This window comes from Megalobrama amblycephala, linkage group LG20, assembly GCF_018812025.1.
Source record: "Megalobrama amblycephala isolate DHTTF-2021 linkage group LG20, ASM1881202v1, whole genome shotgun sequence".
NCBI classification, from domain to species: Eukaryota; Metazoa; Chordata; class Actinopteri; order Cypriniformes; family Xenocyprididae; genus Megalobrama; species Megalobrama amblycephala.
The window spans coordinates 24,624,933-24,899,089 of NC_063063.1; the positions used below are offsets into that span (position 1 = coordinate 24,624,933).

The 274,157-nt window shown below is 36.3% G+C and overlaps 10 protein-coding genes and 1 long non-coding RNA gene across 27 annotated transcripts in view; 1 reads left to right on the top strand and 10 right to left on the bottom strand.

Moving 5' to 3' along the window:
• aatkb (apoptosis-associated tyrosine kinase b) overlaps positions 1 to 56,115 on the bottom strand; it is a 62,266-nt gene extending 6,151 nt beyond the window's left edge. The window contains exons 1-11 of one of the 7 annotated variants that reach the window (XM_048170385.1): positions 55,449 to 56,115; positions 24,208 to 24,341; positions 14,565 to 14,706; positions 5,317 to 5,396; positions 4,444 to 4,562; positions 3,798 to 3,885; positions 2,806 to 2,939; positions 2,056 to 2,140; positions 1,771 to 1,892; positions 1,212 to 1,361; positions 1 to 913 (exon numbers count right to left, since the gene is read on the bottom strand). The exon at positions 1 to 913 is cut by the window's left edge and continues 2,565 nt beyond it. In XM_048170385.1, the coding sequence (XP_048026342.1) occupies positions 1 to 913; positions 1,212 to 1,361; positions 1,771 to 1,892; positions 2,056 to 2,140; positions 2,806 to 2,939; positions 3,798 to 3,885; positions 4,444 to 4,562; positions 5,317 to 5,396; positions 14,565 to 14,706; positions 24,208 to 24,341; positions 55,449 to 55,530 (2,049 nt within the window). In that variant the 5' untranslated portion in view covers positions 55,531 to 56,115. The other 6 variants (XM_048170386.1, XM_048170391.1, XM_048170389.1 and 3 more) reach the window with 6 other exon arrangements.
• Positions 56,116 to 84,147: 28,032 nt separating this feature from the next.
• Positions 84,148 to 101,743, bottom strand: st6galnac (ST6 (alpha-N-acetyl-neuraminyl-2,3-beta-galactosyl-1,3)-N-acetylgalactosaminide alpha-2,6-sialyltransferase). Of its 2 annotated transcripts, XM_048170440.1 has the most exons (10): positions 101,386 to 101,736; positions 99,747 to 100,118; positions 95,254 to 95,515; positions 93,611 to 93,776; positions 92,674 to 92,848; positions 90,058 to 90,196; positions 89,383 to 89,486; positions 89,114 to 89,197; positions 88,682 to 88,781; positions 84,148 to 85,385 (listed from the first exon to the last, which is right to left on the bottom strand). In XM_048170440.1, exons 2-10 carry the CDS (start codon positions 99,896 to 99,898, stop codon positions 85,215 to 85,217), a joined length of 1,353 nt encoding a protein of 450 aa, XP_048026397.1. In that variant the 5' UTR covers positions 99,899 to 100,118; positions 101,386 to 101,736; the 3' UTR covers positions 84,148 to 85,214. The 2 variants fall into 2 exon arrangements, with proteins under 2 accessions (XP_048026397.1, XP_048026398.1); XM_048170441.1 differs by lacking the exon at positions 89,114 to 89,197 and having other exon boundaries at positions 101,386 to 101,743.
• Positions 101,744 to 106,829: 5,086 nt separating this feature from the next.
• Positions 106,830 to 135,161, bottom strand: cep131 (centrosomal protein 131). 2 transcript variants are annotated; one of them, XM_048170399.1, is made up of 27 exons: positions 135,004 to 135,161; positions 134,039 to 134,233; positions 133,586 to 133,680; positions 130,561 to 130,672; positions 130,277 to 130,404; positions 129,963 to 130,067; positions 129,641 to 129,817; positions 128,223 to 128,337; positions 127,415 to 127,531; positions 127,173 to 127,326; positions 126,939 to 127,036; positions 126,671 to 126,850; positions 126,187 to 126,378; positions 125,181 to 125,318; positions 124,902 to 125,027; positions 124,319 to 124,435; positions 123,885 to 123,914; positions 120,906 to 121,008; positions 118,753 to 118,954; positions 116,815 to 116,922; positions 115,817 to 115,934; positions 111,619 to 111,693; positions 110,130 to 110,272; positions 108,831 to 109,008; positions 107,762 to 107,958; positions 107,569 to 107,629; positions 106,830 to 107,460 (listed from the first exon to the last, which is right to left on the bottom strand). In XM_048170399.1, exons 2-27 carry the CDS (start codon positions 134,225 to 134,227, stop codon positions 107,389 to 107,391), a joined length of 3,330 nt encoding a protein of 1,109 aa, XP_048026356.1. In that variant the 5' UTR covers positions 134,228 to 134,233; positions 135,004 to 135,161; the 3' UTR covers positions 106,830 to 107,388. The 2 variants fall into 2 exon arrangements, with proteins under 2 accessions (XP_048026356.1, XP_048026357.1); XM_048170400.1 differs by lacking the exon at positions 123,885 to 123,914.
• Positions 135,162 to 135,416: 255 nt separating this feature from the next.
• On the bottom strand, positions 135,417 to 173,409 carry rnf213b (ring finger protein 213b). Its single transcript, XM_048170384.1, has 63 exons — positions 173,198 to 173,409; positions 171,663 to 172,402; positions 171,390 to 171,545; positions 171,057 to 171,223; positions 170,695 to 170,969; positions 170,351 to 170,595; positions 169,918 to 170,121; positions 169,599 to 169,818; positions 169,445 to 169,500; positions 169,178 to 169,337; positions 168,962 to 169,105; positions 168,705 to 168,803; positions 168,499 to 168,627; positions 168,157 to 168,316; positions 167,119 to 167,286; positions 166,569 to 166,718; positions 165,410 to 166,026; positions 165,156 to 165,318; positions 164,848 to 165,065; positions 163,942 to 164,085; positions 163,639 to 163,791; positions 162,282 to 163,461; positions 161,949 to 162,133; positions 161,652 to 161,801; positions 157,657 to 161,529; positions 157,437 to 157,573; positions 157,234 to 157,332; positions 156,937 to 157,070; positions 156,738 to 156,854; positions 156,284 to 156,333; positions 156,022 to 156,178; positions 155,779 to 155,914; positions 155,383 to 155,571; positions 155,144 to 155,277; positions 154,827 to 155,002; positions 154,505 to 154,708; positions 154,071 to 154,258; positions 153,792 to 153,912; positions 153,463 to 153,563; positions 152,198 to 152,380; positions 151,973 to 152,118; positions 151,596 to 151,695; positions 150,378 to 150,489; positions 149,853 to 150,051; positions 149,555 to 149,745; positions 149,306 to 149,428; positions 148,551 to 148,661; positions 148,127 to 148,369; positions 147,951 to 148,032; positions 147,813 to 147,847; positions 147,428 to 147,676; positions 146,656 to 146,821; positions 144,441 to 144,526; positions 144,049 to 144,285; positions 143,822 to 143,954; positions 143,632 to 143,715; positions 143,064 to 143,244; positions 142,424 to 142,625; positions 142,241 to 142,318; positions 141,825 to 142,022; positions 141,615 to 141,704; positions 137,642 to 137,817; positions 135,417 to 136,287 (listed from the first exon to the last, which is right to left on the bottom strand). Exons 2-63 carry the CDS (start codon positions 172,373 to 172,375, stop codon positions 136,152 to 136,154), a joined length of 15,213 nt encoding a protein of 5,070 aa, XP_048026341.1. The 5' UTR covers positions 172,376 to 172,402; positions 173,198 to 173,409; the 3' UTR covers positions 135,417 to 136,151.
• Positions 173,410 to 174,079: 670 nt separating this feature from the next.
• On the bottom strand, positions 174,080 to 182,065 carry dnai2a (dynein, axonemal, intermediate chain 2a). Of its 4 annotated transcripts, none has more exons than XM_048170439.1 (14): positions 181,868 to 182,065; positions 181,467 to 181,615; positions 181,223 to 181,326; positions 180,708 to 180,878; positions 180,049 to 180,158; positions 179,728 to 179,867; positions 179,473 to 179,586; positions 179,168 to 179,307; positions 178,903 to 179,025; positions 178,602 to 178,822; positions 176,995 to 177,130; positions 176,752 to 176,898; positions 175,672 to 175,869; positions 174,080 to 174,213 (listed from the first exon to the last, which is right to left on the bottom strand). In XM_048170439.1, the coding sequence occupies exons 3-13, from the start codon at positions 181,316 to 181,318 to the stop codon at positions 175,687 to 175,689; spliced, it is 1,581 nt and encodes a 526-aa protein (XP_048026396.1). In that variant the 5' UTR covers positions 181,319 to 181,326; positions 181,467 to 181,615; positions 181,868 to 182,065; the 3' UTR covers positions 174,080 to 174,213; positions 175,672 to 175,686. The 4 variants fall into 4 exon arrangements, with proteins under 4 accessions (XP_048026396.1, XP_048026395.1, XP_048026394.1 ...); XM_048170438.1 differs by having other exon boundaries at positions 181,475 to 181,632; XM_048170437.1 differs by having other exon boundaries at positions 181,467 to 181,632.
• Positions 182,066 to 185,066: 3,001 nt separating this feature from the next.
• nploc4 (NPL4 homolog, ubiquitin recognition factor) lies at positions 185,067 to 204,373 on the bottom strand. Its single transcript, XM_048170426.1, has 17 exons — positions 204,202 to 204,373; positions 203,011 to 203,091; positions 197,709 to 197,818; positions 197,370 to 197,597; positions 197,104 to 197,152; positions 195,320 to 195,414; positions 195,112 to 195,235; positions 194,711 to 194,890; positions 193,972 to 194,058; positions 192,598 to 192,669; positions 192,386 to 192,512; positions 191,944 to 192,104; positions 188,481 to 188,552; positions 188,048 to 188,140; positions 187,716 to 187,835; positions 187,320 to 187,422; positions 185,067 to 187,176 (listed from the first exon to the last, which is right to left on the bottom strand). The coding sequence occupies exons 1-17, from the start codon at positions 204,214 to 204,216 to the stop codon at positions 187,019 to 187,021; spliced, it is 1,875 nt and encodes a 624-aa protein (XP_048026383.1). The 5' UTR covers positions 204,217 to 204,373; the 3' UTR covers positions 185,067 to 187,018.
• A 768-nt stretch (positions 204,374 to 205,141) lies between these two features.
• On the bottom strand, positions 205,142 to 212,913 carry pde6gb (phosphodiesterase 6G, cGMP-specific, rod, gamma, paralog b). Its single transcript, XM_048170453.1, has 5 exons — positions 212,771 to 212,913; positions 208,827 to 209,016; positions 207,248 to 207,448; positions 206,997 to 207,037; positions 205,142 to 206,752 (listed from the first exon to the last, which is right to left on the bottom strand). Exons 3-5 carry the CDS (start codon positions 207,391 to 207,393, stop codon positions 206,676 to 206,678), a joined length of 264 nt encoding a protein of 87 aa, XP_048026410.1. The 5' UTR covers positions 207,394 to 207,448; positions 208,827 to 209,016; positions 212,771 to 212,913; the 3' UTR covers positions 205,142 to 206,675.
• A 2,194-nt stretch (positions 212,914 to 215,107) lies between these two features.
• Positions 215,108 to 218,934, bottom strand: oxld1 (oxidoreductase-like domain containing 1). Its single transcript, XM_048170451.1, has 2 exons — positions 218,730 to 218,934; positions 215,108 to 216,529 (listed from the first exon to the last, which is right to left on the bottom strand). Exons 1-2 carry the CDS (start codon positions 218,763 to 218,765, stop codon positions 216,161 to 216,163), a joined length of 405 nt encoding a protein of 134 aa, XP_048026408.1. The 5' UTR covers positions 218,766 to 218,934; the 3' UTR covers positions 215,108 to 216,160.
• A 12,958-nt stretch (positions 218,935 to 231,892) lies between these two features.
• On the bottom strand, positions 231,893 to 246,451 carry gprc5c (G protein-coupled receptor, class C, group 5, member C). Of its 4 annotated transcripts, none has more exons than XM_048170443.1 (6): positions 246,197 to 246,446; positions 246,008 to 246,074; positions 241,352 to 242,423; positions 235,515 to 235,615; positions 235,200 to 235,322; positions 231,893 to 232,521 (listed from the first exon to the last, which is right to left on the bottom strand). In XM_048170443.1, exons 3-6 carry the CDS (start codon positions 242,409 to 242,411, stop codon positions 232,495 to 232,497), a joined length of 1,311 nt encoding a protein of 436 aa, XP_048026400.1. In that variant the 5' UTR covers positions 242,412 to 242,423; positions 246,008 to 246,074; positions 246,197 to 246,446; the 3' UTR covers positions 231,893 to 232,494. The 4 variants fall into 4 exon arrangements, with proteins under 4 accessions (XP_048026400.1, XP_048026401.1, XP_048026399.1 ...); XM_048170444.1 differs by adding an exon at positions 234,579 to 234,622 and having other exon boundaries at positions 246,008 to 246,446; XM_048170442.1 differs by having other exon boundaries at positions 246,008 to 246,443.
• LOC125255318 lies at positions 246,298 to 249,788 on the top strand. 3 transcript variants are annotated; one of them, XR_007181878.1, is made up of 3 exons: positions 246,298 to 246,435; positions 248,339 to 248,476; positions 248,570 to 248,822. It is a non-coding gene; the product is annotated as an uncharacterized LOC125255318 (long non-coding RNA). The 3 variants fall into 3 exon arrangements; XR_007181879.1 differs by lacking the exon at positions 246,298 to 246,435 and adding an exon at positions 249,209 to 249,788 and having other exon boundaries at positions 247,996 to 248,476; positions 248,570 to 249,104; XR_007181880.1 differs by lacking the exon at positions 246,298 to 246,435 and adding an exon at positions 249,025 to 249,788 and having other exon boundaries at positions 247,996 to 248,476.
• A 2,452-nt stretch (positions 249,789 to 252,240) lies between these two features.
• Positions 252,241 to 270,777, bottom strand: gpr142 (G protein-coupled receptor 142). The gene is made up of 4 exons (XM_048170448.1): positions 270,710 to 270,777; positions 261,551 to 261,727; positions 257,152 to 257,299; positions 252,241 to 253,894 (listed from the first exon to the last, which is right to left on the bottom strand). Exons 3-4 carry the CDS (start codon positions 257,282 to 257,284, stop codon positions 252,942 to 252,944), a joined length of 1,086 nt encoding a protein of 361 aa, XP_048026405.1. The 5' UTR covers positions 257,285 to 257,299; positions 261,551 to 261,727; positions 270,710 to 270,777; the 3' UTR covers positions 252,241 to 252,941.
• Positions 270,778 to 274,157: the final 3,380 nt, after the last annotated feature.

Sequence of the window (274,157 nt, forward strand, 5' to 3'; positions counted from 1 at the left end):
CTCCATGACCTTAGGAGGTGATGGTTCATAGTAGTAACCTCCATCCCTGTCTTTGTATGAGACATAGTGACCAGACTCCCATGCCCTAAGGGGGCTACCATGTCCCAAAAGAGGCTCCATAGTTAGAGACATTGAAGGACTGGTATCAGAATCATAGGCACTGCTTTTATGGACATCTGCTGACCAGTAAATGTCTGGTTTAACTTCAGGGGGACAGTTCATACACTCCCTAGAGTCTCCACTACCTGTTAGAAAGCTTCCATTGCTCCCCCCGAACTCTGGGCTGTAAGCACACATGGTGAAGTTCATATCAATATTGCTTTGTATTGGCTCCTCGATGCGGATATAGTACTCATTACTCACTGATGGACTATGAGCACTCAGGACTGGTACCACAGCAGGGGTATGTAGTTGTTTGGGCTCATAATATGAAGGAGAAACCCCTAGGGCGAGTCCTTCAACAGCACAGCCCCCCACTATTCCGCCTGGAGGGTAGTAGACCTCCTGACAGTGGGGATTGCTTTGACCCAAAGTGCCTGTTGTGGATGAGGAATGGTAGTGCTGTTCAGCCTGTGCTTGCTCCCACTTGTACTCAAAGTTGAGGCCATGGCTTGTTTCAGTAACTGTTAAGATGTCATCTCCAGATTCTGAATGGTAGCTGTCTCCAGTGGGGAACTGCTCCAGTAGGGGGAATGAGGAAGTTGTGGATGAGAGGGGCATGTTGATTGCAAGTGCACCAGCTCCATGGAGGTTAGCATGGCTTGTGTTTGGTCTCATGGAGTTCCAGCGTCTCTCGAAGTCTTCCTCTGCCTCACTGGCTCCTTTGGCACAAAGATAACTAAGCAGCAGATGAACTTCTTCTGCATTGGGCCTCTGGTCAGGCTGAAGCCAACAGAACTGCATTACTTCATACCTGGTGAAACAGAAACACAAACACTTTTAGGGCAAACACTTCTAAAAATACACAGTAAAAATGACTTCTTAATGAACTTCTAGGTCTTTTCATCTATTTTTAAAAGTAAAAATAAACCTAAAAAAGATGCATTTAAAAAAATGACAAAATGCATTTTTAATAGTTTTAAGAGCAAGGACTCCAAAAGAAAGGGTGAAAATTTAAAGGCTCTAGTGAAGTGAAAATTCAGGGCTCTAACTCTAGGTAATGGTTAATGAAATGAGTAAGACGAGCAACATAAAGTTTATTAGTCACCCACCAGCGATCAGCAAGAGGGTACTTAAGAAGTGGCTTGGGCAGCTTCAATTGTTGGTCCTTCACAGCATAGCTGAGAACCTGTCGGTCTGAATAATGGCGGTATGGCTGATTCCCCAATTCAAACAGCTCCCAGATGGTTACGCCAAGAGACCTATTTACAGAGAGAAAGTAAAACGTATTCTGGTAACTAATAGCAATTAATTGAAATGAAAATTACCCCAAGATTTACTCATCCTCAAGCCATTCTAAGTGTATATGACTTTCTTCTTTCTGATCAACAATCTGAGTTATGTTAATAAATATCCTGACGCATTCAGGCTTTATAATGGCAGTGAATGGCAGTAAAATATAAAGCCAGGATGCATCAGGATATTTATTAATATAAATCCGATTGTGTTCATCAGAAAGACAAAAGTCATATACACCTAGGATGGCTTGAGGATGAGTAAATCTTGGGGTAATTTTCATTTTAAAGTGAAAGAGGTTGTGCGTTCTTTATAAACAGCCTAATTGCAAAACACAGGCCTAAATTTGTTGTAGCCTTGTGTAAAGGTACTGACCAGATGTTGCTTTCCTTGGTTTGGTCGACCACCAGCAAGTTACCATGAACCTCATCCACCAGTTCAGGGGCAATCCAGCGTAAAGGAATCCAGGTCTGGTCTGATGTCACAAAGTAGTCATCCTGGGAATGAACAGATATGAAGAGTGAAAAAGCAAAAAACTAACTTTGAAAAGTAAATGAATGTAATCTAAAACTCATGTTTATGAGTTTATAGATATTATAGATTTATATTATGTTTAAAAAACTGTATAGATTAAAAAATTATAGATTTATGTGTACATACCTTGTACTTGTTGTGCGATAGTCCATAGTCTCCAATCTTGACATTTACGTCTGATGTTAGCAGGCAATTTCTTAAAGCCAGATCACTGCAGAAAATCAGAGCAACATAAATAAATAAACACATGGTGAGCACCTTCTGAAAATAGAACATGGCCTAAATGTTTTCATACTGATTGCCTTGAGAAGGCAATTTTTAAAGGCACTATACAAAATAAATTTATTATTATTATTATTATTATAGCTAGCTCAAAGATAACTGGATGTTATTTACACAATTGGAATCATGCATAAAATTAACAGTACAGTTACAAAGTATGACAGATGCAGTGCTAGAAATAGCCATCGTTTTACTTGCATTGTGATGTTACTTTCCAAAAATAACTCTCTTGTCTTCAGGAATCTGTTCAAAGCATCCTGGCAAGGAAATGCTGAAGCTGCTTGAAGATGTGTGGTGACCCCCGGCAACAAAATCACTGATGCTGGAGTGGAGTAAAAACACTCAGGCAGCATCAGGAGATTGTTGCAGGGAGAAACCATGAAACAGGAAGCAGGGAAAACAGATATTCACACTCATTAGCTTCATACTCCTAATTCTAAATCTGATCACAGTTTCCAAATAGTCTATTTGAGAATGATAATGAACATATGATGATAACTATTATACTTCCTAAAATTAAAGGATTCAAAGGTTCTCTTTGCACATTAAAATAGAATTTCGTACATTAAAGTATATATGAAAGCACAGGCTGACCTATGGGTGAAGTTGTTTTTGTGAAGGTGAAGCAGGCCTGAAGTGATCTCGCACGCCATTCTCTGAAGCAGTAAGGGGTCAGGGGTCATGGAATCTGCTGCCCGGCAGCTGCGCAGGTAACCTTTAACATCACCCTGTCATCATGGGAAACATAAAACAAATGCTAAAATACAAAGGTAAGGCTTAAAAACAAATCAGTATGCATAATCTTCAAAAGAGTGTGCTGTCAGCTTGATTTGCCTCAGCTATCCACTGGGGGGCGTTATATAACAAGACATTACAGGCAGCAACATTTGATGTTGTTGCTAAGGGTTGATCTGTTTTTAAATAAAATGATGTAGCACATGTGACCTAGGTAGGCAATGGTAGTTTGCTTAATGGCCCAATTCTATAAAGACTCTATGATATTCTGGTCTCTAGATATGGTCTATAGGTATTTTTTCCACCTGTTTTATCATCCACCAGGCATAAATCATTTGGTTACTTACAGTGTTACTTTTAAAAGTAATGCATTACAATATTGAGTTACACCCTAAAAAGTAACTAATTCTGTTACTTAGTTACTTTTTATGGAAAGTAATGTGTTGCATTTCTTTTTCTTTTTTGGGCTGGGCTTGCTTGTTTGTTTGTTTTTTTTAAAAAACAAAAGTTTAATTTTTGGCAAATGTAAAGGCCCTTTCACAACAAAAGTGAAATGAATAAGCTTCAGGCTGAAGGAAATGCAAAGCCAGTCAATAAATGGGGAAACACAGTAATTTTCGTTACTTCTTTGAAAAAGTAACTTAGATATTTTGTTGTAAATTTAAAAGTAATGCATTACATTACTAGTTACTTGAAAAATGTAATCTGATTATGTAACTCACATTACTTGTAAAATACACTTATTCCCCTCAAATATGCATGCAAGCCAAAATATAACACTTAAGGTCAGAGGTTTTAGAGAAGAAAAACAGAAAAAGGACAAAATAAAATAAAAACGATATTAGACTAACCAGTGGGCAGAACTCCATGACCACTAAGTAGGGTGTGACCTCTGTGCACTGAGCGAGGCATTGCACTAGAGCTGGATGCTGGAGAGACCTGCAGAAAAAGGTTTTTTTCATCACTATAATACACTACAGTCATTCTCCACATTGATTTTAAAGAGATATGAAATTCTGTCATAATTAACTCACCTTCATGTTGTTCCAAACCTGTATTACTTTTGTAGAACCCAAAAGAATAATTTTGAAAAGTTTGTTTGCTCTGTTTTTTTCTCTCCATACAGTGAAAGTCAGTGGGGTCAATGCTGTTTTGAAACCCCTTGACTTTGATTTTATGGGACAACCCTCTTCAAAATATCTTACTTTGTGTTCAGAAGAACAATACAGGTTTTAAACAGCATGAAGGTAAGTAAATGATGACAGAATATTTCATTTTGAGTGAACCATTTAATGTCCTAAATTTTGTTCATTACAAATGACTCATTTTAGCAGACATTTTACCCAAAGCAACTTACAGTATATTTTTATAAGGACAGTCACCCAGGAAGAATTTGAACCTATAACTTGTAATCAATTAACAAACCTCATTATTAATTCTTGCAAAAGAGATTAAATAAAATATATAAGTGAAATGTACAAAGTATGATTTGCTTACCGGTATGGCCGAGCCTCTTCCAGGAAATGCATCTGGTCCTGCACACTGGCACTGGCCTTCAGTTCCTTCACCACCGCCTGGGTACTGCTGAGACCAGAGTGAACCTCCCCCAACAATACCTGCGAACGACACCCCACAGACACACATATACACAAACACACAAGGGAAAGACAACAGAAACACACATACAGGTATGAACAGAGGGGAAATGGACAACACACACAATTATGGACAGGGTGACACAGATAAACACAAAAAGATGTGCACAAGAAGGAAATGGGCACACAGGAAGGAAGGAAGGAAGGAAGGAAATTGAAGACAGATATTCCAAACGCAAACAAACGCAAAAAGATTTAAATCAAGTCCAGGAATCATGCGAAAAGTTGCTCAAAAGGAAATGCAGAAAGACGAAACAACACAAAACCAGATGAGACATCGGTAAACATGCAGCCACAGAGACACAGACATACAGATGGACATACCCATTCAATGGAAAGTTGGGGTAGTGTGTGTGTATGTTTATGTATGTGTGTTACAAAAAGACAAAGAAGTAGAGAGAAAGAGAAAAGAATGAGAATGAAAGAGGCACAATAATTCCTATAAAATATTAAAGTGCTTCTGTAATTCACTGCTACACAGAAATTCTCGCAGGGAACAGTCAAGACACAAGTCCTACATCAAAGCTTGAGTATTACTGTGACACTGCAAAGGTAAGGCAGCATAAAAGATATTTTTACATCCTTGGGACTAAATTGCAGAGCTAAACCGAGCTAAACCTTTGATCCGTAGCAGTACACGCGCTTAGGGCGTCCATGTCTGCGAGGTGCACATTCAGAACAAATATACAATGAACAAAAGACCAACTAGACTTACCTTGCCAAACCAGCCATGTCCAATCTCTTTTATGTAAAGCAAACTGTGGCGGCCAAGATCTGTGGATCTCAGGAGCTGGACTGAAGGATGATTATCAGACAGAGACAGAACAAGATATTAATTGGCAAATGGAACAGAGGCATTTAAAAACCAATGAATTCTAGAAAGGTATATGATTTAAAAAAAGAAAAATGACATAACACGAATAAGAAATACTTCTATAGTGCAGACGATCAGATGTTCTTGCTTCTATTCTATTGCTGGAGAAGATGATCATCAGGATGATCATATGTTGACAATATAATTTGAAATGAAAAAATGTATTAAATTAGAGAAAAGCAGAACAGCAGCGTTTCTCTCAAACTTTTGGACCCCTATTGCATCTAATACATATCAGATCCATTGCGTTGTCAAATTAGCAAATGTATAAAAACAAAACTGATAAAGAAAATACAAAAAAAACCCAACTAAATAAAATACAAACAAAAAACTTAATATGAATAATGATGAGAAATTAGCAATAAACAGTATTTCAACTGTTCCAACATAACACACCCTTATTGCACAAATAAGTGCATTAAGTGAAGTCTCATCAAGATTTTCCACCAGCAAAAAAAAAATCATCCTCCAAATATCCTCTCCAAATGGCAGTGAGCAATCTTCTGAACAAGAGTGAGGTTAAACGGCACAAAATCAAATTCTAGAGTCTGTCTGAAGAGTTGAAAATCTCGCTGTGATCTATCAAACTGCTTGAAAGCCATTTTTTTCTGAAATGCAGAAGGCAGAGAAGGCAGGGAATGGATGAAGACTGCTGCAGTAGGGATAGATTTGACCAGTGATTTTCTGTAGCATTCAACCTCCCATCTGACAGATCCTTGCATATCTCTATCATCTCAAAAAGCTATAACAATCCCTTTCTCTCTTTCTCTCATCTCATCGTGCCCACAAACAGACAGTTTATTGTAAGGGTGCATGACATACTGTCTCACTCCCTGTCCTCTTTTTATGCAGCAGCCATATTTTACGCCCATGTGGTGTTGTAGAGGCTGTTCATTCAGCCTGCCCCCTCTCTGAGAGCCCTCGCTGGGGAGAATTGGGCTCTTTGTCATGCCGGCGGTGCTGCTCGGTACCACTGAGAGGATGGAAACACTAACACTATTATTCCTGAGGTTTCTAGTCTAAGCGAGAATGTGAAAATGGCCGGTAAACAAATCAGAATGTTTTGATGTGGGTGCGGGATACGAAATATTATATTACAATGGGATTGTACAAACAGCCATACAGCATATATGAAAATACTTAAGATATAGTTACAAATTGCATGGATTGCAATTAAGTGAAATTCATTTATAAATCAAATCAATGTGTATATCCATCATTAGCAGCATAAAGCCAAACCGAAAGAACACTTTTTGATATTATACAAGTGTTGTTACTTGTTAAGTGAAACTGAAAACAATCACAATAATTTTTGGTCATTGAAATACAGCTGAAATAAAATACATATGTGGCCCTGGACCACAAAACCAGCCGTAAGTCGCACGGGTATATTTATAGCAATAGCCAACAATACATTGTATGGGTCAAAATTATTGATTTTTCTTTTATGCCAAAAATCATTAGGATATTAAGTAAAGATCATGTTCCATGAAGATATTTTGTAAATTTCCTAATGGAAATATATCAAAAATGTATTTTTGTGAGTGGATATGCATTGCTAAGAATTTTAAAGGCGATTTTCTCAATATTTCGATTTTTTTGCACCCTCAGATTCCAGATTTTCAAATAGTTATATCTCGGCCAAATATTGTCCTATCCAAACAATACATCAATGGAAAGCTTATTTATTCAACTTTCAGATGATGTATAAATCTCAATTTCAAAAAATTGACCCTTATGACTTTTGTGGTTTTGTGGTCCAGGGTCACATACAGTACATTAGATTAAAAACTTAATCTTTAAAAAATTAAATGAAAATTAGAAATGATGCCTAGGCAATTAACTGCAATAAATAAGTTTACTTTAAAATTACTAAAACTGAAATAAAAATAAATTAAAGCTATAGAACTAATATTTTTAAACTGATGTGCAAATGACTAAAATTAAACTAAAATTCAAAATATGAAAATGAAAGCTAATTCAAAATATGAACACATACTATAATAGTATTCAAATAGTGCTAAAATGTATTTTTGTTTGAGCTTTAAGCTGTATTTTGGAACATAGAACTATTGCAATTCTTCGTCTCTGAACGTTACTAGGTGACAGGTTACCCCGCTAGAAATTTTACATTCCCAGAACATTCTCAGAATGTCCCCACTGTGTTAAGGATGTTGTCTAGTAACGTTCCCAGTACATTTAGAGACAGTCACGATGTGGAGTTCTTTTAAGGTTTGGGGAAGGTTATTTGGTGGACCTTCAGGGAACATTCAGGACATTCTGGGAATGTTTAGGGGACTATTTCTATAGGACGTTCTGTTAACTTCCCAAATGTCCTCTTTGTAACGTTCTTGCGTGACCATAAAATAAACAAAATAGAACATCCCCCTAAACTCATATCGAGAACGTTATTAAATGACCAATAGAGGACCGTGTGGGAATGTTCAGTTAATGTCCCAAATGTCCTCTTTGTAACATTCTTATGTGACTATAAAATTACCAAAATGGCACGTCCCTCTAAAGTCATATAAGGAACCTTGAACTGCAGAACTTTCACTACCAAAAGAGGACGTTTTAGAAACGTCTTGAATGTTCCGTAAAGGTTCAGAATTTCCATCACTTTTAGAGAACTTTTAGGCAAAGTTGCAAGAGAAATGATCAGATGAAATCCTGATCAGCTGGATTTGGTTATTTAGTGATGATGATTAAATCAACATGGAGTGTCCTGATTCACTGATTCTCTCCAGAGACTAAATTCTGAGTGTATTAACTGTTTAATTAATGGTTAGTTTTTCTTTTTTTGAGTTTTTTTTTTTTTTAATTCATTAGACTGACAGAGTTTTGAGCAGTGTCTTTTAGACTCAAACAGACATCATGAATCAGCGTATGAACCTCAACAATGGTGACAATAAATTAAAATCTTTTAGTAGCTTGTTTTGTGTGCTCAGAACTGATCTGTTTATCTGAAAATGTTGTCACAATTGTCGAGGTTTATACGCAGAATCTTGATGTCTGTGTGTCCACATGATCATGTCTGAATAATTTCTACACGATTATGAAAACTTTCAAATGATCAAAGCAGGACATTTTATGCGTTAGCATAGGACTACAACATCCAGATATAAGTGAATAATATGATGAAGCAACAATGAGCAACCAAATCCATTCAATAAGATCTTTTTTTATTCTCAGAATTTTTTTTGGTAACAAATGTGCTTTAAAAACACACTGTGACAATAATTGGAGAAATATTAAAGTCAAAACATCAAGGGTTAGGAGCCCAACTAAAGCAAGCGCTTACCTCAGTAACGGTGACATTTATAAATTTTGATAAAACATCAACACCTCATTAAGAAGCTTTGAATGAAAGAAATAAAGGGTGGTTTGCAATAAGTGAACATGCTGAGATCAAGAGAGATCTGTTAGTGTTTAATGTTCTGTTTCTGTTATCTGAGTTTTGTGAGGTTACCATTGTGCTGGAGAGTAGATCCTGTGCTTCAATCAGTGATGATCCAGAAACACTGATGTAATACTGCACATTGCTTTATTTAAAGGCAGTAACTGTGTAGTTGCTGATGCAGTGATACAGCAGTACATTAGCTTGTGTGTGCACTGTTGTCAGCTAATGATTTACTGCAAAAGATTTGTGTTTTAAAGAAAAGGTTTCATAATAATAATCCAGGAAATATCTGTAAAGAGCTTTTTTCTGTAAGACATTAAAGAAAAAAAGGTTTAGCTCTAATTTTCAATTCAATTTTTGACAAAGGCAGCAGGGACATTCTGAGAACATTTCAAAATAAAATATGGTTCCCTAAACGTTCAGAGAACGTCCTGAAAGTTTTGTGAAGGTCCGCCAAATAACGTCCCCCAAAAGAACTCCACATCGTGACTGTCTGCGAACGCACTAGGAATGTTACTAGACAATGTCCTTAACACCAGTGGGGACGTTCTGGGAACGTAAAATTTCTAGCGGGTCCAAACTGAATAACAATTTCAAGATGATAATACATCTTCAAGTCTCTACTTGCCAGCTACAATGATACAAAACACAGCTGGGTTTTTCAGCAGGTTAGTGTTAAGCTGTGTCCGAAATCACTCACTTGTTGACACATTCACTAATCAAAATATAGTGCAAGGCAGTTAAGTCCACTCTTTGGGGAAGAATGTGGATGCTGCTATATTCTGCTATACGCAGAAACAGCTTTGCCACATGTAGCTACTGTTATCTATGTAACTTACTTGTAAAACTCAAGTTCAAACTCTCCCGCTTCCACTCTCTCTCGCACTCTCTCTCTTTAAGCTCGCGTTTTTCAAAAGAAATTGCTACATTTAAAATGCATCAATACATTTATTTAAAAACAATCTATACATTTATTTAAAATGCATCGATACATTTATTAAGAAAAACAATCTACATTTACTCAAAAAGAATCGCTACATTTTGGAAAAGAATCACTAAATTTTTGAAAAGAATTGTTACATTTTCAAAAAGAATCACTACATTTTTCGAAAAGAATCGCTACATCTTGGAAAATAGTGCTTCAGCAAGTGTACATCCTATTTGCATTGTGTGTATAAAGGAGTGAACAAATGTAGGGATTGAAGTGGCTGACAACCAATATAGTGCACTATATAGGAGATAGGGAGTGGTTTTGGACACAGCTTTATACCCTTATGAAAATTAACCATGGTTTTACTACAAAAAACATGATGGTAACCACAAATTAACCATGGTTTTGCGACACTAACCAGAGTTTAACCACAGTATTTGTAGTAAAACTGTGGTTATACAAATCAAAAACCACTACATTTACTACACTTTTACTATAATAAAACCATGATTCATTTTTGTAAGAGTAGTTTAGTCAAAAGGCCAAATACAAACAAAACAGAGCTGAACAGAAAAACACTGAAGTCTGCCAAAAGTATGACAACAAGGTGTCAACAAAAATCACATCACGTATCAGGATTTGCTGGATGTGTGTTTGAATACATGAATGACTTGATTTGGCTTGCTCATTACCACAGTGTTGGTCAGTGACAGTGACACGCTGGCCAGATGGCTGCTGGGAATGCAATCGTTAGGAAAATAATGATGAGAAATCATTCCACTCTATCCAAATAGTATTATCATACATTATCAAACACGGTGAAATGTGTTTACTGCTGCTGCGCACGTCATGCTTTATTTGTCCCTCTAGTCTATTTTTCCCAGCAATGCAAATTAGTATGAATAATATTTGTGTGATGTAGTTTAATAAAGTGAGTGTGATAAAGAGGGTGTGTGCGCATGTTATATATGAAATGATGTGGTTTTTAAAGCATTCGCTAGCTCAGAGGTAGATGTGTGTGTGTGTGTGTGTGTTAGGGTGTGTTTATGAGCACAGCTGTGTTGGGGTGGATACTGCACACCAGAGTGCAATACATGATCCCTTTGGCTGAAACCTCTCAAATCAGATGATAAACACTACAATTAGCTTCTTCATTTGTCTAACTGACTTCCCATGAGAAGAAAGACACGTCTGGATACAGACAGATGCTATCTGTGTCACAGTGACTGAGACCTGCACTTCCTGGCAGGAGGTTTGTATATCTTACCTCAACCTCATCCTTAAGAAGTGACATCATCCCAGCCACGCCTGAAACCAGGCCGTTTATGACATTTTTACAGATGGGCCCTGTAGACTATACCATAAAGGAAACCTTAGTGGGATTTTTACTTTGATGAATTAGCATTTTATCTGTCAGGTGGCAAAATACTGCATCTATTATTCACTTATCGCATAAATGAAATGGCACATCGGAGGGTTCTGTAAGAGTTCTGTGAGCTAGATCTGGATAACCACAACCTCTTAACCTCTGACCTTCGCTAATCGCACCACATTAGCTGTTAGCATCACAGTCAGACTATAATAAATTGAGTTGTTGTTATGGGAAAGAGGGATAGAGAGAGGGATTGGAATGTACACATCGTCTCTCAGATTCCTCAGATTCCAGGGCACATTTATGTAGGCTGGCTGAGGCGGCATTATGCAACAGGCAGATGTTTGTGCTGGTCAAGACTGAATAAGAGAGAGAAGGCCGAAAAACAAAGACAAAAATAAAAATGCTGGAGTGAAGAATTGTTTGGATGTTAAAACAATTTGCTAGAGGGGTCAGAAAAATAAACTTAATTAACAAAATGTTCTATGTAAACAAGTCTTAATCTTTAAGGATGTTTTTAGTGAAAAAAAGACAAAATGTAGATTAATACTGAGAATCTGAACCAGTGAAGTGCACAAACTCTGCAAATTGTGACTCCAGTCTGTCTCTCTTCAATGTATTTGGCTCCCGCCAGCCTTGTGGTCTAAGGAGCAATCCATAGATTACAGTTCAGAGAGACAGAGAAAAGAAAGAAGGCCATATGAGAACAAAGCAAACCAAAATTATTCTTCTTGGTTCAGAGTTGTGCACTATTTGGATTGAAAATGCCTTTAAAATTCCAATTCAGTGTCTAAATTTTAACTGAATTTGAATTGAGGTGGAAAACGGGATGCAATTGCAATTTAAATTTTAAAGGGATAGTTCACCCAAAAATGAAAATTTAATGTTTATCTGCTTACCCCCCAGCGCATCCAAGATGTAGGTGACTTTTTTTCTTCAGTAGAACACAAATGATGATTTTTAACTCCAACCGTTGCCGTCTGTCAGTCAAATAATGGGAGTGAATGGGAACTTGGATCAATAAGAGTCGAAAAACCTTGCATAGACAAATCCAAATTAAACCCTGCGGCTTGTGACGACACACTGATGTCCTAAGACACGAAACGATCGGTTTGTGCGAGAAACCGAACAGTATTTATATCATTTTTTACCTCTAAAACACCAGCATATCCAACAGCGTTCAGCACTCGCTTAGTGAGGTCTGATCGCGCTCTGACAGCGGCAGTGATGTCTCGCGCGTATACCTCAATGAGTGCTAGACATCACTTCCGCTGTCAGAGCGCGATCAGACCTCACTAAGTGAGTGCTGAACGCAGTTGGATATGGTGGTGTTTTAGAGGTAAAAAATGATATAAATACTGTTCGGTTTCTCGCACAAACCGATCGTTCCGTGTCTTAGGACATCAGTGTGTCGTCACGAGCCGCAGGGTTTAATTTGGATTTGTCTATGTACGTTTTTTCAACTTTTATTGTTCGAGTTCCCATTCACTCCCATTATTTGACAGACAGACGGCAACGGTTGGAGTTAAAAACCATCATTTGTGTTCTACTGAAGAAACAAAGTCACCTACATCTTGGATGCACTGAGGGTAAGCAGATAAACATCAAATTTTCATTTTTGGGTGAACTATATCCCTTTAATGTAAGAAAGTCAAATTAAAATGAATTGAAAGATTCAAGATTCATATTACTGTAATTTTCAAATAGAAAAGCAAGTTTAAAAAGCCAAAGACAGACAGACACACTAAAGACCAGCCCAGGAATAAACTACATTTTAAAATATTTATGTGTTATGTGTTATTGTAATAATATTACAGGTTTTACTGTATTTTTGTATATTCAAATACATGCAGCCTTGGTGAACATCTTTCAAAGTGAGATTTCTTTCAAAAAGATTAAAAAATATTACTAATGCCGAACATTTGAACAGTGCTGTAGATATGTTTGAAATGTCACCTACACTCTTAAAAATAAGGGGTTTCAAAGGTTAAGGGTTTTCGCAGCAATTCCATTGTCAACACCATTGCTGAGTAATTTTTTCTTTAAAACTGCAGTGATCAAAAACACGGTTTGAAATTGCTGGTGTTTCTTACATCACAAATGATCTTGTAACCAATTACGTCAACGTGCCAGCGGGATTTAGCATATCATTAACTATGACCGCTCTGAAGCAGGGAAGTCTCAAGAGAAGCCAGATTATCCAGGTATATTTTTCTGTTGATATGACAAATCGGGTAGACTTAGCAATACAGTATATCGGGTCTATGATGTGTATTACGATGTTATGATGAACTGCCTTTTACCACTGATGTTCTGAGTTGTTCAAAGCGTTTCTAAGGATACTGATTTTTAGAAGGCAGCTGTCTGACTCTGAGATGGTGAAGGGGAACATGGTTTGTGTGACATTAGAAATTATCAGCTGTTTGATAACGTAGTCAAGCAAAAGGCTAATCATATTAATAACCGTTATGTGTCCGACATTGTAAAAAGCGGTACCATTGTGAAGTGTTACCTCAGTAAGTTGACCGAGCTTGTGCGAGTGAGTGGAGGCGGGGCTAATTAGCATATTCATAGATCCGCGTATACTTAATGAAGCAAGGGTGTATAGTTACATTCAAGTTATTTTAAGGCATGAAGAATTTGTTTTCACAATAAAAACATTTTGGTGGTTCTTTTTGGTGATCAAAGCTGAGTTTTACGGGATACAATTATTGACTACAGGGGGACTTTAAAAAAAACATTTTTTCTTAGTTTGAAGAACATTTTTAAAAACCTAAAGAACCTTTTTCCAATATAAAGAATCTTTTGTGCATTTGAAAGGTTCCGTTGATGTCAAAGTTTCTTCATGGAATCATAAAGTGAACAGAAATTTGTGTTTAGTTTGTATATTTTATCATACTTATTAAACTAACTTAAACTGGAAAAATTCCTCATCGCGTCATTCCCATTCAAATTCCAATTCAGCTTCCTGTAGGGTGTGGACAATTTAATTCAAATTCACACTCATGCATTTTAACCGTGGCCATCAGCATGGAACAGCTGGCCTTGCTTCTGAAGGTCCAGAGCAAGGGAGGGTTGTGGGACAGTGTCCATCCCAGAAGGGAAGAGAGGAGGCAGCAACAGGGCGTTGGTTTCTTCTGGATTTTACACTGGAGAACTTGTGGGTTGGAAGTGAATCCAAACACATTAACAATGTCCTTGGGAACAAAAAAACTCAGTCCAGAGAATGCGAAACCCGTTTGGGAGTTGCATAAGCGGGGTCAGAGCGGATTCAGGACTGGGAGGCAATCCTCAACAAGCCCAATCAGCTTCTTAAGTGCTATCACATCTGGTCCTGCTCATATAGAAATCTTCTTTTTAATAATCACAGTGTGACAACGACCCACCTGATCGGCCAGGTTGCTTGGCGACGGGCAGCGAGACCTCGGTGAGAGGCAGGATGTAGACGTCGGGACCGGTGTGAGATGCAGGCGATGCCGGCGTGGACATGTCCGCTGGGTATTCTTCTCCCTCTGCATTCTCAAACTCCTATGGTAGCAATGAAAAACACAAAGGTCAAAGGTTAAGGTAGCACTCGACCTGAGTGGGTGAATGTAATAAAGAAATGTCCAGGTTATTCTTCACCTCAAAGTCAAAAAGACAAAAATAGTAAATTATATTTTGCATAAAGAAAATTTAGAGCCATTGAGATTTTTGCAGTATTTTCATGATAATTAAGAACATTTTCCCTCCAAAATGAGTTAAAAAAAATGTTTTCTTCCTCATGTTTTGTTTTTAGAAGCGATCCCAATAGTCAAATTATGTTGCTCGGCTCAATTACAGCTTTGTGGGAAGGATTCAAGGACCCTTTGTTTGTGTTTATGTGTGTGTGTGGTCCTGATAAACCCTACGTTACGGGGACAAAATGTCCCCACAAAGATGGCAATATCTGAAATCCTTGTCCTTGTGGGGACATTTTTTGGTCCCAATGAGGAAAACAGCAAATAAATCATTCTAAATTATGTTTTTTGAAAATGTAAGAGCAGAACATTTTCTGTGATGGGTATGTTTAGGGGAAGGAGATAGAATATACAGTTTGCATAGTATAAAAATCATTATGTCTATGGAATGTCCCCATAAAACCTAAATGTGTGTGTGTGTGTGTGTGTTTTGAGACTTGATGTACAAGAATAAACAAGCAGAAAGATCTTTTGAGAAGAAACATCCGTGGCTACTTTAATTGAGGAGCGTTTAACCTGATTATTTTAATTAAATTAATAGAAAAAGAGCATTTAACGCTTACTGGAATAAATGACAATTTATTAAACAGTCCATTAAAGAGCATGTCACCATAATCAGATCAAATAATGAGCCATCAGTTTAATCAGAAGAGCTTCAAACTTCTCTGCTGTGTTCCAATGTGTTTTTCATCTCTTTATGGATGTGGTGAAACTACAAAGAGAGATGAGACAGTGCTAAGAAAAGACAAGAAAAGACTTGGCAGGATCTGGAAATCGGAAATGCTCCTCCAGATGCAAGGACATTTTCTGTGAACGCAAGTACAGAGATACGGGTTCGAAGAAATGGAAAACTGTGACCTAGAGGGGTCACACACACTCAAAAGCACAAGCTAACAGACATATACACACAAACATTCAAGTTCCCCAAGGGGCCCCATCGTCCACATCTTCACACGCCCCACACAGCTGCCATATGACCTGGCTCCTGATCTGCCCAGCACATGGCAGTGCTACTGAACACTGTCTTGATACAGACAACGCTGGGATTCCCAATAGGGCACGCTGCAATTCTAACTAAAGGCCTTCAATAATTTGTCGCCTGAAACCACATTGCTAAGCTCAAGTCACAGGATAAACATTCCTGCCAGCTGAATCGCACTGCATTTTTTTATCACATCAGGCTAATAATCAGAAACATCTGATTTAAGCAAGTACATTTCCATTTCAAGAATACCTAATAATGTATTTACTACTTAGTAGGGGTGTAACGATACTCATGTCACGATTTGATAGGCATCACGATACTGAACTCATGTTGAAACACCGATTTATTTTAGATGAATATGTTTGCACTCTGTCACTGACTAGACATATGTAGGCCACTTTTTACTGGTAACAAGACATTTGGCATTATCAAGACCCACATTGCATTATTATACATAATATTCAACATTATATACAGTAGTTTAATGTAGTTCTGACACTAAAACTCTGTAAACTTGAATTTTTCATTTTCATTTTGGGTGAACTATACACAACACATATTGTCAGTGTCACTATCCACGATACGATATTGTTGGATTTTTGTATTGCGATATATTGTGACATGATATACCCTGCAATTGTACTTTAGGTCCAACTAAAGATATACTTAAGTATATATGATTGTGCTAAATTTTTCAGCCAAAACATCCATCCAAAAACAATGCATTCGGCAATCATCTTTGACTAAATATTTTTTTGGAAACGGCTTATAAACATCTCAGTAAAAACATGCAAAAAAAAAAAAAAAAAAAAATCTGGAGAACAATTAAGAAATTCAAGATTCAAGATTCTTTTAACTAGATATACCACTTTAAGAGAAAACCAGCATTTGTGTAATTGGGCTTCTGATTCAAAGCCAATGTGGCAATTTCTCCATGTGACAACTAGCCCCGGTCTGCACAACATATTGCATTCTATGTGCTCCAACATTAGTGAGCAATGCATGATTCCTATATAAAACATTTTCACCCTAGTGAAAAATAAATATACTAAAATGTATTTGAAATACACTTATTTTATCTTAAGTATACTACAAATACATTTACATATTTATGTACTTCATATAAATACCCTGCAATTGTACTTTAGGTCCAACTAAAGATTTACTTAAGTATATATGATTGTGCTAAAGTGGAATTATTGCACTTTAGGTACACTTTAAATATCTTGCATTTAACAACTGATTTTATACAATGATCATACTATCCTTACTAATAGTGATATTAAAACACATTTTAGGCTTAATGTGAAGAAATGTGCATTGTGCAATAAAGAAATACTCCAAATAAAGTTGAATTATAATATTTATATATCAGTAAGTCTCAATCGATATGCCAGTAATGGATTTGTTTTTTCAGTAGGGCAGATCACTCATCCGTATCTACTATTTAAAATAAGGTAAGCTGCACTTTTAATTATATAATTAAACAACAATGTTAAATGTAAATATATTGTAGCACACACACAACTATTGTAATCAAAACAACTTTCGGAAGAAAGTGCTATTCTGTAAGTGCATCGATTTCCCATCTTACCTGCCCTTAATGCACGTGCTACATCTAACCGGTTGTGCTGAATCTTTAACTCTTCGCTTCGACCCCGTGAACCTGCACCGCTGGGCTCTTCACGGAGCACCTGTGAGGTGTCCACATGACCCCAGACGGATCCCTCACTGGACAGAACATTAGGAACCAGCCCATGCTGCTGCGCAACCGAAGAGTCCAGGTCTCGAGAATACATCATGATAACTCTCCAGAAAACATATAAATAAAAGGCAAATAGATCCTCCACTTGAGAGAGAGAGAGAATGCAGGGAGGGGCAGTTCCTGTGTTCTTCCCCTGAGTGTGGATGACCAGAGATTAATAATAGTGGAGACGCTTCCACAAAAATGTGAGGCTGAAAAAAAAAAAAAAAATCTAACAGGGAAAGGCTTTCACATTCTGTGCTTATGACATCACTCTTTTTTCTTCATCCTTCCTTCCTCGCGCTCATTCTTTCTCACATGTGCATGACAGGCCCTTGCTCCAGCCATCGGCGCAATGAGCATGCTCACATGAATGCCTGCATTCATGGACAAACACATATTCAAAACATGTTCTATATGCATGTGCATCCATTTGCAAAGGTTAGATTTTGCATTTTTGCCTACTGTTTTACCAAACCATCTTTTTGATCAGAGTACATTACTGTTCAAAAGTTTGTGCACAGTATTTTTTATTTTTTTTGAATACTTATATATGACAAGGACATATTAAATTGATCAAAATTGACAGTTAAGACATTTATAATGATACAAAAGATTTGTATTTGAAATAAAAGCTGTTCTTTTGACGTAAAAAAATGCTGGACAAAAAATATCGCAGTATCAAATATTAAGCAGCACAACTGCAACATTGATAATCAGAAATGTTTCTTTAGCACCAAGTCAGCATATTAGAATGATTTCTGAATGATCATGTGACACTAAAGACTGGAGTAATGATGCTGAAAATTCAGCTTTGCCATCACAGGAATTAATTACATTTTAACCCCTTAACTGTCAACACCCTTTCTGAGCAGAGACATGAAAATGCATAATCCAAACCTAAAAGGTTGTAATTCAAGAATGTTTTGGAATATAGACATATGGTCTCTCAGCAGATTACTCTTTAAAGCCAGGGACACACCTAACGATTAGCTGAAACATTCTAAGACTGAACTGAACACACATACCGATTGTTTCCTTCGTCTGGAGCCGATTTTTTTACTCACACATGGAATTTGAACACCGACTGTAATCGCAGACTGAACGCAACTGGCTCTGACTGGACGCGTTTGAGTGCGATCAGTCATAAGTATCAATTTACATTCATAATCGGCCTTACAATCGTTAAGTGTGCGCGGCTTAAGTGAAAGCACTTAAAAAAATAAAAGAATGAAAAAGTTATGGAAGTTTATATTTACTGTAAATCAAATGTACTGTACTAAACATTTTATATAAAATATGTATTTTATCAAATATTTTTTACTCAAAGCCATATTTCTAAACAAGTTGTGTTCCAAATTTGAAGTTGATATCACAAAAATTGAAGTTCACATGAGATTTTGTTTAGGTGCTGTACCAAAAAAAATCCACCAGGTGTCATCCACATTCCATTGAATTTTTTTTTTTTGATGCACTCACCTGTAACAAATTTTTACATTTCTTTCCAAATATCACTTCTATCACAAAACAATCACCAGATATGGAACCTTGAGACTCAGACCTTTCCAACAATATGTGTTTTGTCAAGATTAGAAAAAGTTTTAAATATAAAGTAGTTAAAATAAAATTTGTAATATGAAACCTGACACTGCCCACCAGGGGAGGATCCCGCTAAAAGAATTTAGAGTACTGTTTCTATGGTAATTCAGAGTCCAAATTCAAAACGGTTTTCACAGGATGAATTTTGAGTTCATAAGCTTTTGAATGATACCTAATTTATGATGATTACTAAATATTGTGATATGAAAAAAAAAATGCACTAAATAAAAAATGCCAAGCCTCCCGCTAACAGAACGGCAACAGTTAAGGAGTTTAAAGGTCCCGTTCTTCGTGATCCCATGTTTCAAACTTTAGTTAGTGTGTAATGTTGTTGTTAGAGTATAAATAAAATCTGTAAAATTTTAAAGCTCAAAGTTCAATGCCAAGCGAGATATTTTATTTAACAGAAGTCGCCTACATCGAACGGCCAGTTTGGACTACATCCCTCTACTTCCTTCTTTAATGACGTCACTAAAACAGTTTTTTGACTAACCTCCGCCCACAGGAATACACAAGAGTTGCGTTTGTAGAGTGTGTTTGTCGCCATGTCGTCGAAACGCTGTTATTTTCATCCCGCAGTCCAATCACCGGGTCTGATTCCGGCTCAAATTGATAGGGTAAAATGAAAGACATGTTTACAATAACACTGAGCGCGTGCATCTCCACGTTATGGTAAGAGGCGTGACCTTTGCGGGCAAGGAGCGCTAAGCTGCTTTGTGCTTTTTTTACACGTGAAACATGAACACATGTTATATTGCACACTATAAACACAATCAAAGCTTCAAAAAAACCACGAAAAACGGGACCTTTAAATACATTAAAATATATAAAAGAAAACAGTTTTATATATATATATATATATATATATATATATATATATATATGTCAAACGATTAATCGCGATTAATCACATACAAAATAAAAGTTTGAGTTTTCCTAATATATGTGTGAGTACTGTATGTAATTATTATGTATATATAAATACAAACACATTCATATATATAACTGAGAAATATTTACAAGAATATGTATTTATTTATATTTTTATATAATGTATATTATATATAAATAAAAATATTTTGTACATAAATAACATATTTCTCTTAAATATATACATTAATTTGTGTGTATTTATATATACATAATAATTACACATATTAGGCAAACTCAAACTTTTATTTTGTATGCGATTAATCGTTTGACAGCCCTAATGTATATACAGTACAGTCCAAAAGTTTGGAACCACTAAGATTTGTAATGTTTTTAAAAGAAGTTTCGTCTACTCACCAAGGCTACATTTATTTAATTAAAAATACAGTAAAAAACAGTAATATTGTGAAATATTATTACAATTTAAAATAACTGTGTACTATTTAAATATATTTGACAAAGTAATTTATTCCTGTGATGCAAAGCTGAATTTTCAGCATCGTTACTCCAGTCTTCAGTGTCACATGATCCTTCAGAAATCATTCTAATATGCTGATTTGCTGCTCAAGAAACATTTATGATTATTTTCAATGTTGAAAACAGTTGTGTACTTTTTTTTCAGGATTCCTTGATGAATAGAAAGTTCAAAAGAACAGCATTTATCTGAAATACAAAGCTTCTGTAGCATTATACACTACCGTTCAAAAGTTTGGGGTCAGTAAGAATTTTTATTTTTATTTTTTTGAAAAGAAATTAAAGAAATGAATACTTTTATTCAGCAAGGATGCATTAAATCAAATTCCTATTCATCAAATAATCCTGAAAAAAAATATTGTACACAAATATTTTGTACAATTGTACACATTAAATGTTTCTTGAGCAGCAGATCAGCATATTAGAATGATTTCTGAAGGATCATGTGACACTGAAGACTGGAGTAATGATGCTGAAAATTCAGCTTTGCCATCACAGGAATAAATTACTTTGTGAAATATATTCAAATAGAAAACAGTTATTTTTAATTGTAATAATATTTCACAATATTACTGTTTTTTACTGTATTTTTAATTAAATAAATGTAGCCTTGGTGAGCAGACGAAACTTCTTTTAAAAACATTAAAAATCTTAGTGGTTCCAAACTTTTGGACTGTACTGTATATATGTTTTACTGTTTCAAAAACGTTTCAAAAATCTTACTGACCCTAAACTTTTGAACAGTACCTTGGAATAGAATAGACTGCATAAAACTTAAGTAAAGATTGACATCAATGAACAGAGATAACCACACTGAATCTGCACTTACATCAATAAAGGTGTGATTATCATTCATAAAATTAATTTTTAAGCATCTAATTTTGCAGTACCTGATAAAGTTACTAGACAACAAATGAGTAACTTGAGTAACATTAATGACCCTGCATATAAAGGACCCAACATATTAGCATAAAAACACACTTGCACTTTATGTAAGCTCTGTATTACAGTCTCATCTCAACCTAACCAGCACATTTTTTTTTTGCAGCGCTCACATATTGTGTAAGCGTGCGTGTGAAGCCTCGAGAATGCTAAAGGGGAATGAATCAATTACCTTCAGGCCTGTCAGACTTCCAACTTGTGTAGAAGAATGAAAGGGTATAAAGTAGAGACAGGAATTGTGTTAGCTAATAGACAGACAGAGAGAGAAGGAAGAGTGCGTTTTCAGCAGCTGTTTAAGCGCTGATCTGTAGCTCCACTGAGGGATTGTAATTACAAATATTTGGCCTTTACTGGAGACCATGTGCTTAGAAGCATGAAAGAGTTATCCTCTTCTCTCTCACATACTTACACGAGTCTCATTTCTCCTGTGCCTTGACCCACTTTAAAGTTGCTGCTGAAAAATGCACAGTGCGCGCCGAGATCTATGGCCATATGCCGTTTGAAGGCCTCCGCTGCTCACTACAAAAACACGTCTACAGGGAAGTGATTGTGTCCCTGCGCTCTCTCTCGGCCTCTCTTCCTTTAACCTTATGAGACAGGACTAAGTGGTTTGCTCTGAAGAAATTGCTTTTCTCCGAAACTCTTGGACTTGTAACTTCAAAAGGGCAAGAGGACATGCATTGTGCTACTTGCTGATCAAAGCATTCCTACAGATCTGAAACAGGCTCAAAAAGTGATTCATGAATGATGCTTTTGACAATTTCATTCATAACTGCAGGATGGCAACAGGCCAAGAAACTGCAATAGAGAGAGATGTTTTTGTGTTAATTCATTGCTGAAAAGACTGGAAAGTTTGATTAAAATCTCCCCGAGCCAGAAACCTTTCAATGACCGTGATTAAATCTGAATAGATGTGGCATTTATATCAGCGTTTTAACACTTGATTGTGATTGGTCAGTCATGGAATTCTACAATGAATTTTTTGTATGGCTAAATGATATAACGGATTCCTACGTAGCTAGTTTCATGGCTCACATTTCACTCCATGCTCTCTTTCTCCTCGTATAATAATTTCAAATCAAATTAATATTTCATGCTCATTTATTTACTTATTTGGTAAGTATAATAAATCTTTGCCTACAGGTCATGCACCACATTATTAATGCATATTATAGTATACATATTCATAGACAGTGGCATAAGAAAATCAGGGCATTTACTGTACAATATAGGATATTGTTGTTATATCATTGTTAGTGCACTGCAGAAAATCCTGAATATTGTTTGTTTTCCAGGAAAAATATTTAAAAATCTTTAAAACAAGATAAATTTAGCTGAGAAACAAAGCTACTTTTTATTAGAATGCATCTATCTTTTTCTACATTTTTACTAAACAATAAACATGAATAAATCTAGCTTGAAAAATATAAGATTTTTTTATTATTTTAATTATTTGTAATATATATATATATATATATATATACAGTCCAGTCCAAAAGTTTGGAACCACTAAGATTTTTAATGTTTTTAAAAGAAGTTTCGTCTGCTCACCAAGGCTACATTTATTTAATTAAAAATACAGTAAAAAACAGTAATATTGTGAAATATTATTACAATTTAAAATAACTGTGTACTATTTAAATATATTTGACAAAGTAATTTATTCCTGTGATGCAAAGCTGAATTTTCAGCATCGTTACTCCAGTCTTCAGTGTCACATGATCCTTCAGAAATCTTTCTAATATGCTGATTTGCTGCTCAAGAAACATTTATGATTATTTTCAATGTTGAAAACAGTTGTGTACTTTTTTTTTTTCAGGATTCCTTGATGAATAGAAAGTTCAAAAGAACAGCATTTATCTGAAATACAAAGCTTCTGTAGCATTATACACTACCATTCAAAAGTTTGGGGTCAGTAAGAATTTTTATTTTTATTTTTTTGAAAAGAAATTAAAGAAATGAATACTTTTATTCAGCAAGGATGCATTAAATCAATCAAAAGTGGCAGTAAAGACATTTATAATGTTACAAAAGATTAGATTTCAGATAAACACTGTTCTTTTGAACTTTCTATTCATCAAATAATCCTGAAAAAAAATATTGTACACAAATATTTTGTACAATTGTGACTGGAGACTGGAGTAATGATGCTGAAAATTCAGCTTTGCCATCACAGGAATAAATTACTTTGTGAAATATATTCAAATAGAAAACAGTTATTTTAAATTGTAATAATATTTCACAATATTACTGTTTTTTTACTGTATTTTTAATTAAATAAATGTAGCCTTGGTGAGCAGACAAAACTTATTTTAAAAACATTAAAAATCTTAGTGGTTCCAAACTTTTGGACTGTACTGTATATATATATATATATATATATATATATATATATATTTTTTTTTTTTTTTTTTTTTTTTTTTTTGCCAGGAAATCAAGAGAAAGATATGGTAGAGATTTGCATTGTGTGCTTTTTTCATTGGCCTGAGACTAACACAGTTTATTTTATTATGAATATTCTGATTGGGACTGACATTTACTGAGTCAGCTTACTTCAAAGATTGGGCCCTGTAAATCATGTTGGAATGTAAGAGCCAATGTTTTTAAAAAGAGATTGAAATGAAAGAGGGTCTCACCTTAAAGCCAATGTCACCTCGTTTACAGCAAAGACAAGCCAGCATGAGGAAGATGAAGGTAAAGAGTCCAGAGAAAGACACAGCCACCACAGCCAGAGAGGACGACCAGGACAGCTCACTCAGAGGAGCGCCATCTGCAGGACAGATACAACATTAGACAAACTAACTAACTGCTAATATCACAATACAGGATGAGGGAGCTTGGGTACAAGGTTTTTTTGTTTTGTTTTGTTTTGTTTTAATGACCGATGCAACAACATAATGCAAAATGGTTATTGACAATAGGAAGTGATTTTTCAACATCAAGAAATTTATATAATGCTATAAGTTTGTGTTTTTTACTGATAGTTATTTTTAGAATTGTCCTGGACTTCCTGGCTTATTGTATGTCCCAAGTCAAATTCAGTAGGTGCACCCAAAAGAAAATGAAGAAAGTCATAAACACCTAGGATGGGTGTATATGACTGCATGATGGAATTGAGACAAATTGATCATTATTCTTTAACATAAAACCAGGTCAATATTAAGCCTAATGTGCGTCTTTTTCTATTTGGATTTTATATGAATTAACTGCAAAGACATCATTTGCATGGATCGTGTGCTGTCGTCTTTAACTGATGACATGAAACGGTCCTGTGTTGTGCACCCATATGACATATGACCTTGGCGAGGGAAACTTTTGGCCTCACAAACTGAATTTCATTTATCATTGAGTTTCTTCTGATTTCAGTGCATTCAGAATAAGCAAAACAGGCAGGTAACAAATGAAAATGCTGTAGCCAAAAGAAACAATAGGGCTGAATGAAGGCAACGTAACATTCTGCTGTTTTCCCTCACTTTTTAAACTGTCTGATCTAATATTGTGATATGCAGGCCAGGGGCGCATATATTATTAAAGAAGTGCTAGAGCATAAAGTAATAAAGAGCATAATTAATTAATAATTAATACGCGGAATATGTAATCAAATTCTTCATCTAGGACAACAAAATAACTACATCAAGACAGATTGTTATTGTCAATGATGCCGCATTTGCAGGCTTTATTTATTTATTAGACTTTCAAGGTCTCATTTTCACTCAAAATTCAGCTTCAGTAGTTGCCGTGGAAACTGGAATGGATAGGATGAGTGTAAAATCTGCAGTTGGCTTCAAAAACGCTCAGTTTTTCAACACATTACCTCTATCTTTCTATCTATCTAAAGAAATGGATAATGGATTTGTGTGAGTGTGTTTGTACTTGACATTCCATAAGCAATATGTTGTGAGGTCTCATGAAATGCATTCATCTATATTTCATTCCCTCTGGTGCTGGGAGGTTTTTCTGGGTGCTGAACCGCTCACTGCAGCTGCATTACAATCAGACGTAAATCATTAAGTTCAAACCAGCAGAGAGACACCAGAAATACAGCTAAACCACTACTATAGAGATCCTGCACTAATGAATAGCGGTTGGGTTACATCTTTTGTGCTTGGTAAAGCAGGTAATTAAGAATGAATTTAAGAGCGATCTAGTCTCATTCTGAGCATAAGCATATGTGGATATTTTGAAGGACGATTCACAGTGCTCAGTATGAATGCTGAAATTAGTATTCATGAATTAAATCACATGCAGTGATGAAACACAGAGGGGAAGTGACAAAGACCCTTTCAAGCACCCTTCATTAGAAAAGGTTGTTTGGAAGAAAAACTATAGTGACTCTGCTGTTCCAGGGTGAGGGATAAAATTACACACACCCATTTAGTGAAAATGTCAAATAGTAAGAACCACTTTGAATGTCAGGTTTTTGACATGTTTCATTATATCTGTGAGGATGTTTTAAAAAAGTATTGTCAAACTTATACATACAACCATATACTCTTCACTGCGAGATCAATGCTATTGAGTCATGAAGACATTGAGAGGGCCCGAGAGCCCTCCACTCTTAATGAGAACAGATATTACTAACCGAAGGCCTCACATACACTTCAAAACTGAAATAAGACTTTAGAACCCCACACATTATGACGTAGTCTGGGTAAACCCAGCCTGATCTGCCGGCGATTTGATTTCGCTCGGCAACTCGTGCATTCATTTCTGCTGCGCTGTTACACTTTTGCGGGAACCAATCACAGAGTCGCCTTTTAAAATCTCGACGATGCTGAATGACTTCTTTAGTTAGCAAACAAATACCGATCACTTTCATGTTTTTTTGTACAACCTGCAAAAATCGATCGATGCCATTGCTGCTTCTGCATACCGCGGATCAATGCTACAAACCAATACAAACTTACCCTGCATCTCAATCAGCTCCCTAGTTCCCTAGGCTGGAATCAGTATATCATGAAAGTGAATGTGGCTGATTCCCTGATCAGTGCCCTGACTACTGAACTAGGGAGCTGATTGAGACACACGGTAAACCTGCCTGGAGTTTTCGCATCGCTCTGCAAAGTACGTCACCCGGGTCGTTGATCTGATTGGTTGAAGGACTATCCAATTGCGTGACCAATGCTCGTTGATCACGCCTCTTGTGCAGTAGGAAATACATAGCAAACTCCCCAGACCAATGTTCAATTTTAAATTGAGCTTGGTCTGGTGATAGTCAGACTAATTATGACGTGCATTTTATTATCTGATCCCTCAATTAATTTGTACTTCTTTGCATAAACTATTAGAGTTGCAGCAACAATACAGTAACAGAAGGTTAAAATTTACATTACTGACTTTGAGCAACAGTTTTAGGCCACTAATTCATTCAGTTTTATTCAGCAAGGATGTATTAAACTGATCAAAAGTGACAATAAAGATACTGTTTCAAAAATTTTTGATTTCATATATAAAAAAAGCCATATTCATCAAAAAATCCTGAAAACAATACATAACGGTTTCCACAAAAACATTAAGCAGCACAGCAGTTTTCAACAGTGATAATAATAAGAAATGTTTCTTGAGCAGCCAATCAGCATATTAGAATGATTTCTGAAGGATCATGTGACACTGAAGACTGGAGTAATGATGCTGAAAATCTAGCTTTGCCGTCACATGATTACATTACATTTTAAAATATATTAAAATAGAAAACTGTTATTTTAAATTGTAATAATATTTCACAATTGTACTGTATTTTTGATCAAATAAATGCGGCCTTGGTGAGCATAAGAGACTTAATGCATGTGTGAACTTTCAGAGGAAGTGACTTTATTTTCATGTAAAAATCATTTTGGTTAAATGTAATAACAAAAACAGCCAGAGTTGGCTATTAATAGCATTAATTGCAGATTGCTGAATCTGATGCCACTTGTTTTGATGTTTTCATAATGATGCAAATGTGATCCAAGTGTCTAAATTCTTTTTGGGGCAGTTGTAAACAGGGGATAGCAAAGTGCTATCTAAAAGTACTACTAAATAAAAAATGACTGGTTACATAATTAAGTGCATAAACCAGTCATGTGCAGAACACAGTGTACACTGACTAATGTGACAAAACACAATTTAAGATACCAAATGAGTGTCAAAAGTTGCAACACAACCTTATATTTGTGAAGCAAAAAGCATAAATAACTAATGATGTTTAAATTTAGAACTACAGACAATGATCTAGTAGATCTGGTTTATGTGCTAATAGTCAAGAATCTAAAGACCTATACTGTACAGTTATTACAATCAGCTAATGATTCTGCCTCTCTCTGAGACTGATCAACGATTAGATGTGTGAACTAGGTGCTTGTCTGTCACTATTCGTTCTCAGAATTCAGCATTCACATTAACATAGTCACATTAGTCATGTAACACAAGCTATTTCTGATATGACCATCTTCATCTTAACACATTCTCTGAAACACACTGTCTGGATCCTGTGAGCTCAAATTCCAGACCGTCTTTTTAAAGTGTGACTGCCAGTGACTCATTCTAGTCTCATCGAGCCATTACAAGGCTTTCAGATTCAGGTGCTCTCAAATTTTGTTGTCTTTGAGGTATGATTTGGCCCAATCAAACTCTCAATTTGCAATCAAACTCTAGTCTAAAATGTTTGCTGGAACTAACAGTAAATAATTTCCATCTTAAAAGTGTTTTATAGCTCACAATGAACCCCTGAGAGAACAAGAATCTAAACAAAACATCTAAATGAGCAGCAATCATCAGATTGAAGCACCTTGGAGCCTATATTTTTAAGATAATAAGCTTGAAAGCAGAAAATAAACAGAAAGCTATTAGTGCTTATAAGACAGAGACAATGCACCATAAATTTTACAATTGACAGTTGAGCCAAGGACCACAAATACAACCATTTTCATGCCAAATTTGACATGCCTGCTTGAACTCAAACTTTAAATATATATAGTTTTATGAAAACTGAGTAGTTGTTTTATTCTCTATTTTAATAATTAGTGACCTAATTAGGATATTCCATAAAAGAATAATTAGGAACTCCATGAAATCTTTTTCTGCTGGTTTCTTTGAAATAAAAAACCTAGTTTACAAAGGTAAATTTAACAAATAATAAAATGTTCTAAAATAACGATTTGACTGACACCAATTGATTTATTTATTTTTTTTAAAGGAAATTAATACTTGTATTCAGCAATAACAAATTAACCCTTAAATGCATACCTCGGGTCTTTAGTGACCCGGGGCCTCATTTACTACCCTCCTCCTCATTCATTTTTTTAAAGTTAGACTTAAACCTTCTTGGTATTCTTCAATCGATTCATTATAAAGAATATAACATGAAAAAAAATCATGAAATTATAAAAGAATGCCTATTTTTGAATTCATTTTTTTGTAAAAATTGTATAGGGTCGCTAACGACCCGTGTGTATCAGTGTACGTATATTTTTTCTGCACAACAATAATTGAATCTTAGATGACGGAATAAGGGCAATTCACCTTTATTCCACAAGGTGGCAATGTCTGAAACACAATGCTGAAGTGACGACTCTTTCAGACAGAAAATGAAATAATAAGTAACATGAAATGGCTCAGTGATTTACTGCAGAGCAAGTACTAAACACAATCAAATATGACTGTAACTGTCACTGGATGGATCTGGTGAAGCTGTTAGCGATCGAAATATTGATTTTGAAGATATTGAAAATTATATAGTTCTGAGAATATGTTTGAGATCGCGAATAGGCTCATATTTGCGACCTCAAACATAAAACTAGACCATTATTTGCTGAATTTACTGGGAAATGAGCTCTGACGAGGACAGTGATGATGACATAAAACATCTGCTCAAACTGAACCCTTTCAAGCTCCAAAAGGTAACAAACTATGATTTATTTTATTCTTCTGTAATTGCTACTCTAATATCAGAGGAGTTTTATATTATCGTGACAGGTAGAGATCATTCCGTGTTAGATATAGATCCGGGTCGATAAAGACCCGAATATGTAAGAATGATTGGCGAAACAGTCATGCATTTAAGGGTTAAATTGATTGATGACAGTGCATTCATAATATAACAAATAATTATTTGTTTCCAATAAATGATTTTCTTTTGAAATTTCTATTCATCAAAGACAAAAATATCATAGTTTTCACAAAGAAAATATTAAGCAGCTGTTATCAACAATAAGAAATGTTTCTTGAGTAGCAAATCAGCATATTAGAATGATTTCTGAAGGATCATGTGACACTAAAGACTGGAGTAAGCGTCACATGATTACATTACATTTTAAAATATATTCAAATAGAAAACTGTTATTTTAAATTGTAATGATATTTCACAATTGTACTGTATTTTTGATCAAATAAATGCAGCCTTGATGAGCAAAAGAGACTTAATACATGTGTAAACTTGCATAGGAAATGACTTTATATTTCATGTAGAAATCATCAGAGTTGGCTATTAATAGCATAAATTGCAGATTGCTAAATCTGATGCCACTTGTTTTGATGTTTTCATAATGAGTGTTACAAAAAAATAAAAAAATAAGAAGTTCTGACTGCTGTTTGCTCTTTCCTCTCTCTCTCCTCCGGAGGAGCTCAGGGGTTGGTACCCATTTTCAGTCAGCACAGCTAGAGAGCAGGAGTAGCTCTAATGACTAAATGATGAAAGATGGGTGGGGGTGAACCACAGCAGAGCACAGCCATGAGAGATGGAGGAAAAGTGTACCCTGTTGCCGGTGGGAAGCCTGACAAAAGAGCCCAAGCAGAACCTTTAATTTACAGCAGTGAAAAACAACAGCATTCAAGCAGATCCATTAACATAAACTAAGCCCAAACTGTTAACCAATCATAAGGCTGGATTTCGTTTCCATGGAGATGATTGACAGGCGATTTAAATGGAACAGTCTGGTGCTTAGAGGTCATGCACTTTCACTTATGACTAAAATGCCAGAACAGCATTAATGGGCCTCTAGTCACACACACACACACATTTTTCTCTAAGTGACAGGTCTGTTTGCCAAAATCAGACAGCGTGAACTGACATATACCAAAGCACTTTTCTACATTCGCATTTCAAATTCAATCCCAACCGATGTATGCTCAACAACAGCTAGAGAATACCCATAATGCACCGTGAGAGTCACACACCGAATGAATTCCTGCTTCTTGCCAGAAGATGGCGCCCACATCTGAATCATCCATACATCAATTTTCCAAACCGCTGGTCCAATGTGGCTACAGTGTAATATCATACAATTGATTATTAAATTGTTTAATTAAGGTTTGTACATAGTTTCCATGACAAAGTTAAATATTTTTATCTTATACTGGAGCACAAACAATGCAAAAGGTGCAACCCTTCCGACACACTCAGTGTCGAATTCACTCAATCATTTTCATTCATTCCCTCAAGTGATCTGTATGAGTAGATTAATGTAGGAAATAGAGAATAAGGGTATAGGGGGTGATTTTGAACACAGCCCAGGACCAGGACTGGGAAGGGAACCCCTGAGCTACAGGAAACAATTCAATGCTACCGCAGAAACAATAGTGCGATAGAAAATGCTGCAAAGACAGTACATCAGCTTAAACATTGTGCTGAGAGAACTCTCTAGATGACACATACTGATCCTTACACTGCTACTCAGGTAGTTTTAATGTGCTGGCATTACTTACATCCCTCACTCGACTATCTCCAACAGCTTTGGACAGTCAGCACGAAAGCAGACAAAAAGCGAGAGATGAAAGACTACAAATGAGGGATAGTAGAGGCTGAATGCCAAACATGCTCAGAGAAAAGAGAGAGAGACAGTCTGTTCAAATATGATCGGGCGATTAATCTAATAAGCTGAAGCCTAATATTGATGAAGAGACAGAATGTAAGAACAGAAGGCGAATGGATGGACGGGTGGAGGGGTGGAGAGGTGGAGCTGGACCACGGCCCATGACAGACAAACTGGAAATGGACATAGACATAATGCACATATGGCCAAAGAGCTGCTCACTCTGTCAGACTGACCCCAAATACAGCCTGAGTGCATGAGAAACACAGCACCCTGGAGACATCAGCACATCAGAGCAAACAAACCGGCTCCATACGGGACAAGATTCAGCTTCAAATGTGTCCTGAATCGGCGGCCATCTTTGTGAACACCCCCAAGCAGATCCTTTGCAGAGGTTTTGCCACTTACGTTTCAATTCAGCATTAAATCACCAATAATATTAGACAAAAATGTTATCATAAAGTTTGCCTCTTTATCTCAGATCAGTAGTGTTGTTATTGTTTACTAATACTACTATTAAAAATGTTTTCGTTCATTGAAATAAAGCTGAAATTAAAGAAAATATAATTATTCGGTGTGTCTATTTACACCAGGGCTCATCAGCTGGCGGCCTGCGGGCCAAATCTGGCCAACCAATCATCTTCATCCGGCCCGTGGCACCTCAATCTCCCTCCTCCTCTTTTCATGGCGGTGCGGCTAAATTTGGTTAGATACGTGGCCGCAGTGGCGTCTGCAGCTGTACGGCTATATACGCACTGTTCGTACCATGCACGCTCCTCCGACTGACCTGAGAAAAGTTTCCGTGCGAATATTTGGATTCGTTCGAACCGCTCTGTCACTGAATCATCTGAAGTTGTTTCTCAGTCAGTAACAACAAATACATAACAAATAGTGCTGTTTTCAGGTGTTTCACTAGTTTATTTTGAACTACGCTGCACGGCCCAGTGGATAACGGAACGAAAGCGTAAAGGAGCTGCGTTATTTCCGGTCCTGGATACCATTATTAAACAGCGTTGCAACATCTAGTGAGAAGCATTTCAATTCGACACACACCACTCAGTTACAAACTACAAATCACTCGATGATTAAACAGCCTCAACATTCCCAACAAGACTCATGAGGAAAACAGGAGAAACATGCCATGAGTGAAGATAGAAGACTTTTAAATACCGAAATCACCACCCTTACAAACATTTACCATGAATGAACTGTAGTAAATTACCATGGTTTATGGAAATGTGGAATATTTATATTGAAAACTGTTATAGCCATTTATATTGCAATATATTTATTAGGTGAGTAGGGAAATATATATTTCATGTCTTTGTCAAGGTGTAGTTTTTACCTGTGTTTAGGTGTTTTTTATAGGCCTATATAACATATCATAATATAATATCATTTGACAGTGGTAGTGAGTAGCCATTTTACCTGTGGTCCCACTGAAGTCTCACTGTGAGAATATGTTCATTTAAACCTAATAGTTAATAAAATAATATTTACCAATAAGTTTTTATTTATATATAGCTGTTGATTTTTCTGTCAGATGCATTTTAAATGAAGCACCTGAGAAAAATGGGAAGGATTTGCATGCAGGTATGATGCTAATTCTATTCATCAGGATCAGTGTCCATATGTTTTATTAACAGTTCATGTTAGTATTGTGTATTTACCATGGTAACTGTATTTTCCATAACCTTAACCCAAAATACCACTTTATTTTCACTTTATGTAGTTTTGTATATTTTTGATGACTGTGGTGGCTCATACCAACTTATTAACTTTATTGTATTTACAAAAAACTAGTTTGGGGCTGCTATTTAAAGGTGCCCTAGAATTAAAAATTGAATTTATCTTGGCATAGTTAAATAACATGAGTTCAGTACATGGAAATGACATACAGCGAGTCTCAAACACTGTTGTGTCCTCCTTCTTATATAAATCCTCTGAAGAACAGGCGAATCTCAACATAACACCGACGGTTACGTAACAGTCGGGGTGAACGCCCCCAATATTTGCATATGCCAGCCCATGATCAAGGCATTAGACAGGGCAGTATTAACGTCTGGAGCTGCACAGCTGAATCATCAGACTAGGTAAGCAAGCTAGGACAACAGCGAAAAATGGCAGATGGAGCAATAATAACTGACATGATCCATGATATCATGATATTTTTAGTGATATTTGTAAATTGTCTTTCTAAATGTTTCGTTAGCATGTTGCTAATGTACTGTTAAATGTGGTTAAATTTACCATCGTTTCTTACTGTATTCACGGAGACAAGACTGTCATTATTTTCATTTTTTAAACACTTGCAGTCTGTATAATTCATAAACACAACTTCATTCTTTATAAATCTCTCCAACAGTGTGTAATGTTAGCTTTAGGCACGGAGCACTATCAAACTCATTCAGAATCAAATGTAAACATCCAAATAAATACTATACTTATGCGATTAGACATGCTGCATGACGAACACTTTGTAAAGAACAATTTTGAGGGTTATATTAGCTGTGTGAACTTTGTTTATGCTGTTTAAGGCAAGCGCGAGCTCCGTGGGCGGGGAGCGTGAGCATTTAAAGGGGCCGCAGACTAAATCGGCTCATATTTAATGATGGGTATTTTGAGCTGAAACTTCACAGACACATTCAGGGGACACCTTAGACTTAAGGCATCTTTACACAGCCGATTTATGGCTGTTCTGAAGCGGGTCTGTACCTGCTCAGAATTCAGTGTAAAGACGCAATGCCGTGTTAAAGAAGACCTAAAATACGCTGGGTCTGACCCACCTCAGCCCCTAGTATCAAAGGCGAGTCTGATACTGTTCTGGTTCAGTGTAAATGAACACGAAATATAGCCGCTCTAAACTACGTCATTGTCATGACAACCAAAGCATTCCAGTCAGCTCAGGCGGCGCGAGATTCAAGAAGCAGGAGACGAAACATATAACTTAGGGCAAATAATAAAAATAATGTCTTCCAACAAGGGGCATTGAAGTAAAAGAGTCCTGTACTCACATCGTGAAGCAAAACCACCAAAATAACAGCAGAGAATCGTCGTGGGTCATCAATTGGCTTTCGCCGTTTGTAATCTTCCCATGAAGAGACTGTCAGATCAACGCGCTGCTACATTTTTCTCAGATAAGGTAAATGCTTAACACAATCGGCGTCACTGTGATTGTGTACAAATGGTTATATTGTGTTCCAAAAATCATCTCCTTGAAGACGATATTTCATCCACACACGACGGTCTATCTGGTGATCTGCTGCTGCCTGATACGCGCAAATGCTAGCATCATTTGTTGTTTCTGTCTCTTTGAAAAAAAAAATTAAAATCCTGTTGTGAACTACCCGGTGTAATAATGTATAATTTTTTGTTGCATCGTTCAATTTTTATTATGACAAACATCAAAGCGTGAGATATAGCACGCAGTTTACTACTTTAAATTTTCGTATTTTTTTTATTTCGAGTTATATTTCATTGTTTATTATTTAATTATTTTTAAATTAATTTTGTTAAAACTGTTAGTTTTGCAATACTTATGTTCAAAGCATTGTTTCCCGCGATTTTAATTCCTGTGTAAATGCATTTATGCCGCTTCAGAGGAGCATTAAACAGTCTGTGTAAATAGACATTTTTGTGAATTTATGCCGCTTCAGAGTTGGTTTCTGTGCCGCTTTTTCTGTGTAAAGATGCCTTTATATTACATTTTTTAAAAAGACGTTCTATGGCACCTTTAATAGTCATATCTTACTGTTTATTCATCAGTACTAGTGATAATCTTACAAATTCCTAAAAATTCTCAAAAAATTGGGAAAATGTGGGTCCCATGTCTAAACCAGTTGAAAACCACTGTTTTATGATACTCAATCATTGTTTTCTATCAGGTCCAATTAAACTTTCTTTATGGAAGTCTCTGATTGGTGCTTTATTTCAAATGCTAAAGATTTTTCAGGCCCAGTGAGGGTTGCTACTTACTGATTGTTTTGAGCATTACAGTAATAACATGCTGTCACAATATCTTGTCTCCATGGCGACTCTCAAAAACAGTCTCTGTCTCTGATCACCAAAAGCACTAATTATTTACTCCTCTCAAATGCGCTCACAGGAAGTAAATAAAAAACATGCACACACACACACACACCGTTGTGATGGAGGAGCTAGACAGTCCTTACATATATTTACAGAAATTAAACTTTAAAACTGAGAGGGTGCCATGTTATGACAGGTTCAGACTACACTATATCATATAGTTATATCATTATAAATGTTGAAAACAGTTGTGCTGCTTAATATTTTGTGGAAACCATGATACTTTTTGATGATACGCTGGTTTTAACTCTGTGCAGACATGCAAGCAAAGACAACATCTTCAGTTTTCAATTTCATCTTTAACAACTAAGTTTAAAATTTTAATGAGGGAATTATTCAAGTATCTGTTATTGAGAAGCTGCATGCATCTATTATTGCACACACACTTAAGTATGTCCGTTAGCATCTGTGTAACTGCAGTGAAGTCTGTGCCCCATGGTGCCCCTGTCTTCATTAAAGCTTGAAGTTCGTGGAGCCATACTGGGCTCACAAACGTAGAGATTATAACTCCCAATGAAATACGCCACCTTCAATGGAAATTGAAAGTGTAGTAATTGAAAGTTCTTAAAATCCATTGCTTCACCACACTTTTTACACCTGCATGCTTCTCAAACAGCTCTAGGATCTTTTACCTTTAAGTCCATTAAAATATGCAAAAGTTTTTTTTAAATCTACATCTAACTTACAGCCATACCGGTGCTTGAGTTTGCTTTCATTTCAACACAGAAATCTGCCATTCTGAAACTGAATAGCTGAGGATAAATTATGCTATGTAATGGGTAACATTTGTTTTCTAGCTTTATAATTATCAGAGAGTATCAGAGAGTATCAGATACAAATAAAATGGATTGTGTGTGGGGGGGGGGGGGACCCGAATGTTCATTTATGATTAAGAAAATAACAGCAAAAAGCATTTGCAAGTCCAAGTCATTTATCCTACTTTGTAGAAACTCTGACCCAAATACTCATGGCCTTCTTTTTGTACAGTCACCACTAGTTAGTGTGACACATTTTACAGCAGGAAAACAGATTGGCTTACTTCAGCACTGCTGTGCAGGAAGGCCGGATACGCAGCAGATATGTGTGTGGTGTATTTATCAGAAACACATTTGGGGTTTACTGGTAGCTTGTGTTATGCTAAATCAACAACTCAATGACCCGCAAGTCCTTCCCATTCCCTTGATCCTTTTACACCTACTTTAAAATACAGTTCATTTGTTTTAGTAGTTGGCACTTTGCCATCTGCATGATAGAAAGAAGGATAGAGAGAAAATCTATCAAGTTTTTCCCACTGTGCCCTTTGAGCTGAATCTCATTTTCTTAACTTTCTCATTAAGACTTGAGACTCCTCCACGCCTAATGTTTACTTTTTGTAGGCCTCATTTAAAGTATGTGTTCTTTCAAAAGCTACGGCATATCCTGAATTTACCTAGATCCAAGAAGCTCTTGATTAAGGCTCAGCAAAGCAAACTAATATTAAAGATTTGAATAATGGAATGGTTTATATGGATCAAAGACCCATGATTCTCCCGCAATCCAGATTTTTCTCTTCAAATAGGACTAGCGATATAATCCCTGAGCAAACAAGGAAACATTGGCAAGGCAAAGAAAATCCTTATGTAGTATATATCTATGATATATGATTCATGGACATGTCTGACCTATTAAATGCTGTTCATTTAGTTGGAACACTTTGGTTTTTCGCTGAAACCAACAGAACCATGCCAAGAATAACTGAACAAAAAACAGTTTATGTCAATCTGCAAGTGATAAGTATGCATTATTTTACAGAAATATATTTAGAAAACAAAGCAGTTACTTATAGTTAATTTCACGGACACTAAATGCCTCAAACTTTGATGCCACTACCTGGCAAACTTTAGCTAATCATGTGATTTGTTGTTCTTCAAAGTTGCTCGTTGCATAAACCTTGTTTCTAGGCGGAATTCTGCACCCAGACTCCCAGAAGTTGCTCAGCCAATCAGATTGCAATTGTCATTTTCTGCTAGTTCTGCCAGTTTTGAATGTAATTTGCATCAGACTGTCAGTGAATGGACTGTGGGCGGTCGTGGGTGTTCCGTCTGAGGCTGAAGCCTCCTACTTCAAACATTTTGACCAGCATTAGCATTTTACATTAGAGTTTTTAGAACTCTCTTTCATCTCAAAATGTATCTTTTAGGTTCAGAATACTGAGATACAGGGTACAAAGATGAAAAAGATGACTTTGACTTCCTGTTCAGTCATAGCACAGGAATGTGTACCCATGAAAACGCACACACATGAATACTGCTTTTCCTATCTGTGCACAGTAAGAAGCCTGTCTAATCAATAAACCCCCCTTAAGTCAGCGGGTCTACATGATGCTTGTGACAGGAATAGCATCTTTGTGCGTTCTCTAAGCTTTCCTGCGGCGAGGACACATCGTACGGCTACTAAAAGAGTCAGTGATGGATAGAGAAATGTAAAATCAATAGATAAACCCAACATATGGATCAATCACCATGCTCTGTCTTTCCCTCCTCCGGTCACTTTATGGCTCTGTTCCAAAATCTAGTGACTGTCTTGTTGTTTTACTGTCTTCAAATGCATCTATGTGGTATGAGAGAATTTCAACTGAAATGAGTGGCTGTTTTTTAACATTCTACTATAGGCAGCAACAACATTAAACATAAAAGCACACAGGAAACTCAACTTACAATTCATTTCAACATTTAAAGCATTTTGCTAATTACATGATACTCTAAAATAGCATCAAAAATAGCATATATTGGGTAAAATAATTGAATTTTAATTGGATTTTTAAAAAAATTATATTTTTTAATTTTACTATTTTTGATTTAATCATATAGAATTACAGTAAATTCAATTCAATTCAAAAGTAAAGAAATTAATACTTTCATTCAGCAAGGATGCATTAAATTGATCAAAAATATATGTATTTTTGATCAATGGACTCGACAAAGGTGGACTTAACTACAGCCCTAATATATATATAAAAATAAAATATTGGCACCCTTAGTAAATATGAGCAAAGGCGGCTGTGAAAATAAATCTGCATTGTTTATCTTTTTGATCTTTCATTCAAAAAATTCACAAAATTCTAACCTTTCATTAAAGAAAAACAATTGAAAATGGGTGGAAAAGCTCATTATGAAATAAATTTTTCTCTAGTTCATGTTGGCCACAATTATTGGCACCCAATTATTGCAATGTCCTTTTCCCAAGATAACAGCTCTGAGTCTTCTTCTATAATGCCTGATGAGTTTGGAGAACACCTGACAAGAGATCAGAGACCATTCCTCCATACAGAATCTCTCCAGATCCTTCAGATTCCAGCTCCATGTTGGTGCTTCTTCTCTTCAGTTCACTCCACTCATTTTCTTTAGGTTTCAGGTCAGGGAACTGGGATGGCCATGGCAGAAGCTTCATTTCGTGCTCAGTGACACATTTTTGTGTTGGTTTTGATGTTTGTTTTGGATCATTGTCCTGATGGACAATCCAACCACTGCCCATTATTGGATTTCTAGCAGAAGTGGTCAGGTTTTGATTTTTTATCTGTTAGTATTTGATAGAATCCATGATGCCATGTATCTGAACAAGATGTCCAGGACCTCCAGCAGAAAAATAGGCCCACAACATTAAAGATCCAGCAGTATATTTAACCGTGGGCATGGGGTACTTTTTATCCATGTGTGCACCAAACCCATCTGGTGGGTTTGCTGCCAAAAAGCTCTTTTTTTAGTTTCATCTTACCACAGAAGCCGGTCCCATTTGAAGTTCAGGCCAGTCGTGTCTGACAACTGAATATGCTGGAGATTGTTTTTGGATGAGCAATGAAGGATTTTTCTTGAAACCCCCCCTGAACAACTTGTGGGGATGTAGGTGCTGTTTGGTCATTTTTTTAGGCTTTCTGAGACTCAAGACTCAACTAATTTCTGCAATTCTCCAGCTGTGATCCTTGAAGAGTCTTTGGGCACTCAAACTTTCCTCCTCACCGCGCATTAGGACGATTTAGACACACGTCATTTACAAAAAGATTTCTATTTCAAATAAATGCTGTTTTTTTTCTTTTACTTTCTATTTATTAAAGAATCCTGGAGAAATATGTATTATGGTTTCCACAAAAATATAAGCAGCACAACCATTTTCAACATCAATAATAATAACAAATGTTTCTTGAGCAGCAAATCAGCATATTAGAATGATTTCTGAAGGATCATGTGACACTTAACACTGGAGTAATAATGCTGAAAATTCAGGAATAAATTACATTTTAAATTATTAATAGAAATCAGTTCTTTTAAATTTTAAATTTATTTAACATCATTACTGTTTTTAATGTATTTTACAGTAAATACAGCCTTGGTGAGCATAAGAGACTTTTTTCAACAACAAACAAACAAAAAATATTTTTCTTAAAATATCTTACTCTAGTTCAACATGTCACAGTGCAGGACATGGTAACTACCCATTCATATTTATAATAAACATTGCTCTCGCTGTGTCTCTTGGATAGATTTTTTTCACTAAGCTTGCTGGAGTGCTTAATGGAATTGCCTTCTTTGTGAAGGACACACGCAATACTGCCTCAGAATTTGTCCAAAAGGTATCTTGTAAAGAATAAAAATAGTGCCTAACTTCTGGAACAGCCCTTGTCAGTCAGGAGTCAGGAGGTACTTAAAATGCTGCATATAAGCAGCTCACCAGAGCCTGATTTTCATCTCTCATCCATCAACCTTGCTGTCATTCAGCATTGACACTCTCTCCCTCTGATCTTCTCTGTCTATGTAGTGGGAACCAGCTGCTGGGCCCTTGGGAATCTAAATGCCTTATTCTTGGTCTGATCCTGCTAGACACCCACCACATCATCTCCTCTCAGAGACGCAGATCTCTGCATGGTTACGTGCCACTCAAGTTACGTAACTTGCACTAAAAACAAACGTTGCTAGGCCTCTTTTTGATGTCTTTCCACGCACTCCTATCTGGTTTAGGTCAGGATGCTCATATCTAGAGAGGATACTTAAACTCTGAGTACAAGAACATGACATTAAATTTTAAACGCACACATGAGTGAAGTAGGAGATAATGGCGCTGTATAACACGCTTCCCGAGAGCTGCTGCAGCATCAGGCAGCTTGATAAAAGAATGATGAAGAAATAAAAAACAGATAATATAAAATGAGGACAAAGAGTATCTGAGATAGACTCTGTGTTAGAGTTTAATTGTATCTTTTCCTTTTTTCCTTATGATTTCTTCATATTAGGAGCTGGAATATATGCAGATGTACTATCTCAGCCTCAAGACATTTCTCTTATTCAAATATTTGTATTATAAACACAGGCTAAGAGTTATTTGTGTCTGACTTAAAGTTAGTTAGATTTTTAATAAACTGCAATGCATCCATATCTCTTGGAAATTAAGCACATACATTTCTGTCATGACAACGCTCGAAGTGTTTAGTATAGTAATGGATATGATAACGTTAATATGTTTGGTCTTAGATCTGCTGCAGAGCAAGTCAAGTCAAGTCACCTTCATTTATATAGCGTTTAATACAATACAGATTGTTTCAAAGCAGGAAACAGGAAAATGGTCAATTTTAGCTGTTGTTCAGCTGAAGTCAGTTTAGTGTGGATTCAGTTCTGTTGTAATGATCATCGATTATTAAATTAGTTCATTTAATCTATAAGCAGTTCTGCAGAAAACAGTGGTGTCATCGTCCAGCTCTGTTCAGCAAGTACTGGATTTGCTACTGGCAACATGCACAGACACGCTGCTGTGAGCAAGTAAGATATGCTGCTGCTGTACAATATAGCATATATGAATTACCTGTAGCAGATCTATACAGGTGGAGCTGGGGAAGGGGGAGGGTTTCTGAAAGCACATTGAGCAGCGAGCTCAATGGCTACTGATACAGCAGGAACCAATCAGCTGTGCCCTATAGATAATGACTATGACGAGATGACACCAATGTCATTAAATGATAACTGTGACAATATCAAAATGCAATATCTTTAACGAAAAAGGACGAGACTGAAATGTGGTTAAAAAATTAAAACTTGACCAAAATCAACCTCTTTGTTTTTGTTGAAAAAAAGGAGGAGACAAAACATTACAGAACGTTTTTCATGCTTATGGTTGCCAGATTTCAAGAATTTAAATCCCCCAATCAGAGCCCTTCTGTTAAAAGAACGTTTTCAACCCATGCTCACGCGCTCTCTCTATACTGCGGAAAAAGTGTGGATGATCTGAAAACACAGACAAACAAGTAAGCTGGAGTTCAGTGATCTCTATTTGAGATTTTCTGCTTAAATGAAAGTGTCATTCAGTCAGTCTGTCTTCTGTCATGAGCCGCAGGCACTGTTTGCTGTGACTAATATGTAGAAATAAGAGTGCAAACTTGATTCAAATTTCAAGCTTTGAATTGGTCTAAAGCAGGGTGTCCAATCCTGCTGGTGGAGGGCCACTGTCTTGCATAGTTTAGCTCCAACCCCAATTAAACTGAACCAGCTAAACAAAATCTTACTAGGCAAACTTCCAGGCAGGTGACCTGAGGCAAGTTGGAGCTAAACTCTGCAGGACAGCGGCCCTCCAGGACAGAGTTTGGAAAATCCTGGTCTAAAGAGAGAAAAATTCTGACTATTTTTGTCTAAAGACTACATATAAAATAGCTACCAAACTTAAAGGTGCCCTAGATTATGTTTTTAAAAGATGTAATATAAGTCTAAGGTGTCCCCTGAATGTGTCTGTGAAGTTTCAGATCAAAATACCCCATAGATTTTTTTTTATTAATTTTTTTAACTGCCTATTTTGGGGCATCATTATAAACGCGCCGATTTTATGCTGCGGCCCCTTTAAATCCCGTGGTCCACACCCACAGAGCTCGCGCTTGCCTTGAACAGTGCATAAACAAAGTTTACACAGCTAATATAACCCTCAGAATGGATCTTTACAAAGTGTTCGTCATGCATGCGGCATGCATGCGTCGGATTATGTGAGTATTGTATACTGTTATATTGTTTACTTCTGATTTTGAATGAGTTTGATAGTGCTCCGTGGCTAACGGCTAATGCTACTCTGTTGGAGAGATTTATAAAGAATGGAGTTGTGTTTATGCATTATACAGACTGCAAGTGTTTAAAAGTGAAAATAGCGACAGCTCTCTTGTCTCCGTGAATACAGTAATAACCGATGGTAACTTTAACCACATTTAACAGTACATTAGCAACATGCTAACGAAACATTTAGAAAGACAGTTTACAAATATCACTAAAAATAACATGTTATCATGGATCATGTCAGTTATTATTACTCCATCTGCCATTTTTCACTATTGTTCTTGCTTGCTTACCTATTCTGATGATTTGGTTGTGCACATCCAGAAGTTAATACTGGCTGCCCTTGTCTAATGCCTTTTATAATGTTGGAAATGTGGGCTGGCATATGCAAATATTGGGGGCGTACACCCCGACTGTTACGTAACAGTCGGTGTTATGTTGAGATTCGCCTGTTCTTCGGAGGTCTTTTAAACAAATGAGATTTATATAAAAAGGAGGAAACAATGGAGTTTGAGACTCACTGTATGTCATTTCCATGTACTGAACTCTTGTTATTTAACAATGCCAAGATAAATTCAATTTTTCATTCGAGGGCACCTTTAATTGTTCACAGTAAAACAAGAACCATACACACATTTTAGCGCAGATTGTTTTTTATTTCTATACAATGAGCTGAACAACAAATTTGCAAAAGGTTGTAGAAAGTGTCGTTTATCTTTTCAAATGCAAAGAGGTTTTACATTGTAGTCTGAAAGCAATAGCAGCAAAAATGGTCAGGAAAAAGGTGAATGAATAAATGTTAATCTTGGTGAAAAATAGTCTTAAACATAAATAATGTTTTTGGTTCAAGAAACCTTGGCTAAGATTCTAAGTTGACAGTTACCAAGGAGTTAACAATACTAGTTACCAACACACTAATCAGCAGTATAAGTATCCCAAATGATAATATTAGAATTCTGACTACAGCATGGAAGGTTTTTGTGCAACCTGGTGGAGGATAACAATGTAATTCAAGCAAAATGAAAAATGTTGCTTCCCCTCTGAATAATAGATTTACAAGCCCTGAATTCAGGCAGTGCCTCTAATTCCTTTAAAGCCTGAATTGGTCTTCCTGCTGTTGCCGTGGTTATAGATGGCCACAGTGTGATTACACACTGAGAACCGAAAGCTTAAGTGTGCTCAGACTGTGCCATGGATGCTGAAGAGGGGTTGCCATGGAGACAGGGAGGCTACATATGTTTCATTAATTTCAATGCATATCACATGATGTGGGCTTTGAAGGTCAGGGCTCAATTAGCCATAAATAGCAGGTTCAGTTCTAGCAACAGTGAAACAGATCTAGAATCGTCCAGCCTGGGTGATTGGACCGGCAGCTTTACGTAACCATTCCTTCAATTCACCAGAACATGTGCTACACGTGTGACAGCAAACAGTGCAGTCTAAATCTGAGACCACCAGTAAAATGGTTTCTATTTTTAAAGTGCCCTATTATGCTATAGTAATATAGCTGTTTGTGAATGCAAAAGATTTGCAAGGTTACAAAGGTCAAAGTCCTTGACTAATGGAGTTATTGCATCCCAAAAGAAAGATTTGATTCTGAACTGCCTAAAACCTTTGTAACAAATTTGCATAATGCTCACCTGGTCTTCATGGTCTTCTTTTTCCCTCAAACACTATAATTGTAGAGGAAGCCTGGAAGTGTTTGGTTTGTGTAGTGGAAATGTGCGGCAAAAGCAAATCCACTTTGCATGCACTTCTAAAGGTTGAGGACTTGCACTCGAATTGATATGGTAAAACTGATGCCATCATTACTGTTCTTATCACTGTGTATCAAGTGCTAAGGAAGCCTCCGGAGCTGAAATTCAGATAGTAGATCAATCACAACAGATTGGGCCATTTGACCAATCAGAGCAGAGAAGGCTCTCAGAAAGGAGGATCCTTGATTGAGTTGTGAGAAAAGAAGAGATGCAGCAATGTATAATATCAGAAAAATAAAGTGTTTTTTGACTTTGGATCCATGTGAACCTATTGTAGGAGATCCCCAAAACTAAATTATGAACCTTTAAAATAGCATAAGAGGGGGACTTTAATACAAAATGTTTACTTACAAATTATATTATTAGCATAACAATAAAAGTTTAATTGGATAATTGAAATTATTATCATAATCTCTTAATTTGTGTATATGCACACATTTGTGGTATAATCCTAACACAATTATTCAAATTATTCCAAGTATATAGAATTCTATATTGACCATTTTTTTCAATTTACCCTCCCTTATGCTCTCTCTTTGACTATTTTTGTACATATAGTAAGTCTAAACAATCTGTTTATTTTTTTATTTCTGTACTTTGGGTTCTGTTACTAGAAAAAATTTGTTTGCTGAAAGGATTTTTGCCTGCAGGGTAGTCTAACGCATATCTGTGGGTCTTTATGTGAAGTGATGGGCTGAATATTTTATAAAAGAATATTTGAATCATCAGGAAAAACTGGAGAGATGAAGGAATCTCATGATTGCCATGTACATTCTTCAGTCTCTCTCATGCACAGATACACAAACCATACTCTTATCTTTAAAGAGACTATATATCTCATGCAGACAGATTTTTGACTAAAAATGCGCATTAGAAAAGATGCTGCCATTTGCAGTGGGTTTATCTGATGTAGATTATACTGACTTCAGGGAAGAAATAACATGCGACAAGTGTAAAAAAATATTGTTACCAGCACCAACATCCTCATTTGACCTTCTCATAAGCTAGAAATCATAAACAACAACCCTTAATTGCCCAGGGCGACAGAAGTGACAGAGGTGACAGAGGTGATTCAGCATCTGGTGAATAAATGCTCCAGGCTAAGCCAATCAGAGTTTGATTAATGAGACCGAAATTATGGGATGGTGTGACATCTGTGTCACAAGTTGCTATGGTAATAGAGAAAAGAGCATCTGCTGTGTAAACTAACCAGCAACGCTTCGGTCTTACACTTCATCATCACACAAATGCTGTGAGACAGAGAAATACTAACGGACACTTACATGTGTTTTCATTACAAATACACTCACACGCATTAATCGCATGCAGCAAATTAATTCTGGGTCTTTCTCAGCATTCTACCAAACTACACCTCTCTGACAAGCTTTCATAATCTTAGAAATCACTAGTAGTATTACGCTGCCTGCCATGATGTAAAATGGCAGTTAGCAGGCACTTAGGCATTAGTTATGTTTGATAAATTGTAATATAAAATTACCAAGCAGAAAAAGTAAGTGCTGTGTTCACACAGGTTTGGTTCCATTAAAATGATCTCTGGTGCTCTGTTAGAGTGGTTCATTTGAATAAGTGTATTGAACCAAAAACAGGACGTGATGTCACAAGATGTAACCCTAACAAGGACATGGTTTTTCTCTTCATAAAGGATATGTTGCTTATTACAGTTTGGTACAGGCATCAGAAGAACTGCCATCTCCCTGCAGCAGATCTACATTTGTGTGCAACAGAGGATTTTCTGGTGCTTTTTTGATTCCTTTACACATTTTATAAGCTCTTCATGAGTTTAAACAAATCCAACATATGTATGCACGCACAACGAGTGCATTTAGCCCAGTACACAGCATTGTTTTGGATTTTAGGTAAGTTCTGTTGAAAAACATACACTCAAAAAAATGATTTGTTGATGCTGTTCACTTTATTTAAACAACTTATTTTGATTCAACACCATTGTATTAGGTTTCTGGTTCAAATTTAATTGCTTCATGTTAAACTGACTTAAAACGATTACTTGTTGACTTAACTTACTGTTTTCATATTAAAATAACATGTTTCAATCAAGTAAACTCAACCAGGACTCAATCAAACAGGACTTTCACTTCCCATCATGCTTTGCAAAGGGGCTGATCTGGGAGAGTAAATGTTGAAATAAAGTGTTATTTTAAGCAGTTTTTAGCAACATGAGAAAATGGAGGGACTTTTTAATGTTTACTTTCTATTATGTTGGTATTTAAAAGTTTCTGTTATGTTAATAGTTTACCACTGTGGTGAAGTGTAGAACATGTGCTTGGGTTATCTAACAATTATCTAACAATAACTAAAGTTGTTTAATAATAAAAACAACTATATTGGGCATGCCGTAGATGGAATAAACCCATCTTCTGGCTAACACTTAACAATAAGAGTCTTTACAGAGTAAAGATTTTTTAAAAGCTGTGAAAATTGTTCTTGAATACATCCACTAAATAAACTAATCCATTAAACTGGGTTACTTTTTTAAATTTCTGTTTGATATTCATTTTAGGATAATTAAACTTAATGGTTTTGGACAAAATTAAGAATGTTAACCTGATTCAACTAAATGGCATTGAGTTAACCTTATGTAATAAATTTAAGTTAACTGAAATAAATAATGTTAATTAAATTCAACATAACCAAATTATGTGGAACCTGTTGACATAAAAAAATTGTTGAAGTAAATCCAACGTATCATTTTTTTGAGTGTACATCACAAAAGTTGTTTTTTTTTTTTTTTGTATCTTTAGGTTGAGTCTTAAAAGTGACAGTGTGAATGCTAAATGAACCAGGAATAAATGTATACTTTTATTTTTTGGTCTGGATCTAAAGAACCAAGAGAACCAAATTACAAGTGTGAACACACCCTTAAACACATCAAATGTCTGTACACTGTCTGTTTCTAACAAATAAAATCACAACATAATTTGATATAATCTGTTGAAAAGACATTTATAGTAAAACTATTTGAATAAACTATTCCACCCTCTTAACAATAATAATAATAATTATTATTATTATCATTATTAATACTATTAGATAAATTAAGCTTAAAGGGTTAGTTCACCCAAAAATGAAAATAATGTCATTTATTATTCACCCTCATGCCATTCCACACCCGTAAGACGTGTCGAATCATGATTCGAATTGTGTGTCAAACCACCAAACTGCTGAAATCACGTGACTTTGGTACTCCGAACCGCTGATTCGACACGCTGATTCATAACGCTCCGAAGCTTCATGAAGCAGTGTTTTGAAATCGGCCATCACTATATAAGTCGTTATTTCGTTTTTTTATGGTGCACCAAAAATATTCTCGTCGCTTTATAATATTATTGAACCACTGTACTCACATGAACTGATTTAAATATGTTTTTAATACCTTTATTGATCTTGAGAGAGGAAATGTCATTGCTGGCTATGCAGGCCTCACTGAGCCATCAGACTTCAACAAAAATATCTTAATTTGTGTTCCGAAGATTAACGAAGGACTTACAGGTGTGGAACGACATGAGGGTAAGTAATTAATGACATTATTTTCATTTTTGGGTGAACTAACCCTTTAATTCTGGAAAATAGAAAAATTGGGATTTTAAACTGCATTTAGGCATGTCCAAAATTGTGATATCAGAGTTGCAAAAAATATTAATAAAAAAGCTCATATAATATTTAGTGACCTCCTGAAGTTGATGATCAAAATAATTTCATTACGCAGTTATTGTTAAAAAAAAAGACTTTTGCCTCAATAAACTCTTAATTTATTTGTATTATTAATATTTGGTAAGGTAGTCGTTGAAGCGTTTAAGTTTAGGTATAGGGTAGGATTTAGGGATGTAGATATGGCCATGCAGAATAAGGCATTAATATGTGATTTATAAGTACTAATAAACAGATAATATGCAAGGTAATAAGCAAAAGTGAGAATTGTTCCCCATAAAGTGTTACCAAAAAACAACACTTCATTTTTTAACCCTATTTGTGGAAAAAGCCAGTAGCAGGAAATCAACATCAATCCAAAGTAGAAAGCCATCACCTCTGGTGAATGCTATTTCTCAAAACCGATTGTTCTTCAGATTCATGACTTTCAAGAAAACTTTTATGCCATCAGGGTTTTCCTGTATTTTATTCAATATCTGCCTGTTTTCTACAATATGCTTTGAGAATGCTAGCAGGAGAGAGAGAGAGAGAGCGAACGATCATAATGGATTCTATATTGAGCTTGCATCTTAGCCTTGATGTCCTTCAACATGAGATGGGAGCAACGTAATGGCCTCTCCAGAGCTCTCCATGGTGCTGACACAGAAGTAAAAGTGCATTAAAAATCTGATACATATAGTTCAATACACAAGATACACAGTGCACCTCGGTACTATCTCGAACCAAGATTTAAAACAAGCCCATTCTAACCTTTGGGTACAAACTCCAATTTGTCATTTTTTACTTGTATACTCCTGCAGTCAAACGTCTTTTCTCAACAGTATGCCCTTTCAGCATTTTGTTCCACCTTGTGTGAGTGATTTTGCTGTGCAATCCATCTGTATTTTCTGGGTCACTGCAGCCTGCAGTGAGTGTGACGGCGAGCAAATTCTCTCAACCAGACTCTAAGGGCCATCAGCCCCTTTACTGCTGTGATGCCCTATAGACCTAGAGAGGGAGAAACTGAGTAACAGGAGGTGGTTACAGGGGTTCATGACCCATCTAGAGGGATTCGTTTAATATGTTTACAAAACTGCTGCCAGTTTCATCACTGAAGTTGGAGCAACATCTGCCTTAATCATAGATAACTGAAATAATCCCACAAATACATAAGGGATTTTCAAAGCCCTCTTAATGTTCTGTGCATAAAATGGCATTCAAAATTGTTTAGTGGGATGCCGCCTGCACATATGTATCTATTTATATTATTTTTGTTTAATAATTATAATTGTTTTTTCCCCTGCTACAATTATACTGCATCTCATCAAGGGGGAAAAAAATCTTGGGAACTTGTTCTAGGTCACCATCCTCCTTTTCTCTTAGACTGAATAGCTCCACTCAGGGCATTATTGCAGGTCCCTGAAATAGTCTTGCTGTCTTGCACTTGGCCTTGTTTTCTCAAAGATTTGATAATATAGTTTGATAGTGCAGGAAAAGCATTCAAATTTACTGGCAACACACACACACATACACACACACACACACACACACACACACACACACACACACACACACACACAACAAACAGATTAGAAAATTCTCCCTAGAGTCTGAATATGCACACTTTAGTTGTTTTTCAATGAATTACCCCGAGTCAAAGCAAACATATACCTCTTATTTTTAATTACCATTTAAAATACACTGTTGCACTGCACTGGCATAGACTGTCAACTGTTTTTAAAAGCCAAGATTGGGTGCAATCATACCCATTGTGATGATTCTTAATCAATACAAAAAGCAAGAAAATACTATCATGCAGACTCCATCATGCAGAGTGGCATCTATTAATGGATGCCATTTTTTTCTGCTCTACTCTCCTGCTTTCAATCAGGATCGATTATCTACTTCCACCATCTTCTGCACTCCTACATACTCCTATTTCCTCACTCCAAAAACACACGCATTCACATGCCCAAAGTAGTTCTGCAGCAATGGCACAGGCCATTAGAAACAATCATGGGAGCTTGTTTGTAACTGAACCTGAAGGAACAAATGACTGAGCTTGGAGCCAAAGAGTAGGTGTGGAGAGCTTTGCTTAGAATAGAACTGAAGAGAGGAAATGAAAAGTGAAAGCTTGGTAAAGCATGTGGACACCCCCTTATAACTAGCAGTTTTAGCTTTTTTTCAACAGCATGGTACATAAAATCAAGCAATCAGCCATGCAATATCCTTAGACCAACATTTTGAAAAAAATTAGGTGTACAGATTGTGCTCCAGCAACACAACACACTTCTGCACAAAGCACAGACCTGAATCCTTAACACCTGAGGGAAATTTGCTCAATTTTATTCAGCAAGACTGCATTAAATTGATTCTAAATTGACTTTTAATAAACACTGTTCTTTTGAACTTTCTATTCAAAGAGCCTGGAAAAAAATATAACAGTGTCCACAAAAATAGTAAGCAGCACAACTGTTTTCAACAATGATAATAATAAAAAATGTTTCTTGAGCAGCAAATCAGCATATCAGAATGATTTCTGAAGGATCATGTGACACTGAAGACTGGAGTAATCATGCTGAAAATTCAGCTTTACCATCACAGGAATCAAATATATTAAATAAGACAAATTTTGTATTTATTTGACAATATTACACTTTTTACTGTATTCTTGACATATAAAAAACATAAAAAATCTTACCAACCGCAAACTTTTATACATTCTGTACCAAATATTTCAGTCAACCTGAAATAAATCAAAACTGCATATAAACCAAAGCGCCACGCACCACAAACTGACCTATCCCAGCTTGTTTACATTATACCCGATGCCATTTCACCATCACTTGAGCATCCTGTAACAGCTACGTCTTTCATAAACACGAGTGAGCACAAATAAGCTTCTTTTCTCAATCTCAAACACACTCTAAACATTCTTTCAGATGGTTTGAGGAATTTGACGACGTATACACAAAATCTCATTATGGTCAATGTCATATTTCTTTTTCTCCACTAGCATATCTCAATTTGCCTATAATCTGCTATAATCCACTGCAACGTTTTCTTACCGATCCTTCTGTCTCTGGTCAGATCTTGTGTGCGGAATTCACAGGCAGGGAATGAACAGCAAATGGTCTTTCAGGAAGAGCCCAGTGCTACAGGACAGTCTGATTGTCTGGCGGTCAGGAAACTTGAGCTCTGGAGGCTGGCATGGGATGGCCGCCAATACCACCAGCAATTACCCAACAAACACTGCTTCCAGAAAGGTGATGTCATCATTACAATAGCCAAGCCACGCCATTGTTCCAATTTTTATATTACTGAGAAGTCGCAGTAAATCTCAACATACCCTCAGTCTATCTAGAGCCATGTTGTTTTGTTTTTTAAATCATGATAGCATTTTTAACAGCCACTAATTTTAGAATCCATTAAGAAGATCCAGCTGTAATGATGCTCGGTGCTGCATCACCATGATTCATGGTCAAAACTGTTGACTTAGTCATTGTGAGTCATTCACCTTCTAGTAAAACACAAACAAAAAGGCAATTAAAATGCAAATGCGAGGGGAAAAAGAAGATGGATCTTCCCAGATGACTTAAATTTTAGACTGCAATGTGACAGCATATGCATTTTTAACCCTCTGGTGTTATATGTTTTGTTTTTTTGTTTTTGTTTTTTAGAATATTTTACTTTATTGGAATGGTACGAAACTTGGTAAAGCTTTTGGCACTTGCTAACACACAAAAAAAAATCATGGACATGATTAGAAAAGGTTAAATGGTCCTGGAAAAAATAGTTACCCTTGTGCTGTTCACGAATGGGAAGCGAATTTCATCTAGTGGAAACGTTTGGTACTGCGCCCAAACAAAATATCAAATTCAAATTTGGAACACAGATTTATTTATTTATTTATTTATTTAGATTTATTTTCTCACAGTTTTAGAGTAAAATATATATTTCATATAAAAAAAAAAAAAAAAAGATTATTTTTATGCATTTTTCATAATAATAAACTTAAACTTCTATAACTTTTTTTAGTTTCACTTTTTTTTTTCACTTCAGCAATAATCTGCCAAGGGTCTTATTTAATAAGAGACCAAATTTCTGTCTGTGTTCCAAAGAACTAAACTTAAACAAAAAACATTATCAAACTCAAATATAGTACATTCATTTCATTGAAATAATAATACATTTAAAAAAACATTTGACGGCCATGCATACAAGCAGCACCAGAGGGTTAACACAAAAAAGCATTACATTTATTGGAAAGACAGACAGTCTACAAGTATGTCGCACAGATTCAATGAAAGAATACGAATGAATCAATTTGAATCAGACTTCAGTGCCCAGGTCTAAAACAAGCCCAGCAGGACTGTAAGAGCAGATTTTGTTTCCTTTATCTCTCTCTAATCATTCCCAGCCTCTCCAGGATGAGTCCTACTTTCATTCATCACTTTGACAGATAGAGCTTGTTCCCCTCTTCATCACCGCTGACGGACATAATTAAATTCGAAGTGGAAGAGGTCTGCGACTCCAAATTGAAAATGTAAAATTGTAAAACATGGAAATTCCAATTTCCAAGTTAATATGGAGACTTTGAAAAATACTTGAAATAGGCTTTGTTATAGTTAAGAATAGCATATCTCATAAAAGGTAATAATAAAAATGCAGAGAAATGGAATCACTGCTTAGATTCCTTAATTCAGGTCTGCAGAGTGCAGACCCTCTTGGTAACCATAGGAACCATGTGAGGAGGCAACAAACACACAGCTGAGTCCTAATATAGAAGGAAGGGAATACCATTCACCATTGGCAACAACCCACATGATGGCTCATTTTCACACAGGGAGGCTTTAAAGAGATAGTTCACCCAAAATTTGCATCATTTCCTTTACCTCATGTTGTTCCCAACCCCTATGCTGTTGTTTTTTAATCCAGTGGAACGCAAAGGTATAGCTTTGTGTGGAGAACAAATATGGTGCCTTTAGATGTGTCAGGTTGGACGTCAATGCCATCAAATGTCTCGGGACAGAACAATGTTGATGTCCAACCTTATCCCATGCTTCTACAGACAGCAATTGATTTGACAGCAAATGGAGGGCAAGATTTTCAGAAAAAAAAAAAAAAAGATTTTAGGTTTGTTCTTTACAAAACTATTGAATGGTTTCAGGAGACTTGGATTATAGTGCACTATTTCTATGATGCTTTTTTGTCCTTTCTAGAGCCTGACAGACTTTGAATTGTTGTTTCATGGACAACATCTTTTTCTGAAAATTCTTCATAAATAAATAAAATAAATACAGTTTTGGAACAACATCAGTGTTTGTAGTAGAGCTTCAATGAGTGCCAGTGGAGATTTTATTTAGAAATTATTATTATTATTATGTATTTTATTTCATTTTTATTTAAAAAAAAAAAAAAAAAAAAAAAAAAACTAAACTAAACAGTGTGAATACAAGTAATGTGTATAACTGTTAAAGTGGGATCATTTGGCATTTATCATCATCTGTACTTTATATTTTTCTATTACAATCAAGTAATAACTTAATCTTAACATTTTTAAAACACACCCTAAATTAGGGGTTCCCAATTCCAGTTCTCACGCCTCCCCGCTCTACACATTTTGTATGTCTCTCTTATCTGGCATGCTCAGTTGAGGGGTGGGTTCCATTCAACCGTATGTGTGCTACGAAGTGGACTTAAAAGGGTATTTCACCATCTGAAGGGAGATTCCAATCCGAAACATGTGTTTGTATGCGGCTCTTCCTGGGTATTCCAAATCAAAGTCAAATATCATGATTACGGGTTAAATAAGATAAAAAGACATGTTACGTTTATTATGTAATGTTTATTTTCAAATTACGTTTATTTTCATATTAAACATCACAACATACATTTATCATTCAGTTTAGGGCTTTTGAATTAGACAGGTTAGATTAAGTGAAATTTATAATTAATTGCTATTTAAATGGATGTATACACATGTATATTAAATGAAAGTATGATATTTATTTTATATTTATGTACAGAAGTAGTTATATTATTGCATCAAACCATAAACTCCTCTAATATATGCGAGTTTCGTGTTTGACATTGCAGGATGTTGCGAATAAAGGCAATTTGTCAAATGAAGTGAACTTCAACTGATATCCCGTGCTAAGGGAGTAGGGAGCAGTGAACACTTTGTAGGGACCCTGTCAATCGGGACGTACCCGAGTTCATGGCGCTCTCTTCTGATGAGCTGATGATCCGAATCAGGCGTGTTTGATAAGAGAGACATACAAACCGTGCAGAGTGGAAATTAGGAACCCCTGCCCTAAATAAATGTCATGAACAATTTCAGACCATTTTTTCCTTTTTGCAGCTATTTGACATGGCTTTACCCAAGGGCTCTCTCATCTGATGCAACCAAAGTGTGTAAATAACAGAATTTGGGTGAATTATAATTCTCGGAGTGTTTGGCATGGTAACGGATATGACAATGTTGATATGTTTGGTCTTGCTGGAATAGATCTGCTACGCTGCTGCTGTTATTGCTGCTGCAGAGCAAGTACAGGATTTGCTACTGCCAATACATACAACACGCTGCTGTGAGCAAATAAAACATGCTGCTGCTGTACAAAATAGCATTAATAACCTGTAGCAGATCTATACAGGTGGAGCTGGGGAAGGGGGAGGGTTTCTGAAAGCGTGCTGCAACTGCTACAGAAAATGCTGACCAGTATTTTAAGGTTAAGTAGCGAGCTCATTGGCTACTGATACAGCAGGAACCAATCAGCTGTGCCCTAGAGAATGATGTGATCGCTAGCTGTGCCATCTAGAGTTTCATGACCGAACTTTGTAAATGCCTCAGAAATCAGCAAAACATGATACATAACCATATGCATATGTGGAAGATGCTTTATGCACTTATTTAATTGTTTTTAAGTGTAATTTTAAAAACGATTCTATATCTGTCTAAAACAACAAGTTAAATCCATTAATTGACCTTGTCATGACACAAAGGCTGTATTCTTCCTCATTAGCAGTCATTATATTCTTAATTAACTCCTTACACACACACACACACACACACACACACACACACACACACACACACTCCCTTGAGGTTGATAGTGTCCTGCTTGTCCAATCAGAATTGGCTACCTGTGCATCAATCTCCCAGTCTTACACCTCCACCTCTCACCTCTGGCATGTGAATCAGTGGACGTGTGGAGAGGCAAATTGAGTCATTTTGTTTGCCTTCACCTATATGGCTTATGCTCTGAAATAAGAATACAATCTGATATCGATGATTAAAAAAGAATAAAACGATCAAATTACGAGTTTTCCGTGTACAGCTGCAACGAACATTCATTCAAAACGCTTCTTTTAGAAGATCTCATTCTAGCAGCCCTTCAGATGCTGCTGAGACGAGCATTTTGCGCATCTCCACAGAAACTGGTTTTACTGAATGCAATATGATACTACGTGCATAAATAATACAAAATATAGATACATTCATATATAAAAAGCCTACCTGAGTCAAAATGAGAGCTCAGCGCAAAACTAGGGTTGAAAAACGACGCAGACATGACCAGCAGTGTAACAGTGCCTGACATGCTGAAGATAACGTGAAGTCCAGCAACGATGTCTCTGATGTTAAAACAAAGAGTTTATTTTCTGTTCAAACGTGTCATTCCCTCGCTCCTCCATGTTATAGAGCTGGAATAGGGGAATAGTCGGACAAATCCACTGGTTATGCAGTCCATTATGGATGTGTCTCACCGCAAGCCATTTGAATCTTCTCTGGTCATTCTCGAAGAGAGGGTCTCTGCGGTTGGTTCTTCTGCTTCTCTGCACCAAACGACGCGCGCGCGCGCCCTACGGAGCATACCTTTATGTGTTGGACTGAAGAAGAAAAACCGAGACAAATTCTGTCTTTCGTTTCCTTGGAATGGTCTAAGCCCAATGGAAACTGTCTGTTAATAAGCCTGACGGGAGCTGTTCAGTGCTGAACGACACAGCGCCATCTTGCTCATCGCGATTCTACCACAGAATCTCAGGCTGACTGATTCTGCTGGAATCCGCGGAGGGGAGGAGATTGCGCCACAAGCGCAGCTGAGACTGACGCTAATATTTAACGTATACACGATAAAAAGTAATTGACAAGAGACGAAATTATTCTTTTCTTTGGTGCATTGCAATTCTCGGAACTGTATTATGGTTCACAACTTTTGAGTACTGGGGAAACAGCTGGATTCGTGCATAATTGCTTATTATAAAACGGACTTTGAGCTCTGATTGGATGAACTACGTTTGAAGATGACGTACAACAACCAATAAAAGCAGATCGTTACTTTAATTGAACTCTGTAACTATTATGCTATTTTTTATGTTGACAAGTAAACGCAAACTGTAGTAAGTTAAATAATAAACAATAACTTGAGAGAAGAATTGCTTATTCTGATTAGCCTACTAGCTATTGAATATTTGTGATTTTCTCTAGTAGGCCTACTGTAGCATTTTTGGGCAGCTCATCATTCAAAACGACTACTTAAGTGAACTATAGGTTACTAAGATTTTGATTTTGTTAAACTATTTCCAAAACTTAAACCAATACCATATAAAATGAAAACAATAAATTTTGCGATTTTCACGGTTTTAAAAAATAATATTGATTGGGTTGTGGGGGAACAAAAGATGAAACTAATAATGGGGAACACTGATCTACACAGAAAAAGATATCTGTTCAAATCAGCATATTAAAATTATTTCTATGGAAGCTTGTTCCGCCATTAGGCCTAATAAAATAATAAATAAATAAAGGTAATTGCAATTTTTTTTTTCTCGCAATTGCGAGTTTACATCTTACAATTGACTTTATTTCTCAGAATTGCAAGATTTAAACTCGCAGTTGCGAGTTATAAAGTCAGAATTGCGAGATATAAAGTCATAATTCTGACTTTTTTCTCTCGCAATTGCGAGTTTTTATCATGCAATTCTGACTTTATATCTCACAATTCTGTTTTTCTCAGAATTGCGAGAAACTGACAATTGCAAGTTATAATGTCAGAATTGCATGATAAGTCAGAACTGTGAGATATAAACTTGCAATTCCTACTTTTTTTTCTCAGAATTGTGTTTATATCACCCAATTCTGACTTTATAACTCACAATTCTGAGTTTATATCTCGCAATTGTGAGGAAAAAAGTTAGAATTGTGAGATAAAAGGTCGCTATTACCTTTTTTTTATTTTTTATTTCATGGCGGAAATAGATTTCTGATGGAACATGTGGCACTGAAAATTTGCCATGACAGGAATAATATGACATTTGAACATATATTAAAATAGAAAACATATATATATATCACAATACTGTATCTTTGCAGGCAGGTTTCTTCAAGCATCTTAGAGACACGGCCACAGTTCTCCTGGATTTAGTTTGTCCCAGTTAGTTTCATCTGTTTCTTCATGTAATCACAGACGGATTCGATGATGGTGAGCTCTGATCTCCATGTGGAGCACCGGCTGTTGTCAGACTCCTTGTGTATTCAAAAATCTCACTGGATTATTACAATTAATGGCAAAATGAATGTTTGGAAATGTGAACGGATATTTCCTATTGACACACTACAGCAAAAGATATAAATAACTGGCTTAAAACCTTTTTTTTGGGGGGGGGGGGGGAATACTGACGTGCCTAAGACTTTTGCACAGTACTATATATATACATGCACTGTATATAAGAATAGAAAAATAGGTTTTACAAATGCACCCACAATATGGATCTATGACAGAACAAAGACAGGATCTTACACTAAATATAGCGCAAGATAAAAGATATTTTCTCATCAAAGTCAGTATACTTGAGCAGTCCAGCAGGATTTGCCTTCAAAGAGCATGTCCTGTTCCCAAATCTGAAGACTAACACATCTGCCCTTACACTGTGTTTCTTTGTCCTAACAGGAAGCTGGTTCAGAGGCTCGAGTCATAATGTCAAGCATTCTGTTTGTCTGAGAAAACATGTCACTCTGTCAGGGTTGCCGTGGAAACACTGTGGCTAGTGAGCGTGTTCATATAGTGCTGATATGAATGTTAAAAGCACCTTTCTTTTTTTCTCGCTTTCACTTTTCTGCTGAATTCTGCTTCTGTTCACATGCCAGCAGGTGTAAAACAGAAAATCTTATATTTATTGGTTGGTTTTTGTTTTTATTTAACAGAACTGATCCCAAACTTTTGAACAGTAGTGCATACATTGGAATAATGAAAAGGTCAAAAGGTTTTAAGATAATGAAACTGATAAAGTGGTTATGTACAAATGCATAGTACATGCATTTAGTAGTTATCTAAATAATCATTCTGGCTAAGAGTGCATTGGGTCTAAACACAACCTCTTAAAGGGTGCTCAGACAGGAGACATACCTCTAAAATTAGATTAGTTACTGGCTAGACACATTGAGTAAGATATTAAGAGTGTATAAGTGGGAGAGACTGGGACTGAAGGCAAGAGAAAGGGTGAGTGGAGTTCATCCATAACAGATTTGTCAGGTATAAAACGTACTATGCACTGTATAAAATTATTCTGATTTTAACGGTAAAACACTAAAAATGGTACACTGTAAAAAAAATCCCAGTAAAATTTACGGTAAAAAACCAGCAGCTGTGGTTGCGAGAACTTTACCGTAAAAAATACAGTAGCAACGTAAAAAAAAATCTGTTAAATTTACGGTAAAATAATGTATTTCATTAACTGATATAATGTTAATTTACCAACCTAATGAAGTACTAATATCTGTTTTGTACCTGTATAATACACTGACAGTCACCAAACCCAGTGGTGATAAGAGTCACATGATGAATCAAAGTTCATCACAAGCAGCTTTTCCACAAGCTGAGGACAATAATAATATATAGAAGGTGCACACAGTGTCATTCACACACACACTAAACACCATCATGGTAACATGCATGAAATTTTAAAAATGCGATAAACATTAATTACACAACATTAGATGTAACATAAAACCCTAATGTACATAACTGATTAGAAAAAAATGAGAAAAACTAAGAAGAAACAGAGTTATTTCAACGAAAATATATCAAATGTGAAGTGTCACGCAGGGAATTGTGGGAATGTCAATTTACGGTTTTTCACTGTAAATTTTACAATGAATTGTTATTTTTCACTTCCAAAAACTGTGAATTTAACGGTATTTTACCGTAAAATTACATTAAATGTACCGTTAGATCTATTACAGTTATTCACCGTATATAGTAAGGAAACTTTCTGTAAACCAATTGACAGTTTTTCACCGCAGCATATTTACAGTCTTTTACTGTTAAAATCACAGTCATTTTTTACAGTGTACAGTGAAAAACAGTTCATTGGTTTACAGAAAGTTATACTATATACGGTGAATAACTGTAATAGATATAACCATACATTTAATGTAATTTTACAGTAAAATACCATTAAATTCACAGTTTTTGGAAGTGAAAAATAACGTCATTGTATAATTTACAGTGAAAAACCATAAATTGACATTCCCACAATACACATTTGATGTATTTTTGTTGAAATAACTCTGTTTCTTAGTTTTTCCTAATCAGTTATGTATATTAGGGTTTTATACATGTAATGTTGTTAAATTAATGTTTATTGCATTTTTAAAATTTCATTTGTGTTACCATGATGGTGTTTAGTGTTTGTGTGAATGACACTGTGTGCACCTTCTATACATTAGTATTGTCCTTCTCAGCTTTTGGAAAAGCAGCTTGTGATGAACTTTGATTCATCATGTGACTCTCATAACCACTGTGTTTGGTGGTTGTCAGAAAAGGTTTGGTAAATTAACATTATATCAGTTAACGAAATAGTTTTTTTTGCTGTAAATTTAAATTAAATCTGTAAAACCTAAAATATTGCTATAATTTTTTTCGGTAAATTTCTGGCAACCACAGCTGCTGTTTTTTTTACCGTTAATAGAACAGAATGTTTTTTTACAGTGTGTAAAATAAACAGTTATGAACCATAATTATTACAGACCTTTAAATTATACGGTTTTGAACTGTAAAACAGACAGTAAACTAAGTGCTGTCCCATAAAACCTAAAATGTTGCTTCCATATTTTTTATGGTAAAGTTCTGGCAACCACAGCTGCCGTTTTTTCCCCGTAAATTTTACGGGGATTTTTTTTTTCACTGTAAAGCATTAGACTACATTGAATGATGAACATTTTAGCTCTACACTGTAAAAAAAAAAACCAAAGTTGCGAAAACTTAAAAGTTTAAGGCAACAAACTTCAGCAGATTTTTGAGTTTTCTCAACTTGTATTCAGTTTATATAACAAAAAGTTGAGAAAACTCAAAAATCTCCTAAAAAAACAAGTGGAGAAAACTCAAAAATCTGCTGAAGTTTGTTGCCTTAAACTTTTAGGTTTTCGCAACTTTTGATTTTTTACAGTGTACTTACTATGGAAGCTTGTTTCCACCACTAAATAAAAATTTTTAAAAAGATAATTGCAACATTTTATCTCATAATTCTGACTTTTTTCCCCACAATTGCAAGTTTACAACTCACAATTCTGACTTCTTTTCTCAGAATTGCAAGATTTAACTTGCAGTTGCGAGTTATGTCAGAACTGTGAAATAAAAACTCAAAATTGTGAGAAATAAAGTCAGAATTGCGAGTTATAAACTCACAATTGCGGGATATAAACTCGCAATTGCTAGAAATAAACAAATATAAACTCGCAATTCTGGTTTTCTGACTTTTTCTCCCAATTGCGACTTTATATCTCACAATTCTGACTTTGTAACTCGCAATTGTGAGTTTATATCACGCAATTCTGAGAAAAAAGTCAACTGTGACATGTAAACTCTCAATTGCGAGAAAAAAAAGTCAGAATTGTGAGATAAAAAGTTGCAATTACCTTTTTTATTTTTTATTCAGTGGCGGAAACAAGCTTCAATAACTTACAGTAAACGACCCCCAGTTCAGAATTACATGTAAATAATGCCGAACATGGGAAATAGAATAGATGTTTCTTAATTGATCTGAGAGCCCAGCATGGTCTTAAATATCCAGAGTAGACTAAACAGCCTCAACCAACAACAAATGCCCTCAGAAGTTAAGCCTCCACCAGGGAGCCATAATCCCAGAATAACGTTAATATGAAATAATTAGACTTGAGCTCAAATAATTAGACACAATATTACCCTTCTCTGAACCGTCCACACAAACGGAAGGGCTCGACCTTAACACAAAGCTTAACATATGACTTTCATTAACACAACAGTCAAATACATTTGCACACACTAACACCAACTTGAGCTTATAGAGTCCTTCACTAACATTAGCAAAATAAGCTGTGGAAACAAATGTCTTTACTGTCTACCATCTTGGTGTTTTATTTAATACTATGGTACTTTGATATAGCATGCTGTATGATATCAGGGTATTTAAAGATGTACCATCAAATAATCATGTCCAAAAAGCATGACACTGCCATGGTTCACACCTAGGAAAACAAACCCCTTTTGCTATTTTAGGAAGTATAAAAGTAGTGGCTTTAGAATACGAACTACATAACACATCCTTAAATATATTTGTCCTATTGTTATTTCTGACTTTTAATGCATTTTAAATATTGCTGTCTGGTTGAAAGAGCTGGGAGAATTAGGAAGAAAGCATTTGTGATTAGGTTAAAATTTGGTAAATTTGGATAAGGGGACAAACCATGGGTAAATTTGAGCTGTGGTGCATGGTTAAGATATCACTGGATTACAGTCAGGACACTTTCCAAAGGGGAAAATTTCCAAAGGGGAAATTTGAACTGCATTGCATAGATAAGATATCTCCGGAAGGGGGATTAGGGCTGTGTGACGCAGTTTGAGGTGTCTTGGCAAAAGGGGAGATTGAAACTTTGTTTATCAGTTTGAAGTGCCTTAACAGGTAGCGGTCCTGTCGTGTGAGGAAGATCCATTTAGATCTGCTCTGATGGATAGATCCGTTTAGATCCACTCTGACGGACAATAACAACAACAACAACAAAAACTCCCTGAGACTCCATCCATCCAAATAGCAAAATTCTCTGTTTTTACTGTTATTTCTATTCCTTATGTTCTATTTTTATTCTTCTTCTTTATGTAAAGCACTTTGAATTACCATTGTGTATGAAATGTGCTATACAAATAAAATTGCCTCAGCCATACAGTACAACAAAATGACTGCACACAATTATAAAGATTCATAATCCAAAACAGATTTACTTATATTTTGGTGCTGTTATTACTGTAGAAGCAGGCATGAAAGGGAAGGATTGATTTGCCTTGATTACAGCTAAGAGTGCAACTTAAGAAGTTACACTGACTGCTGGTAATAACTGACTCTCACAAACATCTGTCCATTATGTGTGACTAGTGCATTATCTGACATTTGAAAGGAAAGAGGGATAAGAATTGGTACTTTCAAAATTGCAACAGCGCATGCAATAATTTCTATACAGAAGCCAAGGTGTGGTGATATTTTCTATGAAAAGTGCTCTCAATAGGTGTATTTGAAGGCATTTGAAATTCTGTACTGCTGGAGTACTGCAGATATAAATAATGAGTTGCTCATGAGGTTTGAAAGCATCTCTGAGAATCTCTGGTGTGCGCAAGACCATCTGAGCAAATCCGAGTTTGATCTGTGAGCTTCAGCAGATTAGAGCTTCATCCCTCTTGGAGAACATCAGCAGGAGGACAATCATTATATGCACTTCAATGAACACACACATGCAATCCTTTTTTACAGAGGACCTATTATGCTTTTTTACATTTTCAACTTTCTTTAGTGTGTAATGTTGCTGTTTGAGCATGAAAAATGTCTGCAAAGTTACAAAGCACAACATCCACTCCAAAGGGAGTCATTATATCAGTAGCACTGTTTCTGAACTCCCTGAAAAGCCTCAATTTTAGTCTTTTCTGGGAACGTACACATCACAATATTCCTCATTTAAATAATTCCCACCCAAGGCATATATGCACAAAAAAGGTTGAGTTGGTTGAGTTGCCTTAGTATTGTGTTGAAACCTGTGGTTATGGTAAGGGCTTTGACATTTCCTAAACATGTTCAAAGTGGTTGACCAATCACAACATACTGGTCCAGCCGACCAATCAGCATACTGGGATTTTCAGAAGGACACTGTAAATTCAAACTAGTATTCATTACTATAAAAACACTAGTATGTTAACTTTATTTTAACCAAAATGTTGACTTTACTACACATTTTTAATTGTTGCTGAAATATTAGAACAGATAGTTCCCATAACTAACGTAATTTGAGTAAAATTACAAAAAATGTTCAAGACATGCTGTTACACATGCATACTGGACGACAATTCCCCCTCCCCCCACACAGCGCAGAAGCACATGACCGAGGATTCAACGTTATATTTGCAGAGTGGATCTACTTCGGTAAAATCAAGGTAAAAGCTATTCTTGCTGTCTATTATTGGCTTGTTTACTCAGAAAATCCAAGTTAAGATTAATTGATTGATTTTGTCAAGCAAAAAAAAACGCTAAAGTCATCTGTAATTTCTAATTGACAATAAAAAGTAGGGGGTTTTTTTTACTTACCATTATGGTGATTCATGTTCCCTTTAGTTGCACTTGGAACTCTATTTATGTTTTTGTAATTCTCTTCATTTTAGTGCAGCTGGGCATAAAAAAAAAAAAAAAAAAAAAAAAAAAATCACAGTTTGTGGTTTTAAAAGAAGAGAAATCTGATTTCCGACTGAATGTTGTTTAGTTTGATGTTTAATTTTCATATTCAATAATGATATTTTAAAGTTTTTGTGCAAATTCTGATGTTATGAACATCTTGTGAAACTTTTAATTGGGTATTTGTAACAATATCTTGCAGCTGACAGCATTTGAGTCACACACAGATTTCAACATTCAGCATGAAAACCACAACAATGGTAACAATTACATTTTATTTAAAGTAAATTAAGTACTCTCTACAATTCTTTTTTAGTTACTAAAACTCTTGTGTAATTGAACTATATTAACAAAGCTTTTGTCAGTACAACATACTATTCCTCTTTCACTTTACTTTAAAATATAGAAACTGATTGCACAAGTCTCCATAGCTTAAAATGGCAGATTAAATCCATGTTGAGAATAATAGTATTTAAGAACACAATATAGCCCTGTTAGTTAAAGGTGCCCTAGAACCAGTTTTAACAAGATGTAATATAAGTCTAAGGTGTCCCCTGAATGTGTCTGTGAAGTTTCAGCTCAAAATAACCCATACATTTTTTTTAGTAATTTTTTTAACTGTTTATTTTGAGCCATAATTATATGTGACCCGCTCTGGCAAAATGAGTCGGAAGTCGCAACATTCTATTTTAAGATATGGGCCGATAATGTGGAAAAACAATGAAAAAATCATTTTTTTTGTTTTTTTTTAAAGCTAATTTCAAAGAACAGACTTTCAAAAATAATCTCCCAAAGTTTCGTAGTCCAGATAATTGAGTAAAGGTATTTAAATGGCTATTAAATTTGACATGAAACTCCTCTCGTCACTTATGAGCATTTCCCGGTGTCCCTTGAAACGTCTCTGCTCTCCAAATATGGTGTTACACGTTGTATAGAACCAATCAAAAAGCTTAGAAATGTAAACACACTGACATAAATGCTGATTTTTAACAATGGGAAGCCCCGTTTCGACTGACATGCACGCGATTGGTCCAGCCATCCTCCTGTCAGACTAGCGCTTCAGACAGTGCTTCAGACTGAAGTTTTCGTGAGGATTTATAGTTTATGGACTGTTTTGATTTCGGTAATTACATCTAGAAAGGTAAAAGCATTGATGGCATCTATAAAAGAGATATATGAAAGCGAAACGAAAGTCCAGTGAGGAGAACGCACGAGAGGAGACCTGCGCGTTTAATTGGTATGTGTATACTGTAATACTGCATTTACAATGCTTATCAGTGGCATGCACTTTGATCGTGAAAGTGAAAGTGCCCTTTGCGGTCGCATCGCGGTGCCCCCATGTTCCCATTTCTCATGATGTGAGCTCCAGTCCATTACAATTTAGAGCGGTTAAGGCCCGGGTATACTTCATTTCCCGCGAGCCTTTTAAAGAAACTTGACTAGGATATCATTTTAAAGCTTATTGTCTCATCTTTCCATTGATAGCAAAATCACAATTTTGAAATTTGGGTCACTGTGACTCATTTTGCTGGATCAGGTCACATATATGCACCAATTCAGTGTGCGGCCCCTTTAAATCTCGCGCTCCCCCGCCCCCGAGCTCTCGACTGCCTTAACCAGCATAAACAAAGTTCACACAGCTAATATAACCCTCAAAATGGATCTTTACAAAGTGTTCGTCATTCATGCTGCATGCATGCATCGATTCCTGTGAGTATAGTATTTATTTGGATGTTTACATTTGATTCTGAAGGAGTTTGAGGCTATGCTCCGTGGCTAATGGGCTAAAGCTAACATTACACACTGTTGGAGAGATTTATAAAGAATGAAGTTGTGTTTATGAATTATACAGTCTGCAAGTAATAAAAATAGCGACGACTCTCTCGTCTCTGTGAATACAGTAAGAAACGATGGTAACTTTAACCACATTTAACAGTACATTAGCAACATGCTAACGAAACATTTAGAAAGACAATTTACAAATATCACTAAAAATATCATGTTATGGATCATATCAGTTATTATTGCTCCATCTGCCATTTTTCGCTATTGTCCTTGCTGGCTTACCTAGTCTGATGATTCAGCTGTGCACAGATCCAGACGTTAATACTGGCTGCCCTTATGTAATGCCTTGAACATGAGCTGGCATATGCAAATATTGGGGTCAGTACATATTAATGATCCCGACTGTTACGTAACAGTCGGTGTTATGTTGAGATTCGCCTGTTTTTCGGAGGTCTTTTAAACAAATGAGATTTACATACACTCAAAAAAATGATTCTAGCTGCTTGTTCAGTTTATTTAAATAAAATAAGCTGAACCAACACAAATCTTTAGTTTTTACTTAATTGGCATTTGCACTCAATTGTATTATGTTAAATGAAATTAAATTTGCAAAATGTTAGGTCAACCTAAACCATTTGTGTTGGGACGACATGAATCATTTATGTTGCATTGATTGAACCTGGGCAGTGGATTTCTAGGTCCCAGCATGCTTTGCGTAGGGAAAGATTGGGACAGTAAATGTTGAACTTAAGTGCTGTTTAATGTGTTTTTTAGTAAAGGGAAATACCTTTTAAAGTTTGATGTTCAGTTATATTTGACATTTAAAAGAGTTTATGTTATTTTTGAGGTTACCATTATGCTGAAGTGTAGACCTTGTGGTTAGGCTCTAGGTGGCTACGTAAAATAAATTTATATTGTTCTCAACGAGCATTAACTGTGCTCAAGCCAGTGATGAGAAGTTTTTTATCTGATCATTACTTGCATGCTATAAATGTTACTTAGCATATGAAAAAGTGTTATTTTAGTTTAGTTTTTATAGAAATATAAATAAATTAGTTTGAGGGCTAGCACATAATTTACACAGTCTACATATGGTCATTAGCTTTTCCCCTCTCAATGGTCATGAAACATGTATGTCTGTGTACAACAGCTACTCAAAACCTAAGCACAAGCGCACATCTTCACCATGATGGTAACAAAAAAAAAAAAAAAAAAAGCACTGGTTGGATCCACAAGAATGAATTATGTTCAGGAAACATACACAGAATACGTCAAATGAAACTGGTGTGATCTCATTCAATTAGGATGAATTTCACTCATCAGTACAATTAACCTAGCTTAAGTTCAAATAAATCAGTTCAACTGTGTGGAAATAGGTGTCATAATTGAATTAAGTTAGACCAACAAGTTATTTTTTTGAGTGTAAGAAGGAGGAAACAATGGTGTTTGAGACTCACTGTATGTCATTTCCATGTACTGAACTCTTGTTATTTAACTATGCCGAGGTAAATTAAATTTTTCATTCGATGGCACCTTTAAATGGAATTCCTCCAGTAATCTTACTATTAAATCTTAAGTAAGATTAGTAAATATTCTGGAGTATTTTAACTAGAACTGACATTAAACTAACTTGATTTTTATTTATTTACTTGGGAAAAGTTTGCTTTCTTTACTTTTAGCAGATTATTAATTTAAGTTTTGCCTTTAGGTTTGCTTTGCAAAAATAAGGCAATCGGTTTCCAAACTTTTTTTAAGTAAACTGAACTTGTTAGAATTCACAGTGTAGTGTGCAACAGTTGGGTTCCGGACTTAAAAACTCCATTCATTTTCTCCATAGGGAAATTGGCTTATAACAATAACTTACTCTATGACATTGCTATTTGTTGCTGTTGAAGCCGTCAGCTCACATTATTTTCAACTTCTTTTTAAAAATGATTGTTTAACAGTGGACATTGTGGTTAAAAACTACATTACCCATGATGCTGTACAGAAAATTCGACCAGTCAGAGAGTCGAAACCAGTAAAAGCGCCAAACAAGCTCCGCCCACTCCCATGAAGCAACATGAATGTATATATATATATCATATATATCAGTTTTTATGGTACCATATGACATGTTATTAAATTGAACATTATGACAGCTGTGATAAATGCTGTGTTTTTTTCCATTATGAGACATAAATAATACATTTCTAAAAGGAGAAATTTTATTTCTTTCAGAATACATCATTGTGTTGTGAGTCATAACAGCTTACATAATGAATTGCTGTGTCTTAGGATGCTTAATTTAAACCAGAAAGCCCCCCGAGTCTTCTTTAGCCTTTTCCCCCATTTGTCATCTTCCCTCTTCTGCTCTGATCCACTTGGCTGTGTGGCAAACAGCCATCTAACTCAATTACATGCTTCTTCCTTAACCGACTGCAACAGCCAACCAAAAGCTGGACACACAGTAAAGCGATTATACACAGGAGCACAACCTAACACACATCACAGTGAAAGTGTGTGAACAGCTATCAGAGTCGTCATTTCTGAAGTGTAGAGCCGGAGGCGAACGGTGAGAGAGCAAAACACATCCACAAAATCAACTCGACTTGAGTTTGTGCAGCAAAATCTTGTGCTCTGCCATGTCAATACTACTAAGAGACTGAGAGAATTCAACTTCTGAATGTGAGGGGAAAACCAAGAGAAGATAAAGAAAGTGTACAAGAGACAATATGAATCATCTGAAGGCTAATATATGCATGTTACAGCTTATGGCTCTATTATGTAATTCACATTGCATAACACCACGAATATGACAAAGAAAAAGATTCTTTATTCTTCATAACTGACTATAAATAGCAGGTGAAATAATTTACTGCTTATTTTAGGCCTATTTCCAATACAAATAACAGCTGCCATCATATTTAATCTCAGGCCAAAAATAGAGAAGTGCTGGTGACGTACAAGTAAGATACAGAAAGGACATTAAGGATGGCAGATCATCAAAGTACAGTCTGTAATTGCAGAAATTCACAGGTTATTGGTGGTAAAACAGGAACAATAATGCTGTTTCTTTCTATCATGCTTCCAACCAGGTTTTTAAGGTCACATTTTTGCTTCATTCGCACAAGTTACATTGTTCATGGCTTTAGGGAAGTAAGATGGTGCCTCTCTGAAGGGCCATAGACACAAGCTTTCATTCCCTTAATCAGTCAAATGGTGAGAGTTAACGGTCATTACAAGTATTAAAATCTCCTGCGCCGGTCCTGCCAACACTCATTTATACATTATAACATCTCCACCTCAGTCATTATTACTGAGGCGTTTATGCTTACACAAGCATGTAGAGAGGGTTACTGGAGCTAAAATGCTGTTCTAATTTCATACCAACCTACAGAATACTACAGCAGATGACTTTAGATTGCAGATGAAGTTGCTCAGGGTGTAATGGTGAATCTGAGTGAAAAAAACATTGATCAAATTCCCATGAGATGAATCAATACAGACAATGACTTGAATACACTTCCAACTTCTGAGTTAAAATTCAATTTATTTTGGACTCAATAGTCTTGTGGGCAGCTTCTGTGCTGCATAGTTGCCTGTATAAATAAACTTGAAAACCATTAAAAATAAATCTTAGTTCAGATATCAAAGTGTAAAGATTTTTAGAAGCAGTGAATGTTCAGGCAGCATCACATTTAAAAGTAACAGTCTAAAAAAAATCTTGAAAATTCTGTTCACAGGCATAAAGATCAGATTTTTTTAAAAGATGAAGACTTTTCTTCTTTCACCAGGAAATTACAGTGGGGTTCTGCGGCCTCATTTATTAAATGTTGTGCAGAAACCATCCAAAATTTGATCTTACGATCATTTCACATGTGTATATGTGTGATTCATATGAACATACACACAGAAAATGAGTGTACGCAGAGGCAGATATGAAATCTTTAAATCGCAAATGATCTTGAACTTGCGCGCAGCTGAATGGTTTCAGTTCTCCACCACATGACACCTAATTAATGTCATGTACATATAAAAGATCACCAGTCATCGTCCAAATCCTTTACTTTAGAATGGCGAGCTGCAAGAATAGCTTAGATTTCCAAAAACCTGCAGTAATCTGACAGGAAAAGTGTGTACGTCTGCTCAGACCCTGACGTGGCGCTAAGCACTTTTCCACGTCAAAGACTGTTTTATAAATATGAGCGTCGTTGGCTTGGATTTAAAGGTGCTACAGAGGATCTTTTCAACGACTGAGAAACCAAAGACTGTTAGTGAGTTTTTGAAATGAGCGCATGCGTAAGAACAACCCCCCTCCTTCACAGCTCATTTCGAGGGAACGCCTCCCAAAACTCGTGCATGAGTATTGAAACACGAGTGTTTACCACCGGCATTCGCTGTGTCGTGTTAGTGGATTCATTATGTCGGACTCACCGCATGTAACTCATAATCTGCAGTTGTTACTCCTGTCTCCTGACAAAAACATTGCATGCGGCGCCTGTGGAGTGTGGAAAGTTACTGGAGCGCGCAGCCGCGCACGTCTTTCACAAGGATCGTAATGGCAGTGAGTGACAAGCCAGAGGGCCAATCGTTTACATGATGATCGCGTAAACGATTGGCTGATGTTTTTAAGGCCCTACCTCGTGCACAGATGATGTATATTAATATTATTCCTTTCAGTGCACCTAATAAATAGTCTTTTATCAGTTAGTAAAGACAGTTTCAAGTAATATTGCAAAAATGTATAAAACAAAACATCCTCTGTAGCACCTTTAAGCGTACACACACTCTAAGATCAAGTCTGTGCGTATGCACACTTTATAAATGAGGCCCCTGGAGTTCATGACAGAGTTTAAAGTCTGCATTAATCAAAATCGTTTTTGTTTTTATGGAATATTGCAGTATTTATCCTCAGTACACATCATTCTTATTTTTATTTTTTTTTAAATCATGTGCCCTCATATTAAAATAGCTTACCCTCCCTCTCTCTGATGACGTGTTTACTGGCACGAGGGCGGGAAAACCACCGCAGTCAATTCCCGACAGACAAAATGAAGTCCTGCCCTACATTTTTTCTTCTTCGAGAAGCAGGTTCACTCGGATATATTACCCCGCTAGAAATTTTACATTCCCAGAACGTTCCCACTGGTGTTAAGGACGTTGCCTCGTAACGTTCCCAGAACGTTCAGAGACGGACACGACGTGAAGTTCTTTTAAGGGTTGGGGGGACATTATTTTGGTGGACCTTCAGGGAACATTCAGGATGTTCTCTGAACGTTTAGGAAACCATAATTTATTTGGAAATGTTCCCAGAACATCCCTGCTGCCTTTGTCAAAAAATTGAATTGAAAAATAGAGTTAAACTGATTAACAAAAACTAATTTTTCTTTAATATTTTACAAAAAATGCACTCTACATGTATTTCTTGGATTATTATGAAAGCTTTTCTGTAAAATATAAACCTCTTGCACTAAGTCACTAGCTGACAAGAGCACATGCATGAGCTAATGTACTGCTGTATCACTGCATCAGCAACTACACAGTTACTACAGCCTTTAAATAAAACAACACACAGCAGAACATCAGTGTTTCTGGATCATCACTGACTGAAGCACAGGATCTACTCTCCAGCACAATGGTAACCTCACAAAACTCAGATAACAGAAACAGAACATTAAACACTAACAGATCTCTCTAGATCTCAGCATCTTCACTTATTACAAACCACTCTGACTTTATTTCTTTCATTCAAATCTTCTTAATGAGGTGTTTTATTAAAAATGATAAAGTTTGAAGTCACCATTTCAGTTTTTCTCAGATCATTGTAACTATGTGTTTCTAAAACACATTTATTGTAAAAAAAAATGTTAGAAAAGAAATCTGATCAGATTATTTTGGTTGCTTATTGATGATGATCATCAAATAGAGATCTTATTCAATAAACTCTGAATCTTGGTTTTCTTTTGTATATTGTAGTCTTATAAAACTGCACAAAATCCTGTTTTGCTTTGATATTTTGAAAGTTTAGTCATTATGCAGAAATTATTCAGACAGGATCAGGTAGACTATAGTGATGTGTCGTTCTTGAACGATTCGTTCATTTTGAACAAATCTTTAATGTGACTCGGGAAGAACGAGTCGTCTCGGGGGATGATTCGTTCAGTCGCGCATGTGCAATATTCTACAGGTTCTGTACTGCTAGAAGTAGTTCACCTGATGATTCAATTGATTAGTTCATTTCATGAGTCTTTCGGGTTTTGAGTCGTTCCTTAATCACGTGACAGACCCATACGCTACCAATGCATTCGGAGCCGGAAAGAGAATTGATTAGTTCTTTTTATGAGTCTTTCGGGTTTTTGAGTCGTTCCTTAATCACATGACATACCCATACACTATGCTGTGTGACCCAAGCACATTATATTTATTAGTAAATAACGTTAACTCTCCAGTTTTGTTTGAGTTTGTGTTACAACTGTTAAAGCTGAAGTTATCATAACCTTGATGTTTTAAACTAACATTAATAATTCAAATTCAAAATGTTATTTGCTTTTAATTTATGTCATTATGTCCTTTTTGAGCAATCTTCTTATACATATATTAGACCAATATGTCAAGTCTGCCTAGGAAAAGCAATTATTATAACAGCAAACTCAAAATTGGAGTAAAAATGAACAAACTAGGCTATAAATACTTTGTATTGTAGGCTTGGATTATTATATTATTATATAGCCTAGTGTTTATTTACAGATAGACAGTCAAAAAGATAAATTAATCAATATTTTATTTATAACAGGGCTTTATTTATTTATAATAACACACAGATCCTCAAGAAACAGTAACAAAAACAGTGACAGAAATGTCAGAAATAGCGTATGGGTCTGTTACATGATTAAGGAACGACTCAAAACCCGAAAGACTCATGAAGAGAACTAATCAATTCTCTTTCCGGCTCAGAATGCATTGGCTTAGTGTATGGGTATGTCACGTGATTAAGGAACGACTCAAAAACCCGAAAGACTCATAAAAAGAACTAATCAATTCTCTTTCCGGCTCAGAATGCATTGGTTTAGCGTATGGGTCTGTCACGTGATTAAGGAACGACTCAAAACCCGAAAGACTCATGAAATGAACTAATCAATTGAATCATCAGGTGAACTACTTCTAGCAGTACAGAACCTCTAGAATATTGCATAAGTAATAAGTAACACATAACATTTTAATTACATTTTGCTAAAATGAACGAAATGAACGAAATTACTCGAAAAAAAATTCGTTCATTTTGTTGAACGAGACTCAAAAGTCAGAGTCAGTAAAATGATCCGAACTTCCCATCACTAGTAGACTAACACAGACATCATGAATCAGCGTATGAACCTCAACAATGGTAACAAAATTTTCAGATAAATACATTAACTCTGAGTATCACAAAACAAACTACTGAAGTCACAAAAAAGATTTTTGTTTATTGTCACCATTGTTGAGGATCATACGCTGATTCATGATTTTTACAAGACACTGCTCAAAACTCTCTGTATAACGAAATTAAAAAAAGATAAAACTAATAGTTATTACACACTCATCTGATCAGAATTTTCTTACAAATTTTGCTGTAACAAGCATGCAATTAAAGAAAATGCAACCAAAGAAAGAACTAATACTAAACTATCAAAAATCAAGAGCCCATCTAAAGCAAATGCTCATCTCCATAACGGTGACTTTATTAACTATTTTCTATAAAACATCAACATCTAACCTGTCACCGGTAACATTGAGACGGTCAGGATGTGGAGTTCTTTTAAGGTTTGGGGGACGTTATTTGGTGGATCTTCAGGGAACATTCAGGACGTTCAGGGAATGTGTAGGGGACTATTACTATTGGACGTTTTGTTAACTTCCAAAATGTCCTCTTTGTAACATTCTTGCGCGACCATAAAATAACCAAAATAGAACGTCCCCCTAAACTCATATCTGGAACATTATTAAATGACCATCAGAGGACTGCGTGGGAACATTCAGTTAATGTCCCAAATGTCCTCTTTGTAACATTCTTATGTGACCATAGAATAACCAAAATGGAACGTCCCCCTAAAGTCATATAAGGAACCTTGAACTGCAGCACTTTCATTACCAAAAGAGGACGTTTTAAGCCTCGTTTAGGAACGTCCCGAATGTTCTGTAAAGGTTCTGAATTTTCGTCACCTTTAGAGAACTTTTAGGGAACGTTGCGCAAGGGCACGAGAACGTCACCTTCTACGTGGGTTAAAAGTTTCACTTGGATATAGGCTACGTCACAATAGTAAAGGAAAGACTATAGCAATTTTCGTTTCAGCTGACTTTAAAACCTCAGAGGCGCAGAGGAATCAGTGAACAGTGATATAAACAAAGCAGAGAAACACTTCACCCACACTCTGTCATTTAATAGTGTGAAATTCATCACATAACTCATTTCATAAGCATTCACATCCCACCTTTACATCGTCAGTCTATTTGTAGCACTGTAGCATCCAGTCCTCTCTGTCTGAACAACAACTTTCTCGGTTAGAGTTCAATTTGAGGGGATGCGGGGGATGGCATGCCCCTTGTTGAAAAAAAATGACAAAAAGCATCCCCCCTTACCATTCCTGTTAGATTAACAGTGTTGTATATTATGTAAATCTTATTGTGCCAACAAAATTTTAAAATTCTCTGTATGATAATTAACAAACTATATAACAGCAATTGACCAATCAGCAGTCACAAAGCTCTGATTCAAGCAAGCTTTCGTCATTTTTCACGCACATCTTTTGACGTTGTTTAAAAAGTGCATTGATTGATGATAGAAAAAAAACTATGAGCAGAACACAGCAGGCTACAATGACAAACACAGATATGAGCAATCAGCATATGAATCTCAACAATGGTGACAAAAAATATTCAGACAATCAGATCAATTCTGGACATAAAAAACTACTAAAAGACAGAACAAAAAACACAACAAAAAATAAAAGCAAATAGTTAGAATTAAAGAAAATGCATGCTGGGAGTTTTTTACTATTGTTCCCAGCATGCATTGCGGCATGACACTTTACCTTGATTCTTGATGTCTTTGCATGCCAGCTTAGGACTTTTTTTTGTTGTTGTTTGTTTTTGGATTGGTTTTGTTTCATTTTAATATCAGTTTCATTTTGCTATGAGATTTAAATCACTTTGTTCCTTTAGGGGTCCTCAAATCCGGACCACATTCCACATTCCTGCAGAGTTTAGCTCCAACCCTGACAGTTAATGATGTAATTAAGTGATTAATTAAGGGATGATTAAGCTTTAATGATGAACACATGCTGTTAACAAGCAGAATCGCCGAAGAAAAGAGAAACACAAGAACTACAACTGACTTCAGCCACAGCCTTAGATGAAATCAACTGAAGTTAAATGAAGACATTAAATCTCTGAAGATCTGATTAAGCAACTCCACAAACAGCATTACCAGCTTCACATATTACTAACCAGACTGACTTTATTTCTGTCACACATCTACTTAGTGAAAATTAACAGAGGTTTAGATGTTGATGTCTTGCTGAAAATGTTTGGTTTGAGGTCACCATCGTGGAGATTAGTGTTTGCTTTAGTTGAGCTCTTGACTTTTGTTAAGTTGCTTCATTTTGAGCAATTGTAGGTGTTTTCACAAAACATGTCTGCATTGATAAAACAGATCAGCGTGTTTGTTTTAATAACAGACAAACAACTTTTTCTGTAACTGAACTACAAAAAAAAACAGCTTTTTTGTTTATTATTAAAACAGACAGGCTGATTTGGTTTATCAACGCAGAAAGGTTTTCTGAAAACACCTGCAAATGCTGATAAAGAAACAACTCAACAAAAGCAAACACTGGACTCCATGATGGTAACCTCAAACTAAACATTTTCAATAAGACATCAACATCTAAACCTCTGTTAATTCTCAGTAAGAACTGCTGTTGACGTGTGACAGAAATAAAGTCAGTCTGGTTAGTAATATGTGAGCTGGTAATGCTGTTTGTGGAGTTGCTTAATCAGATATTTTATTTGGTTATGAGATCTCAACGATAGTCGGTTTTGTTCCTTAGCAAGATTTCAACGATGGTCTGTTTTGTTCTATTATGAGATTTAAATGACGGTTGGTTTTCATTGTCAGTCAGTCACAATTTCATTTGTTCAGTTATTATGAGATGGGTTTTTTTTTTTTTTACGAGATTTCAATGCTTGTCGGTTTTGTTCCATTATGAGATTTCAGTGGTGTCTGTTTTATTCAATTATGAGATTTCAGTGATGGCCGGTTTTGTTCTTTTACGGGATTTCAATGACAGTTGGTTTCCGTTATCAGTCAGTTTTGTTCAGTTACGAGATCTCAATACGGTGTTTTGTTCTTTTACAAGATTTTAATGACAGTTGGTTTTATTCCATTATGAGTCGGTTTTGCTGGGTTATGAGATTTCAATAATGGCCGTTTTTTTCTGTTTTATTATTGTTATCTGTTATTATTATTCTGTTTTATATTACTGTTTTTCTGTATTTTTGATCACATAAATGCAGGCTTGAAAAGCATATGAGACTTTTTTTCAAAAACATTAAAAACAGTAATGAAAAAAAAAATAGAGTGCTTCCATGTAAGTTGTAAGAACTAAAATTACTATATAATTTTTGATGTGAAACTAACTGTCAGATTTCAATCACTTTGTTCCTTTAGGGGTCCTCAAATCCGGACCACATTCCACATTCCTGCAGAGTTTAACTCCAACCCTGACAGTTAATGATGTAATTAAGTGATTAATTAAGGGATGATTAAGCTTTAATGATGAACACATGCTGTTAACAAGCAGAATCACTGAAGAAAAGAGAAACACAAGAACTACAACTGACTTCAGCCACAGCCTTAGATGAAATCAACTGAAGTTAAATGAAGACATTAAATCTCTGAAGATCTGATTAAGCAACTCCACAAACAGCATTACCAGTGAAACTAACTGTAATGTAGAGATTATTTTTGCCCCAGGGTTACACTCCTTATTTTCTAGGGTTTATTTTTACCCTTTATTCAGTACAGCTTATTGTGACTGTACTGGGGTGTTAGGACTCACTCAGGCCACAGGTTGTTCAGATCTGTTGGTCTCTCTAATACCTCTTCTCACAGCTACTCAGTCTTCCAAAAGGTCTCTGATCCAGATATAGACCAGACTCAATCCTGCTTAGCTTCAGTGGGTGTGCAGGTAAAAGCTTCAGATTGACCACTGCTGGGCTTTTCAAACATCTTTACAACCATAGACCCTCTTACTTAGAAATAGAAATCTCAACAATGGTGACATGCTTCATGCCGCAATGCATTCTATAACAGATTATTATTAAGTTGAAATCAACTGCATCACATCTACATGATCAAAATTTGTTAATTTTCTGTGTAAAATAAACTAGATGTCGATAACCTCTTTATCATCAAGTTGTCAACTTCACCTGACCACATTTTCCCTTGCTATTTTTGCCACAGCTAACACATTTTCAGCAGCAAGAGAAAAAGTAACACTAAAGGTGTTTACACGACAACAATGTAAAAACGGAAAAGTTTTTTCTTTGTACAGATGACAACATTATCAAAAATCCCCATTCACATGGCTTGTCGAACCGACCAGATTCGAGGCTTGTTGATTTTTTGTCCCCCCAAAAAAAGAGACAGACTCTGAGACAGAGAGTCCCCAATCTCAAAACTCTTGATCGGCTGCCTTTGATGTGATAATAGCCAATGAGAGTGAGCAAGCATCACCTACGGGATGTTGCATGCCTCTTTAGCTGAAACTTGGCAGCCACAAACATGCCATGAAACATGCATGAAAAATAATCTTGTTTCTGTTCGGGACAGAAGCAAGATTATTTTCTTACCCTATTGACAGATAACTTTGCTTGTTTTAAGCAAAAACTCACTTCATTTTGATTTTTTTCCCCAGAAAACAAGACAAAATATCTTATGTCACTTTACTTATTTAATAAAAGCATCCAGATTTAAGATTTTTTAGTTATTTAGACTGAAAACAAAAAAAAAACACTAAACAAGATAAGCATTTTTTGACAGTGTAATACATTACAAACCCTGTTACAACAAAATGAGATCATATTGCAGAAATCAGAAGATTAAAAACCAAGAAAGACATCAAGAATCAGCACATGAATCTCAACAATGGTGACAATCAAAAGTGTCATACTGCAATGCATGCTGGGAGCAATAGTACAAAACGCCTATGAAAAAACTATGCAGCTGAATTGTCCTATTATTCTTTAATTCTTTAACTATTCTAACTATTTGCTTTTATTTTTGCTGTGGTTTCTGTTCTGTCTTTTGTTCTGTCTGATGTCCAGAGTTGATGTATTTTCTGAATATTTTGTTGTCACCATTTTGAGATTCATATGCTGATTGCTCATATCTGTGTTTGTAGCTTATTATTTTCTGTTTGTAGTTTTTGTCTTCAATCTCTTAACTGATTTATGAAATACAATGTGGACTCATGTTGCAGTAGAACAGGGATTGTAATTTAAAGCATTGATGGCAAAACAAAATTATTATATTTGAATGACATTAGTGATTCAGGCAATTTCATGATGATTGATGATGAAAACCATCAATAGCTAAAAATCATCATCTGATCTCATTACAGCTTTTTTTGCTACTGTAAACTTGTTGTATAACACATGTTCAATATGGAGTACCACATGGCTCAGTACTAGGACCGTTGCTGTTCACTCTGTACATGCTACCCTTGGGAGATATCATTAGGAAGCATGGCGTTAGTTAGTACTCACCTCTATATTTATTTGCGCCCTGACAAAACGTACCAATTCACAAAATTAACAGAATGCATAACTGACATAAAAAACTGGATGACCAGTAATTTCTTACTACTAAATTCAGAAAAAACTGAGATTCTAATTTTTGGACCAAAAACTTCTTCACATTATAACCTAGAATACTGTCAACACTTGATGGCTGCTCTGTTAAGGTTTTGTCATCAGTTAGGAACCCCTGTGTGCTCTTTGATACCAATCTTTCATTTGAAATCCATGTTTCTACCATCTGTAAAACCGCATTCTTCCATCTTAAAAACATATCTAAACTACGACATATGCTCTCAATGACAAATGCGGAACAGTTAGTTCATGCATTCATGACCTCAAGACTAGATTACTGTAACGCTCTACTGGGTGGTTGTTCTGCTCGCCTAATAAACAAACTACAGCTGGTCCAAAACGCAGCAGCTAGAGTTCTTACTAGAACCAGGAAGTATGACCATATTAGCCAGGTTCTGTCAACACTGTATTGGCTCTCTATTAAACATCATATAGATTTTAAAATCTTGCTACTTACTTACAAATCCTTAAACGATTTAGCTCCCCAGTTCCTGAGCGAGCTCTTAATGCATTATAGTCCTTCACGTCTATTGCGATCTCAGAATTCTGGACAGTTGATAATACCTAGAATATCAAAATCAACTGCAGGCGGCAGATCCATTTCCTATTTAGCACCTAAACTTTGGAACAGTCTTCTTATCACTGTTTGGGAAGCAGACACACTCTGTTTAAATCTTGCATACACATAACACATTATCTACTTCTATAATTCAAATCATGTAAATTCTTAGGCTGCATAGATTAGGTCAGCCGGAACCGGGAACACTTCTTATAACACCTGATGTACTCGCTACATCATAAGAAGAATGGCGTCTACTCTTATCAGTCTCTCTCTGTTTATCCCAAGGTTTGCCGCAGCCTGCCAGATCCAGGCCGTATCCAGATGAGATGATGGACCTGCATCTAGACATGATGATAACGCAGTCCTGACGTTTCAGCTAAACGAAGGCCTCCTTCCCTTTCCTTTCCCTATGTATAGATAAAACGTTATCAAAATTATTCCAGTTCGCATAGATCCGCGGACACAACTAATTTTTCTGTATTATGCAGACCAGACAAGTAATTTGGCAATATCACTTTTTTAAAAAGACCAAGCTTCTGCACACATACACACTCAAACACGCAAACCTATAGACTAAACATGTAAATGAACGGCAAGAATGCATTAAAGGTATTCGGTTTTCAGTAGCAAAGGTGTCATTTAAGCAGTGGAAGTGATTCAATCAAAAACCAGCTTTAGCTCGATAATATTTTTTATATTAATATTAAAGCTGCTGTCCGCGATTTTTGGCCCTCTAGCGGTTAATAAACAGAACTGCACGCGTCTTGCGGAGGAACATTCTAGCCGGAGCTACTTTTCTCCGTGTATGTCTATGGCGAGTCACGCAGTTACTGTGATACTCTGTGGCGAGTCCTACCAGTCCGGTCTGAAATAGTCCGAATACAAACACTTATTATAAGTGTACCATAATGATTCAGGATAAGACAAAAACACGGTTTGGAAAATGGATTCATGTTGTATATTCTCATTATATAATTTTTGTAAATCTTTAACACAAAAAAGTTGCGGACTAATATTTTTTTTATTGATAATATTCTTTTTTAAAACAATCTCTGTCAATTCATTTTCCTATTGTCACAGTGAAGCTGCTTTGAAACAATATGTATTGTGAAATGTGCTATATAAATGAAGATGACTTGACTTGATTAAACACTTCAGTTTGTGTGTGTGAGATAATTTAATGAATAATGCCTATTTTACTACTCCTTAAACCAATAAATAAAAACGTTTAAGGCACAGTAGCCCCCCCTCCTTGCCAATGACCACACCATCCCCCATGAATTTCTTTTTACAATTCGACCTCATTATTTCTCATCCATGCTCTCAGCCGCAGGCATGTCTGTCAGGTGAAGACACAGGCCGTTTTGGAGTCAGCAGACAGTAGATAGAGTTTGACGTCTGAGGTAAACAAACCACATTCTGTGCCTCTGTGTTCAAGTCTTAATGCTTAAATCCATAATTACACAGACAGCACACTAAACTGAGGTTTGAAGTTTGAACACATTATTCATGTAACGAATATTGCTGCAACCGAAAACATTAAACACTAGATGGCAGAAGAGTGTAGGATCTGCAAATGCACAAATTGCAACTTTTATGAGCAAAACTTGCAATAGACTTTATTATAAGATTTGTTCATCGTTAAAATTATTTCTCTTTTATTGGTATCAAAAGCACACGAATTATCAGTTCTTGAACAGCTTCTGTTTCTAGTTATTTTCTCTCAAATTATGTTTTTACCCCCTTGTCTATGTCTATCACTCAGTATGGATCAACAACATAAGATAGCCTACAAAAACAAGGCGTATTGCCGCCATTATATTTGAATTTACTTTGGATTACTTGGTTACATCCTTGATTATAAATACTGACAAATCTAGTGATCAAATTGAATTAATTGAGAATATAGAATGGTTTGTTTAAACATCATTTACTGTCACCATCACACATAACATGCAGGAGTCATTTTGTTTTTTCTAGAATTGCTAGTTACTTATAGGACCGAAAACACTTTACAATATGGTCCCATTAGTTAAAATTAGTATACATTAACTAACATTAACTATGAGCAATACATTAGTTACAGTATTTATTTTTCATTAGTTAACAAAAATACAACTTTATTGTTAGTTCATGTTAGCTCAGGTCCATTACAATAATTACAGTTACAACTATTTATTTTAATAATGTATTAGTATTATTAACATTAACTTAGAATAATAAATGTTTCAGAAGTATTTTTCATTGTTAGTTCATGTTAACTAATGTAGTAAACTAATGTTGACAAATGAAACATTGTAAAGTGTTACCATAGGACCTATATAAAATAAAATAAATATTATATATATAGAGAGAGAGAGAGAGAGTCATGGACAAAATTGTTGGCACCCTTGATAAATATGATCAAAGATGACTCTAAAAATAAATCTGCATTGTTTACCCTTTTGATCTTTAATTCATAAAATAAGCAAAAATCTAACCTTTCATTGAAGGAAAAGAATTGAACGTGGGGGGAAAATAACATTATGAAATAAATGTCTTTCTCCAAAACACGTTGGACACAATTATTGGCACCCCTGGAATTTTTTATGAGTAAAATATCTCTGAAGTATATTTCCATTCATATTTACATTTTTTTTTAGCACACCAGGGTGATCATGAACATGAAATTGTCCAGCCATGACTTCCTGTTCCACAGGAGTATAAATATGAGGAAACACAAAGGCCAAATTCCCTTTAATCATTCATCACAATGAGAAAAAACAAAGAATATAGTTCTGATGTGCAGCAAAAGATCGTTGAGCTTCACAAAATAGAAAGTGGCTGTAAGAAAATAGCTAAAGCATTGAAAATCCCCATTTCCACCATCAGGGCAATAATTTAGAAGTTCCAATCAACTAAAGATGTTACGAATCTGCCTGGAAGAGGACGTGTGTCTAAATCGTCCTAATGTGAAGTGAGGAGGAAAGTTTGAGTGGCCAAAGACTCTCCAAGGATCACAGCTGGAGAATCGCAGAGATTAGTTGAGCCTTGACTCTCAGAAAGCCTTAAAAAAAAAAATGATCAAAAGCACCTTCATCCCCACAAGTTGTTTGGGAGGGTTTCAAGAAAAATCCTCTGCTCTCATCCAGAAACAATCTCCAGCATATTCAGTTGTCAGTCAAGACTGGAACTTCAAACAGGACCGGCTTCTGTTATCAGATAAAACTAAAAAAAGAGCTTTTTGGCAGCAAACCACCAGATGGGTTTGGTGCACACATGGATAAAAAGTACCCCATGCCCACATTTAAATATACTGCTGGATCTTTAATGTTGTGGGCCTATTTTTGTGCTGGAAGTCCTGGACATCTTGTTCAGATACATGGCATCATGGATTCTATCAAATACCAACAGATAAAAAATCAAAACCTGACTGCTCCTGCTAGAAATCTTATAATGGGCTGTGGTTGGATCATCCATCAGGACAATGATCCAAAACAAACATCAAAACCAGCACAAAAATGTGTCACTGAGCACAAAATGAAGATTCTGCCATGGCCATCCCAGTCCCTGACCTGAATCCTAAAGAAAATGAGTGGAGTGAACTGAAGAGAAGAAGCACCAACATTGAGCTGGAATCTGAAGGATCTGGAGAGATTCTGCATGAAGGAATGGTCTCTGATCTCTTGTCAGGTGTTTTTCAAACTCATCAGGCATTATAGAAGAAGACTCAGAGCTGTTATCTTGGGAAAAGGAGGTTGCAAAAAGAATTAAATAAAAGGGTGCCAATAATTGTGGCCAACATGATTTGGAGAAAAACATTTATTTCATAATGTTATTTTATGAATTAAAGATCAAAAGGATAAACAATGCAGATTTATTTTTTACAGTCATCTATGATCATATTTATCAAGGGTGCCAACAATTTTGTCCATGACTATATAAAACATCACACAAATTATAAAGAAATTGCTCTCTCTCTCTCTCTCATATTTTATATATATATATATATATATATATATATATATATATATATATATATATATATATATATCATTCTCATATGCTTGTAAAATAAGGTGTTAAATGAGAAAAGCATCAAATACATTACAAAAAGTAGTTTTAAAAATAAATACTTTATTTGATTCAATATAGAATTTATTACAGATCAACTTTTAGGCTACAACAGCCATGATTTTTTTTTTTTTTTTTTTTTGAAGCTGCATCTGAATTGGTATTTAGATATATTTAGACACCAAAACAGTTTGGTTACCAACATTCTTCAAAATATTTATGTTCCACAAAAGAAAGAAAGTCATACAGGTACAGCAAACGATCCCCAAAATATGAAATTAATTTTATTGAAATTATACTCTAAATAAGAAATTAAATCTGCCAGTAGGTGGCAGTAAATGTCTAAATGATGTCATTGAGACATTCAGTTGATTGTGTAAACAGCTGATTCTTTCAGGAATTAAAGGATTAGTCCATTTTCAAATAAAATTTTCCTGATAATTTACTCACCCCCATGTCAACCAAGATGTTCATGTCTTTCTTTCTTCAGTCAAAAAGAAATTAAGGTTTTTTTTGATGAAAACATTCCAGGATTATTCTCCTTATAATGGACTTCAATGGCCTCCAAACAGTTGAAGGTCAAAAGTACAGTTTCAGTGCAGCTTCAAAGGGCTTTAAACGATACCAGACGAGGAATAAGGGTGAAACGATCGGCCATTTTCTGAAAAAAATACAACTGTATATGCTTTATATAAACAGATGATCGCCTTGCACATGCTTCCGCTTTCCGTATTCTTCAAAAAGCTTACGCTGAATGTCCTACGCCTTAATCTACTTTCGGAAAAAAACGAAACTGGTGCCGCGTTCGTTCCATAAGTTGACAGCTCTAACACACACTTCATTTTAAGTTATTACAATAACTTAAAATAATAATCCATTCATTCTGTCAGGATTTAATATTAGTGTTTCATTAAGTATGTGTGTTTCTGTTTTCCTAAAATATAAAGTATTAATTTATGGTATTGACTGATGACAGGTGATTTAGGGTTATGTCCTCAAACACTTTGTGATCAAAGCAAATATTCTTAAAGGAAAAGCAAATATAAATAACGCCCATTAACTGGAAGTAAAAACTGTAAAACTGGTGCAAATATTTAGCTCCAATAAGGAAATTTACTTTGTCAGCTCACCCCTTAGGTACATAGATACTGAAATAAAATGAAGATGATGAAAAGTAAAACAATATCCCAATGCATATCCCAATGCACTGTGAACAAAATGGAGGCATATTTAAAACCAACAATACCATTTTAAAAGATTTATTCTCAGCTTTAAAAAAAAAAAAATACACCCTGTTATAAGATCAGCTTTCCAATTTCTATTAATTAGTGCCGGTTTCCAAAAAAAAGTGTATAAAAGTTTTTTCCCCAAAAAAAAGTTTCCAAAAAAAAAGTTCCAAAGTTTTTTCCAAAGAAAAAGTGTATAAAAGTTTTATAAAAGTGAAGTGATTTTTGAACTCTAAACAGGAGTGTGGTGAATCTCTAAACCAGTTCATTTGACCAGAATGAACATAACAGTTAAATTATTTGGTAATAAAAATGATTAAATACATTCAAATAACATCAGATAACATCAAGTGACCAAACACCTTAACGGGATAGATAAAATAAATCAAAAGAAATTCACATTTTGATTCAACAGCTTGTGAAGTGAAGTCAACATAAGATATTGCACTTTAAAACTTCCAAGTAAAGTTAAGTTATAAACTTAATAGCAAAAAATTCCCCTTAAAAATAGAAAAGCCTTCTGGATTTACACATGATGCAACATGGCAACAAGTGCATTTTGGATGGACCATCTATACATTTTTATACTCCATAGCATATGAACAGGAATATAAAATAAAATCATTTAAAAAAAAATATTCTCTTTGGTTGATTAAGTGTGATGCTCTGAAGTCTTTAAACTCTCACTTTTTCTCACAAACCATGGTAGTCTATCATTTTAGAAGTCCCAAGGCACACGTTACAGAATCCACGTGGTCGAAAGCAACACCACGATTCATCCCTCAGAAATGATTCAATATGTGTGAACAAACAGCGACCAAGAACACAAGAGCTATTCAGTTATTCCTGAACTCTAACCAAGCCCTCTCCTCAGGACACATTAGTCAGTCATTTGTTTCTCATGAGAAAACCAATTCAGAGCGTTCATTACATAGTTTCTGTACAAATTCCTTGTTGAGCAACATATTATCTTTACCTTCAAAAGCAAATATGCCTTATTAGGGGAGAATAACAGGTTTGTCCTGCACATGCCTCACAGTTTTTTCAGCGCCACGTACAATGTGTAGTGTTCATCCGTTTGTTCTCACTGACGCATGAAGAGATTCATCAATCCGGCCCGATGCAACTCTTGCCACAACTTCATTTCCATGCGCATGTCATGGTTGGCATAAAAACGCACTACACGTCGCTCTTTGTCATAGTAGTGGTCTGAATACAAGTTGTAGTCAGGGGTCATGAACCCATAAGCATCAACCTGTTAATAACACAAACATCATGTTATCAGAACTTTCACAAAGACATATTTTATGCAACTTGGTGCGTTTCACGGGACACTTTCAAAGTCAAATATCCAATAATTGGAGCTAAAAGCACAGCTGAACGTAAATCTGCCAACGTTTTATGATGTTGGTTGAAGTACGTTTTGGGGAAGTTTGGAAATTAAATGCACGGTGAGCAGTGCTACAAGGTAATGCTCTATTGTGTTTAAAAATTAATATAGACTAAACCTCACTGATAGTGTTAACAAAAGCAAACATGGGAAAAAAGGCATGAAGCAACCATGCCATTTTAGCTTGCTTCTATAAGTCTTTGTGCTCTTTTATTTGGTGTCGTGACTTGTTTCTATGGACTCATACCCAAGCGGTCCAGTTCCCAAATGTAATGCTGTACCAGAGGAGCTACTGAGCAAGTTTACTATGTTAGAAAAAGCCATATATGGAGCTGGTTATGCGATTTAAACTTCCAAATAGGGGTGGGCGATATACCGGTAGACACGATTAACCGGTAGAAATGTGTCAATCGGTAGAGATTTTGGACTATTGTGTCTATCTCTGTTACATTCACGTGACATTTCTTTGCTGCGCCGTTTGTATGCGCTTTTAAGCTTTGCAGGTGACAATTGACGTGCAATAAGCAGTGAAAGACAACTAATTTCAGTATATGTGCGCACTCTCTGAGAGACTGTTTCTCGGTGTAATTTAAACACAGTAATTTATGTCTTAAGTGAACTAAACTGTTGAGAGAAAACGCACGAGTATAATGGATCCGTGCAGTCGGTTTTAAAGGAACACTTTTTTTTTTAAATAGGCTCATTTTCCAACTCCCCTAGAGTTAAACAGTTGAGTTTTACTGTTGTCGAATCCATTCAGCCGATCTCCGGGTCTGGCGGTACCACTTTTAGCATAGCTTAGCATAGTTCATTGAATCTGATTAGACCGTTAGCATCTCGCTCAAAACAACCAAAGAGTTTCAATATATTTTCTATTTAAAACTTGGCTCTTCTGTAGTTACATTGTGTATTACAAAGATATTACACAGTGTCTTTCACAAATGTCTCCATGGTTGCAAGGCACGCTCCCATGCAAGTAGGGGGTCACAGGCGCTGCGTAATATCATTGCGCCTGCTGCACCCATGGTACGGCAGCAAAGTCCCTTGATTATTACGTCGGAATGAGAGTATAGTTCCTAGCCATATCGGCCTAGAAAATCACAACTTTTCATTTTCCGTCGGTCTTAGTACACAATGTAACTACCGAAGAGTCAAGTTTTAAATAGGAAAAATATCGAAACTCTTTGGTCATTGTTTTGAGCGAGATGCTAACGGTCTAATCAGATTCAATGAACTATGCTAAGCTATGCTAAAAGTGGTACTGCCAGACCCGGAGATCAGCTGAATGGATTCGAAAACGGTAAAACTGTGGAAGTGTGGAAGGCTGTGGAACAGTGTTAATTTTGGCAGCCATTTTTGATTTAGTCTTAGTCTTTATCTTAAAGAGTTAGTTCACCCAAAAATGAAAATTCTGTCATTTATTATTTACCCTCATGCCGTTCTACACCCGTAAGACCTTCGTTAATCTTCAGAACACAAATTAAGATATTTTAGTTGAAATCCGATAGCTCCGTGAGGCCTCCATAGGGAGCAATGACGCTTCCTCTCTCAAGATCCATAAAGGTACTAAAAACATATTTAAATCAGTTCATGTGAGTACAGTGGTTCAATATTAATATTATAAAGCTACGAGAATATTTTTGGAGTGCCAAAAAAACAAAATAATGACTTATTTAGTGATGGCCGATTTTTCGATGCTTCCTGAAGCAGTGTTTTGAAATCGGCCATCACTAAATAAGTCGTTATTTTGTTTTTTTGGGCGCTCGAAAAATATTCTCGTCGCTTTATAATAGTAATATTGAACCACTGTACTCACATGAACTGATTTAAATATGTTTTTAGTACCTTTATGGATCCTGAGAGAGGAAGTGTCCATTGCTCCCTATGGAGGCCTCACGGAGCCATCGGATTTCAACTAAAATATCTTAATTTGTGTTCTGAAGATTAATGAAGGTCTTACGGGTGTGGAACGGCATGAGGGTAAATAATAAATGACAGAATTTTCATTTTTTCAACCCTTTAAGTCGAAATTGCTCCTTAGTCTTAGTCACATTTTAGTCATTTTAGTCTTTCATATTTTAAAACTCAACTGTTTAACTCTAGGGGAGTTGGAAAATGGGCCTATTTTCAAAAAAAGTGGAGTGTTCCTTTAAAGTGACAGCATCCAAATTTACTTGCTGTCGTTATTAATACTAATCAAACAACAACAAAATAGAAAATATTTCACTGCTCTTGACTTGTAACTTTAACAAGAATAAATGTATATTTAACTTACAGAGTAAAGACAATGCAGTGTGTTTTATACATTTGATTACGTTTTATGAAGTATTTCTTATTTCTAGTGCTTGAAGTTTTTCAGGTAGGTCTATTTTGTTTGTGTCTTTGTTCTATTTGCTCTTTCTTTATCACTGTTTACTTGTCTTCAGTAAGCTTTTTTGGCTAGTATTCGTTTCTTTAAATGATCTATTGATCTATTATGATCTATTAAAAACCTTATTTAAAGCAAAAATAACTATATTGTGATATATATCATTATTGTGAAATAAAATTACGCATATCGTGATATAAGATTTTAGTCATATCGCTCACCCCTACTTCCAAATGTATCAGTTTTACATATCATGCACTATGGTAAAACATGGCTTAATATTGTGCAAGAATCTCCTTGAAAATAATTATTTTTTAATTGATAATCTGCCACCATACTCATAATTTGTGTGAGAAGGAACAATATTTGCGTTTTACTGTCTCTAGTGTTTATTTTAGCTGGAAACTGCAGGGAATTGTATATTTATGCAAAAACGTAAGTAGAGACTCATTTCCAATGAGAATGGGTTGGTTTTATGATGGCAATACAGCCTGCAAGGTGTCTTTATTATGTAGTTACAGAGGTCATCTGTCTGGTTAGACTACTCATCTAACATCTGTGAAATACTAAAACAGTGTTCAAACCTTTGAAAAACTTTGCTACTGTAGGCATTTGCATACAATTTTAAGTATAATGTTATAATGTCTATCTGTACAAAACTGCCATTATGTTCTTATCAATTGTGACCTTCTCTAAATGGATAGATGAGGATATGGGTGCTTCTACTCATTTTACAGCAGGGCACATCACATATTTGTTATCATTAAAATCTCAATAAAAAGATTAATCATACCTGGTCACATGTATGAATAGCAGCCAGGAGCATTACTGCTCCTGTGGACGGCCTGTAAATTCTTCTCGCACCCGTTTTCAGAAGATTTGAATGGAGGAACCTTGATGATGAATGAGAAAAGTCATAAACTTGGATATCTACATAAAAATTAAGACAAAACTAAACAAAAAGATACAACATTTATAACACGCCACTTTCAGTTGATCACAGCATTCTGTGGTCAATTCTTTGTGTATAATGACCACTGAACTGTATATCTGACCGCTGTCACCTGCAACGGATTTCCGCTATAGCTGTGCAAGATTCATGCGTCACGCTTTGTGCTTTGTGCATTCACGCTTTGTGCTTCTTGATCTCCCTGTCTGGGATTAATTTTGCAATAATGACTGGCTGAGTGTGCATTATGCCTTAGTCTCTGTTTACAAAGCTTACCTGTTTCTGAGATAACGGATAAAGTCTGGGTGGTAGATTTTGAATTTTTCTACTGTCACATCTTCACCAAAGTATGTAGGGGGTCTGAGAGAGATAGGCATTACAATTAAATTGAGTCTTAATTGTTTATATAATGTACTGTATTATATAAACACAACTAACTAAAAACAAGGATTGGGGTTGGACTGTATCTGTCATAGTGATCAAGGATATGTTTAAGAAACTTTGAAAATGTAAATTTACATAGGAATTTTTTTTATGATATTTACTTTTTGCTGCGCTCTGGACCTTTATCAATTACTGTGTGTGTCGAAGCCGCCTTCATAAGGATGTAATCTCGATCATGGTCTGGCAGGAATATATACCTGGTCTCCTGCACAGATGGAGATCAAGATAAAGAGAGAGTTAGCAAACAGCAATGTCACAACTCAACATACAAAACAGTGTTTTTGTAGCTCAGATTGTAAAGTATGCCGTTAGCAACGCTAAAGTCATGGGATCCATTGCCAGGGAAGACACATCTTAAATGTACTGTAGTAAAAGCACAAAAAATGTATGCCAAATGCATATTGGGTTACTAATGTAGTGATAAAAATGGCTTTTGGATTGCATTATTATTGATTTAATATCAATAATTTGCTGATGTTGTATTGAATACCCCTTTTGCTGCTATTGAGGTGGGATACGGTAAGGTCATGGTTAGGTTTGGGTGGGTTTAGGTGTATAACTCAAGGGTTAACAGTGTAATTACAGATTTAATTACAGCTATAATTACAAACGGGTATTTTTTAAATACAAGTACAGTGTAAAAACATGCATGTACACAATAAGTGCATTGTATCAAATGATTAAATGTTAGTACAAAGTTAAAGACACTTAATATAAAGTGAAGCACTGCGTCTCGTCTTTGCATGGATGTGTACTAGTCTGACATCATTGGTTACCTTTGATATGGGTGGACCTTTGTAGCCTACGCGAGCATAGCTACGCATGGAGTTTCGCATGGTGTTGGTTGAGAACGTGTAAAATGATGTCCGGGATCCCACATCGTCCTCAAATCCACCAAGAACCGCACCATTCACCCTAAAGATGGGAGACAGAAAGAGAGAAGCATTGTGATATTAATCAATAAACATGGTTACCTTGATTTTTAGAGTCTAAATGATTGGAACGTCACCTGAAACACTGATTTAAAGTGCTCCAATTATGCTATTTCAGATGTTATCTTTCATGTAGTGTGTAATACAGCTGTTTGTGAAATGTGAATGTAAAAGGTCAGCAAAGTTTCAAAGATTAAAGGTGCCATCGAATTGAAAATTGAATTTACCTCGGCATAGTTGAATAACAAGAGTTCAGTACATGGAAATGACATACAGTGAGTCTCAAACTCCATTGTTTCCTCCTTCTTATATAAATCTCATTTGTTTAAAAGACCTCTGAAGAACAGGCGAATCTCAACATAACACCAACTGTGACGTAACAGTCAGGGTGTACGCCCCCAATATTTGCATATGCCAGCCCATGATCGAGGCATTACACAAGGGCAGCCAGTATTAACGTTTGGATCTGTGCACAGCTGAATCATCAGACTAGGTAAGCAAGCAAGGACAACAGCGAAAAATGGCAGATGGAGCAATAATAACTGACATGATCCATGATAACATGATATTTTTAATGATATTTGTAAATTGTCTTTCTAAATGTTTCGTTAGCATGTTGCTAATGTACTGTTAAATGTGGTTAACGTTACCATCGTTTCTTACTGTATTCAAGGAGACAAGAGCCGTCGCTATTTTCATTATTAAACACTTGCAGTCTGTATAATGCATAAACACAACTTCATTCTTTATAAATCTCTCCAACAGTGTAGCATTAGCCGTTAGCCACGGAGGACAGCCTCAAATTCATTCAGAATCAAATGTAAACATCCAAATAAACACTGTACTTACGCGATTAGACATGCTGCATGACGAACACTTTCTAAAGATCCATTTTGAGGGTTATATTAGCTGTGTGAACTTTGTTTATGCAATGATAGAGTCGAGAGCTCAGGAGGGGGCAGAGAGCACGAGCAATTAAAGGGGCCGCAGCCTGAATCGGCGCATTTCTAATTATGCCTCAAAATAAGCAGTTAAAAAAATTAATTTAAAAAAATCTATGGGGTATTTTGAGCTGCAACTTCACAGACACATTCAGGGGACACCTTAGACTTATATTACATCTTGTAAAAAAACGTTCGATGGCACCTTTAAGTTATTTTCTCCCAAAAGAAATGACCAATTCTGCCTGAAACGAGTCGTCAGTAATTCGAGCCTTAGGCCCCGTCCACACGGAGACATGTTTAGGTGTATACGCAAAAATTTTGTATCGGATATGCTTTTCGTCCAGACGAATCTGGCGTTTTCAGAAGGTGAATCCGATATTTTTTAAAACCGGGTCCCAGAGTGGATAAATCTGAAAACGCCGCCCTTGCCTCTGGCATGTATACTACACCGTTTTCAGCCGGTTTCAGCAGTTTCATGTATACACAGATATTTCTTGAGACAAGGAAAAAAAAGATTGGATAGGGAAAGATCTGGCTTTGTATGGACGGGGCCTTACTTCCCTGCACAAACCTATGTAGGTTTGTAACAAACTTGCATAATGCAAGCCTATGGGTCTTCATTGGCTGCCCGCGAACAATGTCTACTTGACCTGCCCCTTAAACACTGTAGTTGTAGCTGAGGCCTGAATGTTTAGTTCATTTTGTCAACATGTCGTGAAGACATTGTTTTCTGCGCTGTGAAAGCGAATCCGCACTACCAAAGGATGAGGACTCACGCTCAAATTGATACAGTAAAACCAATGTTCATATTAGAGTTTAGAGTTGTACCGACTTTGGTACAAATCGGTACTGAAATTTTAAAAAATGTGACGCTTTGAGCGCTGTTGAGCGGTTTCGTAAACACCTCTGATTGGCTATTGTGTTGACGCGCTCATTGGATATGTCTGTGATTGGCTACAATGATCAATGCACGGCAGCGTTTGAATTTGAAAGCGCTTTGGGAGCGGAAGCATTTGAAAGCAGGCGTCTATCAGCGCGATGGATGCCTGCTTTCAAACACTCCCGCGTGCATCTGTGCAAGCGCTCGGTGAAGAGCATCATTGATGTAAATTTCAACGTTTTTTAAAGCGTAGATTTAAAGCAAATCACAGACATATCTGATGTGCACGTCAACACAATGGCCAATCAGAGGTGTTTACGAATCCACTCAACAGCGCTCAAAGCGTCACATTTTAAACATTTCAGTACCGACTTGGTCCCGAAATCTGCACTTTTGTCAACTCTGTAAGCGCTAGACCAATCACAACAGACTGTGCCATCTGACCAATCAGAGCAGAGTAGGCTTTTGGAAAGGAGGCGTTTAGTGAGATCTGATCCTTAATCGAATCGTTTCAGACACTGTGGGAAAAGAGTTGATGCTGTAATGTATATTATGAGGAAAATTTGTTTTTGACCATGGATGCATGTAAACCTATCATCCTAAACATCAGTATCTCTTAATGATTAACCTTCTCACCTGAAGACATAGTCATGCTCATCGATCTCCTTGCCTTTTCTTGAACCATTCAGTATTCCGCCGTTTCCCACCACAGCACAGCGGATACACTGGGATCTGTTCTTTCTCTTCTCCCAGTCATCAAACATCAACCGATTTGCGGTTGTATTTAAAATTCCCAGTGAGCTATTCAACACTGTGAACAACAACACACTCAAAACTAAATGTTTTGGTCCATGTTACACATATTATGTTAATTTAAGCACTACATACATTAGATTAAATGATAATAATACTAAGTAAATCCACAAAACAATTACACATTAAATATATTTAGTTCATGAGTATGAAGTCGGAAGTAGTTAAAAAATAAATAAAATCTTTCAAAAGTTCACAGGTAAATTAAGATATTTATTTAAAAAAAAAAAATATATATGATTAAATCAAAATTAAAAATGAATTTAAATAATTATATGAATTTTTTTTTTTTAACATTTCATATAATTTGTCACAAAACTAGATTGACAATGGATTTTTCAAATAATAATAATAGACATTTAATAATTTTAATTTTTTATTTCTTAATTGCTTCTGGAAATTTTGAATTCTATGCAGTCTGTATAAAATATACCATCAGAAATGTATCTACTTTTTCCCCCATAATGTTACAAGTGCTTTGTTGTTTTTATGAGCAGTGGCATTTCCCATCCTGTTTTCGTGTTTGCTGCAAATATGCAATCAAAACAGCTAAATGATTCCCCTGTAATCTGAACTGAAATTCAATTCAAATTCAAAATACTGTCAATACCCAAGCACAAAAGTAATGGCGCACTAATGGATATATCACTCTGACAACTTGGATAATAAAAACATCTGGGCAAGTACAAAAGACTTAGATACACACACACACACACACACACACACACACACACACACACACACACACACACACACACACCTTCAATATCAATGCCTCCCCAGCCATGTGCTCCATTGTAGTGACTCAAGCGCTGGTACTGTTCTGGGGTGAAATGCTTAGCCCATTGAAGCACTGGAATACTGTGTAGAAATATCTCAGAAAACTGAGTCTGAGGCACATGCTTCCTAATGTTGTTGGGACAGTTCTGCAAGAGAGAGAGAGGGGTAAATATTAACACTGACAATAGTTATAGTTAGTTCTATGGGTGTAGTAAGAAGCAAAAAATGTTCCATTATTTTTTCCATTCTTATATATATATACACACACACACACACACATACTTTATGTATTTAATCTCACTTTATTAACTAATGTCGTTATTTTTTTGCGTTACTTTTCCTCACCTGGGCTTTACTTGTTTGTTTTTTAATAACAAAATAAGTTTTATTTTTGTCAAATGATACAGGAGGAGGAAGCTCAACACTCTTATTTCTAAATCTAATCTAAAGTCATTTTTGCTTATTAGTATGGTTGAATCAGATCATTGAAGGTCAGCAGCAAAGACATTGGTCAATAAAGTGAGATTAAATACATAAAGTATATTTGTGTAATTTACTATAGTTAATTATTACAGGTTTGGATAAAATTCTGAGATTGCATTTCACTGTTTTTATTCATTTTGAGGAATACTAAGGAACTAGAACTACAATACCTATCATGTTTACACACCGAACACAACGCTTCTGCACTTTATTTCTCTCGACATGGGGACAGGAGAGCTGTCAGTCAATAAATGTGAAAAAGTAACTTGCGTTATACTTTTTTGAAAAAGTAACTTCGATATTTTGTTGTAAATTGAAAAAGTAATGCATTACTTTACTAGTTACTTGAAAAGTAATCTGATTACATAACTCATTGTTCACCAAGGCTTCTTTTTTAATAAAAATACAGTAAAAACTGTATTATAGTGAAATATTATTACAATTTAAAATTACTGTTTTCTATTTTAATACATTTTAAAGTGTTACTGTGATGACTCCAGTCTTCAGTGTCACATGATCCTTCCGAAATCATTCTAATATGCTGATTTGATGCTACAGAAACATTTCTTATGATCAGCTTGGGAAACAGTTGTACTGCTTAATGTTTTTGTATAAACCACGATACATTTTTTTCAGGATTCTTTGATGAACAGCAAGTTCAAAAGAACAGCATTTATTTTAAATACTTTTTTTAAACAAAATATAAGTCTTTAATGTCATTTTTGATCAAGTGAAATGCATCCTTGCTTAATAAAAGTATTAATTTCTTTCAAAAAATAATAACCTTTCTGAACCCAAAATTTGAATGGCAGTGTATGTATTTTTTTCATTATAGAGCAGATGGTTTTCACAGTGGAACTGTAATGTTTTGTTTTTTTATTTGGGGTCATTTAATTTAGTATTTTTTTAGTGTCATCTGAATAAAATGCTGCTGTTCTGTTGTGATAGTTACTACAAACTTCCGCTGGCTTTTTGCCCAATTTGAATGACCATTAAATTTGAATGACCACTGCATTTGTACAAACACTTGAATGAAACTGAATTTAAGCAGGTGACTTCTGGAAATTGCACTCACTCACAATACTAACACAGGCACGATAGTTCACAATACTAGGCCAAAAACCACAAACAGACACTCACTGTTTGTGATGGAAAATCATCCGTGGCATACCGGTCACCAAAAAAGTCTGGTTCAGTGGGTTTCGTCTCATTTTTTGGCATTGGCTTTAAGGATTTTGTGTTTAAATTTGCTAGATCAGACTTTGCACTGTTTTCTGACTCTGATGAATCCTTAAGATCTGATTGCTGGACTGAATTTCGCTCCAGTTCTTCAGCAGTGTCCAGTTCATTCTCAGAAGACCGTTGATACTCCGAAGAACTGTAATTCTTGACAGAATATAACCTGCGGGCAAGAAAATTAAAAAATAAGCAATGTTTTTCACTTTCTAACTGTAAGAATGAAGCTAAGGACCACCAACTCAAGAGAAGAGGCCATTAGGAACAGGCCAAACACTAAATCATACATCAATATTCCATTGTTTTTCATTTAAAGAGTATCACCTGTCTTGATATGTGATACATCAGCAAACACATCTTGATGAAAACAAGCATGCATTGTCTCTGATAAGAAAAATGTAATCAAACTAAATCTCACAGAGGTATAAATGAAATGACAACACAAGGATGAGATGGTATAAAATGTCTGAACGGTGAACGCCCTTTCCCTGTTATTGCTTCATTGTGTGTAGTCATGCAAATGTGTTTGGAAACTGGTTACTATGTTCGTCAAAATCCTAAAGATCTCTCTGAAAAACACAGTGATTAGACGCAATACTATGGACACTTGTTTCCACCACGGAATAAAAAATGAAAAAAGGTAATTGCGACTTTTTTCTCCGAATTGCAAGTTTATATCTCACGATTCAGACTTTTTTTCTTGCAATTGCGAGTTTACATCTCGCAATTCTGACTTCATAACACACACTTTCAAGTATTAAAGTCAGAATCATGAGATTATGGGCACTATTTTAACTATCTAAGCGCACGGTCTAAAGCGCACAGCGCAAGTGCACTTAAGGCATGTCCGAATCCACTTTTGCTAGTTTAAGGATGGGAAAAATGGTTGGTGCGCCTGGCTCATGGTCTGAAAGGGTTGTCCCTATTCTCTTAATGAGTAATGGGTGTGTTTTGGGTGTAACCCGCAATAAACAAACAAAAAAAAAGCCGGATTCCACCAAAGCATTTTTATCCAGGAGTATGATAGGGCCCATAAACTCGCAATTCTGAGGGGAAAAAAAAAAAGTATTTTTTCCCTCAGAATTGGACTTTAAAACTCGCAATTGCAAGTTGATATCACAATTCTGAGAAATTAATTGTGAGATATAAACTCGCAATTGCTAGAAAAATTCGGAAAAAATGTTTCTCACAATTGCAAGTTTATATTTCACAATTCTGACATTATAACTCGCAATTTAAGAAAAAAAGTCAGAACTGTGAGATAAAAAGTTAATTAGGTTTTTTGCAATCACGTGGTTCTGGTGACGCGCGAAATTCCGGTGGAGGGCAAGCAGTGAAAATTAGAATGGAAGAAATGGGGAAAAGTCCTTTCTTTGCTGGTTTAGAAAGGTATAAACATAAAATCACAACATATGTTGGACGCGATCCTTATGCTATGAAGAGGAGCGACTTTCCCGCTAAATTAAAAGACTTTCCTGCCATCGAGGAGGCAGATATAGAGGATGTGAAGCTGCCGTCACGCCGTGTTCAGTTCTAGTCTGTGTTTGTTTATATCGCACTGCCTTTCTACTAGTGAAGTAAGAGCAGTATTTTGATTTTCTGTCGTGATTGTGAAAAATGTCGCCATTGTAGGTCATGCTGAATCGGGAATTGTAATAAGAACTCACGATATCATTCGTGGAAAAAAAGGACGATAATACATTTTCGCCTTGGTTGAGAAGGTGAGGGAAGACGACTAGCAAATGTAATAATGTCACTAAATAAACCCACTGCATTTCACTCAAAATAATCACATACTTTGCTGAGTTTTGTATTTGGTTTTTGTGTAATAATTAACATTATGTTTTAGAGTATGATCACCCGGCTGGTGAATGATTATAACTTGCACACAGCCACTTCAAAACTGTTCACGAGCTTCTATGGGTTTGATTTTGGTTGTCATTGGTTGAAATAAATACAAAACTACAGCGTGTCTGTGTCCTGAACGTGACCCTCCGATTCTCCTCCGTGGTCATATGGGAAAGTGAATATTTACAAAGACAACATTAAAACTAGTTACATTTACACGCTTCCAACAAATAAATGGATCGACTTCTGTCAGCTTGTTGAACACATTTATTTTATTTAGACATTTTCTACCATACGATGGCTGAAACAGCAGCGCGTGACACTGTTTTCATGGTAACGTTAACCAGATCAACATTGTGAACATACTACAAAACTGAAGTGAAAATACCAAATTATAATTAAATAGGATAAAATATCTTCTCCTCCCTGCAAACGATAGCATGAATGTGAATATTTAACCAAGTCAAAAAGGTAAGCAAGTATCCATATTCATTTACGTTAAGTATCAGCAGACGCAAAACGCTATAAAAGGCGACAACTTTTAAAATTAAAAAACGAAATAAGTTATGTAAACGATATAAACACCTTCTGGGTTCTCGATTTTATCGATTTGAGCAACCATAAACGACGCAAAACATGCGAATTTTGAGTTTTTGATAGGATTCCTATATAGAAACATCACTCCCTGCCCTCCAGACTCATTCGCGCTGCTGCTGTGACGTCATGTGTAAACAACCTATTAATTCATATTTTTTTATTCCGTGTTGGAAACAAGCTTCCATCCAATAGTAACACTTCAATAAAAAAAAAACAATAAATCAATTACAAACACTGTCAAAATAGTCAACACTTCACAAGAGCACTTAATTATTCATCCATAAATCTCACACATAAATTGTTATTATAACATGCTACTGGCACAACAGGTTTTCCAAGTGTAAGGCCCAAAAACAACTTCTACAGATTCACAAGTTTTAATGCCAGCTAGTTTAGTAATGTGCGTTTTCCTGACATTCTATTCTATTTTTTTTCCCTCAAGCCATTCCTGTGTTAAAATTAGAGATTTGCCCTTTAAAAAGCATCTGGGCTACATTTCACATAACAAACCCTACTTTCAGAGCAATGATTGTGCGCTTCTCTAGAAGAGAATGAAGCCAAACCAGAATGATTCTACGCCTGACTGACTTAAAGGTGCAGTAAATCTCACGTTGTTTATTTCTGTCTCTTACTGGAGAACAAAGTAACTAAAGAAAAGGGATATCCAGACTGGTTTCCACCTATACTTAAACATCTAAAGTTTAAGTATATTCCTTGTCTTTACCATTTTTAGCTGCTTGCTTGAGGGTTTATATGTCACTATTCCTTGAGAAGCTGTTTTTGGAACAATACCTATAGTGGAAAGCGCTGTGCAAATAAATTGAGATTGAACCCCCCCCACCCACTTTCACTACAGAAAGGCGAGGTCAGAGAGAGCAACAAGACATGAAATCACTTTCTTAGCTTCTGACGCCCACCTCCATAGCAACGGCGAACATGCTGAAATGATTAGCAGAGGAAGTGTGCACTGTGATCAAGGCTCTCTAGAGACAACATGTGCACTGTGACATTACTAACTAAATGACAAATGGAAAAACAGTTTTTGCAAGAGCTAACCTTAATTAAAAATTGGTTTATTTAAAGAATGGCACATTTGAAATTAGAGAGTGCTCAACTTTCCCAATTATATTTTAATGCACTGACATGCATTAAAATAGGCTGTCAGTCAATAAAATATTTAATTGCGACTTCTCGTATATTTTGTGTGGATTACATATGTAGCAGAATATATGCACATATATAAGGAAACCAGACAGGGTGATCAATGCAAAAACACTTGTTGCTTGTCTTACTCTGAAAAAATGTTTTTGAAGAAGTCTCACCAAGGCTGCATTTAATTGATTAAAAATACAGTAAAAATGGTAATATTGTGAAATTTTACAATTTAAAATAACTTTTTTCGTTTTTAATACATTTCAAAATATAATTTATTTATGCAATTGCAAAGCTGAATTTTCAGAAGCCATTACTCCAGTCTTCAGTGTCACATGATCCTTCAGAAATCATTCTAATTTGTTTATTTGCTGCTCATTTCTTATCAATTTTGAGAACAGTTGTGCTTCCAAACTTTTGAACAGTAGTGTATTCTTTAATAAAAACAACAACAACAACAACAACAACATGTTTCCCGAAAAGCAACTCAGCTAAATTCTACAATTAAGTGTGTAGAGGAAAAAACATCTGAATACTGAATCGACCTTTAAAGCATAGTGTATGTAAAATAACCTACACTCTTAAAGATAAAGGTTCCAAAAGGGGTGATGCCATAGAAGAACCATTTTGAGTTTCTGTGAACCAATTTTGTCTTAGTCTGAAGAACATTTGAATAATCTGAAGAATAGTTTTCCACTATAACATAAAGAACATTTTGTGTGATGGAAAGTTCTTCACGGAACCTTTATATTTAAGAGTGTAAAGAAGTCCGCATAGCATTTTAAGAGTTCTGTCTTTACCTGTAATGTTTCATGGTGAAGCTTTGGAGGTTCATCGCTTGCCATGGCACCTGGATCTGCATAGCCAAGCACACCACGATTAACGTCAGTACTGTGATTCCCAACAACCCAAAGAACCACAGCAGAAGCCTCTGGGGCAGCCGGCCTGTCATCGTGCTACTTTCCTCGTGCAAAAGTTGCTGAGAGTTCCCCAGAATGTCCGGTCACCTTGTAAGCACATGAGCGTTCTCCTGAGGAAGGAATGATGCTTTGATGAAACGAGGGTTTGAAAGTGCCCTCAAGGGGAAGGGTTGGCAGGGTCGCTGCTAGTCAATTAGTTCATTTTGAGCTCCGGCATTCACACATGGGAGTCTCCTGCACCACCGAGGACGTCTGTGAGAGGAAGAAAAAAATACAAGAGAGTCAAACTCCACATGGCGGTTTCTACGCAGTAATCCTGTTTTAATTAAAGGGCCTGGTAAACCAGGAACATGTGATTCTGGTTTCAAAGTGCACCTTTGCTCAAAGAGTATTTCAGATGCTAATTAATAGTGTCAAAAAGACTGCAGGATTTGACAAAGGAAGAAATGAGAGGGAACAGAAATAGAGAGCGTGAAATTACCATATAGACACAAAATGGCTGTTTTCGGAGTTGTTTACAGAAGAGGGCGAGGAAAAGCCTGAGATACTGTGGTAAGATTGCTTGTTAGTAACTCTCCCCCGAGTACAGGTTTTTTCTAAGAAACCAGCATTATTCCCACAGGAAATATTTCCCCATGACCACATCTCCTGCCGATGTGTCTGAAATCACGTAACTTTACAAATTATTTTGCGTGCAGACAAAGTATGCAACAAGTAAGCCTAGTTTTTAGTATATAAAATAATTTAAAACATCTGGAAACCAGTTGCCCTTCAATAAAACAGAATCACATTAATACAAATAGAACTGCATTAACGACTATTTGAAAGTCATTTAAGCAAAACTGGAAATATAGCTTTACAGTTCTCTAAAATGGCCTTAGGCATCATATATAATCTAGTCATTAACATACGTTGAAGGTTATCTACAAGTGAAAAATCTGAATAAAGAAAAGAAAAAAGTGGTTTAACAAAATTTAATTCTCCATTTCAGTCTCAAACTGGAGAATAAAGCTGAATTCAGAGGCACAAAGGCTCACATTATGCGATTTTTTTTGTCTTGAGGATTCCTGCTATTCTTTTTCTCCCATATCTGGAATGACAAGAATGCTATTTGGGCGAATCAGTGTTTTAGTAAGTATTGCTCCAGAAACTTGCTGTGCTTATAAAATCACTCTAAAGTAATGTCTAAAGATTAAATTATAACCCAAAGTCCACCTCCTTCAGGAAACTGAATAGAATTTCTCTTTAAACGCATTAAAGGTAGAATTAAATAAAGAAAAGAAAAGAAAAACTCTCCCAAAATGCATAAAAAGTTCATAAAACTTTAAAAAAAAAAGTTGTCAAAACAAAAAGAGCCAGTTTCACACTACATCAGACGAAGTAACTGTCACCATATGTAACATTCAAAGACAGCTGACTCGCAGCAGCCCTTAAACTCGAAGAGAACTAGCAGAATATGGGAACAGACAGATTAAAGAAGAACTGTAAAAAAAAAGAAAAAAAAAAAAAAGTTTCGTACCTGAAGGGAAACTCCTGTCAAGCGTTGTGAGGGGAAGTCGAGCAGAAATGTGCCTAGATTAACAACACAGCTCTCAGTCACACTCACACACAGTGCTAGAGAGGCGGCCCCATTGTGAAATAAGTAACAGCTGCTAGCAATTGGTCAACTCCCCTGCCCCCTCCCCCAAAGGAAGACATAAAATACAAGGGGAAGAGAGAGATGGTTACGTACAACTCAGAGCTTGGTGATAACAGACTAAAGAAACAGCAAAACAAAACAAAGTCAGATGATGTTCAAAGACAGACCCTGGAATGTGCAAACGCAAGCATTCAAGCATAAAAAAACCAGGCATAAAGATGCACTCGTACAAAAACTACCTGAAAAACGACATGCAGTGACATGCTGAAGACACCCCAGGTTTAAAAAGCCTGATAGCATGCTTTATCACAACTTACAGCTGCCTCATTTACATACAAGGCTGTTATCATCACACTTTCCCACACTGTGGCCCCTCCTCTTCCTCGCCACGGTCAGGAGGGGCTTACGTGGGGGCTTAGACTGGTTCAGAAGTAAATAGGCTGCATGTAATATTTGGTTAGCAAAAAGCTGCAGGAAACAAATGCAGTGCAAAATGGGAAACACCATGTGAGGGAGCAAGAGGCAAAACAGGGGTCAGTAGGATGGACTTTCCTGCAGATAGATGTGACTCAGATTGACATTTACATTATTTATTTAGCAGACGCTTGTATACAAAGTAACTTACAAATGACAAAGCTGAAACCATTTGAACTCGGGAGAAAACAATATACAGCTCTAGAGCGGAAGTGAAAGTGTTGAGACTGAATGCCTGTTTTGTTTTTTTTCGACAAAAGTTTGGGGTCAGGAAGATTTTTTTTAATGCCTATATTCAGCAAGGATGCATTAAATTGATCAAAAGTGATAGTAAAGACTTTTAGAATGTTACAAAGATAAATGCCGTTCTTTTGAACCTCCTATTAAATCAAAGAATCCTTAAAAAGGTATCATAAATTTTTTTTTTTTTTTAACATTGATAATTATAAGAAATGTTTCTTAAGCTCCAAATCAGCATATTAGAATGATTTCTGAATGATCATGTGACACTGAAGACTGCAGTAATGAGTAATGTGCCATCACAGGAAAACATTACATTTTAAAATACATTAAAAAAGTAATTTTTAATAATATTTCAAAATATTACTCTGTATTTTTGATCAAATAAATGCATACTTGGTGAGTATAAAGATCTTTAAAAGAAAGTTTTTGAACAGTAGTGTATGTATATAACTGAAAGTGCATATTTCACCAGTTTGTTAGTTTGTTTTTGCCTTCACTTGATCATTTTAAATGGACTTAAATGGACTAATTTTTAAAAGTATAAATATTCCTGTACTTTCATGAGCTCATGAAACTGCATGCACATTATAGATAAGAAATATACGAATAGTTTAATGATGACTCATCTTTAGTCAACTTTCCAAAAAGGAACTTTTATGTGCAATTAAATTAGGTTCTGTAGATAAAAGCAGATAAGATTGCAATGGATCGCTGTTCAGATGAAGTTTGGAAGTTCCATTCCACCAATCATTGGTGAACAACTTGAATCAACAGTTTCACACTGAACAAGGAGCAGGCTGAAAGAGGAACCTGCTGAGCGAGTCAGTCAGACTGATAACCCGAAGGTTGCGGGTTCGATTCTCAAGACCAGCAGGAAATGACTGAGGTGCCTTTGAGCAAGGCACCTAACCCCCAAATCGCTTCCCGGGTGCCACAGCAAAAATGGCTGCCCATTGCTTTGGGTGTGTGTGTGTGTGTTTACTACTCCTAATGTGTGTGCATTAACTTGAATGGGTTAAATGCAAAGAACTTGGCCATACTTGGCCTTCACGTCACTTTCACTTTCACAAAAAGAACCAGATCTGAATGTTGTCTCAAGTTAAACTTGGGACACTCAGGGAGTGGACTGTGGAGAACTGGAGTGATTTTGTAATTGCTAGCTTTTGCAAGAGGGAGGAAAAAAAAAAAAAAAAAAAGTCAACAAACTCATTTTTTCAAGATTTATTTTCGTACTGACAAGATTCTTTTCTTCACTGTTCGCAAAAACGGCTATTAAACTCAATGATCAAAATACAGGATGTGTGTAAAATAATCAAATTAAGAGCTACATGTTAAAGGGCACATTTAAATTTACTTAAAAACTCAGTCATGCAAAAACAAACATTTTAAAAACACAAAGAGGGAAAGTAGTTTGAAAGCAAAATGATCCAAGACATGAATTAAGATAATAATTAAAAGTAGTGTTTTTTTTTAGACCACGGTTACAAAAGGCCAGGAAAATGGCGACCGGCGCTTTGACTATTAAACACTGCACTCACAAAAGAATAATTCATTGGCACGAGTGGGACTGACACGCACCGGCCATGCCAACCACACTGCCATTCGAAGGCAGAAAGACAGCCAAGGACCTGCATCTGCTGCCAATCTGCTTCTAACCTTCACGAAATGCATCTGAAACATTCGCAGAATGTTTGAACGTTTTGAACCTCACACTGGGGTTCTAATAAACTGCATCCAACTGACTTTGGATACACATTTAAGTGTGACTCATGAAATTATGCCTCGGAGAAATCTCAGCGTTTACGCTTGAGCCGCACGACAGAGCTTTCTGTATTCTGCAGTCGGCCTGCAGTGGGGACAGTTTGAGCTCACTCTGGCGTTCCCTCTCTGTCCTCAGACGAGACACCTGATCCACTCATTAGAGAACAGGAATGAGGCACTTTTCACTCTGACCTTTTCAGAGTGGTTCCTTTGACTAAACGGCTCACACATCAGTAAGAATCTGACATACGAAATCCACCAAACAATGGTACAATAAAGCGGTCTAACATTGGACAGGAAGTTGGTTACGGATCGCACGTGTAATTTAGCACATAAATCAACTTCTCCGACAAGGGTATTGTTTTGTAGATAAAGAGAAGTTTTTAAATGGAAGTTTTCTTTAAATACAAGACCTAATGTTGCCCAATCAGAATAAACATCAGGGTCAAACATTCCCAATAATAGGCCTAACATTCGCTGCTTTTCTGGCCTGCGCCATTTTTATCCACTCTAAAAGTTTTAGATAAGTGGCTCATGATAAAACCAAAAGGTAAAGTAACCAAAAAGGAAGGAATAAAAAGAAACAATGGAGACTTGTGGGAGTTTTAAAGCACCTCCCCCACCCTGCCACCCCAACTCCTGCTGAATTGCATTCGTCTCCGCTCCTCTCTTGGGTCGACCGCTTGGTATACATTGCAGAGAGAAAACGAAAGAGATTGGAGGGTTTTTAGTTGTGCTTGAAACCACAGAATGAACCCAAGTCCTGCTCCCCCGGCTCTCAGAAATTTCACCAAGAGAGAAGTGTTCCTGGATCAACATTACAACACGACTTGTGTTAGTGCTAGAACTTTACGAACATTCAGTGGAAAAATGTAGGTTGATAATGTTATCAGCCAATCGGGGATTGAATATGTTTCAAGGATGTTCCACCTCTCAATTTTAAAAGTCAAGCTAATAAATTCTAATGAATCATTCAGACCAATGTGTGAACTGTTTTGAATGATTCATAAAATTCCTATGGCTTGCAAGCAATGCTAATTTAGTATTAATATATTATTACAGTATTTATTAATATTTTGAATGAGATTTTATTTTTATATTTTCAGTTTTAGTAATTTAGTTGTGCTTTTGGCAGTTTTATTCGTTTTTGTTTTTTAATATTTTGAATTAGCTTTATTAACTTTGTATTTCAGTTTATTTTTAGTAATTTCAATACTTCAACAAACTTGTTTCAGTTTTATTTCTATTTAGATATTTCAAGTTTTCCATTTATTTCATTATATTTCAGCACTATTTATATTAACAAAAACACTGCTTGCAAGCCACTTTTATGCTAAAATATTTTGTCAACTAGATTCTTCTTGTTCAGTTTTCAAAAGAAAAAAAAATAGTACATATTTACTATTTCTCTGTTTTCAATGACTTTTATTCTTTTCTGACTCTTCTAGGCCTGAAAAACACAATTTTCCTTGACATTTCCTGTTTTTCCACGACTGTGGGAACCCTGTATGTTGATTCAGGAACATCCTCCTTGGCAAATCACAGTCATCTTGCACCATGACATTCTGTCGAACCCAGCTCTGCCGTACCTAATTATAAACACCGTTATCCTTTTAATTTTCTATCCATCTGATATTTTTATCTACCCAACTTTCTACATCCATCTCAACTCAACCTCATCCAGGTCTCTCACCTCAGTATGTGCAAAACTGCTGCAAATACGTACCATGAGAGCTGCTCAATCTACTGTCAATCCCTACCAATCTAAAGAGACATTCCATCCTTATCTTCTTCCACTTACTGCTTTGCTGTCAACAAATCTCTATCGGCTAGCTGTGCTGCCATCATTCACTACCATCTGAACTAGAACTGGGCTTCACTGCGGGCTCTGTGTGAGCATGTTTGGGTGTCCTGGGGGCTTCTGGGACATATCCTGTAATTTAGAGATAGCCCTGAGGGGGATCAGGACAAAAAGCAACTGTATGCAACACACAAAAGGCAGGGGAGTGGGGTTGATTGTGTCGGTGGGGGTTTAGGCCTCTCCTCTTTAATGTGAAGAGTTAACTTCTCTGCTCAGTATCAAAGCCTTTGCCCCTCCCACCTCTCCTGTCCACTGTAATCTCCACCCATTCTCCTTATTCCAGTGCTGGAGAGGGACGGGAAGAGGGAGTGTAGTTACAGAAACATCTGGAACAGTTTACTGTGAATGCCTTTGTGCCCAGCAAAAGGGGCTTTTCCACTTCTTGGGTGAATCTCACAAATGCATACAGATTTTACCCATAAATCAAAATAATAAATGTTAGAAATACTATTTTGCATAAAGAAAATGAAGCTTATTTTTAGGACTATTTTGCATTGTGACAATTTCCATGCCAATCAATCACATTTTGCCACAATGTGAACCATCATTGTTGTTTTACTTTTGAGGGTTTTACAAATCCCATTAATCTCCATTGTGATTCATTAGATTTCCATTTTTTTTACTGTATTATTATAAGATGACTACTTAAAGGGATAGTTCATCCAAAAATGAAAATTCTATCATCATTTACTCACCCTCAAGTTGTTCAAAATCTGTATATTTTTCTTTGTTCTGTTGAACACAAAGGAAGATATTTTGAAGAATGGGCACCATTGACTTCCATAGTAGATTTTTTCCTACTATGGAAGTCAATGGTGTCCCAAAGTGGCCTGGTTATAAAATGTCTTCAAAATATCTTCCTTTCAACAGAACAAAGAAATGTATACAGGTTTGGAACAACTTGAGGGTGAGTAAATGATGACAGAATTTTCATTTTTGGGTGAACTATCCCTTTAATACAAGCATAAATTAAAGTTATAAAAAAAATAACATGTAGTATAAATACTTTACAACTTAAATAATATATATATATTTTTTTTTTGCTTTTTTTTTGCTTAATGAGCCTAATTTGTTTATGAAAATAAAGAAATGTGTCATTTATATATTTTGATTCTGGGGTGAAATATGCACGATTTTATGAGGTAAGGTTTTGTAAGATTCAACAACATACTAGAGCTAAACTCTGGTGAGAAAATGTTTTTGTGTGTGTGTGTGTTTTTATCTGGAAGTTCATGTGTGAAACCAGTGGCTGAAAGGAATCTGTCATTTGGCCATATCCGTGCAAAAGAGACCCACAAAAGCCTCTCCTGGAATCTTGGAGAAGATTAAATTCCTCTCTTAATTCTTGCCTTGTTCCCATGGGAATGCCAAAGCCCGTCCTTCTGAATGAGAAGTGTGGTGGAACCAAAATGTCCACCCAGAATCCATCAGTTCATCCAAACAACCAAAAATCATTCCTTTGTGCAGGAGGACGGTTTAACAAAAAAGAAGGGGTGGTGGTGTTGGTGGCGAGGGGGTGGGCTGTCAATGCCCTAACTTGACAATCATTTTCCTAACAGCTGTTTTCTCTGCTGTTCCAACAAAGACTCGAGATGATCTGCTCTCTTCACAGCAGCCTAAAAGACAGAGGAAAAGTCAAGTTAGTAGTAAATCAAAATGTATACACAACAAGCATTGCATTTACTGCAAGGCCAATACACCGAGTCAAATCTGTTTCGACATACCTCATGCTGCTTACGCAAGTTATTAACGGTCTCTTCCTTCTTCAAAATAGCTGACTTCACTCTATTAAAGAGAGAGCAATTGTCATTGTGGTTGAGAGCAGAAACTTCATTAGAATGCCTGAGCGGCAGGCATCCACGCCAACGACGGTTGCATATCCAAACAAGGAACTAAAAGAAAAATACTCTCATGTACCTCTGATGTACTTCTGCAAGCTCCTCTTCTTTCTCTCTGCTCACTCGCTCCACCTCTAAGCGGAGTCGTGCTTTGGCTTCCGAGGCCTCCATCTTCATCCTCCTATTCTCTTCCTCCGTTTCTACAAGCCGCTCTGCAAACTCTTGTCTGATCACTTCTGCTAGGCTGCGGCGCTCATCTGACAACTTATCACGGGCCTGTAGCGATTCCATGAAATGAGACAGAGACAAATTTAATTCCAAAATAAATAATAAATATGCAAATAAAACTTAAAATAGGCTTCATTTATTTTATGAAATTATAATAATATTTGGGGTCAAATATGACCCAGACATTTCTTGGCAGTTCTGTGCCATTCTCCTCTGTAGTTAGTGAACCAAGTGACATGTCATGTGCTAACTCTATGATCCTGGACATCTTATGTAACCACAATTGGTAATCTATTTTCAGTCGTTTCACACACACTGGCATTTATAGTTAGGTGTAACGTTAAACAGAAAGGGTCAAAAGTCATCCAGTTTATCAGGTTTAGAGAAACAAGTTGCCTAGTTTTTTGCCTGAATGACTCACTGAATCTATCTGAGCACTTCCTGACTGAACCACAAGTCATTGTTTTTATCAGGTCCAGCTCAAAATAACTGAGAATTGTTACAGTGTTATGTGTATGTAGAGCTTGTGAGACTTATGGTGCTTTCACACTAGCACTTTAGGTGCGCATTTGGGTTTGATTGACATGAGACTTTGGTTTGTTTAGATGATGTGAACACCGTTTTCTGAACGTGGGTAAGCATTTTGCTGCCAAACTCAGCTTCTGACCAGGAAATCGAACCAAGTGTGAAAGCACCCTTACATCTTTCTAATTACTTAATACAGTGTAATTACAAGTACTGACTGTTATTGTTTAGTATAGTTAGGACCAATTATTGCTAATAAAATCATAATATAGAAATGGAATCATCGTTTCCCATCTCTACCAGGAAATCTACCATGGAGTCTGTAGATTTATAAGTCACCTATTAACTTTAATGAGTTTGGGCATACAAGTTAGCGTCCCCGTGACGACGGTTACCTGGCTGAGGTCGCTTATCTCTTGCTCTCGTTGTCGTAACAGCGACTGCAGTCGGAGGAGCTCTGCCTCCATCTCACTGTGTTTCTCTCTCATCTCTTGCTGTTTCTGCAGTGCCGCCCGCTCCGAACGCTCCAGATCTCTGATCTCGGCCTCGTATTTCTCCCTCACACGCTTTATCCTGCACACAGCACACACATTTACATTCAGGTTGTAAAAACCACAGTTCTTCTGCCATATATGTTAAATGGATGGGCTTCAGTGACTTAAATGTAAATGGCCATATATCCTATATACAAACTATCCAGGAAGAGCTCAAATATGTGGCCCAGAAGGATTTAAAAAAAAAAAAAAAAAAAATCAGCATGAGCTAAATTTGAATGTTTTCAAAATTGAAATTTGAATGATACTCACATGGACATGCACACACATACATTTATACAAATAATATATATATATATATATATATATATATATATATATATATATATATATATATATTATATATATATATATATATATATATATATATATATATATATATATATATATATATATATATATAAACGTCATTTCCCTTTGTCAGCAAAAGCCTCTAAGTCCACAGAAGAACCAATCAGAAGACGTGAATCGAATCATATGATTTCAAGATGAACGACGGTGTGCGTATGAGACAGCTTTTAATTGCCGAGCTGCAAGTTTGTATCATTTTTAGTCCATTGTTACAGTGGCAATGACAGGATTTCCAGAGTAGCAAGTAAACAACAGTGTTAATTTTGCTGCTGTAAAACTGACTAAAACGGATGTTTCACTATGGTTTATTTGTTGTCCAATGAGGTGGACTTAGAGGGTTTTGCAGCAAAAGACAGTCAAATTTGTGACATACCAATGAATTGACTAAAGTGACATTTTTGAAAATAAGGCATTTCAATAACTGACTAACAACCTTTTCATTGCCATTCAAGTGAAATTACTGAACCTAAACATAGGAGCCTGGTAAAAAAAAATGCTTATTTAAAAGAAAACATGTTAGATGGACTTAGAGGTTTTGCATCTGAACTCTTCATATATATTATTTTTTAATTATGTATTTTTGTAAATGTTTTATAATTTAAACTCATGATGAACATGATAATGGCTGTACTGGTCTACCAGCAAACTGGTCAACATGGAACTTTGTAGCACATACCAAGTCTTTCCACCAGAGAGAATTAACCGTGGGCAAAACTGTAACATCCTGTGCTACCCAGCTCTCCACAGACACACAATTTAAAAAAAAAAAAACAGGAAGGGGAAACACACCGGTTGTCAGCTGCTCTCTCACACTCCTCTCTTGCCCCTCTGGTCTCCTCCTCTAGTCTCTGAATGGCCAGCTCAATCTCTTTGTCTCTCCCTCGACGCACTTCCTCTTTAAGCTCCCTCTCTCTGCTCAGCAGCCACGCTTCCTGTGAGCGGAAACACCATGTTTTGTGACTACCAGAGAGACTTTTTAACTTACTTGTGGTTGTAAACATTCTTTGACTTTATTAATGCAGAGATATTTGTAGGTACAGTATCAGGGGTGGGTAAACACACTTAAGCCACAGTCACTGTGTTGACCGCACCTTAAACCCGAGAACTTACACCATAGCAAATTACTCATCACTTTTACTCTTAGATGGACTAGTGAAATATTACTAGGCCCCAACCAGTTCAAATAGCCTGTTAGTGGTGCACAGAAGTTAGCCAATCATAACAGAGGCCATTTGCACTTGCTATGAAATTCTGACTGGTTTAGAACAATAAATTGTAACAATACACAAGTCTGTAAGATTTTTTTTTAATGTTTTTGAAGTCTCTTATGCTCACCAAGACTGCACTTTTTTGAAAAAAAAAAAAAAAAAAAAAAAAATTATTACCATTTAAAATAACCGTTTTATATATTAGATTTTATACTATATATTTTCAAATGTAACTTTTTCCCTGTGATGGCAAAGCTCAATTTGCAGCAGCCATCAATCCAGTCTTCAGTGTCACATGATCCTTCAGAAATCATTATAATATGCTGATTTGAAGAAACGTTTCTTATTATTATAATTATCAAAGTAGAAAACTTAGTAGTTTTGCTGCTATATATTTTTAGAAACTTTGATACATTTTTTCAGGATTCTTTGATGAATAGTAAGTTAAGAGCAAAGAATAGAACAGCATTTATTTGAAACAAGTCTTTTGTAACAAAAAAAATGTCTTTACTGTCACTTTTGATCCATTTAATGCATCCGTGCTAAATAAAAGTATTAATTCCATATTCTTTGAAATGTGAAAAAAAACAAATCCTAAAAAAACCTCTTTAATAACTAACATTTAAGAATGGTATTTTTAGTAATTAATATATTAGAATTGATGATAAAACTCCTTATACAGTATTTCAAGTTCTTGTTGAATAAAATGTCAAATGTAAAAGAAAAGATGCAATCATAACAACTGTAAGTGAATTGTAAATGGGGCAACATTCCCATTTGTGTCTCAGAAAGCGGAAGAATTTAGTGTGGACTTTATTTACCACTGTAATTTAAAACTCCCAGTTAACTACCAGTGTACTGAGAATATGTCTTATATCTTAATCCATTTTATCTCTCGATCACTCAAGTTTTATGTGCTTAATCTTCCATGAAATCATTTGACATGAATGATGAGAAAATGAAACTAAAATGAAAAACTAAAATTAAACTAAAGTAAAAGTAAGTGCAGTACAAGATACAATATGTAAACTCATTTCAAAACTCACAAACATGTCTACATAAACACATACCTCTTTTTTCATATAATTTTCTTCCCATGTCTGTTTCTCAATTTCGAGTCTTTCCTTCAGGGCCTTTATTTCAACCTAATGAAAAATACAGACAAAAACACAATTAAAAGAACCAAAAGAATGAAACCCAACATTCTATATTACCACAAAAAGATGTTTTCTTTTGATTGAAATCAAACACGTCTAAACAAACTGATTACTGTAATTTAAGTTCTTGTCTGAAAGCCTCAGGCGCAAAAAAAACAAAACAAAAAAAAAAACAGGTTATACAAAGATTGATATACAGAAGGACGGAGATAAGTGACAGAGTTGAGTGATATGAATAATCAAAAGACATTTCCTGAGAACGTTAATACTGGTTGGTATCAACAATACTGAAAGTTGGATGCCACATCAGAGTTTACTACGGTTACAATTAGTATTGAAATAGTACACTTACAAGTATACTGCTAGTACGTTGGTATTAGTGTATTTACTTCATAAAGTATACTTAAAAATATACTTAAACTTTACTTAAAGGGATTGTTCACCCAAAAATGAAAATTTGATGTTTATCTGCTTACCCCAAGCGCATCCAAGGTGTAAGTGACTTTGTTTCTTCAGTAGAACACAAATGATGATTTTTAACTCCAACCGTTGCCGTCTGTCAGTCAGATATGCTAGTGGATGGGAACTTCTACTATAAGAGTAAATAAAACTTGCATAGACAAGTCCAAATTAAACCCTGCGGATCGTGACGACACATTGATGTCCGAAGACACGAAACGATCGGTTTGTGCGATAAACCGAACAGTATTTATATCATTTTTTACCTTTAATACACCACTATGTCCAACTGCGTTCAGCATTCGCTTAGTGATGTCTGATCGCGCTCTGACAGCGGCAGTGATGTCTTGCGCATATACTTCAATGAGAGCGAGACATCACTGCCCCTGTCAGAGCGCGATCAGACCAAACGAATCGAGTGATGAATGCAGTTGGACATAGTGGTGTATTAGAGTTAAAAAAATGATATAAATACTGTTCGGTTTCTCGCACAAACCGATCGTTTCGTGTCTTAGGACATCAGTGTGTCGTCACGATCCGCAGGGTTTAATTTGGATTTGTCTATGCAAGTTTTATTTACTCTTATAGTAGAAGTTCCCATCCACTAGCATTATTTGACTGACAGACGGCAACGGTTGGAGTTAAAAATCATCATTTGTGTTCTACTGAAGAAACAAAGTCACCTACATCTTGGATGCGCTGGGGGTAAGCAGATAAACATCAAATTTTCATTTTTGGGTGTACTATCCCTTTAAGTGTACTTAATAAAATGAACAAAGTATACTTATTTTTTGTAAGGGAATAAAACATGAGAACATGTATGTGAACTAACAACAGAACATTTTAAAAATATTTATGAATGCATATGAATAAACAATTAATAAATAACATTATTTATAATCTTCATAACATTTTAATAATAACAATTTATAATCCTAATACCTATATAATTAACATTATATATAATATTAATTAATGATCTGTCTAATAATGTCTTAATTTAATAATTATCTGTCTACCAAGCTCTGATAATGTATGGAATAATTATATTAATAGATCTACTATCCAAATAATAATAATAATAATAATTATAATAAAATTAATTATCAAACTGCCAAAGTCACGCCCCCAAGTGGTGAACAATTGAAATTTCAAAATACTTGTCACATAAGGAAGCCTCGTTTACTGAAATCATGTGACTTTGGCAGTTTGATACGTGCTCTGAACCACTGATTCGAAACAAAAGTTTTGTAAAGCTTCAGAGCTTCATGAAGCAGTGTTTTGAAATCACCCATCACTAGAAATCGTTGAATAAAGTTGCTATTTGTTTTTTTGGTGCACAAAAAGTATTCATGTCGCTGCATAACATTAAAGCTGCAGTAGGGAGTTTTTAGAAAACGTTGACTTAGCCTGAAAATTTGAACAAGCACAACTCACAGGTCACTCCCCCTTGCTCTCTGCTGCGCTACAGCCCTCCCTCCACAGCTCCTCCCCCATCACAACGGAGCCTGCCGTGAACGCGCAGGCTAGAAAGCAAGCAGGACCGATGACGGCGGATAAACAGTTATAGCACATTCACTGATACGGACGAAACATCAACAATATGATTTACATTGACTATGGCCTTCCCATACTTTGACTACAAACTTGGTCCTTAAAACATTATGTATTTTGCAATACATGTAATGTAACTATATGACATATATGCACTATTACTATAAGTAATAAATAGCTAGTAAGATAATATAACGGTAACTAATGTTACAGTACGCAAGTAATTATTCTATCGATATGTAATGCTAAATAAGGTTTGCTAGTACATTATTTCAGCAACATGACAAGCCAGTGAATTAGTAGGTTTCAATAGTTGCTTTGCACAGTGCGTTACATTTTATCTGTATGTTATGCGGCTAGAGTTTTTACACTAGGCGTTTCTCAAAACCAAGTTCACTAAGTTCGGACTCGTTTCCTTGGTAGTTGGGACTTGGCAAGTTCGACTCCGGAGAACGAACTCCCGTGGACGGGAGGACACAAGTCCAGTGATTCTGCAAATGGAACAACAGCGTAACTTGATAACGTCACTCAGCTCGCGCTGGCTTCTCCGGTTATCTCTGTATGTATATTTTAGCCAAGAATAAAACAAAATTTGTTATTAAACCACTCTGCCTCTTTTCGTTTTATTTAAAGAAACAAACAAAAACATATTAATAGCCTCAGGCAACGAGTGATTAATTATCTGCAATGTCTGCTTATATTTATAACAAAACGAAATATTAAACAACCCTGCCTCTTTTCGTTTACATTTCAAAAATATTAAATGTAATACTATTTGTGCATACTCTGATTATCTTCACTGTAATGAAATGAAATAGGCTTTAACATAAAACACAACCTTCTCTTTTTGTTAAATCAATGTCAGTTTTAATGTTCAATAATAGCCATTATAAAAGGTATAAAAATATACAATAAGAAATAAAGCAAACAATTCAGTCAAGCGTACAAAATCAGCGCTTTAGTATGATACAAAAGTTAAATAGCCATATATAAATTTATGAAACGTCACGTTGCCCTCAGCCAAAACGGAGCCAGCGGCAAACGTCAGAAGGATTAGCCGAGGTAAGGCTGCTCTCGGCTGGGTACATGAGCGCTGAGCGTCCGGTGATCGCCTGGATCTCACAACTCCGACAACGTCAGATCAAATTTTCAGAAAGGCGCTATCTTTATCAATTAACCACAAATTTGAGCTTTAAACCAGCACATTCTCGCCTGAAAAAATCTTAAAACTGCATATCATGACTTAATAGAGCCCGATCACACGAAAATGCGTATCAATAGTACGAGATTGTAATCTCGTAGAATATATACGCCAAAATGAGTTTTTCGCGTGCATATGATACGCACTTTATGGGGTATTATACGTACGAAACTGGATTGTTTGTCCGCTATAAGCAAAGCTGCTGCACACCGGTAATCTTGAATTTGAACGCCTGTACGCGCTGTGCACTATGGCTGTGCATGACAGGAGTGTGATCAGCGTGCACACGAGCTTGATTGACACTGCTAAGACACTCCTCCTGACTCTGATTGGTTGGTTCTTACCGGGAGCGGTGTATTTCTGCAAATGGCAATAGGACCACTGGGAGGAGCCAGAGGAGCTTGATTTTTTCACAGATTATCTGTCTCATATTCTACTGTCAGGACATAATGACAGGTTTAACAAATATGTAAAAAATACATTTTTACAAAAGTTACCTACTGCAGCTTTAAGATTGAACCACTGTAGTCACATGAGCTGTTTTAAATGTCTTTAGTAGCTTTCTGGGCACTGAAAGTGATAATTGTCTTGCTGTCAATGGAGACCTTTTATGAAAAATATCTTAATTTGTGTTCTGAAGATGAACGAAGGTCTTACTGGTGTGGAACAAAATGAGGGTGAGTAATTAATGACAGAATTTTCATTTTTGGGTGAACTAACCCTTTAAAAACAATAGACTCTTTACCAGTACGGACGTGGCTGTCACGCACATGCTGCCTTAAAATGCTTTTCGGCAAGCTGTGCAGTTCACCTTATATTCATCATCAGTTATTTAGTCCTATACTTGAATACACAACTGTTTGTGTGGACTAATAGGACTAGATATGAGTGCGTTACCTGGTGACGTCTCTCCTGCTCATCTCTGCTCTTCTCGAGTTCTTCTCTCAACACTCTTCCTGCCAAAGAGCTGTTCTCTTCCAGCTGCTTCCTTACGTCTTCCAGCTCAGCATGCTGCCTATATCACACACAAACACATTTACATTTAGTGTTAACTTAACTTGAATGTTTCATCTCATCTCTCTGTTTTGGACAGTAATCGTAAAACAATACAGTAATGCATCATTTATTATGCATCAAAAGGTATTCATAATTTACGTTATAATGCATTATATCTTTCCATAAATAATTGTAACCAAAGTTAAAATGCATTATATTATTTGCAGATCCCCTGTTTGTTGTGTGCTTTAATGTGTTATTAAGTATTTTAATGTATTATAACTGTGGTTAGGATTATTCATGAGATGCAATATAGGGTGCATTACAAGGCATAATTAATGTTGTTCCACACCTGTAAGAACTTCATTCGTCTTAAGAACACAAATTAAGTTATTTTTGATGAAATAATAGAGGTTTCTGATACCCAATTGAAAGCAATGTAATTACCACATTCAGGGTCCAGAAAAGTATTAAAGACATCGTTAAAATAGTCCACGTGACTACAGTGGTTCAACCTTAATCTTATGAAGCGACGAGAATACTTTTTGTGCACAAAAACAAAACAATCATGACTTTATTCAACAATTTCTACATCAGAACGCCGACTCAGTATTGGCCGATGCTGTTCAGGTGAGCAGCACACCGCATGCATGTGATGCTGACGCAGGAGCCGGCCAATACCGAGCTGACATTCAGAAGTAGAACCTGGAAGTCTACAACATAACAACATTTTTACTTGTTTTATGTAATATATCTTATATTTCTTACTCCAATGGATTTTAGGCGTTAATCAGAATTTTAGTGTAATTCTTTATGACAATTCCTGGCAAGCAACATCTGGCACCCAGTGGTTCAGTCAGATAAAGATCATGTGACCTTAAACAATCTTTAAACCTGACCTGGCTGCCAGCTGTGTGATTCGCTCTTTCTCCTCTGATACTTCCTTATAAAGGCGCCTCCTCTGCTGCTGCAGCGCGTTCTCCTCTTCCTGCAGCTGTTTCTCAAACCTGAGACACAAATACACATTCATTTACTCAGTTCTCAAAATTCAATCTTTCTTTGTTTCATCTTTGTTTTATATAAAAGGATCTGAGGGATGAATGTAGCTGTGTGCACAGTATTTTTAGTGCAAAACCCAGTGCCTTAGTCACATACCGACAATTTAAGAGGCATGTTTGTGCGCATTTTCTACTGATTTTGGCAACAATAATTGCAGACAGGCAAAGGTTTTTGGGATAAAAAAAAAAAAAACTTTTTAGAACCTCAAGTTTATGGTCATTTCTCTTTAAGTCAATAAACATCCTTATGCTGATTTTATTATCTGCTTATGAACAACCCACCAGTCAGACAGAAATCAGTAAGAGAGTGAGACATCTGTTCAGGACTGAACGGAGGAAAACATGGGATGTGGGAGGAAAAATATGCCTACTCACTAAAGCCAAACATACAAAACACTAATTAAGGCCTACTTGATTACACTGACTGTTAAACAACAGCCTCTATCCCTCACATATAAATGCAAGGTCAACAATCCCAGGAACAGAAATATTAAAATGTCATTATTTACTCACCCTCATGCTGTTTCAAAAGCCCTATGCTGTCTTTTTTTTTCTTTCAGTAGAAAAAAGACAAAGCTAGTGTGTAACGTTTGTTCATATCCAGATTCAAATGATGGCATCGTTTCTTGTGTATAGTACCATGAAGTGCCAATTTGGAATTCTGGACGTTAATACAGGCTGGACATGAAGTTTGAGGGCAAAATTCACAGTAAATGACTACTTCAAAAGTTATATTTTTTAGGTGGATGTCAAGTTTTTGGATGTCCATTTTTTTTTTTTTTTTTTTAATCAAATTAGTACTTTTATTCAGCAAGGATGCATTAAATTGATCAAAAGTGACAGTAAAGACATTCAAAATGTTACAAAATATTTATATTTCAAATAAATGCTGTTCTTTTTAACTTTCTATTCATCAAAGAAAATGAAAATGTTTTTTACAGAAATATTAGTTTTCAACATAATAATAAGAAATGTTACTTCAGTAGCAAATCAATGAAAATTCAGAGTTGCGTCATATAAATAAATTACATTTTAAAATATATTAAAAAAGCTACTATTTTAGATTGTAGTAATATTTCACAATATTATTGTTTTTACAGTATTTTTTAAACCAAATAAATGCCTTTGTGTGCAAAAGAGACTTCTTCTTCATTATTTAAAAAAAATCTTACCAACCCCAAACTTTTGAATGCTATTCAAAACTGTCTTTCAGTCTGACATTCACACAAAGCTATTATGTGGCTTCAGGATCATACGGGCCACGTTTATGGTGCTTTTATTGTATTGTTATATATTTTAAGGAGCTTGACAGATGTGGTAATTACGAACCATTGTTGTAGAGAAAGAGCTGCATGATGAGTGTCAGACAGAAGTTTGTGTATGAAATAAAATTACCTTTGGTTGTATCATGGTTCACAGATATAAACCAAAGGTTACTTAAAAAAAAAAAAAGAGATTTCCTACTTCACCTTCCTGCATCAACACAGGAAAGAAATCTACAATTTCATAGTACAGCAGGGTTAGTCTGAAATCATTATAATTAGCTTTATATAAAAACAGCAGACACTATAGTCTTTATAACCAAGTAAATGTGTGTGTTCAAAAGCTGTATTTAGCTTTGAGATCATGTCTAGCCAGTTTCCTCCATCGCCCTTTCAAGGTCTCCCTTTCTTTTTTGTTTGTGTTTTCTAACATCTGTGAACACATGGTCTTGGCTGCCCTTCTCTGTCACTGGCAGATGAACAGATGTGCACTGGACACATGTGAGTGTTTGTGTACCTCTGCTTAGCCAGTTCTCTCTCTCTCTGGCACTGTTCATCTCTTTCTCTCTCCAACTGTTGTCGTAACTCCTCGCTCTGCCTGACGTAGCGCTGAGCGGCTCTCTCGTCTGCCTGAAGCAGCTCTGCCTCGTGAAGAACTCTCAGTTTCTTCAGCTCCTGCTTGTGTTTGGAGATCAGCTTCTGAATCTCTGGCTCCAGACCTGAGAGCATACAAGATGAGAGTTATCAAACATCATGCAAAACTAACATAAATATTTGCAGTATAACATTAAAATAATCTGGGGATTTCCAACAGAATTTAAAGGATTGCTTCTATTGCTCTCCTCATTTGTAACTCGCTTTGGATAAAAGTGTCTGCTAAATGATAAAGGGTGTACTCACACTAGGCATGGTTGCCTTGAACCGAGCCCAAGTGTGATTGTCCCCCCTCCCCACTCCCCCGCTGGCCTGCACTCACACTGCACTTAACCTTCCAGGCCGGAGCACGCTTACGTCATATACGATGCAACTTTTTGAATGGAAGAAAACAGGAAGAAATGCACTTTCGCTAAGATATTGCCTAATATAGGCTATTTATAATTTATGCCACGCAGCAATTTTCAATAGCACGTATCAGAGGATTATTATGAAGGCAGCTGACGTTAATGGAGGAATTTGCAGCTTTACTCGCAAACTACAATTCCTGTTCATCAATAAGGTGAGAATCAGACCTGTTATAAACCCAAATACAAATTGAATTGATAAGCGTACTATCAAAGTAGTAATAAAGATGTTTGCCATCATAATGATGACAGTAGCGCACACAAAAGTAGTAACTGCACGTGAACCGTGATGAGCTCCTTAAATGCCCTGATCTTTAATGGGGAGTGTTGCTCAACTCGTCTCTACAGAATCCTCCACAGGTGCTCAAGAGTGTTAAGACTGAGTGAAATGCATGTCCACAGAAGGTTTTTCACCTTGGGAGAATGCATATCCTCATTGTCATGTTGAAAAAATGCCCAACAGTGCAGGGAATGAGGAAAGGGTTACAATTACAGTGGTGTGGGAATTCATGACAGCATTGATAAAGCACAACTCCCTCACACCTTCAGCATCATACATCCCTATATAGGAGCTTTACTACCACTGAACTTTACTGTGGGAACCAGGCACTTCTCACTGTACTCCTCCTCTAGCAATACCATAACATTTTGGATGCTGTTACATCCAAAATGATTGATCTGGTCTCATTAGACCAGAGTATTGATTCCCAGAATCTGTATTTTGTAAATATGGGCTTTGGATCTGGCTAACTGACTTTATTGTGCTTTGGCTACAGTAGGTACTGTAGTTTCAGTGAGAACAACAACCATGCATGTCATTTCTGCAGGCTGCATTTTACTCTGTGAGATAAACAGTCACTCTTTTCATAGCTTTTGCTGGCCTTGAGACACTCGCTTGGTATTTCTCCTGCTCTTTGTCAGCATTAAGTCTGAGAATGGTTCAATGGGCTATATAACACTTTTAATTGTCAAGAAATTACTCTTTAAATGTTTTGGTTCAACATACTTACCTATTGATCAAACATTGCCTTAAACTTTCACCAGAACATTTTTATTTTGTTTTATTTAGTAACTTTTAGGAGGGTGTACTCATTTTTGCTACACAATAATTGATCACCTTGATAAGAAAATCTTATTTTCCTGAATAATTTTGACATGCTTCTTTGGTAATTGATTAAGCAGACTTGCTGGAACATTATATATCTAAAGAACCCTAACGTGTCTTCTAAGTAATTGAGTAATTGCTGACTTTCAGAAGTTTCAGAGGTTGTGTACTCATTTATGCTGTGCACTGTATATGTACCTAAAAAAAACATACACCAACATTCTGGTTTCAATTTGAATGTATTCAAAACAAAACGGGTGTGACATGAGTGATATCCAGTTTAAAAAGCCAGTTTGATCAGTCTTCCAGGTTACACAATTAAACAAAGGCACTTATAGAGCGTGAATAATCATTTATCGGTCGTTTCATTTTTGTCTTTGGGGCACAGAGAAGAATCATAAATGCGTGGCATATTTTGGCAGACTGGGCTGAAACGGATACTGTTGAAGGGTGCAGTGATGTGGACCTGGTACAGACAGACACTTGTTGTTGAACTCTGCTGACCTTTTACAGTGATCTCCTTGATCTTTTTGGTCTTCTCATCGATCCATTTCTCTCGGCGGATCTTTTCTGTGGCACTCATTAACTCTTTCAGCTTCTTAATCTCCTGTGCGGAGAAATAAAGGGATAGAATGATGGTTAAACAAAAAGAGAAAACATCAACATGGCAGGACATCCTTGGCATACTGTAAAGAAATTCTGTCATCATTTACTGTCCAATGACACTGAATGGAGAGTGAAGATTTCAAGCATCAAAAGATGCAAAAGCACCATAATTGTATCATAAAAATATGTTCATAAAAATCATAGAAAAACTTTGAGATACACTACCATACTATTCATATGTTTGGGGATGGACAGATTTTGTAAAAATGTTTTTAAAGAAGTCGCTTATGCACCAAGGATGCATTTATTTGATTAAAAAATACAGTAAAAACAGCAATATTGTGAAATATTATTACAATTAAAAATGACTATTTTTATATTTCAAATTTATTTTAAAATAAAATCTTGTGCTGCTTAATATTTTTGTAAAAACCATATTTTTCAGGATAATTTAATGAATAGAAATAACAGATTCACAAAACATTTATTAACAATAAAATTCTTCTTAACTGCTATTTTCTTCTAAGTTTCTAACTTAAGAAAAAGGATTAGTACAATTTGTGTTCCCAAAAACTTTTCTTAAGAATGTTATCTTTTTTCTTACAAAATACAAAATTTAAGAAGTATTAAAATACCTGAAAAGTTCTTAAAATTAAACCTAAATAACTTCTTAAAGTTAGGATAACCTCCAACCTTCTAAAATCCCCAAAAGTAAGATGTTTAATGAAATTCGGTTGTTTCAAATATTAAGTATTACAACATAACACTTATTATGATAAATACAGTAATTTGCAGGCAGCGCAAAAAGATGGTCCTTGAGGGATTTCTCATTTATGAAGTCTTCAGCAATTCTTGATATTCAATCAAATAACACCAAAGCCTGTCATTTTCTTCTAAAGGAAAAAATTAAGATATTCTTAAAAATAGAATTTCCTTAACTTCTTTCTTAAGAAGATTTTCTGGAATCCAGCCCCAGGTTTTTTTTTAATAGATAAAGACAAAAGCATCATAAAAGTGGTCTTCTGAAGTCATTCAATAGCTTTGGGTGAGAAAACTAATAAAATTAATTGAAAATCTTGATGCATCGTCTATTGTCACCTTGGCACATCCAAAACAATGTGTCATTTTCTAAAAAAAAAAAAAAAAAAAAAAAAAAAATGTATTTACTTTTTAACCACAAATGCTTGTCTTACACTAGCTCTGCATTACGTAATCACATTGGAAAGGTCACGCGCGATGTACACATTGGAAAGGTCACGCGCGATGTACACATTGGAAAGGTCACGCACGACTTCAAAATTGTCCTACATTGTTGTTTTACCTTTTTTTGTAATGGTCGTTTGAATTAGTCTTTGCACGTTTGCTTTGTAAACACTCTCTCGGTACTTCACCCTACGTCACGCGTGTGCAAAAGGGGCCTGAAAAGGCGCTAAGTTGGCAACATTGATGCAGACTTCCGTCTCCAGGTCCCAGCCCGCCGCTGTCCTAACCGGCGTTATGGCAATTTTGCACCGGCCTGAGGCAATTGCTAAACTGGTTCCATGTGCGTATCACACCAATGTACATATTTTGCGCCAGCAAATCAAAGTTATTAATTATTTAGGCTTTATTCAAAATAAACTGGTAATATCTAAAAAATGTAATGCCTGTAGAAATAAATTGTAATGCTTTTTAATGCAATTTAAGGCCGTAATTTTCGCAAAATCCATTTAAAGGTGCCCTAGAACTTCTTTTTAAAAGATGTAATATAAGTCTAAGGTGTCACCTGAATGTGTCTGTGAAGTTTCAGCTCAAAATACCCCATAGATTTTTTTTAATTCATTTTTTAACTGCCTATTTTGGGACATCATTAACTATGCACCGATATATAGGTTGCGGCCCTATAATTCTCGTGCTCCCCCTCCCCCGGGGCTCGCGCTTGCCTTGACAGCATAAACACAGTTTACACAGCTAATATAACCCTCAAAATGGATCTTTACAAGATGTTCGTCATGCATGCTGCTTGCATACATCGGATCATGTAAGTATAGTATTTATTTGGATGTATTACATTTGTTTCTGAATGAGTTTGAGGCTATGCTGCGTGGCTAAAGCTAACATTACACACTGTTGGAGAGATTTATAAAGAATGAAGTTGTGTTTATGCATTATACAGACTGCAAGTGTTTAAACATGAAAATAGCGACGGCTCTCTTGTCTCCGTGAATACAGTAAGAAACGATGGTAAATTTAACCACATTTAACAGTACATTAGCAACATGCTAACGAAACATTTAGAAAGACAATTCACAAATATCACTAAAAATATCATGTTATCATGGGTCATGTCAGTTATTATTGCTCCATCTGCTATTTTTCACTATTGTTCTTGCTTGCTTATCTAGTCTGATGATTCAGCTGTGCACATCCAGACGTTCTGCCCTTGTCTAATGGCTTGATCATGGGCTGGCATATGCAAATATTGGGGTCGTACATGTTAATGACTGTTACGTAACAGTCTGTGTTATGTTGAGATTCGCCTGTTCTTCGGAGGTCTTTTAAACAAATGAGATTTATATAAGAAGGAGGAAACAATGGAGTTTGAAACTCAGTGTATGTCATTTCCATGTACTGAACTCTTGTTATTCAACTATGCCAATATAAATTCAATATTTAATTCTAGGGCACCTTTAATGACTTAATGCTTTTAATGCTTTTTAATGCCCCATGGATAGCCTGATATTTGCTGCCTTAAAAGAAATGCTGGTTTAAAAAAAAAAGCATGCAAGGTCAATGGCTCCAAGCAAAATAAAGCTGTCTGTCAGCATTGAGAGAAGAATAAAAGAATGAAAATGACAGAATGGAATGATGAGTGGTTAGAAAGAAAAAAAGAGTTACCTCGCACATGGGACCCAGAATTTGCCACACCTACAGGCAGATGGAAGGACAGATAAAGAGAGAAACGCACAACAAATGCAGAAAGAGAAACAGTTAGCAGTGGCAAAAGCAACACAGCAAGCGAACATGCATTTGATGGTGTGCACAAGTTAATATAATTATACTCAAGATTGTTTGCAGTGATAGAGATACTGACAGCAGCAGAGAAAACCACAAAACAGTGAAAATAAGAAACATAGAAACCAGCACACGTTTCGAAACTGAGGCACTATAAGATCTACAATACACTTGAACAGACACTTAAAGGTTGATCGCCTCCTTGTGGCCAAAGTTGATGCAAAAACTGCTCAGACCCTGAGGCACCTCCTCTGCAGCAGGTCCACGATAGGATCACTGCACCAAAATCTCAAGACACTAATTAAAACTCAACTCACCAGCTCATGTTGCTCCTGCATCTGAGCGATCTTCTTAGTGTATTTCTGGTCAACCTGCTTGAGTTCTCCCACTACTTCCTCACACTTTTCACTCAGGGCCTTTTTATCATCAATAAGCTGAGAGAAAGAGAGAGAGAGAGAGACATGTTAATACAAGCAAAACCTCATCTAGCAGTAAGACTAGAATGTCATTACTTCAGTCTTTGGTGTCACATGATCCTTCAAAAATCATTAATATGCTGATTTGCTGTTTAAGAAAAAATTCTTATTATCATCAATATGGAACAGCTGCTTAATATTTTTTATGTAAACTGTGGTACTTTTTTCAAGATTCTTTGATGAATAGCTTCCTTCTACTGTAATCCATCCAAATAATTTATTCTAGGTTTTTGTTGTTTTTCGTTTTTTTTTTTTTTTTTGTAATTTCCACTATTATTAATGATGATTTTCATTACTGTAATACAATGATTGTGAAGACAAATTTGATTATAGCTTGACATGCCTTGTCTGAAAGTTCAGATGCTGTATAAAGGCCAATGTCTTGTTTTTAAATGTCTGGTGTCTCTACGCTTGAGATTAATACCTGGTCTATAAATGTCAGGTGTCTCTGTATCGTAGCTTCATACTGCTGTTTCTGTAACTGGAATGTATGATTGAGCTCTTTCTCAGTCTCCTTCACATGCCGGATCGTCAGCTCCCTCTGCTGGGCCTAAAGACACACATTCACATTTACAAATTAGTCTCAGGCAGCACTATTCACAGATCATCTCTTTTGCATATTGCACATAAACATATGTAAATGTCATCTGAGGTTGTGCATACTATTCTAAAAAAATACAGATGATAATATATGCAATTTTACCAGCGCTGTTTGTAGCATATTGACAGTGCGTTTTTTCTCATCCAGCTCCAGTTTGAGTCTCATCATAGAGCCGGTGACCTCAGCAGCTGTGGCTGAGGCTTGTTCCACAACTGCTAGATCCTCCTCTGACAACATCACCTACACACACGCATATATTAATATAAAATTCAGTGCTGATACAACATAAAACTTATTAACTTCCCAGGCTTGACATTAACTTTTTTGCTCACCGGCCACTGTGGCATTTTCACTGGCCACAATTTTGACCGACACCATAGGGAAAAACTGCTATATATATATTTTCAATATTATCTCATAATTTGGCAGCAGGTATATTAGTCTACTGTCACTTTAAGACATGACACACGGATCCATTATAATATTACACATGCATTTTCTTTCTCAGCAGTTTATGTTCACTTAAAATATAATTGCATTTACGTGAATACTCGCCAAGACAGGCATTTTGACATTATTTTCCTGTGTACTGTATATGCACTGTATATGACTGTTTAAGCACAATAAGCAGGGAAAAAGAACTAAATTTAATAATGAGCGGCAGCTTTATCTGCGGGAATAAGCAAAACTATGCGCAATACACACAATCCCATGCCGAAATTCAAACCCTGTAACACCAACGATATTTATGCGTAGCAAATTAAACGAGTGAGGGGAGGTTTGTGTGTCAACTCTCTGTTGGAGAGATGAGGGAGCGAGAAAGCACAACTGGTATCGTATATCTATTCTGCGGAAAATGAATATTGGAAGCATTTCAGATATCTCAGTATCGATATTTTTGACAATACTACGTTGCACTTAGTTTATTATTTCAGATGCCTTTTTAAAAGACTATAATTGAAAAATTTATAAATTATATATCAAATTAAACTTTTCAAAGTGGCTAGTAGGAGTGGCTGCGTTACACGCCACTGCTGAAATCCACTTGCATTTGGCAGGTGTTAATGTCAAGCCCTGTTAACTTCATATAGTCAGTTCAAACATTTACCTCTCTATGTGATCCAGAGGTGACTGAGCGTGGTCTCTCCTGCTCAGACTTCTCCATCTCATCCAGGAAGCTCATAATGCTCTGCAGTTTGGCTTCTGAGAGCAGAGCGCCCCCATCTGGAAGGGCTGGAGTCTGACTCAGCTGCCTGTGCCGTTCCACGTTATCAGTCGTCAGGGAGTTGGAGTCTCCATCCTGAGAAGAAAATGTATGTGAAGGGTTAGCCAATCATAAAAAAAGTAATTTACACTACTGTTCAGAAATTTGCAGTCAATTACATTTTTTTAACGAAAATTACATTTTTATTCAGCAAGGATGCATTAAAATGATCAAAAGAATATTTCACAATATTTTTGATCAAATAAATGCAGCCTTGGTGAGCTTAAGAAGCTCCTTTCAAAAACATTAAAAATAAACATTACCACCCCTCAAACTTTTGAACGGTAGTGTATATTATAGAATTGAAGATAAGAAAGTGTCAATTCACCTTGTCAATCCACGCATACTTGTCCTTCCTGTAGCTCTTAGGCTCTGACAGTCTCTCTGGCTCCTCTTCTAAGAGCTTTAGTGTGTCTAGCAGGTCATTCAGAGTGGTTTTTGATTGCGCCCTGCTCGATGGTGCCCCCTGCCGCTGGTCCTCCATGCTCACAGACCTCTGGAGGATCTCCTTAGGGCATGAAGCGATGTGATGAGCAAAAGTTTTCATTTTTCTTCACAGCTGGTGAAATTATGTCCAGTTTGTTGTAAGTGGTTACCTGAGAACACTGAGATCCTCTGCGCACAGAACCAACAGGTGACACGGCCCCCAAATTCGTCACATCATCCAGATCAGGCACCACATTTACATTAGAATCTGAAAAATAAAGGCCAAATGTTGTGACTACTTAAGATTGATTGGTGACTTATCTGATCTCTTATGAGATCCACTGACAAAGTATAAAAGAACACAGAATAAGGTACAAGAAATGGAGACCCAGAGTGGTGCACACCTGTGTTCTTAGCCTTGATGTCAGTGGGAGAAGTGGGTGAACTCTTGGTGAGTTTTTTACGGCCCACTTTCTCAGCACATCTTAGTGACTCTACCTCCACCTCTGCAATCTGTTGTACCTCTGCAGCACGTTGGGCTCTTTTTTGCTGAAGCTCCTGTTTCAGGTGCACAAATGATGCAATACTTCAGAAAACAATGACTTAGCCAACAAAAACTTCAATAGCAGTGCTAACTACACTGTACCTGTATGGCAGTAAGCCGAGCCAGACGAGCTTTCTCCTCCCTGATGCGTTTTCGATCATCTTCTTTTTTCTTCAATGACTCAATGGTTTTTTCCTCCTCTGCTCTCTGCTCCCTCTCCTAGGGAAAATCCCCCACAATAATGAAGTGTTTATAATATAATATAATATAATATAATATAATATAATATAATATAATATAATATAATATAATATAATATAATATAATATAATATAATATAATATAATTTAAGGGTTAGTTCACCCAAAAATGAAAATTCTGTCATTAATTATAATTACTCACCCTCATGTTGTCCCACACCCGTAAGACCTTTGTTCATCTTCGGAGCACAAATTAAGATATTTTTCATAAAATCCAATAGCTTAGTGAGGCCTCCATTGACAGCAAGACAATTAACACTTTTAAATGCCCCGAAAGATACTAAAGATGCATTTAAAACAGTTTATGTGACTACAGTGGTTCAGCCTTCATGTTATGAAGCGACGAGAATACTTTTTGTGTGCCAAAAAAAACAAAACAAATGACTTTATTCAACAGTGTCTAGTGATTGTTTTAAATGCATCTTTAGTAGCTTTCTGGGCATTGAAAGTGTTAATTATCTTGCTGGCAATGCAGGCCTCACTGAGCGGATGTTAGGAAAAATATCTTAATTTGTGTTCTGAAGATGAACGAAGGTCTCACGGGTGTGGGGCGACATGAGGGTGAGTAATTAATGACAGAATTTTCATTTTTGGGTGAACTAACCCTTTAATTCAAGGTATTATAAACATCCATGGGTGAAATACATTACCTTCTTTTTGGATGTGAGGAGGTGTTTGATATTCTCATTGGCTCTCTTTCTGTTGGTATGGCGACGATACCAACGCTGGATGATAATAGCAGCATGGTTCACTTGCTGAATATACCTGTAAAGAAGTTTGTAAATGTGTTTAACATGTACAAAACCCATTTTGAACAGTCTGAAATGCAGGGGCACCGCTAGCAGTTTTGGGCCCTATGAAAGAATATGAGGTTGTGCCCCCTACTGCACCCATTCCACACCAAACAAGTCAACCTAGCTATCCAAAATCTTTGTCTGCAATTTAATAATAATGACCTATTACTTTTGCTATTGCTTTTGACCTCTAGGTAACAGTATTTAGTCAGAGACCTCCCATGGTTGTAGCACTAGCAGATGATTTATTATGCAAATGTAAATGTAATAGAAAAAATACAGTAATCAAATATTCATTTTAATACATTCTTATACAAAACCAATTGTTTAGTCAAAAATTCAAGAAGGTCCATATTTAAAGCTCTTTCTAACTTGTACTCAGCCTTAAAATAACAGTTCTTGTAATTGTTAACTATAGCATTTGTTACAATAAGGATATAATTACAGGTATGACCATTTTTTCATAGCAACACAGTTAGAAACTAGCTATGCCACAGCTGTAATATAAATCTTTAGTGAAAAAATCTATTCCCTTAACAGATTATCTATTATAAATTCTACAACTAGTCAAAATTTGCCACAATAAATACAATAGACCGTGATAAATTCTAGTAAATGTGGTCTTCATGAGTTTAAAAAGTTTGTGGGATGATGTTTTCCCCCCTTTTTTCATCCGTCATTTTAGTAGCTGTTTTAGATCATGTTCGACTTTCTCCATAGCGTTTTACTATCCTCAAAAGAATGCAAATGGTGGCACATTTTATCATCGTCACATAGGAACGGCTCGTGCAAATCTTAACACTTTTGGAGCGCGCTGGTGCTCCTACAGTGATTCGCGCGCCACTCATGCAGAATTAAACAATTGGGCTTCAGTCACAGTCATATTGCGCAGACAATTGATCTGTTCAGATCGTACAGCTTATAAAAGCTCAGAACGTGCGATGTATACAATTAATTAATAGCCGGATGATTCTACGTTCCGGTGTGGGCGTTCAGAGTATCGGCAACATGTGAGAAGTGCCGGTGCGCGAGAAGTGCCGGTACTGCGTACCGGTGCGTACCGGCCCACTTCGAGTACTGACTGTTACTACTAATAAAACCGATCTCTGGGGGCCCCAAAAGTGCGTGGGCCCTTAGAATCGTCCTAACTTTTCCCCCCTTAACGGCACCCCTGCTGAAATGTCTCAAAGGCCAATCAAACATTTGTATGAAGATGATCATGTAAAAAAAACAACTCAAGTGGAAACATATGGAGGCTGGAAAACACTGCTGACCTTTCGGCCTCCTCCTCAGTCACCTCTCGTCTGCGGGGCTGACCTGGGCTTCGGGGGCTACGGGAGGCGTTGTTGTTGGAGCTCGATGACGCAGAAGAGAAATTCTTCTGAGACTTAGTAAGAGAACCACTCACATCCAGAGTTGAATCATCATTTACTGTGGCTTTGATTATGTTACTGTTAAAATAGAGAGAGGGAGAAAACTGTAAATGTGTAAGCCTGGAAACAGCATACTCAAGCAAAATAGAGCCTTATTTAGAGGACTTCTGTCTAAGATTAGTTCACAGAGCTGTGCAATCATTCAAGGTCATAATGAACCTACTTGAAGGAGGGTTTCTGATTGGAGCTCTTGGGAGTGAGGGGTTTCTCTGAGTGGTTGTTGTGGAGGATGGTGGTCACCGAGTTACCCACAGCTGCTTTATTGCTCCTGAAAGTCAACACACAGACATCCTAAATATTCACATACATTTTTTCCAATCACTCTTCTCCCTAGGGCATGCTCATGCTTTGATTGACAAGCACAAAAAAGGCGTAAAGTGAATCCGTTGTCAGTGACACTGTTGTCATGGCAACATGAGAGTTTGAAAGCTAACCATTAGCACAGTGTCTAAGCTGCAGGAGAAAATGGCCTCCCACCTGTTGTTGGCAGTGAAGTTGGCAGCCAGAGAGACGCCAGCTTCCCTCTTCTTCATTCCTGTGGGAGAATCCATACTGCAGGTACTGTGAGAGCTGCTGGGCACAGGGAACACTCTCGGCTGATCATCCTGAAGCAAGACAGTCCACATGACTTTTAATCTTACCATTGTTTAAGGCCTCCTGAGTTCACAGGTTTTGTCAAATTACTTGTCATAACAATCAGAAGGATCTGACAATCACAATGACATGAGACATAATAAAGTAGTGGATGAGTTGGACAGTACCAGGATGTTCCAAGTGGTACGGTCTTTGGACGTCTTGGAGAGACCAGCCAGTTTTCTACGTCCATCAGAGCTGCTGTTGAACAGAGCCAGGAAGTCTTCTGTGTGGCCTTCACTGCAATCAGACGCAGAGAGAGAGAAAGACAGGAAGGAAGGAAAGACAGAAAGGTCAGAGTATTACACACCAAACACACATGAGGAACATATAAACACAACACTAGACCAATAATACCTACACTTCCGTGAATGTTTTCAAAAGAAGTCTCCGAGGCTGCATTTATTTGATCAAAAGTACAGTAAAAACAGTAATCTTGTTAAATATTCTTCTTAGAATTTAAAAGAACTGTTTTCTATTGCAATATATTTTAAAATGCAATTTATTACAGGGATTGCCATTACTCCAGCGTCACACGATTGTTCAGAAGTCATTCTAATATGCTGATCTGGTCCTCAAATAATATTTCTTCTTTTCATGAATGTTGAAAACAGCTTAATATTTTTGTGGAAACCATGATACATCTTTTAGGATCCTTTGATGAATATAATGTAATAAATGTAATAAAAAAATTGTTTGTAACATTATAAATGTCTTTACTGTCACTTTTAATCAATTTAAAGGGATAGTTCACCCAAAATTTAAAATTATACCATGATTTAATCACCCTCAAGTCATCCTGTGTATATGACTTATGACTATATTGTGTATATCTTATTCAGATAAACACAATCAGAGTTATATTATAAAATATAATGGTAGTGAATGGCACTTCTGACTTTGAAGTTCAAAAAAGTGCATCCACCCATCATAAAAGTAATCCATACGGCTCCAGGGGGTTAATAAAGGCCTTCTGAAGTGAAGCGATGGGTTTTTGTAAGAAACATAGCCATATTTTAATCTTTATAAACTACACCTAGGATGGCTTGAGGGTGAGTAAATCATGGGATAATTTTCCTTTTTGGTGAACTATCCCTTTAATGTGTCCTTGCTGAATAAAAGTATTATTTTAATTCATACAAACCAAACTTTTGAACAGTAGTGTGCATGGTTTAAAACTTTTTACAAAAAAAGTGTCCATAGTGCAACTGGCACATGCTATGAATTAATAGTTGTTGTATAGATTTTGTTCAAATGCCTCTTATAAATATTAAGCATTACCAAGCCCAGGTTTCCCTTCTTTAGAACAAAAATAGATGCAAATCTAGTGCATAATCTGAGATTCATCTCCAGTAAAACCAACCAGACTATTTAGGCTAAACATATCAGATGAGCATATAAAAAAAAAGGTTCCTTTTTCAGAGCTGACAACAGCTGCACTGGGCTCCCAGCAGAGGAATGCTACAGCAGAGGCTGATTTTAAGGACGCAGATGTCCATAAGCATATGGCAATCGCATCCCTTAACATTTAAATCGCATCAAATGTTTAACATGATGTTCACCCCTATGTCTGACCCACCGGCATCTGTGCTAGCAACTTCAGTATGCATATGTGAGTGTTTTGGGGGTGTAAGGGGCGCCTAGCATCAGCTGGTCCAATGAAAAGCAATTCAAGGAACTACATTCCTCCACGTTTCCTCTTTTTAAGCGATTCAGAGGGAAGAGAGGTCACGGAATGACAGTTATTAAACACCAGAAGGAAGGGGGAAGGGGTATTGGGTCGTTCCTTCATTTAAACCCCTCTGTGGCATCCCAGGATGCAGTGGGAGGGGAGGGCAGGACTGGCAGCTGCCGGACAAAAGAATTTCAGCATGCACACTTCTCCTTTCACTGCGTCCTCATTTGAGCGAAACCGGAGACCCTGGCTCTCCTCTTGACAAAGCTGAACCCAGCCCCCTCTTGCTTGTCTAGTGCTGCAGCCACCGGGCCACAATAGCTATTGTCTGGGGAAAACCAAATTCACTCAACCCCCAGCTGTTGCTGCTTTAAGGGTATAAACCCCCAACCTCCACGTCTAGGAGGTGATCAACCAGGCATACCAAAGCTTGGGTGAAGTGAGTGCATGCAGGCATGTGCACTAGACATGTACGTGCACAAACACGCCATCATTGCTTTAAAAAAAAAAAAATCATACATGTTGAATAAGTTGTCAGCTAACCTCTCACTCAGGTCCCTTGGGGATTATCCATTCTCAAGGTCTGAATAGGACAGCTGGCACATGTTGATGGGTGAATCTCACAAAACATTTTCATATTTCATCCCAAAATCAAAAGTTTCTTAAAGACCTTTTTTTTTAGGTCCTTTTAGGACCAAGAATTTATATATTTATTTATTTATTTGCATTGAGACAGTAAATAAACTATAATTAAGCAGATTTTCCTCTCAAATTCTCATTACCGTAATGCAAAAAGAGTGTTATAACTGTATAAAAAAAGTTTTAAATAGTTATAACTGTATAAATCTGTTATAAAAAATTAGTACATTAATAATAATATTATTACATTAATTATATATTAATAATACTAATATAATTATTCAAATTTATGCTGATTTAAATATTTAAAAAATATATTTTTATTTGTTTTTTCCATTAGATTCTCATCAATGTAGTATTTTTAAACAGTATTATAGTAAACAAACATTGCATTTTGTAATATAACAAAGGATAAACTAGAAATTACAACATACTATGATGTATAAATACTATAAAACTTCATATATAAGTATTAATTTGTGCAATAGAGGTAGTTTTCGAATTTTGTTTTTCCTAATGTGCTATTAATGTTGTGTATTTGATTGTCTTGTATGTGCTGTAAAAAAATCTAGCATGCAGCAGAACAATTTGGCCCTAATGGGGGCAGTAAAGTTTTATAATACAATATAATATAATTTTTTGTGCAATTTTTTTTGCACTATGGTAATGAGAATTGAAAAGAAAATGTTTAATTGTTACGAAAATAACGTCAAAAGCAACCCTAAATATAAAGATCCTAAAAACAGGCTTAATTTTATTACGTAAAATAAATGTAAAAAAAACTCAGCAGCACCAGAAGAGTCAAATGGCATGCAAAGGAATGACAGATGGTTCTGTACCTGAGGCTTGTGTTGGCCTGCTGGTTCACCTGTGTGGTGCTGTTGGACCGACGCAGGTTCTTAATTGCTCGTGAGCTTCCCAATCCAGCATCAGTCTGCCAACAACAAGGAGTGCAAAACACTTATAATATTAGGCCTACTGCAGACTAAGAACAGGTTTAAAATGGAGCATCTCTCACTTTAAAGGAGCAGTTTTACACCACGCCATTTGGTTATAACATTAGAGGTTATTGAGGTCCAAACTGCACTGTAATATTTTATTACTTTCTGTCTGTTCTGACACACAAAGTTATCATGGCTTTTTAGGTGACTTGAAATGTAGTGCAGGAGTCATATGTATTACTTCTAATATTGTGCTTTTATCTTATGACCATCACCGTTTATTTAATTCGCTTTATACAAGGGACACCTACTGCTATATTTATTGATCATTACACAGCCAAACAGACTCACCAAAGTGTTTCGCTTCCCCCGGCCGTCACTGGCCACAGACACGGATATGGATCGAGAGAAGTGTTTTCCAGGTGAAGCACTGCTGGGTCTGCGGCCCATTGCGAGCTGAGAGCCGGTCAGGCTGAGGTCCAGTACGTCTCCAGCTGCTCCGGTCTGGATGGACGCGGATGGACTGCGAGTTGTATGCATCTTAAGCTGATGAGCACAAAAGAGGATTCAGTCATAAGAATAAAAATGGTGCTTGATACTGTTAGGATTCCCACAATTTCTGATTAATGAATTTACAATGTGATTACTAAATATAATTATTTTATATACATTATACATACACTGATTTAATATTTTAGAGCATAAATATAAACATGTTTATTGACTATAAACATTTCCATCAATTTTAGATCTCCCTGGAAAACTTAAAGTTCAGTTTCCCTTATATTTCCAGGTTTTCCATGATCCTATAGATCAGAAGCAGGTGGAATACACTAATTATTAGTATTATATGTCAGCACTAATACTGTAGAAGATGCTGTTGAACCGCACAGGTAAAGTCATGCGCAGCTCTGTCTCTATGGTAACAGATTCAAAGCATCAACACTGTCCATCATATATTAATACATTTCTAAACACTGTTTGGCTTATCTAAATAGTAAATAAACCTCAATATGACAGTCTAGGACTTTCTATTAAGATCGTCTAACAGTTTAAACACACAAAAACAAGGACATTTAGGCCTCCTCCGGTATCAACTCAAACCTGATGAAGGTCAATACACAATACACAGCCTCTGTGAAACATGCAAAAATATAAACGAAGATGTTTCATTGAATAGTTACTGTGTACTACCACAGGATTGCATTGACTTGGCTCAGCTATGGCGAAAGTGTCTTTCTTGCACCACTTCTTGGTGGCTTCACATGATAAACACGACGAAAACAGTAGGATTAAACTGTCAATCCATTGCTTACCTTCTCTAAATCGTCCACATCAGACGAAGAAACTGTCTTTATTCAAATAAGAGCGTCGTTAATCCCGTTTGGAGCGTCTGACAGTGATTTCTCATCTGTCTCCAACTCCACAGCGCAACATCTTCTCATTGGCAACCAGAAAACATACAGGAGCTCCGCCCATTGAGAATTTTCATTGGTGGAGCGCCGAGCGTTCCGATGTTCTGATTGGCTGTTTGGATGTGTCTTTCAGACATGATGGCTGAAAGAGGCGTGAAGAAAAGGCAAGGTTGGTAGGCGCGCTGCACAGGCGGCAGATGTGGTGTTAATTTGAGCTACTGAGATAAATAATTTACTGACTTCTTGTAAGGGAGTTTTACATGTGACACGCTAATTAAGCCAATAAGTATAACTATTAAACATGGCAAAATGTATGTATTTATTGAACGTTTTTATTAATATATTTTACATTTTTCTACCCCTCAAGGCTGGGGTAGAAACTGTTAGTAAAAATAAATGGACAGTTTTTGTATCTCTTGTACACAAATTTTTCACAATGTAAATGCACTGTAGATCAGTAATACAACTTTATTTGGTCCTGATTAATAGCAAAAGTAGAATGAAGCAAAATAAATGAAGGTGTTACAACAGTACAATATTGATCAATTAATTCTTGGTCTCTGAATCCAAGTCTAAACAAATCTCTAAACAATAAAGTGCTTAACAATACTGACATATTCAAAGTCTGGTAGCACTTTATTTTACATTCCTGTTCCCTATGTACATTCAATGCACTTATTACAGTAGCTAATTACAATAACTTAGGTAATAATTAAATAATAACCCTGAACCTAACCTTAACCCCTGTAATTACCATATATAACCCAGTATTTTCTCAGGAAAGTACACATACTGTAAAATAAAGTGCAACCCAAAGTCCTAAAAGAGTTAACAGAAATTATTTTAATCAATTTAATAAACAATAAAAAGCCAAGCCAAGAAAGAATTAGGATGTTGCCTAAAAAAGCCAGGAAAGATTTAGGATGTTGGAATGAGTCCTATACAACAGAAATAACAAAGACGGCAACATCTGACAACATAATCAACAAAAGTAGTCCAGATCTTTTCACATATTATTCATTTTGGTTCAGTTGATTCAGAAGAACATTTCAATGTTTGAACTCCACCGCAAGCCTCCAGATGTCTGCTGCTTTAGCCAAAGTAATGTCGTCTGGAAGACTATCTAGACCAGGAAAAGATGTGATGTTCTTCTCCTCCAAATGAAATTCCATGGTGGACCTGATGCTATGTGGTGGAACACAGAAAGAGAAAGGAGGAAGGGTGTTCAGTGGTGTGGTTCAGGATCAACAGTTAGCTTTGGATTCTATTGTTCTCAGCACACGCATTCCTTTTCTTTCCGACCAGCTGCCTGCTCAGTAGGTGACCAGAACAGGGCATACTGACAGATGGGAGCCTGGAGGGGTCAAAGTGTGCCTCTCTTGGGTCTAAAAGCCCACAGGTCTCCAGGGAATGACTAGGTCTGGGAGGTCTGCATTGTTGTGATTGAAAGTGCCCATTCTGGGTAAAACTAAAAAGACCCTTATGTCTCTTTTTGTCGTAGGTACTAAATGCTCTAAGATCTTTTTAAGTGTATTTGCTTTGCATGCCAGAACATTTCCTGACTTTTTATTTTGAGAATAATTGCCCTGAACAAAGTCATTTGGAATTGGATTGATGTTTTCAATCACAAGCCAGATATAAAAAATTATGTTTCAGTGTCTTAAATGAATTCTTATTCAGATCTTCAGAATACGTGATTGGCATTTTGCAGTATATTTTTGTATAATGTTTATTGTATAACTCATGATTTCTTATAACAAAAGTTTTCAAATAAATATTTCATGTCCATTTATTCAGTTCTTTGGTAACTAACCCAAATATGTGGGATAAATTAGTGCTATTGCAAATAATTATTGTGAAATAAACCTCTTCAGTGTCATAAGACCCCTTTGCTTTGTATCAGGGTCCTGATCCTTCTGTGAAGGTTTACTGTGTGATAATAAATAAGACTATAAATAAGATTAAAGACGCATCTCTTTAGCCAAGCATTCACATAATGCATCTCATACCAGATTAATTGCACATGACTATCTTTGCTTAATGTTATGAACAGCAGCTACGCTAATTATTCTCCATTTGCTTTTCTGTTTTGCCTCGGGACACCCGCTCATTGCTTCTACGTTCAGTTAAACTGCTAACAGTGATTGTAAATTAATTGCCTAAATTACTACATTATTTGCTAACTGCATTCTTTAAATTGTGATGTTGACATGCATTCTCTGTAAAGCTGCTTTGAAATGATATGTATCGTGAAAAGCGCTATACAAATAAATGTGAAATGTGAAATGAAATGAAATGTAATAAATGGCTGACTGTAGTTATCTCTTATGAAATTTACATTTAAAAAGACTGCTAATCAAATGCCAAGCATTATGTGAAAAGTGGTCAGGCCATTTTAGTGGCCATTTTGCCTTTTGTGGTCATTTTGCCTCATCAAACCCCACTCTCACAAATGGTGAGCCCAGAAGGCTGCCATCCAGATGGCTAAATTGCAGGGTAAATAAAAATAAAAATGTTAAAAAATAAGATCAGTTCTTACTCCCAATGCGGAGCGAAGCCGTCTTCCACAGTGCTGTTGGTCTTGAGCTGAAGGATCTCATGTAACTCCAAAGAGAAAGTGTCAATATCTGTGAGCCCAAGGAAAACCTTCACTTGCTTTCTTTCCTCTGAATCCAGTCTATCTCTGAATTCTTTGGACAATTGCTGGAATGGATCCTGTAAAATTGTAAAGTATTTAAAGTAAATTAGAGAAACCATAATACACCTGACCAATAACATCATTAATGTGTTCTGGAATGAAGCAAGAAAAAATGCCATAATGTCATCTTTAAGTAATATTTTCCAGCTATTCAGAAGAGCCTGGGTTAAAAGTCTTTGAACTGTTGTTTGTGGCACACGCTCTCTTATTAAAGCTTGGCACACTCTGACCAACACTCTCGCTTGGATTTACAACTCTCGTTTGTCCACTCTCTCTGTTGTTTAGGGTCAATCAGAGGAGGTCAACAGAGGTCACTAATAATGGAGTCAGTTTAGTGACAGGCTAAATAGATAAGCAGAAGGGGGTAGGGGGGTTGGGATTAGATGCCTGTACAGGGTATGCACTGTGAAAACATTTATTTTAACAGAAATTATTCATGCATATACTAACATTCAAACGTTTGAGGTTAGTAAGATTTTTTTTAAAATAAAAGAAGTCTCTTATGCTGACTTTATGCTAAATATTATTACAATTTTAATATATTTGAAAATTTTATTTACTCTGGTGATGACAAAGCTGAATTTACAGCAGTCATTACTCCAGTCTTCAGTCTCACACAGTCCTTCAGAAATCATTCTAATAAGCTAATTTGGTGCTCAAGAAATTATTATTATCGGTTGTGCAGCTTAATATTTTTTGTGGAGAAAGTGATGCATTTCAGGATTCTTAGATTAAGTTAGAAAGAACAGCATTTATTTGGAAAATAAATTTTGTAACATTATAAATGCCTTTAATGTCACTTTTGATCAATTTAATGCATCCTTGCTAAATAAAACTATTCATAAAAATTTTAGTCCAAACCTAGTGTATTTTATACTAAGGCAGTGGCTAAATCGTAGTTAGAGTCTGTTTATACTTAAAAAGAAACAGCAAACAGTGCCATATACTATATGCACCTCAGTGTATTGTAGTATTTTATAAAAAAGTATGCAACAATAACACATTCAGCATATATTATTATATTTATCATAATCATAAATGGATGCTACTTTATTGGGACATTACTCATACAGTACTTGACATCACCTCTCCTACACCTACCTCTAACCCTACCCCTTAAACACTTCATTCCCACTAACAAATGCCCGTTATAGGCACTTTATTTCCACTTTTTGAATATTTTAAATAAATGCTACTCTGAGCTGATTCAAATTTGGGTAGGTCGTGTCAAAACTTATCACCACCCACTTTATTCTCCATGCCACTGATTCTGTCATCAGCAAAATTTCTTTTGTAATTTTGCCTGGCTCAATCAGATTAAAGGTGGGTGTAACAAGGCAGAATATTAGCACTTGGTGTAAATAGACACTCCGTTTATACTAAAGAAATGATGTTGAGGGCTATACTGAGAACATTTTGTTATGATCAAAACCTGTGTTAAAGCATGCTTCCTACTGGCTCAGTGTAAACTTAAGTAGGGAGATCAGAAGAAAACAAATGCTATGAATATAATTACTTCATATTTCAGGTGTAAAAATACTATGTGATTGCTATGTGTCTTAAAGGATTAGTCCACTTTTAACCCTTATAGGGTCTTTGGGGTCTGCACAGACCCCAAACGACGTTTGCTCAAATAAAAAAAAATATTCTCTTTGTCCAAATGACATGAAACTTTGTACCGTTGTTAACACTTTCTAGATCTACAAAGAAAAAAAAAAAATCAGAGTGATATCTTGTTTTTATGTTAGTGTAAAAAAAAGGGTCACACTCAGGGTCTTCGGGGTCTCCACAGACCCCAGGCAATAAAATGTAATTTTGTTATAAAATAACTGCTTTTTAAAAAACAAATGTAATTTTACTCTGTTTATTAATGTTTTTACTTCATATTTGTGCAGTTTTTGGAGGATTTCTCGTATCTTTTAAATTTATATAAATAAATTAATTAATTAATATTTTTACAAAAACAGCTTTTTATGTAAAATTCACTTTATAAAAGACCCACATTTCTAACTTTCATTCATGGGGATAACATGGATAATTTGACATGGTTTAGTGTAAGATTTTTGCCCATCTTTTGAAAAATGCAGTTTTAAAAGTAAAAAAAAAAATCACTTTTACCAGTAGATGGCTGCAGAGCTCCACTATTTGCTATGTGCTATCTGACTGACTGAAAGACATCTTTTCATAAGTTTTTTTTTGTTGGATTCATATCTAAATGTTATGAAATCACAATTATAACAATAAAAAACTACTTTTTGTCAAAGTTTAGCATTTTTTGTACTGAAAAAAATTAATTTTTCCAAAATGTTGATTTTGAGGATGAATTTTGTCCATTTTCACAGTGGAGTCTCATCATAATGTAACAATATTGAAAAACTATTTTTTTTCATTACAAAAAATACTAAACTTTGACAAAAAGTACCCTTTATTGTTATAATTGTGATTTCATAATATTTAGATATGAATCCAACTGAAAAAAACTTATGAAAAGATGTCTTTCAGTCATTCAAATAGCACATAGCATATAGTGGAGCTCTGCAGCCATCTACTGGTAAAAATGATAGTTTTTTTACTTTTAAAACTGCATTTTCCAAAAGATGGGCAAAAATCTTACACTAAACCATGTCAAATTATCCATGTTATCCCCATGAATGAAATTTAGAAATGTGGGTCTTTTATAAAGTGAATTTTACATAAAAAGCTGTTTTTGTATAAAAACCTATTTTAAAAAAATATTTTTTAATTTATTTATATAAATTTAAAAAAATATGATAAATCCTCCAAAAACTGTACAAACATGGAGTAAAAACATTAATAAACAGAGTAAAATTAAATGTTATTTAAAAAAACAAGTATTTTGTTACAAAATTGCATTTTGTTGCCTGGGGTCTGTGGAGATCCCGAAGACCCTGAGTGTACTTCCCAAACGAAGACTGCATAAGGGTTAAATAAACTTTTCCTGATAATTTACTCACCCCCATGTCATCCAAGATGTTCATGTCCTTCTTTCATCAGTCGAAAAGAAATTAAGGTTTTTGATGAAAACATTCCCCGGATTATTCTCCTTATAGTGGACTTCAGTGGCCTCCAGACGGTTGAAGGTCAAAATTACAGTCTCAGTGCAGCTTCAAAGGGCTTTAAATGATACCAGGCGAGGAATAAGGGTCTTATCTAGTGAAACGATCAGTCATTTTCGAAAAAAATACAACTGTTTATGCTTTATATACACAAAATATCGCCTCAAACATACTTCCGCTTTCCGCATTCTTCAAAGCGCTTACGCTGTGTGTCCTACCCCTTCCCTATTCTACTTACGGAACGAATGTGGCGCCAGTTTCAATTTTTTCCGTAAGTAGAATAGGGAAGGGGTAGGACACACAGCGTAAACGTTTTGAAGAATGCGGAAAGCGGAAGTACGTTCAAGGCAAACTTTTGTGGAAATATGTATATGTGAAGCATATACAGTTGTATTTTTTTTCGAAAATGACCTATCGTTTCGCTAGATAAGACTCTTATTCCTCATCTGGTATCGTTTAAAGCCCTTTGAAGCTGCACTGAAACTGTAATTTTGACCTTCAACCATCTGGAGGCCATTGAAGTCCACTATAAGGAGAATAATCCTGGAATGTTTTCCTCAAAAACCTTAATTTCTTTTCGACTGATGAAAGAAAGACATGAACATCTTGGATGACATGGGGGTGAGTAAATTAGCAGGAAAAGTTTATTTAAAAGTGGACTAATCCTTTACTGATATACAGTACTATGTGTCCTTCTTGTATGTTTTACATCACAGCTAGGCTGAATGTCAAATTACCTGTCCTTTCCTCCTCATCTGTTCACTCTTCCAGCAGGTAAGGAGCTGCCAGGTGGCTGTGCACTGACTAAGCCGGTTCTCTTTTAAAGCCTGAAACCAAGAAGCGTGGATTTGAATTACAGAATCACATGGTGATACGCACTGATAGTAGTGGCAAATACCTGCGTGGTTAAATTTGCTTTAAGTTACTACTTTAAATACACGCCTCACCTCAGCTATGTTGCTTGAAATCTGCTGGTGCATTTTCAAAGAGTCTGTCAGATATGACAGCAGCAGGGCCTGTGGGTCTCCTCCAGTTTTACCTAGGAAACGAAGTCCAATCTCCACGGTATACACTGCATCACACACATCAGTGAATGAACGCAACATTGATCTCATGGAGCTGAGCAGAGAGCCCTTTAGTGGTTCCTGTCAATCAAAAAGGAAAAATGAGGCTTCCTTAAGAAGAAAAAGTGCTTTCAGTTAAAGTAATATTCAAGTGGACTTTCAATTAAATAAAAATATATTAATAAATAATTATATTATATATTTCTACAGTATGTCACCATTAACATTGTCATTTACTCTGCTGAGGCCTACTGTTTTTGATAAAATGAATGAAGTGCAAAGAGACTGAAGAAAATTACCTGAGGTATTTTGGCTCTGACCTCATTGAGGACTTCTATAAAATTCTGATGGCGTCTTCTCAGATATTTATCAGTGTCCTGCATTAAATTTTTAATTATGAATTCTCAGTGTTTAGTAACCAAAGAATCTGGTCATATATTGAACACCAGTAGGATAATAAGGTTTAAAATGAATGGACTCACTGTTTGAATGCGTGGCTTGCTTGCAAAAAATCGTCTGCTGAGTTCTCTCTCAATAGCCTGATGATCAAAGGAGCTCACTGTCTGCTGACCCTTCTCAAGTGTGTAATGGCAGTTAGCTAACACCAGAGGGAGCAACTCCCGCTCCGGGTGACACAGGGCAAGTTGGCTCTCGGACAGCGCCACCAGTGGAACTTTATAGTCACTGTAAGATAAAATGCAACGAATTGGCATGCATCAATAAGACGATGAAAAACATTTAGGGTGCTTCTCAAAAGAAGGCCGCATCCTAAGGCTGCTGATCTCGGCTGCCACATCATCAAGCACTGCTGAAGGCCGTCTCAATTTGAAGGGGGGGAGGGAACATGTGTGACGTAACTTACGAGACCATGTCATTCTAGCATCTAATGCTGAGAAGGCCTCTAGCCTCTACACCTCTAACTTTAGCCTACACACCTTCGAAAGACTGGACTCTTCAGTTAAAATTGTCACCACAAGTATGGGTTAGAATGTGTTCTTCTTTTACATTGTTACTATATATCAAATAAATGCAGCCTTGGTGAGCAAGAGACTTCTCAAAAACATTAAAAAATCTTATCAACTAAATTTGAATAGTAGTGTACACTCTTTCGCAAATACACACCTGTCTTCCTGGTGACAGATTTTTCTGGCTTCTCGCACAAGACTGTTGTGGGTTTCAGACAGAAGATCTATGACTGCGTGGAGACATGAGCCTGGTCCCCGACGACTCAGGGAGAGAAACTGGCCAGAGCTTTCCTTAGTTAGGTCTTTTTCACAAAGTGCACGATCCAAACCCACTGAAGCTGAAATAAAAAAAAAAACAACTCAGCAGGTTAGCCAAGTTATTGTGTTTTCTACATAGGGGTGCACAAAATATCGGTCTGTTATCCATTTTTCATTCTGTACATTATAACATTGTGCTGTTATAATGATGTTTAAATTCACTTGTAGCGTTTAATTGTTTTAAGCATTTGTAAATGTTTTTTTTTTTATCTAGACAAAATAATATAGAATTTAACTTTGTCCATTTTTTAATTTTATATAATATTGTCCATTTATAACAGCTGGTATAATAATCATAGGTTTGACTCACAGGAAACACACATAAAGATAAATGCTGAATGCACTGCAAGTTGCTTTGGATAAAGAAGCATCTCATAAATTAAAAATGTAAACCTCTAACAGCTTACTGTTATTGGATATTTCCGTTCTGAGTTGGTTCCACACCTTCATGAAGATCTCTACTCTTTCCGACAATAATTTCTTCTGGTGGCCTATATTCAGTGACACAAATTACAGTACAGTAATGTTACATATACACAAAAGCTTCATAAATCAATCAACTAGCTATCTCCACCAGTGAGTATACTCATGACAGACCAGCAGGAATACTGTGCAGCAGTGAAGCGATGGTGTGGGTTTGGGTCTCAGAGCCTGAAGGAAGCACTTTCATTAGATCAGACAACAGGGCAGCAAGAGCCGGCAAATGGATCAGCTGTCGTATGCAGTGCACCTGATAAACACAAACACACACGTGGATATACATTTGGCAACTTTTGTAATGTGACGCAAGGACCTGGATAATTATATGTCTTCAGCTAACGAACCTTATTGACAAAAATGGTAAGCAGGGCTGCTTGACTCTGGTGTATTTGCTGCGATAAGCTTTCCACAGTTAGGACAGGTGAGGGGCTCCAGAAGGCAGAGTGGTGAGTGGGGCAATTAGTGGGGAGATGAAGGATTTTTTGAGGGTCTCCCCTCAGCATCTTCATCAGGGGGCTGTTAGAAAGTCGGTTATCAGCTGCAATCAGGTCCTGTGCATTGCCCAACATCCTGTTCATATCCTGAAAACAGAGACAAAGGTTGACCAAAGCAAGTATATGCAGTTATATGACTAAATATTTATACTCCCTTAATTTTTTAGGAGTTAATCAGTGTTTTTCAAAGATTCATGGTTTAATGTATTCCCTTCTTGAGATTTATCTGTATCAAGACTGACCTGTAAAACAGGATCGATGACTGTTTTACACACTGTACTCTCCCACTGCTCTCTGGTTTTGCGTGAAGACAGATCCACGCCAGCACCTGATGTAGAGGAAAAAAATTTAGGTTCTCTGAATGCACACTTTTTTTACCAGTTATGTTACTATTAATTAAAACTAAAAGTATTAAAAATAGTTTTCTGAAATTGAAGTAAAGCTGAAATAACATATAAATATTGGATAAAAAAACTTACACAAAAGTTAGCTGTGGCAACTAACTGAAATAATGTTTAATTTGAAATACTAAAATTACTAAACCTAAAACTTAAAAAAAAAATAAAGCTATACATTAACATTAAAAAGTCTAAAACTAAAAATGACAAAAGCATATGACAAAATTACAAAAACTTCAACCACAATTAAAAAAAATATATTAATAAATACTATAATAGTATATATATATATATATATATATATATATATATATATATATATATATATATATATATATATATATATATACACACACACACACATACATACACTACCGGTCAAAAGTTTGGGATCGGTAAGATTTTTAATGTTTCTAAAAGAAGTTTCGTCTGCTCACCAAAGGTGCATTTACTTAATTAAAAATACAGTAAAAACAGTAATATTGTGAAATATTATTACAATTTAAAATGACTGTTTTCTATTTGAAAATATTTGAAAATGTAATTTATTCTTGTGTTGGCAAAGCTGAATTTTCAGCATCATTACTCCAGTCTTCAGTGTCACATGATCCTTCAGAAATCATTCTAATATGTCAATTTGCTGCTCAAGAAACATTTATTGTTTACAATTGTACAAAATATTTGTGTACCATTTTTTTTTTTTTCAGGATTCTTTGATGAATAGAAAGTTCAAAAGAACAGTGTTTATCTGAAATCTAATCTTTTGTAACATTATAAATGTCTTTACTGTCACTTTTGATTTATTTAATGCATCCTTGCTGAATAAAAGTATTAATTTCTTTAATTTATTTTCAAAAAAATAAAAATAAAAATTCTTTTGAACGGTAGTGTAAAATGTTACAAAAGCTTTGTATTTCAGATAAATGCTGTTCTTTTGAACTTTCTATTCATCAAGGAATCCTGAAAAAAAAGTACACAACTGTTTTCAACATTGATAATAATAACAAATATTTCTTGAGCAGCAAATCATCATATTAGAATGATTTCTGAAGGATCATGTGACACTGAAGACTGGAGTAATGATGCTGAAAATTCAGCTTTGCCAACACGAGAATAAATTACTTTGTAAAATATATTAAAATATAAAACAGTTATTTTAAATTGTAATAATTTTTCACAATATTACTGTTGTTACGTCCAATGTCTTGTTTAAGTGTTTTTGTGCAGGAGAAGGTGTGGCCTGCGCAGAGGTCCTGATTGGTCTGGGCCCAATTGACTGATTCCTGCTCCCGTGATATAAGGACCACCCCAAACATCTTATGTGGCCGACTTTGTGCCATTTTGTTTGTTGTTTTGCTTTGTGTTCTTTTGTGTTTATGTGTGCTTTGTAGAATTTGTTTCTGTTCAGTTTGAGTTATAATTTGCTTTTGTCTTCAGTTACCTTATGTAAATATTATTTGTAAATAACCTAAGGGGAAGTAGGGAGTGTGACGCCATTTATTTTTGCATATATCTTTATTCTATGTTTTGAGTTAAGGGAGTTAGGGAAGTTACTTTGTAATTTTCTTTGATGCTCTTTTTTTTTTTTTTAGGGAATTTAGAGGGTATTTAAATTAGTTACTTTTGTTTGTTATTTTGGCCTGGTCCACTCCTGAATTTAATCCCTTTGTTTGTTTATTTTCATTATATTGTGTTAATAAATCTACCTTTGTTGAAAATTTTATCATCGAGTGAGCACACATTCATTTATGTTACTGCTGGCCCTAGACGGTCGTAACACTGTTTTTACTGTATTTTTAATTAAATAAATTAAGCCTTGGTGAGCAGACAAAACTTCTTTTACCGATCCCAAACTTTTGAGCGTTGTGTGTGTGTGTGTGTGTGTGTGTGTGTGTGTGTGTGTGTGTGTATATATATATATATATATATATATATATATATATATATATATATATACACAAATACTGAATTTTATTCAAACCAGGTAACAAAGTAAAATGCATGCAACACTGTCTAAAGTTCAAGAAGGTTTAGCTTTAGTCAAGATTAATATGGATACCTGAGGTGGTCTGTAGAGACCTGCTGAAGATCAGATGAATTATAATGGCAGTGTCGTCCATGTTAAGATTCAAAGTCTTCCCAAGAACCTCCATGTCCTTCTCAAGATGTTGCCAAAGGAATTCGCCAACATCATAAACAGGTGGTTTGATCATATTTCTGATGCCCTGTGAAGAACCAAGGCCTTTAGAAATTTGCTTATTAGCTCATTTGATAACGCTAGTGGCCCACTAACTGACTTGAAGTAGTTGGCATTATTTAGATAAGAGTTTAAAAAACAAAGGGAGTTAGGCCGTGTGTCCACCAAAGCTTTTTTTCAGAGGCTAACATATTTTTCCAATTGTTTTCAATGGGAGTGCCACGTTTTTAAAACGGATAACGCATAACGAGGCCCTGAGCGTGTATTTCACACGTGTATTTTTTTTTTTTTTTACCAGTCGCAGAGAGTTAAAGAATGTTCAATTTTGGGTAAAACACAGTGCTCATCACTGTCACTTTGTACCCAGCCGTCCAATCACAGTGGAGGAGGGGCGGGACAAATACAACACCGACCAACCTCCACATTCTGCTTGTACAATGTCAACAGATGACAACAACAAGCATAATAACAGAACAAAGCACTCTCAAGCGCTCACAGCTAGTGTTTTCAGCAGAGCACCTAGCGTTTTCAGCTGGCTAAAAATGCTTTGGTGGACACACGGCCTCAGCATGCAAAACCAAGTCTAATGTCAACTTTTACACACACATTGCCTTTAGGATTCCTTCTTTTTTACCTGTTGTTGATGAATGGCCCCTTGTAACATGGCCAGGTGAAGACATAGACGGAGGACACAAGACTGTGCTAGAGTGATAGTTCTGTTTGGGGCTTCAGACCGGTTTTCAGCTCGCCCCAGTATATGTCCAGGTTGTGTCAGGTCTCTGACTCTATTGACTGGTGTAAAACCTTCCACTGGGGTATGGTTCAGGCCTCCTATAGGCACTCCACAAGTGTCACATCGTGACGTAGCCACTGGTTTACCACACTAAACAAGTGGAGAGAAATACAACAATCACAAAAACCTTTATAAAAAAAATTTGCTCAGCAAAAAAATCATAATCCTTTCCCAGACCACATTATCAATTCATTCAAATGAAAATGAGCAAAAATATACATCTCACCCCTGCCACAAAGCTTGGATGTCCATTAGAACAAACTATAAGGTAGGAATGAAAATCAAATTCTTTTAGTTAGGTGGCATTATTATTATTATAGAAATATTATTATTTTCTTTGTCTTCATGGACAGGTCACACTCACTGTACATCTGCAGTCTTTCCTTGTTGAGCCACTGCTGGGCCTCACTGGTATGGTCGTCAGGCATTGTGGGTAGGAAGGCTTCCTGAGGATGAATAGAGAAGCATGGCTATTTTAATAATCATCCTGATCAATTTAAAAACCAAAATATGCATTATTCAATAAGTAGTGGTCCTTACTGTCATTTTAAGTGGTTGAGAGGCGATGTTGTAGAGGGGATTGAGCAGTCTGTTTCCACTGTAAAACACTGCGCACGCATGCACTAGGAGCTCCAGTATAAGACGACGCTGAGCAGGTACACCTGCACTGAGACTCAGGTTAGATCCTGGACCTCCAATCTGATTGGATAAGAGAGCGGTGCAAAGCTCTCTAGCATGTCCTGAGAAGTTCTCTCTAATAACATCCTCCAAGAAGCTGAACTCCTGTTCACAGAGAGGAAAACTTAGTCTGCCAGGAGTGTTTTGCATATTTTTTTCTGAATCTCATAAAGGCATTTATGCTCAAACATGTTACTATTACATGCTAGATAAATTAAAAAACATGTTTAAATGTTGATAACTATGTGAACCTGTTGCCATTTCAAATGTAGTCCTATATACTTACCTGTGCTTGAGGATATATAGCTCTTTCAGGTGACATGAAGCGACAAGTGACCTGCCTGAACACAGCTAGAGTGAGCAGGATGTTTTTCACTGGGCCAGAACAACCCACTGCCTGAAAAGAAAAAAAAAAAATTATAAAACTGTTAACACTCAAGCTCCAGGGACATTCATTATAGACCACCATTCAGAACTTTGGGATCAGAAAGATTTTTTTTTTTTTAAGAAATTGATACTTTCATTCAGCAATGATGCATTAAATTGATCAAATGTGACAGTAAAATATTATTTACTGACATTCTAAGACATTTTATTTCAAATAAATGTTCTTTTGAACTTCCTATTCATCAAAGTATCCTAAAAAAGGCATCACAATTTCCATAACAATATTAAGCAGCACAACTGTTTAACATTATTAATAATAAGAAATGTTACTTGAGTATCATAACAGCATATTAGAATGATTTCTGAAGGATCATGTGACACTGAAGACTGGAGTAATGGAATAAATAACATTTTTAAATATAATAAAATAGAAAACACTTAGAAAACACATTAGAGACTTCTTTCAAAAACATTAAAAAAATCTTACTGACCCCAAACTTTTGAACAGTAATGTAACATTATACAGTGCATAAACAAACAACTCGGCACTCTCAATCATATTATTAATTAGATATACAACATAAAAATGTCTTATTTTGTAAGTGGTTTGCTCACACAAAAATGTTTTTGTGTGTATTGTTAATAGACACTGACCCTTAGAGCATTTTTGAGTCCATTTGTCGTGCCTTCCTGCAGTGCTTCTCCCACTCCATCTCTAAGAATGAGGTAAGACTGACCACAACACAAAAAACGATCCACCTCTGCAGGAATCAGCCTCTGTAAAAGAGAAAATAACAATGATAATAGAGCAGCTACAATTTTTCCAAACTTAATTTTACTATATATAGTATACTATATACACTATAAACACCTTAAAAGCAACATCATTTTGAGTGGACATACATGAAGGCGTAGTATCTCAGCAGGAAATATCCATTCATAATCAGTGCTGTTGATCAGTGCTTGCAGACGGTCCATGCCAGCCTGCCTGTTGAGTGCTCGAAAAAGGTAAACTCTGTACCAGTCATTGTCACAGTATTCACACACAGCCTTGACCTGCTCCAAAAGCTTTAGCTCCACTTCCTCCAAATTATCTGGAAGACACCAAACATATGGAAATATTCCACAGTTTTGCAAATGTTATCTACTGTTATTCATTTAAGCATTGCAATGAATTAGTCAGACCAGAAGACCCTCTTACCATTTTTTTGGCCGATAGCTCTAGACAGGATACGGGCAGCAGAGTCCAGACACATTCTGAGGCGAGCCATAGACAGTAGAAACTCAGCTGGGTCATTCTGTCTGGAAGGTGTCTGTTTACGAGCCAGTCGGCTAAGGAAGCTTGAGTTCTCCTTCAGATGTTTATGATCTTCATTTAATCCAGAGCAAAACAGGGAATCCTGAAACATACATCTGCTTTTAGAGACAAGCATGCACATTTTTAAATAATAATTAATGTGGCTGAAAACGTATTTAGTGCATTTCTATGCATTTGCTTAGGTACTCTAGATCGTTGCTAGGGCATTGCTAGGTGGTTGCTTACTGGCCCAAAACAAATGAGTCTTTACATATGGTCCATGGGTTGTCCACAGCAAGTATGATCACATTTGATGAAACATTCTTGCCCATGGCACAAAACGGATTAAGCGCCAAACTTTAGTACTTGAGCAATAGTAAAAGTGACACTTGCCATTATTGAGTACAAAAGGGTGAGATTATGACACACCTGGAAACAGTTAACAAAGAGTCGGTAGAGTTCAGTTCTGTCCTCCTGGTCCAGAAGGTTGCTCTCCAGGTCTTCTAAGTACCTTTGAATATGCTTCTTCACCTGTTTGAAACTGAACAGATTATCTTATTTTAAACTGTTCTTTATAATGAGCAAAACTCTCAAAACAACAATGAACAGAAAACTCACTATATACTGCATATTTAAAGGTGCCCTAGAATTAAAAATTGAATTTATCTTGGCATAGTTAAATAACAAGAGTTCAGTACATGGAAAAGACATACAGTGAGTCTCAAACACCGTTGTTTCCTCCTTCTTATATAAATCTCATTTATTTAAAAGACCTCCGACGAACAGGCGAATCTCAACATAACACCGACTGTTACGTAACAGTCGGGGTGTACGCCCCCAATATTTGCATATGCCAGCCCATGTTCAAGCATTAGACAAGGGCAGGATGTCTAGATGTGGACAGCTGAATCATCAGACTAGGTAAGCAAGCAAGAACAACAGCGAAAAATGGCAGATGGAGCAATAATAACTGACATGATCCATGATAACATGATATTTTTAGTGATATTTGTAAATTGTCTTTCTAAATGTTTCGTTAGCATGTTGCTAATGTACTGTTAAATGTGGTTAAAGTTACCATCGTTTCTTACTGTATTCACGGAGACAAGACTGTCGTTATTTTCATTTTTTAAACACTTGCAGTCTGTATAATTCATAAACAACTTCATTCTTTATAAATCTCTCCAACAGTGTGTAATGTTAGCTTTAGCCACGGAGCACAATGAAACTCATTCAGAATCAAATGTAAACATCCACCATACTTACGCGATTAGACATGCTGCGTGACAAACACTTTGTAAAGATCCATTTTGAGGGTTATATTAGCTGTGTAAACTTTGTTTATGCTGTTAAAGGCAAGCGCGAGCTCCTTGGGCGATGAGCGTGAGCATTTAAAGGGGCCGCAGCCTAAATCGGCTCATATTTAATGATGCCCCAAAATAGGCATTTAAAAAATTTATTAAAAAAAATCTATGGGGTATTTTGAGCTGAAACTTCACAGACACATTCAGGGGACACCTTAGACTTATATTACATCTTTTAAAAAGACGTTCTACGGCACCTTTAAAGTTATACACAAAATGTCACATATGTCTGGTGTGTTAAAGTGTATGTACTGTATGTGTGTTTGTGTCAATATTACAACACCTGTATTGCAGAAGGAGTTTAGGCAGCACAGAGCGCACCACAGGACTCTGGTCAACACATTCCAAAAATGGGGTGAGCTCTCTGGTCTTGTAAACATCTCCTGTAATGTTCATAGACATGTAAACATAAACATTATAAATATATCTTGTGGATTATAACTTAAATTTCAGTTTGTTTTTCACACAAAGCTGTCGTATGATTTCAGAAGACTTGGAATACAGAACATTGCATGGACCCCTTTTATGATATTGCTAAATTTACATCCTTTTTGAAGCTTGAAAGTTCCAGCCCTTATTTATTGTAATTGCACTAAAAAGTAAAAGTAAATACAGAAATTTTATTTTTAGATGGAAAATTCCACATGGAAATTCACCCACCTTGTGCCGAGATGAGGAGAGAAAAAAGCAGTTCCACCAGGTCCTCTGGGGGGTCTTGTTTTTCAGTCAGACAGAAGCGAGAAACCACCTCCAGGAAAAACGTGTTACAGCATTTTCTTATCTCTTTATGCTGCTTCAGGGCTAAGCTGTAACAGACAAAAAATCTGACTTTACACTACAGTCTATATAACTCAGCGGTTTCCAAGAACAAGGAATTAAACTCACTCTATGGTTGTGGAGACAATAGGCCGGAAGTTGTTTGACAGAGGTTCTCTGCAGATGGGACAGGACTCCGCTCCTCCTATCTCCATAGATCTCTTCAGACAGGACAGGCAAAACACATGCTCACAAGGAAGAGAAGTGGGCTCTGACAGTTCTAACAGACACACAGAGCACTTCATACCATATCTATGAAAAAAGAGTATACAGAAATAAACAAAGGTTATAATTCATTCAGTAATGCTTAGGTCAAGTAATATGCAGATTTAAAATAAAATAATATATTTAAATATATTCAAATAAAATAGTTTCAAATAAATAATAATAATTAATTAGGAATATAAAGATACCCTCATGTCACAATTCGATACATTTAACGATACTGAACTCATGATACGATATTATTGCGATACTCCAAGACCTAGTAAAAGGTTAATAAAAATTGATTAAAATTGATTAAAATTCTAAATTTGGTATTACATTGGGGATGGAAAAAATAGGCTTGGACTTGGCGCTGGTAACCCAATATACAGGACAATGGTGACAACAGAATAAAAATATTCATGATTCTGACTCTGAAACAGATTTATTTAATTCAAATATGTCAGCACTCTGTCACTGACAAGATATATTTAAAATAATGTAGGCCACTTTTTACTGGTAACATCTGGCATTATCAGGACCCAAAAATATTCCCCCAATGAATTATTAAACATTATATTCAACAATATATAGAGTAGTTGGTAAAACTTTACAATAAGGTTCATTAGTTAACATTAGTTAACATGAACTAATAATGAACTGCACTTACACAGAAATTATTAATCTTTGTTAATGTTAATTTTAACATTTACTAATACATTATTAAAATCTTGTTAAGATTAGTTCATGCACTGTGAACTAACATGAACAAACAATGAACAACTGTATTTTCCTTAACTAACATTAACGAAGATTAGTAAATACAGTAACACACGTATTGTTCATGGTTAGTTTATGTTAGTTAATTAACTAATGTTTAACTTATGAACCTTATTGTATAGTGTTAGCTAGTAGTTTAATATAGTACTGACACTAAAACTCTGTAAACTTGAAGTTTTACTCACAGAGTAATTTTCATTTTGGGTGAACTATACACAATACATATTGCCACTATCCACGATACATAATGTTGCATTTTTGTATATTGCGATATATTGTGACATGATATACGGTTACATCTGTATAATCAATCATATCATCTAATATTATACAGTGAAATTCAAGTGTACCGCAGTTCTCTGCTGATGGACTCATCGTGGTAACCATTGAGTATGCGGATGATTTTCTGAAGATTTTCTGTGCTCCTCAAATCAGAAGACTCTTCCATTAGCTGTGAGAAAGGAAATATAAGCAGCATACATGCTAAGGAATTTTAGGGTTCTAAACTCAAATTTGTCACTTTGATTCAGCATCTATCCCGAGAAAATTTGCTCTAAACAGTCAAATTTTACCATAACAAAATGGTCTCATAATAAAGTGAGGAGGCTACAGGGGTTTCCCGTACACCAATGTCATGTACAAAAGTAATGAACAGAGCAGACAATAAGCCTATACTCACCCCATGCAACTGACTGCAGTGTTTCAGAGTCAGTGCTTTTATCCGCTCATCTCCCACTTTCATTTTGATGACCACCTTTTCAATGAAAGCAGCCACTAGAAGCAACCCCTGCCATACTGACCTAAGGAAATAAAACAAAAGATTTTTTGTAAGAAATCATTTGAACAAGGAATCATGACATATATATGGCATGATATATATATAAACATATTTGTTCATTTAAAATCGTGTTTTTAAATTATCCTATTTTCTAATTCTGCAACATTCTTTATAGCTCACTTTATAGTGTCCAGGTGTTTGAGACAGCCCGGGCTGCAGAGGGCGCTGTAGTCGGTACTAAGCACTCTCTCTAAACATTGCTGAAGTTCCTCAACTCTTTGCAAGAAGGTCTGGCATTCAATTAGTGATGTTACGGGTAGGAGCTTTGTTTCTTCAACACAGATACCAACAGCTAGAATGTCCTCACACTGTAATAAAACATTAGTCATTAGTCATCTCATTTGTTTAAATGTAGTAGTTTGACCGCACACACTGGTCTCTCACTCACTGGTAGTTATTTTGCTACATTGCAGTTAGTTTAAATAGGCAGTGGAATCTAAGTCACCGGCATGTGTTGACCAACTAACCAAATTTTGCTGAAGAACAGCGTAACCAGACTAGCATAAACAATCCTAAATCAACATTGAAATTCATGCTACACTCCTGCTTCTCACCATATCAGGGCTTTCTCTCTTTGATATGTCTTGTTGGATGATGGAAACCAGTTGAGGGTTAAGCTGAAGGGTATGTGATAATGTGTCCAAGCGTGGGGCGTAGATTTGGGCTGCTGCAAGGATCCATGATGGAGAGAGCTCAGGAGTTATTGACATCTCCGTCTGCAGAGCAAACACACAACCCCGCACTGCAGAATGAAAGACCTGTAAAAAAAAAAGAAAAAACATACACACACCCATAGACGCCCACATTAGAACATGAAATAAGAGTGATGTGTGAAAACCAATTTGTTGCCATACTGACAAAACTTTTGTATCTCACCCAATGCTCTTCCTCAGAGCGGACTTTGAATGACAGAAGAACATAATCAGTCAAGTAGCGCTGACCCAACTCAACTCTCTCTCCCTCTGAGAGTTTCTGAATTAAGCTGCCCAGTCCACTGTCTGATACAGCACTAACAAACTGTAGAATCCTTGCATTGCTGCCTTTTTCAGTGTCTGAGAGAAAATGTAAAAGCCTGAAGTATAAAGCTGACTGACTTTGAATTTCAAAGATAAAGGTGTTTTAAGTACAAATGTATGTGGTATCTGGCTAGCTAGCAGGCCAACATTAGCCAAACACAAAGCAAGAGACCTCACCTCGCACAAACTCTGATTCCTCCCACAAACTCTGGCAGTATGTTTTCATCAGCCAGCTAAAAGGAGCAGCACATGGCCGTTCCACTTCTCCAACAAACAGCTGACACTGCACATTAATCTCCTGTTCTGAAGTGCTAAAAGAAGAAGAAAAAAAAACACGTCATCAGTTACAGTCAGATATTTAAATGCAATTTAATGTCTCATTTAATCAAAAGCAGGTTTCATGCGTTTAAAAATACCTTGCATTTTGAGAGAGGGTTAGGTCAAGGAGCTGTTGATCTTCAAAGATATCCAGCCAGAACTGAGCCAGACCCTCACTGAGCCCTTCTCCATACAGTAGGTTCAAGTTGCAGTCTCTGTCTAACACTTCTAACACTTGGGCTAACACTGGGGTCAAAAAACCCTGTAGAAAGCGCCACAAAGTGTGCCTGAACACAAACACAGAAATCTATAATCTATGGCTGATCATTCAGTACAATAAACTTTGAATTTTTAATGATATTATGTGTTGATTGCTTGTATCACAGACATGCAGTCACAATAGCATTTTGTCTACTCCCTTTGATTAACATGATATATCGGCTGTTTTTAACCATCTGAGATAGACAGAAGAAATGCTAGTAGCATTACAGTACCGAAGAGTTCCACCTTCCTGCAGAGCTTTATGGTTCTTTGCCACTTTATAAGCCCAGTCTTCTGCATTAGGCACCAGCTCCTCCTTCCGCATCAGTGCAAACACTAGCCTCTTTAGCAACACTTCCTGGAACCGTACTGAAAATATATAAACAAACATTTGTGACTTGATCTAATAATTTCTGCCAGTTTGTATATATATAACGAGGGGGTTTATGACAACAACAGACATAAAACAAACTGACCTTCTATCCGCCCAGGGTCACTTCCCAGAAGGCCAAGTAATATGTTCATGCGCTCCATACTCCTGGAGGTTTTTTTGCCTATATCTCTCAGCAATGAAACAGCTTTCTGGGTGCAGGATCTTATTAGGGACAAACTGTGTAGATGTACTGAATCTCCCTGACAACAAATTAAACAGTATTTCAAGTATGCAGTTCCTTCTCATGTGGCACATCTCTGACTTATATGTTTAAACTTATCTGTTGCGAGCTTAAAGCATTTTACCCTCTCACTTTCTGGTCCACTTGTATCCATTTCTTCTGATTGTGTGACACCTGTAAAAGAATACAGTTTCTTGCATCTTGTAATAGATTTTCTGATTTTTTTTTAAAGAAAATGTAACTGGTGCTTGCTTGTGCAAAGATTGCCTCAACAATACAGGGTGTTGTGGGTGGTTTCCAGGGTGTTATAATTAAGTTGCTAGGGTGTTCTGGGTGTTTATAGCCCCCAGATATGGCTTTTGGTCTATTATTCAGTGCAGGTCTATAGGATGTTTATCAACTACCAGGTAGAAACTGTAATAAGCTGCACAATTTGAGGAATGATTCATTCAATATTAAGGGTTAGGGGATTGTTTAAAAAACATTGTTGCCTTAGCCAGCACCACTAATAAATCTGAAAAATATTTTACTCATTCCTCCGATTTTAGCAATTAGTGGATGGCAGCACACTTACATACCTGACTGGATTGTCTGAGAGATGAGTTTACTTATAGGTATCCCACAAAAAGCCTTAAGATTTAAGCTCATGTCATCAGAATCTCTGAGGTCATCAATATGTGCAGACAGCCAACCTCCTTTAGTAAAAAAAGATAAAGATACTTGTTATTTGACAATAATATCTATACACATTTCACCTACCAAAATAGTTCCACTTACCTCCTTGAAAGCCAATGTACTTGTTGCCACTTGTTGTACATTGCTCCCCAATTCGGGAGAGCTTTGTTATGAACACAGTATAGACATTGCATTCATCTGACTTTAAGGACAAGATTTCATTCATGGTACAGTACCTGAGGTAAAAGGAATGAAACAAGGAATGTGATAAAAGTCCTGTACAGTATTACTAAATTGAAATCTGATGCAAGTAAATTGTAAAATGTGAGTAGAGTAATCCACTTTTTCAAAGTCTTTCTCAGAGATTTCATTGTTTTTTCAAAAAATCAAAAGGCTTACTTTGCTGAAGCAATAAGTTCATTTTTGCACAATGACTCTTCCATGTCCATCTGAACCAAGAGAATGTGTAGAGACAGCCCAGATTCCTTTAGGAATGACCTGTGGACAGAAGATATAACATATACAAGAAATTATTTAACATTTGTTGCTAAAGTGAAAGGTACTGAATAAATTAAACATAATAAAAATAGTATAAAATCAACCTTATCTTGCTGCAAAAAGACACTTCTGTGTCAAATTGGTGTAAAGAGAGGAGAAGAAGCCGCTCGGTGGACAAACCCAAGGCCGGAGCAAGATTTCTCACATCAGCTCCAGTGAGAAGATTGGAGAATGTGGTTACCTAACAGAAAACATGATCATTGACAAGTCCCTTAAAAGTCTTAGGATAAGTATATCTATTGTCTGTCATCTACGAAACATTACCTCTAAGAATCTGCTCTTGTCCTGATTGGTTTTGTTCAGGTGGTTGTCTAATAGGTCTCTGAGAGATTGATGGCTTTGCTGATGGAAATACATTCTCTGAAGTTTGTCTTTCTCCTGATTTCCGAATTCAGAATACTTCAACCTAAGTACGGAGTCAGGTGTGGAACAATTCAAGAGAAAACATTTGGCAGTTTCATAGGCCTCCTCTTCCTCGTCCAAGGTTTTGTTTGACTCCATGCTGTCTTTTGCCTCAACATCAACAGGATCTTCATCCATTTTCACAGGACCAGAAGCATCTCCAGAAGCATCCTGTACTTCGTTGTCAACTTCCATTGAGGCATCACCTTGTGCCTCATCAAGGAATTTGTTGATTTCCTCTTGAGACTCTATCATATCTTCATCAGTGTGATGAGCCTCACTCTCCTCTTTTTTCATGCATATGTCCTTTGCCACATTAATGTTAGATCCCTCTTCACTTGGTTCACTGATTTCATTGTCGTAAATGGGAATGCAGTGGAGTTCATCATTTTGAGTAGTTTTGTCATGGCTCAATTTTTGTATTTTTTCTAAAGCCTGCAGGAGTGCACTGGCACAAGCATCGCCATGGAAACCAGCAAAGGCATCTGATAAGCTGAAATTTGCTTCAGTAGATTCAAATTGCTGAACTTTTGAGAACTCTTGGACCCACTGTTTGAGTTTTCCCAAAACTCTGTGCTGCCAAGGAGTCAAATCTGTACTCCTATCAACTTTGTGTTTCTCCAGTCTGTTTTTAAGAGGAACAGGAAACTTCCGGTAGACTTTTTCCTGGTCTTCCACCACAACTAGTCTGAAGTCTCTGTGAACTCGACACTTTACTCTATGTGAACCAAGTCCCAAGTCAACATATTGCTGTCCACTGAAGTACACATAGTATTGATTCAAAGCATCGTACAGGCTTTCATACAGATTAAGGAGATTCAAAAGGATGACAGTTCGACCTGTCTCCATGCATGCCTTTATTCTGCTCACATTGCGGCATATCTGGGCATACTCCTGGTCTTTTGGAAATCCTGATCCAAAGACAATTTCTGGGCGTGTATAGTTCTCCTTGGAGAAAATATGATGTTGGATTATGTGTAAGGCAGCATTGTTAGTTGTGAGCAAAAGAAGGTATCGACATTCTTTGTCACTGTGGTGGTTAAGATTTTGTTCAATCATTTTCAATGTACTTGGCCTTTGGACATGTTGAATGTTTTGAAAGATTTCACAAAAGTAATCAAGTGGATCAAAATCATCCCTTTGTCCACTGAAGTTTCTCAACAAAGCCTCTGCCAACTCGCTGTCATGTGGCTCTTGATCTGAATTGCTGACTGTTGCAAAAAGCATTTTTATCAAGCTATAATAATCTCGGAGTCCAAAGAACTGCTCACTGTCATCTTTACAGATGTTTAGGAAGCTTTTTGCCAACTTTGGCAGAAGGTGCTTGATTTTGAGAAGAACGGTGTCGGAGGATGAGCAGATGCCTTCAGCTGTTTCCACTAACTCTTTCTCACTTGGGTCCCAACGGGACACAAAAATACCCCTGTTCATTTTTGCTGGATCGAGAGCCCAGTTTGAGATTCCAACAAATCCAACCTTCATGTATGGTTCTGGGTTGTCACTGTCTATGCATCCATCCTCTAGAAGAGGATGCAAAGTCTTCAATGGCATCTGAGGAGAGTCCTCTGCAAGTCCTATTTCATCCAGTACAACTACTGACACATACTCTTCTAAGTTCTTATCCTTTTGGAAACGGGCACAGTTCCGGAAAGTTCCAATGATTCCTTCAGGGCTTGAGTGAGGACTGCACTGAAAAGACACCATATGAACCTCCTTGAGTTTCTTGAATAAGTCACAGTGAGAGGCCTGACGCTGCATTGCATCTGCTACAACAGTCTTAGCAAGAGATTTTGAGCTCCCCGGCTTGCCAACCAGAAAAAGTGGAATTCTCAACTCAATGCAGACCACCATAAGGAAGACATTCTCTTTCAAGGCCAGATTTTTGGCAATCGTGTTTCTTGTTTGGATTTTCTCAAGAAAAAAATCTTGGCATGAAGTGATCTCCTGCTCCAGTGACTCTTTAGAGTTGAATTGATCAGGAAAGAATTTGCTGATAGTCCTTAGGTATGGACTTTTGTTTTCAAGTGATGGGTAATAACAAACACTGACTGCAAGTACCAAGCATTTCAAGATCATCTGCTCAATTTCAATCAAGCGGGAATTTGTAAAAAGTTCATCTCTGTGGTTGTAAAACCAAATCAGGACACCCATTGATCTCTCCACATCCCTAAGGCTTACAAAGCTGCATTCATCTGCTTGGCTACGCATGTATCTCTGAGAGGCAGCCAAAACGTTTGTGATCACAATCTGGCATGCTAGGGGCAATCTATGATGTCTAATTTGTTTTTGCACAATCTGACGAATGTAAGAGAGTTCAGCTGAATTACTTAACTGTCCAAAATCCCATACCAGAGGTACCATGCTTGGGGGTAAAGGGTGCACACGGTACACAAGCTGTCTCATGGGAACTTTACCAAGGCGATCTTCAGTTTCCTCAGCTTTCACCCTGTATCCTAGACCAGCTTGCTCCAAACGATTAATCATTTTGGGTGTGTGTCTCCTGTATGGATTGCAGGCAGCAATTATTTTCAGACCAGAGTTTTTCTTCAGTGGGTATCCCTGTACAGTTTTGTCACATAGCACTTCCTTAATGGCAAAGATTGCTTCGGTTGTGTTGGCTTCATCAAAAAACAAAACTGTGTCAAGTTTATATTTTTGCCAATTGTTCTGAGCAAGTTCTTCTGCTTCCCGCACCTTCCTATAGATGATCTCAGAAGTAGTACCTCCATGAACTTTGACTAATTTCATGTTTTCAACATCTCTGCCTTCACGTTGCAGATCACAGAGAAAGCGCACAAGCCGCGTTTTCCCACAGCCAGTTTCTCCCATGATGATCACAGGAATCTCACATCTGAATCGCATATGAATAGCCAACATCTTCATTACATTGTCAGTAGTGAGTTCATAAGTAGAATCTGGATCAAACTGTCCTTTTTCCCAGCCTTTTTTGGCACCAACAACAATGGAAATTCTTCGTATCTTGTCTTCTCTGGACAGGTCATCAAAGTCCTCAGAAAGGTTAATTCTTTGTCGCTCAATGTCTGAAAAGAGCTCTTGTGTCATCACATTTTCCATTAACACTTTGCCACTTTTTGGATCGACTGCATTAAGAATTGTCCCCCTTTTCTTCACGTGGAATCCTAAGAAAGACATGGTGAAATGATCAGCATTGAAAAAGATGTATGGGTGAGATTCATTTTCCCATCGTTTTCGAATAGATAGGATGTCTTCTTCATCTTCATTCTCAGACAAAAAGGAGGAGCTCTGGTCAGAGATGTCAATGGAAGGAGAGGCAAAGTCTCGAGCCATGTGAATCATGAATTTTACAATGAAGTTCTTAAAGCCACTTAAATTGTCAGCAAGGAAGTCTGGATCACAGAACAAGGAATTCTCACAGTCTTTAAGCTGCAGGTTAAGAAACCAAGTAAAGTGCTTCAATTCTGCCCATGATGGGTCCTTCAAGCCATAGTTTGACAAAAGGTGATGGAGACAGTCAGCTGGATCACCTTCTACAGAATGAGCCTGATAATTGAAGTGATCCAAGTTCAAATTCCTGTTGAATCTCTTTAAGTATTGGTAGGGTCTCTGAATGTCTTCACTTTGAAACTCTCCAATATCCATCAGTGGATTCAAAGATGTGTACCCCCTTTGTTTTCTTGTGATCTCTAAAGCCTTGACATCTTTAGGGGGCCGGCAGAGGATAGTAGGTAGTGTTTGCAAAAACCCATGGGTTGTCTGTAAAAACACAGAAATACAGTATTACAGGTTATTGCCACAATTAAAATGTTTTAATTATGACTTCAGGAGCAAAAAGTTAACAAAAACAGAAAAAGAAAATGGCAAAGCAAAAATTCTACCTCCATTTTGGTTTGACTCTTTTGACCTCGCTGAAGTACTTCAATTGCCACTAAGTGAGCTGTATTTCTCCTCCATATAGTTCCCTTGCTGTCACTAAGACATCCTAAAATGAGCACTTTGAACAGGAATTCCTCCAAGCCATGACGCACCTGTAAAGCCAAAAAATCCATTAATAACAATCCAAAATGTAAAAGGAAATGTAGTGAGACAGAATGTTTTTAGTCACCCACAAATAGTATATAAAAGTGCATGTTATGATATAACAAAAATTATTAAGATATTTTTGCACAACATACAGCTGCAGCATCAATGTGCAACAGCACAGGGTCCTGCTCTCTCAGTGGAGCTAGTCTCTCAGACAGAGTTTGGACAAATCCATCCATGTCAACGTAAGGCTCGATGAGTCTGATTGTTAGAAAGGTAGCTGCTGGAACCTCTCTTCTGAACTGCTCAAAAAGACGCTTGACATACAGAGACTTTCCTGCAATAAAAGTAGGAAGAAATTCCAAAGAGAGAGGAGTATCAGCAAACCTAGTCTTGTCTACAAGAAAATATTGTCACCTTATTTAAAGTCAAGAAATTTTGATTTTATGTTGACTTATATAATATATAGTATATCCTATGCTTACCAACAGCTGGACGTTCAGATGCAATCATCCAGACAGAGAGTTCCCCTGGATAAACTTTTGAGTGAGTGACCAGCTCAGACGGTATATGGAAGTGATGGCGAATGTAAATTTTTAATCTTTCTGCAGATATACTCAGACCAGTTTGCACCTTATAGTTGCTGAAGAAGGAAGGAACATATCTATCCTGGTTTACAGGGCAGACCATCACTAGATGGTAATGAGGTCCTGCACACCGTTCTTGTTTCTCAAAGTATTCCACCAGTGCCACGCTCACATCATAGGTCAGTGATCCTGGATTGACCAGAGTGTAAATCTTCTTATGGCTGCTTGCAGTACCCTGTATTCCCAAGCATCGGCGGAGGAAGATCTCCACCTCCTCTTTAGTTGTCCCCTCTTGGCACATTAATACCTCATCAGTTGTTGGAAGAGGTTCCTGTGGACTCTCTGCATAAAAAGACAGAGTGGTGCTAATCAGTTCCCCATCAGAGCATTGGACAAGGTTCGGCCTTCCCTCTTGTAGAATAGGAGGCATCTTGCGTTTGATGTGCATTTGATTCATGGCAGAGAGATTGGAGAGAAACCGCCCAAGTATTTCAACATCCACATGGTGGGTAAGGAATTCGGACATGTTCTCCTTAAATTGCTTCCACAGGTCCTCCAAGCATTCCCTTCCAACATGTTGTAAAGGCAGGCCAAATTCACTATTCGGTTCTGATTCCTCTGCCATGTCACACTGAAACACATATTCAGTCTCAGTTGCTTTTTCAAAGGCCTCTCTGATCTCATTTAAGGTACAATCTGGTTTAATAGGAGTCAAAAGATGCCACATTTGTTGAGGCACGGGTTTCCTTCTGATAGTTACACTGTTGATCCATTCGCAAAGATAGACCACTTGCTCTGAAGTGTAATGATTCAGTGCGTAGTACTGAGAGCGCATCTTAGCCAAGTGGCTACACCAGTCTTTATGGAAGTCCTCCAGGGAGCGACAAAGCTTTTCAAGTTCCTCTACAACCTCACCCTGATATACAACGCACTTGCTTAAAAGGGAAAAGCTAACTTGAATGCAGTGTTGATCTTGGTGGTTGCATGCTATCTGTGCTCCCCAGTTTCGGAAGAGAATATTACCCGATGTGCGCAACTGCAGGAGGATGTGGCCCAACCTTTGTACTCCTTCAAAAACCTACAGGATGAAAACAGAGGTAAATCTCTACAAAGCAATTTCCTTAAAAAAATGATTCAAATAGAGAGGTGTAACATGGTAATATCTGGTCTTTTATTGTGAATTTATGTTTTCAGACATCATTACTTTAATATTTTTTGCAAAATGTTTGTGGACAATTGTGATAATGGACCCAACCTGAGTAAACTTGTTGACTTGATCCCTTCCATGCTCCCCTTTAGATGACATCAACATGAGCTTATTCTGCAGCTCCAAGAGTTCATTAAGATTGTATGTCTTTGCTTCTTTGTTCTTCGTCACTTTCACATGAAAGACGTTCTCCAAACATGTCTACAAACATATCACAACTTACTGTTACTAAACGGGTACTCACAAACTCACCCATTTTATAGAATGTCTGTTTAGTAGAATATTTTCAAGGCCACAGAGCATTTGTATTTTAGGCATGAACATTTTTACACAGTAAAAGTGTCTACTCACTTTCCCATTGAAATCTTCAGGCCAACCCACATGATACACGCCTCCAGTGTTGATAGCTAAGGCCAAGGACAAAGACGATTGCTCTACAGAGCCATGAGTATCCCTTAAACCTTTTAGCCAATCCAACCACCGATTGGAGTCTATCTGTATACAAGATTTATAGATATAGATATATCGTCAACACTTCATTAAAACCATGTACAGTATGGATATGTTTCATGATAGTGACTTCCCAGTTTTAAATTGCCTTAAAAATAAGCATAATTCAGCACCTATTTATTGGAAGATTAGAGGCATACAGAACAATTTAAAATAATTATTATAGTAGAAAACAAAATAAAAAAAGTACACATTTACTCATTTAGCAGTATCCAAAGTGTATCCAAATACACATTAATAAAAGTAACGTGATTTCAGCAGTTTGGCGGTTTGACACGCAATCCATCCGAATCATGATTCGACACGCTGATTCATAACGCTCCGAAGCTTCATGAAGCAGTGTTTTGAAATTGGCCATCACTAAATAAGTCATTATTTTGTTTTTTTGGCACACCAGAAATATTCTCATCACTTTATAATATTAATATTGAACCACTGTACTCACATGAACTGATTTAAATATGTTTTTAGTACATTAATGGTTCTTGAGAGAGGAAATGTCATTGTTGACTATATGGAGGCCTCACTGAGCCATCGGGTTTCAACAAAAATATCTTAATTTGGTCTTATGGGTGTGGAACGGCATGAGGGTGAGTAATTAATGACATTATTTTCATTTTTGGGTGAACTAAACTTTTAAGCTAAATACGAGGTAAAATTAAAAAGGAACAAGAAAAACAAGATTTTTCAATAAATAGGAGTTTGAGTAAGTGCCATTTTATGAATTAGGTGTTTACAGAAACTAACCAGTTTATCCAGGAGTTTCTCATCTTTGTCAAGGGTGTCCCATACTTGCTTAGCATATTCCATAAACTCTTCAAATCCTGCATTTTCTGATAGTGAGTAAAGCAAAGGGCCATAGCCCATCACAGCAGTTTCAAAACTGGCTAGCCTATCAATGTCTGCATCATTCTCTCCAGCAGAAATTGTAGCCAGTTCCATAAAGACTTTAAGGTCCCTTAAACCTGGATGAAATAAAAAGTAAATTGACAGAAATGTACTGAATATGAAGACTTTTTCCACAATATAAAACAGATACATCTTTAAAATCTTACTTGGAATTTGTGTTTTGACCCATTTTATCAGAGTATCACTTTCCAAGAATGCCTTCAGACAGGCTGTGTGCTGCCTTCGTTTGATATCTGCCAGATTTTGCCTGGCTCTGATGAGATCCTCACGCAGCGAACCCAGTGTGTTTTGTTTGAATGAGTCATCTCTCTATATATAAAACAGAAAAATGCTCACAAATCAAAACAAAAACACATACATACTAAAGTTAATGCGATCACAATAAAGACTGGTCTCTTACCACTTGAGTCAGGCAATGTATATGGCTGAAGTCTCCTTGTAATCCCAGTCTATCTTTTATTTTCAGTATGACTTCAGCAGATTCCGCAGCATGGTTAAGGTGTCTATATTCCTGAATCTGATTAAGACGATGCTCTGGCCAGTTCTCCTCGAGAGAATGATGGGATTTCAGCATACTGGCCATCAAAGTGAACTCTTTCTTTAGACGATCTCCTTCACCCTGATCCCCACACCACTTCAAAGCCTGGTCCACCTCTTTAAAACAAGTTTCTCCAATTGCAATCCGTTCACCAAGGTCGAGGAAGTCAGTAAGGCAAGGCCTCCAGATTCTTTCACAGACTTCAGTGAAGTCTAGAGACAAAAGCTGAGGACCAGGCATTAAATATTCTGTTGCCTTTTCTCGCCATAAATGTAGAAGAATGTTGCTGGTTTTCACTTCATACATCTCCCGTGCCATGTTTTGGACTTGCGGATTAGAAGTGAAGAATAACACTTGTCTTGTGTTGTTTTTATTGAGATCATTTTTGGAGAAATATGTTTTCACTTCAACCAGTTTGTCGAGTGCTTCCTCCTGAAGGTTGGTTTTGAGCAGGTCTTCAAGGGAAGAAACCTCCGGTACTGGTGTGCCCACATGGCAGGAATGAAAAACAAAATTTTATTATAAAATTCTTCAGAAAGCTTCATAAAAATCTTGACACATGTATCCTAAGACAGGGTATTTCAAAGTGGGGTCCACAAAAAAATTGAGATAAACTTTTTTTCCAGTAGTATTTTTTAAATATGTTTAATGCCTAAAACATTGTAAAATGTAAAAACATTTACCAAATTTGACATTATCTCATTCTGCTATCTAAAGACTGCTCAGAAATCATAAGATTAATCATGATTTTTATTCTATTGACAGCCTTAAATTGTAACAGTAATAAAACAAAGAAATAAAAGAAATAAAAACAAATCTGTATATAATTTTGTGAAGAAAAATAAATTATTTAATACAAAGTAAATATTTTTCAGAAAATATTTTAATAGGTTGCTTTATAATATCACACATTTTTCAGACACAGTATAAATCGGTCTTTCATCTTCATAGTTTAAGAAGGGGGACCCTCACAAGGGATTCGTCATATTTGGGGGGTCCTTTCCTAAGGTACGTTCCTTACCATCTATGACATCTTCAATCTTTCCCAGCATATTTATAAAGTTGGTCATGTACTCCTTCTGTTGCTCAAAGGCTTTCAAGTCATCTTCTCTTTGACTGAGTAGCTCTGACACATTGATTGAGATATTCTCTTCTTTCTTGTTGCTCTTATCTAAAGACAAAATAAACAAAAGTAAACAAAAAATGAATAAGCTGATGCCTAATTAAGCCTCTTAAGTAATAATAACAGAAATTAAATGAATAAAGGGTTGTTCACACCAAGAACCATAACTATAAAGATAACTATAATGATATCTATATTAGCATCATTTGCCACTTCAAATGCTCATACTCTTTAAAAGTTAGGTGGATTCTAATTGGCTGTCAATAGTTTTATCGTTCATCAGCTCTAAAAATCAGCTGATATCGTTCTGAAAGTGAATCCAATGATATTATGAATGTGTGTCATAATAGTTGAGGGGTGGACTTCCCTATTATCATGGAACTGGAATGATTAGTTATAGTTATTGTTATAGATATTGTCCTTAGTGTGAATGGCCCTTAAGACTTACACTGGTTGTAAAGCCTCTGAAATTCAGTCTTATGTTTAAAGATGGTCTTAAGGTGGCCAAGGGGTACATTTCCCTGGCAAAGAGTCTGAATCAGACAACCCAAGAATGACTGACTATCTGCTATTAAACGACTGGCATCATCTTCTAACTTCCACTGATTCCATTTGTCTGTGAAAATGAAACAGAAGCCACAATGTTAATGAACTGATGCCCATACTGTACAATATCTTAAAGGGTTAGTTCAACCAAAAATGAAAATTATGTCATTAGAGACTCACCCTCATGTCGTTCCAAACTCGTAAGACCTCCGTTCATCTTCGGAACACAGTTTAAGATATTTTAGATTTAGTCCGAGAGCTTTCTGTCCCACCATTGAAAATGTATGTACGGTATACTGTCCGTGTCCAGAAAGGTAATAAAAACATCATCAAAGTAGTCCATGTGACATCAGTGGGTTAGTTAGAATTTTTTGAAGCATCGAAAATACATTTTGGTTCAAAAATAACAAAAACTATGACTTTATTCAGCATTGTCTTCTCTTCCGAGTCTGTCGGCGTTGGTAATGCACTTTTACGTCATTGTTTTTGGTGATTAGGACATCCGCGACATGCACACTTATGCACCATTTTAAATTGACAACAGACCCGGAAGAGAGGACAATGCTGAATAAAGTCGTAGTTTTTGTTATTTTTGGACCAAAATGTATTTTCGATGCTTCAAAAAATTCTAACTAACCCACTGATGTCACATGGACTACTTTGATGATGTTTTTATCACCATTCTGGACATGGACAGTATACCGTACATACATTTTCAATGGAGGGACAGAAAGCTCTCGGACTAAATCTAAAATATCTTAAACTGTGTTCTGAAGATGAACGGAGGTCTTACGGGTTTGGAACGACATGAGGGTGAGTCATTAATGACATAATTTTCATTTTTGGGTGAACTAACCCTTTAAATTGTGTCCAAGTGTTCTTTCAGTGAATATTCACATTGTTTTTAAGCCATGAAACTTGTGAGACCCAGTCACTGTACCTCGAGACAAAAGGAAGTTGATTGCTGACTGTGGGTCCAGTAGACGACCTTCATGATTCTCCTCAAAGCAAGCTGCTGACTCCACAATAATGGACGACATGACAGACCATGTAATGGTCTTGGAAAAGAGATGGCGTAAAAGGTCTCCTTCCTTCTTTGACTGCAAGAAGGTGGCAAAAAGACAAAAAAATAAAAAATTACAAAAAGGTACCAGAACAAGTTGTACAAGAAATTACAAACACACCAATCTACCTAATATTCTGTAAAGATAAAAAAAAGTGAGTGAGTGATACATTAGTGCAAAACTGAATAAACAACATGTTTTTTTCAAGGTGACAATACCTGACACTGGTTCTTAATAGCAGCCTCACACGACTCTTTGAAACAAGACTGAAGGTTTGCATGACTATTCTCGATAGCCTTTGCTGTCATCTCCAGACAGTACACAACAATCTTGTCAGAATCAGAGTTCTGAAAAACAAAAGGAGGATGGTGACATACAGTATCTTCAATTCCAATGTGCTTCTAAAATAAGGTTTATATCTTACCTGGGACACTCTCCGTCTCAGGTCTCGGTCTAATGAACCCATCCAGCTTTCAGAGATGCCTGGTATTGAACACTCAATCCCATACAAATCATTCCACAACTACAAAGAAGAATATATCAAACCAAAAATTAACATTTTATAGATCCAGCCACTTGACAAGTTCAAGGTCAAGATCTCTGACCTGCAGATTTGCATAGCACAATTCGACTGTGGCTTAAAACCTTCATGTAGTTGATTAGTTGTGCTGATTACTACACCTGTATTTCACTAGGGTAAGTGAATCCGGAGGTATGCATCAGAGGATTGCGGAGCAGCCCATCTCTCCACTTAGTGAAATCCCTTTGAATGTCATTAAGCTTGGACAAAAGCTGATTGTGCTTTTCTTTCATTTCCTCTCCACCCTGCAAAATGAAATGATTTGCTTCAAGAGACAGAATACCATGACTGACAAGAAGACCTCAATGATACAGTACCTTTGAAAACTTCTCATGAAGAATTTCAGCCATTTTAAGCAGGAGCTGGAAAGAAAGCACTGTGACTTTGTATTGTCGGACAAGTCGAGCGATCTTGCAAGCGCTCTTGTGAACATTTACGCAACACTGAAGGATTGAGCCTGACTTTGACTCCATGATTCTGTTGATTAAAGAAATTCTGCATTAATACCTGCCCAATATCATAGTTTTAAGAACAGGATTAATTTTCAGAGTTCCATGAATCCCGCATGTAATGAACTTCCTTACCGTCCTCTGTCCTCCTCAACCCTCTTCAACAAGAGGTTCAGGACCTTTTCAGTTGCCTGCCATTTAAAAAAACAAACACTGGTTGGTTTGAAAGTGTTCTCTCTGTGCCAAATGCAAAACCTGTAGAGCAAGCTATGTGCTCTTAATCAAATACCTCCAGATTTTTTTCTGTGCGGTTGGGATCAGTGTCTGCCTTTTGTTCAGTCTCCTTCATTCTGTACATCAGGCTCTGGATCAGGAGTTCAGGAAGACTTCCGGTCATCTGGGCAAACTCAGAGACGTCCTCAAATGCCACGATGGAAAGCCAGCTTTTCAACAAGTAAGGCTTATCTTTGGTCATTGGTAAGTGATCTTTGATCAGTTGAAGGACCATCCTACAAAATTAAGAACAACAAATCTCACTCATATCTATGTTCAAGTCATTATGAAATTTTGAGAATTAAAAGTGCTCCTCTAAAAGTATTTGGACAAACCTCCTTTTGTCAGGGTATCCTCTAATTCTCTCCCTAAAAGATGGATAATCTATTTTTTCAAGCCTTGCCCATGTTTGTTCGTCCATAGCTGAGCCTGGATCTGACTTTTCCCCTGGCTTTCTCAATAAATGAAGGACAGGAACAAGTAACACCACTTCAGAGATCAGCTTCCTTGAACATTGGTTCATCAGTCCCATCACAGTGCTGCAAAGAAACCAAAGTTATGATGATTATTGTGGTGTCTTTAAAAAAATGCCCATTCAAAATGTAAGCAATAAATAAGTATTCAGTAGGAAAGTATTTGCTTTATATGGTACTTTAGGGGAAACAGATATAAAATAGATCTTTTGTAAGTCCGCTAAATGCATAAATGTAAATGCAGATAAAATAAAATTCTATAAAACCACAGATTTGTCCAATAAACCTTACTCACAAGTCAATTGAAGGTATGGCTGTTAGGGTTGTTTGCATCTCTCCAAGAGAAGCAGTCCTTTCAAAAACAACATGGCAGAGTTTACCCCAGTCTTTTGTGCTAATATCCACACCGCAGCCACAGCACACCTTGAACACTGAGAAGGCCACTTCCAAAGATCTGATCACAGTTGAACTGTCTGAAGTTTTCCCTCCAGATTCTCCTTTTAAAATCCAACTCAGTCTTTCAGAAATCAGTTCAGAGACCTAAAACAAAGAGGGCAGATCTATAGTCCTTCTGCTGTTTTTGGATAGTCTTGTACTTGTCTATAAAATGGAACAAAGCTACAGAAAGCTCACACCTACGTTTATTTGAGAGGGGAAGAGATTCACCGGAAATTGCAAACGACTCATGACTGACTGAAAACCTTCTTTGTATCTCCTCAGGTGTTCAATAAGTGTCTCGTTGTCTTCATTTTTAAATGACCCCCATTTCCGAAATACTCTTTCCAGCAGCGCTTGAGCAGAGGTCTCCCAGCCTTTGCAAATTTCTTTTTGTTCATTTTGAAACAACCAGCCTGACACTTTTTCTGTAATAGATCTTGAACTTGAACTTATATAACCTTCATAAAGGTGCAGTTCTTGAGAGGAAATGAAATCACACATCAGGAATAACATATATAATGTACAATGAATTACCAAAAAACCCATTTAACACTTTTCAGTACCTTTCACTGTATTGTCGGTGGGGATGAAAACATATCTTAATGCTATTTCCTTAATGGAGCCATGTCGATTCTGCACTGCATATGTGTAATGTATTGGAACACCCCTTTCAATGTATCCCCAAACTGAAAATGTTGCTTCAATCAAATAGCCTTCCTGTCGCAGACCCCTATGCAACAGAAAATAACATGATAGTAAAAAACACTGACACTTTACAACAAAAAGTTCACACATAACTTTTACGTAAGTTACATAATCTTTCACAATTTATATTGTATTTGCTATCTATAGGCTATAAAATATATGTTGTCATTATACATTAATGAGAGACTTACAAAAAATGTGTAATTTGTAGTTTAAAGCTTTCATTCCCAGTAAGGAGCAAAAGGGAGTTCTGTTGTTGGTTAAATCTGAATCTTTTGTCCAGAACAGTATAAATGTAGAAAGTGAACGCCGGCTGTTCAGCTGGAGCCCTCACCGGGGAAGGATTTCTATGAAAAAACAAAACATTGTTTAAATAATTATTTCAACAATTAAAGGTCATATAATGTATCTGTTTAGGTCAAACAGTTGATATGATAAGTGTATTATATTACAATGTTGCAAACCTTCTTTTCCTATCGACCTGATCTGCTGGGGTCTGATTCTTCTCCTCTTTAGACTCTTTAGTCTTTCCTGCTGCAGTAGCCGCTGCATATGATTTTGTCTCTTCTGTTCCTGTCTTGAGATTAGTATCTTTTTGTGAATCTCCTTTTGAATGTTTTTCACTTGTGTCTTTGTCTTTCTGATCATCTCCATCTTGTTCTCTGCAACCTTCTGATAGTTTGGTCTTTTCTTTTGTGTCCTTCGTAGGTTCCCTTGATTCACTCATTCTCCTTTTTTTTCTCTCAACACTTTCCTTTTCTCCATCACTTTCTTTTCCTTCATTCTTTGTCAGTACAGTTTCATCCTCCATCCTAACATCTTCAGGACAGAGGTCTGTTGGCCGTAACACTTCTGTGGTCTCAGTGTTGCCATTGATTTCTGTTTGTGTCTGCTGTGTTGCATGACTGACAGTCTCTGTCTGAGTCTCCTTGTTTTCCAAACTAGAGCTTGTTTGAGTCTGAGCCTCTTTGCTCAGCGGCTCAGACTCTGTTGTTGCGTCCGTGCTGTGCCGTCCATGGCCTCTGGATCTGGATCGGCTTGAGCGACTCGTATGCTTGCCTTTCGGTTGGTTCTGTGAACGTGTTCTGAATGAAGATGTGCTGCCATCTCTTTTTTGGGATCCCTTCTTCTGTTCACCTGCCTTTCCTTTACCTCCTTTCTTTCTATTCCTTGGCATTTCTACCTTCTTACAGCTTGTGGCTGCCTGGTTGTTGCAAAAGAGGCTCAAAGGTCAAAGATCCTCAAATATAAAGATTTTGTAAATATGCATGTAATATATAGGCTATATATGGTACAAGAGGACTAAAGGAACGCCTTAGTGCTTTTCACAGAAAGAGAAAAGTTTTTATTGAACAATGATCAACTCATTTTGTCAGAATACATACATATATATATATATATATATATATATATATATGCATTTTTTAAATGAAAATTCAGCATGGTTTTACCATGCTACCACTACTCAGAAATAAGGGAGGTACTGCTGCTGTAGTGTAGTGCCATAGTTCGCCACAGAATCTATTGTCTAATCATGGTAGTGAAGAGCCATACATGATTTTGCCTGTGATTATTATGGTCTGGCTGCAAAAAACGTCAGTTAAAATATGGTTACTATATATGTTTACTAATGACTTAGATAAAAAATCACAGGGAATCACAGAACACAGAAGTGATTGTCACGGCAGTCTTCTCAAATTCGTAGCAATGTTTTATCCACAGTGCATCCTCGGCATAATCTCATAACCATCTCTGTTCACCAATAACAACTTCCTCATAACTTCTCTTAGGTTTCCTTTATCAGAAACGATACTGCCTCACATATTTATCGAAAAGGGAAATGTTAAAAAATTGTGTAAATACAGTTGTTTGGCAAATTTAAGTGAAATATAAACTTAAATACTGCATATTATGAACCACAAACCTCTGTGAGAATCGTTTGCAACAAACCGAGAGGATGCCTAGATTAACAACAAAATATATCATGACATAACGTTACCTGAATTGATCCTTGGCTTCGTAAAAAGTTGACAGATGCATGTTTTGGAGAATCCCTCTCCCTGAATAGTCTTCACTCCAGTCAGTAAACTGAACTGTTCTGCAGTTCCCCTCTCTTCGCTTCTTTTTACATTCTCTACATGACTTTCAGTTTCGTTTCGCCAGCTGGTTTCTATACACAGGCCGTTCCCTCATCATCACAACGAACGAAATCAAGCGACTCATGAATATTAATTAGATCCTCAAGATGACGTTGCTTGACCATCTTAACATTTCATTATTTTATTACAATATTTGAGAGAATAATAATAATACGTATTATTATTAAACGGTATTAATACAAAAACGTTCTAATAACTCAGTGTTGTAATAATTATTGTATAATCGTGTATAGTTATTTCTGTAATTATTTTTTTGTTTTACAATTGAAGGAATAGTGAACTTAAAAAAAGGATCAAGGTGGGGCTATGCTTCTGGGTTATTTCATGCTGAAAGATAGATTAATATTTCATCCTCACATCCGCAAACATAGAGATAGTTCACTTCACAAGAAATAGAGCTATGTGTTATACAATGCAGTGGACCCTCTATTTTCAAAGTTATTTAATGTGGTTCATTTATGCATTAATTTATGGAGGCATAATTTCACATCATGGTCTTAAAATTGCAATAACCAAACCTACACATATAACACTCATTTATCTGTTATCAAGTGTGATGAGTTTTTAGTACAAATAAATACTGAGAGATTAAAGGAGACTTTCACATTTAAAATGTAATTTTCAGGCTTGTCTTAACCTTATACCAGAGTTCATACAGTATGTGTACAATGGTCTATGCTAAAGTTATGACCTTCAAAAAATAAATGTTCAACAAACTGGTGTGGAGCAGGAAGAGCAACCATCTTGGATGCTTGTTTCAATTTATTTTAGACAGAACTGATTTAAAGTCTATTTGCACTTGGAAAAACTTCGGCACACCTTGTGTTCGACTTGGATGTCTCCACACACTGTTTTCCTGCAGGGGACAAGAAACAACCTTAGAAAACATAGATCCAAAACTTTAAGACCAGCCAAACTACATTTCTTTTGTAGTTTGTCTGGAATATATTATGATTATTGACATATATTTTATATGAAATATTATTTACAGTGAAACAGTTAAAAATTATAATTAAGAATGAAACTCAACCAAGTAAAAACGGTTTAAGTTTTGCATATATAACAGAGGCAAGCTAGTAAGAGCAGTGCATGTAAACCTCACTCCCCTGGCCTCAAGAGGCACACTGGCGACTGACACTAGAGACTGTGGTCTTTGGCGTCCATGTTAGCGCACTCGCCTCCCATGCCGGAGATGCCAGTTTCAAATCCCGCTTGGAGCAGGTCAACTAGGACCAATTGCATTGGTGCCGTGACCCGGATGGGAGTGAGGTTTAGGTGGTTGAGTGTAATGGAGGCAATGTAGCAAGAGCTGTCCCTGTAAACCTCACTCCCCTGGGCTCAAAAGGCACGTTAGGGACTGCAGTCTTTAGCGTCCTCGTTAGCGCGCCCACCTCCCATGCAGGAGATTTAATTCCCACTCAGAATGGGTCAAGTAGGGCAAGTTATACAGTACAGTCCAAAAGTTTGGAACCACTAAGATTTTTAATGTTTTTAAAAGAAGTTTTGTCTGCTCACCAAGGCTACATTTATTTAATTAAAAATACAGTAAAAACAGTAATATTGTGAAATATTATTACAATTTAAAATAACAGTTTTCTATTTGAATATATTTCACAAAGTAATTTATTCCTGTGATGGCAAAGCTGAATTTTCAGCATCATTACTCCAGTCTTCAGTGTCACATGATCCTTCAGAAATCATTCTAATATGCTGATCTGCTGCTCAAGAAACATTTAATGTGTACAATTGTACAAAATATTTGTGTACAATATTTTTTTTCAGGATTATTTGATGAATAGAAAGTTCAAAAGAACAGTGTTTATCTGAAATCTAATCTTTTGTAACATTATAAATGTCTTTACTGCCACTTTTGATTGATTTAATGCATCCTTGCTGAATAAAAGTATTAATTTCTTTAATTTCTTTTCAAAAAAATAAAAATAAAAATTCTTACTGACCCCAAACTTTTGAACTGTATGTATAATGCTACAGAAGCTTTGTATTTCAGATAAATGCTGTTCTTTTGAACTTTCTATTCATCAATTTTCAGGAATCCTGAAAAAAAAAGTACACAACTGTTTTCAACATTGAAAATAATCATAAATGTTTATTGAGAATAGTTTATTTAAATAGTTTCACAGTTATTTTAAATTGTAATAATATTTCACAATATTACTGTTTTTTACTGTATTTTTAATTAAATAAATGTAGCCTTGGTGAGCAGACGAAACTTCTTTTAAAAACATTAAAAATCTTAGTGGTTCCAAACTTTTGGACTGTACTGTACATACAGATAACATTCTCTATTCCCGACCTTCTCTCTTTCTCCTCATCCTATTTTTTTTTTCTCTGCTTCCACACTCTCAGAAAACTCCATCTCTGTACAGGCCAGCAGTTCCTCTAGGTCTTCTTTTTCCCCCTCATCCTCTTTGGAGCAGCTAAGTTTCATTTGATGCCTCTCTCTGTACTGAGATTCCAGACTCTTCGCTTTCCTGGTCTCCAAGTCAAATATCTACAATGAAGCACAAATCCACTCCAACAGTTCAGTGTACATCAGGACGACTAAAAAATATTTTGTTTTAGAATCATATATATTTTAAAGGTCCCGTTTTTCGTGTTTTTTTGAAGCTTTGATTGTGTTTATAGTGTGCAATATAACATGTGTTCATGTTTCGCGTGTAAAAAAACACAGTATTTTTCACATAATTTACTTATCTGTATACCGCTGTTTCCACTGTCATAAAAACGGGCTGATGACTTCCTTGTTCTATGAAGTCCCTCCTTCAGAAATACGTAACGAGTTCTGATTGTGCCAGCGGTTCCTGTGTTATGATTCGACAGCAGTTTAGCGCATCTTGCCCGGAAAGGTCACGCCTCTTACCATAACGTGGAGATGCACGCGCTCAGTGTTATTGTAAACATGTCTTTAATTTTACCCTATCAATTTGAGCCGGAATCAGACCCGGTGATTGGACTGCGGGATGAAACTAACAGCGTTTCGACGACATGGCGACAAACACACTCTACAAACGCAACTCTTGTGTATTCCTGTGGGTGGAGGTTAGTCAAAAAACTGTTTTAGTGACGTCATTAAAGAAGGAAGTAGAGGGATGTAGTCCAAACTGGCCGTTCGATGTAGGCGACTTCTGTTAAATAAAATATCTCGCTTGGCATTGAACTTTGTGCTTTAAAATTTTACAGATTTTATTTATACTCTAACAACAACATTACACACTAACTAAAGTTTGCAACATGGGATCACGAAGAACAGGACCTTTAAAAGAACAGTTAATAAATAAATATTCTGTCATCATTTAGTCTTATTTCATGTCAATATGAATATTAAAGAGTGAATGTGTTTGCATATGTGAAGGAAGGTGTATTTGTGTCTCACCTCTGAGACCAAGGCCTTCTCATTGTTCTTCATTGCGAACAGGCTTGGTGGCATCTTCAGCAGTTTGACGGTTCCCAGCTGAGATCCACAGCACACCAAACAGCCTTCATTTTGTACACGGATACTGTACAAAGCTTCGTCACAAACCTGTGAGGAAAAACGAACTAACAGTATAAACAAATAACAATTACATATTTAAGTGGAAGACATTCTCAGTATGAAAAGGAGATGTTTAGGACTGACTTTGAGACTGAGAGTAGGGTTCTTCCGTTTAAACAGTATGTCCCACACATCCAAGGTCCCGTCCATCTTCACCGTAAAGAAGACAGCGGGTCTGACTGGACTCCAACAGGCATCTAACAGATAAGTCATGTGATTTCTGTAGAAACAAATTAATGATCAATTAGCGTCGCAAACCTGTAGGTCATAGATAGGTGCGTAGGAAAAAAGAGTGGTATAGTCAAAATACGAAAAAACTGGAAAATCCCGCACACTATCAACTTGCAAAACAGTAAAAAAGTTCTTTATTAGCAACGTTTCGATCGTATGATCGTATGATCTATAACGATCTATGATCGTATGATCTACGTTTCGATCGTATGATCTATGAAGATCATACGATCGAAACGTTGCTAATAAAGAACTTTTTTACTGTTTTGCAAGTTGATAGTGTGTGGGATTTTCCTGTTTTTTTGTAGAAACAGATTAGAAATATTGGCTCCTGTGCAAGTAGATACACCAAACAACTACTTAAAGCAGTAATTCTCAACCTTTTTGACTCTTCAGACATTTTTATGGGTATATTAAATTAATGTGCTTAATTTATTGAATACATTAAATTAATTAAGCATAGTTAATTTTGTGATTCCAGAAGTTATTTTCTGTATTACAGGGGCTTTATCATAGAATCTGTGTAGTAATTATGGTAATCTCTTTTAGGAAATAGAATAGAAATAGAATATATAAGTAAATCTGTACATTCTTCTTCTTCTTCTTTTTTTTAAAATCCTTTCGAGAAGACAGCACCACACACGACCACCATTACATCAAGCCTTTCCTCAGGTATTTTTGAAACATTTTTTGGGGCGAAAAAATGCCCACTTAAAAGGTTTGAAGGTCACTATTGGTCTCTGTATGCATATCAAAGTTGACATGTAAAATGGCAAAAAATAAAAAATTAAATGTTTATTTTATTATTATTATTATTTTTTTTTTTTTTAATTATCCTTTACAGAAGAGAGCACCACACACATGACCACCACCACATCAAGCCTTCCCTCAGGTATCTTTGAAACAATTTTTGGGGGTGAAAAATAGCCACTTAAAACGTGGCCAATCACTGTTGTGCTCTGTATGCATATCAGAGTTGATATGTAAAAAGACAACACACACACACACACACACACACACACACACACACACACAATGATGTCTTTAAATTTTTCTTGTTATAAATTATATTAAACGGCCATCTCAAATAAAAATATATATGCCTCTTGGCCATAAAACCGGTCTGGTCCTGATGAATTATTGAACAAATGTACTTTTTCAGTCTGATTGCAAACATTTTAGTTCTAATCTTAGATTCAATGGGAATGAGAGAAATCAGAAGACATTTGCAGTCTTTTAGTTCAATTTTAATATAATAATAACAATTTATTTAATTTAAATACTTTTTAAATATCAATTCAAATAAAATTAAAGTCATCCTGTGGCCTCCTGGTTGAGAACCAATGACTTAAAAGTATAGTTGATCCAAATTTAAATCACACAAAGTAAAATAAAACCCATGTGAGAGGTATAAATGCTGCTCTGTCAGTATTTCAGAACAACCACACAGAGGTTCTTACTTGGTCGACATGATGGAGCTCTCAGTGATGTCCTCTGACCAGATGCGGGCGGTCCAATCAGCCACGGTCAAGAAGTTCTTCGGAAAGAAGGGATTCCTCTGCAAGGCGTAAATGGGGCCTCTGTGTCCGCGGTATGTGCATACAATCGGGTCGTTTGGGGTTTCTAACTTGCGACTGCACGAGACCACAACCCCCTGCTCTGTGCCCACCATAAACTTGGCCTTGCGTAATCAAAAGCAAAAAAATCTTTACATGAGTTTCCACAAAGCAATGGGCCAAACAAAATGAGAACTGCTCTTACCATAGTGTTCTCAAACTCCATTGAGACTGCACCAAGGGCACTGTCACGGTTTCCCTTCTTAGTGGGGTCCAGCACAAGCTGCTTGGTGGGCTCACTCATCTTTCGAATGTCCCAGAGCTGTACCTGGTGTCATACAGATACTTCTTTGAGTTTACAGTATATAATTGGAATAATTTGAAGGGTTTATTATAGCTGTCCAGTTCAAAAATGTGCTGTGAAAAATTGGTGGCTAATTTAATTGCTTGTAGACTGTTGTGTCACAGACCTGACCATCTGTAGAAGCTGAGAAAACTTCAGTGCATATCCTTGACGGCCACCAGATGACCTTGTAGACAGGATCTCTATGGCTATGCACAGCAGCAGATTTCTGTACTGGCTGACTGCCACTCCGTGTGTCCCAATAGCCTGGAAATAGGGAAAACTCTCTGACTATAGAGGACAGTTAAGACATCTAAATAGCACATAAACAGTAGACCGTAAGGACTGCATTTCTGAGCTTGAGTGTGTCAGATGGACTGAAGAAGCCACATCTGCCTTATATAACCATTAATGTTCATAATAAAAACACACTAATATCTCCATTGTAGCTTCCCCCAACAAGGATGTGGAAATCTGTGGGGTTGTACTCCAGACAAAGAAGTGGAGATGCAGGTTTCAGAGTCATCTCTGGTTTCATGTTGTTTTCTATAGGTGGGAAGAAATAAATAAATATATTACCAAGAGTGCCATGTTTGCCAGAATAAGTTATATATATATATATATATATATATATATATATATATATATATATATATATATATATATATATATATATGCATGACATACCAGTGTTCCATATATATGAGTTAAAGCTCATATTTTTAGGTGCTCTCTGCTCCAGGTAACAGTAGGCAACAGCTACTCTATGATTTTCGATTGGGTTCCAGGACAAACTGGTGGCTGCACGCTTTTCTTTATTTGGGTCTCTAGAGAAAATCAAATTGCGTTTTAGTTACTTTAGTGACACAGAAATTACACACTGCGTCTGTCTGTCTGTCTGTCTGTCTGTCTGTCTGTCTATCTATCCACCCTCCTACCATCTATCTAGGCATTTGAGACCCTTCATGTCTAAATAAGTTGTCCATGTGCTCTAATGCGTGTGCTCACCTGAACACAGTGATGGTTCTTGCTGATGGCTTGCCCTTCACCATCCTCTTAGGTTTATAATTTTTAAAGTAGATGTCATGTTTGCTCTGCATGACATTGTGTTCCGAGACCTGCAGCAGACAGGAAGACAACACAGATTCATCATGAACTCTAGTGAGGACCCTGAGGTGCTACTTACTGTATCTGTGAGATTTAGTTTAGATTTAAAGAGCAGGAAAAAAAAGATGGGAATAAAAACTGAGACCAAATCCAAATTCAATTAAATTATCTCCCTGCTGTCTTAAAGGACTTAAAATGAAAAATCATTCATTCTTTATTCTCACATTGTTCCAGCTTCCAAAACCATGTGAGCTTCTTTCTTCCATTGAACACAAAAGTCCTAAAGATAGTAATTTATCTATGCAATTGCACTGTCAATGTCTATGCAATTACAATGAATGGTACAGCTACAGCTTCAAAAAGATGCAAAAGCACCATAAAAGTATAAAAGAATCATAAAAATAATGCATCTGTCTAATCACATGGGTTTGAAACAACATGATGGAGGACAGACGTACAGTATTTTCATCTTTAGCTGAATTATTCCTTAAACACTTTACAGTTCCTGACATACTGCTAAAATGTTTTTATGGTAATTGTGGTTGTGTGTTGGCACTCACGCTAGCAATTTCCATAACCGTGTGCTGATAACAGACATCCTTCTGCACTTTCTTCTTGTAGCGGGTAGTTGCCTCATTGTCATCCGGACTGATTGTTTTCGGCCATCCCCCCTCTACATGGTTTATTCCATGTTGCACTGGCTCAGAGTCATTTTCAGTCTCTGCGTTCACCTGAACAGGTCAAACAGACATTTTCATGTCTCCACCATGTCTTAATATCCTGGATAAAATATTAAACTCAAAAAAGGGGGTGGAAATATATCTTGAATTAAGTTTATTTTTTGTATCTATATAATTAGGTACTTTATGCTTAAAAAAACAGCAAATGGGGCAAGAAAAAAGTATTTTTTTTTTATTTATTGGTTTTACATATAATGAGTAAGAGATTAATTTTGCATGTAACCTATAATAAAAAACAAAGCAGTCCTATTTGACCAGTCTCACTGCTGTTCACATCTCTCACCTCATGCTGTGACACTTGTGTAATTGTGTGCCTAGAACTACAGATGTCTTACTGTTAGGTAGGTGGCCAGAGAAGGGTCAGGCGGGATGTCCTCATGCACCTCAGTACTTTCTGAAAAGTCACATGACTCACTGCACTCGACGTCCATTTTAAAAGCTAAAGGGAAAGAAATGGGAAATAGGGCCAAATAATATTATTTAATTCTGTGATTTTGATTTGTTTCTATTTTTTAACAAATAAGATAAAAAATGATTTGTTAAATAAAAACTATTAAAAAAAATAATAAGTTTGTTTACGCCCTCACGTAGGCCTTCTGGAAAAGTTTGGATGGCCAGTCAGACTCCTTCGAAATTTCTTCTCTAACTTCTGCTCTATATTTCCACAGAGTTTAAAGATACCGCATACCAAAAATGACCCATAAAACAGACGTTGGTAGCAGGACTGTCTGCTTTAGGAAACACACTGAAAGGTTTAGGTTTAGTGGCTCGTTCAAATACCGCCACTAGAGAGCGGTAAACGCCTCAATGATTAAAATCTGATGTCTCAGCAAACATGGCACAATTAAATCTAAAACTTACTCAGTCTCGTCTTATTTTTTGTTTGACTTATGTTTTTATCTACACATTTCTGTAATTATTGAGATGTAACGTTAACCTTTTTAAGATATTTTAAGTTTGAAAATCTGCCGTTGACTTACCTTGACTGAAGACTCAAAATATAACCGACAGTGATAACGTCATTCTAAAAAAGAAACACAAAAACCATTGACATCTACACTTTGTGCCAGAGGAATCCCATTATTTTTGTCACAGAAGTGTGAATTTAAGCTATTTTTAGGTTGTTATTTTTATATAGATATTGAATTCGAGTGATATATAGTACTACTGTAGAAATTACGTGTCTCATGAATATTAATTAGACTACGCTGATATATGGGCCAACCATATGGCGAACATACAACCTAATTAATATTCATTAACCAATTTATCACCATAGCATAAAATGGTGTATTAACGTTTGTAAAGAAGCAGGCGTGTCTTTGTAAAACACCACTGACTACTGTAGGAACACATTTTTTTTTTAATAATGTTGAATAATGAACAGAACTACAGAAAATACAGAACAGGATACAACGAATGTTTTGATGAGATAGGGTTATTATAAGCTACCATTGCTCATCATAACATTATTTTGTCATATTATTACTGAATGCAATTACAATGAATAAAAATGAAAAGAGCAGCAAAAAGAGTAAAGCCTGACATTGACACATTGTAGGTCTAAATATTCAACAAAAAAAACTTACATGAGAAACTTAATGTATGATGTAATGTAATGAGGCATAAAACACTAATAGATTTTTTATCTAGATACAACATAATTAATGTGCAATAAATATTGTCTTATGTATACAGAAGACACCCTAATAAATACCCTAAACTTGTGAATTATCAGGTTTCTTAACTCTGCGCACCACCACCCTGTTCCTGCGTCCCTGTCTTGTGCCATGAGGCTCAGCTGGATTTCCCTCTCCTTCAGGAGGTGGGCGCTCCGCTCGAGGTGGTGAGTGACTCCTGCCGGTTCGGGCTTCATCCACAAACAGCTCTATGCCCTCAAATTTTGTGGTCAGCTCTGCTAGTCTCTCTTTCAAGGAGTTAAATTCCTTGTAGAGGTCATTTAGGGCTTCAGATAATGGCTGAATCCTGAAAAGGCCACAATAAATGGGGTAAGTTTTCCACCAGATCTAATGGTTATTACAAAGTAACTTTTCTTTTTCTGGTTTTCTTCTCTTTAGCAAATGTTCCAGTTGTACACACAGACAGAGCCATTTACCGTACCTTCCATAGTCTGGTAGCACTGTGCTGTGATCATTCAGGAGGAGGTCTTTGACTTGGGTCATGATGGCATATTTCCAGTTATCCAACACTAAGGTGAGATTGGCACATCCTCTCAAGTTCACCTTCTCAGCTAACAAATGGAAATGGAGACTTTTGATTTTTGTTTACACATTTACAGTTATGCAAAAATGCATTTTTCTTAGATACTTCACAACATAACTTGCTTAAATTTGCAGCAATTATATAAGCTTTTAAAGGATATAGCTTTATTGTACATATTCAGTATTTCACCTTCAACTTTGTAGTCCCACTCTAAACTCTGTCTTGTGCTTTTCTGAGCAGCTCCCATGGAGAGCACGAAAAGTAACGGTATGAGACAATTCATTCCTATGTAAATGAAAAAATTTGCATGATCACACACATTTATGATTGTTTACACTGGATTATGGAATTAAATTTTGTGAAATTACTATTTTATTGCTAGAAAAGAAGTGCTTACCTGAGATGGGTCTGGTTATGTCTTACAAGCCAATGAAATAAAAAAATATTTATCATAAAATATTGGCAAAATGTGTCTTTCTGGCTTTATATATATTCATCCCGACCCAGTCCCGCCCACTGGTTAGGGTTGTGTCTAAAAGTGGAGTTATATTTCAGTTTCAGTGTCACACCCTCTTTTATAAGACAAATAGCTTATAAATGAAGGACACATCTGCATTTTTAATCTATATTCAATATAGCTAACCAACAATTTAATTAGATACACAAGAAAATCTCTAGCAATCTAAACAAGGTCATGCAAACATCCCTGGAAACATCTGAGAAAACAATGCCACTAGTAATGGTAAAGGAATAATATATAACATATAATATAAAACAACTATATAAAACTATTTAATTGCTAAATTAAACCATATTACAAATATGATGTATAAGGTTTCCATGCCTACCTATTTTCACTGGTGTGGATTTGTTCACACATGTCCATATCAGCTAAAACCATACTGACAGCGACCAAAACATGCCAATCACGTCTTCCAAAGTTCAAAGGTAAAAACAAAATGGCAGAAGTCTCTTGAGGATCTACAACTATCCCATAAAACTGGTCATTACTTGAGATGAAGATGAAGAGTTAAGTTGAGAAGACTCGATAGGATCCAGATGTGTCTGGTTTCCCAGATTTAACTTCAGAGAACTTCAGGTAAGATGTTTGATGTCAAATTCACTCTACCTCAGCATTCCAGCGACTCATCTGCCACACACATGAGGTCCTCATGGAGGTAAAACTTCAGGTCTATTCTTCAACAATTGTTAAGAAACGAAAATTGACCTAGCCATTTTTTGGGGGCAGTTGTGGCCTAATGGTTGGAGTCGGACTTGTAACCTGAAGGTTGCGGGTTCGAGCCTCAGTACTGACAGGAAAGTTGGTGGGGGGAGAGAATGAACAGTGCTCTCTTCCACTCTCATTACCCACAACTGAGGTTCCCTTGAGCAAAGCACATAACCCCCAATCACTCCCTGGGCACCGCAGCAAAAACGCCTGCCCCCGCTCTGGGTGTGTGTTCACGCACTTGGATGGGTGAAATGCACAGCATAATACCATACCTGGCCACACGTCAGATCACTTTCACTTTTTTCACTGTAATTTTTTAAAACATTCTTTAAAATATCCCTAACCCTAAGGTTACATTCATATTTATGCTAACAAATAACTGGTTTGTTAAACATAATTTGAACAAAGTTCAGGTGTACCTTTCATAAATGAACCTACAATGAAAGTGGTAGGTTTTATGACATCCATGCATCTCCACTCAGCAGAAGACCTATATTAAAACCAAACCCAAACTTTGAATAAGTCCATCTGCTCTGTTTGTTTGGGATCTACTGTATGTAGAGCCCTTGAAGTAGGCTATATGTAAAGCGATACATCAGACAGCATAGAGAACTTACCTTGGAAACAAATCATTAGGACAAAAACTATAAACTTTTGTATGGCCAAAATTTGTTGTTGACTGCATGAGTAATAAAAGAAAAAGAAAAAAAGACAAGACCACAGCGTCCAAAGGAATCTGTTTTATTGTTGAACTATTATCTTTGTATTTAAAAACCCAAAACCAATCGAAAGCATACAACTTTTTTTGTGACAATGGGGTGTAAGTACAGCAATCTGCAGCTCAGAGAAAAGACTGTACAACCTCAAACCTCAAATTTTTAAACCAAAAACAGACTTTATCCTGTGGGCAACGATCAATGTGTGCCTATCTAAGTGAACCAATAGACTGATTTTAGTGTCGAAAATGATGGGTGAGTTTGAGAATCAAGAAATTGAAGAAACTCTACAAAATATAGCGCAATGTAAACATCTAGATAATTTCAGAGGGCTGAAATTCTCCTGAATGCATATTTAAGAGATCATGTCTTTGGGCTGGTTTCTAAAACACTGAGGAAGTCATGACCAAATGAAAAAGTCTGTCATAAGACAGTATAACCCTGTGTCCAGCCAGTAAAATCTGCCCAGATTGCACAGAACAATCTACAAGATCTATGAGGCTGGTTTACAAAAACATCCAAGGGCAAAGATGTCAATCAAGTTGACTAAGTTTAGACTTTTGCTTTTATAATTGTAGCTCTGTTCTTTCCCTATCAGTCAATCTCTCTTTATCTCCACCAGATGTGGAGCCAGCAGGTGGGTGAGGGTCTTCAGAAACGGCCCTGACAGAAACCTTTGAAAGTGCAATGAGATAGGCTCCTCAAGGGCTGAATGCCGGGGGAAAAATTATCTCCATAATTGAAATCTGGACAAGCGCCAGGGGGACGGAAGGGGAAACTGATAATGAAAGGCCGATGACAGTGAAACGGTGCAGAAAATGGTACCAGCACCAAAGTTGAGTGGCTACAGTTTTTACGAGGCAAATGTAAACAAATGAATGTGGAAAGCATAGCTTCTTAAAGGGATCGTTCACCCAAAAATGAAAATTCTGTCATTATTTACTCAAGTTGCTCCAAAGCTGTATGAATTTTTCTTCTGCTAAACACAAAAGATGATATTTTGAAGAATATCGGTAACCAAACCAAAAAAAAATTACTATGGAAGTCAACGGGGCCCATCAAATGTTTTGTTACCCATATTCTTCAAAATATCTTCTTTTGTGTTCAGCAGAAGAAAGAAATTGATACAGGTTTGGAACAACTTGAGGGTAAGTATTTGATGACAGAATTTTCATTTTTGGGTGAACTATCCCTTTAAGCCTTCAGAAGTCATCAATCAGTTACAATCTTAAGGAAAAGGAACCGTACTCTTGGTCTGCAGCCAAACCAACCCTTTTAAACTTCAATCTAGTCAAGCATTTAGAACTGACGCTCAAAGAAACTCTTCGTCCATCAAAACAAAGTGAAGGATTATGAAAAATTAATGGAAGAAAATTAAAAAAAGGTAAAGAAAGTGTTGCAACACTATGGTGATGTGAAAAAGATGTTTCAGCTGCACATTTACCTCAAAATGGGCTTGAAAAAGTAATTTCTCTCAACATATAAAATCTTTTGAAATTAAATAACAGCATTATTCCTTCTCTGTTTATTATTTACACAACATCCTCAGTGAGAGTTGGGAAAAGACGTTTAATATCAGAAAAATTGATCATGTTTCACCAATGGAGCTGAAAGGTTATATTGGACCGCAAAGGGAGATGAGTGGGGTGAAAAGAGCTTTGCCCAAGTGCTTTGTCTAAATAAAAGTCCCAGAATGCACTGGGCTCACACAGAGAGTGCTACATGGGTACAACCCATCATCTTCGGCCATCAATCATCATCAAAGTGATGCAGCTCACAGCGTTGGATTGGGCGCATATTCGAGCACGCGGCTGGCGTAGGCGTTTAGATCCGACACAGTCAGTGAGGGAGGGGAGGAGTTAAGGATTAGGCATACTAAAACGGCAGGAATACAGGGAAGCACGCCCACTCTCACTGCTGTTCCCAGTGGGATGTACGGTTCAGCCCGGATTCTTGGGGTTTTAGCTGCGGGGCAAACTGCACATCTCGCAGTGCTCGGTGCCAGGTTGGTTCATAAAGGTGCAGTGGAGGCAGGACCACACAGCCGAAGAGGACTGTGGGAGAGTTGGGCCACCCATGGCATAATCCATAGATCCGGACGGCTGCCCTCCAACTGTGCCTGGGATAAACAATTAAAAAAAAAAAAAAAAAAAAATCATAATATTATAAAAATGGAGATGCTCTCAGCAATAAACTCCTTCAAATTGTGAAAAATTGTCCTTAAAAATAATAAATAATACTAAAAATAACAGGACTACTCACTGCAGAGCTGCTCGATTGTGGCCCATTGCTCTGATTTCTTCCAGGTCTGAGCCAATTCCTCATTGGATGTCTTCACTGCATCCAGCAGAAGTCCGATGCTGTCCTGTAGATATAAGAGAGAAGGGTAAAATAAATGTACAAACTTTTTAGAAGATGAAGTTCACTCTTGGCAAAAACAAGCATAGCAGTAGTATAGTACACCAAACAACAAGTATCACAGTTGTGCCTACAGAGGAACTAGATAAAAACCAAGCATGACAACCTGAAGAACCAAAAAAGAAAGTAAAAAAAGGAAAGAATTACAGGGTTAAGTGGGAGATTGTGTTGTGTGTGTGTATATATATATATATATATATATATATATATATATATATATATACAATGAAAAAAACTCACCTGTAAGGGCATGACCTCATTGGTGACAAGAAAGAGGAGCAGGTGGAAATCCGAGACGATGCCCAGGAAGGAGGAGGAGGAAGAACACTGGGAAAGATACGTCGCTAAACTGTGGAAGTCCTGCACACACACATTTTAAGTGAATATTTAACAAAGAACTATACATCTAGGGGCAGGACTAAAAATGTTAGAATACAATTAAAAACAGTTTCATGCGCAATGCAAGGCTTATACATGTTCACCAACAGAAGCTGACAGACGTCTCCAGATATGCTACAGACTTAAAGTATCATCCCTAGACTGAAAAGAGACATCAAACCCTAAATTTGTACCTGAGTCTCTCCCAAAGCGTCTCTGTTTTCGATGGGGAAGCGAAGAGTAGAGGAGAAGGTGAACACAGGGTCTTTTGGGAAAGTGGTTGTGATCTGAAAAATAGAGTGTTAAACAGCAATGACAAACAAAAGACTATGATAGCATTCATTTATTTACAAAGCATTAAATGAAAGGAAGTTCAGTGGGTCAATCAGGAATAGGCCATTTGTTTACAGCCAGTTTGATGCCATGTACCATAATGTGCATATGGCTCTCTGTTGGGTCTTAAAGATTAGCTATTCACTTATGTCTTTGTATCAAAGTTAAAAGGACAACAACTGTATAAATCTACTCCTCTACACCAATGGTTTTTTGACTGGGATGTGTAGGTTGAAGGCCTAGAGTATGATCAGTGCAAAAGTATGTGGTTGTAACAACATGACAACTACTCACGTCAATGATCAAGTACTCCACTGGCAGTGGTCGGGCTAAATGCGTGATGTCATTGCCGAATTTGTCTGTATCCTGAGGGTGAAGAAAAAGATTTGAAAATCTGAGCCTTTTTATGCCTCACAATCCCCTGCTTTCCTGTGGCAGAAGTGATGCTGATAAGACTGTTTATGCCTAAAGCAATACATATTAACTTTCGTTCCCTCTGTTTTAAGAAATGTGACAAGCTCAGGTAAAAAGAAAGCTCAGACTGTTCAGAAACATCAGTCAAAACCTGCAAGTGATATGAACAAGGCTACAGTTACATGCTGGATCAGAAATGAAAATGTAAAGAGAGAGACAAAAAAAGTCTGTATGACTGTTCTGAAAACATGCATATACTTCTGTTCAAAGGTTTGGGGTCAGTAAGATTATTTTTTTTAAAGAAATTAATACATTTATTAACCAATAATGCATTAAGGGGGGGTCTAATGCTATTTCATGCACTCTGACTTATTTACACTGTTAACCCTCTGGAGTCTGAGGCTGATTTGGGGCTTGGAGAAGTTTTGACATGCCCTGACATTTGTGCTTTTTTCAGTTGTTCATAAACATATAAATGACAAAAGTGTCATTACACTGTATTCAGCACAAACTAGGCTACAATAATATGTGAGGAACATGTATGTACATGTTTGTATTTTTGAAGGAATAATGTTTATGCGTGGTTATTGAAAAAACAAAAAACTTAAGTCACTGAAATAAGGCCAAAAAAAGTATATTAAATCTGTGTTCACAAGACTTCTGGGTATTGGAGGTTGTAGACTAGAGTTTTTGCTTCAGAATTATGTAAAAATTATATTGCCTACTCCTTCATATAAAACAATATATTGATTTAGTTTTTGTAAGACACTTTTTGTCAAGAAACACAGTATGCGTGGAGGCGTGAATAATCATGAATAATGGGCCATTTACACCCGAGAAGACAAAAGAATCACATAATAATGACCTGAAATGACTTGTATATTAATGAGGCCTTTCAGTCAGGTAGGCTGTGAAAAAAACCCTCTGTAATAATGTCTCAGCTCATCATAAACAGCAATACTGTGAAATATTATTACAATTTAAAATAATGGTATTCTATTATATTCTTTAAAATATAATGTATTTCTGTGATGCAAAGTGTCTGAACAATTATGTTACCTCTATGGCATTTCATATAGGCTTTTAGCTTAAAGGCATGCACATTTGGAGAAATATTGATGGATTCTTATATATTTATGTCAATTTTCTATACTGAGAAGTAATATTTATTGTCATCACTATGAGTGCTGGATACTGTGTTTTCAATACATACTTGCAGCTGGAGGGTGCTCTCTGTACACCTTTAGGCTACAAATTCATATAAAGAAGAAAAGGAACTAGGAACTAACGGCATGTCTTCTAGAGATCGCTAACCATGGCTTTAACATCCAAATAAACACTTTTCAAGACAATAAATACACGATTGAGACGATGAATGCATGTATTGCCTCTGAATTTGCCTCTGAATAGCGCTCGCTCCGTGGGCGTGGCCGCATTAGCGGGTAATGAGTTGAATCACAGACTTCTGACAAGGGCTCTCTTTTCATACAGATTACATAAACACAGAATGTTTGTTTTCCATTTGACTTGCACGATTTAAAACCTGGCATCTCAATGTTTCTTTAGACATAAGTGTCATTTTTTTTGTCATTAGTATTCATAAGTTACAGTTCATTTTCTGAGAACTATCAGATTGGACTTCGTTCAGAGGGAGAGGAGATTTTACAAAAAGCACAACATTGTGTTTTTACTCTGAGTATATACAAATAAAAGAAGATATTCTATAGTTTCAATTGATATATTACTTATGTCTCTATGACAAGAAATGACGGAGTATTTTAAGTCTGTTTTGCTGCAATGTGAAAAAAATCCTGCAAAATGCGCCGGCGCGTTTTCGGACCTCAGGGAGTTAAAGAGTTGCATTCTTATGCTAAACATGGCCAAAGTTTCAAAACACGAGTTGATGTATGACGGAGTATTTCTGTGCCAAATACACCACTTCCGGTTCGGGACCAAGTTTCGGAGAGTTTTTTTTTCCCCGAGTGTGGCCTGTATGACTTCAAAAGAGAGCAGAATTCTTTGTATGGGCACTTCTCCCTGATATGCGTGCACACACACATCATTTAGAGCAAGAGCACGCCCATCAACACGCTTCGTTCGGGTTACGGAAGCCGGGAGATTTTTCAAAAATGGCTGTGTCCCAATTCAGAGGCTGCACCCTTTGAAGGCTGCATACATCATCGAGGCAGTCTCATTTAAGAAAAATAACCGTTAGATTGCAAAGTAAGAAAGAAATGACAGTATTTTACACCTCACAATGAATATCAGTCAATTTTATTACGGATACGTTTCTTAAATAAGACATCCTTGATGACATATGCAGCCTACAAATGTGACCTCCGGAATGAGACGCAGCTCCTGTCACCAAAGTAGTGTGTTTTTGTTTGTGTGGGAAAAATTACCTTTTTCAGCTTCCCAAAGAACCTAGCGTTAAGGGAACAGTGGATGAAGTTTGTTTTTTGTGGGGGAAATGATGGAGTTGTGCTAACCCTAACCCTAAACAAGTACCAGTTCGTCGCTGGATTTGCTAATCAAGGGTGGTGAGTAACTGCATCAAATGTCTGTGTTTTGTTGGAAATCGGCGCACAAGTGCATAAAATGTAAACACCACAAATGTTTTTGTTCCCTTTTTATTTATAATGATGTCGCAGCTAGCAGACAACCTCTATGCAAAAGCTGCAAGAGCTCGGCTTTTTTCGGAATGACTTCTCTTTTATAAATATGATAAAACTAAAGATTTTCGGAGAAATGAAGGATGCAATACTACTCTATAGGTGCTCAAGATTAACATGAGATTGGTAGAAAAAACTGTTACCTACCCTTTAAATTAATCAAAAGTGACAGTAAAGACTTTCACACTGTTACAAAAAAATCTATTTAAAAAAATGCTGTTCATTTGAACTTTCTATTCATTAAAGAATCCTGAAAAAATGTATCACATTTTTCACAAAAATATTAAGCAGCACAACTGTTTTCAAATGTTTCTTGAGCCCAAATCAGCATATTAGAATTATTTCTAAAGTATCATGTAACAGTAAATACAGGAGTAATGGCTGCTGGTTGTTTTAAAATATATTAAAATAGAAAACAATTATTTTAAATTGTAATAATGTCACAATATTAGCGAGTAATAATTTGACTTTTGGTCAAATAAATGCATCCTTAGTGAGCCTAAGACTTTTCAAAAACATAAAAAATCTTACCAACCCAAACTACCTTACCCAAATGTAATGTATGTGCATGTGTCCATGCATCATAATTTCATGCAACCTATGAATTTAGCATCTGTCTTTCATAATATGATGTATGCCTGATAATCTGTAGGAGTGATTTAGTCCAGTACCTTATAGAAGACATCGGGGACGTACTGCTCCGTGCTGGACTCTTTGGCATAGCCCAGTTCAGGAGCATCTCTGCAGGGCAGTAGACACTCATCCCTCACCAGAGCCATGCACTGATTGGACACCTGATACCCCTCAAAGTGCACCTGGTTATCGGGACCGCCTGACAACACACACACACACACACAAAATACTAAAGCAGTCAAATCCACGCTCTGTTTTTCAAGAAACTTTTTTCTTTAAGTACTAAAACGGTTCATTTTCTGTATCATTCTCAAAAAAAAAAAAAAGAAAATCCAGCATGGACTGAAACAGACTGAGTGATTTATCAGCCTTGAAGCAAAACCACACAGGCTTTTGACACAACCAAATGCCTTAATTTATCACCTCACTGGAAAACAGAACAGCAGCAGTAAATCTCGTGCAAAGGAGGACGCTGCGTACCTGTTGCCACCACTGTGACAAACTTGGATCCAAAATGGCCATCTGGAGAAAGCCGACACGCATTGGCATGTTGGTTCTGGAAGTGTCCAGCTGTGATGCACTCCTCTGCACTCAGAAAGTATGAATCCTGAACATATGAAACATATCCATTGGTCAATAATGATATTAGAACACAGCATGTAGTTAGTCTCATCTTTCATTTGCCAACTCACCTTGTTTCTGGTGTAGCGCACGGTGCCTATCCTGGTGTCCTCTGATAGCAGATCTGTGAAAATCCACCCCACCTGAAAAAAAAACAAAAAAACAGCTGATATTACTAATCAAAAAAAGCTTTAGTTTCCGTGCCAAAACTACATTTGAAAGCTGTTCCACATGCTCAGGCAGAAACAAGGGACACTTCTATCATCCATCAGAGTAACTTGAAAGTATCATATGGAAGTCATAGAGGTGTGGAGAGAGAGGAACTCTGAGAATCCCATTACAGAGCCTCATGGGATGAATGACTAAAGCAGATCTACACTAAAAACATCCAGCCTCCCACCTCAAGCTGGTTCTGAGACTTACTAACCTGACTACTCTACTAACACTAACCAGTCTCAGACCAGCACTGCTTCTCACCCAAACATCAAAATAAACCACATTATCAAGCAATCTAAAAATACATATCTGGAACATTTGGACCAGGAATCTAAAACACAAAGTAAAATCAAATTATGAATTAGAATATCTTCAAAGTGTCAAAGACACAAAGCAGAGATGGATCCTGACCAAGTACAGGCTCTGTGAACACAGTCTAGCCATTGAGACTGGCAGACACAGAAAGAGCTGGTTACCCAGAGAGCAAAGGGTGTGTGTTCACTATAGGACAGGAGAGATCGAGACAGAGATACATACCTATAAGAGATCTCTACTTAACCAAATTCAGTAACTCAATAAAGAACTTTACAGTCATGACATACTTTCTTCTATTATATTGTTTTTTGTTTTTCTTATTCATTATTGTTTTATGTATATATGTATTCAAAGCTTTGGCAATATTGTACTATTTACAGTCATGCCAATAGAGAGAGATCCCAAAAGCAGGACACATAGGTACAAAATGACCTCATGCTGTATCGTGTCTGTTTTTTATATTGAATATATAAAACAAAAAAAATGAATAGAAACTATATATGGACATTTCAAATAATAATAAAAATGACAAAAGCACAACAAAATTACTAAAACTTTTTAACTTAAATTTGATTTAAAAAAACTATTAATAAATCTACAATAGTATGTCTGTAATACTAAAATAAAACTGCCCTTTATATTGGGTTGTAGTCTTTGTTTTGAATGTGTTTTGCACATTGCCACTAGTAGATTATTGTAATTTAGCTTATTGGTCTTGATGGAAGCCACCTGTGAATGTGTTATGCTTTTGTCATTAAAGCAACCTGCTCCCTCCTCTCCCTCAAGCAGATGATTTTAAATCCTGACCTGTTGTCTTTAAAAACTTAGGTAAAATGTTATTTCTTTCATAAACTACCATTTAATTATCCCGGACAAGCCCCCAATTTTAAAAAGGAATGGAAAAGGCCTCTCACCTTCCGTAGGCCCAGTTTTGCAGCAATCTCCTCAACTGCTTCTGCCTTTGGATCTTCAATCAATTCCAAGCTATTCTGGGTTCCAATCTGAATCACAGTACACATATGGAAAAGGAAAAGAGCATGAATCAGTGAAAAAATACTTTGACCTTTTTGAATCAAATAGTATTTGGATGAAATAGCAGACATGGTCAGTGACTTTTTTGTTTTGTTTTTTTAATTTAATTAATTCCTTCAACAAATTTCATTTATATTTAAAAAAACAGGATATCCACAGTCTTGGAAAACCTGGATATATGAGGGAATTTTAAAAGTGTGATTTCTTGAATTTTTTAGAAAAAAGGCATGGGAATGTTTATAATGAACATACATTTTTGTCAAGCTCTAAAATTTGATTGGGTAGAAATTGCATTTTTTGGGGGGAAAAAAGCCCTGTAATCACAAATCTTTATAGTTATTATAACTCATAGTAACTCATAGTTTCTGTAAATAAAGTTTACAAATCTGCTTATTTCTCATTTCAGCAGAAGTACCAGAAATCTTTGGGGGCCTTCAAATTTTGTCTGAGAATGGGGGGCCTAACTATAAAAGTTAGTCTGCCCTCTTGTGTTTATCTGGTACAAGTGCAGGTAACAAACATAGCTTAGAAAATCAGTCACTCAAAATTTTGAAAACATACTTGGTGCTATTGTTATAATTGCAGTAAAGGATGATGGGCCACTGATTCTAAATCTCTCACCTGAGGAGGTTCATAAATGGCGGCAACCTCTGCTCGAAGGCCGAGAGGGATGTCTTTGTGCTCAGTGTAGCGTCCGTACAGGTACCCCATCCGCTGGTTACCCGTCTTCCTCCAGAAGTCAAGGAAACGGTCAGCAATGGTGTGGTTTTCAAACATGATGTTATCCACATGTCGATATTTCTGCAACAAGAATTTTTGCAGTTTCAACGGATCAAAACATGGGCATAATCATGACACTGCACCTCAGGAAGCACTTATTTACCCACCCGGCCAGGAAACAGAGAAGTGGAAGGTTCGTTTTTAAATAAATTAAGTGATTTGTGAACAGTTTGTCTGTATGTAATTTAAGAAGTAGATGAAATTAAAGAGATTTATGAAACAGACTGAGAGGAGCTGGGTACCTGTCTGTTGAGAGTGATGGCGCTGGGTTGGCACTTGGTACAGATGCCCTCTGGCCAGGGCGGATGACCCTCACAGCCGGATTTAATCTTACAGCTGATATTCTCAAGTGCCACAAACTTCCCCCTGACAGACAGGAAAACGTTATTAAGTCACTTTATTTCTACAGTCTTATTCAGGTAAAAGTGGAGAGTTCCCAAAAGCACTAACTTGTCTGCTCCGCCCGTGAGTTTCCGGATGTAGGCGTGGAAGGACATGTGCTTGACCGGTGGGTCTAGGTGGTTCAGATAGTCTTCATCAAAAGGCTATTAAAACAGAAAATGGAAGATGACTTAGTAAATGTACTTTTGTGCCATGTAGTGTTGTAATCAGTACTCTCTGTGTAACACATCTAGGTTAGACCAGTGGTTCTCAACCCTTTTGACTTCAATGCCCCTCATTATCCAAGACAAAATTCCATGTAAATCAAGATATTTAAGGTAATTCTGCTATAATGACCAAACTTTTTAATTTACAGTAACTTGGGGTCAATATATTAAAATAATAAATAAAATACCATATTGTTCCAAATATAAGACGACCCTGATTATAAGACGACCCCCCTTCAAGATGTACCTATTAGAAAAAGGCATTTTGAAGATCAAATCCTGTATTTTATAAAGAAATGCTTTTATTTAAACATAATATTCATATTGAATATTTTTCATATATTAATTTTTGTATTTAAAATATGGTAAATACCAAATAAAATGTACCAAATAAACACCTTTTGGCATATCATAAAAATACACAGTTAGACAGTTAGGCTATCCATCTCATAGTGAAAACCATGTAGCCTACCAACATTTTGTTAACAGTAGAAGTGAAATATTGTTGTAGTTTTTGTAGAAATCTGGGTACCGTTTTACATTTTAAAATCACGTATGTGGGATGTTTGGCCCCGTGAGTGAGGCACGCAAACATGACAGTCACACGGCTCTTAAAGGGTTAGTTCACCCAAAAATGAAAATAATGAAGCTTCGGAGCGTTATGAATCAGCGTGTCGAATCAGCTGTTCGGATCGCCAAAGTTTTGACACACGATCCAAATCATGATTCGACACAAAAGATTCATAACGCTCCGAAGCTTCCTGAAGCAGTGTTTTGAAATCAGCCATCACTAAATAAGTCATTATTTTGTTTTTTTGGCGCACCAAAAATATTCTCGACGCTTTATAATATTAATATTGAATCACTGTACTCACATGAACTGATTTAAATATGTTTTTAGTACATTAATTGATCTTGAGAGAGGAAATGTCATTGCTGGCTATGGAAGCATCACTGAGCCATCGGATTAAATCAAAAATATCTTAATTTGCGTTCCGAAGATTAATGAAGGTCTTACGGATGTGGAACGGCATAAGGGTGAGTAATAAATGACATTGTTTTCATTTTTGGGTGAACTAACCCTTTAACTGTTAGTGTTTTTAAAACTGTCTTTTTGCACTTGCAAACATCTGAAGTTACACTCTGACACACCGTATTTCTTGGCACACTCATTTTACACGTATTTGGCGCCAACTATTGTTGAGGGTGTATTATTGACCTGTAAAACTCTAGACCCTGAATATAAGAGGAATCCATTTTTTCAGATGTGAAAAAAAACATTGTCTTATTGTACTTGTAAAGATTACATTAAAATTAGATTAATATCTATATATGACTTTTCCACTTGTTTTAGATTGAGATAAAATATTGAAATACTTTCAAAATTCCTCATATATCCAGGTTTTCCAAGACTGTGGGGACCCTGGATCTTAAATAAAAATGATAGTTGTTGAGGGAACAAATTAAAATAAGCTATGAACTTTCATCTTGATTTGTTTTAGCTTATTTTAAGTCATCTTGAGGCCGCCCTGAAAGTTTGCTGAGGCCCCCGGTTGAGAACCACAGGGTTAGACCCATCTTCCAATCACTATTCTTGTGTTCCAAGAGAGGATCACAAGTTCTTACCTCTAAAGGTACGCAATGCACACATTTCCCCATGAGACCATGCCGGCACCTGAGAAACAATGACAAAGAATGACTTGTAAACATAAAAATAGCCTCTGCATACTCTGCAATCCTCATATTGCAATGAGAGACCGTAACCCTAAGCTGCAATAGCTCCAAAGTATGGCATGAAAATAACTCTGAAAATCCACTAGGATTTGAGAACAATACATGCAATATAGATCAAAACTTTTTCTGAGGTAATGTGGAAAGAAAAGCCAACTCACAGCTGGGGGTCTCTGTTTCTGTAGATTTTTCCCTCCTGCTTAGACAGATACTGGTCAATCTCATCCTCTGGGATCTGTGGTGCAGAGTGTGAGCGGGATAAGGAAGATGATGAGGAGGAGGAGGAAGGGAAGGAGGGGTAGGAAGAAGAAGTGTGAGGCTGAGCTGTGTCCATGTTCTCACTGGAGGGTCCCGCTGAGGATGGGAAAAGAAATAGCATGTCGCCATGCCTAAAAGACAAAGAAAAACAACTCGGTCACGTTTGCTTACACACAATGCCATGCTCTTGTCAAGACACAAACCCACACTTGCACAACAATCTCTCACAACTGCACACGTACTTGATTTTCAGCAGGCTGAGGGTCTTGTTCTGTGACAGGATCTCTCCAGTCTTGTTCCGGTTCAGGTAGATGGAAAAACCATTTGAACTGAAGCCAAACTCTTTGGCAACCTGGAAAGAAGGTAACAAAGGACGTCAGAAACAAGAAAGTTTTTCATTGTATTCCTGAAACTGATGGAATTAATGTAACTGCAGCCCAGTTGTTCTCATTCTGGGTCCATTTTAGATGTCTAATCCTCATTTTGGAGCTTCTACTTATAAGATGACATACAGTCGTTTGGTTGTGGCGTAAGGAGTGCATCCAAAATATGTGGTGTCAGTGATAATTATTTGACTTTCAGACACTGATAATTATTTGACTTTCAGATAAAAATCCTATGAAAAAGAATTTGAGATGATGATGCAAGAAACTAAAAGAGAGATGCAACTTATTTTCAAAAGAAGTGAAGGCTTTACACAGTGACATACATAATGCAAAAATCTATTAACCAATTAGTAATACTGCATGGTAGACAAAATCAGGATAAAATACTACCAAAATTGACCAACATGCACTACTATTCAAAGTTTGGAGTCAGTAAACCTTTTTTGAAAGAAATCTTTTATGCTAGCCAAGGCTGCATTTATTTGATTAAAAATACAGAAAATAATCAATTGAATGCATCCTTGCTGAATGAAAGTATTAATTTCTTTCAGTTAAAAAAATTATATTACTGACCCCAAACTTTTAAAAGGTACTGTGCATAGCTGCACACTAAAATTACATAGATACTCATTGATATCTAGTTTACTTGCTATTAAAGGGATAGTTCACCCAAAAAATATTTTGAAGAATGTCTCACCAAACAGTTGATGGGCCCCATTGACCTCCATAATATTTTTTCCATACTATGGAAGTCATTTAACTGTTTGGTTACCCATAAAAAAAGAAGATTCAAAATATTTTCTTTTGTGTTCAGCAGAAGAAAGAAATTCATACAGGTTTGGAACAACCTGAGGGTGAGTAAATGATGACAGAATTTTCATTTTTGGGTGAACTAACCCTTTAAGTTCATCAGACAAAACCCTGAGTATCTTTCAAAGATGTTTTGCAGCTAACACGGCAAATGCAGTCATCAATTTCTCAAATCAAAAGCACCTAATACACTCACTTAAAAGGGGCCATTCACAACACGAGACGCAGGTCAGTGGAGTGGACAAAGAAAACTCAAGGTCTAGAGATGCGTTTTTTAAAAGTTGAACTTATTTTAACGAGGGCAGTGGATTTAGAATGCTGCGTCATGCACGAGACGCTGCAAAAGATAAGAGACATGAGCAAAAACGTCTATCTAGAGCGTTTACATAAAAAAAAAAAACTATGGAAAAGTAGCACAGTGGAATGGTAAAATGTGTTCTGTGTTAATAACATATTCCACATGGAAATGTTTTAAAAATGCAGTCTGCATTTCTTTTGATCCAAGCACCAGAACACAAGATGAATAAGCACACAATTCTCAGTCACATAGCTGGACTCCTCGACTTCTCTCTGTCTCTTTCCTGCTATTTAATGCTGAAATCAAACAGTGAGACGGTCTCAATTGATCGCTGACTCACTCTCCTCCCTCCTGCTGAGACACATGAATCTTTAATGGGCCCTGCAGTGTCTACATCAGGCAAACACAAACCCTCTGCCTGTCTCAAAACAGCCTATAGCACCTTCAACTATAAACATCCAAAATCCTCTATGACATATATAAATTTATATAATCCTAAAGACAACTTAAGCTATCAAAATTAAGATTTAGATGAGACATGAGGTTGTCATGAGATAACATGTTGAAATGGTTTTTCTGCACTTATTCTGCATATTAATTACTACTTTTCTACTAAATATATGTAACTAGATAAACCTATAAATAGATTATAAAAAATAAATCTAAGAGTAATTATTATAGAGAGTAATTATACTATTATAGTTTTTATTAATATTTTGAATATTTTTTATTTTCTATTCTTTTTTAGTTATTTTAGTATATCAAGTTAAACTAAATGAAAATGAGAAATGTTGTTTTTTTTATATTTATTTAAAGCAATAAATGTTTTTTTTATGGTTTTAGTTTCAGCTAGTCTCACGTAGCTCCATTGCCAAAGAACCACCCAAGAGGATGTCTGACCTAAATACGAAACAACCAATCACATTTCGTTTTGTTCCGCATCGTGTTTAAGGGTGTGAACATGTAAAGTCGATGTCCCTATGATAACAGACCAGAGTGCATCTAATAAATGATTCATTCAAGAATGTTGTGGAAGACAATTGCGCCGCGAACTTCACATACTTTCAAAAATTCAATGTGTAATTGATCTTGATAAGCTCTTATTGTAACATTTGTGACCCTGGACCACAAAACCAGCCATAAGGGTCAATTTTTTTGAAATTGAGATTTATACAACTATTTGAAAATCTGGAATCTGAGGGTGCAAAAAAAAAAAAAAAAAAAAAAAAAAAAAAAAATCAAAATATTGAGAAAATCACCTTTAAAGTTGTCCAAATGAAGTCATTAGCAATGCATATCTACTCACAAAAAAAAATTATATATTTACGGTAAGAAATTTACTAAATATTTCCATGGAACATGATCTTTACTTAATATCCTAATGATTTTTGGCATAAAAGAAAAATCGATAATTTTGACCCATACAATGTATTCTTGGCTATTGCTACAAATATACCCGTGCGACTTAGGGCTGGTTTTGTGGTCCAGGGTCACATTTGTAAACATGACAGCTTTCTTCTTCAAAGGTGCCATCGAACGTTTTTTTAAAAGATGTAATATAAGTCTAAGGTGTCCCCTGAATGTGTCTGTGAAGTTTCAGCTCAAAATAACCCATAGATTTTTTTTTAATTAATTTTTTTAACTGCCTATTTTGGGGCATAATTAGAAATGAGCCGATTCAGGGTGTGTGGCCCTTTAATTCTCATGCTCCACGCCCCAAGAGCTCGCGCTTGCCTTAAACAACATAAAAAAAAGTTCAAACAGCTAATATAACCCTCAAAATGGATCTTTACAAAGTGTTCGTCATGCAGCATGTCTAATCGCGTAAGTACAGTGTTTATTTTGATGTTTACAGTGATTCTGAATGAGTTTGAGGCTATGCTCCGTGGCTAACGCCTAATGCTACACTGTTGGAGAGGCAGGTCTGGGTTAGTAGCAATGTTATTTTAGTATTATTTATAGTATGTATTGATATTTAATGTTTTTTAATTTAGTGTTTAAAAATGAAAATAGCGACGGCTCTTGTCTCCGTGAATACAGTAAGAAACGATGGTAACTTTAACCACATTTAACAGTACATTAGCAACATGCTAACGAAACATTTAGAAAGACAATTTACAAATATCACTAAAAATATCATGTTATCATGAATCATGTTAGTTATTATTGCTCCATCTGCCATTTTTTGCTATTGTCCTTGCTTGCTTACCTAGTCTGATGATTCAGCTGTGCACATCCAGACGTTACTGGCTGTCCTTGTCTAATGCCTTTCATAATGTTGGGAACATGGGCTGGCATATGCAAATATTGGGGGCGTACACCCCGACTGTTACGTAACAGTCAGTGTTATGTTGAGATTCACCTGTTCTTCGGAGGTCTTTTAAACAAATGAGATTTATATAAGGAGGAGGAAACAATGGAGTTTGAGACTCACTGTATGTCATTTCCATGTACTGAACTCTTGTTATTTAACTATGCCGAGGTAAATTCAATTTTTGAATCTAGGGCACCTTTCAGTGAAGGGGTTTGGCATCAGAGGACAGAAAGAACACAACACACATGTCTCCCGGAAATCCTGTTGAATTCAACCAATCAGACGATGACTTCAAAACTCCTGAAGGGTTACCCATTTTGGATTTCCCAGCAGTCCATGAACGTGACATCTGAGGCTGAGACTAAGTTTCAACCAACTACACCAACCCTGCTACAGGAGCCCTACATTTTATATTTTGGGCTTTCGATGGCATTTTGGCCCCGAGCCCTGGTTCATTCCTGACTCTGCAGCAAGCACACCGCCCATCAAGCTTTGCACCACAGAGGAGATGCATGTCACTGCGGCCCACATCTGTGAGACTGCAGCATATAGACATAGGTCTCCTTTTTCAGAGCTGCCTCATTAATAAATCAACATTCAGCACTCAGCAGGAGTCTGTGTTGCCACTATTAATGACTCACAGGATCTGATGCTGTGCTTTTGTTGTAGTGCTATTCTCAGCTTTTTTATAGACAGCCTATGAATGTAACATTTGAAAAAGTGCAGAGGCATGGCAATGGATACAATCTGTGGTGAATAGTAACGCCTACTCTGTCATAACTACAGTGAAGGGTGAGCAAATGAATTTGACAGTATATTCAATATTCATTTGAATGAAGATTTTGCTGCCGATAAAAAACTAACACATAAATTAATGTGCTTGGCTACAAAGGCTTTTTGATAAAAGTTACATTCCATTTTTAGACCAAATGCATATCATTCACTGCCATTGAAAAGTTTCGGGTCAGTGAGAATTATTTAATGTTTTTGAAAGTTTTGTTCTCCTCATTTGTAAGTCACTTTGGATAAAAGCGTCTGCTAAATGATTAAATGTAAATGTAAATGAAAGAAGTCTCTTGGTTTGGTTTTGGTGCTCAAGAAACATTTTTTATTATTATCAATGTTGAAAATAGCTGTGCTTGTTAATAATTTTGTAGAAACCATAATACATTTTCCCTTGGATTCCTTGACGAATAGAAAGTTCAAAAGAACAGCATTTATTGGAATTTTTTTTATTATAAATGTCTTTAATTTAAAACCCAAACACACACACACACATACATACATATACACACATACATACATATATATATATATATTATATATATATATATATATATATATATATATATATATATATATATATATATATATATATATATATATATATATATATATATATATATATATATATATGTGTGTGTGTGTGTGTGTGTGTGTTTGGGTTTTAAATTAAAGACATTTATAATAAAAAAAATTCCAATAAATGCTGTTCTTTAGTGTGTATATTTATTGCAATTTAGTGTGTGTGTGTGTGTATATATATATATATATATATATATATATATATATATATATATATATATATATATATATATATATATATATGCAGTGCAGCCATACTATTAATAAGAGATTTTAATGGAGATAATTGTAGATTTTATCTTTTAATTACATATGAGAAAGAAAATTATGGCACAGAATGAGGTCTAGGGCAAAATTTTTATTCCCTTTACCTTCTTAAGGAAAGCTGCAGCTGTCTCGCGCTTTGTTGAGGCGATTTTTTTCATTCCCTCTGGAGACTGGACACGGATGATCTGTCAATGAACAAAAATAAAGAAAGGAAAGTTTACAGTTAGAGCAACAGGTATGTTTATTATTCACTCATATGTTTGATTCTTGAACAGATCTAGCACAAAAATTCCTAGTACAGAAAAAATAAGCAAACATTAACTTTCAATGGACAATAAATCTCAATTAGAGGCATAATGCAAGTTACAAATTAAAAGAGAAGCTGCTCACTGCAGAGCCATGGGTGGAGCATGAAATCCAGCTCCTCCTTCTTTGAATGTAGTTTGGGCGTAATGGGTGGAGCTAGAAGGTCCAACCTGATCTTAACCCTACCCATATCTTTCCCTCAACTCATTAAATCCACAGAGGTGGAGCCGGACTAGGTCAAACTCAACCTATAATGCCCAAAGAGGTGGAGCAGGATGTCATTTGGCTCTGCAATGAGCACCACTTGGGTTAAAACGGCAGGTGAGCACAACTATTAATCAGCCCAAAACAAGCCAGTATGAAAACAACACAGGTGGCTGGAGGGCAAACCATTGACATTTGACACTGTGAGATGCATGCCACACGACTCCATGTCCAAACATCTCACTGAATGACATATTATTATTATTATTATATCATATTAACGCAGAGCTACACCCCTGGTCTCACAGCTATCTCTTAATACAAAAGCAAAACAAAACATCATGTGCAATTCAAAACACTCTAATAAGTTACTCAATGTCAATTCACTTCCAAGATATAAAACTATAAAGAACACAACAGTTTAAAACAATCCTAACTTAACTGAGGTCATACCTTAATATCTCAACTATTCATTTATATGAAATTCATCTAGACTTTAATAAGCAGACATTAACTTACTAACACTGACACATTTTTTTCTTCATTAACCTGTGCCAAGCCAAATAAAGTCAACCTCAGCAGAAATATTAAACCCCAGCGCTAAATCATAACGAGTCAGATGAATGGTAAACGCATAGATAAATGCTGTTTTTATTGCTTAATGCATTTCTGGACGATTCTGGGTGAGTCTGATCATTAGCATCATGCTAACAATTCTGCTGCCTCATCACTGGATGACAGACTTCACTCAAACTGCCAACATACACACGCAGACTGACACTTACTATGTTTTCTGCCATGTTGAAGGGATGAACCGTCCCCGTTGATGTCGCCAAAATGAGACTTGACGTATTTTATTATCGCTGTTTATGTGATCTGCTCGGGTCTATGCAGCGATGCCAAACTCACAGAGCCGGTGCTACATCTATACGAGTCCGGGTTATGACGGGATCATGCTTAAAGTCACCGGATAGAAACTAGGAGATATGTTATGTTCCCGTATCTTCTTCGTTTTTTTTTTTTTTTTAAAGATAATTAATTTTATATATTATATATTATTATATAGTTGTAGTTTTTTTTTTTAAAAAAAATAGTTTTTGTAATTCACTTTGAAGTTACATTTGTAATAGCTTTTGTTTTTGTGGAATTTTCCATCTAGAGATCTTATGAAATTTTATGACATTTTACTTTATACTGTAATTTAACCTTTATTTGCATGTTTATTTGTGGTGGCCTATAATATATATATATATATATATATATATATATATATATATATATATATATATATATATATATATATATATATATATAATTTAGAATATCAATACTAGAAATACAATACAAGTGGTTTTGGTTACAATACAAGAAACCAAAACCACTCTCTTAAAAATAAAATATTTCAGCACTCACTTAAACTGCAATTATGACAGTTTAATGACACTGCTAATATGTTAATTCATATATTTTATTTTATATATTATATTTATTATACAAGTTTATATTTTTATATTTTGTTCAACAAGTGGAAGTCAGTTCTTTATATTTTAGTTAATGCATTACACAGTATTTGAAAAAATTTTTTTTAAAAATAATTAATTTTTTATAGTCTTAATTTATAATATTCAAACATTTTGTAATATATTTTTTAAATCAGATCTGCTTATTTATTTCCCAGCACACAGACTATTACACTAATATCAGAGGCAAGAAAAAACAAGCAAATTATTTTTTCTCTTTTTTTTCAAGCTTTATTTTGATCTCATCCTGTAGAGAAAAAAATTCACTTTAGTCAATGATGTCAACCCTCATACATGCCTGAAACCCCTATCTGCAAAATACAGGCCAAAATAACACAAAATATTTTCACTCATAACTTGAGGATTCAGGAGGACACACAATCTTAATACATAAGGATTTGTGTAAAAATTAACATACGTTCATGCTTGTGCAAACCACTTTTTTATAATATAGAATTTACTTTGGATATAACATTTATATTTGGATAAATGAGGAGCTGACTGTGTGGGAAATGGGCTTTCATTAAATTAGAAATACCTATAATGTGACTAAACTAATGGTTGAACAAATCAATGAATGAACATAAAACTTAATGGTGAAAGACAGAGCATGCAACAAACATAAACATAGGGGAATAAACACGTACTTGACACAATGACAAAAAAGTGGAAGAAAATTATTGGCTAGAAAATCATAAATCTATGAAAGAGACAGGACATTTAAATGGAGCCTTATACGATGAGTGGACCAAATTATAATGAATAATAATGTACAATGAAATATACAAATGGAAATTAATGAATAAATTATTAGTAAGACTAAAATGGGACACAAAGAAGAATATGACGATGAAGATGACAAATGATGGCGATGAAAAATAACTAGGCCTATATGAATGAATGAAACACAAGACATGACAGCCCAATACACTGCTCCCTAACAGTCACCCGAGAGACTTACTGAAACCGAAAATTATAGCCCAAAATGAATTCTAACGATCCAGTTGTGCCTGTATATGTATGTATGCACTGAATAAAGGGGTTGCAAAAACACAAAGCCAATATGATATTTAAAAAGTAACTGTTCCTGAACGTATCCTTACACAGACATTAAAAAGTAGAAGGGAGTGGAATGTCAAAGGTTGAAATGTCAAAATCTGTATTTATTACCCAATTGGGTAGCCTGATGGAGAAAGAGTGGGCTGAAATGACGTTTTGGTGGTCTAACTAAAATGTCGGCCAGCAGGGTGTTTCATCTCTACAGGACTTTGATCTTTTCTTATGTACTCGGCGAAGGTGGAGTGAAGAGGCACCGAGGCACGTGAAATGAGAAGCCAGGCATTTCACGGGTACGTCTCTTGTTTTTACTCACACTGAGGCTGTCTTGCTTGCGTATGTTTCGTGTTCCAGAAGAAAATGGAGGGAGAGTAGAAAAGAGCAAAGAAAAGGAGCAGCAGTTTTTCTAGGCAAACGGAACGCGATCATAGAGACTTTTCTGTTCTATTTGAGCAGAACGTGTTCTTGGACTGCAAGAAAGAAGAGAAACCGGAGGGATTGATAGTCAGAATTTTTTTTGTTGTTGTTGAAATTTTTCTTAGTTTTTCCATTTTTATAAATGTTGCTCTTTTGTGTGTTTATTCTGTTATAAAAGATGGAATGGTGCACTTGGAGCCAATGGCCAGGACGGAGGCAGGTGGTTTGGAGACCATGACGGGAAGGGTGACGAGAAGGTGAAGGGCTCAGATGATACCATACTGAGCCAACTCGTGAAGCTCCAGATGGTTGAAGGCCTCCCAGGGGCAGATGACAGTGATGTCTGTAGGTAGAAGAAACACAGCAATATGAGTTCATCTAGCATTCAAAGAGTTAACTTAAGCAGCTTGAAGGCTAGGTGGCATTCATGTCATTGATGATGCTCAGTATGAGAGGCTTGTCTGACATACATGCACTGTCTGATCAGACTAACCCTGTCAAGACAAGGGCGGCTTAGAATAGATGGTAGGTGATGCTGTCATAATGGCAAAACACGTGAGGAAAAATGCAGAGCAGATTATGCTTACCAGTGCCTAAACCTTCCATGCCAGGGATGTCATCTCCGAAACTGTAAAATAAAATAAAATAAAATAAAATAAAATAAAATAGAACATTCAATTGAACTCAGTTAGATTCAAATTTTAAAATATTGAAAATATTTATTTTTAATACGGTCATATAATAATATTAAATTATTCTCATTTTTAATATTACTTTAATATAATAAAATATGACTGAAGTGTGAAATAACCCAAATAAATTTGACACTGTAACTTACCCTTGGACACCCTTCTTCGGTGGCTTGCTCTTGAACTGGCGAGTCTGCCTCTGCTTGAACTTAGGTGGTCCTTTGCGCGGTGTGGCGGGACCACCAGTGACACGGGTGGCTGATTTGATCTCTGGTTTGGGCGGCTCAAGATTCATGGCTGTTGGTCACTGTTGGTCTCTTCTCTTTGAATTCACTCCCCGTGATGTAGTGCTGATGTAAAAATATCAGAAAAACTGGAATGAGTTTATGGTTCACACCCAGTGACACATTGATTTTTCTATAAAACGGATTTTGGCTTCATTCTGGAAAGGAAATTTACTGCAATGGAGTTTACTGGCTCACATGACATTTAAAACACTGGTATTTAATAGATTTTTTATATACACATTAGGCTAGGAAGGTTAGAATAATTGCAAGGTCAAACCGGCACCTAATGAACATCTATGGCAGCCACCTCAGACTGAGAAAACTTTACCCATAATCCTCTTACTGATGAGTAATACGTAAATCCAGATACATATTGCATTCTAATTGAATGTCCATCATGGCCAGTGCTCCCTGAAAAGAGCTCTTGGAATGAGAGATGGGTAGGGTGACCCATTTTGTGTAATCCAGAGCTTGGATTAATAATTGTCCCCCCTCCCAGTGGTGACAATCTGCACTTGGGTTAATCTTATTAGAACAGGGATAACACCAAACATGCTGAGCAAACAGAAAAGAGTCAAAATATGACCTTCAGGTATATTCTTCAAAGACTAATGAGAATAGATGCCATACTGTCACAATGGCAATGATGCCTGTTGCACACTTGTTGTTTCCTACTTCTTTTCTTTTTTTTTTAATTCATTCTTTAATAATGAATTCTATTAAAATTATATTCATAATCACATTATATATAATGTCAAGGCCAATGGTTTGTATACATATTTTGCAAAAAATAAATAAATCTTAAAGATGAATATTCAGTGTGTACAATTTGTAGATTAGTATTATTATTAATAATATATATATATATATATATATATATATATATATATATATATATATATATATATATATATATATATTAAAAAAAGCAAATATGTTAAAATATATTAAAATATACTTTTTTTAACACATATGATCTAAATATCCATTCTAAATAAACTATGTTAATGAAAATAAACCATTTGTCATCATTTGAAATAGTTACATTGAAAGTTTTCATACTTTACAGATGAAATTATTATACAGCTTTACAGGAATATTTAATTTAATTTATTTTTTTGGTCAACTGTGACATTCTGTGATCAAATCATTTTGCATAATCACCACTAAACTGTATAAATTACTTGTCCCAGGTAAACTTTCATGTCCATTTCCTCTTGCATAATGAAATTATTTATTTCATACTCTTTATTTATTTATTCATTCAATAAGTAGTTATATAATAAGCAGTCAGCTGGTCATTATCACAAAAAAGCCCTTCAAGACCCATATACTTCTGACAGATTGTATTATTTCAGTCACACTGTTACTTTACTTCAGAATATTATTACAGAACAACTCATTCCTTACTGATGATTAAATAATCAAAGGTTCTACTCACCGGTTGATTGACAGGCTGTTGACTGGGTGCAGCTGCAGCACCGTTCGCCTTATGTATCTCTCTCCTGAGGAGGAGTGGATGTCAACGCTCGGCTTTCCTTAGGAGCGGTGCAGGGTTTACAGGTCTTTTATACTCTCTGGCCCCCACAGAAGATTAGGAGAGGGACGCCTCCCGCCCCTGATCCCCTCGACTGCAGATGAACACAATATGTGTGTATGTGTTTAATGGGGCATGTGTATAATTGGGCTTGTTTATTACCTATAGATTTTTTACATAATGAAACAACATATATACATAATATAGTGCATATATAATGTTCTCAAACAGTATTTGGACACATAAAACATCTGAATATCATTGTATTTGATGAGGCTACTTTATATAGGCCTCATAAATGTATACTGAATCAACCAAAAGCAGTATGAAAGGTGTTTAGAATTTATATGAAATATTCCTATTCATGTTAAGAATTAATGTATAGTATAAATATTAATTTTTAATATGAATAAACTGTATTGTTCAATAATAACGGTCAAATACTTATCTCACATTGCTCATTGTATATGTAATGTTTCTGAACTGAATATGCAGTTCTGCTTGCAGAATTTAATTAGGTGTTAAAGGAGAATATTACAAATGTATATATATATATATATATATATATATATATATATATATATATATATATATATAAAATCAAATAAAGGCGACAGGCAGGTATCTTTTCCAGGTTTCTAGAATGGGCTAATTCTGCTTGAGACTAGATTTGCTGATCAAATAACAATGGATATCATAATGGAAATATCCAGAAACGGATCATAACCAGTGTTCTTCTAAGGTTTGTTTGTTCTGCAACTTTCTAGCATTGTTACGCAACAGGCTCATATCTGTGGGGGTCCATGTACTGGAGTTCATTAGCGAATCATCCTGTAGTCTTTATAGCATTTTCAGCAGACGACTCCAGCCAATCACTGTTTCACACATGCTTTATTTAGAGACTGCCTTCAGAACGGCACAAAAACAATTACTGCTGAAGACACTAGATTAAAGGTTGGAGGTTTAATTAGTTGATTACTTGGTCTGGATCTGCGGTCAGGATTACCGGCATCTGGCCATCTGTATTGCTCTGGTAATGAGTCTTTGTTATTGATGGGCTGTTGTCAGTTAAATAATATGAAATCTGTGATTAGGATTTACTATAACTCAAAGAGTCTATTGTTGTACATTACTATGGGTGAGTAAATGTAGTTAATTGTCATCTGCAGAACTTGTCTTCTTTCAATATAGTATAATATAATATAATAAATTATTAGACAACTGGGATAAATCTAAGATATATCAAATCTTTGTAGCAGTATATTTTTAGATGTGTTAAAAATGGATTTATGGGTCAATGGTTGCTCATTCTTGTGTTTGGGTCAGAATTTGCCCCCACAACCTCAGTGCAAGGTCATGGGGTCGAACATGCCCCTTGCTCCGTCTGTGAGTAATGAGATATGAAGACTCACTGAAGAGACACAACAGAGGAATCGATCAATTAAAGCCAGTGGGTTACTGGAGTCCATGTGCTCTGACAATTGATAACTAGCTTGTGAGATTATTGTGATGACCCAGCTCAAACAATAAACCCAATCTCTGGTGGTTATCTGAACCAATTAACTAATCGTAACACTGACCCTTTGATTTGATGTTACAAGTGTATTAGTTTTAATATACATAATACAATATCTGGGATTTAAAATCTATCTTAAGGCCCGTTCACAACAAGAAGAGTTCCTCAGGGATGACGCATTTTTGTAGGCAAAACCCGGAAGCGAGTTAGCATTTTGGGACTTCCGGTTCCAACGCCGTAAAGTCTATGGGTTTTTGCTAAATCGCCTGAAATAAGGTTTGTGGTTAACAAAGCCTCTAAATACTTTCACGTTTTGATCTATGACATAAAACACAGCAGTTATAACCCACTTGTGATTTTTTAAGCTTTTACTGTGTCTTAAAATCGGCGGTTGCTAACAAATTGCTAAAAGGGACTACTTCCTTTGGCGGGGACTTTAGACGTCATCATTAAAAAACGGGACATTTGGACAGCATTTCTCATGAAAAAGTGGATAAGTATTCATAACAGCACAGATCATAATCAGCGAGCATGTTTATAAATAAAGTTGTTTTCTAAATACAGTTTGAGGAAGCTTGGTGGTGACGACGTTGATCCACGACCATGGTGTGCTGTAGTCCGTTTATAGCCTACTGTTAGCCTTTTATATCTGACGACTTTATTTAGGCTTCAAAATCTATAAATGTTGTGTTAACTTGTAAAGATTATCTTGATAGACAAAACGTGTAAGTGTCATAACCCTTTGTTAAACACAGAGCTTATTTTCTGCGATTTTCCAAAAGTCTATGGGAAAAATGCATAGGCTTTCAACAGAGGGAACCCGTGCGCCGCTAACTTCCGGGTTGGCCTACAAAAACGCGTCATCCCTGGGGTACTCTATAAACCAACAAGCGATAACGGTCTGTTTATTCTAAGCTCACCCGCTGCGGTTTTTAAAGTGTGTAGTCCTATAATATTTTGCAGTTCTTGTTGCATTTACACGTCTTTAACCAGCAGATGTCCTCAGCTTGCTATGTTTCGAGTGAATAGCTAGCGCAATTGATCTAATCTAACCGTGAATTTAACAGACGAATTGAGTATAGTTGAATAAAAACAACGCCTAGTCTTTTTCACTGCAACTTCAAAGGAAGAAAGACGATGTCGAAGCTAGCGCTGCAACTGAGGTAATGTAATTTTCTGTTACACTGTTTGCTAGCCTGGCATAATGATCTAGTCGTTAAAGGGTTAGTTCACCCAAAAATGAAAATAATGTCATTTATTACTCACCATCATGCCGTTCCACACCCGTAAGACCTTCGTTCATCTTCAGAACTCAAATTAAGATATTTTTGTTGCAATCCGATGGCTCAGTGAGGCCTGGATAGCTATAATGACATTTCCTCTCTCAAGATCCACGTATGTACTAAAAACATATTTAAATCAGTTCGTGTGAGTACAGTGGTTCAATATTAATATTATAAAGCAACGAGAATATTTTTGGTGCGCCAAAAAAAAAAAAAAACCCCGACTTATTTAGTGATGGCTGATTTCAAAACACTGCTTTATTAAGTTTTGGAGCGTTATGAATCTTTTGTGTCGAATCATGATTCGGATCGCGTACGTGTCAAACCGCCAAACTGCTGAAATCACGTGACTTTGGCGCTCCGAACGGATGATTCGACACGCTGATTCATAACGCTCAGAAGCTTCCTGAAGCAGTGTTTTGAAATCGGCCATCACTAAATAAGTCGTTATTTTGTTTTTTTGCCGCACCAAAAATATTCTCGTCGCTTTATAATATTAATATTGAACCACAGTACTCACATGAACTGATTTAAATATGTTTTTAATACCTTTATTGATCTTGAGAGAGGAAATGTCATTGCTGGCTATGCAGGCCTCACTGAGCCATCGGATTTCAACAAAAATATATTACTTTGCATTCCAAAGATTAAGAAGGTCTTACGGGTGTGGAACGGCATGAGGGTGAGTAATTAATGACATTATTTTCATTTTTGGGTGAACTAACCCTTTAATACTTCTCAGCACTTAAGCTGCGTTCACGTCACCTCGTATTTACCGGTATCTTGAAATGGCAACACGTGACGTTATATTCGGAGCTGTTCACGTCCTTTTGGTCCTTGGACTGGGAATTATGCGTTTCCATGGCACCAATATCAACGCCTAAATGAATCTACAGCGGTCAGGTGGTACAGCGGCCACGTGGTACATGTGGGAGCTTTCAGAAAACTCCCAGCTTACAAGCTGTAATTACGATTTCTACGAGGACGTGAACGCATTTTACAAGCTAGAATCTCGTAACTACAGGAATTACGAGGCCGCGTGAACGCACCTTTATTCCAAGGGTATGACCGATTGTTTTCCATATATCCATTTTCTTCAAAGTATCCTTGAAAGGGGTATTTGACTTGTCAAACTGTGGTGGATTTTTCTGTTCGGAGCGTCTGCCATTTTAAATGCGCAAGCCTCTAAATTAGAACGAATTCTGATTGGCTGTCAGTGTTTTATCATCGAACAGCTGGAAAAAAAATCCTTCTGAAAGTGATCCCAACGATATCGTTTCTTTATATCGTTATCGTTATAGCTGTGGTGTGGACTCTGCCTTTCTTTAGAACTATATATTTATTGTTATTTTTATCATTATCGTTCTTGGTGTGAACGGGCCTTAAATGCTGTTGTTTTGATATTTCTATTAATCAAAGAATCCTGAAAAAAATATATCGCAGTTTCCACAAAAAATATTAAGCAGCACAACTGTTTTCAACATAAATAATAAAAGTAAACGTTTACTGAGCAGCAAATCAGCACATTAAATTGACTTCTGAAGGATTATGTGACACTGGAGACTGGAGTAATGATGCTGAAAATTCAGCTTTTCATCACTTTAAAATAGAAAACAGTTATTTTAAATTAAATTGTAATATTACTGTATTTTTGATTAAATAAATACAGGCTTGGTAAGCATAAGATAATTCTAACAAAAACGTCTTACCAATGCCATACTTTTGAGGATATATTTTATTAGCAGAGGAATATTTTATGTGTGTGCTCAATTATATTCAAAGTCAAAGAGGAAGAAACCATCTAAAACTTCACTCTCATTAATGACCTCCATGAACCAGTGTCACATTGTCTTCTGTACATCTTGTTCAGAGAATATCTTAGCACTATTCACGTCATTCTTCACAAATCCTTCAAGCAGCTGGATCACAGCCCTGCTTCCAGGCCTTGGCCTGGCACGCGGCATCAAGCCCTCATATGCTGACTCACAGGTACTCAGATCAGGATGACTGTCGTCAAAGAAACCAGTCACACAAGTGCCGGCCAATGCCATGAACTATCTATGCTGCTAGGCAACCCTGATGACTAGAGCCAGCCAATGTGGGTTCTAATGCCACAAGAGCTGATCAGACAGGGAAACATATGACCTGTGCCATTTAAATCAGCATTTGGGTCATAAAGAATTATTTGTTGGAAGAGTTCAGATATGATTCCACAAAGATAAGAGACTTAATTTTAGAGTTACTAACCCCTTAAGAAGTTGATCATAAAGGCCTTTTGTTATCTCTTAAGTCCTTCTCCCAGACAACATTTTGACCAAAAAAAAGGCATGCATATACTATACAAGACAACATAACAACTGAATCTACACAAATTATTTTGCTTACATACCTTGGATTTTAATATTGTGTCATCCCTGGACTGTCCTGAGTGGTAAGGCTGCCCAGTTGTTTTTGTTGTTGTTTTTCACAAAAAGCCTTAAGGTCCTTGGTTAGGTCTTTGGTTAGGTTGTATGCACTGCATGTTCGAGTTGTTCCCCACGTGACTCAATATATTAAGATCGTTAAAGGGATAGTTCACCCAAAAATGACAATTTACTGAATGTTGGTAACCAGACAGTTGATGGTAGCCACTGACTTCCATAGTAGGACAGAAATACTATGGAACCCAATGGGAACTGTCAACTGTATGGTTATCAACATTCTTCAAAATATCTTCTTTTGTGTTCAGCAGAAGAAAGAAACTCATACAGGTTTGAAAGAACTTGAAAGGGTCAGTAAATGATGACAGAATTTTCATTTTTGGGTGAACTATCCCTTTAACTCTATGGAAATCGTGATCTTCAGTCAATTTTTGACTGAAAAAAATGGAACAATGTACTTATTTTTACTTGCTATGTGAACATCGAATCATGGATGTGATTTGAAAAGATTAAATGGTCCTGAAAAAGTAGTCATAATAATAAAAAATGACCACATTGGATATTAATGAGAAAAGAATTTCATCTACTGGAAACGTCTGGTACTGCGCCTAAACAAAAACTTCCTTTTTAGGTCTGATCAAAAAGTGAATAAATGGATTATAACTACTGCATAAATATAATTTAGTATCATAAAATCCCTTAAAAATACAAATTATTTTTAAAAAAGTACAATCAAACTAAAATATAGTACATTCATTTAATTGAAATAGTGTTTTTAAAGTTGCAAGCAGGCAATAATGCTTGAGGAAACGCATGATATTAAGATAAATAACTAATATATTAAGAAAAAATATTATATACAAAGATATTAAGAAAAAAATATTTATAGGCTAATTTTAAAATTTCATTTATTTGTGGAATACGTGTATACAGTAAAATATTTGTTATGCAGCTTTTCATTAAACATTTTTTAACTTTTAAAATTACTATTATTTATTTCGCAAGGGGTGTGTAAATTTATGAGTACAATATAGAGTAAAACACTTAACATAGAACCACACTTACATTATTATTCACTATACCATTCAAAAAGTTTGGGTCAGTTTTTATTTATTATCAGTTTAAGATTTATTATTGAGCAAGGACGCATAAATTGATCAAAAATGATAGTAATGTTTATAAAGTTACAAAAGATTTCTATTTCAGATAAATGCAATATCACAGTTTCCACAAGCACAACTGTTTTCAACCGTTGATTTCCTGAGCACCAATTCAGCATATCAGAATGATGACTGATCATGTGACACTGAAGACTGGAGTAATGATGCTGAAAATTCAGCTTTGCCATCACAGGAATAAATTACATTTTAATATATATTAAAAAATATAAAAAATAATATATCACAACAATACTCTTTTTTACTGTATTTTCAAATAAATGCAGTCTTGGTGAGCAACAGAGACTTCTTTCAAAAACATTACAAAATCTTACAGAGAAGTGATAGTGATACATAACAAATTGTGCGCTTTCTATAATATTAAAGTATATTTGTAAAATTATAACACATAACTATATATACATAACATCAATTCATATCTTTTTCAAAACAAATATTAAAAACATGCTTCTTTAGATAAGATCTTATCATGGGTGTAGTCTGACATCTGTCAGTTCTGTAATATTGAACATGCCCTTAAAAATTCACAACACACTTTTATATATGTATATTAGCATTATAATAAGAAAATCAAAAGCAAAACTCCTGCATGCATTATGATAATGAGAATTTTTTTGTGTGTGTGGGGAGGGGGCTTAATTGTAATGAAATGCTTATGGCCTTCAGATTAGGATTTATTGTCTTTGTGCAATATATATTTTTCCTTCTGATTTTAAGGTGAAATATGACCCGGGCATGTTCTTGACAGATTTAGTGAGACTCACCCATTAAAAATGTGCAAATAGCTGCTGCTATGAAACACCCTGAATTCTCAATAAATATCCACCCAAGTTCACAGTCTTCAAGACTTCTTCAGTAACTTGATCTCCATTTTAAGATAAGCCTTTAGGTTGTCATCGAGAACGTTCTCCTCAATGGCTGCCAGAGCTCTGTCTCCACCATCGCTGTAATACTCCAGCAGTTTTTCAGCATGTTCGATCCACACGCAGTTATGACAGCCGCTCATGCAGCAGTGGGCGGGTGGAGATGGAGGGCCCTCGTCCGCAGGTTCTGAGGCAGTCGGTGTCTGGTTTACACTGCTGACAGAGGAGGAAGAGTCTGGGCTTGAACACTGCAGTTCACAGGCAGTGTAGTGCAAAGCTCTGTTCTGAGAGAGCACAGTCCAGTGAAGGGGTCTGGTCTTGAAGAGAGCCGTGTAGCAGGTGCACAGCTGTAGAAAAGGGTTACAAATAGATTGATGCAGTTTATGTGGGAATTTATATGTGGGGAGGTGACCATGTTTTTTTATTTGAACTGCCTCTTCTTCCTCTGAACTCTTCTAATTTTCAAATAGGAACTTTTCAAAATACTACTTTTTCACAGGGGTATGAAATAAAGGGACAAATTATTTATATTATGTTCTTTTATATATGGGTCAATGAAGTCATTTTTTTTCTCCAAAGGCCTTAATAATAATAAAACTCCAAGATATGTACTTATTTGTACTTAGATCTCTTTTATTGAATCCAAAAGATTTTAATTATATTTTGCTACATATAAATGTATTTTAAAGATTCTGAAGTGTCAAAAGGTCATTCGGTTTAACAGTCCAAAGGTCAATACAATCATTTCATTTGTGATTAAAATATCTTAAAATGAAATAAATGTATATATTTTTTTATTATGGCATGATTTTATAACATCATATATCAACATAGTGCAAAATGGCATTATAATTATGTGTAGAAGTTGTTGCTTTGTAATAAGAATGTCCGGAAGAATGAATTTCATTGATGTCATTCGGAATAACCAATATAAAGGGACCATTTTGGATCAAGTCATGTGACCGGATGTGACATCATTCAGACACTTGCAAAGGACTACATGGTTGTGAAGCAAAGTAACTAACTCTCTTTTAACTATATGAAAAATTCATGTTTTCAGTTGTTCATACATGTGACATCAGGTCATTCGGTACAACCGCTTTAAAACATGTAAAATGTTGTAATATTTTAAAAACTTGTACTAAACATAAAATGTTTGATTGTCCTTTAGCTAGCTAGATATCAGCCTGTTCGCATTGTTTGAAAATATCGTCATTTGGTATAACCAAAAGTGTTATTCGGTAAAACCTAAATTTTGGTTAAACCGAATGACTTTTTTGGTGACAATTTTTTTCCCATATTGTAAAAAAATGACAAAAGCAGTGTTAATAGGTTGTTTGCACATGACGTCACAGCAGCGGCGCAAATGAGTCTGGAGGGCAGGGAGTGATTTTTCTATATAGGAATCCTATCAAAAACTCGTAAGTTTTGCGTCATTTATGGTTGCTCAAATCGATAAAATCGAGAACCCAGAAGGTGTTTACATAACTTATACCGTTTTTTTTATAACTTATATATCGTTTTTTAACTTTAAAAGTTGTCGCCTTTAATAGCGTTTTATAAACAAACCCTGACTAGAACTGAACGCGGCGTGACGTCAGCTTCACATTCTCTATATCTCTCTCCTCGATGGCAGGAAAGTCTTTCAATTCAGTGGAAAAGTCGCTCATCTTCATAACATAAAGATCACGTCCAACATATGTTGTGATTTTCTGTTTATACCTTTCTAAACCAGCACAGAAAGGACTTTTCTCCATCTCTTCCATTCTAATTTTCACTGCTTGCCCTCCACCGGTATTTCGCGCGTCACCAGAACCACGTGATTGCAAACAACCTATTGATTATATAAACACCAATCTCATTTTTAACTTCAAAATGAATTATATCTCCATTATGTTTTTTTTTTTTACACATTTAAAAACCGTATTTGTCAATGACCCATATACACTGCCATTTAAAAGTTTGGGATCAGTCATTTTTTTTTTAATGTTTTTTAAGAGAAGTCTCCTCTGCTCAACAAGGCTTCATTTATTTTTATTCAAAATACAGTAAAAACTGTAATATTGTGAAATGTTATTAAAATTTAAAATGAGTTTTTTATTATTATTTAATTATTTGAATATATTTTAAAATGTAATTTATTCCTGGGATGGCGAAGCATCATTACTCCGGTCTTCAGTATCACATGACCCTTTAGAAATCATAATAATACGCAGATTTGCTGCTCAAGAAACATTTTTTCTTATATAATCAATGTTGAAAACGGTTGTGTAAATTTTTTTTTTTTCAGGATTCTTTGATGAATAGAAAGTTCAGACGAACAGCATTTATCTAAAAATATAAATCTTTTTTCGTGAATTTTCATTTTGAATTTTGAGAATGACGCTTTATTACGTCAGTCAGTCAGTCAGTCAACAAATAAATAAACACGAGAGCTGCAACGAAGCACAGTATTTTTCGCTGTAAGCAATTTTATCTGATTTTTATTTTTATATCACGTTATAGCTGAGATATAATGTTTTTTTTTTTATAAAATTTTAAACCCACCCTTTGTAAACATGACACAGCTTTGAGTGAAGGCATCGCAGGAGTAGACGACAGCTCACACGGTCTCTTCAGGAAGCTCCATATGTTTCAGTGTTTTCGCTTCAAAATAACTGAAATAATAAAAGCATTCATTTTAAACTCAGACAGTAGGTAGCGTTTCAACAGGACGCGTCCATTTTTGAATCATGTGTGACCTCTGTTGTGACTGACGGCTATGGCGAATCCAGTTAGCGAATCGGACTGAAGAAAGAAAATTCTTTGAACCAATTAGAAGTTGAGAGAGATTTCCGGAGGCGGGGTTTATAGGGCACGCAAACAAGCTGCACTACCAAGTATACCCATTAGATGTCAGAAATGGACTATAATCCAACACTTGTCATGGAAAATATGTGAAGACAGTGGCACCATTGCCACACACACCAACTAGATGATCTCTTGACGTTGTTGTGATAAGACAAAATAGCAAGAAATGCACTAATAATAATGGTGTTAAGTTTTGATGCAAATAGTAAATCTTTGTGATAAAAATTGTATGTTAGGCCTATTTGTATCAATGCAGTGAGTGTGAGTAACAAACACATTGCAAGTCTACCTTTCATTTAGCTGATTTTTATCAACATTTGATAGTCAGTTGTCTCTACATTATCATTTCTTTTAAACTATAGACAAAAAAATTAAAAACAGCTTTAAAATAAATGTGTTAAAGGTAGATTTAAAGTATGGGTGGCACTTTTATGGTCAGCCAGGTTGTAAAATATCAGTGATGCATATAATCATCCAGCCATTCCCACAGGACTGAGTGTTTTAGAGGCACGTCCATAGAAACAGAACACATAGCACCCATGAGACCGACACAAAATCTACATGCATGTAAGAAAATATTCATTTTCAGTATACATGCCATCTTAACCCTCTGTTTTAGTTCCTATAATAAAATAATAGCTAATTTAAGAGGATATTTACATTACTGAGATTACTGATACTGATGACTCAGAATCACTTAAAAGAGTTCCCACGAAAACAAAACCAGTTTGACTCTTTAAAGAAAACAAGGCTTGGTTTTCCTGTGATTAAGTCTGGAAAAACAAGGCATGCCTTTCAAATGATTAGCTGAGAATATTTTAACCTAAAAGGGAGGAATTTCGCCATTCATAAGACAAGTTTAATCATGTTTTGTTAGGTGCGAACACACTGATATCAAAAGTATTCATTAAAGGCAACTGGCCTGACAAGTTGAAAATTGTGCAATGGCATTATGTCATATAACATACACACCTGTCCTCAGTGATACCGTTAACATGGAGACAGGCATGCAAACTGGGATCTGAAAAATCACAGGTCTGATACACAGCATTATCAGAGCAGAGATTGGCGTGGCTTGAATAGACATTTTTTAATGATTGCATGAGCAGGTGTGTCCATGTTGGAAGATCTTATTATAATTAGTCCTTCCATAAAGATAATTACAGAACTATATGCTATTTTGAGATATTTGCTGGGATATATATATACAATTTCAAAATTTTCAAATTTATATAATTTTCAATTTTCAAATTTTCAATTTCAAAACAAAAAAAGACAGTCATACAGGGAACGACATGAGGGTCAATGATGACACAACTTTCATTTTTGTGTAACTATCCCTTAAAGCAGCTTAAAAGATCCTTTCGTTAATAAATTACAAAATCATTGAATTTGAAAGATTCTGATATGTACACATAACACAATGATTTTTTGACAGAAATATATTTACATGTGACATTTATTCTTGCCTTGTTATTCATATAGACCATGGATATCACTCAATAAGGAAATAAAGTATGTAAAACAGTAAGGATGATATGAAAACGGTGAGCTTTTAATGTGCATGTGAACTGCTGCCTGGACAGAACACTTCTGACTTTGTGAATCAGTAACTATGCATGGTATGCGAGTATGTCCTTAGTTCGAGAAGAGGAAAGGTCCTTGAACATGCTTTCACACACATATTTCGATAAGTAAGCGCCCATACACGTGCGCATACAGATGAACACACACACACACTGGATTACTTTCAAACACGTTGCTATGACTTGGATACGGATTCTACCTGGGGCAAATAGGTTGGACACGTTTCAAATGTGAAAACAAGGCATTAGAAGATTTACCTAACAGAGAGTCACACATAAAAATGCATAAGCGTCTTTTTCATTCAGACCCAAATCAGACTGGGACATTTTAAATACATTAATCCCAGCGACAGAAATGCTCTTTGCAGCACAATAAGCCCTGGCATATTTTCTGACAAGGTCTGCACATTCCTGGCCCTCTGTAATGCCTTCCTGCTCTGTTACTGAACTGTCTGCCTGTGCTAGAAACAACCATGAGAACAAAAATTATGCATTATATTGTGAGGTAGGTATTTCATTGTGTAAAAGAGTTGTTTTTTTAAAATTGCTTAGACGCTAAAAGTGGCACTTGAGGCCCACTCAATGAAACCATTTACTTATACCTAATCTTCAGACCAAGTCTGCAAAACTGCAAGCACATAATATGCTTTACAATCCATTTGCAATTGTAAAAAACTTTCTGCAATATGCTAAACACAGTTCCCTACATTAAAGCTCTTTTGTTTCATTTGGGAAGCACTGCCATTCAAATGCCACACTCATTTCCCGATTACCTACACCCAATGATCATGTGTGAAAACACTTATACATAATTTGTTCACTTAGAAATCAAAACTCAATGTTTTGAGAAATAAATAAATTATATTTACCTCCTTGCATGCCTGTTTAAAGTGTAAATATACATAATTTGATTACTTAGAAATCAAGTTTTGAGAAAAATAAAATTTTCACCCTTGCATTTCTGATTATTTTGTAAATATATACTGAATATACATAAGTCGTCACCTTTATTTTTAGCACTTTATGCAATACAGATTGTTTCAAAGAGGCTTCACAATAGTAACAAATTCAAATTCTGCTGTGAAGCAGATCTAACAAGCCAAAAATGTCATTATACAGCTGAAGTCAGTTCAGTGTTGATTCAGTTCAGTTCAATAACCCTCATCAATTGTGCAACAATTGTGCATGCATACTGTATATACAGTGTATTTGTGCACATACATTTGTGTGTGAGTGCTATGATAAACTCCTACACTCTACTGCACACTGAACAAGCATAAAGTGTTTTATATTTTTCACATCTATGTGTAGTTTGGTGTGTATATGGCTAATCATTTGATGGTTTGTGTGTACAGTTACTACAAAAAACACTGTTAGAGAGTTAAAATAATTTTTAAAGGTGCTCTAAGTGATGTCACGTGTTTTTAGGCCAAAACATTTTTTGTCACATACAGCAAACATCTCCTCACTATCCGCTAGCTGTCTGTCCCCTGAACACATTGTAAAAAAGACGCGGTCTCTGTAGTCGCCACAAGCTCCGAAAACAGCAACAAAAACAAACTGGTGCAGCCTGGACCACGAAACATAATAAACATGTTCCAGCCAATAACCGACAAGAATGATTTTAAATGCGCGTTCATGACTGTTTCAGGAAGGAGGAGGAGGAGGAGGAGGGAGGGTCTAGCTAGCCTCTGTTTTGTTTGACAACACTTCGAATGTCAACAGGAAGTTACTCCACCCAGGATCACTTATAGAGCACCTTTAATTAAAGGGTTAGTTCACCCAAAAATTAAAATTCTGTCATTTATTACTTACCCTCATGCCGTTCCACACCCGTAAGACCTTCGTTAATCTTCAGAACACAAATTAAGATATTTTAGTTGAAATCCGATAGCTCCGTGAGGCCTCCATAGGGAGCAATGGACACTTCCTCTCTCAAGATCCAAAAAGGTACTAAAAACATATTTAAATCGGTTCATGTGAGTACAGTGGTTCAATATTAATATTATAAAGCGACGAGAATATTTTTGGAGCGCCAAAAAAAAACGAAATAATGACTTATTTAGTGATGGCCGATTTCAAAACACTGCTTCAGGAAGATTCGGAGCACAATGAATCAGTGTATCGAATCAGCTGTTCGGAGCGCCAAAGTCACATGATTTCAGCCGTTGGTAGTTTGACACGCAATCTGAATCATGATTCGACACACTGATTCATTTATGCTCCGATGCTTCATGAAGCAGTGTTTTGAAATCGGCCATCACTAAATAAGTCGTTATTTTGTTTTTTTGGCGCACCAAAAATTTTGTCGCTTTTAATTTAATATTGAACCCTGAACTACATGAACTGATTTAAATATGTTTTTAGTGCCTTTATGATCTTGAGAGAAGAAGTGTCCATTGCTCCCTATGGAGGCCTCACGGAGCTATCAGTAACTAAAATATCTTATTGTGTTCTGAAATTAACAAGGTCTTAGGGTGTGGAACGGCATGAGGGTAAGTAATAAATGACAGAATTTTCTTTTTGTGTGAACAACCTTTAAGTGTTTGCGTTTGCAACAGATGTGTGATATTTTGCATTTTGTGTGCGTTTTTGTGATCATAAACTAAGAAACCCTCTTTCTGAGAGGAGTAAAAAATGCCGTTTTTCTCTGCTCGCTTCACCACTCGTGCTTCCGCTCGGCAACATCCACATAACATTAGTCCTAGTTTGGTATCGTTTTAAAGCACATAATTCCAACTTTGTGAATATTCATAGCGAATTTTTCATGGCATATTGAAACAATGAAATGTGATTTTCAAACTCATGCTGATGTAAACAAATCGATCTTATCGTCTGACCACTGACAGATCCGAAGCGCTGCACAAAGACGTCTCAGGCAGCGCGCGATCCCGAAAACATTAGACTTCAAAATACTTAAGTAAAATATTGAGAATTTTTTTTTGAATATATATATTTTCCAATAGATATTCGGTTTTGACGAAATGTGTGGCAAATAAGGTGTTAGGGATTTTAAGGTACGGTTGCGAGATGATTTTGTTTTGGAACTTTCAGAAAAAATTTAATTGATTTTTCTCAAAATTGACTTTGCCTATTTGAAAATCTAGAATCTGAGGGTGCAAAAAAAAAAAAAAAAAATGTTGAGAAAATTACCTTTAAAGGTGTCCAAATGAAGTCCTTAACAATGCATATCCACTCACAAAAATACATTTTTGATATATTTACTGTAGGAAATTTACAAAATATCTTCATGGAACATGATCTTTACTTAATATCTTAGTGATTTTTGACATAAAAGCAAAATCGATCATTATTTAACCCATACAAAGCGATGATGAAAACAAAGTAAACATTGTGAAACATCAGCTCAGCTTGTGAACAACCTTCGCATATCAGTTTTTATTATCTTTATTAACAAAGTTCTTTTTTTTAAAGTAATATTTCAGGACTAATTCACCTGCTAATGTATAAGACAAAACACTGGACAAACACCTGGAACCCTCTGGGACTCTCTTCCTTGTGCATGACGTCCTGTTTCACTGCTAAGTCATTACGCTTTCTGCCACCCACCCACACTTCTCCATGTGTCAACAGTTCTTTAGCAGTTCTGAGAAGTTGAAAATTGTCTGCACGATTGTCTGCACTGCAAGTGTGTTATTTATAGCTCTCCACACCCCACTTGAACGCACAGTAGGGCCGTTAACAGCACACACCTCTGCTGTTATACTGAGATATTTTCTTATGAATTGGATCTTTTCTGTTCAAATACTGCATGTTCAAGTTTTTTTTAAATTGCTTTGTTTACAGTTTTGTTGAGTCTTTTTCATTGTGTCTCTCACTTCGGGGGTGTTAGAGAGGGAGAGCAGAATCCAGAGGTGGGTTTGGATAACTGTGTGTGAGGGTCCTTCAGATGTCCTTGGCTTCCAAACCTGTAGAGGAACATTAACCTGCTTTCACACAGGTCCAGCTTTGTCCAGCTCGCACAAAGACGTCACTGTTCCCCTCTTTTCCTAACAGGCTCTCTGAGACGGTCGCAGAATGACACCTTTGTGACAGGCTGCCCTGCTCTTCTATCTTGTCCAACAGAAATGATGAAATGAAAATGGATTGTGCTATTGATGTATGGATCTCTTCTGCAAACATATTGAGCTATACAAAAATACATTGACTTTTTAAAGTCATGATTTGTTGTGTAAGCTAGTTTAGAGTGTGAGTTAATGAAGTAACTGCTAATAATAATTGCACAGCAACTTCCTGTGTTGTGAGGCTGTTGTGTGTAATGAAAAGTCACAAGGTACAACAAATTGAATCCCAGCAGGGATACCGCAAGGGCAACAAGGCAAACAAGAGAGGAGTCATGAGAACGGTCCAATTAAGACCAAAGCCAGTCGACTCTTGTGGGAATATCGGTATTCTCTCTAAAATCATCTTTGAGACAACTTCTTTTGAGAGGCTAATAAACTGACTTGCAAATAGGGCACAAAATGTATTTATTTTGTTCTTTTTTTCTTCTTTTTCAACAAATCCTCAACAAATCGTCCCATACCGGCGTGATGAATACAATCTTCAACTAGATGGAACTGGACCAAATATTTTGACTGTTGCAATCCCAATCGGAGTTATGACCTGTAACGTTGCCTGAATCATAATCATGCACTGTTCGCCGTTGGCCAGAGGAGAACTGGCCTCCCAACTGAGCCTGGTTTCTCCCAAGGTTTTTTTTTTCCTCCATTTTTATCACCTGTTTGTCATCTGATGGAGTTTGGGTTCCTTGCCACTGTCACCTTTGGCTTGCTTAGTTGGGGACACTTGATATTCAACAATGTTTTTGACCTTCTTGCATTGACACCATTGTATGCGAACAGAACTGAGCTGGACGATGACATCACTGTTTTCTCCAGTGCTGATATATAGATAAATGAACTAATTATTGATTTTTACAACTGAATGAATCAATACTGATTTTACTTAAGCTGGACAATTATGCCATTTTCTTTAAGAGCTGCTGTGCAGCCAAAATGATTTACCAGTTATCACTGTAAAGCTGCTTTGACACAATCTGCATTGTAAAAAGTGCTATATAAATAAAGGTGACTTGAGTTGACAAATCAATGAAAAAAGGTGCTCAAAATTCAGAAAAAGTAGTTTGTTTGGATACATCAGAAGTTCAAATTAATTATTTGTGCTAATTTTAAAATGTGGTTTGTTTCACAACAAATTTTGGTTCACAGTTATTGTGAAAATGTTATTTGCCATAAATCATAAATAATATTTGCTGCCCTTATTGCCCTTTCCCCCTATTATTTATAAAATAGGTATCATTCGAATAGCTTTCACACTCAAAATTCATCCTGTGAAAACCGTTTTGAAATTGGACATTGCGTTACCATTGAAACGGTAGTTTAAAACCTTTTAACAACATGTGGCTTTTGATGGCTATTGGCTATTGATGGCTAATGTATAAGCATTTACTGTATAATGCACCCTTTTCACAGATTGAGATGACGTTTCCACAGTTATTAACATTTGTAATATTTGTATTTTTTTATTATTATGTTTTATTAACGTAGTTCAGGAGGAACAAGTCAAATAAGCTACACAATCATTATGTCATCTCATTACGTCATCTCAACCAGCTGTCAACAATCATCAACATATCTACCCAATCGGCATGAGTTCAGGCCTATATATAATCACAGTCAAACTCACCCAAGGATCCTCGACAGTTTCCAGAATCCCTCCACCACCCCGTCTCCTCACACTCTCTGGGTTACTTCATACAGTATAATCTAAAAGGGGGGTGTGTGCTCTGTATTTGGGCCGATTACCGAGCTCGGAGCCCTCTCCCCGGGCAGCACGCCAAATACGTTTACCAATTAATTTACCTGACTTATTTGTAAGTGTGAACTTGTGAAATTACAATTACAGAAATCTAGTTAACGCTGGTTTGTGCGTTTCTAACACAACAACTGAGGTAGTGACTGCAAATTGTACACCTTTCTCTCTTTTGACCACCATAATCAAGCTCTCAATATTTGTTTCCTCTCATTGAAAGACCTATAATCTCTATTGTGGATTTTTTTTCTTTTGCTATTGGAGCAAATGAGAACACAAAAAAATATTTGTTGCAGTTTCCATTCACCACTATAAAAGTTTACCCAACTATGATGAGTTCCGCTTCTCAGAAATGTAAAAAAAAAAGGTAATTTTGAGAAAAAACTGTACATTACATAATTTTGAATAATCTTTAGGAAGTAATTTAGAGCTACTGTAACCACTCCTAACCAGTCCTATTCACCCCGCTCCGAGCGGGATTCGAACCAGTGTCTCTGGCATGGGAGGTGGGTGCACTAATAACTAATAAGAATGCTAAAGGAGTCTCTAGTGTCAGTCGCTAGCATGCCTCTTAAGATCAGGGGAGTGAGGTTTACCTGCACAGCTCCTACTAGCTGGCCTCCTCTAAACTCACCCCCTTAAACCTCACTGCCATCCGGGTCACGGCACCAATAACCCTCCGGTCCTATTCGCCCTGCTCCGAGAGGGATTTGAACCGGTGTCTCCGGAATGGGAGGCGGGTGCGCTAATAAGGAAGCTAAAGACCACAGTCTCTAGTGTCAGGCGCTAGTGCGCCTCTTAAGATCAGGGGAGTGAGGTTTACCTGCACAGCTCCTACTAGCTGGCCTCCTCTAAACTCACCCCCTTAAACCTCACTGCCATCCGGGTCACGGCACCAATAACCCTCCGGTCCTATTCGCCCTGCTCCGAGAGGGATTTGAACCGGTGTCTCCGGAATGGGAGGCGGGTGCGCTAATAAGGAAGCTAAAGACCACAGTCTCTAGTGTCAGGCGCTAGTGCGCCTCTTAAGATCAGGGGAGTGAGGTTTACTTACACAGCTGCTACTAGCTGGCCGCACTGCCATCCGGGTCACGGCACCAATAACCCTCCGGTCCTACTCGCCCCGCTCTGAGCAGGACTCAAACAGGCGTTTCTGCCATGGGAGCAGGGTGCACTAACAAGGACGCTAAAGACTACAACCTCTAGCATTAGATGCGCCTCTTAAGGCCAAAGGAATGAGGTTTACTCTTACTAGCTGGACTCCGTTACACTACAACATATCAAGTCAGTCTTATATTTAAAAGGTAACAAGAAGAATATTATTAGACTACCAGAATACGTTTGTGCATGTCTGTGGTCTGTAAACTTCCTTGATACAAATCACACTTTAGGTGCTTTTTCAATTCAACATATATGGGCTGCCTTTCTCATAAGCATCATAAGCCAATGGATCTAAGATCTACTTAGGGTTACGATGCTTTTGAGAAATGCGGCTATGTTCAGTTACCACATACATTCAGCTAATGTTGACCAGAGACTAATTTACCAGTAGCTGCTGACATAAATATCACTTTAAAAACACTTAAAAATAGAGTGTAGCAGCTTCTATTTATCCATGTTCTTTCAGCTTGAAGGCAGCACTTTATAAATGAGTCACTGGGTGTGTTTGATGAACTGTGAGGTGAACAGGAGTTTGTAGATGAATTAGTTCTGGTTTACTGAGTTTGTATGTTTCCCAACAATTGTGTTAACTATAACGTCAAAGACACTCAGCAAACATGACATGCCCATTGTGGTTAAATTATACACCTTTCTTTTTGTATTGGCCTATCGTTTGAACTTTACAAGAATGACAAAGGGTCAGTCTTTTGAAGTTCTGTGGTAAAGAATGAAGATTGTATAATACAGTATAATATAGTGGGTGAGTCACTGTGGTGACTCCATAAACCAGATAACCAACCTCATGGATCTTTATAAAGCCTCTCTCCCCACCTGGATGAAAACAGCTAGTTCTTTGTAAGCCTGTTCAGAGCTGGAAATGATGATATGATGCAAATCTGATTGTAAACAAAGATCCAGTTTCAGTTAGAGTTTAGGTTTAGTACAAAATGCCCTGAAGTGAGGTTTAAGGCATTACAGTTCATGTAATAACTTGTTTTGTTAAGTACTCAACTTAATTTATGTGAGTTTACATGTTAAAGTCTCTGTACACCTCAAAAGTCAAAACTAATCATGTATATAATCTTATATACAAATAATTAACATATAAATATATTTTACTTTAATATATATATATATTACATTGATTTGTCCATATTCAAATATATATCAATTTTTCAAATACGTGATACAATATTTGATATACACGTAATTGTGTTTATTCAAAATATTCTGATTATAATGTATACATACATACTGCTTTTTGCAATGAAGTCTTAACCAGAAATTAGATCTTATCGAAAAATGAAGTGCATCAAAAATAGATGTCTGACTCTGACAGGTGGCAATAATCAAAATCCACTTGTCTTGTAAAGGTTTGTCTCCTGTTAAACTATACAGGCCGCCAGATTGCGAACAAGTAATTTACATACTGTAGATATATTACATAATTTAGCCAAGTGGGTGGAAAAACTGATATGTCCATAACACCTACTCATTCATTTAATGTGCCAAATGTCCTTTTGGAATAGAATAACAAACAGCCGCAAACATTATAGCTATACAATGACATTGAAGAAATTATGCTTGTGTCTCAAGGACATGTTTTTATGTCTGCTTTCTCCTTAAATACCCAGCACATTGTGTTCTCAATGTGAGGAGAAAATGCTGATCATATTACCTATAGATTCAGCATCTAGATTTTACCGGAAGCGCTTAACATTTGATACACGGTTGGGACGGGCTGCAGGGAAGACATCCAAGAAGGCAGCCGGGGTGAACTTGTCTACACCACTGAAGGTGATCAGAGACAGTTGATAAACTGCAGACGCATCCTAAATCATTTCATAAAACTGAGAAGTTTGTGTTTTTATTGCGAATTTAGCTTGGGTGGCTTCTGTTATCTCACTGCCGGGAGGAAATGTAAGACAGATGCTGGTGAATTGTTGAATATGTATGATGAACAGAATGTAGGGAAGGAAAGTTAAAGGTCTAGTTCAACCTTAAATGAAAAAGGTCATCATTTCCTCATTTCCAAACCTGTATATTAGAAATGTAAGAGGACGTTTTGAACAATACGGGGGTCTAAACAAAATTGGACCCCATTGACTTTCATTGTGCGGAGGCTGAGATACATTGATAACCACGATATATAATATAATTTGGTGGTACATTTGTATACATGATAATTTGGTGGTACATTTTCATAGGTGAATATTTACTGGAATAGAAAACCACTGATAATAATAGCCTATGCAAAAACTTTAGCTACTGCTGACTCTTTTGTATAGCTGTGATTACATGGAATGAACATTCTGTGAAGCTTTATTTGCAACCTTATTTTCTGAAAAGTCTGAATTACTGGACGAGGGAGGCACCCAAATCTACACTCAATTGTTCAGCACTGTTTCCCAAAGACAAACTGATATTTTATACACCTGCACATACTACAAAGTCTGTACTTTGTATTGCTAAACTGCTCAGAGAGTTTTTTGCTTTGCAAGTACAGCTATGGGAGATTTTCAATGGCTGGCTGATTGCGGATATAATGCAGATAATGCATTCAAAAGCTTTGGGTTGTTAAGATTTTTTTATGTTTCAAAAATAAGTCTCTTATGCTTATCAAGGCTGGGTTTATTTTATCAAAAATACAGTAAAATGTAAAATATTATTACAATATAAAATGACATTTATGTAAGTAATAAGGTACGAGAGGCTGTGCTGTATCATGAATAAGTCACAGCTGAAGGGCGTGGCGAAGCGGAGTCAGCTGTGACTTATTCACGATACAGCACTAGCCTCGAGTACCTTATTGCTTTTATAAAATGGTTACCACACAATACAAATATTAAAGCCAAAAATATGTATCAATGCAACTTTCATGAAGTAAATTTTCACTAAAAGACTTCCTTCCGCCGGAAAAAAATAGTCCCTGACCGTGAACAGCAACAGAAGTTACATTATTACGCCATTAGGTGGCGGCAAACACTGTTTTTATGAGTGTGTGAGTCAGTAGCGAAGACTTTTACATTGAAAAGACTGAATTGTTGTGAACACGGAACAAGAGACAACTGACAAATGCTTTGACTAGCACTGTCAGTCATGGGAAAACCCCTTAACTGTTAAAAGGACAAGATAGCACATCGGACATAGGACTGACCTGAAGGAAAATGCTCAATCTGAATGCAGGTAAATAATACAGTAAGCTTAAATGAACAATATTACATTGCTAAGAGTGGTTGCTAAGGGTGTTGTGCAGTGATACCCAGAACCGTTTACTTGTTGCAGAGTTAATGAAAGTTATCGTGAGCATTGTAATGTTTAAAGCAGTCAGTAGACCCAGAAGATTTTAAAACGAGCAGTTCATTCATAAATACGTAAGATCACTGTGGAAATACAAACCAGAAGTCAAAAGACAAGGAGAACAGTGCTGAAAAAGGGGCGGGGCTGCATAAGGTATATTGACCAATCAGAATCAAGGACAGGAACTAACCGTTTAATAAATTTGAATAGATTTAAAATGTAATTGATTCCTATGGTGGCTTAAATTTAATGCATCCTTGCTGAATAAAAGTACTCATTTCTTAAATTTCTTTGAAAAAAAAAAAATCTTCATCTTACTGATCATAAACTATTGAACGGTAGGCTTCTCGTCATTTGCCACGGGGCCCACTGCAGTCACACCATTTGTACCGCCCTGTTTACACAGTTATTGAACAGAACTGAATCAACACTCAGCTGACCTCAGCTGAACAATGACACTCTTTTCTTTTCAGAGCTGCTTTATAGTAGAACTGAACTATTTGCATCATCATTATTTTTCAGTTTATCACTGTAAAGCTGCTTTGAATCAATCTGTATTGTATAAAGCGCTGTACAAATAAAGTTGACATTGGTCATTAGTACATATGTAGCTAATACAGTTATAATACAAAAGAAAAAAAACAAACATGTGAACTATCTTCCATGCTTTGGTCATGTGATGATGTAATGGCTACCTTTAACAACCCTCCATCTGTAACCCTGTAGCTCATGCTGATATATTGTGAAACGTATCAACAGCATCTATGTAAATGTCATGCCTGGTTACGCTGAAGAGAATTTTCCATCCGACTAACTTCCCTTTGGGAAGTTATCCTGATGATGTCCCTGTGACCATGTCATATGTGTAATCAGTCTCACAGTAACATTTCAGAATTTCAAAATCAGTGTTTTCCACATGGTAAGCTGTTTGTAACTACAGCAAGATGAGTTGAAAATAAAACATCCTTTCAAACTGAATTTCCAATTCAATAAAGTTTTAATATATACATCAATCAGCAGAACAATTACAAAGATATTCTGTTCAGATTTAGTGTAATTTGTACATTACAATAAATACAAAGTTGGGAAAATAATGAAATAGTCATTAGTCCGGTCGCTGCACCAAAATTATGATTGCACATTATTAATATTTTATATATGTAAATAAGGTTTATGCATATGTATGGTGTCCCAACACCAATGTTTACAGTGGTAGAAGCAGCATGTCAGAACTGAGTGACAGAAAACCAGCATACATTTATTTTACAGTCCTTTGCTGGTCTGTGCTTAAACACAGCTGGCAGCATTGCAGTAGTCTATACAATCATTGGTACAACTAATCTTTTTAATGTGTTCCATGCACAAACAAGCCATACTGTACTTTCCCACCTTCAACAGTTTAATCAGGTTGAGATAACCCAACACATTGTCTTTCAGTAGAGCAAACCAACAAGTTGTTGCTCAGTTACTCTGAGTTCAAGTTGGTCTGTGCAGTGGACCACAGCAATGGAAAGAAAAACAAAATCATGAATCTTTATTTAGAAACACCAGGAAAAAAAAAAACAGCTGGCTTGAGCAGATCACTGGGGTCTTCTGTTGAAATTTCCCTACAGTGAGAAAGAGAGGAAACATTAGATTAATATTTTAAAGTTGATCCCAGAAATGTAATGTAAAATTTTAATGTGTTACGTTTAAAACCAAATATTGTAAAAATAATATTAGAGAACAGCTCTAAATATAACAAATAAATGTGTGTAAAAATGTAATTTTGTAACAGTGACTCTTGGACAGAAAGTGGAAATAAGTAGCAATAGACCTTAATCAGGGTAGCGTAAGCCATAAGTTTTGATAGGAATGGATACGAGGGACAGAAAAAGTGTTCAATGGATTTGTTGTTTACGGAAGAGAATTAGGGCCAAGCAATAATAAAAAAATAAAACCATCTTGAGATTAAAGTTGTTAAATTTCGAGAAAAAACTCGTTAAATTTCAAGAAAAAAGTCGATATAAAATGTTGAGAATAAACTCGTTAAATTACGAGAAAAAAACTCATTAAATTTCGAGAAAAAAGTCGAGATAAAATGTTGAGAAAGTCATTAAATTATGAGAAAAAAAGTCGTTAAATTACGAGAACAAATTAGTTAAATTACGAATTTGTTCTCATAATTTAACGACTTTTTTCTCGTAATTTAATGACTATTCTCATAATTTAATGACTTTCTCAACATTTTACCTCGACTTTTTTCTCGAAATTTAACGACATTTTTCTCATAATTTAACGAATTTGTTCTCGTAATTTAACGACTTTTTTCTCGTAATTTAATGACTTTATTCTCAACATTTTATCTCGACTTTTTTCTCGAAATTTAACGAGTTTTTTCTCGAAATTTAACAACTTTAATCTCGAGATGGTTTTATTTTTTTATTATTGCTTGGCCCTAATCCTCTTCCGTAGTTGTTTGACAAGATACATTGTTTAGCTGACGAAACCATTTTCAGTAGACAATTAAACGACACTAAAACGGAAAACCTTTTAATGCGGTTTGGCTGTTCATTTACACAACAATGGCGTTTTGGTTGCTTTTGAAAATGATATCGTTATCGTCTCCATGTAAACAACAAAAACACGAATTTGTGAAAACGGTGACGTCATGCACGTGTATTATGTGTTCAGTCTATAGGCACATAAATAATACTGTTTTTAATTGTTTTCACGATAACGTTGTTGTTTGTACATGAAAAGCGCAAAGGAAAAACTTTTACATTTTTAGTACATTGTTGTGTAAAAAATGTTTTAAAAAGTTGTAAAAATTATATGATCTAGGACCTTTAAGGCCCCAATATACTTCAAGCGAAATCGGAGAATGAACTGATGTGATGTAATTTCAAACAAAATCAGGCCAAAACTTTCTGGAAATGTTTGTCCAGCTGGTAAACACCTTTGGTCTGTGATTATTGCATAATAGATAGGTGTGTGCAGAGGCTCAGTCTTAATTCACATGGAAATCCAGATCCAGTTCATTTCTCCTGTTTAGTTGGTCAAGGTCAGACATCCACAAGTGAAAACATGAACACACTGGAAAGCAGCTTTATAGAAGAAAATGAAGTTGTACTTCTGATAAAACGAGACATTGACACTGTTTTACATGTTTAATAGAGTAAAGCTGCTTGATTTTGGAGAAATCTATCATATAAAGTGCTATATAAATAGACTTGACGTGACTTTACTGGAGTGCCGAATTGCAGAGCTCGTGTATACGTATCCATGTTGCGATGATCAGATGCTTTTCTTATGCTTTATTTAAAAAAAAATGCTTTGTTGTGTGTTTATTTCGTTATTGAGAGGAAAGCGCAGCACAGATTTACATATTCATCTAACCTTCACTCTCAGCAGCGCGGGTGGCGTTGGATCACTGGTCACGTATTTCGAAATTCATTTTAACCCAAAGCGAAGAATGAAAAAGAACTTCACTGTGAGTATATTGGGACCTTTAGTGCTTGCCATTGTAAAGACTGCGTCTATCCTTCACAGCCTTGTTTGCATCAGTGTTAAATTCAATATGGCGACTAACCAGACTAAGGTCTATAAGAGAATACACATGTGACAGAGGTGAGAAAAACAATAATTAAATGATTTTTTAAAAAGAAAAAGCCAGAAAACATACAGTTTAGTTTATTAGATTTGATTTCTTCTTCCACCCCCTCATACCTTACAAAAAATGAAAATAATAATAATTAACAACACAAACAATCACAATTTTTAAATTCCTCTATCCCAGACAGAAGGTTACAGTGTCACCAAGTGCATTCTAGGAATGAAAGCAGATCTTGAAAGAATGAATGACAAGGCAAAGAGAAGAATTCCCCACGGACATGTGTAATTGAGAGAGACGATAAAGTGAGAGGCAAGACCCAGAAATTTGAGAAGAAACTTCAAGGACAGATTCTGTTTTCTTTACCAAAGTGAAAAATGTTGACAAGCTTCATTGTAAAACAATTTAATCCTTCAGTTGGGTTTTCCACATATTCCATATATATATATATATATATATATATATATATATATATATATATATATATATATATATATATATATATATATATATATATATATATATATATATATATATATATATATATATATATTAAACAGAAAAATTCTGTTCAAATGTCAGTAGGTCAGTATGCATGCATGTTGAAAATGAAAGAAGGCAGGAAACTGAAAGGCGGTAGACTGGAGAGACCCGAACCAAACAAACCCAGCATCACTAATGCTCCCCACGTACATTTGAATATATTTTTCTCATATCATCAACTTGTGATGACGGGCCGGTGTGACCGATCTGGGCTCTGGGCGGAGTGCCTGTGGATGCTCGTGGAATCATATTGTCATACGATTCCCCCTGATGCTACAGCCGAAAACACAGTCCAAATAGATATGGCAGTTGAACACACAAATGCACAAAACATTCAAGTCTACAACACTGAAACAGATGCATATTGTTCTTTTAGTGGACTTTAGTATTTTGTTTGTGAACAGGGACCACAAGACGTGGTGGTTGTATACATAGTCAAATCAGTAGTAAAATATGTGCACTCACATTTCCCACTCCTTTGGTGATGATGGCCAGTTCTGTCGGCTGATATACACAACTTCGGAGTTGGCCGTTATAGCCGCCGTATGGGGACACAGGCTTATTAGCTGAGAAAACAATATTAAAACAAAAATGTTAATTGTTTGGACTTGAATACACCTTTGCATGACATGCCTTATACAAATACTTGACAAAATGGCAAAGATGCTATATGCAATAAATGTGAATAGATAACCTGTTTTCTGATGTTGAAATCAAAATCTTTAGCATATCTATTTAGCATATTTATGTAATATTTGAATATATACTACTGATCAAACGTTTGGGGTCAGTACGTTTTTTTAATGAATACTTTTATTTAGCAAGGATGACCAAAAGTTATGTTCCTAAATATTTCAATTAAATGCAGTTCTTTTGAACTTCTGTTCATAAAGAAAAATATTAAGCAACACAATAGTTTTCACTATTTATAATATTAAGATATGCACCAAATAAGCATATTAGAATGATTTCTGAAGGATCATGTGACACTGAAGACTGGAGTAATGATGCTGAAAATTCATCACAGGAATAAATTGCATCTTAAAATCTATTCAAATATAAAAATTATTGTATATTGTTATAATATTGTATTGTTTATTTTATCAATTTGTGATGTGTGCGTGTGTATCTACTAGGGGTGTAATGTTCTCGGTATATATATATATATATATATATATATATATATATATATATATATATATATATATATATATATATATATAAAAACAACAACAAAAAAAAAAAAAAACAACAACATCAAACCATACCATTCTCCAAACACAGTTCTTGCACCGCGGTTTATCTTGCGACACATATGTATAGGGTTTGTTGAAAACAAATAAAAGACAGAGTTAGGCTAATGTATGTTTCTGTCAATGGATATGCATTCTGGCTTTCCTTAAACTTTTAAACGTTTTAAACGTTTAATGCGAGCGCCGTATGTTCTATACTATATGACCAGTCATTTACGTCACCGTCATCGCCCGGGTGTTGATAGCACGCAACCGCAGGTGAGACCTGAACTGCACACGTTGCTATCTGTGTTTAAACTAATTCATTTAAGCATTGCCAATTTTAACATTCAAACACTAGACGTGAAAAAGAACTTGCGTGCGCGCGTGTACAGTGTGCAAATATTGAGTTTTTTTTTTTCAAGTCTTGCGCTTGAATGGACAAATTCACAAAAATGGTCAACATGCCTGTCCTGGCGAGTATCCTAGCAAACATAGCAGGTTATGTCTTAAGTGAACTTAAACACTCGAGAAAGAAAGCATGTGTTCAGTATCAGTGTACTGTATCAGTGCATTATGTCTTAAAGTGACAGCAGCCTAATATTCCTGCTGTCTTTATGTGTTTTTAAATGTTAATCAAACAGCAAAAGACGAGGAAATCACTGACTGCTCTTTACTGAATAGCTTTTGTAACTTAATAATTAATAATGATTAATCTTTATTTAATTTATACAGTGAAGATTATATTTTTTACATTTGATTAGCTACTTTATTCAATTGGTGTACCAGAAAACTACTGTTAGATACCTGAAAAGCACTGTTTATTTTATTTGTATCTTTACTGTATTTATTTGTGCTGTTGCTTGTAGTTTGATTATTTGTTCTAATTTTCTTTATTTTTATTTGACCGTATAGTCCTTTTTCCCCTGAATATCGCACATACCGAACAATACCGAAACCGTGACTCTAAAAACGTGATAAAAACCGAAACGTAATTTGAACCTAGTATATATAGGCTACACACAGGCAGCCTTGTTTTTTCATTATGTAGAATTTACACACACACACTCACTTATTTTGGAAGAAAAGCGGAACAATTAAATAATGTTATGTTTTAATAACCTAGAGATATATGCCTTTCTTTTAGCATAATCTCTGAACAAACATCTCAAGTTATCTTAAACACAAGACCTGTGCATTTATAAGGCATATGACGCACTGTGGTTTGATAAGGTTGCAATGATGCATTGGGGCAGAAATGTCCTCTCGCTCTGTGAAATACTCAACACTGATGATACTGTTGCCACACCTCAGTCTCCGTGGAGACATACTAATGTAAACACATGCTTCAGGGTCTCTAGATAGGAATAGTGTGCGCTCGTATTGACTCATGCCAGGGTGGGAGAGGTCTTCCATTTTGCGCTGGGTATTCATTTACTAGTGAGATATGATTCTTGAACTTTCAAACACTCCCTGTTCAATACAAACAGAAGCATTCCTTTTACTTCAGAAAACCACAAATGACATGCAAATATTGATGGACATGGGGAAATGTTATACCTGTGGTACGTCATCGATAGATGATTGAATATATGCAACTGTACTGTGAATCTGTTATTGGTTGAGTAAACACAGTTGGTTATTGTTGATTTATAATAGAAAGGTTTGACACAGCTCTGAATGCACAAATGCATGGAAACTCTCAGCAAACTGGGTTCAAATTCATGGACATCAAAAGGCAGCAAAGATATTTGCATGTTTGGCCAGAGGAAACAAGCAGGTGCAAAGAAAAGAGAGAAACGGACAGAGAGTGAGAAGACACGAGAGAGGAAGAGAGCACGAATGAACATCGTGTTCAGTGCGGTACCATCAGATATTAGACTGAGTGGATTCAAACATCAGCATATCAAATTCAGAGGTGTAAGCAGAAGTTATTGTGAAATTCAGTCCTGTTTCCAGCATGTTCTGAAGCTTTGTCCTCTCTCAAAGTCACACGTTCCCTCTCCTCTTAGTGCATGTTAACGGACACAGACGTATTAGGTTTCTGGATTATATGATTGGCAGTATTAGTTTAATTTTAATCACTGCATGGAGCTTTTGAAATGGTACAAACTAGACGTTTAAGATTACATGGCTGTAGACTATGTCAAAGAAGTTTCAGATTCATAGTAATTAAAGTTGGGTATTGAGAATCCATCCTTTAAAATACTTAAACGAAATGATTTTCATGATGTTCAGATCCATTAACTGTTCTAATACGTAACAAAGCCACCTTATACTAGGGCCTATGATACTTGTGAAACATGAACGCAGACACTTTTTTTGTTTTGTTCCAAAATATGTCAGAACATCACCCATAATCAACAGTATACTTTACACTCTCAGCCATGGAGACAGTTGTTCAAAAGCAGTCTGATCGGATTTTGGCTATAGGATTGGATCAAATCTTGAAAATGGGTTGTTCGAAAGAAAAAAAAAAAGGATTTTGAAATCAGATTAAATCACAAAATCCAATTTTGGTTGTGATCTGGATCAAATCATTAGTTTGTGTTGTTCAAAACTTTTTAGTAAGATTGGGATACCTTTGATTAAAAAAAAAAAATCAGGATTGTACTGATCCCAGCAGAAGGGTGGATTTCAGGAACAAAAATGTAATAAACTTTAAAACTGGTCAAACAATACAACATTTGTATCATGTAATACACACACATATATTTTTTTCATTTTACTCTTGATTAGTTGAACTGTTAAAGTAATAAATTAGAAGTGGACATTAGACCTATTAAAGGTGCCGTAGAACGTCTTTTCAAAAGATGTAATATAAGTCTAAGGTGTCCCCTGAATGTGTCTGTTAATTTTCAGCTCAAAATACCCCATAGATTTTTTTTAATTCACTTTTTTAACTGCCTATTTTGGGGCATCATTAACTATGCACCGATTCAGGCTGTGCTGCCCCTTTAAATCTCTCGCTCCCTGCCCTCCCGAGCTCTTGACTATAAGTGCAGTTATACAGTGCATAAACAAAATTCACACAGCTAATATAACCCTCAAATGGATCTTTACAAGATGTTCGTCATTCATGCTGCATGCATGCACCGATTCCTGTGAGTATAGTATTTATTTGGATGTTTACATTTGATTCTGAATGAGTTTCTATATGCTCCGTGGTTAACGGGCTAACATTACACACTGTTGGAGAGATTTACAAGGAATGAAGTTGTGTTTGTGCATTATACAGACTGCAAGTGTTTAAAAATGAAAATAGCGGCGACCCTTGTCTCCGTGAATACAGTAAGAAACGATGGTAACTTTAACCACATTTAACAGTACATTAGCAACATGCTAACGAAACATTTAGAAAGACAGTTTACAAATATCACTAAAAATATCATGTAATCATGGATCATGTCAGTTATTATTGCCCCATCTGCTATTTTTCGCTATTGTTCTTGCTTGCTTACCTAGTCTGATGATTCAGCTGTGCACATCCAGATGTTAATACTGGCTGCCCTTGTGTAATGCCTTGAACATGAGCTGGCATATGCAAATATTGGGGTATTGGAGCGGCATTTAATAGACAGAGCCGTAGATCACTGACAAGCCACGCAATATCGCGTTCAATATCTATATGTATCGCCGTCGATATTGAACGCGATATTGCGTGGCTTGTCAGTGATCTACAGCTCTGTCTATTAAATGCCGCTCCATTTGAAAGCAGGTGATGGCGATTTAGCGGTAATCAGGGAACCGGCTTTACTGAAGAAATGCGCGTGACAAAAGCATTCGATACATCGCCCAGCCCTAGGTCATACATATTAATGATCCCGACTGTTACGTAACAGTCGGTGTTATGTTGAGATTCGCGTGTTTTCCGGAGGTCTTTTAAACAAATGAGATTTATATAAGAAGGAGGAAGAAATGGAGTTTAAAACTCAACGTATGTCTTTTCCATGTACTGAACTCTTGTTATTCAACTATGCCGAGGTAAATTCAATTTTTGAATTTTTTAAGCCTTTCGGTAGCCTACAGTAAAGTAAAAAATGAGATTTTGGTGTCATAAAACAATCCCCAAACAGTAAATACCATTATCAAATAAAAATATATTTAATTTGAAGCATTTTTATCACCGTTTGTAAACTACATTGGCACAATCATAAGAGATGAACCAGTCAAAAGTTCTTTGCGAGCAAACTACGTGAAACGTTTTTGAGAGAACACAAAAGCATTAAAATATTTTTTGCATTAAAATGCATAAAAATACGTTTTTTCTAAGGCACATTTATAGAATCAACTTAAATGTTCTAATTAAACTAAGGCCTAATCCTGGCTTAGTCTAAGTCCTGTCTGTGAAACCAGGCCTTAGTGTTTCCACAAGAGGCACAGTAGTGGGAGTAAAACTGTCAAACAAACTACAGCACTTTCACGTTGTTGTGATGGTCATGTTTACTGTATAGCTAGCTATCTGAATACTTCTAATGAATTTAAAAGCTGCAAAGCTGTAAAAGTAACAATAACGCCCTTTAGTTCTGAGGATTGTATCTGTCAAATGCAAATTGCTGTTAGAAACAAACATCCTGATCACAGATGAAATCATTATAAATGTGTTTTACTGTCCTTTTCATCCATTTAATGACTGATCAAATGTGACAGTAAATACTTTTATAATGGTACTAAAGATTTATATTTCAAATAAACACTGTTTTTAAACTTTCTATTAATTAAATAGAACTGTTAAACTGTTTTTAACAGATAATAAGAAATATTACTTGAGCACCAAATCTGCATATTAGAATGATTTCTGAAGGATCATGTGACACTGAAGAATGAACTCAATAAATAAATTAAATAGATGTACAGTAGAACATTTTATATCTGGCATAGAAAAAAAGCCCTTATGTTATCTGCTTCCAATATTAGCCTAATCAGACCGATGCTGATAAAAACACACTAATATTTCCTGATAATGAAATTATCACAGATATATTGTAGATCCCTAATAAAAACTAGCTTGTAAAACATTAAAGCAAAGATGATAAAATACAAAGTAAAAACTCAAAAGCTTGCATTTACCTGTGTTGGGCTCATCCATAGAGAAGGCCTTATTCTCCATATATATACTCTGTGCGCTTTGGTCCTTCAGGATGTTCTCGTACCCTCTACTGGGGTACAGATCTTCCTCAACAGCTGGATCCTCATCTTCTTCACTCAGGGTACACACTGCCGGCACCGTGTGGAGCAGCAGAAACACCCATGCATTTGACACCAGTGCTATAGCCAGTGTGGGGTCATCCCATTTCGGCCCACCATGCTTTAAGTTCCCGTATACGTACATGACAATCCACGCCACCCAGATGCCCACCGAAAACAGTCCTGTGACCAGAATGAGGGCTCCATCTTTCCGCCAGCGCTTGTGCTTACCTGCCAATATGGGTAAGGATGCCACCACAACTGCCAAGAGTAGATTTAGAACGTATATGAGCGCCATGACAAAATCCTGGTTGTCAATGTTACAGGGAACGGCAGTGGCAGGAAGAGCAGTGGCGGGAGCGAGGGTTCCGTTAATGTTAGTTGGGTATCGTACAATTGTAATAATTAGCCATTCTGTGTTGATCACAACTTCCACCAGCCAGAGTCCCAGAGCGCCCAAACACCAAACCCAACCTCTGGGCCCCGAGTTCCTCCTGGCTAGTATGTTCAACCTCACGGCTTGCATGAGAAGGCAGGAGAAGCAGCCGGCGAACAACACCCCGAACAGAAAGCGGCGTGACGCGCATGTGGCGAAGTTCCTCCCGACGATGAAGGCGAACGTGAGGGCGAACAGTCCAAACGTGAAGATCAGGAACACAGCGTGAAGCCCCAACGAACTGCGCCAATTCTTGTCAGTGATGAAGGGAAGGCTGGCTAGCAGCACAATCAGGAGAATCAGGGAGGACACCAAACCAGTAGCTGCAAATGCCTCCACTACAACACCCCAAACAGCACTCAGGTCACACAGATTGAAATACAAGGAGTCCACATTATCTCCACAGCCCCTCGGGATCGAAGTCTGTGCCAGTGATCCAGGAAGAATGCATAGAGCGATGAAGAGCAGAAGATGAAAACGCTGGGATTTGGAGGGAAGGTGATCCATGGTTTCCAGCACCTAAGATCAGACAAGAGAGGAAAGCAAGAATGAGCATGCAAGCATGCAGCAATTAAGAGTTACAACAAGATAGCGAGTGAAATATGACTCAAAATCCTCCTCTTATACACCAAGGGAGGGAGTAACAACGTCAAAATCGTAATAACATCACAGCCATTTAAACGTCACAAACAGGTTCATGCTCCACAAGTGTGGCCACCCTGGCTCTTTAAAGGTGTGGTCTAACCAGACTTTGAACATGCAAAATTACGTCAGACATTGCGATAAATTATTAAATAATGATTTAAGTTACATTACCATACATTTTGGGGTCAGAAATTAAAAGGAAATTAATATTTTTACTCAGCAAGGACACATTAATTTCATCAAAAGTGACAGAAAAGACCTTGTTTCAAAAGTTTCTATTTTAATGCTGTTTAAAGTTAATAGTGTTTAAAGTTTTTAACTTTCTATTTGTCAAAGAATTCTGGGGAAAAAAATGATCACTTAAGCAGCACAACTGCTTTCAACATTGGTAAGAAGAAGAAGAAGAAGAAGAAATGTTTCTTGAGCTCCAAATCAGCAAATTAGGATGATTTCTGAAGGATCACGTGACACTGAAGACTGAAGTAATGATGCTGGAAATTTAGCTTTGCCATCACATGAATAAATTACATTTTAAAATACATTAAAATGGAAAAACAGTTATAAATTGTAATAATATTTCACAATATTACTGTTTTTACTGTATTTTTGATCAGCCTTGGCAAGCATAAGAGACTTTTTAAAAAATATATATATTTTTTTTAAATCATACCAACTTTAAACATTTGAATAGTATAGTGTATATAAAACATAGGGTATTATTTAGTTGTATTTAATATAGATTTGTTCCAATTCCAAGCTCTCACTCATAATTTCAGTTTTTTTAAAGAAAAGTGCACATCATCGTAAAGGTTCTTGGTTCATTTTGAATCTGGCATGACCAAAAACTGACTCGCTCGGTGAGGGAACTCAGTAACAACTCTGAACGTTTCTCTGAATGAGTGAATGAGTCTGATTAATCTAGTATGACCGCACCTTAAAGGGATAGTTCACCCAAAAAGGAAAATTCTGTCATTAATTACACACCCTCATGTCGTTCCAAATCTGTAAGACAATCGTTTATCTTTGCAAGACAAATTAAGAACTTTTTGATGAAATCTGAGAGATTTCTGTTCCTCCATAGACAGCTACATGACTACCACTTTGACGCTTTAAAAGTTCATAAAGAGATCGTAAAACTAATCCACATGAATTGGTTAAGACCAAATTTTCTGAAGAGACTCGATCGCTTTATACGATGAACAGATTTAATTTAGTCTTTTATTCACATATAAACATTGATTAGCGAACATACTGTAAACAGCAGCTCAACCGAATCTGAATGACACACGAGAACAAACCACATCCAGAAGCTAAATGTGCTGCGTAACACACAAGAACGAACCTTATTGGTTCTCGACCGTCAAGCAAACATGCTTGAGCTTCCGTTTACCACAACTGATGTGTGAGGTGATGAATGTTTATATGTGAATAAAAGCCTAAATTCAATCTGTTCATCATATAAAGCAATCGCGTCTCTTCAGAAAATTTGGACTAAACCGCTCAATTCATATGGATTAGTTTTACGATCTCTTTATGAACTTTTTGAAGCGTCAAAGTGGTAGTTGCATAGCTGTCTATGGAGGAACAGAAAGCTCTCTGATTTCATCAAAAAGATCTTCATTTGTGTTGTGAAGATGATCAAAAGTCTTACGGGTTTGGAATGACATGAGGGTGAGTAATTAATGACAGAATTTTTGGGTGAACTAACCCTTTAATGGCAGAGATTAATCATTAAGCACAGGAATTTCTACACCTGAAGCTCATCCAGATCAGTCTGTTAATCATTAATTAGTCTTTTAAAGAATATTGATTTTCTTAGTTCCACTTTCAAAACCTTGAAGAGTGAATCAGGTAGAGAAAAACTTATAAATCCAATTGGACCGGCTACATGAACTACATAAATTTCACATGTGCAAAAACATGCTTTACACATGGGAAATGTGGTTTTGGAACAGTTATAATACATGAAATACATGTAAAATCCATGTGTTTTTTATAGAGCTGCTAAGTTTCATTTATTTCTGCATGTCACATTTCATGGTTCTCTTGTATTACAATTTAACAGCTTAAGGATGAATTAGAATGAGTTAAAATGAAATGAAATCTCAGTACCCAAAACAAGTATTTGGTTTATAGCTTAATTTGTGATTCTCCCACAGCCCCTTTATAGTAAAATCGGTATATAAAAACAACACCTATGTTTTTCCATAAAGATTAACGACAAAGAATCAAATCAGACCGAATTAAAGGAATGCACACAATCTCATTACAACCAGAATTGTTAGCCAGTGATGAGTCTGTTCCTTTTTAACAGGTTGTGTCTGTTTGATCACATTACACTGATTTCATTACTTAATCAATACGACTACTACTATTTCAGGAACTGTTTGTGCTTAACTGCCAGTCGTTCTCATATCAGATTGATAAAAACTAAGTACATAAATATATTTTTTGTATATTTGCTTGACGCTTGCCCTGGAAGAACTCTGTTTTTCTCTGTAGAAAAACAGTTAATTCACATAAAGATTAAACATACTGTGTCAAAGTTAAAAATGTTAATGCCACAATGAGCAAAGGAACTACAGGAGGACTTGTCAACAGCTTATCTAATCATATTGATTGTATTATAATTGCATTTTAATTGTTCGTTTTATTTAGTAGTCTATGGCACAACATGGAAAATTATTTACAAAAGCATTTTTTACGATTTTCCACATGTATTATATTTATGCAGTGTACAAATTAAAATATAGACAAGCACTTTTCTGTGTATTTTTGAGATTTTACAGAATATTTTTGAGATATTTACAAAAACTATCATGGACAATGTCAAAAATATATACGTTATCCAATTTGGGTTACAGAATGCATGGTAAATGAGATGAAGAAACAAGTGTAACTGATCCACATGATAAGAACCGTGCGAACAGGCTTATAAAATGGCGATTAAATATGACATTTTTTAAGGTTTGAATGCATTTTAGCATTTTTTAGTACATGTAATTTAACGTACTCATTTTTGACATACAGCCATTTGAGCCAATCACATCATTCAATCTGTTACAACGCACCAATCAGAGCGCAGCACAGTGAGGCATTCGTGTCTGTGACTGACTGATTGGGCGTCGCACCTGAGCAGGTGAACAAAGATTCTCTTCATCGCTCAAAATAGGTATAACGGGATTATTTCACAAATGAAACTACATTTGTGCTGCGTAACATAATTAACACCGTAGTAAAACATTTGCAACAACCCCCAAAACAAAACGTCTATATAATCGTGATATTTTCACCCACACATTTATAAACAAACCAAATAGACTCAATGAAACTGATTAACAATAAAACATTATATAATTAATATCAATAAGCCACAATAAAATAAATCACAAAATCCAAACACATTGTAAAAGTGGAAATCTGTTTACGATATCAAGGAAATAAGAAAATAAACTCACCTTTTGCAGTCAGACGTAGATACTATGTCGTTTCTCTGACACTTTTTGGTATATGAGCGCAATTTACCTGTTCAAGCAAGTGCATGAAAATAAATAAGACATCGCGCCGCCAAAATGTGCCAGAGAGCTGAGGTAAGGTATTAAACCCTGAAAAAAACAATGTCCCCTTTGTATTCCAGGCAAACAAACCTTCAAAAAGCTTCAAGGATAGTCGAGGGCAAACACTTGGCGAGTTTTGATAGCTTTCAGCCGCACACTGATGTGACTCCAACTCTTTTTCTCTTGCGCGCGCACACACTGACTCAAGCTTGCGCGTCCCTCTCGAGCTCGCCAGCTCTCACTGTCGGGAACGCGCCTGTTTTCACTACCTGACTGGAAAAGAAAAACAAACTGAGAGGGAAAAAAGGTATCGTAGTGAGAACTTTAAGGTGGGTGGAGAGCAAGGATTTTGTAAGCTTCATATTATCTATCTATCTATCTATCTATCTATCTATCTATCTATCTATCTATCTATCTATCTATCTATCTATCTATCTATCTATCTATCTATCTATCTATCTATCATTACAAGAGCGTTACTAACTTTAGTAGCAGACTCTGGTAATTTGAGGCCTCAATGCTGCATAGCTTTGCTCTACCCCAGCACCAGCCTACTCAGGTAAATCGAACAATGGCTTTGTTTCTTTTTCTCTGCTTTCTTCTGGGCCTGAAAACAGATGAAGGGACAATCTGAACTTTAGAAGAAAAAATGAAGACCCAAATTGAGGCTACTCTTACCCATTTAAAATATGCTCAATCTCGTATCACATTATGTTCAAAACACAATATCTATATTGATATTATGAATATATATTTTTGTTATCTACATTCCACATTTACAAGCAGAGAAGTAACAGGTTCAAAACTTAATCCTGTGGGAACTATATTTCTAAATGTGTGCGCCCATTGCCACCTAGTGGCAAGTCAGTATATAATCATTACTTATCCTTTATCTCGTGATGCTTAGCCTACTTGGCTGTTGCTACTGCTCATGAGGGAGCACCACTCACATTTTCTTCAGATTAATCTGATGTATTTGCCACATGCACTGTGCAACATTTTTTCTTATGCAAATCTCATACTGTTTATTCCAGCAGCGACAAGACAGCATGCGAGCAACCTGGGGTCAAAAGCCGTGCTTAAGGGCACATCATGATCATCTCTTTTACTCTCTTTGCACAGTCTTTTATATTTATTTAGCTGAAGACAGCTGATTATAATGTCTTAGATTTGCACCTTAATCTGCGTCTGGTGTTACTCAAAGTGTAACCATATGGAGGATTTTCATTAAGATTACAACAGTGATATATTCAAGGTAGAGAGCTAGCAGACTCATTGTTTCATTGTGTCTTTTCCTGAATATGTTCTGCTCACATAACAGGATATTGTAGTTATCGCACAGTGTGTTTTCTTTCCTAGTTTGACAGCAAAGAAAAAAAAAAAAGAAAAATAAGAAACCTCTACATGCATCACAACCGATTATAAGCTTTAAATCTGAATGTTTCCATCCCTGAAATGCAACAGAGCTTCAGGCTTGAGTGCATTTATTTTTTTTAAAGGACTTAAGACACATAAATTGGTCCACATAGCCATTTAATTTCCGATCAGTATGATCAAAATGCAACAACAGTTTATCAGTGCACATATTCAATTACACAACCAAAGGAAAGCTTGTGTGTCACAATATAAAACATGAACAACAATGCAACGTTAAGGGAAAACATCATGCATTTGCCACATGCCATTTTATAGGGATATTTGTAGTTTAGCAGTTACGCCACATCACACAGAATCACAATCAGCCCCTTTTATTTTCTTAATACATTCTTAGTCTTATTGGATGTGATTCAGCGCACATTAATCAAAAGAAACAATCTTACATTGAAATTTGAGAAAGGATGCCATCTGCCATCCTTGCTTATGGGAACCACAGATATTTTTGAGCCAATTTATTTAATCAGAATATACTTATACTTTTAAATCCACACAAACCAGCCAAATTTAACTCCTTGCAACTGACTGCATAACACTCTCACTTTTCAAAATTCATTCAATTCCCAATGGAAAAAAAAATAAAACAAGTGAAAAAAATTTTTTAAAGTTGTAAATAAAACCAATATTATTAGAGTACATTTTACAAGAAAAAGCTATTTCAGTCTTTCTACTTCAAAATGTCACATTTTACTAAATGTGTTGATTTCATTCTGTTTCTTTGTACTTGTTTGTGAAGTTTACCAGCAATTTTTGAGTGAAAATAGCTTAAAAGTAAACCCACACCATTTTTTTTTTCAGTGTACATGGTTGTGAATGTACTTCCATGTTGACCGTACCAGATGGTAAAGCGGCAAAATAGATACATAGCAAGGACAAAACCATGATCTGCAGCTGCATAAGACCCAGCATATCTAAAGCTGACCTCAAACAGAGCAGGTTATTTATTGTCTTAAATATTCAGATCCTTTCTTGTGCTGTCAGCCGTCTGCTCATATTAAGGCTTTAACGATAGATGTGCTTTCTTCTCAGGCATCTGTGTTTGTGATGCAGCGGGAGACTTTTTTCAAAGAGACAACATCTGATAACATCTGCAGGGCCAGAGGCTCTCTCTCATGATTGAGAAGGGAGAGAGAGAGAGAGAGAGAGAGAGAGAGAGAGAGAGAGAGAGCTAGAAAGAAAAAAGGAGAGAGAGAGAGAGACAGGATGCAACACTGGGCGCTGAGAAACACAAGTGCACTAAAAGGACAAGAGAAGAGTTCATAACCAAAGCTCCAGATAACAAGTGAGTTTTTCCCCCCAGACCAAAACGTTAAAAACTTTCCTCTGTAATTTAGCAGACTAATTAAATCAAAGCTTTTAATGTACCTTTTAGCCAAGACACTACATTAAATAATTAGTCATAAAAAGACCTTCAAAACACATTTAGTGTTATCGTTTAAGTCAAGGACTGATTTAATTGATTCATGCAGTCTCTCTTCCATCAGATTTACTCAAATTAAACGAATTCTCTCAGAGAATCAAATCGACGCACAAAGTTAAAATACATTTTATATACAGCTTGCAGGTGTGTAAGTGAAATCATCAAGACTTTGGTCATTGTATCACATTTTACTTTGCATTTAGATTGAGTTTGTCTATCTAAATTAATCTAAATCTGTTCTCTTTAAGTACACAGTGGCAAGTGCTGCACGATATCTGATCAGATAACAAATCACAGAGTCATTTAATTGACCCCAGAACATCTCTGGCGATTGTGGTCAATTCGAACAAATTGAAATTTTTGCTGTTGCTGCATGGGTGCGTGCACAGAAGCTCAGGGCTGGCTTTGTTCAGCAGATCTCCTCTGATCACTCTGTTTGTTCAGTGGTGTCTTCACTCATTGTGTTCCCACGTCGAAGCCCCTTTTAAAGCCTCATCCAGTCGCCATGCACTGAATGTACAAGCCAGCAACCACACTTTGCACACCGGGGTTAAAAAGGTCAGACATCTTGCTCTGCTTCACTGGACGGGCTCTGAAAGTGTTTAACTTAGTCATGCAAAATAACCTACAGCTGCAAAAAAGGTTACATTATGTATTGTTCTGATTATGTTTGATGAGAAAATTAAATGCTTATCACATTTGTTTCTCATATGGAAAATTACTGAGTGTACAATGTGTTATGATGTCTTGATTGGATTTAAGTTTTAAAGGATTAGTTCACTTCAGAATGAAAATTTCCTGATAATTTACTCACCCCCATGTCATCCAAGATGTTTATGTCTTTCTTTCTTCAGTTGAAAAGAAATTGACGTTTTTGAGGAAAACGTATCAGGATTTTTCTCTATATAGTGGACTTTAATGGTACGGAAGAGGATTAGGGCCAAGCAATAATAAAAAAAATAAAACCATCTCGAGATTAAAGTTGTTAAATTTCGAGAAAAAACTCAAAATAAAATGTTGAGAATAAAGTCATTAAATTACGAGAAAAAAGTCGTTAAATTACGAGAACAAATTTGTTAAATTACGAGAAAAAAATCGTTAAATTTCGAGAAAAAAGTCGAGATAAAATGTTGAGAATAAAGTCATTAAATTACGAAAAAAAAGTTGTTAAATTACGAGAACAAATTTGTTAAATTATGAGAAAAATGTTGTTACATTTCGAGAAAAAAGTCGAGATAAAATGTTGAGAATAAAGTCATTAAATTATGAGAATAAAGTCATTAAATTACGAGAAAAAAAGTCGTTAAATTATGAGAACAAATTTGTTAAATTATGAGAAAAATGTCGTTAAATTTCGAGAAAAAAGTCGAGATAAAATGTTGAGAATAAAGTAATTAAATTATGAGAATAAAGTCATTAAATTACGAGAAAAAAAGTCATTAAATTATGAGAACAAATTCGTAATTTAACGAAGTTGTTCTCGTAATTTAATGACTTTTTTTCTTATAATTTAATGAGTTTATTCTCAACATTTTATCTCGACTTTTTTCTCGTAATTTAAACGAGTTTATTCTCAACATTTTATCTCGACTTTTTTCTCGAAATTTAACAACTTTAATCTCGAGATGGTTTTATTTTTTTATTATTGCTTGGACCTAATCCTCTTCCGTACAATGGGGACCAAAGGGTTGAAGGTCCAAATTGCAGTTTCAATGCAGCTTCAAACGATCCCAGCTGACGAATAGCGGTCTCACCTAGCGAAACGATTGGTCATTTTCTAAAAAAGTAAAAATGTATATAGTTTTTTTAACCACAAATACTTGTCTTGCACCCGCTCTGCGATGCACCACACATTACGTAATCATGTTGGAAAAGTCACGTGTGATGTTGGAGGAAGTATCATTGTAGGGGAAATCTAATTTTCTCCTCCAACTTCAAAATCGTCCGACATCGTTATTTTACCTTTTTTTTTATAAAGGCCATTTGACTTAGTCTTTGCACATTCGCTTTGTAAACATTTGCTTGGTAATTTCCAACATTATTACGTAATGTGTGGCACATCGCAGAGCTAGTGCAAGACGAGCATTTGTGGTTAACAAGTATATATTAGTAAATGGCCGATCGTTTTGCTAGATAAGCCCGTTATTCCTTGTCTGGGATCGTGTAGAGCCCTTTGAAGCTGCACTGACATTTGGACCTTCAACCTGTTGGTATAGCCGTTGAAGTCCACTATATAGAGAGAAATCCTGGAATGTTTTCCTCAAAAACCTTAATTTCCTTTCGACTGAAAAAAGAAAGACATAAACATCTTGGATGACATGGGGGTGAGTAAATTATCAAGAAATTTTAATTCTGAAGTGAACTAATCCTTTAAGATGGCTTCAAATCTTACAATGCAGAATAATAGATCATAAATTAATGAGTGAGAATAAAAAAAAGACAGTTAATGAAAAACTTGTATGTGTTCAAAGAACTTCATTCATCTACAATATGAGCAACATTTATAAAAACACTCTAAATATATGACATTCTTACAATATCAAAATACATTTAAATGGAATAGTTCACCCAAAAAACAAAACAAATTTTATATATATATATATATATATATATATATATATATATATATATAAAAAACTGACATAATTTACTCATCCTTTTGTTATTTCAAACCTGTTTGACTTTCTTTCTACGAAAAGTGAATTTTGTATACAAATTCAAAGAAACATTTTCATATAATGAATGAAATTCCATCCTTTTTCTCACACAAGGCTAATCTTATACGGCTTCAAAAATGAATAACAGAGCCATATGAATTACAGAGTCATATGAAACAGTTTTATGATACTTTTATGCTGCTTTTTTCTTATTGTGGGGCTAGATCTCGATTTACTTTTATTATATGGAAAAGAGTTATCCTCTTACCTAAGTTTCACAGTAAGTCATACAGTTTAGTAAAAACCCAAAGGTGTGTAAAAGATGACAGAATATTCATATTTCGACCTATTCCTTTGAAGGTTAACCATTTATGGAAAATTACAAGATATCTGGCTCATCAAATGAGTATTATATCTTTTTTTCATAAATACTGTAGTAAGTTTTCTTGTCCCCGCAGAGGATAGAACAATAAATAACACAGATATGCAGATCAGTGCAAACAAACTCTTTTCTGGAATGGTTATCTCTTGATTGGAAGATATCCATTATGCCCTGCAAACATTATTGTTTTGTCAGCAAGACAAAGTCAACATTATTGGGCTTTTGTTTAATGACCGTAAACTGTGATCTCTCGGGTCACCAAGCAGAGGTCAGATAAGACAGTGTTTAGATGAGCAGTACCTGTGGTGCACATTAGCGTGAATGAATACTAGACTGTTCATTATCTGAATATTCAGTTTTGGTGGCAACAATCACGTAATATTACATACTAAAGATGCGGTCACATATTGATATCTTGCAAAATTTTGCAGCTGAAATCTAGTCATTCCATTAAGAATCAAGATTTTCACATAAGGGCGAAAAAATTACCCATGGTTTTCCCTCATTTTCAAGTTGATCACACAAATTTGCAGTACTGAAAACTGCTTGGTTTGAAAAGTGACTTTTGTGTGAGCTGTGCCTCATACATCGCTACACTATTTACAATAGACAATGAACATTTTTTTGAACTTATGTGACTGCACCTTTAACCTTTCAATCCATAAAAGCCACAAATTTGAACTCCTTTCAAGTTAATTCAATGCTTTTGTTGGGACTTAAAGGGATAGTTCCCCAAAAATTAAAAATCTGTCATCATTTACCCAAGTAAACTCTCATTCCAAACCTGTATGACTTTCTTTCATCTTACACAAAAGAAGATGTTCCAAAGGTTTCATTGATTTTTTTGGTCAAAAAGTATGGACAAAAAAGAAAAGTCATGAACATATAGGTGAGTAAATGATGACAGAATTTTCATTTTTTAAATGTTTTTAAGCAGCAAGACTACATCTTGATGTCTGCCCTTTTGGGAGAGAGAGGGGTTATTTCTCGCTGGGAACGTTTGGTGCTGGAAATAGAGGAGGTGGAGGCATTGGCAGGGTTGCGCTGTTGATGAAGGGGCCGGCGTGGGTGCAACGGTCCCCCCCGGAACAAAAGGACGTCCCTCACTGCCGCTCTAAAGGGTTTGCTGACAAAACAGTACAGAAAGAAATTCACAGCAGTGTTTAGCATGGCTAACATGTTGGCTAAATCGTATGCTAGATGTACCCGCCAATCATGGTGCACCGACGACACGTAAAGATGGTAGAGCACCACTCCAGTACGAGGCGCCCATAGTATAGCGAACACAGAAGTCACTGCAAGGAGCATAGCTGTGGTTTTACCCAGCTTGCCTGGCAGTGCCAGCTGTTGTCCACTCTCGTCTTTGCACATCTGCTGCCGCTGTCTCTTCCGGAGCCTCAGAATGATCAAGGAGTTTAGCACGAGGAAGATGCAGCACGGAAGAAAGTAAATAATGGTCACGTGGGTCCAAATCAGGGCGGTATCCAAGCTGTTGGGTGCGTGGCTGACCCTCCACATGTCTGACCACCAGAAAAACGGCACGCCGGATGCCAGTGCCAAAGTAAACACCACCGCGATGATCCGCCGGGCCCGTGCCGGGTAGCTGATCTGTCGGTGAAGTAGAGGGTGGCACAAAGCAACATAGCGGTCAACCGTGAGGGGTACGGTGGCCCATATGGATGCGTGATTGGCGGAAAACTCCATCATACTGACCGAGCGCAGCAGCAGCACAGGTACGTCTCTGTGAAACACGGCCGTTTCGAGCAGGAAGCCCACGAAGATGATGAACAACTGGCTGAGGATGTCTGAGCCGGTTAGAGCAAGAAGATACACGTAGAGGGCCTTCTGAGTGCGAACAGCCAGCCGGTAAAGAGCCACCAATGTCAGGATGTTCACTGGGAAAAGGTGACAACTGGAATTAGAAACAAGAATTGAGGTAGACAACGATGGACAAGGCATAAACAGTGAGGGAATGAGGCCAGAGAAAGGAGAAACAGAAGACCGAGATAGAAATCAAGGGAACGGAGGGAGTAGACTCAGCAGGATTGATGGGAAGTAAAAGATTAGGGGTCATATTTACAGAACATGGCGGCCCCCTGAAACCTTTGCCCTGATTTTCCACAAAGAAGAGATTAAAGTTAAGTGAATATGTACTGCTTTTGCTTGTTGACGAGGCAGGAGATAAGTGTATTTTAAGTGGTTTGTTTTAAAAAAAAAAAAAAAAATTGTTGAAACTATTTATAGAAAAAAAAAAAAATCTCCAGTCATATTACATATTACACTAGAGAAGCATAATAAAGGTACCTTCCAAATACTTAATGACAGAATTTTTATTTTTGGGTTAACCGTCCCTTTAAAATGAGAAATATCATCATTTACTCACCCTCACCCACGTACCAAACCTGTATGACTTTCTGTGGAACATTTTGAAAAATGTGTCAGTGTTTTTTTACATCCATACAATGATGTTTTGGACCCAATTGACTTTCACTGTATCAACAAAAACTATTCGAAATGTCTTCTTTTGTGTTATGCAAAAGAAAAGAAGTCATACTTGTTTAGAACAACATGAGGGTGAGTAATAATGACAGAATTCTCATTTTTGGGTTAACTAGACCAATCTCAGCAGTAAATTGTAAAAATACTAGTAAATTGATTTAAATCGGCTGTTGTGAATACCAAGCATCTGTCTGTGACCCTGATCTGGGGCCGTATTCACAAAACATTTTATCTTACCACTAAGAGTTCTCCTAAATAGCAGTAAAAGTTCTTAGCTAAGACTTTTCTCTTAAAACCTATTCACAAAGCTGCTGAGACAAACTTTTACTAAGGAATAGATAGAAGTCTTAAGCTAAGAGTAAGGGCGGGGTTGACCTCGTTGCTATGGAGTAAACACACAGTGATTGGCTGATGGGGGAGGAGTCAGCGATTTAATCATAGAAATATTGTAGAATGAGGTGTCATGTTTCCATATTAAAATAAAGGTTTTAAAATACAAATGTTGCCCTATTCAAATAAATATTTTTTTAATAAAAATGTTGCCATAGTCAAAATAAAATGTTGCCATATTGTTGCCATAAAGGTTTTAAAATAGGTTAGTGTCACTAATTAAACTAGCATATACACTTAATTGTCCACCTCTTGGATGTCTGCATCTCAAGAGATTGTAGAATTCAAGCGACAAATTATGTTTTATAAACAAAGTCTGGGAGAAACACATTCAAACCGTTTTTCTAATCAGCTCGAGAGGAGGAATATATACACAGACGAAAGCCGACTCGCCTATAGTTACTTTGACAGTTTTCTGCATCCCTCTGCCACCCCACTCCTCACTCTCGGCTGGGGATACGGAGATAACTTTGGGTTTGGGCTAAATTCTAAGCTCGGAGCCCTCAATCCCCTTGGACAGCACACCAAATACGCTTATATATTATTTTTTTTTTACTTTATTCAATCATTTGTAAGTGTGAACTCATGGAAACCATTGCCACGGGTAATCAGACAATATTTATTTATTTGTTAAAGTTTTTTTTTTTGTGTCTCATCGTAGATTCAAATCTATAAATAAAAATGTATTGCATTTATGAAGAAAAAGTTCAGCAACTAAGGCTCTATCGCTATTGCCTCAATGGTGTACAGTGTCTTTGGGTGGATTAGGACTGTTTGTGATTTGGTCTTAGTGACTTAGGAGTCCTCTTGACTACTCCTAATGTTTCAGAGATTTAGGAGCTACTTTTAGTGCTAAAATGCTTTGTGAAATACTCTTAGAGCAAAAATTTAGGACTCCTAAAATTAGGACTGACACGCCCATTATTTTTAAGAGTTTCTCCTAAATCGGCAAGTTAGGAGCTACTTTTAGCCTTAAGGTGTTTTGTGAATACGGCCCCTGGTTTATAGTAGCAGTTTATGGGTAGCTTTCAAATGAGTCGCTAATTAACCATTAGTCATACTGATTGATTGATTGATTGATTGATTATCTTTCATGTCCTTAAGTAGCTGTCAGTCTGTTCTGGGATTGGTGTAGTAAAATGTTTGTGGATGCTTAATGATTTCTTGTCTGGTCTGATGTGTCTCACTGAATGAATCTACCATGACCTTCCTCCATCAAGTGACTGAAGGTGAAGAAGATCAATTTCCCATGTGCTAAAAATACTCATGTGTCATGGTCAATATTCAAATAAAATCTTATTTTATGGGTTTTTTATTGTGCAGTCATTTCTACAAACAATAATTAAAAAAAAAAAAAAAAAAAAACGCTAAAAAAGAAAAAGAAAAGGAAAAAAGTAATACTCCATAAGTTGGAGTTGGAATCAACTATGTTCCACAGAATGCTGAATTGAATTTTGAATTAGAATTACAGGATTGGGGAATTTAATAAAATGAAAGCTAAAAAACATTAAAAACCTTCATTTCATAATCTGATTCATGTTGTTTGGTTATAAAAATATAATATAAAAATTGGCCAAACCAAAAATGACAAAATATTTAGTGTATATATGATTTAAAGGGTTAGTTCACCCAAAAATGAAGGAGTCATTTATTACTCACCCTCATGTCCTTCTACACCCATAAGACCTTTGTTCATCTTCGGAAAACAAATTAAGATATTTTTGATAAAATCCGGTGGCTCAGTGAGGCCTCCATTGCCAGCAAGATAATTAACGCTTTCAATGCCCAGAAAGATACTGTTTTGAAATCGCCCATCAACACATCAACTGTTTTAAATATGTCTTTAGTAGCTTTCTGGATCTTGAGAGGTTCAGTGACATTGCTGGCAATGCAGGCCTCACTGAGCCATTGGATTTAATCAAAAATATCTTAATTTGTGTTCCAAAGTTGAACGAAGGTCTTACAGGTGTAGAAGGACATGAGGGTGAGTAATTAATGACAGAATTTTCATTTTTGGGTGAACTAACCCTTTAAATCTGATCATTTATTTAAGAATAAATTAACTTTCATTTTATGGACAATGGACTGAATTTTGAATTTTATTTCAGTCCATAATAATTCCTTAAATTCAATAAAAAATCACATCTTGATTTTGACCTTAATTCTTAACTTAAAATGCATTCTCAATTCAAATCTCAATGGTGCACAACCCTGATCCTAATCGACCCCTATTTATATAGGTATTAAAATTCACATCTCATACCTGGCACTCCAACACACAACAGAGCACTGTAGTAGATGACAGGGATGTAAGCCAGCACACACTCTGACCTCTCCTGAGCACTGCGCTCATCCTCCTGCTGGCCGGGCGCTGTGCCATTGTGCCAGTCAATCATGGCCTCTGAGTTCCTCTTGTGAAAGGAAAGAGAACAGGAAGGAAACCTTAAAACCTAGTGTCTAAATATGACCTAAAACCTTTGTCACTTTGAGCAACAACTGAAATCAATGTGAAATGAACCTTTTTGTGTGCTGAACGTGTTTGGTTACGGAGTCTGCAGTGCAGAATGATGGAGCAGCATGGAATTTTACTACGCTCTGGTCCTCTCACCGGGTCATTGTGTTAATGACAGAGACAGCTTGCCCTCATAGGTTAAAGAGTGCACAACACTCTCCCTCATTTACTTGTCTTATCTTTCCACTTTCTACCTTTCCTTCTGTGTTTAACTTTGATTACTCCCATAACTGCCCCCTCCTGAGAGGATGAGGTGATCAGCTCTGAGCCAAACATGTTTATTTGCTATCAGACCAAGTGCACAGAGCAGAAATGATCGATTTGCTCTGTATATTTCCTTTTACTGCATGACATCATTGAGTTTTATGAACAACTTCCCTTGCTAATGTGCTTCGGTGCTTTTCCTGCATGTAAAGGGTCAAACTGTGCATTTTGCCTTTGCAGTGCATTGTTTTGTGTTGTCATTGGAATTGAACGACAGTATATTTAAAAGCCATTCAGTTTTTCCTCCTGGCAAACAAAGTGAGAGGGTTTATGTTGTGGAACATGATTGCCTGTTACGATGGGGCTGCTTCATCAACCGTCCTGCTTAGGTGGGCAAATTCACACTATGGGTGAGAACTGGAGAAGGCAGGAATGATTGGTCTTCTGTCACCTTATAATTACTTCTGTCTTTTCCCTATTGGGGATTTATGTGGGGACTATGGTGGCTTTGTGATTGCCTTAGCAATTTTCACTGAGCACTTCTTTCACACATTTTCAATTCCATTCATTCATGTGCATTTATCAAAAATTTAATTTAAGAAATTCTGTCAAATCTGTGTTGTTTCTACAGCAGAATGGTGCTACTATTTTTTAGGAAAACATTAATACCCATAGAAATGATTCCAAATGGGTAAACCCATAAATACATTTCCACAAATACAATACAAAAATGCTTGAAACAGCTTTAAAAAATCTAAAAAGTGAAAGGAGGATCTTAACCATCATAAAAGTAAATGCTGTCTATCCACTTTTGCTATTTTGGAATGATAACATGAAAAAAAAACATCTGTCAGAATGGGTAACAGGACTAAAATGATTTGATAATTTGATTTTCGGTAAACGTATATTTCTATAAGTATTTATATATGTGAATTAATAGTGATCCACAGATACTTTCAAAAAAGTTCATTTGGATGGTCTCAATGGTAAAATGCAAGAAGGATCATATAATTTCCACTTCCAGAGAAGCATAATCCCTTTATCATATACAGTTACATCATATGTTGTAATGAGACTTTTATGGCTCTTTGTGACCCTTCACTCTATAGTTGTTTTGATACAGAAGCTGATAAATGATAAATCTTTAACTACAGGTGAGCGTGTGCTAGGCTACAGAAGAGAGGTTTCCTCTGAAAGGCATTAAGTACTTTATTACTGATGTTGTTCTCCCTTCTGAAAATATCTCTACAAACAAATCATCGCTCATTTAAGAGATCCACAAAAGCAATGAGGAGGAGCATGTGTGTGTTTATATTGGTCTCTGTGAGTGTGTTTATATGATATGCTGCTTGTTCTGTGAAGCTGACTCTATGTAGTGAAAAATGTCAGGTTCAGTGGATGCACCAATATATATATTTTCATTAAAGCATGTTCCTGTGGTAACTGGATGGCAGTTGAGAAATCCCAAGTGATTATGATTACAAAGCAGAATGAGGGGCTGATCATTTTAGCAGTTTCAAGAATGTGATAAAAATCCCATAAGTATGGGTATCACACATTAAAAATGAAGTGGAAACTGCATTTTCTCAAGAGGTTTAGATTTTATGGAGAGGAACCTTGTTCTCATGTATTAGACATGCCTGTTAACTAAAGCCTTTAATATATCCATATTTCCTTGGGGAAATCCTTTGGGGATATTACCCTCTTTCTCAATGCCAAACATCTTTATAATTTGAAGTATAATTTTAAGGGCAGGGCGATATAACTAAAAACTGTTTATCTCAATATTCTACAGCCTTTTGGCAATGATATATATTTAAATGGGTGTTTTTTTTCAGTCAGGAACCATAATTTCAGCCAAACAGCCATTGAAACCAAACATTGTAAAAAGAAAAATGTAATCACAATGCCTGTGTTTTTGTATCCTTATCATCTTCTCTCTTCCTTTTTAGAAACAAACAAAAATATACTATTACGCATCCAGATATGGATGTTACCATCGTCCTTGAGCTCATAGCTGACTCAGGTGAAACCAAACCATGTAAAAGGTAAAATATAGTAAAAATAGGGATGTTTTCCAGTTTTTTACTAAATAACAAAATGAAAAATTATATTTAATTAAATTTAAACACACAAATATCTCAATACATAAAACAACTATCAATATTTACATATATTTTGACTATATTTTAATATAAAAAAAAAATACATATTTAAATTTCAACATTTAAACGATAATGCAAATGAATCACAGAGTTTTGAATTGATTCACAGAAATGAATCAATCATTTGCAACTGAAGTTTGAATAAGATACACTATTAAAACATCTCTGTCTACACTCTGAAAAATAAAGGTTCTTTATTTGCATTGATGGTTCCATGAAGAACCTTTGACATTCATGGAACCTTTCCAGTGCACCAAAGGTTCTTCAATGGAAAAGGGCTTTTTTTAATATATATATGTTCTTCACTCAAGAAAAAAAAAAAAGGGTTCTTTTAAGGGTTCAAAAGAGTGTAACGCTTTGATAATCAAGAGTCATACGACAAAATTAGACATACTTTTTGGGAAACTTAATGGCCAAAAAAAAAAAAAAAAAAGCATTAAATCATGCTGATATTTACAATTAAGGAAATCGAATTACTGGGATTCTACGTAAATCTGAACTGGCCTTGCGCTGTTTCCTCATATGCAATAAGAGCTTAATTCCCAGACCAGGGATTTCTGGGTTCCCATCTAGAGACTACCATTTAGAATTAGGGTCTCAAAAGATTTATATGAAATAACTCGTAAGCTGTTTAAGCTCAAAGCATGACATTGCAACTTATAGCATAACCTAAACTATGTGAATGACAAACAGCACTGTTTTCCATTACTGCACTATAGTTCACATGTGTTGCCCCCTGCCTAAGGGCAACCACCCACGCAATCTGTTTCAGAGAATCAGTGCCGCTGATCTGTAGACAATAATGAAAAATAATGTTTTAAATAATGAAGTGTGACTCTATTTACAGAGTCTCATGGGAAATCACCTCATTTTGTAGAAGTATAAATGGCCACTGTTTTCAATTCTAGGATGTACAGGGAGTCAATGTGTAAGGTTTCAGATCTCTCTCCATGGACTTTTTGCTCTAATGAACACGCTCAATTATTCATATTCAGCCGGTACACCTGAGACAATAGTTATGAGCTCAAGGACAACGGTATACATTATCCATATCAGGACATGTGGGGAAAAGAGTGTTTCATTGTTTTCTACAAAGGAAGAGAGAAGATGAGATGGATACAGAAACAGAGGTCTTGAAATTCACAGTCTCTTGATTACACAAAGTGCTCAAAAACAATGCCACAAATTTTTAAAGCTATCTTTATGACTTCCAGAGTTGACCTCTGGATATCCTGTAGATCCTGGAGAAAATATTAAAATGACAAAACACACACTGATTTATGTTCAGAACAAACCAGTTAACACTCGTTTTTTAAAAGCTGTTTGATAAGGGGAAGTAAATAACAGTGGAAGGTTCACATTGTACTAGCATAAATAACATTATTTTTAATTGATAGATAGATAGATAGATAGATAGATAGATAGATAGATAGATAGATAGATAGTTACACTTTCTGCTATTTTGTCACTGGAATTGTTTTAAAATATGATTGCAAATGTTTAACCCCTCACACAATCATACTGTACCATTTTAAATAGCTAAAGATCTCTACAGCAAACTATATATATATATATATATATATATATATATTTTAAATACAGCAATATTAAATAAAAAATCTTAAGTGCTCCACTTTACCTGTATTTAATACAGCAAAAACATACTGTAACTACAATTGATGCTCACTTTAATAAATTCACTTAGCACTCTCTTAAATAAAAATACATACATTTTCTCTTAAATAAAGACTGATAGCTCATGGACAAAGAGGGATTCTTACCCTCACAAACCGCTGCAGATCCCCATCCGTGGACTCTGGAGCAGGAGTCCTAACCACCGATGCCCAGCCAGGCAGCCCTTGAGGAGGACAAGGAGGAAGAGGAAGGACGGGGGTCTTTGTAAAACAGACACATCACTGCAACCACAGACTGAGTTCGGGAGGAGGTTATGGAAGGAGCTAGAGAAAGAGAGATAGAGAAAGAGAGGGAGAGAGAGGGAGGGAGGCGTTAAGCACGAGCAGGGCTGATTTCCATAGGGAGGATTTTGGTGAAGGAGTGAAGCACTGAGACAGACATAAAGAGATCTATCTTTCACAGAGAGGTCAGTATAGTGCAGAGACACATGAGGAAGAGGGTGCTTTGTTTCACACAGCAATGCCTTCAGACCCATGGGAGCTCTTATCTGCTGTGTGTGATCTTTATAGGGCACTTATAGGATATATTATAGGATTCCTCTGGCTGTGATGTAAATGTAAATTTAACTCGAACCTAAATATAGACTCTGTGGTTCTCTTTAAGCTTTAACCATTATGTAGATTTGTACATTTACTGAAGTGAATGTGAATGGCGCTTGCCTGTGCAAAACTCATGCCACGATGCTATAGGGTGTTCGGGATGGTTGCCAGGGCATTGTGGTTGCTAAGGTGGTCTGAGTGGTCTTTAGTACTTTTTTATGTGGTTGCTACTGGGAGGTTGCCTACAGGCAAAAGTCAAGAGAGTCCACTGTTCTGGTCTCTAAAATGTAATAAATCTAATGTAAGTTTTGGGGATAATTTATAAATTGTATTTGTAATCACTTTGCACTTCACAAAAACTTTATTTTATTTTAGTATAATTTATATACTATTTTATATTTTTCATTTTAAGTTTAAGTATTTTTTTATTTTATACTCTATTTAACTTTAATTTATATACATTTCAGTTTTATAGTTTTAGTAATTTTTTACTTCCACGTATTTTATTTCAGTCAGTTGTTGAGGCAACATTTCTCATCTGATATTTGTATTTTATTTTATTTCAGCTTATTTTAATTAACAAAACTAATTTAATAGTTTTAGTTTGAGTTACCAATAACAACACTGCTCACAAAGCCGCACAATTTTAAGAATCGAACTAGACTTGTTTTAATATATATACCATTTTTTGCATGTATACTATTGAAGAACTAAATGTTTTCTAGATTAATTAGCTTCCCTCACCAGCCAGCAACATCACGTCTCCAGATAGATGGAACAAAAAGTACATGTACACCACCATCTGGACACAGGAGGAGAGAAAGGGATGCACGGATGCTCTCTCTCTCTCTCTCTCTCTCTCTCTCTCTCTCTCTCTCTGTCTCTCTCTCTCACGTGAATACTCATCACCGAGTGTTCATTTTGATGAATGGTCTCTGACCTGGCCTTGTAACACAGCAGATAACTGGCCAGGCAGAAAATGAGCTGAGTAAACTCTCTGTCATTGGTCTTCATGCCAGCAGTATATATACTATAGGCATGATAATAGGGAACAGTCTTTGCAATAAATATCTATATTTCTCAATATAAAGTTGGTTGATCACTACAGATTGTCCAAATTGAGCTACCCAGAGAACATATCTGGGAAAAAGCCCCTTTTTTATGGTTCCAGATCACAGAAAACTACCAAAAAATATAGGCTGCATTGTGTGATGCAACTGTTTGTTCACTTTAAAGGTGCTAAAGAGGATGTTTTGTTTCATACATTTTTGCAATATTACTTGAAACTGTCTTTACTAACTGATAAAAGACTATTTATTAGGTGCACTGAAAGGAATAATATTAATATACATCATCTGTGCACGAGGTAGGGCCTTAAAAACATCAGCCAATCGTTTACGCGATCATCGCGTAAACGATTGGCCCTCTGGCTTGTCAGTCACTGCCATTACGTTCCTTGTGAAAGACGTGCGCGGATTGGCCCTCTGGCTTGTCAATCACTGCCATGACGTTCCTTGTGCGAGACGTGCGTGGCTGCGCACTCCAGTAACTTTCCACACTCCACAGGCGCCGCATGCAATGTTTTTGTCAGGAGACAGGAGTAACAACTGCAGATTATGAGTTACCTGCGGTGAGTCCGACATAATGAATCCACTAACACGACACAGCGAATGCCGGTGGTAAACACTCGTGTTCCAATACTTGTGCACGAGTTTTGGGAGGCGTTCCCTCGAATGAGCTGTGAAGGAGGGGGGGCTGTTCTTACGCATGTGCTCATTTCAAAAACTCACAAACAGTCTTTGGTTTCTCAGTCGACGAAAAGATCCTCTTTAGCACCTTTAAGTTGCATTAAAGTAAAATTATGTATTGGATTTTACTAATAGGCCTATATAAACTGCAAAGCAAATCAAAAACAATACCAAGCAAAACAAAAACTTGAAATCATTTTAATATATATATATTATATTGAAATGATATAATAAAACGTCACGGTTCGGTTCATGCAGTATGACGACTTATGCAGTCATTCACATGCTATCCACACTCAAATCCAGAAGGGGGCGTAATGCGTAATGCGAAATACAGTAATGCTTTTTAGCCTAACCTATTTTAACCAACATTAACCACCAATAATCGCAATAAGCTCTGTGTTTTGTTACTTTCGGTAAGAAACAAAGTGCCATCTTTCAAATTCTGTCAATTTTATCAAGAAATTCAAACAATAAACGTCGTTTTGACGCTTTTTGATGTGGCGTGATTCGCGCCTGAGCTCAAAAGTGAACGCGATCATCCCTTCCTCATCATCACTACTACAGAATGAACATGAATGAACATGAAGGTATGTTGAAAGATACAGTACAACTTACTGAAACGTATCATATCTCGTGTAATCGCGGAAAGATGTCAGTAAATCAGTTTGTAAATAACATGTCACGTAGTATTACATTTACCTCAGAAAAGCCATTCAGTGTCAACAGCTTGTTAGTTCGCTAGAGAAATTAACTTTTTCGCTAAATATATGCACTATATTAGCCTATATATTAATTATATTTTGTTTAACCTGTTAGTTAATGTAAGGCCTAAATAAATCCGTCATGAAAACAAGTTATGACAGCCACTAAATGATTATATTTCAACAACGAATTGGAGAAACAGAAGTTAATGCAAAAACTGCCTTATGTGTAATTTACATGCTTACAATACATACATTCTTTATTATATTTGAGTGTTGACGATTCTATCTAAAAAATAAATAGCAACTGAATTTAATAATTTGGGCTCTGTTGTTAATTGTAACCTTTATAGTAATGTGCAAGTAAGGGCTCTCTAATAGTTTACAGAGATAGATTTTTTTCATCTTTAGGAAAAGACACAGTTGGTTCAGTAAAACATTGTTTAATTAAAAAAAAATGTTTTCTCACCCTGCTGTACCGATCCCGTACCGAACCGTGACTTCAAAACCGAGCTAAGTACCGAACCGTCATTTTTGTGTACCATTACACCCCTAATACCTATATATAATTTAGCAAAATATAAAATAAAAAATATAATAAAATGTATTAAAATAATTTTAAAAATGCACTAAAATGATAAAATATGCACTAAAAATGCACTAAACACAAACATATTTTGAAATGTAGGATTTTTCCATTGATACTGACACTAAGTTTCCCAGTACATGACCATTTTATGTGAACAGAGCTCAACTATTGGCCTAATGTTGTCACATTAGCTGTATATCATAACATTTAATGACATCAATAAAACATTTAACCTTCTCTTAAAAGAAAGTCAAGCAGCTTTGTGTGGTCTGAACTTGGAATTCATGTTTTCATAGTGTTATATTGAGGGCCAAACCCAGCAGAAGGGAATGTTGATTTAATATGTCCTGTCATCCAGAACAACATTCATTATCTCCTATCCTCTTGCTCTATGACACTTCAGCATGTTAGACCTGAAACCTGGCAGAGTTATATTTTCATAAATATTATTCATATTATCATTGTATTCCATAAAAATGTCAATCAATTCCTTCACTCAACATGACCACCAACAAGTTCGTTCTGTTTAATTTGATTAACAAATTAAGTAAAGATGATCTGAGTGAAAGTCGGCATGAAATAGAACTTGTGATAGTCTTTTCGTCTTTTCTTTCCTTTTGTGGCATATGTTGAACGTGATTTCCCAAGTAACATTCCAATCAACCAATCAGATTTGAAGGACAGGGTTAGGGGCTTCTACACTATTCTTATTCACCTATCATTTCCCTCTGATTTTAGGGATAAGTTATGGGTAGGGTTAGATTTATGGGGTAGGGATAGCGTTAGGACAGAAATATTGTTCCAGGATCAACAAAAGATGCTGATCCAGCCAGGAAAACATCTTACTTGGCAAAATCACAGCGAACTGTGGGGTAACGCATTACAAGTAATGCGAGTTACATAATCAGATTACTTTTTTCAAGTAACTAGTAAAGTAACGCAATTAGTTACTTTTTTAGGGAGTAATACAATATTGTAACGCATTACTTTTAAAAGTAACTGGTGACGTATATCTGAGTGAAACTGCTTTTCGAACAAGAAAAAATGTAGGACAGGAGCTGATTTTGTCCATTTTGAACTGATTGGATTCTTGTTCTTTACTATTGCTCATATGAGTGACAGGTTATGTGAAGAGATATCGCTGCAAGAGGGAGAGGAAGTTATTTTGATTAAAGATTAAAAATGCTTATGAATTTTAAAAAAAATAATGAAGTGCATCATGGAAAAAACATTCGCAATAAATACTATATTCCATTAAAAAAAGATTTTATGAGATGTACTGTATAGAATTTCAAAAGATGTGTATATTCCACAATAACCTCTTAAGATTCACAAATTCTTAATCATAATTGTTTTTATTGATTGTCCCAAAAGAGAACAAGAGGAAGTGGTCAGTCTTTGCATTTGGCCTACAACAATCTCAGCTTCCATAGCACAATGTGTAGGAGTGTTTGACATGATCCTACACAGGCCTGTAAATCCTGTCATTGAATATTTTTTATCCCTGAGGGGTATTTACAGAAGAGTCATTAAAGGCTGCTGTGATGTAGAAAGAGGTTATGTCCACTTTGTCACTTTGCTTTTATCAACTCTTTTGTAGAGTGAAGAAGAAAAACTGCTCAACTCATAGTTAAAGCACTTAAAGTGAAGGGTTCTTTTGTTCCATCTAAACACATTAATTCATAACAGCACGTAATGTGATTGCTGTAAGCGGGGTTCACGGAGGCTAACATTATTAATGTGAATTTAATTACCTGTAATTTCTGAGGCATGCGGGGGAGAGAAACAAGATAAAAGGAAAAACACATGAATAAATGGAGAGAACTGAAGCAAATTAGTAATGAATGGATGGAGATAAAGGGGGGGTAAATACAGAGGGCCTTTTTGTGAGGAATTATGGATTATTAATGCTTTCTTTGTCTCGATAACAATAGAAAATGAGTTTCACAATGCGAATTGTGGTAACACTTTTCAATAAGGTCCCATTAGTTAATACATTAACTAACAACGAGCAATACATTTGTTAGTATTTATTAATATTTGTTAATGTTAGTTAATTAAGATACTGTTCATTGTTAGTTCATGTTAGCTCAGGTCCATTTAATAATATTAATGCAACTTTTGATTTTAATAATGTATAATTAAATGTTGAAATTAACATTAACCTATAATAATAATAAAGGTTACCTTTATTTCAATTGTCCACTTTAGACATTATAAGTGGCTTTGCAACTACATGCCAACTAACTCTCACTGGAGTAGACTGTTAGGTTAGGGTTAGTAGAAAAAAGTTTGCATGAACTTGCAAAGTTACTTATAGTCAGTAGAATGTCTGTGGGGAAGCATCAAAATAAAGTGTTAGCACATATTAAGTAGACAGTCTACTTATACTCTGACTGCTATGACATGTAGTTACAAAATTACTTACAGTTAGAACATCAAGGGTAGACTATCAAAATAGTGTTACCTTAATAAATGCTTTAGAAGTAGTTTTCGATGATAGTTTGTATTAACTAATGTTAACAAATGGAATCTTTTAAAGTAAAATGCATTTCTCTGTATTCATGACAGCATTTCATTTGCAACAATACTGCCCTCTAGTGACAATACCATTCAAGTTTAGTAAAATGCATGATTGATCTTTTTGGAGACATGTAGTATGTGTTGTGTTCATGCGTAACATTGTACTACTTCGAAACAGGAAGTCAGAACTGTTGAAATTATATCTTGAATGATGTAATAATGTAATGTGTGAGTAAATTGAGGAAACAAGATGGATGAAGTTTGTAACTTTTGTCTCGTCTGCTTTGTTGTTTAATAACTCCTGACAGATCCCACAGTATGACAACATAATTTTAAACCAAAATAATTTACTAAATTTAAAGGAAATTAAAAATGAAACCAATTTATTCATGATGCAGAAACACAATGCAGCTGAAATGCAGCAGAGCAGCAGATACAATGAGGTGCCAAGTGGGTCAGATACGGAGCCCCATTACAAGAGAGAGTGAGAGAAATCGAATTAGGCTTGCTGGGTCTCTGTATCACTGGTTTTGACAGTCTCATCACCAGTGATCAATATACCTGCAGGCTACCCAGACCGGCTTTCTTTTTACTGAGTGGTTTAAATGCTAGGGTATAAATTATTTGTATGGCTCTGTGATAATTGATGTTGTCAGTTGTCATTGCTCTAAACACGTTAATCTAAAAATGTAAAGATTAAAGGTGTGATTTCTGCTGCTAAATAATATATGTACTACATATGTACTACTACAGTGTACACATTTTTCAAAGTTGTAAAGTCTCTCAGAATTCCTTGTTTATTACAGTGTGTTACTTGCTGTTTTTTGGTCATTATTTGTGAAATGTAGCAATTTCTGAGTTAAAATCAGTGTGGACTTGATAATAATATGACCTATATACTGTCAGTGACTACTTCTTTTGCCTGAGGATGAAAGCTTACTGCTTTATTACACTGTCTATGAGTCACTGCATCACTCATAGTTACTGTTCTAACACTCTACAATAATATTGACCGTTCCTAGGACAGGTCAACAATGAAACAATACAAACATTAAGTAAGGCATAAGGTATAATCAGCTGGTCATTATCAGATGACTGTACATTATCCTGCATTATGTGGCTTTGGTGTACCAAATAAATGGACATGAAATATTAATTAGGGGCCAAGCACCAAAAGGTGCATAGGCACCTATTGTATCCATTGGCGTTCTCCTTCTTCTTCCACTCTGGAAGCCTTTTGTCGCCCATAGAACCACTCGTGGGAAAGTTATGAAATTTAGCACACAGATGGAGGACAGTCCAAACTGTCACTATAGAAAATTTTGAGTCTCTAACCCAATTGCTCTAGCGCCACCAACTGACCAAATTAGCACTCACATTCATGCTAATAACTTCTGAACTGCAAAGTCTAGAAACAAAATAGTTTTCATTCCTTGGCTCGAGACGATTTGATTGCACCCTATGACATCATTAAGATTATCACAAAAATTGAACCAGATCATCTTCAGACCATGCTTACAAAAAGATGTTTAATTCAAGTTGATTTCTCAAACCATTTTCGAAAAACATGCAAACGAATTTCACATAGAGCTTGCGAAAGTAAACATAAGGCTGTATCTCCGTAAGGCTTTATCGTATTCAGACCAAACTTGGTACATGTCCTCACAAGCATGACCTGAGGCTACATGCTGTGTTTCAGCTCATTAATTTTGGGGCATTGCGCCGATTTGAATGATATTCAATTTTCCCATACCCATATCGGCCATTTTTGGCGGCAGCCATTTTTAATTGTGTATTAAAATGCTGTACTTTATGAACGCATTAATGTATCATTACGAAACTCTGTAAGGGTCATCGGCACAATGCCCTGAAGGAGCCTGACAAGATTCGGACCAGTGCCACCTAGTGGTGAAAAAATTATTTACATGCTTATAACTTTGGATGTGGTTGACTTATTTTCTCAGGACAATTTCGTCATCTCCTTAGATTCCTGAATCCTTGCTGAGTCCAACGATATCATACATGCTAGGTATTGCAATGTTGTGATTTAGCATTTAAACAACATTCGCAAATATCTTCGAAATTGTAAGTCCGATTGAGACGAAACCACCGTAAAATCAGAAACATTGGTCGTTGACTACATGCTCATGGCCAAATGTCAAAATTTTGATAGTAAGTGGCAAAAAATGCTATCAAAATCAGGTGTGTGTAATATTTTTATGTGTTCATACATATAAATGTCTATAACTCCTAAACAAAACAAAGACTATAGAATAACACAAGACGTGTCACTCCTATTGTTTTGAATGGGAGAAAGTGCAACGTGCAATATGGCGGAATAAGTCCCGCCTTCTAAATAAGAGCCAGTCGCCGACTGGTAAAGTCATCGCGTCACTGCAGCAAGCCGTTAGAAGCACCGGTTTCTATAGAGGGTATGCATGTGACGTCACCGTCGACCGTCGACCGTTACGACTGCGGTCACGCCCACTGAGTGGCACAAAGACTGAGCGGCAGCATTGGTTTTCAGCGCGAATGCCGCGAAAAACACACAAACACATCCAAAACAGGAAAGAGCTTTGCGACTGACTGTACAAATAGTTCTGACAACAAAACCTGAGGTATATATTTAAAGACTGCTGAAAGCAACAGAAAAAAAAGCAAATGGATCACTGCAATTCACAGAAACAGCTGGACTCCAGCAGAGAAACATGGATTTGCAGTTATCATTTTGTCAAATTGTTGGATTTTGAGGTAAAATCATACCGTATATTTTGTATTGTTATATATTATGTTGACAACTCATCAATTAAATATTTTCCATTTTATATTATGCATAATTGTGTGTTTTTAACAACACTGACAAAAACTATACTATAAAACTATATATGTTTTAGGGCTGGATAATATGACGATATAACATTGATATAAGTGATTACGCGGATTTAAACCTACCTATGTTGTAGTTATATAAAATATTCACAGGCAGATTTGCTTTATGTATTTCTCCGGCGTCAAATCAGACACATATAAATGTCAGGAAACACGATTCCTGGCTGCATGTCAATATCCATGGATTAGGTTTATTTGACAAGTTGTAAGGAACACTTTCCAGTCCAACCTTTAGTGTAATCATTTGTTTTACCTGCGTTTTCACAGTTTCCAGTCACACAGCAGGTTCTTTTGCCACTCAGTCCAGCTGAGGAAGCGCGCTTTCGGCGGGAAAGTGACGTTGATGCATACCCTCTATAGCAGTGGTTCCCAACCTTTTTTTCAAGAGACCCCTATTTTAACACTGAAAAATCTTAACGACCCCCATGACCCGCCGCCATTCAAATGGGACCAGTATAGTCATCAGCTTAATGTGACTGTCCCTTGTTTAAGTCTTTTAATGAACAGCCAGAATACAAACAATTAACTGCAGACTTGCAACTACTGAGTTTTTCCAACAACAGATTCGCATCTCCTAGAACCCGTTGAGCAAATAACAGCACATTTTAATCTGTTAGCGTAAATATCAAATCTATCCATTTCACTTGGATTACCTTAAACGTGGTGCAAGGGTTCACAATGACCGACTTTTGTTTTCAACCTGTCGTCAGAACAAATTCAAATTTATTTGATTTATTTGAAAATATTATGAATTCTAGTTGCTGTGTTTCGGCATGTCTACAGGATGAAACATTCACCAATTAAAACACAACAATAACCACTGCACTAATAAATATTTACATATTGTAAGTTATGTTTTTTCATGCCTTTTCATGTTCCTGGTTGAATTAAAGCCCTTATTTAATTGTTTTAATGTGACTATTTAATGTGAAGTCTGGGCCTGCATATCCAGGGCTAGAGATATATATGGCATGATTTTCGTGACAGCCATACGAAAGTCATGGTGCACATCCAGCTTGTTGCGTGTTAATTTTGATGGTTACCAGAGAACTAAAGCAGTCTCGGACAGGTATGTTGTGGCGAATGGCAGGATGAGTCTGGTTGTAGCATGCGCGCAAGCTTGGGTGCGAAATTAATACCTGTTCATCCAGCCAGAACCGTTTGTATCCCGTGTTCATTGAAGAATTATCTGTAGAAGAGAATTAGACTTGATATCCAAGAGCTCGTCCTCCGCTTGTAAATACTCCACGTGATCCTCCTCCTGCGCAGTGAATGGATCCATTACCCATGCGCATTTAGCGACTATGTGTCATCAACATCCGAAAACCGTGACGTCATCTCTATTTCTGTAGCCGTTCCATGTGAAGTATGAACTCCTTGCTCAAGGATTCAGGCAAATTTCCCCCGGTCTGTTCTAAGAAGTGATGGAAAATGGTGTAGGTCTCGTAATAATCAGCTGTAGTAACGTCCTAAAGTCCACTTTATGCACAAATGCGTCAATAATTTCCTTGCATTCCAGCACATTTGCATCCGCTGCTCTGCATGCGCTTGTTTGTTTCATTATAGAGGCTGAAAATATCCGCCAAGTATGAACTGATGAGAAATTAATCTGTCATTTCGTCAAACAGCTTCTGATTAATTCATTTTCAACGGAACTCTTTTATTTTTTCCTAGTTCAATAAAACGAATCCAACACTTGGCCTCTTGATAGCCAGCGCAAATAAAAATAGGATGTCTGATGCAACCTCAGTATTTGCACACAAATCACGCACAAGATTCGAACTTGAAGTTTACCGGGCGGGCATTGAAACTTAACGATCTTTACAACTGTCTTCATAAGTTTCAAATAAGTTCATCAGACGTTGTTTGCTGGCCAAGGCTATGACGGTGTATCAATATCATGTATAACACAAGACAGTACAGGGTGCTTTTTCTTTCAAACGTGCATTGAAGCCCTTGTTTTGTCTTCCCATCATTGAAGCAGCTCGCATCAGTGCAGCATGCGACTAGAATGATTATCAGGGAATCTGATGGGTTATGTGAAGTACCTCAATCGCGTGGAAACATCATTCTCCTCGTGTATGTTGAATAGATCAGATATTTAGTACTTAATAAAATGTAATAAGCTTTAGTTCGGAGTCATCAACGTACTGCACATATGCAATGAGGACTGCTTCATCCGCACAAGTAGACGTTTCGAACAAGTTGGATGGAAAAATGGGTGCATCTTTAACTTTTCAATCGACGTGCTGTTACTCAACATCACGCTGAAACATTCTGTCGATTCTGTGCTTTATTGTATTATTAGACAGAGGTACAGTTTTAGTTTTGACAGCTAGCCTGTGCCCCGCACATTATAATGCCATTACGTACACATGCAGGGTTTGAGCAGAGTTTCCCCGATGGTGTGTGGCTTTTTGATTGGGCAATTAAGAGAGCGCACTCGAAGTGATGCAACCGTTGCCTGTCTAAATGAAGCTCTTGTAAAAACATCTATTATGTTCTGGGGTCTATTTGACATAACTAAGTTCTTTTTTCCTCAGGAATAAATTCTGTAGGTTTACCCACCGTCTGTGGGTGTTTGGTGCTCTGATGTCTCATTAGTTTGCAGGGCTTCATGCTTTCATTCGCTAGTCTCTCACCACAGATTACACACTCAATTCTCACCTTGTCCATCGCTTCAATGAAACCAAATTCAAGATAACTGTCTAAATAAGGCCTTGTTTTCGTTTTTAGCGCATTCATTTTTATCTTCTCCTCGCCGCTTTGCCATATTTTCTCTTTGCCTCGTTTTTTTTCGAAGTTACGTCTGTATCTGTCCCACTCTCGCGATATGACTTGCAAAATTCTCGGCGTTAAGCATTTTTTTTTTGTCATGTTTAATTTTTTTACATTTTTTTTTCAGAATTATTTTAATCAGAATTAATTTATCGTGCTCTTTAAAAAAAAAAAAAGATTGGCGACTGGCGACCCCTCGAAAATTATTAGCGACCCCTAGTGGGGGTCGCGACCCCAGGGTTGGGAACCACTGCTCTATAGAAACAGTCAGACGCGCGCCTCCGAAGAGATGCGCATTTAGGTCTGCGCATTAGCTTGATCCAGCCTGAAAAATACAGTTTTTTTTGTCATGATTCGAGCGTTTAGGAAACTAAATTTATGAGCCGGTTGTTGTTAGATTTCATTGGTGATTTCAAATATGAAATTTAATCGTAAGGTTGGCGAACAGTTTTGGAGAATTTGATGTTTCCCCATTCAAAGAGATTGCATGATGCCCAGGATGCCCGAGAGGCGTTTCAAAGATGGCCGCCGAGTGAAATGACTTGTCTTAAAGGGACTTTGAACAAAATGAGATATTTTCACCAAATTTGACACTTATATATGGGGGCACTCTGAGGACACACACAAAAAAAGCGGTGGGACTATAATTGAACAAAATGTGAAATTGGCTCTAATTGCAGTATCGTTGGTCTGATTGACTTCAAAATTGACATGTCTTTGTCTCCAAATGTCTTTATTTACTCATTTTTGCAATTGGTCTGCTGCTAGCTTCCTTGTTTGCTTCTGTTGTGCTTTGCCCCTTAATTGCTGCTTTCAGCTATATTTTAAAGTGAAAATTATTGCAATATGTCAGAAGAAATCCAGAATCCAGGACAGCTTGGTAGGAAATTGGTTGCTAGGTACAATGGTCAATTGTATAGTTT

What these genes read in the sequence shown, in the direction of transcription:
- st6galnac (XM_048170440.1), bottom strand. Translation starts at nt 99,898, where the DNA reads ATGACAGGCCGGCTGCCCCAGAGGCTTCTGCTGTGGTTCTTTGGGTTG. An exon ending in ATCCGTTATCTCAGAAACAG is followed by an intron (nt 88,782 to 89,113) that starts GTAAGCTTTGTA and finishes TTCATCATCAAG; the next exon opens with GTTCCTCCATTCAAATCTTC. An exon ending in CTATTCATACATGTGACCAG is followed by an intron (nt 85,386 to 88,681) that starts GTATGATTAATC and finishes TGTTATTAACAG; the next exon opens with GTTGATGCTTATGGGTTCAT.
- cep131 (XM_048170399.1), bottom strand. Translation starts at nt 134,227, where the DNA reads ATGCATACAACTCGCAGTCCATCCGCGTCCATCCAGACCGGAGCAGCT. An exon ending in GTACCACTTGGAACATCCTG is followed by an intron (nt 130,405 to 130,560) that starts GTACTGTCCAAC and finishes GTCTTGCTTCAG; the next exon opens with GATGATCAGCCGAGAGTGTT. An exon ending in GAGGATCTCAGTGTTCTCAG is followed by an intron (nt 126,851 to 126,938) that starts GTAACCACTTAC and finishes TCATGCCCTAAG; the next exon opens with GAGATCCTCCAGAGGTCTGT.
- rnf213b (XM_048170384.1), bottom strand. Translation starts at nt 172,375, where the DNA reads ATGCCAAGGAATAGAAAGAAAGGAGGTAAAGGAAAGGCAGGTGAACAG. An exon ending in CTCTCAGACAATCCAGTCAG is followed by an intron (nt 156,334 to 156,737) that starts GTATGTAAGTGT and finishes ATTCTTTTACAG; the next exon opens with GTGTCACACAATCAGAAGAA. An exon ending in TCTTTGTTAACTGTTTCCAG is followed by an intron (nt 150,052 to 150,377) that starts GTGTGTCATAAT and finishes TGTATGTTTCAG; the next exon opens with GATTCCCTGTTTTGCTCTGG.
- dnai2a (XM_048170436.1), bottom strand. Translation starts at nt 181,318, where the DNA reads ATGGACGTCGAGTGCAGTGAGTCATGTGACTTTTCAGAAAGTACTGAG. An exon ending in CTCTGGCCACCTACCTAACA is followed by an intron (nt 180,879 to 181,222) that starts GTAAGACATCTG and finishes TGACCTGTTCAG; the next exon opens with GTGAACGCAGAGACTGAAAA. An exon ending in AGCTCCATCATGTCGACCAA is followed by an intron (nt 177,131 to 178,601) that starts GTAAGAACCTCT and finishes TTGTTTCTACAG; the next exon opens with AAATCACATGACTTATCTGT.
- nploc4 (XM_048170426.1), bottom strand. An exon ending in TGTCACAGTGGTGGCAACAG is followed by an intron (nt 192,105 to 192,385) that starts GTACGCAGCGTC and finishes GTGTGTTGTCAG; the next exon opens with GCGGTCCCGATAACCAGGTG. An exon ending in CACAATCGAGCAGCTCTGCA is followed by an intron (nt 187,177 to 187,319) that starts GTGAGTAGTCCT and finishes TGTTTATCCCAG; the next exon opens with GCACAGTTGGAGGGCAGCCG.
- pde6gb (XM_048170453.1), bottom strand. Translation starts at nt 207,393, where the DNA reads ATGAATCTTGAGCCGCCCAAACCAGAGATCAAATCAGCCACCCGTGTC. An exon ending in CCGAAGAAGGGTGTCCAAGG is followed by an intron (nt 207,038 to 207,247) that starts GTAAGTTACAGT and finishes TTTATTTTACAG; the next exon opens with TTTCGGAGATGACATCCCTG. An exon ending in CATGGAAGGTTTAGGCACTG is followed by an intron (nt 206,753 to 206,996) that starts GTAAGCATAATC and finishes TTCTACCTACAG; the next exon opens with ACATCACTGTCATCTGCCCC.
- oxld1 (XM_048170451.1), bottom strand. Translation starts at nt 218,765, where the DNA reads ATGCCTTCACTCAAAGCTGTGTCATGTTTACAAAGG. An exon ending in CTGTGTCATGTTTACAAAGG is followed by an intron (nt 216,530 to 218,729) that starts GTGGGTTTAAAA and finishes CCTTTTCTACAG; the next exon opens with CTGTGCACCTGCTACACGGC.
- gprc5c (XM_048170443.1), bottom strand. Translation starts at nt 242,411, where the DNA reads ATGGATCACCTTCCCTCCAAATCCCAGCGTTTTCATCTTCTGCTCTTC. An exon ending in TATGGATGAGCCCAACACAG is followed by an intron (nt 235,616 to 241,351) that starts GTAAATGCAAGC and finishes TTGTTTTCTCAG; the next exon opens with CTAATAAGCCTGTGTCCCCA. An exon ending in TCACCAAAGGAGTGGGAAAT is followed by an intron (nt 235,323 to 235,514) that starts GTGAGTGCACAT and finishes TTTCGGCTGTAG; the next exon opens with CATCAGGGGGAATCGTATGA.
- gpr142 (XM_048170448.1), bottom strand. Translation starts at nt 257,284, where the DNA reads ATGATTGACTGGCACAATGGCACAGCGCCCGGCCAGCAGGAGGATGAG. An exon ending in GTTGTGTGTTGGAGTGCCAG is followed by an intron (nt 253,895 to 257,151) that starts GTATGAGATGTG and finishes ACCTTTTCCCAG; the next exon opens with TGAACATCCTGACATTGGTG.